Here is a 288,358-nt window from a genome sequence, read left to right as displayed (position 1 = left end):
GGACTCATCAGCAACTCAGCGCATGCATACACAAGAACAAATATTGCATATTCACAATAATGAAGGAAGTGGCTCTAAGAAAACCAAACTTTGATTTATGCTGGCTGAATCAGAAGCCGTACACATGACAGTGGCAATAAACAATGTGCCAGTGGCTGAACTGAGGAGAGGAACACTTTTCTAAGGTGTCAATCTCACTCCAGTACACAGATGATTTGGATGAAGCAATAGGCCCTACCAAATATAGGTTTCATGAACACAAATTAACGTTTAAATTAACATGTATGTGTTCTGTACCATCCGTTTCGAACCTTTAAAAATCCATGTCTATTGTTTCCATATTATCAAGAATATGTAATTAAAATAATTTTATACTTTCACAGTTAACTATTTGTATTACTGTAGCGTCCAGCAGATTTCAAAATAAAAAAACAAATATAAATTAATTCTCGTTTTTATCTACTCTTGAGGAGCTATGTGGGCAGTTCAGAAGTGATTTCTTTTGTGTTTGTCATTTTGACATTTCCGATCAGTCGCTGACTTCACTATTTAGAAACTGTTACACAGCATAATTACTGCAAAAACAATTGCACTATAACACATCATCGTTTATTTCAGCTTTTTTCTGTCTCCTTTTTCTAGACAGATTTAGCTTATTTCGTTTTGAAGGGTGGAGGCACATGCACATGACACAAGGGTCACTCCAAAAGAAATGCACACTATTTTTGTAAAAATACAGTTTTCATTCTGCATGTGTGAAAGTTTTACAGTGTGTAGATACATCCTTCCCGCTTGTTTTCGAACTTAGTTCGACCTGTCGCCGTCACAGCATGTCTTCAAGATGGCTGCTACACTTGACGTTCGTCAGAAGCAACGTGCTGTCATAGAATTCCTGTACTGTGAAAACGAGGCAGTGGGAAACATCCACAAGAGGCTGAAAAATGTGTATGGAGATGCTGCTGTCCATCACAGTACAGTGGGCAAGCAGGTTACGTGATGAAAGCGGGCACGGCAATATTGAGGATTGTCCTCGCAGCGGCAGGCCTCGTACTGCACACTCTCCAGACAATGTGCAGAGAGTTAACGAATTGGTGACTGCTGACAGACGCATCACAGTGAACGAATTGTCACGCTACGTTGGGACAGGGGAAGGAAGTGTTTGCAGAATACTGAAAGTGATGGCATTAAAAAAGGTTTATGCCAGGTGGGTTCCCAGGATCTTGACAGTGGCTCACAGCGAAGTTTTGGAACAGTATCAGAATGGTGGAGACGGATTTCTTGGAAGAATTGTGACAGGTGATTAAACATGGCTCCATAATTTTTCACCAGAGACGAAGAGGCAATAAATGGAGTGGCATCGTGCAAATTCACCCAAGAAAAAAATTCAAAAACCACACCTTCTGCTGGAAAAGTTATGGCTACGGTGTTTTTCGATTCCGAAGGACTCTTGCTTGTGGACATCATGCCAAGAGGAACCACCATAAATTCTGATGCATATGTGACGACACTGAAGAAACTTCAAGCTCGACTCAGTGGTTTTCGACCACATCGACAAAAGCAGGATGTTTTGCTGTTGCACGACAATGCACGGGCACATGTCAGCCAAAAAACCATGAAAGCGATCACAAAACTCGGATGGACAACACTGAAACACCCGCCTTACAGTTCTGACCTGGCTCCATGTGACTGTCATCTCTTTAGGAAACTGAAAGACTCTCTTCGTGGAACAAGGTTTGAAGATGATGACTGCCTTGTGCATGCTGCCAAACAGTGGCTCCAACAGGTTGGTCCAGAATTTTTCCGTGCGGGTACACAGGCGCTGGTTCCAAGATGGCGTAAGACAGTTGAGAGGGATGGAAATTATGTGGAGAAATGAAAATGTTGTTCCTAATGGATGTATCTACACACTGTAAAACTTTCAAACATGTAGAATAAAAGATGGATTTTTAAAAAAATTGTGTGCATTTCTTTTGGAGTGACCCTCGTAGCTTATGAACCCCTAAAGGTAAATATCTCATGGTGTCAGATACCATGTGTGTGTACAGATCATGCAAAACTAGCTCTGTCATCCAACCACTTGTGGCCAATCCAGCGGTCGCGTACAACATCGTTCAACCAGTCACATACTGAGTTATGCTACTGGGGTGGCGCACCATCTTCATGGTAAATACATTTCTGTATTTTCGCTTCTTCCAATTGAGGTAATAGCTATAGTTCTAGCGCATCAAGATAATAAACACCAGTTACAGTTGCTACACCGAAAAGAAATGCCCATAAACCTTCGGACGGTATACAGTACAAAAAGCATTCAGTTTAGAGAAGTTTCGTTGCAACTGTACCATCTGACTCCCAGATGTGCACATTATCACCCTGTTTTCATGGGGCTCCCCAACTGGATTTCGTAAAACGATTTCCCAATACCGTTTCTGGGTGGTCGTGTAACCACTTCAAAGTCGATTCTGGAAATTTGATTCTGGTTACCGGTTTTCCAATTCTGCATGCGATTTTCACTCCCATGTCAACGTAACCGGTTTTGAAACGCGCTTGGGCTGTCAGGTTTGATCTCTTTTTTCGGCTAATATGGACGGAGTGGCTTTTTGTACAGTAGAAATATCAGATTGAAACTATTTGCACCCCTTCTAATTGGAGAGAAATAGTGACTGTGCTGACTAAAGCACAATTTGTACCATCCGTTTTCCAGACGCCATATTTAGCTGGGCTAGCAAATCCGCTTCACATGTAAACGCGACAGCGGTAAACGGTTAGGGAAAATCGGATTTCGTCTTCCGGAAAATGTGTCGTATGTAAATGTAGTGTACGTGTGTTCACATATCGACTGAAAATGTGTGGAATGTTGATTCATCGCTGAAGACGACACGATAGAGAAAATCTTTATCGTCGTGTAGCAATATTTCGCTTGCAAAGTTGGCGCATGCACTTGGTCTGTGTGCTTTAGAGCTTCTAAAAACTGTAGCTGATAAGGACGTAGTTGTGTCTCCTTAAAAGTTTCCACACAGACGTCGCTGCAGTGGCTATTTCACGACTAGCCTTCTGAACGGATTTCTTGGGGCTGCAGTTCTTCAGTCACTCTTGGTCGTTTCATTCTCTTCCCTTTGCGCACAGGTATACAAACAAAACTGTTTGAGTTGCTCTATCATATTTATAACTGTAAGTTGAATGTAATAAATGAGAAAAAACTTTAAATCCCATATATTCATTTTGAAACACCCCACATTTCTGGAAAAATAAACATATTTCATGTGTAGACTTCAATGTTAACTCTTTATCAGACAAAACTTCAAAGTGGAACTTGAAACTCTACTTACAAAACATGGTTTTCATAAGCTTTATTAGAATAAGTAAAAACATCCAATCTACTATTTATTTTGTGACTACAAATGTTGAATCCAATAGGTATAAATGCCTTATCAATCAAATAGGTCTGTGGCAGCGACATTATTTCAGTTGTGTGACATAGACACTCTGAGAGTCAGTTCATGTCTTTGACATTCAATAGTGGTGTTCAGCGCTCTTTGGACATGTATGTTGTTCAGACTTTATTGTCATCTGTGCTCTGTATTAACGTACAGTGTGACCCAAAAGTCCGTTAATATTTGAATATCCACTGTTTCACGGAGTCATGTAGGTAGTGAGGTAAAAACTGACGCACGTGCCTGAAATGACATGCAGTTTTTTTTAACCAAAAACGAATACAAAAACTGTCCAACAGATGGGGCTGAACAGCAACACGTCAGTCACGCTGCATTACAATCATGGAGGAAAAACGAGAAGGGCGATAGCACTGTAGACTTAACACTATATTTACGTTGTTTTGAAACCAGATTGGGCGGGGTCTGCCGCCATATTAATTGCCCAAAATGTTAGCAGATTATTGTTTACGGTTGCATCTTGTTCATTACTTCCGTCGTGTGCGTGCAATAACTTTGAAATACTAAAAATTGCAGTGCTTATAGGAATAACATAGTGCTAGGAAGGTAATTGCGAAAGTTTTTCTGTTCTTAAATGGGTATTTGCTCTAGTAATACGACACATTTGGCCTCGTTAATGTAATCCGTTTTTTTAAATATATTTCAAGTAACCAAAAAGAGAAGGAACTGATGTGAACAGCATGCGTTCGTAATCCACTTAATTACACTTTTACATTACTTGGATTGACAACAAATGAAGGTGGAACTCCGAAACCAAAACTTATTTGCTCACTGGTACTGCTTCTTGCTCGTTACATTTTCAGCTCGAATGCACAACATATTCAGAATTCAAGTCTGCAAAATACTTACCTTATGTTCTTCGCTAGACTATAAACGCGTGGAGTGAGCTAAGACGCCAGGAATGGTGTCGTAGCTTGTGCATGTCAATAAAGTGAACAATTACTGAAATGTTTAAGAAACATAACTACATAGATGCTGTGTACGTACATGCAGAATAGAGTCCTTGTTCTATTAGACTATCAGTGCATTAGTTTCACTGTAGTGTACACATCTTATCACTTTGAAATCTTACCTACGATGCTTCATTCAGTGTGTGTCCAAAATAGCAATTTATGGGTAAAAAAGATGCAATTTTTACAGATTTTGCAGAACGATGCAAAACAATAAATGTTATTAAGGAAATGGTCTCAAACGCCTAGAGCCCGTAAAATGGATATTATTCTTTAGTATGTTTGTAAGTCATTTTTTAAAAATAATAGCCTAATCTGTGTACCATTCCAACAGTAACCTGTTTGCTTCCTTTACCGTAATATTTCTCATCAGTAACTGTCAGTTTTTCAGGATTAACCAAACACACAATTGGAATATAAATCGACTTTGACCATCTGCTTCATTTTACTTTTGAGTTCCTTTGAGAGGTTTTCAAAGTAGAGAAGTCTATAGGCTTACCATACATTGTAAGATACCAATAGTTAGTTTCATGATCCAAGTATCATATGCACGATAATCTTAATGATGTGGAATGAGTCATTTTATGTTAAAATCAATTTTTTTTGGAGCTATGCGTCGCTGCTGATCGTTAATTAGTTTTTTTGATTTTATTTAAAGGGAGATGTTAGTAATTCATAATCATCATCATTTACACATTACAATAATAGACAGCCTTCTTCAGAATGTGAGCAGTAGTCAAAGAGAAACGTTTTAAATTAAATAGTTTCAAATTTTATTTTATTGTTCGTCAGCTATTTTATGTCACTGGATAAGTGACAAAAACTTTTGGTTGCAGCATTGTGCCCTCCTGCGTGTGATTCAGGTTATGTACATCGTTGTCCCTGTTGAAGTGCAGTGGATAATTTACGACAAACTTCTTGAGGGAATAATCACCCTGTGAAGTGGTTAGACTGCTACTCAAGCGCCGAGCAGCGGCAGGCACGACGAAAAGTGTGTTCACATAGGTTTTCGACCAACGCTTTCTTCAAAAAGGAAGCAAGGCGTACACGCACACATTCGTACAACCATACACACAAAATTCACATAAACATGTGCACTGTCTCAGGCTGTTCTACCCACGATCTTTTTTAAAGAGGGAGGAAATGTGAACAGTGAATAATTATCGGTGGTGGAACTTAGGGCATGAGATGCTACATCAACAATCTGCGGTCATGCAGCCGTGTGTTGTGGGGGAACGAGGCCGTTGATACAGTGTGGCGTTTGCGGTTTGAAAGGTATTGAAAAACGCAAGGAGGAAGAAAAGTAAACAGCGCAACCATAATTCATGTATATAAAAGGAAATATTGCTTCAACGGCTCCATGTACTAATGAAATGTGATTCCTTTAAACTTTAGATTACGATCGGATCGATTTGTACTCCTGTAAACGACGCGTGCTGTCATTTTTGATGAAACAACTACGTCTCCACACAATCAAAGCACCAGATGCTATTTGGGATATGACCACAAAAGTCAATAGATATCCCCAAGAGTCGAAACTGAGCACGGGCACATCACGAGTATTACCATGGTAAACCATGGAGGTATAAATGCGGTGACTCTAATGTTTTCGGATATGTTGTAAGATGGTGGACGTCGGCTTCAAGCTTGTGGTGTAGTGACAGCTTCCTTTTTTTTAGTTTTTACCTCCATGATTAGAATCCAACATCATCATCAACTGTTAGCCACCGACTTTGTGGCAGAGAGCATTTGCGGTGTGCGCACTTCAAAAAAATGAGGGAAGATGACGATTGATTGTCTAACGTGTAGTGGACCGACGAAGCCGATTTCACACTCTGAGGTTCTGTCAACACCTACTAGTGCATAATTTGGGCTACCGAAAATCGTAGAACTGTCGTGGAAACTCCATTCCATGAAGAGAAAGTCACAGTGTGGTATGGAATTACCACATCAATCATGATCGGGCCCTTTTTCTTCAAAGAAATGGGGATGCTGCTTTTCAGACCGTCGGTGGGTGAGAGGTACGCCGATATGTTACACAACCGCTTCATCCCTAGCTTTCTGGAAGGTAAGACTTTTATAGAGGTCGGCGCTCCACCCCGTACTGCTATATTTGTGAAAGATCTCTTGCGCACATCGTTTGGTGAGGATTACGTAGCGAGCAGCCACTTCCATCACGCATGGCGTCCCAGGTCCCCAGACCAAAATCCACGTGATTATTAGTTGTCGCAAGTGTACATCGATCGCCCGACCTCATTAGGGATGCTAAAAGAGAACATCCGATGTCACCTTCTTACCCTACCTACCTATATGCTGTACAACTACATCTATATTTACATAATTACTCTGCAATTTACAACAAAGTCCCAGGAAGATGGTTTATCGAACGACCTTTAAGTTACTTCTCTACCGTTCTATTCTCGAACAGCGCGTGGGACATATTTTTTCGTGAGAGTGCAGACTTCCCTTATTTTATTATGATGATCATTTCAACAAAATATTTTCACACTCTCAGGAAAAAGTTGGTGATTGAAATTTCATGAGAAGGTTCTGCAGCATCGAAAAACGTCTTTGTTTTAATGATTACCACACCAACTCGCACCAAAACGAGCTGCTCTTGTTTTGAACATTTTCGATTCTTTCGTCAGTTCTATCTGATGCAAATTCCACACCACATAGCAGTACTCCAGAAGAGGGTGGACAAGCGTAGTGTAAGCAGTCTCTTTAGTAAACCTGTTACATTTTTTTTAAGTGTCCTGCCAACAAATCGTAGTCTTTGGCTTGCTTTCATCACAACATTGTCTACGTGATGGTTCCAATTTGAGTTACTCGTAACTGTAATCGCCAAATATTTAGTTGAGTGTACAGCCATTAGATTTATGTGATTTACCCTAATTTAGCGGATTATTTTTAGTGCTCATGTGGATGACTTAACACTTTTTGTGATTTACAGTCAACTGCAACTTTTTGCACCATACAGATACCTTGCCTACATCTTCATCTACATGGATGCTCTGCAAATCACATTTAAGTGCCTGGCAGAGGGTTCGTCGAACCACCTTCACAATTCTCTGTTATTCCGATCTCGTATAGCGCGCGGAAAGAATGAACACCTACATCTTTCCGTACGAGCTCTGATTTCGTCTTGCAATTCGTTTTGATGGTCTGATGACTTTATGTGGCGGTTAATGAAAGCGTCATCTGCAAACAATCCAAGGGGGCTGCTCAGATTGTCTCCAAAATCTTTTATGTAGATCAGGGACAACCAGAGGGCCTATAACACTTTCTTGGGGAACGCCAGATTTTACATTTGTTTTACTCGATGACTTTCCGTCATTTATTACTAACTGTGACCTTTCTAACAGGATATCACGAATCCAGTCACACGACTTAGTCTATACTCAGTAGGCACGCAATTTAATTAGATGTATCTTCTGCGGTAAGGTGTGAAAATCCTTCTGGTCATCTAAAAAAAAAAGGGGTCAATTTGACATCCCCTGTCGATAGCACTCATTACTTCGTGAGAATAAAGACCTAGTTGTGTTTCACAAGAACGATATTTTTTGAATCTGTGTTGGTTATTTGCCAATAAATCGTGTTCTTCGAGGTGATTCATAATGTTTGAGCACAGAATATGTTCCAAAATCCTACTCCAAATCGACGTTAGTGATATGGGTCTGTAATTCAGCGGATTACTCCTATTTACTTTTTTGGGTATCGCTGTGACTTGTGCAGCCTTCCAGTCTTTGGGTACGGATCTTTCAACGAGTTAGTGGTTGTGTACGATTGCTAAGTATGGAGCTAATTTATGAGCATACTCTGAAAGGAACCTGACTGGTATACAGCCTGGACCGGAAGCCTTGCCTTTCTTAAGTGTTTTATGCTGCTTCGCTACACCGAGGACATCTACTTCTAAGTTACCCATGTTGGCAGTTGTTCTTAATTCGAATTCTGGAATATCTACTTCGTCTTCTTTTGTGAAGGAATTTCGGAATCCATGTTTATTAAGTCTGCTTTAGTGGCATTGTCAGCAATAACATAACCAATGTTATCGCTCAGTGAAGGTATTGTGTCGTACCACTGGTGTACTTTGCTTGCAATCAAGATTTGGGTTTGCTGCCAGATTCCTAGACGGAGTTTCGTTGTGGAAACTATTAAAAGCACCTTCCTTTGAAGTTCGCGCTAAATTTAGAGTTTCTGTTAAACATCGCCAGTAATGGGGATTTTACAGTCTTTTAAATATGGTATGATTTTTTCGTTGCTTCTGCAATGGTTTCTGACCTGTTTTGAGTACCAGGGGGCATCAGGACCACCTATTATTAATTTATTTGGTATGTATCACTCAACTGCCGTCGGTATAATTTCTCTGAATGAAAACCACGTCTGGCCTAGGCTTACATACTCAGATTGAAAAGCGTGGACATTGTCCCTTAGGAAGGCGTCAAGCAAAATTTTATCTGCTTTCTTAAATAAATGTATTTTGCGTTTATTTTTGGGGGGGTTTGGATGTTACGTTATTAAGTCAAGCTACAACAACCTTGTGGTCACTAATCCCTGAATCTGTCATGATGTTCCCCGTTTGGTCAGGATTATTTGTTGCTAAGAGCTCAATTATATGTTCGCAACCATTATTCATCGAATGGACTCCTGCACTACCTGCTCAAAATAATTTTCTGAGAAGGCATTCAGTACGATTTCGGACGATGTTTTACGCCCACTACCGACTTGAAACACGTATTTTCGCAAAAATATTGAGGGTAGACTGAAGTCACCACCAACTATAATTGTATGAGTGAAGTACCTGTTTGAAATCAAACTTAAGCCCTCTGCGCACAGGGAGAGTAGTGTTGGCCAGTGCACGCAGCCAGTGAACTGCCAACACACATATTTATAAACACGAACGCAGTAATGGTTTCCAGTGAAATGGTTCTAGTGGCAGCCAGTAGCTTGTTTGTGCATGCACGTGATAAGTGCAACATTGTCCGAGGATGTGTGAGAACGTGGAGAAGTTTGGTGAAGGGTAAAAGGGAGCTGTTGATGATGCTGTGAGTGAAATTGTACGTTGTTTAAGTGAAGAGCTTCGAGAAGTGTCAACCAAAAATACGTCGTGCTGGGTTAGGGACTGGGTGTGTCCTAGAAATCAGCTGTGAGCTACGTCTGGAATACTTCGGGAACTTGCCGAGGAGGCTCCTCTAGAATACAAGAGAATTATGAGAATGAGTACGGAGCAAATTAACGAACAATGTAATTTAATTGAATGTAAAATATCGAAAACAGATACTCTAAGGGGAAACGCAGTTCCCACTCGTCCAAAACTAGAGGCTGCCTTACGATTTTTAGCTACTGGTGATAGTTACCAAACTTTAGCCTTTATGTTTCGAATAACAGCCAACACCATTTCAAGTTTTATGTCAGAAGCACTTACAGCAATAACCACAGCATTACAAGAATATGTGACGATAAGATCTCACAAGTAACTGCTTGCTGACAAGTTAATTTATAGTGTATGGTAGATGAAAAGAGTGGTCCTGTCATTGTATATCACGTAATAAACATTTCCAAAAAGAGGAGCACATTCTTAGCAATTCTGATGCTTTAAAAGTGAATAAATGCAGAAATGTACATGTACAGTCGTAGACAAAACGAGCGAGACCCCTCGCCTTTTCGTTATGCTGACCCGCACAGCTTTAAAGTCTGCTACGCAGCACAACAGGCAAGGCGACGAAGTGCTACCAACATACTATGCAAGTTCGCTCAGCTGATGTGCTCAGATAGTTCGCGCTTCGAAGACGCCACAGCATCGTCTGCCACCACTTCGTGGGAAACGAAATACCTCAAGTATAAGCCAATGTGTTGTATTCGCATATCTGTGACTATGACTTTGATCTAAAGTGTGGTTATGGATAGTACGTATGCTCAGACTGCGAATCTAACATCATGAATAAAGACAAGGGGAAATGAATTAGGCGCCCTTCCCCTTCCGTAACATCAAATATATTTTAGTTATTCTTTCTTAAATGGACTGCGCAGAAAATCATTCACCAGAAGTGAATAGCTTTTTAGTAACACCAGATGATATTAACAGCTTGCCGGCGCGGGTAAGCGGTACGCTCAACGGCGTCATATCGCGGACCGCGCGGCTCCTTGCGCCGTCAGTTCGAATCCTTCCCCGGGCATGGATGTGTGTTTGGTTAGGTAGGTTGAACTAGTTCTAGATCTAAGGGGCTAATGACCTAAGCAGTTTGGTGGCATAGTTCTTAGAGCCATTTTTTGACCTTTCGCCTAAATTTTCTTTACATAAACGGCCGTATCGTTAGATTGCGTTGACACAGCTCACTTTTTTACACCACCAAGGGACCGTATACCGCAGGAAGTGCGATACATTTCCGCTTATTATGTCTACCCGTACTCGAGGTAAATGGGTTTTGAAGGTTGGGTATACAGATAGACGGTCAAGAAAGCGAGACTGGTAGGGTTCCATTTTTACCGATTTACTTGACGAAATCCTAACAACGAAAATAGCTACCACTGTTACTGAAGATGAGGGCCGCATAATAATTTCCCCTACTCTTTATTCGAAATGTTCCAGTTGCAGTCGATACAGCAGCATATTAATCGTAGTTACGCTTTCGAACCAAATCACGTTTACAAGAATGCAAATAAAATCCATTTGCCTATGCAAGTGGAAATTCAGATCCCACTATTAATGCTACCGCGTTTTAGATGTGCGAGGATTACCATTGTTAGCTACCTTAAGGAACACTTCGGCTAATGAACGTTTTCTGGCTGTGGCACGTCTAATGGAGAATTTGAAACATTGTAGAATACGTTTGGCAGCTACGTCGCAGTTTATTTCCTGGGGTGGTGCAGAATTATCCTATTAAGTTTACTCGCTAATAACAGTTTTTCGTTAATTCGATAAACATCAAATTGGCTCTGAGCACTATGGGACTTAACATCTGAGGTCATCAGTCCCCTAGAACTTAGAACTACTTAAACCTAACTAACCTAAGGACATCACACACTTCCATGCCCGAGGCAGGATTCGAACCTGCGACCGTAGCCATCGCTCGTTTCCAGACCGAAGCGCCTAGAACCGCTCGGCCACACCGGCCGGCGATAAACATCCCGAATGATTGTCACATAAGCGGTGACATAAAGGTAGACAATTCATGTTTTTGAGTCCAGAAAGCTCTATGCAACAGAAACTGCCGATCGTTTTGCCATTTTATTGCGAAATTGCCGGCTTATTCATGTTTGTGGTAATAATAGAGGGCTTTTTGCCTGGGTTGTCTGCTAGCGTAGTGAAAGGTGTTTGCTATTGCAAGGGAGGTCTGGTTTGTTTTCGGTTCTAATCTCGATGGAGGCAGATAGACTATCAGCAAAGGAATCTTAAGAAATTCTCGCGCCTCCAATACGTTTTATTGCTATCTTTATTCTGTACCGGCGCCCTGTGGATGTCGATATGAAACTCTTGTAGAATTTCATACTTGTTACTGCCTACTTTTTCCGCTTCTGTCAATAATCTACGTCTACGGACGTTGAAGTAACCTTTGGCGTGCCACAGGGGAGTGTTATGGGACCATTGCTTTTCACAATATATATATAAATGACCTAGTAGATAGTGTCGCAAGTTCCGTGCGGCTTTTCGCGGATGATGCTGTAGTATACAGAGAAGTTGCAGCATTAGAAAATTGCAGCGAAATGCAGGAATATCTGCAGCGGATAGCCACTTGGTGCAGGGAGTGGCAACTGACCCTTAACATAGGCAAATGTAATGTATTGCGAATACATAGAAAGAAGGATCCTTTATTGTATGATTATATGATAGCGGAACAAACACTGGTAGCAGTTACTTCTGTAAAATATCTGGGAGTATGCGTGCGGAACGATTTGAAGTGGAATGATCATATTAAATTAATTGTTGGTAAGGCGGGTACCAGGTTGAGATTCATTGGGAGAGTCCTTAGAAAATGTAGTCCATCAACAAAGGAGGTGGCTTACAAAACACTCGTTCGACCTATACTTGAGTATTGCTAATCAGTGTGGGATCCGTACCAGATCGGGTTGACGGAGGAGATAGAGAAGATCCAAAGAAGAGCGGCGCATTTCGTGACAGGGTTATTTGGTAACCGTGATAGCGTTACGGAGATGTTTAACAAACTCAAGTGGCAGACTCTGCAAGAGAGGCGCTCTGCATCGCGGTGTAGCTTGCTGTCCAGGTTTCGAGAGGGTGCGTTTCTGGATGAGGTATCGAATACATTGCTTCCCCCTACTTATACCTCCCGAGGAGATCACGAATGTAAAATTAGAGAGATTAGAGCGCGCACGGAGGCTTTCAGACAGTCGTTCTTCCCGCGAACCATACGCGACTGGAACAGGAAAGGGAGGTAATGACAGTGGCACGTAAAGTGCCCTCCGCCACATACCGTTGGGTGGCTTGCGGAGTATAAATGTAGATGTAGATGTAGAATTGAATTGACTTAAGTGTGGCACTGAATAATTTTTAACTGAATTTCGTTATGAATCTTCACGCATTGCTAAATTTGCACACTTTCATGGTAGGTCAGCAACGGTAATCCAGTATGACTGGTCTGAACGATGACACAGACCATTTCGCGGCCGAATGCGCATAATATTTTGCTAATTCGTAACGATCTGGGGTACTTTGTCTCAGTAAAACAGTTATGTTACCTCTATAAGCTGAAATTCATTTTTATTAGTACAGTTCATACTAATCAGCGTTTCTTCTTTCATTTATATCTTATATTTAGGTGTTGTGGTTAACACACTGATCAGCATTAATATAGTCTTACACATGATTGAAAACAGTCTGACAAATTTCTGATAGTTTTTCAATTTCATGCCTGTGCATAGTATGTTGGTAGCAGTTCGTCGCCTTGCCTGTTATGCTGTGTAGCAGACTTTAAAGCTGTGCGGGTCAGCATAACGAAAAGGCGAGAGGTCTCGCTTGTTTTGTCCAAGACTGTACATTTGGGGCTGCCACTCCTAACAACTGTGTCAACAATAGAAGAGATGGCTAAACAAAATATGTAAATTTTATTTAGTATAATTTATTATTAAATATTGGACACAGAAGAAAACTTGTTTGTCACGCAATGAGAATGCCTGTAAAGAAAATCTCCTTCACCTGTAAATTCGTCTTTTAAGTCACTGGTTGTGGACGACGTTTCGGACAACATAAGAGTAGTTGACAGTTGTGGGGCTTCCAACAATTTGAGTCTCTTTTTCTTCAGCATTGATTGAATTTGATCCTGAGCTGTAAGTCTATTTTTCAAGGGGAGGTCCCTCAACTGAGCTGAAACATTATTCCCAAATAAGTCACCCTCGTCGGGCTGAGGTCTATTTGTAGTTGATGAATGACTCTCAGATATTATCTGTAACTTCTCAGTGGCACTTCAAACTTTTGTCTACTTCCTTACACGCCGTTTTTTTTATGTTTTTGGGTGTTGGAAGAGTAGGAACAAGTGGGGGTTGAGATAAGCCCTAGACATCCTGTACGACGTCAGTGATTTGAGGATCAGATGCCCCAGTTTCGTCACCCGTTCCATCATAGTTAGCAGTGGTAGATGGTGTAACATGGAATTAAAAAACTACCACTAATTAACTGCAATCACGGCTCTCAATATTTGTGTTAATGTGTTTGTACGCAATTCCAAATTTTTGTTTGTAAGTAATATTTGTTTTTTAGGTTCCGAAGAAATCGAAGGAATCGGTGGAAACAAAAAAATTTTGAAACAAAATGGAACCGGCCGCGGTGGTCTAGCGGTTCTGGCGCTGCAGTCCGGAACCGCGGGACTGCTACAGTCGCAGGTTCGACTCCTGCCTCGGGCATGGGTGTGTGTGATGTCCTTAGGTTAGTTAGGTTTAAGTAGTTCTAAGTTCTAGGGGACTTATGACCTAAGATGTTGAGTCCCATAGTGCTCAGAGCCATTTGAACCATTTGAAACAAAACGGAATTTTCCTTTATGTTGTACTGCTATTGACAGAAAGCACGTGGCCATAAAGCGTCTATCTGGGTGTTGCTCTCAGTTTTACAACTACAAAGGAGGTTACAGCGCTTTACTTTTGCCATTTATAGATGCTGATTGATTGTAAGTTTCTATACACAGATGTGGGAACTAATGGGAGAGCCGACGATGGAAATATATTCCGGCTTCCCTCGTTTAAGTCAGTCTTAGCCAATCGTACACTAAATTTTCCTAATGACCACTTTATTTTGGGTGATAACACGTTCCCCTTGTCACCGACATTAATGGAGTCCTTTTCCAAACGAAATTTGTCATTAGAGAAACGTATATTCGATTATGGTTTAGCGTGTGCACGCAGGGCGGAGGGGAAACGCGTTTGGTATAATGACAGCACTGTTTATAATCTTCGAAAAGAAATCGAAGTTGATTTACACACTGTAGATTTGATGAACAATGTACATGTACTCTCCATAACTGGTTGCGAGCAATATCACCAGCAACCTATTTTGAAAAAGGGTGGTTTGACCATGAAGACACTTACACTGTAGTTTTGGACCCAGGCCAGTGGCGTTCCACTGTGGCAGAACTACCGCCATTGAGAGGGGCTCGCTCAGCAAACACATATTCGAAAACTGCTTCGGAAACAAGGAAGAAACTAGTTGAGCACTTCAGTGGCGAAGGACGACTTTGTTGGCAGATGAAGGCTGTTGCCATGTAATAAGTGGCACAGAAGATGTACTTAGCCCCTACTTAGTTATTGACGAACTCTGTAACCTAAATTGTTAAGAAAAGCTTACTAGTGTTATTGTGAATCACAAAGTTTTAGTGTTAACAACAATGCAAAATGTTTTAAAATACAATAATTTCCTAGTCGTAGCCGTTTGATGTAACCCAGTGCCTTATTAAATCACATACTCTGCAGAGTGTTTTCTTTTGAAGTAATTAATATTGTACTTTCTCCTTATGTCGAGAAATATGTTTGTTGTTTTTGTTTCTGTTTATATGACCTAGTGTCTAGGAAGGTGACAATTAATTGAATACCTATTTACTAATGTACTTGGGCTCACGCTTTTCATTTAGCAAACACAAAAATTAAAAACCACGCGTACCAAATTTGGTGTTGACCTTCTCGTGATGATTGCATCTTTCAGGAAACTGTCGGCTGCAGTGAACTGTGGTGGCTTGGGTACGTAGATGTTGTCATTGTCTGCTCTGCTTGTCTTTGATGAAATCACTTTTAAGAGTTCACCTCTGTACGTGGCCTTTATGGCCTTTATACGGCTTCTCAGAAAGCACACGTCGGGAACTGCGACCCCTAGTCCCATTAAGTCATTCTTTAACTTCATCATAGAAGCCTCCCTCTTCGCCTTACTGCTTTTTTAGGTCCTGAAGAAAGCGGACGTATGTTCCGTAATAGTTCATAGTTCACGTGTTTCTAACAAGGTACTTACCTTGTCCGCGCTCCATTTGACACTAGCAGTTGGTTTTGACTGCGCTTCTCCAGTTACTGAAGACATTTCGCAACAACACGCAACACGGAAGTTCCTCTCTCAACAAGGACTGTGTGCTACTGGCGGCCAGTAGCGTATCAAACGCGACCAGTAGTGGCTGCCAGTAGTCACGTGACCATGTCACTGGCCCTTTGGTGCTTACTACACTCAAACACGTTTGAGTTTGTTGGCTGCCAGAAGCCTACTGGACGTTGACGCGGAATACCCCTCCACGCGGAGACAGTGGAAGGGACAATAAGTAGCGGCCGGTGCTACTGGCCGCCATTACTGTCACTGTGTGCAGACTGCTTTTTTTCTTTGAACTGTTCAGCTACTGTATCATCTGTATCTTGTGAACTGTTCATCTACTGTATCATCTAGCATCATCATAAAAGGAATCTGTTATTAATTTATTCCACTTGTCAAGTATAACCTCTACCCATACTAATTCACTACTTTCATTTCACTGCTAGATAAACTACTTCTGACAACAATAAATACTCCACCACCAACGGTAGTTAATCTTCCATTTCTGAACGCGGTTAGGTCCTTTGCAAAAATTTTGGCTGAACTTATTCCTTGCCTTAGTCAGTTTTCCGTACCTGTAATGAATTGAGAGTCAGTACTTTCTATTTGCGTTTGGAGCTCTGGCTCTTTTCCAACACAGCTACGACAGTTTACAATTGCTACAACATTCATTGTTCCTATGTCTACCCTCTTCCTGTGTTCGTCATGCACCCTTTGAAACTGAAGCCCTTTCTGCACTTTTCCGACACCCTCTAACCTAAAAAAAAAAAAAGCCAACTTTCTTCCATACAGCCCCTTCTACCCGTATAGCAGCTTTCCGAGTGTAGTTGGATCCCGACCTATTTAGCGGAACCCAGAAACACACCACCCTATGCTGCAAGTCCAGGAATCTGCAATCTACACGTGCGCAGAACAGTCTGAGCATCTGATTCAGACCCTCCACTTAGCTCTGTACCAGAGCACCACTGTCAGTTCTTTCTATGATGCTACAGATGGTGAGCTCTATCTTCATCTCGCAAGTAAGACTTGCAGTCTTTACTACTTCAGCTAGCTGCCCAAATTCAGAGAGAATCTCTTTCTGTTCAAAGTGACACGCATCATTAGTACCAACATAGACCACCACCTGCAGTTTGCTGCACCCTGTGCTCTTCACGGCATCCCGAAACACCTGTTTCACATTTGGAATTACTTCTACCAGTACACACGCAAAGTGAACGCTAGAGGACCCCGTTACACGCCTAACGTTGGAGCTCCCAACTACCAGTAATCCCACATTCTGTGAATGGCCATACCTTACAGGCCGAGATGATTCCTCTGGAACAGGGCGATCGACTTCATCTGGCTCAGGAATATCGTCAACCACAGATGGTGCCAAACCTGTTCGTCAGACCAACCAGGGAGGCACCCCAGCCAGCCCCTTGGAAGGCCTGTCACTGCTGGCCAAACCTTAGAGAGACCTCCCAATCGATCAAAGGTGAGTGATCGACCTCAGTGTGGGCAGTAGCTGTGGGGCCACAGTAGTGGACCGGTCAGGGGACACGTGAGTCGTGCTGAACGTCCATCACACCGCCCTGTCCGACTCCCCACAGTGATGCCCATTGGTAACACCCTCAAGCTGCGTGACTGAGGAGCACCGCTTGGAGCTATGGGTGAAGGTTCGCCATCTCGGCCTTCATCTGAACACAGCAATCGCAGTTCCTATCTGTATTTAAGATGGCCTGATAAATACACAAACACGCATGGAATATAGTGTTTGAAGAACACTGAAGAAATGTAAAGTAAGTAACTTTTTATGAGAAACTGTGTCAACTCACATTACTCTGATGTGCTGATACTGCTACTATAAGAACTTCCTCTTCACTGAGGGATCTTGAAACAAAACATTGTCCCTTGATTACAGGTATTATTGATGAATGATGGCCGACATGGTGAGAATTTGTTATGAACAACATCATCTTTGACATCTTGGGTTGTCGGGTGTTCTGCCGGATATCAGCGTCGTACTTGCACGATATTTCGGTCACGTAGCTCGAGACCTTCATCAGGTGCGACCTGAGACTGCTCCTCGAGTGGACCTGGTCCAGTATTTATGCCTATGGCCTTCCCCCTCCACCAACGGCTGCAGGCGCTTCCTCTGTGGTTCGCGCCCATTCCCTGTGACCTGCTGGAGCGTTGCTGCTCCGTTTTCCGTCCGCTGCGGTTCTAGGTGTTCCCTCTGCGGTCCGCGCCCACCAAACCCGCTCATGGGGGTTTCATCTACGGTCTGGGGTACCAGGCGTTCCCCCTGCGGTCCGCGCCCGCTCACCACGACCTGTTGGAGCGTTGCCGCTCCGTTTTTCGTACGCTGCGGCTCTGGATGTTCCCTCTGCGGTCCGCGCCCACCAGTCCCACTTCTGGGTGTTCCATCTTCGGTCTGGTGCTCCTGGCAGTCCGTCAGGGGCTCGTTTACCATCTCCATGTCTCTGGTTCTTCTGTTTGTGTAGTGTTGCAGTTGGCCCCGTTGCTCCTTTAACAATTCCAGGGCCGGATCCCAGGCTCTGCTTAGCTGGTACCCTGTGTCACGATTCACAAGATCGTCAGCCATTTTAATCTCAATCGATTCTCTTATAACACTGTCCCAAAATCTGGGTGTTTGTGCTAGAATCTTGGTATCCTCATACTTCATGGTATGATCTAGTTCCAGACAGTGTTCAGCAATGGCTGACTTAGTCACCTGTCTTAATCTAGTGTGCCTCTGATGTTCTTTGCACCTGATCTCCACAGTTCTTGTCGTCTGGCCAATGTAGGACATGCCACATTGACAAGGTATATTGTAAATCCCTGGTTTTCGTAACCCCAGGTCGTCTTTGACACTCCCCAGCAGTCCCCCGATCTTGTTGGATGGACAGAAAACACACTTGATATTGTGTTTACGCAGGATCCTACTGATTCTGGCAGAAATAGAGCCAGCATAGGGCAGATATGCCACCTTCTTTGCTTCATCTTGGTCTTCTTCAGGAACCTGTGGTATAGTGGCTGGTCGGAGTGCCCTCTCAATTTGTCTGTCCGTGTATCCATTCTTGGAGAAAACTGTTTTGAGACGTTCTATCTCTATGGGTAGATTCTCTTGGTCTGATACGGCACGTGCTCTGTGGACCAAAGTCTTCAGAACCCCATTCTTCTGTGCAGGGTGGTGACAACTGCTGGCCTGCAGATATAAATCAGTGTGTGTTGGTTTTCGGTACACACTGTGGCCAATTGATCCATCTGCTTTCCTCTGGACTAGTACATCCAGAAATGGCAGTTGGCCATTCTTCTCCAGTTCCATGGTGAACTTGATATTAGGGTGGCATGAGTTAAGATGTTCAAGAAACTCATTGAGCCTGTCCATCCCATGTGGCCAGATCACGAAGGTGTCATCCACATACCTAAAGAAGCATGTGGGTTTAAATGTGGCTGTCTCCAATGCCCTCTCCTCAAAACTCTCCATAAACATGTTGGCAACCACAGGGGACAGTGGGCTGCCCATTGCTACACCTTCAGTTTGCTCGTAATATTGGTTTCTGTACAGGAAATACATGGATGTCAGTGTATGACTGAACAGGTCCAACAGAGCACCACCAAATTTCTCTGCAATCAGTTCTAGTGAGTCCTTCAGTGGGACCCTGGTGAACAGCGATACCACATCAAAACTAACCATGATGTCCGAATCTGTGATGTGCAGTTGCTTGAGGCGTTGCAGGAAATCTCCTGAGTTGCGGATGTGGTGAATACATTTCCCCACATATGGAGCCAGGAGACCTTTCAAGTACTTGGCTGTTGTGTACGTAGGTGCCCCAATATTACTGACAATAGGACGTAGGGACTGCCCTCCTTGTGTATTTTAGGCAGACCATACAGTCTAGGTGGCACTGGCGCTTTTTCCCGTAGTTGTCTGATGATCTTATCGGGCATTCCTGTTTCCTTCAAGAGAGCACTAGTCTTCTTGGCCACCTTGTCCGTGGGGTCACACTCCAGAATTCTGTATGCAGGGTCCTCCAGAAGTTGGCGTACTTTCTCATCATAATCCACCCGCTGCAAGATGACAGTGGAGTTCCCTTTGTCTGCTGGCAGTACCACAATGCTGTTGTCTTCCCGTAGTTTCTTGAGTGCAAGCCTCTCCTCGGTTGTGATGTTCGATTTCGGCGGCCTGGCCTTGGTGATGGCCCTGCAGGTCTCTCGGCGGACTTCCTCTGCCACATTAGGTGGAAGTGTGGCTGCAACTTGCTCTACTGCACTGACGAAACCTGAAATGGGTACGTTTCTAGGGGTCGTAGCAAAATTGAGACCCTTGCTGAGTACCTTTAAGGTTGTATCATCAAACTGTATGCCACTCAGATTCGTCACCGTGTGTGTCTCTTCCATCTGCTGTGCTTTCTTGCTCATGCGGTCAAACAAGCTACGGCAGAAGAAAGGGAAGATGCTGAGTTCTCTCAGTTTTTTGCTGAGGTGTCGAGATGGAGAAGTGGTACCAGTATTTGCCAGAATTAAACATCACATCAACTCCAGAGCGGCGAACAAGATAAAACGCAGAGCTAGCATGGCACTGGTGAGAGAGAGGATTCGAGATATGCGCCACAGGTTAGATGTTGTGGCCAGGGAGCTGTTACACATTCATCTGTACATGGCAGCCTCCTTAACAAGAGAAGATTGGGATTGGGTAGACCGTGACTCCTGGTCTTTAGCTGAGTGTGCTAGAAGGAATGCCTCATCTTGCCAATCTGCAAAGTTTGACCGCATGAGCAAGAAAGCACAGCAGATGGAAGAGACACACACAGTGACGAATCTGAGTGGCATACAGTTTGATGATACAACCTTAAAGGTACTCAGCAAGGGTCTCAATTTTGCTACGACTCCTAGAAACGTACCCATTTCAGGTTTCGTCAGTGCAGTAGAGCAAGTTGCAGCCACACTTCCACCTAATGTGGCAGAAGAAGTCCGCCGAGAGACCTGCAGGGCCCTCACCAAGGCCAGGCCGCCGAAATCGAACATCACAACCGAGGAGAGGCTTGCACTCAAGAAACTACGGGAAGACAACAGCATTGTGGTACTGCCAGCAGACAAAGGGAACTCCACTGTCATCTTGCAGCGGGTGGATTATGATGAGAAAGTACGCCAACTTCTGGAGGACCCTGCATGCAGAATTCTGGAGTGTGACCCCATGGACAAGGTGGCCAAGAAGACTAGTGCTCTCTTGAAGGAAACAGGGATGCCTGATAAGATCATCAGACAACTACGGGAAAAAGCGCCAGTGCCACCTAGACTGTAGGGTCTGCCTAAAATACACAAGGAGGGCGTGCCCCTACGTCCTATTGTCAGTAATATTAGGGCACCTACGTACACAACAGCCAAGTACTTGAAAGGTCTCCTGGCTCCATATGTGGGGAAATGTATTCACCACATCCGCAACTCAGGAGATTTCCTGCAACGCCTCAAGCAACTGCAAATCACAGATTCGGACATCATGGTTAGTTTTGATGTGGTATCGCTGTTCACCAGGGTCCCACTGAAGGACTCACTAGAACTGATTGCAGAGAAATTTGGTGGTGCTCTGTTGGACCTGTTCAGTCATACACTGACATCCATGTATTTCTTGTACAGAAACCAATATTACGAGCAAACTGAAGGTGTAGCTATGGGCAGCCCACTGTCCCCTGTGGTTGCCAACATGTTTATGGAGAGTTTTGAGGAGAGGGCATTGGAGACAGCCACATTTAAACCCACATGCTTCTTTAGGTATGTGGATGACACCTTCGTGATCTGGCCACATGGGATGGACAGGCTCAATGAGTTTCTTGAACATCTTAACTCATGCCACCCTAATATCAAGTTCACCATGGAACTGGAGAAGAATGGCCAACTGCCATTTCTGGATGTACTAGTCCAGAGGAAAGCAGATGGATCAATTGGCCACAGTGTGTACCGAAAACCAACACACACTGATTTATATCTGCAGGCCAGCAGTTGTCACCACCCTGCACAGAAGAATGGGGTTCTGAAGACTTTGGTCCACAGAGCACGTGCCGTATCAGACCAAGAGAATCTACCCATAGAGATAGAACGTCTCAAAACAGTTTTCTCCAAGAATGGATACACGGACAGACAAATTGAGAGGGCACTCCGACCAGCCACTATACCACAGGTTCCTGAAGAAGACCAAGATGAAGCAAAGAAGGTGGCATATCTGCCCTATGCTGGCTCTATTTCTGCCAGAATCAGTAGGATCCTGCGTAAACACAATATCAAGTGTGTTTTCTGTCCATCCAACAAGATCGGGGGACTGCTGGGGAGTGTCAAAGACGACCTGGGGTTACGAAAACCAGGGATTTACAATATACCTTGTCAATGTGGCATGTCCTACATTGGCCAGACGACAAGAACTGTGGAGATCAGGTGCAAAGAACATCAGAGGCACACTAGATTAAGACAGGTGACTAAGTCAGCCATTGCTGAACACTGTCTGGAACTAGATCATACCATGAAGTATGAGGATACCAAGATTCTAGCACAAACACCCAGATTTTGGGACAGTGTTATAAGAGAATCGATTGAGATTAAAATGGCTGACGATCTTGTGAATCGTGACACAGGGTACCAGCTAAGCAGAGCCTGGGATCCGGCCCTGGAATTGTTAAAGGAGCAACGGGGCCAACTGCAACACTACACAAACAGAAGAACCAGAGACATGGAGATGGTAAACGAGCCCCTGACGGACTGCCAGGAGCACCAGACCGAAGATGGAACACCCAGAAGTGGGACTGGTGGGCGCGGACCGCAGAGGGAACATCCAGAGCCGCAGCGTACGAAAAACGGAGCGGCAACGCTCCAACAGGTCGTGGTGAGCGGGCGCGGACCGCAGGGGGAACGCCTGGTACCCCAGACCGTAGATGAAACCCCCATGAGCGGGTTTGGTGGGCGCGGACCGCAGAGGGAACACCTAGAACCGCAGCGGACGGAAAACGGAGCAGCAACGCTCCAGCAGGTCACAGGGAATGGGCGCGGACCACAGAGGAAGCGCCTGCAGCCGTTGGTGGAGGGGGAAGGCCATAGGCATAAATACTGGACCAGGTCCACTCGAGGAGCAGTCTCAGGTCGCACCTGATGAAGGTCTCGAGCTACGTGACCGAAATATCGTGCAAGTACGACGCTGATATCTGGCAGAACACCCGACAACCCAAGATGTCATTAGATCGCCGGGAAAGCCTGAAGAGTAACATCATCTTTACTAAAAACCAAGTGTTACGCTAATTATTGCTTTTGTATGACATGAAGCGCCATCTGTTGTAAATTTTGGATTTTTTTAATTTTTGCTTTCAAGAATCTCCTCCTACATTAGAACGAAATTTTCACTCTACAGCGGAGTGTGCGCTGATATGAAACTTCCTGGCAGATTAAAACTGTATGCCGGGCCGAGACTCGAACTCGGGACCTTTGCCTTTCACGGGCAAGTGCTCTACCAACTGAGCTACCCAAGCACGACTCACGCCCCGTCCTCACAGCTTTAATTCTGCCAGTACCTCGCCTCCTACCTTCCAAACTTCACAGAAGCTCTCCTGCGAACCTAGCAGAACTAGCACCCCTGGAAGAGAGGATATTGCGGAGACATGGCTTAGCCACAGCCTGGGGGATGTTTCCAGAATGAAATTTCACTCTACAGGTAGAGCACTTGCCCGCGAAAGGCAACGGTCCCGAGTTCGAGTCTCGGTCCGGCACACAGTTTTAATCTGCCAGGAAGTTTCCTCCTACATTATTCTGTGAAGTATTTCATTTTCAAATGTTGATGGACTTTTGGTTCACCCTCTATACTTATTAACTGTCAAATAATCCTCGTTTGTTCATTTGCATCATTAGCTGCATAGTTTTTGTTGTGATATCGAAAGAACAAGTGGTGACTCTGTCACGAAGATGAACACTGAGCAGATGATTAAGCGCAAAGTAACAATGCCGGCAACAACAATGTTCTGCTGGGACATTCCATAGGTTATTTTGACAATGCGCTTAGTGACTGTCACACTGTTAAGCGGAGTTCCCACCATATTTTCTGTAGCAACTGTGTTTATGATTTAGAATGTTTGAACTTTCACGCGCTCTGCGTGGCATGTGTAATGATGATACGCAATTCATACTTATCATCAATTCTTCGGATGCCGATACAATAAATTTGAAGCCAGACATTGTTTGTAACGCACTTCGGCATCGTAAATATCAAAGTCTTCAAGACAGGGTTTTGCACAGAGTGTGAACATCTCCAGATCAACATATTTAACAAGTTCTGTACAGTGAACTGATTGGCGATAAATCACTTCAGAGTTTTGGCGCCATATGCATTCCCTCATTACGGAATCTGAAACAGCAGGTACGACTTGTGACAGCCTGCTGCCACTTACAAAGACTGCAGTGGTTTCTAATCACAAATATGACATGCATGTTCAACTGGACGTGGTGAGAAAATTTATTTCAACATGACTGAATGTGTATTTAACAAGGCTCGATGGACAAAACGAAGATAATAATACTAATGTTGAAAACGATTCTCTCTTTAACCCCATTTTGAGAATACAAGTAATGCTGTGAGCAGTAAGGACGTAGTCAGTGTAACACACTGTGGAGGTTTGGATTTGTCCAGGGAGTATGCCCGGATAGCCGAGTGATTAAGGCGACTACTCGCAATAACCGGGAAATCCATGTTCGAGCCACATTCCGGCACAAATTTTCATGTACCACCATAGGTGATGTCAAAAAGATTGCGCAACGACAGTATGTGTGTGACGTCACAACGCCGACAACTATTATCACACACCAGAACTCGCCGCTTTGCTTTCCAAACAGACTCCACAGGATGCCGCTCGAGGGCAGCACCTGTCGCTCTCCGAGCACGTACGCACACTACAGAACGCCAAGGAGCCACTCGTGCCACAGATGACAGAAGCACAAAGCCAAACAAAGACTTACTCCCGTCGGCAAGGAACAACCCCTCAACAGTTTCGCCAACCTGCACGCCACCATTGTTTCAGCAGTGGAAGCAGAAGCCATCCGGGCGCTGGCGCCATATTCGTTTCAGTGCACAGGCCTGAAAGCGCATTGCCGCTTGTTCCCACTGAAACAGTCACAGGAACATAAAAAGGTGCCTTTCTGTCTACACACGACGTTTCGCTGATTGCAAAAACACAAGCAATTCCCATTGAACTACCACTATGCCCTGTCGGACAACTGACAATTATGTTTCACACAATATACAGGGTTATTACAAATGATTGAAGCGATTTCACAGCTCTACAATAACTTTATTATTTGAGATATTTTCACAATGCTTTGCACACACATACAAAAACTCAAAAAGTTTCACAAATGTTCGATATGTGCCCCTTTAGTGATTCGGCAGACATCAAGCCGATAATCAAGTTCCTCCCACACTCGGCGCAGCATGTCCCCATCAATGAGTTCGAAAGCATCGTTGATGCGAGCTCGCAGTTCTGGCACGTCTCTTGGTAGAGGAGGTTTAAACACTGAATCTTTCACATAACCCCACAGAAAGAAATCGCATGGGGTTAAGTCGGGAGAGCGTGGAGGCCATGACATGAATTGCTGATCATGATCTAGACCACGACCGATCCATCGGTTTTCCAATCTCCTGTTTAAGAAATGCCGAACATCATGATGGAAGTGCAGTGGAGCACCATCCTGTTGAAAGATGAAGTCGGCGCTGTCGGTCTCCAGTTGTGGCATGAGCCAATTTTCCAGCATGTCCAGATACACGTGTCCTGTAACGTTTTTTTCGCAGAAGAAAAAGGGGCCGTAAACTTTAAACCGTGAGATTGCACAAAACACGTTAACTTTTGGTGAATCGCGAATTTGCTGCACGAATGCGTGAGGATTCTCTACCGCCCAGATTCGCACATTGTGTCTGTTCACTTCACCATTAAGAAAAAATGTTGCTTCATCACTGAAAACAAGTTTCGCACTGAACGCATCCTCTTCCATGAGCTGTTGCAACCGCGCCGAAAATTCAAAGCGTTTGACTTTGTCATCGGGTGTCAAGGCTTGTAGCAATTGTAAACGGTAAGGCTGCTGCTTTAGCCTTTTCCGTAAGATTTTCCAAACCGTCGGCTGTGGTACGTTTAGCTCCCTGCTTGCTTTATTCGTCGACTTTCGCGGGCTACGCGTGAAACTTGCCCGCACGCGTTTAACCGTTTCTTCGCTCACTGCAGGCCGACCCGTTGATTTCCCCTTACAGAGGCATCCAGAAGCTTTAAACTGCGCATACCATCGCCGAATGGAGTTAGCAGTTGGTGGATCTTTGTTGAAATTCGTCCTGAAGTGTCGTTGCACTGTTATGAATGACTGATGTGAGTGCATTTCAAGCACGACATACGCTTTCTCGGGTCCTGTCTCCATTTTGTCCCACTGCGCTCTCAAGCGCTCTGGCGGCAGAAACCTGAAGTGCGGCTTCAGCCGAACAAAACTTTATGAGTTTTTCTACGTATCTGTAGTGTGTCGTGACCATACGTCAATGAATGGAGCTACAGTAAATTTATGAAATCGATTCAATCATTTGTAATAGCCCTGTACGTCTCTGCATTTCAAACGTTAGAAATCCGAGCACACCAGTACCTTACAAGTGTCAACTGTTGATATGTTGTATGTGAACGACATACGTGTATGATGTATGTACCTAGTAGATTCCAGTTCTGTCGGAACCTTACCAATTACACTGCGCAAGCAAACACAGACACATGACATAGAGTGGCCAATAGTTCAATTATTTCTACATATGGAGAGCAGGAAACTATTGTTGACGGGGTTTCTGGTGACTAGGGTCGATTTCTTACAACCCCATTGTGTCGATATAAACATACTCTCTGCGCAACTTCGAGTGGGAACTGAAACAGTTAATGGACAGTTTGGCATGTTTTATAAAATCAGAACTTTTACATCACTAATTCGTGACACAAAGATCTGCAACAATAACAGCCTCATGTGTTATCAACTCCGCAGAATAGCACAATTGCTGCACAGATCCAATAAGAGAATTTAAAGCAGCCAGTAACGAAATTGTGAAACAGTTTTCCGTCTACACTGGCCCAAGTAGTGATAGTTTAATCATAACGACCCTGCATGACGCTGTCGAGCCACTGACGGCAACATCACCTACATAACACTTTTGCACACTTTTCCCGAGCTTGCAGGGCTGCGGGCTGTGTGGAAGCAAAGTTATCTCACTATAAAACGTAGTCACTGACAAAGACATACAAATCTTCCACTTTCATTATTGATGTTTATGATCTTTGGGCATACGTGTTGCTCTGACATGCTTGCGATTCGTTCTCTGTGTTACTGTGTATTTATTAAGTGTTAAATAATTACCGTTTGTGTATTTGCAACCTCATATGTGTAGTTTTTATTGTGGCTAACTGTCCCACAAGTCTATCAGTACACAAATCATGGACTTTAATTAGGAAGATGTTGTGAAAATAGATACTCGCAACTAATTCTCTTACAGACATGTTAGCATCTCTAGCTCGTGGTCTTTCGGTAGCGTTCTCGCTTCCCGCGCACGGGGTCCGGGGTTCGATTCCCGGCGGGGTCAGAGATTTTCTCTGCCTCGTGATGACTGGGTGTTGTGTGTCTTTTATCATCATTTCATCCCCATCGACACGCAAGTCGCCGAAGTGGCGTCAACTCTAAAGACTTGCACCAGGCGAACGGTCTACCCGACGGGAGGCCCTAGCCACACGGCATTTCCATTTCCATCTCTAACATAGTCCTACAGAAAAAAATACGTAAATGAAAATGGGTCAGAATTCTATAAATGATAAGTATAACATTTTACTGGATACTTACTTAAAATCTATATATGAGTGCTTACCAAGTAAAACGAGGACAGTGAAGGGAAAGGGGATGCGGCATGTGCCACAGTCGTTAATGGATTAGTTGTATCTTAAAAATATAAACATCTTTATAGTATTAGAAAAGATCCACGTGAGCCTGACCAATGTGATGAATATTACAAAGCTTACAAAAAGACGTACAATAAGACACTAAGAGATGGAAAATATTATGGAAAACATCATTGCTCAGTCACTGAACAGAGTCAGGAGCATAAGGAAGATAATTAGCAAAGAACAAGAAAATCATCAGACAATTATAGCAAAACACTAAAGCTCAAAGTAAACAACAGAATAACAGTTCCTGTACTTTCAGCAAATATTTTAACAGCATAAAAAATCATTTTTTATGGCAGAGACTTATACAAAATAACAAAAGTGGTCCTCAGCAGGCCAACTAGCTGCTTAAAAATAGGCAAGAGCCTGCAGTTAACTGATGTTATTTGTATGCTGTAAAAGAGCAAGAGATAGTAAAAAGTGATAAAGACATTTGCTAATAGGATTCCCGCTAACATAAATGGGCTTTCAAATAAAATTTTAAAGTTAATGACAAATAAAATGTTGAAACTACTAGGCCACCAGGTTGATGTCCGATGGGAGATGATTTTCCAGATAGAACGAAACTAACCAGATTATATTAAAAATGAAACAGTTGTGGTTGCAACTGTGACTGTATCATTTTTAATATAATCATGAAAACTAGATGCTGTATCAGTCAGTCAACGATGGAGTGGAGTGAACGCTACAACGAAATTAGTCCGATTTTCACTACTATACAAAAAAGGAGATCCATTGTGCTCTGATAGCTACAAACCAGTTGGCCCACCACCCATTTTCTTAATATTCTTGAAAAAATAATATATATTAAACTTATGCCATATCTTCAAAGAAATGACATTATAAATAGTGGCCAATTTGAATTCCAGGAAAGAAAATCAACAGTTTCAACTGCATTTGAATGTGTCACTATAATCTCAGTGGCATAATCTCAAGGCCAAAATTCTCTTAGTATATTTTGCGTGTTATTGAAAGCCTTAGATCTAGTTGACCATCACATTTTACTAAAGAAAATTGATAACTATGGGAGTAGAGACACAGGTCTTAGTTTCATTAAATCATACCTGCAAAATGGGAAGGCGTTATCAGAAATAAAAAAGTGTCATATTTTCAAAAAGTAAGTCACAGTGTACCACTGGGTAGAATACTAGAACCTCTGTTGATCCTTATACGTTTATATAACTGACTGACCTCTTAACACTGAAAGTGAAATGATTATTTGCAGCCGGCCGGGGTGTCCGAGCGGTTCTAGGCGCTACAGTCTGGAACCGTGCGACCACTACGGTCGCAGGTTCGAATCCTGCCTCGGGTATGGATGTGTGTGATGTCCTTAGGTTAGTTAGGTTTAAGTAGTTCTAAGTTCTAGGGGACTGATGACCTCAGAAGTTAAGTCCCATAGTGCTCAGAGCCATTTGCACCATTTTTTTTTAATTATTTGCAGCTGATACCAACTGCATAACACTGACAAAAAGTTTCAGGATTCCATAACAAAAATCAAAATGATACTTGAGTCAATGACTCAATGGCTTGAAACAACAGGTTAATTTTCAATAATGAGTTAACTAAAACAATACTGTTAAGGAACAACGACAAAGAAAAGTAGAGGGATGCTTACAATTACAAGCAATGGATATAAATGTAGTTCAAAACACAGCATTCTTAGGACTCACTGTAGATAACTGTTTACTGTGGAAAGGTCACATTGCTACGATAACCAGCGAACAAAGTTAGCCGTATTTGTTAAATGTAACATTAAACCACTAGCAGCAAATGACGCTATGCATATGGTGTATTTCTCTTATTTTAATGCTGTTGTGGCCTATGGAACAGAAATATGAGTTCAGATGCATGATGCAATTTAAATTTTCAAACAGCAAAAAGTAAAAATCAGAATAATGGATTACGCATGAAGAACAGATGCCTGTAGGTCACTATCCAAAAAACTTAAAATTCTAACTTTCTACAATATACTAACGTTTGTGTGGAACATAAAAAGAAGTTCAAAAAAATGAAGACATACGAAACCATGCTACCAGAAACTGTATAAAGTTAAGATTTCCACGACCTGACGTAGGTAAACTTAAAAGTAGCTCTGTTTATATGGCAGTAAAACTGTACAAATGTTTACCACTTCTCATTTCAAATATCAGCTTGAGAGAGAAATTTAACCAGACAATTAAACTATTGCCTGTAGTGTGCCCTTTCTATCCAGTAAATGAATACACACTAAATGCAAAAAATTGAAATAGTCATATAGTGTAATAGAATTGAAAGTAGAGGAAGATGGATAATAAGTTCATGATGTGTACTTGCGTGTGGTGTAATAAACTGCGCAACACAATTAAAAGGTCACTTTTTCGAAATCCAGTAATTGTACCTCACTGCGATGAAATGTTTCAAATTTGGCTGAAAGGTGCCTACAACCTTCCTCTGTAATGCGATATTGCAGTACCCGTGTTGTTCAGAAGTATGATGCAGGAACACTGGCTCTATCTTGCTTCTGAACAGCAAAAACGTTGCAATATCGCATTCATTCGCAGACACTGGGAGAGTGACTTCCAGTTAAACTGTCTCCCCTGTACGGGAATACACTGATAGTCACTGGGTGTACGTGTGCAAGTTGTAGATACATGGTTGACGACATATGGAGGTTCGGGTCTCGCTGTGAGTTGTGTTCAGATAAGCTAACGGTAAGGCGACCGCCCGCGATAAGCGGGAAATCCGTGTCGTAGTCACGGTCCGACACGAATTGTTGTCATCCCATTATACAGGTGATTATTGTCTACATTCGCAACCGCGAATACATTTCATGTATTCCTCTGTAACGGTGGAAAAGTGTGGCGCTCTGCGACGTTACTCTCTGGCTAGGCGCACGAACGGTGAAGCTTCAAACAGAAAGGTATGGACAAATGCGAAAAAAAGGCCAGAAATCAGAGTTGATGTGAAGCAGACTTCACGACAATTCTGCGCAACGGCATGTGGACGTGTCAGACCGTGGGAACGTTGTCACATTGAGAGGTGGCATGTCTTTCCGATGCACACTATGACCTGCCCCCTCTCATGTTTACAGCAATCATTTTACTCTTATTAATTCGATTTGGCGAGATGTAGCCAAGAATGCTCATTACTATGCTAGTATTGAGTACTCGGAAGATACGAATGTTTTCCTCTCTAATTGCATGCGGTGAAGAGTTGCTTTTCCTTCCCAAGCGGCGTCTCTCGTCGCCTGGGTGCTCCGCAAAGACAGGAGGGTTGTGCTGGTCAAGAAAGGCTTATGCCGGCTTGTTGTGAGGGAACGGCTGAATGGGGGGGGGGGGGGGGGGGGGGGGGATGCTGCCCTGACGCCGACATTGTCAAAAGAGCGGGACGGCACGCCCACGGTGGGTTCTGAGGGAACGCCTAGGGTGAGATATTCCGTTTCTTCGCGGGTATTCGGTAAACAACCATTCTGGGGAGCTACAAACGGGGCACGGGAACGACAAGAGTTCCCAGGCAGTTTTCGCGGGCATATTCCCGCGTTTTCTGTAAAAGATTACCTATGATTGGCTTGCTCTGCGAAAAGATCAGTGACGTAGCAAAATCGGCGCAGAAATTGGCGCCAAGCATATCCATTGTTGTAGTAGAAGTGCTTCGGCAATAGAGTGGAATTTTCCACCGGTTATCAAGTTGCCGATTGGCACGTTTAACCACGGCCACGGTGGTGGGGGTGGTAATGTACTGGGTTCGGCTTGTGCGCATGCTCGGTGAAGGAGTAGTCTAGCCTTTCGGTCTGAGTAGGTTACAAGACTGAGCACTAGCTGCTCTGGACAGCCTGCCTTCCGATGGCTGTCTAACGTGCTTTTGTTTAATAGTACCTGCTTGACGAGGTTGCTGAAGTTTCGGCTTCAACGTAACTTTTCGAGTACAGTTGGCAATTGTCCATTCTGCGTACAAACGGCCTGTGTTGTGGGTCTTGAGCAGTTTTGGCTAAAGTTGACTGTATCGGAGTTACTGTGTGACTTCGCTTGTTAAAATCACTGTACCGTCAGTGATCGTGTGGCGAGCTTTCTTTGCCTCCCTCAGAGGCGCATTTGAACTGCTTGGAAGTCTTTAGTCGGGAACGACCAGCCCAGGTTCATTAGTTTCGGGCTATACTCGTGACTTCATCATCACGACGACGGGACGTCGAAGCAACCGGCCATCGCCTCCGGTACGCCAGATCGTGTCCTTGCAGTAAAGAAGACAGCATGGTAATGTGTGTCCGAAGCACCAACAGATTGGGGAATTTTGCTACGTGATATTCAGAGCTCAGCAGATAGTGCCTGTTTCCATTCTTTGTGTTAACGTTCTGTGTTGCGTTTTCATTGTTCTCACTATTGTTCAGTGCAATTAATGTCGGGTTTTCTGGGTGTTTTTCTTAAGATTTGAGTTGCAAGTAATTGGCTCCACATACCACTTCGTCATAAATGTCACAAGCTAATTTATGGGCAACTTCACCTTCACAGCAATTATCTGTGTATCAAATTGACGTGTTGTAAATGCTTCATGTGTTTTTCATTTTGAATTTAGTCAAAATAAATCCATGTCCAACAGCAAAAAGTCGGAGTTAGGAAAGGGGTGGGGGCTTAGGGCATGATTTCCATATGCAAATTCTAGCTCAACTTAGTGCTAAACACGGTGCTAGCCCCGGCACCTCACAACATCCCCTCTTACCACGTTTCACATCATCTCTAGACACCTCTGTGATGGAGATCAGAATCGCAACGCCATGCGTTGAAATCGTTCGGTTTTCTTATGTGTGGCCGAGGAATAACATTTCAGACACACAGTCGCTGAGAAGCGACATGAAAAGGCCTCAGCAGGTGGCGTCAAGGGCGTCAGTGAAACCACTCATCCCTTGGGCCATTGATTCCTATATATTTACCCGACGGAAACCACCTTTCACTGTGCGAAGAGCAACTCGACGACATTCTTTAGGACATTTGACGCTACGGGAAGGTATGCTGGACGGGTTCTAGGACAATGTCAGTCACCAATGACATCACTAACACGTCACTGATGAGTCATGGGATTTCCTCATCCCCATCCCACCTCCATCTACCAAAGGTCAATTGCCCTATTTATAAAATAGCGAGAAATTCAAATTTTGGTGGGAAGTTAAAAAATGGCGGAAAATTAAAAACTAGGAAATTTGCGCTAGTGTGTTTTCTACGAAAGCAGGGTTGCTGCCCTAAGTATAAATTGGTGGGAAATTCAAAAACGTAAGATGATGCACTGTCGCACTGGCTGACCTGGAATACTATGTCAGGCTATATGACGACAAAATCCAAGACATGGATTATTAGAACAGGCTCGGTGACGTTAGAATCCAAAACCTGGAATACTGGGACATTCTCCGTGACATAAGATTTCCTGGGACAAAAGGTCTGCCAATTAGATGGGCCCACTTGTGTTATCTCAAACAGAATAGCGGACCTGTATGCTTTGCACTGAGCTGGGCCATTTCCCCTAAGTCCACTCGTGCTGTGCTTAAATAATCCCCACACACCCTCTGCCATTACAGTCTTAACAATTCACCTCTTCACACCAGATGCCGAAAGCACAAAATGGCGAGAAAATCCGCTCACCCCAAGTTTAAAACGACGGGCAGTCTGCTGGCTGTCAAACTATAGGGCAGTCGTCCTATCTTTAAAACTGAATATCCCACTGATGCAACGTGTACAGTTGTCAAGCACTCGTCACACCGCTGATGACATACCCACCACACCGAATGCTAGTCGACTCACGGGCACCAGCTCGCGTCCAGCCCACCAGACGCCACCGTGCTGTGGCATGCCTGGCCAGGTTGCACGTTACATCCGTCCTCTCAGGCTGACAGACTGCCTGTCACGCAGCACCAGTATTGCTTGGAGCGCACCACTTGACAGCTCCCGAGTTCACCACGGCAGAGAGGCCGCTTTCACCTGCAGTGGGTACACATATGAACTGGCCAGTGCCACGTCATACTTTTAGGAATGCAGGCAGCCGCTGGCCAACTGTTCTGACATTCCGTAGCTGGAGAAGTTCATTGTTTGACAACCGTTGTGGGCAATGACTGCCTTCAGTGCTCTGCACTCCCTCATTCACCAACAACTCTACCATTACCATCACTCTGTATTTATCCGACGCCCTAAGGCATTTTGCGACATTCAGCACACTCCAACCAAGGACGTCACGTACCAGATGCTTACTCAGAGACGTCCCCAAGTTCTTAAACAGGCCTCAGTTTTCAACATGGACAGCGACTTTGTAGGCAAACGATAAGATTGGGCACTGAGACATGAGCCGACGCCGCCACACACACACTTCACCGATGTTAGTAGCTGTAGTAATACTCCATAAAGGTGTGCATGTAACTACTTTTTGAACAACACGCTATTTTATACTAACCCTCAAAGTCAATCGCAAATATAGTCTAATATTCAGTATTATATTCATATGACAACAGCGCGGAACCCTATCTAACGTAGTATCAACATAGAGTTACAAATGTAATGTCATCCAGGACCGTGAACAAACAGAGTGAGATCCCCCCCCCCCCCCTCCCAACTCTTAAGGGGCTCCGGAACGCCCTATACTTGCAATGTTAAAATAACGCTTATAAATTACATCTTTCCTCACAAAGTATTTGAGGTAGGAAGTTGAACTTCTTACAGATTATTTATTGGAATATGGGCTACAACTTAACACAGGGATTTTACAAAATTTTAGTTCAGTTATTAAAGATGATTTTTTTTTCAATTGTAAGGAAAATTCACAACAATTTTTTGCAATTTTTTATTTATATATTCAAAAATATACAGTTTTTTGGGAAAAGGCTGTGTTAAATTATGCAGAAGGTACTGTGTAACATTTACTGAAAGCTTGAAACAAATATGTTTGGAAGATCCTTAGAAAACATGTAATTAGTATGAGAAAATAAAAGTTTTGGGAATCGAGCGACAAAGATTGGATTAACTTTTTAGTGCATTCCAGGTCCATAGGATGGATTATCTTCATCCTCTGCAAACTCCTCCTCCAGCTTCCTCTTGTTCCTCCTCCTGTTTACTCTTGCTTGTATGTCTAGACTCTTTACTGTCCTGTCTGCAGCCCGAAGGCGTTCCTTGTCTAAAGCAAGCATCGCTCGTTGTAGTGTTCGTAGATTTTGCTACCATTTTCTTCAGTTGCAGTTACTGCAACACTGTTCCAAAAGGTGGTCATGTATGAACACTTATCACATTTCAGTTGAATTTCACTAGCAAGTCCTACGTGCTTTATTATGGAGAGTTCCAGACCAACTTCACTACAATGAAAACATCTTACACAGTTTCAAAAAATTCCTTTGAGAACCGACATATCAAATATTTCATTCACACCCGATTCGCCCATAAAACATTCATAGTTTTCACTCATTGAACCAAGCTTCTTCTGTGAAGTATTTTCTTTCCCACTTTGACTGCTATGGGCATGTGTACTTGAGAGGTTAGGTTCACTCACTTGGTTATCGTGTTTATTGTTTACAGTAATAACACATACCTTTGGCTTTCCAACATTTCTCCTTTTCTTAAAAGCCTTCATAGGATTTCTAATAACTTTACTTTTACTCATTGTCATACTTCAACAAAACAGAGACTCAAGAAACAGAATTAATTACGAATATTTTCGAGATAACGACAGAGTAAATAAACATGAAACAATCGACAATCACACCAGCGATGTATATTGAACCATCACAGGTTAGCCACAACACATACTTTATCTCACATCACTAAAATGTACCTGATGAACACGGACGTTAATAATAACACCATTTGACAGCAGTTTAACAGCGCCACAGTGGGTCACGCCCATGTAGAACACATTTCAAACAAAATTTAAAAATAGTTGTAGTCTTCGGAATTGAATAAATTATATATCTATTAAAAGGTAATAGTTTGCAGATTCAGAAAACGCAAAAAAGTTAAAATTTAACTTTTCATGATTTTGAGCCTTTCCGGAGCCCCTTAAGAGCAATATGTTACATTGCTGGAAAAGAAATTGTATTCCCCTTCAGGGGTTTCCAACCCACTCAAGATTTATTGTTGCAACAGTATATGTGGAGTATATGAAATTACACCAGCAGATCAATAGCACAAGTGGTTCTGAGGTGCCACATATTGATCCATGCTGAAACATCCATATTAGTAAGTGATGTAGGCTTCACGGGCAGCAGTGCGGTTGCCGATTCTTGCATCCAGTCGATCGTACAGAGGCGAGTACTGGGGGTATGTTATGTCACGCCTGCTCGAACTGTTCGTGTAGCTGTTGGCTGACGAGTCACACAAGTCACTTCTCATCCCACCATATCCTGCACGTGCTCGATTGAAGACAAGTCTGAAGACCGTGCTGGCCATGGAAGTTTCTGGACGTCTTGCACAGCGCGTTGAGTTTAACGGGCAGCGTATGGGAGAGCGTTATCCTGTTGGAACAACACTCCACCTTTCTGTTGCAGGAACGGCAAAACAACTGGTCAAACACCATTCGGCATGTAGCAAGCGCTGGTTGGCGTCCCCTCCAGAAACACCAAAAGTGAACGAGAGTTGCAGCATACCGCACCCCACACCATAAGACCTGGATACGGCCTGCCACTGCTGCCCTTACAACACGGCGATCTTGGCTGGCGTTGGTAAGTGGACGTCCAGAATCTGGTTTATTTGTGTGAGAATGTTCACTTGACCAGTGATAGCAGCACCGTTGCACAACTCACGCAACACTCGCACCTCGTGTGGTACTTCTGCGAAAGCACCATCCCACCACTCCGAAGGCCACAATTTTCCCCCTTCCAAACTCGCTCAGTTGGATGTAGGAAGCTCGAATGCATCTGCGTGGCTCGGTTTCCTGCTTGCTTTACACGCTTGCACCACACTGAATCTTCTCGTTCTGAGCAATCCCTGTACATACATCAATCCTTGTTCCATAGATCATGAATACGACATTTCGTAGTGACGTGGAATGTGTCACTTTAACATAAGTTTTCTTTACACAAAATAATTAATTAATTATTTTTACTCTTACTACTTCATATCTAAGAATTCATCTATTAGGTAGAAGGAGTAGTCATTTCCGAATATTTTCATAGCCTTGAGATACAGTGAGTGGATTTTGCATCTCATATTGTAACAACAACGACTCTGTACTGTTGTACATATAAGTAATTCTTTTCATCTGATTTTACAATATACTTGTGTAATTGATGTTCTGATTTCATTTCTTTTTGTTTCATGCCATTATGTTAAGAAAACTGTAAATAAGTTTCAATTTGAATATTAATGTTTATGTCAAATGTCAAGTAATATTGTAATAGAATTGAAATGTAACAAGTGTTGAAACTGTTGTAAGATGTTTAAAATTGTAACTGTGCGTCTGGTCCATACGTAGGCATTGTGTTAGGATATGTAGAACGCAAAACCTCGGGTGAATACCCGGCCTGTCAGGGAGCGGTAAAAGATGGATGGCAGGCGAGCGCGGGAAAATGCACGCGGGCACTGCACGGCACAACGGGCTCAGCAGAAGTTAGTTGGAGTTTGGCACTGGTCTGAGCAACACCTTCTGGAGCGAAGAGGCTCTCCTGGAAGACGTAGCTTCACTGAGCCTCGGGTATGCCGTTCCAACGCCCACACAGCATGGAAAAATTCCATAGGCACTAAATGGAAAAGTATTGCGACGCTAAGAAGAATTATAGTGCCGATACGTCAAGAGCAATAACTGTGGTTGTATGTGTGCTTTGTGCCTCGACATCTCGCCGCTTGCCAACCGCCGCATCGATACAAGCAGGTTCAAACTTTTAGTACTGTATTCGTATGGACCAGAGAGTGAACTGTGCAATAATAACCTAAATTTTACCAAAACTTTTCCATCATTTAATTATCCTCACAACTAACCTAGACAGGGTCCTTTCCAAACGTTGTGCAATCTGACTGTCCTGAAATGAAAATTAAAAATTGTGCTAATAATAATTATTTGCAGAACTAGTTATATTAGAATGGTGTTTAAAGAAAAGTTTTGTTAATGAAGCAGTAAATGAATAGCGAAGGTCTAACGAAGTCGAAAGATAACTTTAGTATTGATATAGTAATGAAGTTTATTATTTCGAGACATATTTAAAGGCATTTAAATGAGCAGTAAATAAGATGAAAAGAGTAGTAACTTATATACTGGAAATCTTGAGTGAATAAAAAATTCAGTAATCATTTTTTTAAATACAGCGATCATAACAGTTTCACGACCCGCCTCCCTCCCCCCCCCGCATTCATTTGAATTCTGAAGCAAAATTTAAAGTCAATGTAAAAGTCAAAATTTATCAGTGTTTTATCTTTATCAAAATTGACTTTTTGTGTGCGGTATGAAAGTACAATTTCTAGGCTAATCTATGACCCATTTTAATCAGATTAATAGACAGTATAAAGTTTTGTAGAAAACATTATAGTGTAGTGTTATGTATTCATGATTTTCCATATCAGTACAGAACGTGAAACTATCAGTTCAATAGATTTTCTGGTTCTAAAATTCTACTATATTTTGCAGTGTTACAACTTGTTGTTTTGCATGAATATATACCAACTTGTACAGGGAAGAAACTCAATTAATGCGTAATTAGGCTGGCGACCATATTATTGTCACATTGGTAGCATCTTCTGGTTTGCTTTTGATCCATCCTGACGTGTGATTGCATTTCGAACTTGCTTGATGGATCATTGTCATTACAGAGTGGATGTAAGTCTGATTTGCCACCATTCAGGTACACGCGGTCGATATCTATGCAAAAATCCTTTCTCGTAAGGTGAATCCCACACACTTACCATAGCAGAGGCTTTAACGAGTACTGTGTCAGGGATTACAATATCATCTGATCCGACCATTGGACTCTATCTTGGTTAAAAAAATAGTAAGTGTCCTTAGCACACTGACAGCGGTTTCATGAGGCTCGTCCATTGTACGTACAGAGTATGTTTCTAAGATTCTACTGTATCTATCTTCGAGCTTATATACATCTCTCATTAATGGCCGTAACGAGTCGGTAGCGAAATAGACCTCCGCAAAGAGGAGTCATAGAAGAGGTGCAGAAACTGATCGAAAAAAAAGGAAAGACCTTTTAAGAATTAACAGGGAGACGTATATGAGTTCTCGTACCTTCGATTTCCTCTACCCTGCTTATAAGAAGAAGCCTTCCCAGGGCCCGCGGCTGTAAAAGCACGCTGTTGTCACATTGTTACTTTTACGGTGTCATTTCGTGCAAGTAGCGCATAAAGAAGCAACTACTACCGCACAGGCGTCGACCGCTGGCACGGTTTACCAGTGCAGCGTGTGGCAGCGGTGTGCTCCGCTCAAACAGTGGCCGCCTATACAGCTCGCTCCTGATCAACACTGGAGTTTACTTCCCAATACTTCACTACGACCCCCAGCAACGACCAGTCTCAAAGGTCGGCGAGTGGAAGCTGAAGCAAGTGTGCTATATGACCGGAGGCTTCCGAGTTTTGCCTGTTGCTGTCGACTGACGACTGGAGTTAGACTGTGTGAGGTTAAGTGGGTCTTTATTTGAGAAAATAATAAGTCAAATGGAAAACATATGTAAATGAGTAGCATTTACTGGTGTGTGTGTTATCGTAAATACAAACCTGGGAATGTGAACTGACAACCTAAGTGTGCTACTGAGTTCAAAGCCACATCACTTACATGAAATTGAAAAGAATCCTGTGTGTGTGAAACACCTATGTCATTCATAAGCAAGTAAATAACTCCGTTCGAACAGGCCTTGGAAGGCCGAACGGGACCGACCGGACGCCGTGTCGTCCTAAGCCCACAGTCGTCACCGGATGCGGATATGGAGGGGCATGTGGTCAGCACACCGCTCTCCCGGCCGTATGTCGGTTTATGACATCAGAGCCGCTACTTCTCACTCAAGTAGCTCCTGAGTTTGCCTCACAAGGGCTGAGTGCACCCCGCTTGCCAACAGCGCTCGGCAGACCGGATGGTCACCCATCCAAGTGCTAGTCCAGCCCGACAGCGCTTAACTTCGCTGATGGGGCGGGAACCGGTGTTACCACTGCAGCAAGGACATTGGCATAAGCAAGTAAATAAGCAAATCAGTAATTTCACACTCAGTAGACTTTGTCAGTGCGAACTGTTTGGAGAAAACAAAAAGTAACTGTATAAAAAAAACGAACTATAATGTCGACCTGTATAAGAATGTAACCTGATACACACGAAAATTTCTGCACTGAATATGGCCTATAAAGAAACTGACAGAATCTACATTGAGCAAGCGAAACAAAACAATCGCGTATTATGAATCTCACCTGCAAAATGAAGGCAACGGTCTTGCCGCAGTGGATACACCGGTTCCCGTGAGATCACCGAAGTTAAGCGCTGTCGGGCGTGGCCGGCACTTGGATAGGTGACCATCATGCCGCCATGCGGTGTTGCCATTTTTCGGGGTGGACTCAGCCTCGTGATGCCAACTGAGGAGCTACTCGACCGAACAGTAGCGGCTTCGTTCAAAGAAAACCATCGTAACGACCGGGAGAGCGGTGTGCTGACCACACACCCCTCCTATCCGCATCCTCAACTGAGGATGACACGGCGGTCGGATGTCCCCGACGGGCCACTTGTGGCCTGAAGACGGAGTGCTTCTGTGCAAAATGAAGTACAGGCAGAAACAGCAGGATTCCGCAACAGCTGAAAACAAAATACTACTAAAAACTAACTGACGTTCATTCATGGAAATTCGGTTCATGATCTTGACACACAATGGCAATGAAACACATGACTCAACATTTAAGTTCTGAAATTTCAGTTAGGAAGGACTTTATATATATATATATATAAACGATTATACATTCTGATACGAAAATTCATTTAATAAGAAAAATCAATTATAGACTCTAATGTGAAAATTCATTTAATCTACTAAGTTCCATGGTACAGTAAACTCAGAAGATCAATCAACAGAATAATTATCAAAAACTTGACAGTGACGAGGGTGAAGTGGACCAACAATGCAAGTCTACAAAAGCAAAAATAAACTGTTTACATCAAATACTACCTTGTTCTTCATTTCCCAAACTTTTTTATGTCTGTATGCTATCCAGCAATTGTTCTGAGTCATCATTTGTCCTCGTGATGAATCTCTAACTCACATAGTTCCAAAAATGCTTCCATGAGTTACACTGTACACTCAACAAATCCGTTCCTGCTGCTTACCGCAGCTATCCACTACAGGCTGTCAAAGATTCTACCACTCCACGGTGCTGCCATCGCAGACACAGATGCTGTTGCCTAATAACTGTTCCTCTCACCACAATTCTTCAAATACATAAATTTCCTTTAAAAATATTAACACATCGAATAACATCATCAAAAAAAAAAAAAAAAAAAAAAAAAAAAAAAAACATCTTAACGCAGATCTTACGTATATCACCCCACTTCAGATGACTTTAATTTCCATGCTGGAAATGTCTTAAATGAAAGGTTTGTATCAAGCCTCGAAAACTGTGCAGATGATTTTGGTGCCAAATATAGTGGAGATACTGGTAGGTGGAATTACACTGCACAATACCATTAAAAGACTACTTTTTTCGAAACGCCGTAATTGTCTCCCATTGCGACGTAGAAGTTTGAAATTTGACTCATAAGTGCCTACAGTGGTGCAAAAGCGAGGTGTCCTGCGACGTCACCCACGGGCTCAGCGATGCTTCAAACTGCGAAGTGTCGACACATGCGGAACAGATGCCAGAGCCCAGAAGTTCGTGTGAGATGTAATGTGGGTCGGTGATGTCACGTTGGCACCAAATTTCACCACAGTTGTGTCCAGAGCCACTGTGGTGTTTCACACGACGGGAAGGTCCCCACACCGCCTCTTACCCACACTTCATCCCTTCGTTTGACACCTCTGGGATGGAGGTCAGACATCTAGCGTTGAAATCAGGCGGTTTTCTTATGAGCAGCCGAGGAAAACATTTCAGACACGCCGCCGCTCAAAATCGACATGAAAAGGCTTTAAGCGGTGGAATAAATGTCATCAGCTGTTTCGCGCCCTCCTGTGGCGCGCTCATTTAATAAGAAAAAGCAATTATAGACTCTAATGTGAAAATTCATTTAATCTACTAAGTTCCATGGATACGTGCATGAATAAAACGGCAGAGGGTCCCTCTATGACCTCCCAGTTCAACATCACCCTCGGTGCCAGTCGCCTGCCTTCGTTTAGAACTTTAAGAAACGCACCTGTAGAGAGACAATTGGTTACTAGATAGGCACCTGCGGGCAGGCTACACTGCTGGTTTTGCAGCTGCTGCTAGGCAGGCGGAATCGGGCCAGTGTCAAGGTGTTGTCTGCCTGCAAGGCCCTAGGATTTGAAACGACACAAGTACGTCACACAGTGTAGGAATTGTTCCATTTTATTTCGTAGAAGCTGCTTCGTTGTTCTCTGTCATAACTTAAAAAATACGATCAGTAGCAGGGCAGTTGAAAAAACCTGTATAAAGCAAGCAGTGAGGTTATATAGCACTGAGGGCGCATATGCCATCTAACGGCAGCAGCGTAAAGTATGGGAGATTGCCGCTAAGGTGCTGCCACCAACTTGCGAAGTACACAAACAATAATATGTAACTGTGTTTTAACTGAATAGCTGTAAACAGTTTTTTTGTATTAATTTCTATATATTGTTAAGTAGCTCTTAGTTTCGAAAGTATTATGATGGTTTGTAATTAAAGCTGTAATGAGTCATGGCTTTAGGCTTACGTTAAAATCTAAAGGGACTTCCCCATGGAAGAACAAGATAGGAGAAATGTTGTGACAAAAAGTTGCAGAACAGCTGTCTTTGTTAGTCGGAAAAGTTGTGAAGTAGTGTGTAGTGCGATGCCCATTTACTGTATTGTTGGTGATTAAATGGAGCACAGTCATTGTTAAACGGTTTCTAATGGACGTGAAATTATTGCTACACATAGTTCTACAGTGTTAAACAGCTATTTGTCTGCCAAGCGGAAGTGGCAACGTTACTATGAGGGCCAGTGGGAAGTCGTTGTTTGTTGTGAAGGAGGCAGACATTATGTTACAGCATTACCGACTGTACTAGCCAAATATTACGATGAGAACTACGACTCTGTAGTTTTTTGTATTAATCTCTATATACTGTTAAGTAGCTCTTACTTTGAAAAGTATTATTAATCTTTGTAATTACAGCTGTAGCGAATCATGGCTTTAGGCTTACGTTAAACTTCCCAAAGGAAGAATAAGGCTGGAGAAATGTTGTGACAAAAATTTCCAGAACAGTCTCCTTTGTGAGTCGGAAAGGTTGTGAAGTAGCGTGTGGTGTGATGCTCATGTACTGTATTGGTGATTAAATGGAGAACAATCATTGTTAAATGGCCTTGGATGGACAAGAAGTTATTGCTACACATAAATCTACAATATTAAGCCGCTATTTATCAACAAAGCAGAAGTGGCAATGTTATTACGACGGCCAGTGGGAAGTCGTTGCTTCCTGTGAAGGAGGCAGACATTATTTTGCAGCATTACCCACTGTAGTGGCCAAATATTAGGATGGGAACCACGACGTGGAAGCCACTGTGTAAAAGCTGCTAAAACATCCATCGGTAGCAAAATCTCGTCAGAGGCTGCAATACGTTGCGCAACACCACGAAAGGACTGAAGTATTTATTTCTATGGTGAAGTTGTAGTGTATTCTATTCTTCATAGTGATGGGCATATTGTAAAAGGCATGATTCGTCGTCTTGTACAAATTAAGTAATACAAGTGCCTAAAGCAACGCGCTTTATCACAGATGTTTAGTGTGTCCTTTTCACATAATGTGATATTTAATCAGGAACATTTTCAGATCATAAACTGGACATACGTAGGGCTATATAAAATGCTTAACATTATTATTGCCATAGTAAGCAAACCATCAGATAGTGTTCAAAGTACCAGCTAGTTTATTACATTGACAAGCATAATAAAAGCTGTTGCAAAAGAAAACAACAAAAGGTATTGTGCACATTTTCATTAATACAAAAAAGATAATTACTGTGATGCTCACAACATACGATTTTCCGATTCATGGCGTGTGACAAGCTAACTTTACATTTCAACAGAAGTGCAGAAATGTGTTTTTGTTACTTTTCATTGAAGTACTATCAGTTCAAAAATTCTTCACGTTGAAAATTATCAGAAAACATCAGTGTAAAAATTTATTTTCAGTCAGTGGTCAATTTGGGTTAAACATAATGTTAAAGAAAGATCTTTATTAGTTACAAAAACTACAAATAACACCACCACAGTAGCTATGCATCTTAAATGCTTAGCAGGATCTTTTCACTCTACATTTTAGTATTATTTAACAAAATGTGTCTCAAGTTTAAAATAAATTTATTCTGTGTGGATGAATGTGTCTTTTGCTGCGTTAATGAAAGTAGTACATATGTAGGATCCACATTGTCCACATGCAGTGTATGTTGCTATTTCAAAGTGGTTATGGCTTATATTGTGTGTTCTCCTGCCCATTTGTTTGCTTGTCACGTTACTATATCGGTTCCAATTATTCAAAATTGAAGACTGTGTGGTAAGAGCTTAGCTCTGCGGTGCTTAGAGCGGTTAGTGAAATCAACACTGAGGTCTTACTGCACGCGAGTGTCCACCCACTATAATTACGAGTCCGATCGCCAACCATGGCCATTTACAGGTGAAAACTGATCCTTATAAGGATACAACTGGGTGGAGCATCGCAGAGTCCATCACAGTTTGTCTCTGCACAGGTACATTTTTCACACTCTTAACTAAGGCGGGCGGCTAGCACTGAGGCTGTTGCTGAATAGAGGGACTTAGAGGGACCGTTTTATTCAGGCGTATGTCACTGCCTGACCTCTTAACGATTACGCCACAGATGGGTTGGAAAAGCATAAGCGTCCTCTGCTGTTTCAAATCAAGTTCAGATTTCGTCGATTGGTTGTGAACAGTCCCTAGTGGTTCCACCCTGTACCCCAGACCAAAAGCTGTGATCGCACTGCACCCCAAACACGCGCGGTCAAGTTCACTGGGGTTGCTGGCCTACTACGTCCTTAGAGAAGGATTGAATCGTCCAGGGGTGTCAGCAGCATCGAAGGTTGTCAAGAACTTCTTCCTGTTGCTGATCACTCTGCGAAATATCTTTTTCGACCTCAAAATGTGTGAGTATCAATGGCTCAAGGCAAGGGATGGTTTCAAGATGGTTCAAATGGCTCTGAGCACTATGGGACAACATCTATGGTCATCAGTCCCCTAGAACTTAGAACTACTTAAACCTAACTAACCTAAGGACAGCACACACATCGAACCCGCGACCGTAGCAGCAGCGTGGTTCCATACTGAAGCGCCTAGAACCGCTCGGTCACAGCCGCCAGTGGGCGGTTTCGCTTACAACCTTTGTGCTGCCCCTTTTCGTGTTGATTTTCAGCGTCTGAGTGTGTGAAACGTTTTCCTCGGCCACCCATAAGAAAACCACTTCAGTTCAGCGCTGTACGTCGCGGTTCTGACCTCCATCGCAGAGGTGTCAGAAGAAGGAGTGAAATGTGGGTAAGAGGAGCTGCAACGATGACACGACCACTGTGGTGCTGAGCAGACTTGCGGTGAAATTTGGTACCAATGTGACACCATTAACCACGCTACAGGTCACATGATCATCTGATCTCTGGCATCCTGCTCACATGTGTCCACACCTTGCTGTTTCAAACGTCACCGAGGCTGATGGTGATGTCGAAGGACGTCACGTTTTGCGCCATTGTAGGCACCTGTGAGTCAAACTTCAGGCTTCTGCTTCACGATGGGAGACAATTACGGCGTTTCGAAAAAAATGATGCTTTGTGTTGCGCAATGTAGTTAAAGAAATTGTTGCTTTTAAAGTTCGAAGTAAAAGACCTAATTAAGAGCGTTGACGTGCCATCCCACTTGGATATTTTGCATGTTTTTCAAGTACTATATGAGACTGTGTGTGGGTGAAGGCAAACTATCAAGCTTAGCTGTCCCGTTTACGTAATACGACACAGCCGCTAAACCTGACTTAAATGACATAGTCAACGATTGCTTCGCTCTCAGCAAGAAAATGCAAAGGAGAATTACAATAACACAATTCCTGGAAAGAAGTACATGCTCAACTCTTAGTTGCAGCCCTTTTCCTTTTATTTTGAGTAAATAATTTCTGAGGTGCCAATAAAATTTGTTCTTTACTTGCACCATACTAAAACCAATTGCCAATAGTAGCTGCCATGAACAGTAAGATGTAGATGTTTAGCCCACTTATAGAGTTTGTAATTAATTTAGTACAATTATATACTTAATTTCTTGTGTGCACAATTTTATGTAAATAAAGATCATTTAGGCTTAATTTTTCAATGAGGTCTGATTTTTATTAAATCGAATTACAAAATTATAAAAATCTACTTAGAAAAAATTGTCAGAAGGTGGCCTTACTGGTGGGATTGGGGGGGAGGCTGGGGGGAATCGCAAAGCATTGACATCAGAGTCGTAGAATGCTCAGATCTCATTCTGACACATTCGTGGAGGACTGTAATAGCTTTTAGAATGTTTTCAGCGCAATTCACATTTACATTCTAGTGGACGATACACAGTGTGTCTCGAAAAGAATTACCTGGTTTAAACACTTCGCATTTACTGATGTAAACATAGCAGATAACAGGGACAAATTGCAAGATACTCACAAGATCTTAAAGTTAGATATGTTGTCACAAATGCTGTAAGTGAACGCCATCATCGGTACGGAAAACAACTAGACAATATGTAAATTCGTCATAAACTCTCTGCAACAAATCTGCATTGACATAAGTCACTGCACCCTTACTCTGTCACTTGGGAAAGGTAAGATGAAAACACTTTCCTTCTCATATCTCCACAAGAAAAAAATTCATGCCATCATGTCTGAAAATGTTGGAGGCCAAGAAGTTTTTTGGGTTCCCTGTGCGCACTATCCTGTGATCAGAGAGCGAGTCATAGAGGAACTGTCACACAATGTTGTACCACTGTGCTGGAGCACCATCCTGTTGGAAAATGAAGTTATTAGGTTGTCATCAAGTTGTGCAAAAAGCCAAGTCTGCATCATCCAAAAATAGCTCATTCCAGTCACTGTATTTTCCTAAAAAAAGAAGGGGCCATAAACTTTTTCATTGGAAATGCCACAAAAACGTTCAAGTTAACTGAATCTCTTACATGCTCAACATTAGAGGCTACTGGCATTTTCTTTGACTTGTCAAAAGCCTTTCACTGTGTGAACCACAACATTCTCTTAAGTAAGTTAGAATATTATGGTGTCACTGGCAATGCTGCAAAATGGTTTGAGTCTTACCTATCTAACAGGAAACAAAGGGTGTCACAGCAAAATACCTGTGTAGTAAGCAGTCAGTCTCCATCTGACTGGGAATTAATTACATGTGGTGTTCCTCAAGGTTCCATCTTGGGTCCATTGCTTTTTCTTGTGTACCTGAATGACCTCTCATCTGTTACATTGCCAGATGCTCAGTTTGTTTTGTTTGCGGATGATAAAAACATCATAATAAGTAGCAAGTCAAGTACAGATTTAGAAATAGCTGGTAATCAAATTTTCACTGACATTAATAAGTGGTATAAAGCTAATTCATTAAACTTTGAGAAGGCCCACTATATGCAGTTCAGAACCTGTAAGAGATTTCCTTCCAGCATGTGTATAACATATGAAGACATACAGATGAAAGAGGTTGACAGTGTTAAATTTCTGGGATTACAACTTAATAATAAATTCAGTTGGTAAGGGCATACCACAGAATTGCTTAAGTACCTAAACAGGTCTGTATTTGGTGTGAGAATGATGGCAGATGTGGCAGGTATAAATATAAAAAACTTACATACTTTGCTTACTTTCATTCTATTATGTCAGTTTTTTAAAAATACAGTACAACTGCATGCCCTCAGGAAAAATTATGGCTGTAGTTTCCTCTTGCTTTCAGCCATTCGCAGTACCAGCACAGCAAGGCCGTTCTGGTTAGTGTTACAAGGGCAGATTAGTCAATCATCCAGACTGTTGCCCCTGCAACTACTGAAAAGGCTGCTGCCCCTCTTCAGGAACCACATGTTCGTCTGGCCTCTGAACAGATACCCCTCCATTGCAGTTGCACCTACAGTATGGCTATCTGTATCGCTGAGGCATACAAACCTCCCCACCAACGGCAAGGTCCATGGTTCATGAGGTTATGTCATATGGGATCATATTCAGGGGCAACTCATCAAACCGAGCAAAAGTTTTTAGGATGCAAAAGTGTGTGATAAGAATTATTTGTGTGTAAATTTAAGAACATCAAGGAACTGTGTATTCTGAGCACTGCCTCTCAGTATATTTATTCCTTAATGAAATTTGTTGCAAGTAATACATCTCTATTTCCAACCGATAGCTCAATACATATTATCAATACTAGGAATAAGGAGAGTCTACATAAAGGCCTAAAATCACTTACCTTGGTAAAGAAAGAGGTCCAATATTCAGGAACACACATTTTCAATAAATTGCAAGAAACCATTAAAAACTTGATTTCAGATAAAGTACAGTTTAAACAGATTTTGAAAGACTTTTTGATAGGCAACTCTTTCTACTCCATAGATGAATATCTTGACAGAGACTGTTAGGCCAGCTTAAATAAAAATATCTGCTAGATTTCAGTTTTGACAGCACTTGGTCACAACAGTCAAGATTAGGTATTTATTAATAGTGCATAACAGTGTTTCATTCTGACAGCGTGTTAATTCTGCAAATATTAGCTGTTCCAATTTACTGCATTGTTTTCACCTATTTCGACAAGCTCCTTACAAATTATCAGGGTAGTAAGTATTATATTCAAATGTTTTATGTTATACTTTCTCACATGTTCCACACCCACGAGAATCACCTCATTTTTTGGGTCTCTGGAACGAAAACTGAATCTAATCTAATCTAATGTAATCTGCATGAGACTTTTGAATTCTCCAGATGCACATGCAGTGCGAGTTCACTTTGCTCCTAACATGAAATGAGTTTCATCACTGGAAACTATAGATGATAAAAATCAATTGTCTTCTATCTCTTCCTGAAGTCAACAAATTTCCTTTTATCATCAACCCGACGAGCTTGTACTAACTGTAGGCTGCATGGTTTATAAGGAATTTCAAGTTCACTGCTCGTGCAGCGAGTAGACTTTCGTGGACTCTGCACGAACGTTTGCCGAGTTCTGAACTCTTAACTTTGCATAAACATCTTTTCTCTACAAAATGGTGACACCAGTGATGAATGTTTTTTGGCAAAGACGGATCAGTCGCAAAACTCCAAAGAAACTCACGCTGGACGGTAGTGACTTACTCACCCTTTCTTAACTATAGTACACATAACGTCGTGTGTTCAACAGACAGCATCTTACTCCAGACTGACTGAGCAGACACACGGATTAGTACCTCTTCTCTACAACTCTAGGTCACGTCTATCCAATCAATACACATTTCCTGTCTGTCAAAGACTCTGTTACGTCACTCACCTTGGCGGAAATGTTGTTACTGACATTGGTAACATAAATTACACGAAAAAGACACTCTGCTTTGCAAGAGGAAATTAAATGTGCTTACACCCATAACAGAACCGTTTTGTGAGAGCCGTATGGTGGTGAAAATCTGTGAGCAAGCGGAGTGTCCAGAACAATTAGAGAAGGAATGACCTGCAATGTTAAAGAAGGACGTGTGTGGTGCCTTTAACACTTACCTGTGTAGTAGATTCTCTGTGTTCGTCTCCCCGGGAGATGGTATCATTTATCCTACACAAAAACGACAATGCGACAGCAAGAGACATGTTGGAAGAAATTAGCAAGGAATTACTGGAAATCATTTTGAGGAAATACAAAAATCCTGTGGCTTTTCCATAAAAACGGAATTTCGCTACAGGACGAGCTGGCTGCAATACTGCAGCAGCTCCTTGTAGACGGCTATTACCGTATGTACATGGATATAACGCAAGATTTTGCTGTGATTTTTAACGAAATGGACATGCTTGACTATCTAACCGCAAACCACGACTTCTTTGTGAAATAGAACAACCAAGGCAACAGCAATGTGATTGTGAACAACAACAACACAGTTGGATTGATTGTTGAATGTGGATGAAATCTAGTTTTAAAGATATGTAATAAATTTGTATATCAATCACAAGCCCTGTTTTGCAGCCTGTGTTGCTCGCCAAGAAACGCATTTCACTGACAACCATTCTCCAATTCTTCGAGATTAAAGTGCATTCTGTCAGAAGCAGTGACTATATTTCGTTTACACGAAAGCCTAACTATATCAAAAATGAGTGGTAATTAAAGAATAATACTGTCACCTATGACGGTGAATGTATATTCTCCATCACAGCCATACGACTATGGAACGCGCTCCCCTGTAATCTGCGTCTTAGCCAGAACTACTCAACTTTCAAGAGGGAACTCAAGACTTACATATTAGGGACGGTATAGCCACCATTGTTGTGCCCCTCTCATCTCTTTCTTTCTCCTCTCCATCATAGCTTCGAATTTTACCATTCTGTTTCTCTTCCTCTAACCTATCTACCTCTTCTATATCTCTTTCACCCCATTCTATCGTCTTATGTCTCTGCTCGATCAGAATAACTCACAAGCTGCAAGAATTGTTGTTGTTGTGGTCTTCAGTCCTGAGACTGGTTTGATGCAGCTCTCCATGCTACTCTATCCTGTGCAAGCTTCTTCATCTCCCAGTACCTACTGCAACCTACATCCTTCTGAATCTGCTTAGTGTATTCATCTCTTGGTCTCCCTCTACGATTTTTACCCCCCACGCTGCCTGCCACGCTGCAGGAATATAACGAGAAAATTCCCAACTAGCAATAGGACTGACATTCATAAAAGAAAAATATGTTTACTTTCATATACATAGTCATTATTATTATTATTATTGATTGTTATAATTATTTTTTGATTGTTATAATTATCATTCTACTACTGTTATAATCTCTATTTTTTTCTTTAACATTAATACTGTATAACACGTTATATGTCCTTAATGTTCTGTAGAAACTGAAATTCGTTCAATCTGAGTATGCCTGGTTAGGTGTAAGAGAGGGCCTGAAGGCCCTAATCTTGCCAGGTAAAATAAATGCATAAATAAATAAATAAATATATTTTTCGATGTAAACTGTATGGTATTTTCTTGAAGTGAGACTGTCTCATGGTTTTTATTACCTTGGATGACAAGTGGGGATCATGGAATACCGCAATTTTCAAACCAGACTCGGAGTGTGGCTTCATCGATAAATCATATAGAAATTGTGAAACAGACTCCAACAAAGATCGCAAGTTCCGATAGAATGCGGAGGAGATTTGCCGTCGCATGTGCAGGAACACGGTGAATGCCTTAGTAACATTACAGTGCGAGGAATAAAAACTAAACATTAAAAACCCGAATGGTCTCACTACCTCGACAGAAATGCTAAAAGTATATTTTATGTTCGTAAATTTTCTCATGTTTTTGGCATGAGACATTGAAAACTAGCTGGAAGTGCATGAAAGTAGGAAATATGTGGTACATTTAACGGAAATCGAACGGCTGATTCTCCAAGTTCATTTCTGCGAGACATAGTGTTAAGGAGCGACTAACATTTCCTCTGCATAGGGATGTTAGTGCGATACCAAGAGGAATACTGGGGAAAATAGGCAAGGAAGCACTAGGAACTGTTACACGACCCTTTTTTTTCAAAATTGCGATGATCAAACTCCATTAAATTGGTGAACCCAGGCTTTGAGCACTATGGGAATAACATCTGAGGTCATCAGTCCCCTAGAACTTAGAACTACTTAAACCTAACTAACCTAAGGACATCACACACATCTATGCCCGAGGCAGGGTTCGAACCTGCGACCGTAGCAGTTGCGTGGTTCCGGAGTGAAGCACCTAGAACCGCTCGCTCACAACGGCCGGCGGTGAACCCATAAAATCTTCATTAATTCCCAGCTAGAAATGGAAGTAAGAGTAAGTTTAAAGTTATTAATGATTCTCCATGGGGTGTTCAGGTAAGTAATCCAACACATTTATTTCTTGGTAGCAGGTTGGTTTTCTTCAGGGTTCCATTAAACCATATTATTCCCCAATCTTTAGGGCTGCGAAATACTATTTTACAACGTAATCTTCGTTCAATACGACGGCCTTAGGCCGCCTTACTTGGAAGGCCTGTATGCCCACACGGTACCACTCCACTGGTCGACGTCGTAGACAGAGTCTTGCTGCATCAGTAACCTACCCATCGTGCACACACTTCTCTCTGTGGAATGCATCTTTTAATGTGCCAGACAGATGGAAGGTGGATGGTGTGAAGTCCGGGCTGTAAGGTGGATGAAAAAAAGAGTCAAATTAAGTTTTTGGAGCTCCTTTGTGGTGCGGAGACTTATGTGAGGGGTGTCATTGTCATGGAGAAGGAGAAATTCGTTTGCATTTTTCTGACAACGAACACGCTGAAGTCGTTTCTTAAATTTCCTGAGTTATGAAGTCTTCACGGGTGTCAGCCGAGTAGCGTCGACGTCTCGTGGCAACGTTTCGATGGAATGCGTCTCCATCATCTTCAGGCGAAGTGTCGGGGTATCGTCCGTCGGTCGCGAGCTGATATCCCCCCCACCACCGGCCGCTCCAGGAACATCGGCCGATTCCGATGGCGCGTGATTGGCCGGCGGCGGGAAGCAGAGATATCAGCCCGCGACCGACGATATCCCCACACTTCGCCTGAAGATGATGGAGACGCATTCCATCGAAACGCTGCGAGACGAAGACGCTACTCGTCTGACAACCCGTGAAGACTTCATATATGAAATTCGCCAAGAAAGCCTGCACTCAAATATAGTTCACTTGAGTGTTGATCATTGCACCATGAGTGACGACACCAAACAGAACAACCCCTTCGGAGTCCCAGAAGACCGTCGCCATTACTTTATCGGCTGAGGGCGCGTCTTTGAACTCTTTCTTTTAGGAAAGGTGGTGTTGCAATATTCTATGGATTGCCGATTTGTTACCCGTTCGATGCGATGAACCCATGTTTCATCACCAGCGACGATGTTCGACAAAATAGTGTCATTATCAGCCTCGTAACGAGCAAGCAATTACGTACAGAAGGTCCTCCGTTGCTCTTCATAGTCTTCTGTCAGGTGGCGAGGAATGCACTGGCACACACCATTCAGAACCTGAACTGATGGACGGGTGGGTCAGCGCTACCGACAGAGACGCCCTGTTGAGCAGCGAGGCCGGCCGAAGTGGCCGAGCGGTTCTAGGCGCTGCAGTCTGGAACCGCGTGACCGCTACGGTCGCAGGTTCGAATCCTGCCTCGGGCATGGATGTGTGTGATGTCCTTAGGTTAGTTAGGTTTAACTAGTTCTAAGTTCTAGGGGACTAATGACCTCAGCAGTTGAGTCCCATAGTGCTCAGAGCCATTTGAACCATTTTGAACCACTCATAACTACTAAAATTCCACATTAATTTTTTATTCTGGAGGATTGTTTCAGTCATCTACATCTACGTCTACACGCATACTCTGCAAATCACATTCAAGTGCGTGGCACGGGGTTCATCGAACCACCTTCACAATTCTCTATTATTCCAATCTCGTATAGCGCGGAAAGAATGAACACCTGTATCTTTCCGTACGAGCTCTGATTTCCCTTATTTTATCTTGGTGATCGTTCTTCCCTTTGTAGGTCAACAAAATATTTCCGCATTCGGAGGAGAAAGTTGGTGATTGGAATTTCGTGAGAAGATTCCGTCGCAACGAAAAAGGCCTTTCTTTTAATGATGTCCAGCCCAAATCCTGTATCATATTTCGCGATAGTACAAAACGTGCTGCCCTTCTTTGGACTTTTTCGATGTACTCCGTCAGTCCTATCTGGTAAGGATCCCACACCGCACAGCAGTATTCTAAAAGAGGACGGACAAGCGTAATCTAGGCAGTCTCTTTAGTAGGTCTGTTACATTTTCTGAGTGTCCTGCCAATAAAACGCAGTCTTTGGTTAGCCTTCCCCACAACATTTTCTTTGTGTTACTTCCAATTTAAGTTGTTCGTAATTGTAATACCTAGGTATTTAGCTGAATTTACGACTTTTAGATTAGACTTATTTATCGTGTAACCGAAGTTTAATGAATTCCTTTTAGCACTCATGTGGATGACCTCACACTTTTCGTTATTTAGGGTCAAGTGCAACTTTTCTCACCATTCAGATATTTTTTCTAAATAGTTTTGCAGTTGCTTTTGATCTTCTGATGACTTTATTAGTCGATAAACGACAGCGTCATCTTCAAACAACCCAAGACGGCTGCTCAGATTGTCTCCCAAATCGTTTACATAGATAAGGCACACCAAAGGGCCTATAACACTACCTTCGGGAACGCCAGAAATCACTTCTGTTTTACTCGATGACTTTCCGGCAATTACTACGAACTGTGACCTCTCTGACAGGAAATCACAAAACCAGTCACATAACTGAGACGATATTCCATAAGCACGCAATTTCACTACGAGCCGCTTGTGTGGTACAGTGTCAAAAGCCTTCCGGAAATACAGAAATAGGGAATTGATCTGAAATATCTTGTTAATAGCACTCAATACTTCATGTGAATAATGATCCAGTTGTGTTTCAGAGGAACGATGCTTTCTAAACCCATGTTGACTGTGTGTCAATAGAATTCATAATGTTCGAACACAATATATTTTCTAGAATCCTGCTGCATATCGACGTTAACGCTATGGGCCTGTAATTTAGTGAATTACTCCTACTATCTTTTTTGAATATTGGTGTGACCTGTGCAACTTTCCAGTCTTTGGGTATGGATCTTTCTTCGAGCGAACGGTTGTGTATAATCGTTAAGTACGGGGCTACTGCATCAGCATACTCCGAAAGGAACCTAATTGGTATACAGTCTGGACCAGAAGACTTGCTTTTATTAAGTGATTTAAGTTGCTCCACAACTCCGAGGATATTTACTTCTACGATACTCATGTTGGCAGCTGTTCTCGATTCGAATTCAGGAATATTTACTTCGTCTTCTTTTGTGAAGGCATTTCGGAAGGCTGTTTTTAGTAGCTCTGCTTTGACAGCACTTTCTTCGATATTATCTCCATTTCTATCGCACAGAGAAGGCATTGATTGTTTCTTGCCGCTGTCATACTTCACATACGATCAGAATCTCTTTGAATTTTCTGCCAGGTTTCGAGAAAAGTTTCGTTGTGGAAACTGTTATAGGCATCTTGCATAGAAGTCCGTGCTAAATTTCGAGCTTCTGTAAAATATCGCCAATCTTGGGGATTTTGCGTCTGTTTAAATTTGGCATGTTTGTTTCGTTGTTTCTGCAACAGTGTTCTAACCCGTTTTGTGTACCAAGGAGGATCAGCTCCGTCGTTTGTTAATTTATTTGGTATAAATCTCTCAATTGCTGCCGATACTATTCCTTTGAATTTAAGCCACATCTGGTCTACACTTATATTATTAATTTGGAATGAGTGGAGATTGTCTCTCAGAAAGGCGTCAAGTGAATTTTTATCTGCTTTTTTGAATAGGTATATTTTTCGCTTATTTTTCGAGGAATTGGGTATTGCAATGTTCAGTCTCGCTACGACAACTCTGTGTACACTAATCCCTGAATCGGTTTTGATGCTCGCTATTAACTCAGGATTATTTGTTGCTAAGAGGTCATGTGTGTTTTCACAACCGTTTACTATTCGCGTCGGCTCATGAACTAACTGCTCGAAATAATTTTCAGAGAATGCGTTTAGCACAATTTCGGGTGATATTTTATGCGTACCTCCGGAATTAAACATGTATTTTCGCCAACATATCGAGGGTAAATTAAAGTCACCACCAACTATTATCGTATGAGTCGGGTATGTGTTTGAAATCAAACTCAAGTTTTCTTTGAACCTTTCAGCAACTGTATCATCTGAATTGGGAGGTCCGTAAAGGATCCAATAATTATTTTATTCCGGTTGCCAACAATGACCTCTTCCCGTACTAACTCACAGGAAGTATCTACTGCAATTTCGCGACAAGATAAAACCACTTCTAACAGCAACAAACACGCCACCGCCAACCGTGTTTAGCCTATCCTTTCGGAACACCGTTAGGTTCTTCGCAAAAATTTCGGCTGAGGTAATACCCGGCTTTAGCCAGCTTTCAGTGCCTATGACGATTTGGGCATCAGTGCTTTCTATTAGCGCTTGGAGCTGTCGTACTTTCCCAACACAGCTACGAGAATTTACATCTGTTATACGAATGGTTCCTGTATCTACGTTCTTCCTATGTTCAGCCTGGACCCTTTGTGACTGAAGACCTAAAAAACCACCCAGTCCACGCCACACAACCCTTGCTACATGTGTCGCCGCCTCCTGCGTTTAGTGGACACCTCACCTTTTCAGCCGAACCCGAAACCCAACTACCCTTTGGCGCAAGTCGTGGAATCTGCAGCCTACACGGTCGCAGAACCGTCTGAGCCTCTGATTCAGACGCTCCACTCGGCTCTGTAGCAGAGGTCCGCAATCGGTCCTGTCGACTATGCTGCAAATGGTCAACTCTGCTTTCATCTTGCAAGCAAGACTGGCAGCCTTTACCAGAGAGAATCTCTTCTGATCCAAAGTGACACACATCATTGATACGGACGTGAGCAACCACCTGCAGCTGGCTGCACCCTGTGCTCTTCATCGCATCCGGGAGGACCCTTTGCACTTCTGGAATGACTCCACCCGGTGTGCACGCGGAGTGCACATTGGCTTTCTTACCCTTCTTGTCAGCCAAGTCCTTAAGGGGCCCCATACCGCGCCTTTCATTGGAGCTCCCAACTACCAATAACTACCGTTTTGTAATGAAGGACTGTTTTCAACCGGCGCCAGGGAGGCGGATTGCAAGCTAAAAGCACCATGCTATAATGCATGGCGCCATGCAGGAAGCCCGTATTGTGGAAACCGTCGGGCATCGGATGGTTCAATATTAAGTTCTTCAAGGTGGGGAGTGAGAAGAGACTACCCGGCTGTTTTGAGCTTGAGAGGGCGATATCCACATCCGCCAGGCTGGTGTCAAGCTAATTGAATTGTTGTTGACTCTGCTAGGAAACAGTAAGAGCAGCTACCACTAATGGATTTAGACAGCATCTCACGTGTGAAACTCAGCTTGCCCTTTTCTCACATGATACACTGTGAACTCTGGCAACAGGCAGAATCAACATTTCTAGATTTCCACAAAGCATTTGACACGGTGCCCCACTGCAGGTCGTTAAGAAAGGTATGTTCATATGAGAAAGGTTTCCAGTTATGTGAGTGGCTCGAAGACTTCTTAAATAATACGGGGTGTTCAAAAAGTCTCTCCGCAGTGCCGTATGATTGTTAGCCGCGCGTGCTGTCTGTATTGTTCGCCTGCCTGGGTTACTTCCCTTCAAGTGGACTCTCCCAACTTTCCACTGTTTCGTTTATCTCACCCAGCGTCAGTAGCATCGTTGGTGTGTGTCGTTACGTGTTGACGTGAACGTTTAAGTTTAGTTCCTTTGTTCGTCTGTTTCGTTTTTGTCACTGTTAAAACGCTAACCATTGAAGAACGTGTGTTTTTAGTCGAACAAGTGTTCAAAGCTGGCGGTAAATACACAGTTTCAGTTCGTCAAACATTTAATTCAGTTTTCCCGCAGACAGCACTGCCACATCGCGATACTGTGCGAGATTTGATTAACAAATTTCGAAGTGCGGATTCAGTGACAGATGCACCGAGAAGTAATCGTCCTAGCGTTTTTTCTGAGGATAAACTACTCGATATTTCCTATAAAATCTCCACGAGTCCGAACATGTCAGTAACAAAACTCGCCCAGGAAATCGATGGAAACGCATGAACTGTCCGAACGACCCAAACAGCTGCAAGGAAAAAATTAGAACTTTTCCCATACAAAGTGACAGTGGTGGAAGAACTGAAAAATACTGACCATGGCAAGAGACTGCATTATTGTCAATGGTTCAAAAATTTCGTTCAACAAAACGGAAGGCATATTCTTAATGAAACGTTTTTCACTGATGAGGCGTGGTTTCATTTATCCGGGTACATGAACTCGCAAAATTCTGGTATGTGGAGTACTGCAAATCCATTGTGTGTTCATGAGGAACCACTTCATTCTGTGAAAATAGGAGTTTGGATTGCAATTTCTAGACGTCGAATTGCGGGTGCTTGCTGACGTGTTTGGTGATCGCATAATTTCACAGGTACTTTGGCCTCCACGACCGCCTGAGCTAACACCACCTGACTTTTTCTTCTGGGGTGCAGCGTAAGCAACTGTCTATAAAAACTGTCAATAATCCATCGATGAAGTCAAAACTGCAATATCCACTTTCACTGCTTCTGTTACAGAAGAAATGTTACAGCTTGTGATTGGAAACATGGGTAGACGAATTGAACTGTGTATTCAACAACAGAGGGGACACGTACAACATTTAATGTGAGAATTTGTAAGTAAAAATGAATATTCAATAAATTAATAACTTATATTTCACTGAGTTTCATTTCGGTATATTCACTGCGGCATACGGCACGCGCGGCTAACAATCGTACGGCACTGCACAAAGACTTTTTGACCACCCCGTAAAACCCATTATGTTGTCCTCCATGGCGAATGTTCATCAGACACAAGGGTACAGTCAGGAGTGCCCCAGGGAAGTGTGATAGGACCGCTGTTGTTCTGTATATACATATAAATGATCTGGTGGACATGACGGGCAGCAGTCTGCGGTTGTTATCATGAGGTATCGCGGATGAGCGGCTGTGGGATGTACAAGATGACTTAGAAAAAATTTCCGGTTAGTGTGATGAATGGCAGCTAGCACTAAACGTAGAAAAATGTAAGTTAATGCGGATGAGTAGGAAAAACAAACACGTAGTGTTCAGATGCGGAATTAGTAGTACCCTGCTTGACACAGTCAGTTCGATTAAATATCCAGGCCTAAAGTTGCGATGCGATATGAAATGGAATGAACATGTGGGGATTGAGACAGGCTAGGCGAATGGTCGATTTCGGTTTACTGGGAGAATTTTACAAAGAGTGCCTCACCCTATAAAGGAGGCCGACATAGGTCGCTGTTGTTGTTGTTGTGGTCTTCAGTCCTGAGACTGGTTTGATGCAGCTCTCCATGCTACTCTATCCTGTGCAAGCTGCTTCATCTCCCAGTACCTGCTGCAATCTACATCCTTTTGAATCTGCTTACTGTATTCATCTCTTGGTCTCCCTCTGTGGTTTTTATCCTCCACGCTGCCCTCCAATACTAAATAGGTGATCCCTTGATGCCTCAGAATATGGCCTACCAACCGATTCCTTCTTCTAGTCAAATTGTGCCACAAGTTCCTCTTCTCCCCAGTTCTATTCAGTACCTTCTGATTAGTTACGCGATCTACCCATCTAATCTTCAGCATTCTTCTGTAGCACCACATTTCGAAAGAGTCTATTCTCGTCTTGTCGAAACTAGTTATTATCCATATTTGACGTCCATACATGGCTACACTCCATACAAATAGTTTTAGAAACGACTTCCTGACACTTAAATCAATACTCGACGTTAACAAATTTCTCTTCTTTAGAAACGCTTTCCTTACCACTGCCAGTCTATATTTTATAGCCTCTCTACTTCGACCATCATTAGTTATTTTGCTCCCCAAATAGCAAAACTCATCTACTAATTGAAGTGTCTCATTTTGTAATCTAATTCGCTTCATCGTCACATGATTTAATTCAGTGCGACCTATTCTTGAGTACCACTAGAGTGTTTGGGATCCGTACCAGGTCGGATCCAAGGAAGCCATCGGAACAATTCAGAGGCAGGCTGCTAGATTTGTCATTTATAGATCTGAACAGAACATAAGGGTCACAGAAATGCTTCGGGAACTGAAGTGGAAATCCCTGGAGGGGAGGCGATGATCTTTTCGAGGAACACTACTGAGAAAATTTAGAGAACCAGCATTTGAAGTTCCCTGTTGCCACCAACGTATATTTCACGTAAGGACCGTGAAGAGAAGATAAGAGAAATCAGCGGTCATATAGAGACATATATGCAGCCGTTTTTCCTTCGCTCTATCTGCAAATGCAACAAGAAAGGGAACAACTAGTATTGGTACAGCGTACCCTCCGCTACACGCCGCACGGTGGCTTGCGGAGTATGTACTCATAGACCATTGGCTAACATAAACAAGTTCTGGAGTGGGAGAACTGAACCCGCATGTGCGTACGGGGAGAAGGCCTTATTGGCCGAAACACTGTAACGTATCCTCTCTCTGTTATTGTTTTTTTTGTTATTGTAGTTGTAGAGATATAAAATTATTGTAGCGGTTTGCTTAGTCAGCCGTACTTCGAAATTTTTTGACATTAAATGGAGCCTGAAACTTGCGTAATAAATACTTCGCGTGAAGTGTGATTTGCGGCATAAACAAAAATTAATTGCGGAGATGCAATCCACAGAGTATTAACAGAAAAGCTTTAGAACAATGCGCACGACTGACTAGACACATTCAGAGGGTACGTACATTCGCGTACGAGTGGTTGCGATCTGATGAGAAAGATCTATCTTAATATTTATTTTTTTTGTGTAAAATAATTACGTCGTAACACACTCGGAGATTGCGAACGTACAATCAGGGTAGAGGCACGTACTTTCTATCATTCCCCGTGGCCTGGGTAAATGAATTGCAATTACTTAAATTTAAGAATATTTCTTTTTGAATCGGACTCCTATTTTTATACGAAAAGGAAGATTGCAGGTTCTGAATGTCTCGGCAAGAACACATCGAAATTAACCTTTGCGGCCACCAAAGGAAAGTAATGAGCACAATCATGTATCTCTGTTGTTGAGCAGCGCCGTCTTAAAGACCGTCGCCTCCATCTAAAATTCGCCTTCTCGAACTAACAGAATAATTTGTACTCCATTGGTATGGGGTTTAGGCTTGATCTTGACAGAAATTATAAAACACATTTTTCATCATTTAACACACACATAGACATGAAACTATACAGTACGTCTTTACGCCAGCACATCAAAACAAAAAAGGTAGTTAATACAAGAAGTAATAAAAGAATATCGAAATTAGTCCTTTGTCTCTCAATGATAAAAAAGTTTTTTAGAGTATTCCTCTGGTATGACAGTCGAACAAATTTTCTTCTTGTATCTTTGAGATTAAATTACAACATTTTTTAGTTCCTTTTCAACACGAAGTAGGGTAGATAGTGGACGTCAGAGGTTGCCTGTTTCTGTGCTTCAACACTAAAAAGCCCCCACGATTGGTTAATTATATTTAAACTGAGTATCGAATTGCGACTGCTGCCTTATTAGAACGGATGTAACTGGTTGGCCCTCTGAAGAATCACTCAATAGTGACCGAATCATGCATAAGGGTCATACCCAAAAAGCAAAAGTAAAAATTCAAATTCTTGCTGGGAGCGCTCTGTAGAAAGACTTCCATCCGAGACTCAAGAGGGGACATTTCAGCTGAGAGAGGGAGACTTCGATTCCTGGTATGAGGGAGAGCTGCCTCTGTGCAGACGAGGTGACTTAGAATTTTGCAGCCGCAGCAACTGCCACTCGCAGGCACCAATAATACTGACAAGGAGAACACGGCGAGTGCCATTACTCAATTTCACAGAAACTTCGCTCAGTGGAAGGGGCTTATCCGTAGATACTCGGCCGTTTCTGAGGAAACGACCGTCAAAGTTTTCGACGTAACTTGGATGCCTTTAAGCTGAAATCGTGGCGCTGTGGCTAGCGTTATGGTTTTTTCCCGCTTTTGCTTCCTGTTTTCGAAACATGACTACTGCTTTCATTTATTTTATTTTTTCATTTATCTACCCATTTCCTTAGAAGGGTGACTGGCAGCGGCCCGAGAAATCTGACATGCGGGTGCGAGTTCAACTCCGACAATTGTTTAAACAAATAAATAAACAAATCGATGACCCACATTCCTCTACTATTACGTACACGGCGGAGTCGTGGGTGTAGGCCCCTGTGGTGGGGAAAATTATTTAAACCTCGTCATTGTTTATGTGACGCAACTTTTAAATTAGAGCAAGTGGACAATTTGAATTTCCAGCGATTCTAAACTTATGGCAAATGGGCTTGTGGGCTACTTTTTGAATTTTCCACCCTTTTACGCACAACTAGCCTAATTCTGCCGTCTTCGACTCATTTAATTTCCCGCAGCTTTAAATTTAGCACAAGTGAACTACATCCACCATCTTGTACTGTGACGACAAACGGACGGGGAAGGCGTAGGGGCGGGGCGAAATGTGACAACCTTGCGTGGGTTGGGAAACTGGATCATTGGAAATCTGGCAGCTACGCAGACAGCGCTAAAAATGGTAAAATAACACTACTTACAGTTCCGTAAGACGACATCAAAACCAGAATATAAAATTTAGTATTTCCCTCTCCAGCGTTAAATTGCCTGCCAACTATTGATCTGTGCAACAATATCCTGCTCACTGCTGTAAACGGAATAATCAAAGTACAGCACCGGGAACTTCGTCATCAAATGCTTCCAGCGATGAATTTCAATCTGAATTGTTCCCTGATTCGTAGTTTGGCACTGAGTAATCTTAAACATAAAAAAACGTAATAAATACTTACCTTAATGTGATAATAAGGTTGGCGATATACAGCATCTGACAGCATTCTTGTCAACTGAAATGTCATCATGGACATGTTGAAGTAACTCTTCAAACAGTTTTATAAACATCCTAAAGTACCTGAAGAATTTGGCTTCGTCGTCCCTTAGCATGGAATATAATGTGATATATAGAAAGTAGGCCGTATGCATTTCATTTTTGTAAATGAAAAACCAACAAATTGCTTCGTCAATATACAATTCTTTCTTCCGAACAACAGTGACTGACGCGAAGTGCAGAAGCAAAAACACTCATCTGAACTACTTCTGATTTCGTCTGCTCGTTAACTAACGTGCCTTGCATCTAATCGTAGACTTTTTTGACTGTGGCGAGTGGGGAGTTCCAGAACCCTGAGTATATTACACTTCACGGTGGCTTGCGGAATATGGATGTAGAGATAGATGTAGAATGAGCAAGTGCGGAAATGACGAGTGTTGGCGCTGGTCTGGTTCCGTCGTCTGCTGAACGCGTAAGTTAACTAATTCTTGCTGCGTTCACACATGTTGCAGTAACAGATTTTTCATTTTCCTATCTACTTCAGAGTCGAGGGACATGAAAGGGAACCAGTGGTTGGGAAGGGAGTGAGACAAGGGTTGCAGCCTCTCCCCGATGTTATTCAATCTGTATATAGAGCAAGCCCCCCCCCCCCCCCCCCCATGAACCATGGACCTTGCCGTTGGTGGGGAGGCTTGCGTGCCTCAGCGATACAGATGGCCGTACCGTAGGTGCAACCACAACGGAGGGGTATCTGTTGAGAGGCCAGACAAACGTGTGGTTCCTGAAGAGGGGCAGCAGCCTTTTCAGTAGTTGCAAGGGCAACAGTCTGGATGATTGACTGATCTGGCCTTGTAACAATAACCAAAACGGCCTTGCTGCGCTGGTACTGCGAACGGCTGAAAGCAAGGGGAAACTACAGCCGTAATTTTTCCCGAGGGCATGCAGCTTTACTGTATCATTAAATGATGATGGCGTCCTCTTCGGTAAAATATTCCGGAGGTAATTTTAGATCTCAGGTCTTCTTCAAAAGTCGTGAAGTAGGTTGAGACAAAGTTTTTAGCAAACTTTTTCGGTACAACTCACCATCATGCTGATGTAAATTGGTTAAGATAGAACTGCAGGGACCAGTGGAATTTCTAGAGAGTGGGGTGTAGGCCTAAGAGACGGTGGCGTCGAGATACTGGAGTAGATGGACAAGAGGAAGGAGTTTAGACATAGGGTATCAGAAGTTTGGATTCATTGGGCAATTCATACTCCGTGCTGTATCTTGAGCGAATATTAATACACACGTTACGACAAAAAAGACACACCACGAAAGAATTATTCCAATGGGCCAGAAATCGGTAAATGTGATGTACAGACAAACAAATGATTGTAATTTCACAAAAAATGGATTGTTTATTCAAGGGAAAGAGCTTCACAAATTGAACAAGTCAATAACGTGATGGTCTACCTGTGGTCCTTGTGAAAGCGGTTACTCGATATGGTACTGATTAACAGAGTTGTTTGATGTCCTGGTGCATATCGTACCAAATTCTGTCCCAACTGATGCGTTAGCTCGTCAAAATTCCGAGATGGTTGGAGGGCCCCACATACACTACTGGCCATTAAAATTGCTACACCAAGAAGAAATGCAGAAGATAAACTGGTATTCTTTGGACAAATATATTATACTAGAACTGACATGTGATTACATTTTCACGCAATTTGGGTGCATAGATCCTGAGAAATCAGTACCCAGAACAACCACCTCTGGCCGTAATAACGGCCTTGATACGCCTGGGCATTGAGTCAAACAGAGCTTGGATAGCGTGTACAGATACAGCTGCCCATGCAGCTTCAACACGATACTAAAGTTCATCAAGAGTAGTGACTGGCGTATTGTGGCGAGCCAGTTGCTCGGTCACCATTGACCAGACGTTTTCAGTTGGTGAGAGATCTGGAGAATGTGCTGGGCAGGGCAGCAGTCGAACATTTTCTGTATCCAGAAAGGCCCGTACAGGACCTGCAACATGCGGTCGTGCATTATCCTGCTGAAATGTAGGGTTTCACAGGGATCGAATGAAGGGTAGAGCCACGGGTCGTGTCACATCTGAAATGTAACGTCCACTGTTCAAAGTGCCGTCAATGCGGATAAGAGGTCACCGAGACGTGTAACCAATGGCACCCCATACCATCACGCCGGGTGATAACGACAGTAAGGCGATGACGAATACAGGCTTCCAATGTGCGTTCACCGCGATGTCGCCAAACATGGATGTGATCATCATGATGCTATAAACACAACCTGGATTCATCTGAAAAAATGACGTTTTGCCATTCGTGCACCCAGGTTCGTCGTCGAGTACACCATCGCAGGCGCTCCTGTCTGTGATGCAGCGTCAAGGGTAACCGCAGCCACGGTCTCCGAGCTGATAGTCCATGCTGCTGCAAACGTCGTCGAACTGTTCGTGCAGATGGTTGTTGTCTTGCAAACGTCCCCATCTGTTGCCTCAGGGATCGAGACGTGGCTGCACGATCCGTTACAGCCATACGGATACTATGCCTGTCATCTCGACTGCTAGTGATACGACGCTGTATTACCCTTCTGAACCCACCGATTCCATATTCTGCTAACAGTCATTGGATCTCGACCAACGCGAGCAGCAATGTCGCGATACGATAAACCGCAATCGCGATAGCCTACAATCCGACCTTTATCAAAGTCGGAAACGTGATGGTACGCATTTCTCCTCCTTACACGAGGCATCACAACGTTTCACCAGGCAACGCCGGTCAACTGCTGTTTGAGAAATCGGTTGGAAACTTTCCTCACATCAGCACGTTGTAGGCGTCGCCACCGGCGCCAACCTTGTGTGAATGCTCTGAAAAGCTAATCATTTGCATATCACAGCATCTTCTTCCTGTCGGTTAAATTTCGTGTCTGTAGCACGTCATCTCCGTGGTGTAGCAATTTTAATGGCCAGTAGTGTATAATGCTGCGAACGTTCTCAATTGGGGAGACATCCGGCGACCTCGCTGGCCAAGGTAGGGATAGGCAGGGATTGGCGAGCAGTAGAAACTCTCGCCTTGTGTGGGCGGGCGTTATCTTGCGGAAATGTAAGCCGAGCATGAGTTGCCATGAAGGGTAAGGAAACGGGGAGCAGAATATCGTCGATGCCGCGCTATGCTCTATGGGAGCCACGGATGACAACTGAAGGGGTGCTGGTATGGAAAGAAATGGCATCCCAGACCATCACCCCTGGTTACAGGGCCGTATGGCTGGCGACGCTCAGGTTGGCATCTCATTGCTGTCCAGGGAATCTCCAGACACATCTTCGCTGGCCGTCGGGGTTCAGTTCGAAGCGGGAAATTAACTTCAGTCAATGAGAGTTCAGGTCAAGACGAGGCTTGAAACGCTCTGGATAGCTGTGGTATACCAGCCTCTCTGTTGACCACCATACGGCTCGACAACCAGGAGTGATGGTTGTTGTTGTTGTTGTTGTTGTGGACTTCAGTCCTGAGACTGGTTTGATGCAGCTCTCCATGCTACTCTATCCCGTTATCGGATGCTATTTCTTTTCGTAGCAGGACACCTTCGCTTGCCATCCGTGAGTCGCTTACAGCACAGCGGTACATCGACGATATTCTACTCTCCGTTTTCTGGCCTTTAATGTCAAGCCAACCTGGGCTTACATTTCAGCAAGTTAATACCCGCCCGCACACGGCGAGAATTTCTGCCGAATACCTTCGTGCCTGCCAAACCTACCTTGGCCAGCGATATCGAAGGATCTCTTCCCAGTTAAGAAAGCTTTGAGCATTGTGGGCAGGGCCTTCCAACCAGCTCGAGATTTTGCCGATCTAAGGCGCCATTTGGACAGAATTTCGCTGGATATCTCTCAAGAAGACACGCAACAACTCCGTCAATCAATGACTAGCTGACTAACAGCTGGCATAAGGGCCAGAGGTGAACCAACTCATTTTTGACTCGTTCAAACTGTGAAGCCCTGTCTGTTGAATAAATCATCCAATCTTTCTAAAATTGTAATGATTTGTTTGTAGATATATATTAATTCTTCCGATTTCCATTCCATTAGGATAATTACTTCGTGGTGCGTCGTTTTCCTTTTTTGCCTTCGAGTGTACTACTGTTTACTGTGATTTTTCTGTTTTATGAATTAGCTCACTGGACAAAATATTAGTAGCCCCCTTAAAAGAGCACACACGTTGCTTTGGAACACTGTGGTGCTTTAGAACGGGTACCAGGTCGTTTCAGACTCCACCACTGATGTAAATCATGACAGTGAGATCGTGTGCATGTTGCAGTGAGTTGTTGTTGTATGGAATCAGGGCAGTGAAATGGGTGGACACGGACATGTGAGAGAACAAGAAAAGAGAGCTATCGTATCTGAATGTACCCATAACCGGCTCGTGGATGAAACTGCACGATTTGTCGATGTATCAGCACGGATGCAAGAGCAGTTGAACGGAATCGACAGTGTCTTGAAAGGAGGATATAAGATGAACATCAAAAAAAGCAAAACGAGGATAATGGAATGTAGTCGAATTAAATCGGGTGATGCTGATAGTATTAGATTAGGAAATGAGACACTTGAAGTAGTAAATGACTTTTGTTACTTGGGGAGCAAAATAACTGATGATGGTCGAAGTAGAGAGGATATAAAATGTAGACTGGCAATGGCAAGGAAAGCGTTTCTGAAGAAGAGAAATTTGTTAACATCGGGTATAGATTTAAGTGTGAGGAAGTAGTTTCTGAAAGTATTTGTATGGAGTGTAGCCATGTATGGAAGTGAAACATGGACGATAAATAGTTTGGACAAGAAGAGAATAGAAGCTTTCGAAATGTGGTGCTACCGAAGAGTGCTAAATATTAGATGGATAGATCACATAACTAATGAGGAGGTATTGAATAGAATTGGGGAGAAGAGAAATTTGTGGCTCTGAGCACTATGGGACTCAACTGCTGAGGTCATAAGTCCCCTAGAACTTGGAACTACTTAAACCTAACTAACCTAAGGACAACACACACATCCATGCCCGAGGCAGGATTCGAACCAGCGACCGTAGCGGTCGCGCGGTTCCAGACTGTAGCGCCAGAACCGCTCGGCCACCAGAGGCCGAGAAATTTGTGGCAGAAGTCGACTAGAAGACGGGATCGGTTGGTAGGACATGTCCTGGGGCATCAAGGGATCACCAGTTTAGTAATGGAGGGCAGCGTGGAGGGTAAAAATCGTAGAGAGAGACCAAGAGATGAATACAGTAAGCAGATGCTGAAGGATGTAGGTTGCTGTAGGTACTGGGAGATGAAGAAGCTTGCACAGGATAGAGTAACATGGAGAGCTGCATCAAACCAGTCTCTGGACCACAACAACAACAATCCCTAAATATTTAGCTGAGTTTACAGCCTTCAGATTTTTGTTGTTTATCGTGTAACCGAAACTTAGTGGATTCCTTTTGATACTCATATGGATGACTTTTGACAACGTTAACTGGAATACTCTCTTTCAAATTCTGAAGGTGGCAGGGGTCAAATACAGGGAGCGAAAGGCTATTTACAATTTGTACAGAAACCAGATGGCAGTTATAAGAGTCGAGGGGCATGAAAGGGAAGCAGTGGTTGGGAAAGGAGTGAGACACGGTTGTAGCCTCTCCCCGATATTATTCAATCTGTATATTGAGCAAGCAGTAAAGGAAACAAAAGAAAAATTCGGAGTAGGTATTAAAATTCATGGAGAAGAAGTAAAAACTTTGAGGTTCGCCGATGACATTGTAATTCTGTCAGAGACAGCAAAGGACTTGGAAGAGCAGTTGAACGGAATGGACAGTGTCTTGAAAGGAGGATATAAGATGAACATCAACAAAAGCAAAACGAGGATAATGGAATGTAGTCAAATTAAATCGGGTGATGCTGAGGGGATTAGATTAGTAAATGAGACACTTAAAGTAGTAAAGGAGTTTTGCTATTTAGGGAGTAAAATAACTGATGATGGGCGAAGTAGAGAGGATATAAAGTGTAGACTTGTGGTGGCAAGGAAAGCGTTTCTGAAGAAGAGAAATTTGTTAACATCGAGTATAGATTTAAGTGTCAGGAAGTCGTTTCTGGAAGTATTTGTATGGAGTGTAGCCATGTATGGAAGTGAAACATGGACGATAACTAGTTTGGACAAGAAGAGAATAGAAGCTATCGAAATGTGGAGCTACAGAAGAATGCTGAAGATAAGGTGGGTAGATCACGTAACTAATGAGGAGGTATTGAATAGGATTGGGGAGAAGAGAAGTTTGTGGCACAACTTGACTAGAAGAAGGGATCGGTTGGTAGGACATGTTTTGAGGCATCAAGGGATCACAAATTTAGCATTGGAGGGCAGCGTGGAGGGTAAAAATCGTAGAGGGAGACCAAGAGATGAATACACTAAGCAGATTCAGAAGGATGTAGGTTGCAGTAGGTACTGGGAGATGAAGAAGCTTGCACAGGATAGATTAGCATGGAGAGCTGCATCAAACCAGCCTCAGGACTGAAGACCAAAACAACAACACATGGATGACTTCACTCGTTTCCTTGTTTAGGCTTTAGAGTCAACTGCCATTTTTCGCACGATACAGATGTCTAAATCATTTTTAAGTGGTCTTTATCAAGATAACTGACAGCGACATCTGGAATCAATGTAAAGGGACCGCTCAGATTGTCTACGAAATCGTTTATGTAAATCAGGAACAGCAGAGTCACTGTGAAACTTCTCTGGAGAACGCCGGATATTACTTCTGTTTAACTCGATGACTTTCCGTCAATTTCTACGAACTTGACGCAAATGTAATCACACAACTGAATGATACTCAATAGGTAAGCAATTTGACTAGAAATCGCTTGTGAGGGACGGTGTCAAAAGCCTTCTCTAAATCTAAAAATATGCAATCAATGTGACATCCCCTGTTGATAGCACTCATTACTTGGTGAGAATAATGAGGTAGGTGTGTTTCACAAGAACAATATTTTCTGAAACTGTGCTACACGCTTTTCAGTAAATCGTTATCTTCGATGACGCCGATCAGTTTGACTTTAAGAAAGGTAAGGGCACCTGAGAGGCAATTGTGAAGTTGCGATTTATAATGGGAGCACAACTTTTTTAAAAAATGAAGACACATTCATTGGATTTGTCGACCTGGAAACAGCCTTCGAGCGTGCGAAATGATGCAAGATGTTCGAAATTCTCAGAAAAATAGGAGAAATCTACAGCACAAGATGGATAACATACAAAACGCACAATAGCAGGGGAGGAACAATAGGAATAGAAGACCAAGGACGAAGTGCTCAGATTAAAAAGGGTGTAAGACAGGGGCGTGGTCCTTTGCCCTACTGTTCAGTGTATAATATCCAAGAAATACAAAGGTTCAAGAGTGGGATCACAGAACACCAAAATATACAGGGGATAGGCCAAATAATGTGAACAGTGGTAGTAATGGGATGATTGTGTTTGACGGCCAACAATGCAGGTAAGGCATGTGTTGCGCTGAACCGTGCGTGTTCAGTACGGACTAGGCGTCACTGCAGGTTGTTTACGAGTAGTGCGCACTTTGTATTTGCATTCAGAGGCCGAGGTCGATGTGGAATGTAAGCCCTAACAGAGTTCCAAAGAGGGCAGATTGTGGGGGCCCGATTAGCTGGAGCATCAGTAACCAAGACGGCCAACTTATTGAATGTTTCAAGAGCAGCTGTGTCAACACTCACGACAGTCTACACAAAACATGGAAAGACATCATCGTGTAAACGTACACTCCTGGAAATTGAAATAAGAACACCGTGAATTCATTGTCCCAGGAAGGGGAAACTTTATTGACACATTCCTGGGGTCAGATACATCACATGATCACACTGACAGAACCACAGGCACATAGACACAGGCAACAGAGCATGCACAATGTCGGCACTACTACAGTGTATATCCACCTTTCGCAGCAATGCAGGCTGCTATTCTCCCATGGAGACGATCGTAGAGATGCTGGATGTAGTCCTGTGGAACGGCTTGCCATGCCATTTCCACCTGGCGCCTCAGTTGGACCAGCGTTCGTGCTGGACGTGCAGACCGCGTGAGACGACGCTTCATCCGGTCCCAAACATGCTCAATGGGGGACAGATCCGGAGATCTTGCTGGCCAGGGTAGTTGGCTTACACCTTCTAGAGCACGTTGGGTGGCACGGGATATATGCGGACGTGCATTGTCCTGTTGGAACAGCAAGTTCCCTTGCCGGTCTAGGAATGGTAGAACGATGGGTTCGATGACGGTTTGGATGTACCGTGCACTATTCAGTGTCCCCTCGACGATCAGCAGTGGTGTACGGCCAGTGTAGGAGATCGCTCCCCACACCATGATGCCGGGTGTTGGCCCCGTGTGCCTCGGTCGTATGCAGTCCTGATTGTGGCGCTCACCTGCACGGCGCCAAACACGCATACGACCATCATTGGCACCAAGGCAGAAGCGACTCTCATCGCTGAAGACGACACGTCTCCATTCGTCCCTCCATTCACGCCTGTCGCGACACCACTGGAGGCGGGCTGCACGATGTTGGGGCGTGAGCGGAAGACGGCCTAACGGTGTGCGGGACCGTAGCCCAGCTTCATGGAGACGGTTGCGAATGGTCCTCGCCGATACCCCAGGAGCAACAGTGTCCCTAATTTGCTGGGAAGTGGCGGTGCGGTCCCCTACGGCACTGCGTAGGATCCTACGGTCTTGGCGTGCATCCGTGCGTCGCTGCGGTCCGGTCCCAGGTCGACGGGCACGTGCACCTTCCGCCGACCACTGGAGACAACATCGATGTACTGTGGAGACCTCACGCCCCACGTGTTGAGCAATTCGGCGGTACGTCCACCCGGCCTCCCGCATGCCCACTATACGTCCTCGCTCAAAGTCCGTCAACTGCACATACGGTTCACGTCCACGCTGTCGCGGCATGCTACCAGTGTTAAAGACTGCGATGGAGCTCCGTATGCCACGGCAAACTGGCTGACACTGACGGTGGCGGTGCACAAGTGCTGCGCAGCTAGCGCCATTCGACGGCCAACACCGCGGTTCCTGGTGTGTCCGCTGTGCCGTGCGTGTGATCATTGCTTGTACAGCCCTCTCGCAGTGTCCGGAGCAAGTATGGTGGGTCTGACACACCGGTGTCAATGTGTTCTTTTTTCCATTTCTAGGAGTGTATTAGTGGGCACAAATCAATACTAAATGACAGAGATCTTCATAAGCTAACACGAATTGTGTCAAAACAACACAAAACTACGGCAGCTAAAGTGACTGCAGAGCTCAATAGCCATTTTCGAGATCCTGTATCTATCGACACTGTCCGCCGAGAACTCCATAAAGCGAATATTTACGGACGAGCTGGTATACCGAAACCATTAGTGACGACAGCCAACGCAAAGAAGCGTAAAACAAGGTGTCAGGAGCACAAATCCTGGACGGCTGATCAGTGGAAACACGTCATATGGTCCGACGAGTCAACGTTTTCGTTGTTTCCAACATCGGATTGGGTTTACGTCTCAACAATGCCAAAAGAAGACTACAATCCTGATCGCTTGACTCCAACGATTAAGCATGGGGGTGGAAGCGTGATGGTGTGCGCAGCCATATCATGGTATTCTGCTGGTCCCGTCATTACTCTCAAAGGGTGTGTTACAGCCAAGGATTATGTGAACATTTTAGGTGATCAGGTGCATCCCATGATTAAAATGTAGTTCCCCAACAGTGACGCCATATTTCAGGATGATAATGCACCCATTCGCACAGCCAGGACACTACGATCGTCGAATGAGGAGCATGCAACTGAACTGCAGCGTCTTGCCTGGCCAGAAGAGTCCCTCGTGGGCGGTATTGGAGTGCAGACTCCGGAGCAGCTTTCCGCCTCCCTCGTCACTACAGGAGATAGAAGAGCTTCTGATCAAAAAGTGGCATAAAATTCCACTGGAGACTATACAATCATTATATTCCAGTATTCCAAGAAGAATCGCAGCTGTATTACCGGCAAATTGGGATCGAACCCCTTATTGATAAACCATTCCCAAGTATGTACAGGTGTTCACATTATTTTGCCTATCCCCTGTAAGTACTGCTCTATTCATCTTGCGATACAGAAGAAGAGAACGACAGGAGCACTCCTAGTGGCCTGGCACTGAACTTGGAATAGGGGAAAATATGGCATGGAAAACCGTATCTTGCTTTCAATGTGAGTAGCAGATGCCAACAGTTTTCATCTATAACGTGGGAGTGGTCCTCAGAGGCTAGTGGTTAAGTGCGTGACTGGAAACGTTTTTAGGACGTTGCGAGGTAATATGCACGGTGCAGTCACAACCATGTGACCACCACCTACGTTCGAAGTTAATGTGCAGTAACCACTGCCAGACGGCGGGTGGCAGCAGTAGCAGTGGAAGGGTATATGAAGCATGTAGGGGGGACGTGGAAAACAGTGGAGTCGCTTTCGTAATGCAGAAATGGAGCGATTTACCTGACGTCCAAAAACGCATGATCAGTGTTCTTCGGGCCAAGGGTAGAAGCATTTCCGAAACGGTTAAGTTTGTAAACTGTATACCGTGCATGGCAAAACGGCGCTTTCCGAAACCGGCGCCGAAGCAACTGCTACGAGTCACGGGCCATAGAACGTCGGCTGGAGTGAGGTGTACGGGCGAATAGACGTGCAACAGTTGAACAACCGACCGCCCAGATCAACCGAGGGGCTAGCAGTAACGGCTCCTTGACGACTGTTCAGCGAATGTTACTGTTTTTGGGCCTTCACAGCAGCCGCCCGGTTCATGCACTGCTGTCCATCAGCGACGAAGGCTGGAATCTGCACACCAGTACCGCAACAGGACGTGCGCCGAGGGTGACAGCTGACATTTCGGATGAATCACGCTTCATCGTCCATCGTTGGCGTGTATGGCGTGAAACCTCTGCAACAATCTTCGGAAGGGTCCAGCATGGAGGGCATTCCCTGGGCGAGTTCGTCATTCTTGAGGACACAATGGATCAACACAAGTACCGGTATGCATCTGTCCTTGGGGACCAAGTCCATCTCTACAGGCAGTTTTTTTTTCCTCAGCACGACGGCGTCTACCAGCAGGACAATGCAACGTGTCAGACAGGTCACATTGTATGTGCATGGTTCGAAATGCACCATGACGAGATTAACACACTCTCCTGGCCACCAAAATCCGTGGACTCTAACCCACTCGAGAAAGTGTGGTATCACCTAAACCGCCACGCATCCTCGACCGAGAAACGTGGCGCAGCTGTCCATGGCAGTGGAGCCGGCGCGGATCCACACCCCTGTCGCCACCTCCCACAACCTCACTGATTTCGTCCCTGCCTGTCTCGCAAAGATCCACGTTGCAAAAGACAGTCATTCAGGCTTTAGACAGGTGGCCGCATTAATGTGACTGAAAAATGTATACTATCGGCCATTAAAATTGCTACACCAAGAACAAATGCAGATGCTAAACGCGTATTCATTGGACAAATATATTGTTCTAGAACTGACATGTGATTACATTTTTACACAATTTGGGTCCATAGATCCTGAGGAATCAGTACCCAGAACAACCACCTCTGGCCGTAATGACGGCCTAGATACGCCTGGACATTGAGTCAAACAGAGCTTGGATGGCATGTACAGGTACAGCTGCCCATACAGCTTCAACACGATACCACAATTCATCAAGAGTAGTGACTGGCGTATTCTGACGAGCCAGCTGCGCAGCCACCATTGACCAGATGTTTTCAATTGGTGAGAAATCTGGATAATGTGCTGGCCAGGGCAGCAGTCGAACATTTTCTGTATCCAGAAAGGCCCGTACAGGACCTGCAACATGCGCTCGTGCAATATCCTGCTGAAACGTAGGGTTTCGCAGGGATCTAACGACGGGTAGAGCCTCGGGCCGTAACACATCTGAAATGTAACGTCCACTGTTCAAAGTGCCGTAAATGCGAACAAGAGGTGACCGAGACGTGTAACCAGTGGTACCCCATACCATCACGCCGGGTGATACGCCAGTATGGCGATGACGAATACACGCTTCCAATGTGCGTTCACCGCGATGTCGCCAAACACGGGTGCGACCATCATGAACAGAACCTGGATTCATCCGAAAAAATGACGTTTTGCCATTCGTGCACCCAGGTTCGTCGTTAAGTATACCATCGCAGGCGCTCCTGTCTGTGATGCAGCGTCAAGAATAACCGCAGCCATGGTATCCGAGCTGATATTCCGTCCTGCTGCAAACGTCGTCGAACTGTTCGTGCAGATGGTTGTTGTCTTGCAAACGTCCCCATCTGTTGATTCACGGATCGAAACGTGCCTGCACGATCCGTTACAGCCATGCGGATAAGACGCCTGTCATCTCGGCTGCTAGTGATACGAGGCCGTTGGGATCCAGCACGGCGTTCCGTGTTACCCTCCTGAACCCACCGATTCCATATTCTGCCACAGTAATTGGATCTCGACCAACGCGAGTATCAATGTCGCGATGCGATAAAGCGCAATCGCGATAGGCTACAATCTGACCTTTATCAAAGTCGTAAACGTGATGGTACGCATTTCTCCTCCTTACGCGAGGCATCACTGTGGTGTCACCGCCAGACACCACACTTGCTAGGTGGTAGCCTTTAAATCGGCCGCGGTCCGTTAGTATACGTCGGACCCGCGTGTCGCCACTGTCAGTGATTGCAGACCGAGCGCCGCCACACGGCAGGTCTAGAGAGACTTCCTAGCACTCGCCCCAGTTGTACAGCCGACTCTGCTAGAAATGGTTGACTGACAAATTACGCTCTCATTTGCCGAGACGATGGTTAGCATAGCCTTCAGCTACGTCAATTGCTACGACCTAGCAAGGCGCCATTATCATTTGCTATTTATCTTGTGATGCATGTAACGTCAGACCGATGTTCACCAATTATGGATTAAAGTTAAGTATTCCAGCAGCTACGTACTTTTCTTGATAGTATAATCACTTTACCTGTTCCAGACTTCACGCCAGCCTGCGTGAGCCTAAACGCGTGCGTTTCTGCTTCCTCCAAACCCCGTGAATTGGCTCCTGCCAATTCACAACAATCACAACAACGTTTGACCAGGTATCGCCGGTCAACTGCTGTTTGTGTATGAGAAATCGGTTGGAAACTTTCCTCATGTCAGCACGTTGTAGGTGTCCCCACCGGCGCCAACCTTGTGTGAATGATCTGAAAAGCTAATCGTTTGCATATCACAGCATCTTCTTCCTGTCGGTTAAATTTCGCGCCTGTAGCACTTCACCTTCGTGGTGTAGCAATTTTAATGGCCAGTAGTGTATTTGAGGTATCTTAACCAAGAACTTAAGATTACCGCAGCTGGAGTTCACAGTCATGGTAAATTTTCTTAATGACGTCGTGGTCACAGTTTGACTGTAAAATTATTTATTTGTAAAACCTATGTTACAGTTTCGACAGTGTCTCCATCTTCAAGTGGATATAATTTTGTACTTTAGCACATGGCAAAGGCTAAAAATCATCTGACATGATATGACACACAAGCCTATTTCACCACATTACTTTTTACTACTTCTTGTGTGTGTTTCACTCTCTGCATTGCACTGTAAATATGTTGCTCATTTTCTGCTTTATTTTTGCTCGCAACTCTAACACTGGATGGAGTAAATGATTCTACGTATATTCGTCTTTGTTTCATGTAAAACAGAATCTAGTTTCGTCACATGGTGTTCTGTAGGTTCAGGTATACTTACTTCTACTCACTATTCTGTGTATGAAATGCCTGATTTAATAGCCCTGAAAGCATACTGCCTATATTCTACTTTCTTTTTGTTCCCATCCACTTCTCGCACTTTCTCGCGTTTTATCTAGACCTTTGTGTTGGCAGCTTTTGAGAGGTTTGGTATTCAGCTTCATTGCATCTTGTCACGGAGTATGCAACTCTGCTTTGAATGGTGTCGCTTCTTGCACTGAGTATCCTCTGTTAGTCTGGTTACAGAGTGTGTAGCAACTGTGTCAGCTACTATCACGCAGCAAAAATAATCTGTTTCGAAGTGCATATTTGAGCATGGGACTGTGTGGAATAGCGTGAACGTAGAGGGTGGTTATGACTAAACTTTCGCCTTTTGGAGGGGCCTCCATGACAAACAAGCCGGCCGTTGTGGTCGAGCGCTTCAGTCCGGAACCGCGCTGCTGCTACGGTCGCAGGTTCGAATCCTGCCTCTCGGGCATGGATGTGTGTGATGTCCTTAGGTTAGTTAGGTTTAAGTAGTTCTAAGTCTAGGGTACTGATGACCTCAGATGTTAAGTCCCATAGTGCTTAGAGCCATTTGAGCCATAAAAAACAAGTGACACTAGATAGGAAACGTCTTGGAAGCATTTGTAAGGGCATGCGCAAGAGAAATAACGAATAAACCTTCGGAAAAAAAAACACATTTTAATTTCCACATGGAATAAGATTTGTTATCTGTGTAGGATGTTTACTTTCCAAGTTACAAACGTTTTTCATTGTGACGACCATCTGTACCCACGACAGTCTGGAACCGCACTAGAGATTCTACTGCTGCCCAAAACAACAGTGGACAATCAAATGTTGAGCTGTTGGGGCACAGCTCATGCTTAGCTTGAAGATCGCACATTGTTCCCAGTATTCTCAGCCATGAGAACGGTAACTTCTTCAACAATATGTGCTCCAATTAGCAGTCGGCCTCTCTCAGGAGGAATACCCACACAAATCTCCAGTTAATTCAAACTTCCGAATCATGTTATTCAACACCGGTGCAGGGAGAGGACCTCTCCGTATTCTTTTAACGCGTCGCTACTTGCGTAGAGCAGCAGCCGTGTTGCTATCATTTTGATGCAACAGCTTTACGAGTGAAGCCCTGTTCACCTTCTCCAGACCCACGTTGACTGCCTGCGACTGTAATACACACCGATGCTTGTGTTAGCCCCGCGTCCCGTGCCAGTGCTGCCGCCTAACGGCAAGTCATGACACTAACACTGCTAATAACGCATATCCTGCAGCGCACGGTCTGAACATTACTGCTGTAAGGGTTGGGTACCCACATGGTAAATAATTTTACGTCTACACTGACTCAAGTAGCGGAAGTTTAGTTATAACCATCCCGTGCTTCCATCGTACTAAATTATACTGGATTTAGTAAACTCTGGTTATACAAGCACATACAATGATGAAAGTATGTGTTGTTTGCTTTGTAATTTTCATTGGAGTGAGAGGATGATTCTAGCACATTAATTTATGCTAAAACGTATTGTTTGTGCTACCTATCAATAACATGTCAACGCATGTCCGTAACTACTGTTACATTTTTAGCATTTGCAAGGAAGAATGTTCTCGTCACAAAGACTACAAATCACACTCGGTGACAAGAAGGGAACTTCGTTCACAGCAGATTTACATACCAATTCTGTGACCAGATGTAATAAAGATGAGTACCAATTCTGTCAAAAACTGCAAACATGGAGTTCTCCGTTAAATGAGAGAAAGTATGAAAAATGGACGGAAACAAAAACAAGAATACAAGCAACATCCTTCAATTTATTTACGTCGAGCAGTTTACACACGGATTAGTAAGTAGCAACAAATACACATAAGTCCACTGAACATCACGCAACGAAATCAGAATATGTTTTATATTTTTAAAAAAGCAAATATGGAATCATTTGCTCTGTGCAATGTAACGGACGTAGGCAAATACCAAGCAGTGTATGAGCAAGAAATTTACAACACAATTCAAAGGGTGCAATATGGACGAGGTCGTAATTAGCAACACAATTCAATGAAACCAGCTTCCGTTTACTTGAAATGAAAACAAATATGTAAGACTTTAAATTAACCAATAAGAAAACGAGATGATCAAGGACTGATAAACATGCAACTACTGGCAGTGAATCAAGGGCGTATTATCGGAATCCCTATACGACTTTCATTTCTATGAGTGGGATTCAAATTCAGTGTGAAAGGGTGTCAATGAATAGATTTGCGCGCCGGCCGGAGTAGCCGTGCGGTTCTAGGCGCTGCAGTCTGGAACCGAGCGACCGCTACGGTAGCAGGTTCGAATCCTGCTTCGGACATGGATGTGTGTGATGTCCATAGGTTAGTTAGGTTTAATTAGTTCTAAGTTCTGGGCGACTGATGACCTCAGAAGTTAAGTCGCATAGTGCTCAGAGCCATTTTTTGAATAGATTTGCAGGTGACGTTGCAATCTTCAGTGAAAGTGAAGAAGAATTATAGGATGGCTTGAATAGAATGAACAGTCTAATGTACACAATATGAATTGAGACTTAACCAGAAAAAGACGAAAACAATGAGGAGTAGAAGGAACGATATTAGAGAATTGGGGGACCACGAAATAGACTGAGTTAAGAAATTGTGCTTCCTTGGAAGCAGAAAACAAATGACAAATTAAGCAAGGAGCACATAAAATGCAGATTAGCACAGGCAAAGAGCTTATTCCCGGTGAAGAGAAATCTGGTAGTATTAAACATAAGCCTTCTGAGAATGTACGTCTGGAACACAGCATTGTATGCTAGTGAAGCATGTACTCTAGGAAAACGAGAATAGAAGAGAATCGAAGTGCCCGAGACGGGGTGCTGTAGAAAGATGTTGAAAAGCAAGTAGACTGAAAAGATAAGCAAGCAGGAGGTTCTCCGCAGGATTGGCGACGAAAAGAGTATATGGAAAATACTGACAAAGGAAGGGGCAGGATGAGAGGACATGTGTTACGATAACGGGGAATAACTTTCACGGTACTAGCAGGAACTATAGATGCTATAAACTACAGAAGAAGATAGGGACTGGAATACATCCAAATAATAATTGAGGAATCTTCCTGGCAGATTAAAACTGTGTGCCGGACCGAGACTCGAACTCGGGACCTTTGCCTTTCGCGGGCAAATGCTCTACCAACTGAGCTACCCAAGCACGACTCACGCCCCGTCCTCACAGCTTTCACTCCGCCAGTACCTCGTCTCTTACCTTCCAAACTTCACAGAAGCTCTCCTGCGAACCGGTCCCGAGTTCGAGTCTCGGTCCGGCACACAGTTTTAATCTGCCAGGAAGTTTCATACCAGCGCACACTCCGCTGTAGAGTGAAAATTTCATTCTAATAATTGAGAACGTGGAGTGCAAGTGCTGCTCTGAGATGAAGAGGTTGACACAAGAGGGGCATTTGTAGTGGGCCACATCGAACCAACCAGAAGAGCGATTACTTACATAAAAAGGTGTTGCGCTGTCTTCTACATCTTCGTTATAAGTATACCATGGGTGCTCCCGCCTTCCAAGACGGCAACAGCCATGTTCACAGGACAGCCTGCAAACGTTCCTGGTTTGACAAACACTGAGCTCTCTCTCTCTCTCTCCTCGAATGACCAACTAAATAATTCAGGCTTAATCTCACAAAATTTTTTGGGACTTTGTGGTACAATGGGTGGAATACAACAATCAAGGTCGCCCCAATTTGATATCCCTATCGGATCGAATCATAAATAAGTGGCTTCAGCTGGATACGGCATAACTGAAAAAAACTTGTGGGCTTTCTTCCTCGCCAAACTGTGGTCGTTATCAAGGCTAGAGGTGGCAAAACACGGTATTAAAGTGATGTCTTGCGAGTGCGATTAATTTCTTTTACCTGTTGTGCTCATTATTTGCATCGTTCTCTTCACTTTACCTGTATATCTCCACGTTCACATAGAATTTCCTCACATGCTGTTCATCTTTCAAGTCGCCACTGAAACTGTGCGTTCACAATCGTCCTATTAGCCGTTTCTCCATGATTGCTCCTCGTCTGTGTCGTCACAGCAGCCATGTCTGTTACTCACGTTACAACCACAATCACTCCATGTTGGGCGTTTGTTGTCACCATCGCCTATCATACACTACCTCCAAGCGTCAACATCAATGGATATATAATTTCAACTATTATATATACCTACCTCAACTCCATCCCTACTATCATATATTCTACAGCATGTTAATTATTCCTCTTAGATCTCCGACATTTGCCCAGTCATCCCAGCAGAAGGGCAATCCATACAATCTCTCACTTCACATCTTCAAATTCATCAAAATCATCTGCTATATCTTTGGCAGCGTCTGACATTTCTGCACATTCAGGACTTTCGTTGCTGACACCACCATTATACAATACTGGACATTAAAATTGCTACACCAAGAAGAAATGCAGATGATAATCGTGTATTCATTAGACAAATATATTATACTAGAACTGACTTGTGATTACATTTTCACACAATTTGGGTGCATAGATCCTGAAAAGTCATTATCCAGAACAACCACCTCTGGCCGTAATAACGGCCTTGATACGCCTGGGCATTGAGTCAAATAGAGCTTTGATGGCGTGTACAGGTACAGCTGCCCATGCAGCTTCAACACGATACAACATTCCATCATTGAAGACATCTGGATAATGTGCTAGCCAGGGCAGCAGTAGAACATTTTCTGTATCCAGAAAGGCCCGTACAGGACCTGCAACATGCGGTCGTGCATTATACTGTTGAAATGTAGGATTTCGCAGGGGTCGAATGAAAGAAGGGTAGAGCCACGGGTCGTAACACATCTGAAATGAGACGTTCACTGTTCAAAGTGCCGTCAATGCGAACAAGAGGTGACCGAGACGTGTAAACAATGACACCCCATACCATCACGCCAGGTGTTACGCCAGTACGGCGATAACGAATACACGCTTCCAATGTGCGTTCACCGCGATGTCGCCAAACACGGATGCGACCATCATGATGCTGTAAACGGAACCTGGATTCATCCGAAAAAATGACGTTTTGCCATTCGTGCACCCAGGTTCGTCGTTGAGTATACCATCACAGGCGCTCCTGTTTGTGATGCAGTGTCAAGGGTAACCGCAGCCACGATCTCCGAGTTGATAGTTCATGCTGCTGCAAACGTCGTCGAACTGTTCGTGCAGATGGTTGTTGTCTTGCAAACGTCCCCATCTGTTGACTCAGGGATCGAGACGTGGCTGCACGATCCGTTACAGCCATGCGGATAAGACGCCTGTCATCTCGACTGCTAGTGATACGAGGCCGTTGGGGTCCAGCACGGCGTTCCGTATTACACTCCTGAACCCACCGATTCCATATTCTGCTAACAGTCATTGGGTCTCGACCAACGCGAGCAGCAATGTCGCGATACGATAAACCGCAATCGCGATAGCCTACAATCCGACCTTTATCGAAGTCGGAAACGTGATGGTACTCATTTCTCCTTCTTACACGAGGCATCACAACAACGTTTCACCAGGCAACGCCGGTCAACTGCTGTTTGTGTATGAGAAATCGGTTGGAAATTTACCTCATGTCAGCACGTTGTAGGTGTCGCCACCGGCGCCAATCTTCTATGAATGCTCTGAAAAGCTAATCATTTGCATATTACAGCATCTTATTCCTGTCGGTTAAATTTTGCGTCTGTAGCACGTCATCTTCGTGGTGTAGCAATTTTAATGGCCAGTAGTGTATACAGCAGCCACGTCCACACCAACATCACATGCTATAACCACAGCCATACCACATCATGTATAGCATTACAACAACACCATCATCATATGCATCCTTCACTGCTTTTCCACCAGCATCCATACCACCTCCAAATCCATCGGCTTCCTCATACAGTCTGACAGACAATGGACCTGGTAAGACATCAAACCTCAACAAATCCAATCCACTGAGCCAATCAACAGCCTCACAAACCATATCCCAAAAGAATCCCCACAAAGGATTAAACACTGACTCCTCGCCCATTCCAGAAACCAAAAAAAGACATCATACAGACATGAGATCTCCAAACCTATCTCCACTCCCATAACCCCGAAATCTCTGCTGCACCTCGTTCCTTTGTTCTGTCTCGATCTGATCCAATTTGCTTAAATCAAGAACGATTAGACTCACTGACGTTACCTTTGGTTATAATGTATCCTTGCTCTGAATCAGTCACCCTCGCCCCAAATAACCCCAAACTCCCCAGCACCCAACTACCATTACTGCTATGATTAAGGGCGTTGGTCCAGATATCACAGATGATGATGCTAAGCAGGAATTAAATACCAATCCTAACTCCTAAATCGACAAAGGTGTACACAATCGCAACAATTCCAGTCCAAGATGAGGCTAAACAGAAATTAAATACCAATCATAACTTACAAATAGACAAAGTTCTACACATCCGCAGCAACTATAGTCCGATATTCGTAGTCTGCCTGTTCTCAATATCCCATTCAACTATCAATCACCTCATTACCAGTCGCGCTTTCATGTGCCACCACAGACACTGTGCTGAATTTCCCTGATTCAAGTCCAACCAATCAATGTCTCAAATGCCTAACTTATGATAATCCCCTCACTCAAGACTGTAAAAACCTTCCCACTTGTTCTCACCACAAAGTCAACCATCTTCTGAAAAAATGATCACACCTAAAACTTCCACCCCTATGTAACACATCCAAGCCATCCTGCACAACCGACTCCTATAAATGCAAAAATAAGCCTCCTTCCACTAATCCTGAATTAACCATCCCTATCCGCTCTATCGATACACTATTCAGAACAAACAATTCCTTACAGTCTGTGCTCACCTCCAAAGATATAGTCCGTTTCGTAATCACAGTGCTCTAAAACATTCATCCCTTTCACAAATCCTTCAGGAAACTACACTAGCAGCCAGTTCCACACGTCAACTTAAGTCCACAGCCACGTATTTCCAGAACCACTTCATATTCTCCCGTTTAGATACCCCTGTCTAATCCAAATCTCATCTCAACCCGCAGCAAACCCCCGTCCTCCTGCACTGATTATCCACCATAAGCGTAAGTAGATCCAAGTCCGTAATCCCAGACCTCGATGTACATACTTGAAACTCATTGCATTCTCACTCCAATTCGCCACCCATGTTTCACCTTCTCGGACCCATTTCAATCTGAATTTTTTACGTAGTGCAGGAAATCGAGCCATCTCTAGCCAAATACAGCGGCGCCAACGTCGACATCATCAGCTGCATTACAACGTCACCTCCATCATCATTGCAGACAGTCATCGAGACGTACAGATCATCGACTAAATTGATGAAATTCACAATTTTTTACAGTCAACTTTATTGTACTCAATATCTATCCAGCTGAAGAGCAGAAACTTTGTTGCTGCAAGTCTGCCGGTCTTTGGGGAAATGAGATAACCGTAAAGGGTAGAAGATCCTGTGTTGTCTTTCCGTTTTTTGTTGGAGTTTCTGAGTGTGTTAATCCACCTGAAACCTAATATTTCCCTTTTTGTAAGACAACGGAGAAGGGAAGATTACGTTCATTTTCTTCTGTTAGCCAGACAGAAAACAATAGTGGGCGTAGTGATGACGCCACACGTCAGAGATGTTTTGTATGCTTTACCTGAAATAGTGGCCAAGAAAAGGAAACCAGAACAGTTGAGGCACTGTGGTTCGATCCTGTAATGGCACTTGAATTACGTAACCATTACGGCACCTCACCTCAACCTCTCGATACCAGCAATATTCTACTGTGTTTCTCTAAAATAGTTAACATATTTCTGTGACAACATTCAGATTTGATTTCATTAATGTAGAGGTACTTCGATACGTCGATATGTATACAGGGTGTTACAAAAAGGTACGGCCAAAATTTCAGGAGACATTCCTCACACACAAAGAAAGAAAATATGTTACGTGGCATGTTAGAGCTCATTTTATTACTTCTCTTCAAATCACATTAATCATGGAATGGAAACACACAGCAACAGAACGTACCAGCGTGACTTCAAACACTTTGTTACAGGAAATGTTCAAAATGTCCTCCGTTAGCGAGGATACATGCATCCACCCTCCATCGCATGGAATCCGTGATGCGCTGATGCAGCCCTGGAGAATGGCGTATTGTATCACAGCCGTCCACAATACGAGCACGAAGAGTCTCTACATTTGGTACCGGGGTTGCGTAGACAAGAGCTTTCAAATGCCCCCATAAGTGAAAGTCAAAGGGTTGAGGTCAGGAGAGCGTGGAGGCCATTCCAATTGGTCCGCCTCTACCAATCCATCGGTCACCGAATCTGTTGTTGAGAAGCGTACGAACACTTCGACTGAAATGTGCAGGAGCTCCATCGTGCATGAACCACATGTTGTGTCGTACTTGTAAAGGCACATGTTCTAGCAGCACAGGTAGAGTATCCCGTATGAAATCATGATAACGTGCTCCATTGAGCGTAGGTGGAAGAACATGGGGGCCCAATCAAGACATCACCAATGGCTGCCCAAAGGTTCACAGAAAATCTGTGTTGATGACGTGATTGCACAATTGCGTGCGGATTCTCGTCAGCCCACACATGTTGATTGTGAAAATTTACAATTTGATCACGTTGGAATGAAGCCTCATCCGTAAAGAGAACATTTGCACTGAAATGAGGATTGACACATTGTTGGATGAACCATTCGCAGAAGTGTACCCGTGGAGGCCAATCAGCTGCTGATAGTGCCTGCACATGCTGTACATGGTACGGAAACAGTACATACTGACGAAACTAAAATGAGCTCTAACATGGAAATTAAGCGTTTCCGGACACATGTCCACATAACACCTTTCCTTTATTTGTGTCTGAGGAATGTTTCCTGGAAGTTTGGCCGTACCTTTTTGTAACACCCTGTATTTTGCAATGATATTATTCTTGTGTGTATTCTTTCTTTTGTCACGATGATCTTTGACATACTTTTAACTCTGATTTCTGGGCGCGTAAGCGGTTATTAGAGAGTCAAGCTTTGGTCGTCATGTTAAAAAGACGCAAATTGTAGTCAGTTTATGAAATGTGAACTTTAACAGCGAGGAAGATATTTTCAAGTATGTTTTATATTCTGAAGTGATGTTTTGGAACGAGTTACGTGATATTGCAACAAATGTAATAAAAAAGAAGTGTAACTTAAATTCGGTGATTACTTTTTTTACATCACCATTGTCCTAACTTGCTAAAGTTTAATCTTCAAGAATAGTTTATGAAACACGTCTATAAAACTTTTGAATATCGCAGAATAACACCTAGGCCTCTTTGCATCCGAGCTTGGAGTCATCACTACCTATATTTTCGACGATTGAGCCACGAGTTCACAAAGAGACCAGCGTGGGAAACACGAAAAGATGAGTGCCTAGTTTATCCATTATTTCAAGAAATGACTTTACTAACTGTGCTTTAATGATACCTGCCACATAATATAACTTTGTTGTTGCCCGAAAATGCAATATTTAGCAGCGTGAGCAACACTACAAAAAAAATGGTTCAAATGGTTCTGAGCACTATGGGACTTAACAGCTTAGGTCATCAGTCCCCTAGAACTTAGAACTACTTAAACCTAACTAACCTAAGGACATCACACAACACCCAGCCATCACGAGGCAGAGAAAATCCCTGGCCCCGCCGGGAATCGAACCCGGGAACCCGGGCGTGGGAAGCGAGAACGCTACCGCACGACCACGAGATGCGGGCGAGCAACACTACAATCATAATTAATTTTTGACCTTTGTTGTGGTAGGGTTGTTGGAACGCGTCATAATAAATTCTCATTATTTGTTAGTTATGAACAGCCCAGGAACGAAGCGGATAGAGGGCAGTAGCTTGATGCCAATTTAATCTTCTCATTGTGAAGACAACTATGCTTATATTTGTCAAGTAACAATTTAAAAAAAAATCAGAAATACTTTTCCCAGTTTTGTAAAAAAATATTAGATCGTTTACTTGAAGATCCGTTAAACTATCATACATAATGTACTTTTACGTTGGACAGCACAAATAACTTTCTCAGAATATTAAGTATCTTTGGTCTACAATCACTTGCACTTTAATGTAGCGAAACTAGCACTTTCTCTATTTAGGAAGCGAAACTCAGTCTTTTCCTCTTTGGAATAAATATAGCACAGGCGCTTTCGTAGCCACAGTTAAGTTCGCCGGACCACTCTGTAGGTCTGTTGTCCACCTCCGAGCACTGGCTGTAGGAAAGGAGCGCAGTGCGGCCACTACAGCTACGCTGTGTAATCTATAGCGTCGAGAACAGCTGCAGTCCTCGCAATCAGCTCCTCTTTGTACTTCCAAACAGTAGTGTCGGTTAGCACATTAGTCCGGTAGTCGTTGCACGTGTTCTTCAACTGGTTCACACAGTCCTTCCTGTAGTGCTGCAGCTGCGCCGCCTCCGTCGGCACGGAGAACGAGTGGCAGGTGCCGAGGCAGTGGAACGGGAAGTGGTTGTGGAGCGCCAGCACCCTCTCCGTGTCGTGGAAGCACTTGACGAACTGGCCCGCCTTCGTGAAGTTCTTGGCGCGGTACACGTGCTGCAGCATGTGCATGTAGGGCGGGATGTCTGCGAACCAGCCGTGCGCGTGCTTCGCGTCGTCGAAGAAGTACACGTTGCGCACGTTGTAAGAGTCCGGCTGTTTGCTCTTCGTGGCGTCAGCCTTGATCGACCGCATCAGTTCGTGCCAGTCGAGCGCCTTTACGGGCATGATGACCTCGTCCGTGTCCAGCAGGGCTATGTAGTCGTACTTGTACATGTTCCTGTACAGGCAGTCGTTGTACGGTATGACCTCGTTCTGGCGCTTGTGGACGAGCTTTCTGGTGAGGTACATGTGCTGCAGCGGGTGTACGTTGGGCTGGAAAGCGGGCAGCGTGAGGGGCTTCACGTCCACTTGTCCCGTGCCTTCGTAGTACTTCAGCAGGCGGCTTATGTTGGGATGCGTCTGCAGCTCGTACAGATACACCTTGTCGGCTCCGAGGATGCCCAGCAACTCGATCCACTCGACCAAGCGGAGGGTCATGTCTGCGTGCCTGAAGTCCAGCCCCTTGACGCACACAGCAAAGCCCTTCTTCTTCTCCGGCTTCTCGTGGATTATCCGCAGACTGGTCGTGGCCGTATCGCACTGATTTTCTACCACGGATACTACTGACGGCACTTTAGACTTGTGAGAATCCGGCACTTTGCAACTGATCAGGTACGGCTGCAGGATGCCTTGTTTGTAGTTGCCCCACTTTGCGTTCCAAATGTACTTGTACTCGTAGACTTGAGAGAAAACTGGAGCCTTCTCCCCTTCGAACCAGAGCTGACAGGTCAGTTTGGTTTTAGGTTCAATCCTGTCGATCATACCGATAAGCCGCACGGTCGGCGCTTGCTTGTTTTGTTTACGAACGTCAACGTAAGCACTGAACAGGTACACGGTACCGTTGCTAGTCACAGTCCTTTGCCAGTAAAGGTTGTTGAAGTCCAATTCGAGAACACTGGGAAACCTGGCGCACGTCTTGTTCAGCTGCAGCGACTTGCCAGAGTATTTGGCCCAGAAATCCAAAGGGACGTTGGAGACTTGCTTCATAGCGCTGTACAGAACACTCGGCGGTACTGTGTTCTTCGTTTCCTGCGCGGCTTTGACGGCGGCGACCGGCGTCGGAGAGTCGGCGAAGACGACGCGCGACGGGGTGGTGTTGGCGACGGCGCCGAGCGACAGGGGGCTGTGCGGGACTTCGATGCGCACCACGCCCGTTGCCACCACCAGCCACACCACCAGGGCCGCCGCCATCGCCTTGCCCACCCACGCAAAGTGCCATCTGTTCATCCTCCTGCAACAAAAACAAGCAGTGTTAAAGATTTCTTGTGAGGAAGACGGGAGAAGGAAGATTACAGCTTAGTGGACCGTCGACTACGAGACTGAACCATGTGACACACTGGCTGAGACATTGCACTTGCATTTTCAAATCTCCATTTGAAAACCCAGACATGTCCTCTGGGATTTCCCTCAATCGTTTAGGCAAATACTGAGGTGATTTCTTCACCAATCCTATCATCAGCTGAACCGTATATGTAGGACAATTAAAGTTCACTTTGGACAAGAAGGAATGAAATCTCGTATCACCACAAGGCCTTCTCCCCCTTATCGCAGATGTCATCACACCTATCAGTGGGGACATCAGATACATCAATGGTGTCATCACCACCACAAGACAAGCTATGCCCCTTGACATCTTCCCCCTCCTCTCCCCTTCCCTCCTCTTTCCTTTAGTCACGTATCAGTACTTCACAGTCCCTTAAAATGAAACAACCAATCACAATGTAGTCCCCAGGGCAGCAAACTTAGCTGTGCTCTAAGTATCCAAACAATTTGAATTTTTCTGCCTTTTGTTCAAAAGTGTTTCTTCAAAAAATTACTCTCACATACACAGACAAACAAACAAAGAAACTTTAAAAAAGTCAATTGTATAAATGGCGCCATATTAAAAAATATTATCAGCTGTGTCTTCATTCTTCACTAGAGAACTGTTTATGTCAAACACTGCACTGTCTTATCGGTAAATTCCCAACTTGCATCTGTAAATGTCATTGGAAACTATGTAGCATTCGCCGTTGAATATGAGAATGAGCACAAAACATACTGTCAATAATAGTTAAAAACTTAAGTTTGGTTATTCAATGCAGTTAAAAAAATCAGAAATACATGGTTGCTAAAGATGACTTTTACTTCAACTACTATTCTGGAAAACTAGGAAATGAGGAATGAAATCAAGTACTGCGTTATGCCTCTGTTCTTAGTTTGTTTACTGCACAATTACATAGTGTGGGGCATAACAGACATTCAGATTAATTATATTCCACATCTAAATTGTACTATGACACTTTTCGAGTGTCACAATCTTCTTCCCATGTCTGAAATGTCTGCAAAAGAATGTCAATAACACGAAAAATGCAGTTTAATTCAAGCATCACAATGTTATTTTACACAAACACACTCACACACACATTCACACATCTGTCAAAATGGTCCCTAAAACATAAATTTGAATTCCAGAGTAACTGTCCCAAAGCTGTCGCCCAAATAATATACTAAACAACGTTTTACATTTCAAGTTAGGCCTAAGAGAGAAAGATACTAAAACTAACCTGACTGAACTTGTAACTACAGAAAATACATGTTAGCCAAAATATTATACTAAGCAGGCTAACACCCAAACAAATAGGCAGAATGAGTTACTGCCAACTATTGGAAGAATCTAATGAATTCCATTATTTACGGCTACTCTTCGTGTAAGCCACAACGTATCACCATATTTAAATTGTTCTACGATGCTTGTCAAGTGTTACAGTCGTATCTCCACATGTAAAATATGCATAAGGTGTTGTCATTTCAATCAGAGGAATTGTTATTGGTGATCCATAGAATGGACTGTCATCACCTTAGAAAGCACCAATTAACTAGGAAAGAAGAGACTGTATCATGCTCTACACTAAAAAAATATTGTATATAATCAGTAATTACCGATCGGAACTATGGCCCAAAGCCCTGTACAACGTTCACAAAATATATTTCATATAATCAACTACAAAATAACAGCAAATCTAATCAAAATATTCAAGTCACAAGCAGACACGCACACACACACACACACACACACACACACAAAAACACAGCATAACATTCCATGTATGTAAATTCTGTAATGCCTCGTCGTTAAATGTCATTCGGTTCATTGTTGTTTGTGTCAAGGATGTTAACACAGACCATAGTTTATGTGGTTTTTATCATTTTACAACGTATGGAGCTTTGCGCTCATTTTCTCTTGTTATATTCTTATAGTGAGAAGGCTCAGTTGGATGATGACATGCATACGTCTCAGAAGATTTTAACGTTTGACGTGTTCTGGAGCAATATTACCACTTGATACTGATCTTAAAGCAGAAATTGCAATTGCGAAATAGTTTCTACAGCCAATGGCTAGTGATTTCCTTTAAAAACGTGTACATGAAAAATGTCTGTGGGACCAAACTGCTGAGGTCATCAGTCCCCAGGCTTACACACTACTTACACTAACTTGAACTGACTTACGCCAAGGACAACACACACACACACACACCCATGCCAGAGGGAGGATTCGAACCTCCGACGGGGAGAGCCGCGCGAACCGTGGCAAGGCGCCCCAGATTGCACGGCTGCCCCGCGCGGCCCTTCTACATGAATGTGAACCCCAGTCATGAGGAGTTAATCATTTACATTAATCTTACAATCTCGGCTTTGGCAAGAAATTAGATTTAATGAAAATAAATACCAGACTTTGTTATCTATTCTTGATTGTGGTTGCCCTAACTGTTGAATTTCTTATCAGATTATATCCAACGTGTAGCTAATCATCTTGCTCAGTCCACACTCCGTGCATGCTACTCCTATTCCTTCCAACAATATCTGACTGTATTACTGTGATGGGTTTCATTTTATTACATTTTTAAGTATGATTATTGTTCATACATAGTTCATGGTAAATATGTAGTGACCACCAGCGCCGTCCAACATGTTTGTTGTTGATTGTTGTATGTCTCCCCTATGCTCGGATGAACTGTCACAAAAAACCCTGGTATTTATTCTAAAATACAATTTTGGTTATAAGTATTAATTTTTAATGAGACAATGTTAAGTACTGCCAAAACAATAGTCTAACCAATGGCTTGCTACCTAGTGTAACATTCTAGCCTTTCACCAGCGGCTTCAGCCACATGTGTGTATGCCATACGTATAGTACACATACATGTGTCGCAATCTCTGCTGCTTTACACTGTATGACTCCAGAGAGGACGTTAAATTTATCTGTGGTATTCATCCATATGGTATCACATTTGGTTTAGAAACAAGCCGACAAAAATATTGCTTCTTTGCAAACTATTTCTGTTCACCCTGCCTGCCCATGCCCTCTCTCACTTCTCCTGCAGCCTCACACCTTCTCCCTCTTTCACTTCACACCCTCTCCTTCTTCCACCTGCCTCCTCACACTCTTTTCCTTCCGCAACTGCCAGCAACCTTTCTACACCCCTCACTTACCTCCTACACCTCTCCATCATCCCCATTCTCAGTGTCCATCTCATCTGTCCCCTCACCCTGTTTATGCCCCCATGCCCTCCTTCTTTTCATCTCCCCCTTCCTCCTTCTCTGTCTATTACCTCTTCCCCCCTCTCTGTCTGTCCATCATCTCCCTTCCTTTTACTGTCTATCAGCTCCTCTGCCTTTCTCCCTTCCTTCTTCCCTTCTATCTACCTTCTCCTCCTCCCTCTCTCAGTCCATCATCTCCTCTGCCTGTCCCTCTGTCCATCTCCTCCTGCCAGACCTCTCTTTCCATTCCGTCCTGCCCCTCTCTGCATCCACTTCTTCTTTGCCAGCTGTCTCTGTCCAAGACCTCCTGCCCCTGCCCCCCACACGGCCTGCCCATTTCAACCTTCTGCCAGCTGTGTTCATAAGTACATGTAGCCCCTGCAAAACAGGTGATAAATCAGGCCGATATTAGTTCCACAACATAACTTTTGTGCATGGCAGCCTACATGTGAGGCGTTTGGAAACCAATTTTTTGCCCCTGACATATAAGATGCCATGCAAAGCAGGTGTCTGAAGCAAGCTAATACTACACCAGTACCATTTCCTGTTGTGTAAGGCAGCTTACACATCAGAAGCTGAAAAACCGTTTCTTGTCCCTGATGTATAGGGCGTCCTACAAAACAGTTCAATAAGGTGTGCAGATAAAACACCTACAAAACATGCCTGTCATGCACGGCAGTATTCACGACAGCGATGAAAACCTTTTTTGCTTATATCTCCGCTCCTATGGGAGTTCTAACACCCACAGTACTGATACTTGTGAAGTGTTCTGTTTGTGTGCCAAATTTTGTTGGAATCGATCCAGGGCTTTGGGAGGAGATTTTGGACATAGACACACACTTGCTGCTTTATATATTGGTAGACTAGCTTTTTAGCCACACCTCCACTGACATTTGTTATGTCACATATACTGCACACTTCTCCTCCTCTTCCTCTCTCTTTATCCACCTCATCCTCCGCCTTCTCTCTTTCCAGATCTCCCTCCTCCCTCTCCTTTTCCAGCTCCTCCTCCCTCCTCTCTCTCTCTGTCCACCTCTACCCCCTGTCTCTCCATTTACTCCTTCCTCCATCTGTCGATCTCCTCCTCTTCCCTTCTTTATCGACCTCCTCCTTCCACGTCACTATCCTGCTCCTCCTCCACATCTCTCTATTCAGACATACTGGTCTGTGCATGTACTACATTCCGATACCTCCTGCACAACATGTGGGTACTGCAGGGCAACTGAAATGTCAAGCATTACCAACCCTTTGCATCACCACCCCTATCGGTGTTAGGTGATTGTCTCCCCTGCAGCACTTCTTTCCATACAACGAGTTTGGTTGGAATAGATCCAGTGGTTTATGTGGAGATGTAAAAAAAGACACAAAAACATATATACCACTTTTTTACTGGATGTAGCAAACACCGAAAACGCATGAGCGGGAAAATCTAATGATAAATATCAATTTTTATATATATGACAGATATTATGTGATTTTTGTAACCACCCATTACGATAAGTGCAACGCCTGCTTGTTCAATGAAGGAAGAAATATGCAGGCTTTGATGTTAACGACATCGTATGTGTGTTTCTTCACTCTCTGAAATTGTACTGAGGCATCAGTACGTCATTGACTGTTATGCTGTAGTACTAACATATTTCAGGAGGAAGGAAACTGTCAAGGGGTGATCAATGCCAACTTCTTGTTCATTTCCCTTTAATGTAGTGAACTCTTAAGAATAATCAACAGTGCACTGAAGTTTCTAGAGCTGTCGTATAAGGAGCCAAGACAGGATAGAGAATTCACAGGAAAACTTCGTCTGACACCACCACAACAACAGAGAGATTAAACACAAAACAGATAGCGGAGCACCAGCGAGCGTTTGATTGAGAATCCAGTACTAATGCAGGTGACTATTGCGCCAAATGTGCGTCTAGAAAGCACAGCGCCAACGAAAGAAGTATGGCGCGAACTACAAAAATAAAAGCTTCATAGTAGAGTTGATATTGTAGATATTAGCTCTTAATATACATCAAGCGAACTGGATACAATCTTCGCTCAGACAGTGCTGTCCATTTTGAAATGCAAATCATGGCACCGTTCAATTCGTCGCAACCGAAGTACTCCATCGCGACTGCCGTAATTAGAGCATCGATAAACCATTTGGAGGGTTACGAACAGAAGTCACATCGAACTGCACTAAACAAGAACTCAAACTATACGAGTCAATTTGTCTAAATTTATTGAAGAACCCTTATGTAAACTCCCTGATACAAGTATATGAAGGGCTTATTTCAATACTGGTGCAAGTCCATTTTTGTTCATTGTGAGGTACAGAGTCGTAAAGTTAAATGAGCGCTGAAAAATCTGCAGTTGAGATACCAGAAATATTCAAGCATATGGCTTCTTGCTAGAAATGAACCTTTCTTTCCGTTTGTTTGGATCATTATAGACAGAAAAGTGGAGGTAATGGACTTGTACCACTATTGAAATAAGCCCTTCATATGTGCTGCATAGCACGAACACGGGATTCTCCCTTTGCATTAATTGACCTAAAAGTTCGAACATTTCACGTTGGGTTTGTCCGTACTCTTATGAACATCCATTAAAAGCACAATTTACTGTAACCCGTAACTTTTTTTTAACACCATGAGTTTCGGAGGATTATCCTCCATGCAGGATTTGTATGCATGACTTTTGGATACCCTATGGCACTATCTTTTAGTGAGCACACGCTGCTTCTCCAGTCGTACGTTCATCAAATACACTTTCTGTTAAATGAACTAAGTCAGCTCGTTTTATAAGAAGTGTTGCTGTTGTGGTCTTCAGGCTAAAGACTGCTTTGATGCAGCTCTGCATGGTGTTCTGCACTGTGTAAGTCTCTTGATCTGTGTGTATCTACTGTAATCTACACCGTCTTGAACCTGCTTACTCGGGACGCGGTAGTGATACGCTATTTCACTGACCATGCTCATTTGCGAGTGACAAGTCCGTGAGTGGCAGCCACAATCGACCACTGTCATGTTGGTGGGTGCAGACGTGGCGTGGAAACACAGAGAGGTAAGAACGAAGCGTCTGGGCCGTTCTGGAAGCTCGGCACAGGAATACTTCCGTAAAAAAGTCAACATGAGACGCAGTCTCGGTGGGAAGACACCCCTTAGCAGCTGTCGAATGAAGTCGTTCCTGGCCCTGAAGGGTGTGAGAAGAAAAGTAGTCCTGTCAAAAAATATGCGAAATTTACTCCTGAAATTCAGCTTAAATGTGTTGGGTGTAGATGTACTGCCTAAAGCGACGTATGGAAATTTGTGCCGGACCGAGATTCGAAGTTATCGTGAGCGGTCGCCCCACCACGTAGGCTGGTCGAACACGCTCTTCAGACTGGCATCACACGCCTATCAATTTGTTCTCAGAGGTCATTAATTCATTAGAAATAAATATTAAAATATGTTTTGGAATAGATAGAGTGGTCGCAAAAATTATTATAAGAAGGGTTATGACAGGGTTTATGCATGAGGAACAAGTGTGGAGCATTAAAATATCAAAATTGAGTATATTATGAAAAGTGACGCATCTGACATTACAATCTGCTAAGAAGTTATAAACAGGGGTCACAGACCGTGATGGGTGTCAGCCGAGTATGGACATGTAGCTGATGGCAGCTCGGACCCACTGATGCAAGAGGAGTTTTGGTAGTTCATCTGATGTTTGCAAAGCACAAATATGGACAGTAGCATAGGAAGTGGCTTTAATTGATGTTTACAAGCTATACTTTTGACTGGACAGCACCTGTAGATTTTCCACTCAGTGTGGCATATGGCCCACCTCAATCAGAAAATAATGGGTACTACAATGAAACGCTACAGAAAATATCAACTGTTACACAACCTATTAACTGTGTGCAATTTCAACATTTTGTTGCTGTACCACCAGCAACCCTTTTACTTCATGAACAGTTTATTACGAATCTGTCACAGATGCAGTGAATATATTTTATCGACTAGTTTCAAACTGACTGATTCATCCTCAAGCCTGACACACTGAGGCTGCACTGAAAGTCCAAGTACCTGACCGTAGCTGCTGTTTGATTGTGGCTTCTACAGTGGGCATACGTATACTGTGACAGACTCGCAGAGCAGTGAGCTCGACATTAACATCACTGTGTGAGGCACGTGTTGGCAGTTTTAGACGGGTGTCGTTAAAATTGGGCTCCTTCAGTGCAGCCTTAGTGGGTCGGGCTTGAGAATGAACCAGACGGTTCGAAGCTAGTCACCAAAAAATGTGTACTGCAACTGTGACAATTTGTAATAAACTCTTCACTACAAACTGTAGTCAAAATTTGGTCTGCCTATACAATTTTTGCCCTCCCACCCCCATACTGCCCTTGGTTAGCAAACCGACGGTTCCTTGACACCTCACACCACGTCTTATCAACTGATCCGTTCTAGCACAACTTTACAGTCCCACGAAAATACCTTCTAAATTAATATTCTGTTTCCAGTAATTTTATTGGAATATTTTTTATTGTTGTTTTATGTATATACTATGTAGCCAGCACCTTACTTTGTGCTGCATATGTGTAAAATGATACCTATAACTCAATAGAGTGTCGGGAAATGAGTCTGTTACATTTTTTTTTTTTTTTTGAGACTATAACAGAATTACAATCCATTATTCCGCGATAGCAAGTGTGGATGTTCATTCAGTTTAGAGACACTATTAAGGAGAGCGGTAAAGCTTTTTATGATCAATAGGCAAGGCGAACAATCGGTCGTAACACAGGTCAATGTTAAACTGCGGAAGTGTGGCTGAAGCAGGCGAGATTGTGGCTTGCGCTCAAATGCACTTAAGATGAAGTACCAAAAAGTGTGAAAAACGGGTAACATCCGAATCGATATTATGCACCAGGATGCGTTTCACCAGAAGAAATTGGGGAGGTGGGAAATCGCGTCACATCTGTGTAGAAATCCTATCAATCTTGAGCTCATCTGCTGATGGTTCGAAGTCTGTACTTTATAAGGTCGCCAGCTGTCCCTCACAATTTTACCCCTTTTAGCGAGAAATCTTTGTTACTCGAGAGCCCCGTTAAGCCCTCCCTTTTTTCCTTCGTTCCGTCACTACAAAGGCGGTACGAGTTATGATTAATTGTGACTTTCAAGGGAGGAAGTGAGCAATTCTTCTACCCATGCTCCTTTCATTGCTGTTAATGAAAATTATGAGTGAAGGAAAATCGATCGTCACCCTCTGCGTTTGAAGACATTCGCGCTACCTGAGACACGCGACACGCGCCATTTTATGCCGGAAGTGATGTAACGCCCGGCCTCGGCTAATTAGCGGCTGTCCTCCGAGGCGACGGCGTGCAACACGTCCCAAGCGACGGCACACCGCCCTACATCCCCTTTTTGGTTCCGTAGGATTACATTTTCCACGAATGCACTTTCCTGCGCAGTAAGACGACCTACTCATTAGCCTACAGTAATCTGTATTTCCGTAGTCGTCGAGTGTTCACCATTTCTCCATCAACTAGGCTACAGGAGGCTCTTGGTACCTGCGAATGTTACTGTTCCCATTTCTACAGAAACAGGTACCAATCGAAGAATGTTGCGAAACACATTTACTACACTCTCGCTACAAGTGAGATTGCGTGGATGCTGACAGAGGAACGTTAATGGCAACTCGTGCACCTGTAACAAGGACCATACATGGAGCCACCAATAATTTATGCAGTCAAATGCTGGCGAAGGATATATCCGAAGATCCTAGGAAGTTCCGAGAATACATGAAGTTAATGAACTGATGAAAGCTTTCCATCCAGTCTCTCGTGGATCCGACTGGTGTCGAAACTCAAGGCAGCAGACAAAATCATAAATTTTAAATTAGGTATTTAAAAGTATTGTGTATTTACGAATGAGGATGCTACTGTGCCAATATTTTACCGCCGCGCAGACTCACAGAGGAGTGAGCTCGACATTAACATCCCCAGTTCCCCAGCATTGACAAATGATCGAGGCTACTTAAAGCTACCAAATCCAGAAGATATCAGTTAACTTTTACGGAATGTTCCGTCTGTTAGATTTCACATTGAATATGGCACTGAATTAACTTCTTTCCTAGCAAATATATAAGGGGCATTCAAATGAAAACGAGACAGATGGCGAAAAGTAAATATATTGTTTATTATTTCAGAAGTAATTTGAATAACTGTTAATACATTTGTCCCACGGTCGATCTCATATGCAAATACAATGAAGAGCCAAAGAAACTGGTACACCTGCCTAATATCGTGCAGAAATGGCGCAGCACGACGTGGCTTGGACTCGGCTAATGTCTGAAGTAGTGCTGGAGGGAACTGGCACCATGAATCCTGCATGGCTGTCCATACATCCGTAAGAGTACGAGGACGTGGAGATCTCTTCTGAACAGCACGTTGCAAGGCATCCCAGATATGTTCAATAATTTTCATCAGCGAGCGGAAGTGTTTAAACTCAGAAGAGTGTTCCTGCAGCCACTCTGTAGCACTTCTGGATGTGTGGGCTGTCACATTGTGCTGCTGGAATTGCCCAAGTGCACAATGGACATGAATGGATGTAGGTGATCAGGCAGGATGCTTACGTACGTGTCACCTGTCAGAGTCGTATCTAGACGTATCAGGGGTCCCATATCGCTCCAGCCGCACACGCCCCTCACTATTACAGAGCCTCGACCAGCTTCAATAGTCCCCTGCTGACATGCAGGATCCACGGATTCATTAAGTTGTCTCCACAGCCGTACACGTCCATTCGCTCGATACAATCTGAAACGAGACTCGTCCGACCAGCCAACATGTTTCCTGTCATCAACAGTCCAATGTCGGTGTTGACGGGCCCAGGCGAGGCGTAAAGCTTTGTGTCGTGCAGTCATCAAGGGCACACGAGTGGGCCTTCGGCTCCGAAAGCCCATACTGATGATGTTTCGTTGAATGGTTTGCACATTGACACTTATTGATGGCCGAGCATGGAAATCTGCTGCAATTTGCGGAAGGGTTGCACTTGTGTCACGTTTAACGATCCTCTTCGGTCATCGCTGGTCCCGTCCTTGCAGGATACTTTTCCGGCCGCAGCGATGTCGGAGATTTGATGTTTTACTGGATTCCTGATATTCGCGGTACAGTCTTGAAATGGTCGTACGCGAAAATCATCGTTACGTCGGAGATGCTGTGCCCCATTGTTTGTGCGTCGACTATATCAAAAAATGGCTCCAAGCGCTATGGGACTTGAACATCTGAGGTCATCAGTCCCCTAGACTTAGAACTACTTAAACCTAACTAACCTAAGGGCATCACACACATCCATGCCCGAGGCAGGATTCGAACCTGCGACCGTAGCGGCCGCCTGGTTCCGGACTGTAGCGCCTAGAACCGCACGGCCACTCCGGCCGGCTCCGTACCTCAACTCGCCATGTTTGCAACTAGCGCTGACTATCGGCAAATTACCATACTACGCTGTGGCGGTATTCATGAAAAAAAAAAACTTTCAGGGTTTCTCTTCAAAATGATGTATGTATGATATCTGTACAATGTTTGGATCTTGTGCAATAAATAATTGAAAGTGTTCACGGACTTTATGTGGGTATAGTAGTTAAATAATTCTCTCGTGTTTCTCAGAACTGTATCGTCAAAGTCATATTCATTTGTCAGCTATGCTAGAGAGCAGTAGGAAAGTAGGCCAAATTTACTTCTTCTGCTTTTTCTGAAACCTAACAATTTCTTTCCCTAGTTAGACTGGCGACCGTAAGTCCACTAGACAAACCACTTAATGAACGTGCTGCAGGAAGGTCCTATACTCAGTATTACTCCATTTTTACTGCGTTTCGTTCTAACAGCTAGGAAACTCTTAGGAAAAGGGACTAACAGTCTGATTTCCATATCCGTTAGTCATACATCATGGTCAAATCCTGTGAAAGGGGTAAGATTGTACTATATGCACAATTCCCCGCATAAATGGTGTTACGCGTGGCTTTTCCATCAGCAGGACTACTTGCCCTGTTGGGTACGGTGCCTCCCCAAAACACTGTAAGAATGGGACCACTTCCCAGGTCGCCCATGTCCTCGTCGGCGATGGTCGCCTGAGGCAGTGCAAAACGTGATTCAGCGCTGACCGCGCTGCGACGCCTTCCATTAGCAGTCCGCGCTTTCCGGTCCCGTCATCACTCGAAGCGCAGCTAAAGGTAAGCTACAGATGGGACAGCAATTCCCTGGTCCGGCTGCAACCCTTCGAGCAATGATGTGGGATGACCAGAGTGTTGCACGGAGTCCATTTCTCGTTCTCTGATGGCAGGCGCACGTGTGAAGGTGTTGCGCTGAGCTCAGTCCACAATACGACTATCCTCTGTCGTGGTGGTGGGGCCAGAAACTTGACGACCAGAATGGCCGACCTCAAGTCCCCATGCAGTCCAACATTAGACCACCGTCACATAGGAACGTCTCACAAATCTGGATATTGCACGATTCGACCAGCTCCAAATGGAGGCCCGTAATGAGGTCCCATTTAAACTCCGTGAGGTGCTAATGACGCAGCTCCAATGGAACAGGTAAAGCAGCATCTCCGGCGTCTCACACTGAACGCTCAGCACCTGACGCTGTCACTATACCAGACCTGGTAACAACACTAAAGACGAGTAACACTTATGAACCCTGGTGGTCGTTCTGTCTGTCACACAGAACTGCAACTTTATTCAGTTACAGAGCCGCCGATCTTGATTGCATATAGAACATATACTGACATGCGACTACGTCTTCTGGGCGTTCCACTTTTGTTGTCAGTCAGTGTATTTGGAGCGACCTTTCCTTGCTCCGTAACACGTGTACTAGAATCGTTTCGCCCCTTGTTATTCCATTCATCAATTGTATACGCAAGGAAGTGATATGGTCAAACCTCTGTATGCACACGACTTTCTCTGATTTTTAGTGTCACGTTCATTTCGCAAAATGCATGTTGGTTGATATGGAAGAGCCAACGGCCTTGTCGCAGTACTAACACCGGTTCCCGTCAGTCCGTCGAAGTTAAGCGCTGTCGAGCTGGGCTAGCGCTTGGATGGGTGACCATCCTGTTTGGCGAGCGCTGTTGGCAAGCGGGGTGCACTCAGCCCTTGTGAGGCAAACTGAGGAGCTACTTGATTGAGAAGTGGCGGCTCCGGTCTCGTAAACTGATATACGGCCGGGAGAGCGGTGTGCTGACCACGTGCCCCTCCATATCCGCATCCGATGACGCATGTGGGCTGAGGATGACAGGGCGGCCGGTCGGTACTGTTGCGCCTTCATGGCCTGTTCGGGCGGAGTTTAGTTTATTATTGATTTGGGGGTGGGGATCAAACAGCCAGAGCATAGGTCCCATCGGATAAGCGAAGGTAGAAGGTAGGAAGTCGGCCGTACCCTTTCAAACGAACTATCCCGGCATCTGCCTGGAGCGATTTAGGGAAACCACGGAAAACCTAAATCAGGATGGCACGGCGCGGGTTTGAGCCGTCGTCCTCCCGAATGCGATTCCAGTGTGCTGACCGTTGCGCCACTTCGCTCGGTATGTATGTTGGACGACGTGGTATGTGTTTCGACTCGTCCTGGAGGTTGGGGCGTGAGCAACGCTCTCTGTTATGCCGAACCTCTGTCCTGTAGCGGCTCCCATTGCACATACCTTAGTATTTCTGCGACATTCTGACGCTGACTAAACGAACCCATGGCGAAGCTAGCTGCTCTACTTCAATTGTTATGCGTCTCCTCCAGTAAACTGACTTAGCAAACGTCCCAAACCGTCAAAATTTGTACAAAAATAGATCTGACGACGGTTTTGCAAGCCAACTACTCTGTGCTGGTTCCTCTGACTGGTCGTCGACAGCGTATTCCAACGTTATCCGACCTGTTCACCTACTGACGCGTTTTACATTAAATTTACTTGCGTTGAGGATCAAACTGACAGTCAAAAGTTTTCGATCACCTATTACAACGATGGATATGTGGTTAAAACAGGCATTTCGTTTTGAATACTCTATTATTCCTCAGCATGATAATAAAACAAGTATAAAAAGGTACTAACTAAGTGTCTCTGTTGTGTATTGGACTTGTTATTCACCTAGAGGGGAGCTGATGACTATCCACAACAACAACGTGTCTTTACCTAAGGCTATTCCATTCCAACAGACCTCGTTTCTTCTGCTGTCTGTGTACCAATCAGTTGGCATTAGTTTACAGAACATCGTATGCGTCTAGCAGTGTCTTATTATACCTGGCAAGATTCATATCGTGTTAGCTCTTAATGGGACGAAACAAGAAACTGGAACTGAAAAACTTAATGTAGGTTGATTCTTACAAAGACGAAGACAGCAACCAGCCACTATTAATACTGCTATTTATTTAAGTAAATAGCGCTGTAACGTGTTTCGAACTGACAAGTTCATAATCAGACGGCTGTTCACAAGATTCACAAGATGAACTTTAAATAATCATCAGGTTTCGATTTTTTCGCTACAGTGGGAGAATAAAAATCGATAACTGACAATTATGTACAGTGCATCTTGTGAATCTTGTGAACAGCCGTCTGATGATGAACTTGTCAGTTCGAAACAGGTTACGGTGCTCTTTACTCAAATAAATAGCAGTATTAATAGTTGCTGGTTGCTGTCTTCTTCTTTGTAAGAATCAACCCACAGCCACGGCCTCACCATGTGAGTTTTAGACGAAACAGCACTGAAAAACTTGCTGAGTGTCTGGAAGGCTATTCTAGTAAGACAACAGCAACAAAAATCGGCCTAGTCCTATCTCCAGTGTTGTACACGCTGCAGCGGTTCAAACAAACTGGTGGCAGTACAAGTGTTTCGTGATCGAGAAGACTACGAGTAACATCATAGAGGGAAGATCACTTCATGTGCGTACAGAGTAAACCTCACAGGACTGGTACTGCGCCTAAAACTCGCGGGAACTAAATTGTGAGCGAGCAAGCAGGAGCAATCTCCCTCTCAACAGTGCAACGTCGTCTCCTTGAACATGGTTTAAAGGGATGCATCGTGGCCAAAAAGTCTTTATTACGCAAATACTATAAGGTGAAACGATTGCAATGGGCACAGCGACATAAAAAATGGGCCGTGCAGCAATGGTCTAAGGTGTTATTCACGCACGAATCTAAGTTTGAAGTATTTGGGAGTCATCGTCGAATGCTGGTCCGTCGACTTGGTGGAGAACGTATGAAGAGTCAGTGTTATGCCAACGGTGAAGCATGGTGGAGGGTCGGTCATTGTATGGGGATGTTTTGCGAGTAATAAAGTCGATGATCTAGAGAGAATTAATGGAACAGTAAAGAAGGGAGGATATCACAAAGTAATTAACAATGCAGTTCTATCTGGCAATAGGTTTCGTAGTCGTGGGTATGTCCTGCAGCAGGACAGTGACCCCAAACATGCTTCTAAATGGTGCAGAGGGTATGGCAATAGGAAAGAGAAACGTAGGGAACTGAACAATATGATTTGGGCAAGTCAGTTACCTGATTTAAATCGCACTGAACTCTTATGATATGAACTTGGCAGAGAAGTCAGGAAACTGAGATCATCTACTACAGTGTAGAATAATGTACAGGCGTGCTGTATTTCAGTATCTGTAGAAACAATACAAATTCCTACCTCCAGAATTCCAAGAGCGTTGTGCAGCTGTTCTGAGGGGGGCAAACAGTGAGAACTCTGAAGAGGCTAAAATCTAAATCATATTGTACTGAACCTACAAACAACTTTCTGGGGAGGGCAACCACAGCTCAGAGTCATTGCCAATAACAATAAAAAACACTGAAATCTCAATAACAAAATTATAACAATTAGAAAAATCAAGAATGACGAGCTGTTTATAAAAGGCCCTTTATTCGCAACTATCGGTTTGACGTCAGTATAGACGCATCTTTAGGTTTATCTGACAAGAATACAAATCACAGTATGAAATTTTTATGAAATGTACTTAATGATAGACAGAGAAAATATTTACTTTGATGATCTATTTAGTTTCTACGATGTGTTTGTTTTTTGAAATAAAGCATACAGGTTTTTATCACGGGCGATCGAAAACTTTTGACCGGTAGTGGAGGTATGGAGCTCGAAGACGCGACGGCTGCTTTACAATAGAGCGGCGGTGACTTGAGACCTCGTTGTGTTAGGACTCTGGACTCGTATCGCGGGAGACCGGCAGGATGTAGAGCCTCCATGCTTAGAGGAAATGTCAAGATGGTCCGTTTGAGAAGGAGGCGGTCCCTTTCTGCGCCATCCTTTACCAGTTGGAGTTCCTGATCTGTACCTAATGTCCTCGTGGCCGACGGGACGTGCGCCACTGGTCTTACTTCCTTGCTTCGACAAGACGGAGCCAGGCCACCGAGTCCGCGGCATCGTGCTTCGCTACATCAGCGAACAGATACGTATTATCTCCTCCACGTGGGACTATCAGCTCTGTGATTCAGGTTGCGTGGTCCACGCAGCGACACGTCGTATCGTAGATAAGCCGGACGATTTCGTTTCCAAGCGCAGTGCAGCGTCAAAGGGCCCATTCACATACAGTTCTCCTTGTGGGTTTACAGAGTTGTCAATAATTGACAAGGTTTGCGCACTTCCTCGACAAGTCTGCAGCAATATCCTCGCAAGAATCGTTTATTAGCGATTTTTAATTCCACAGTATCTGAACGGAAACTCTCTCAGGCAGCTACATTTAGTTTTACATATTACTTACGCAACATATTATAATCAAATTAAATATTTATGCTTTTATACAAGCCTTCTCCCTCCATCCCTCTCTCTCTCTCTCTCTCTCTCTCTCTCTCTCTCTCTCTCTCACACACACACACACAAGAACTGTGGCTTGTAGCATGTGCAGTCTCTTAACAGATATTGTTTCTTCTTTAATGGCTGTCTCAATTTGTGGTATGTCTCATAGGAGCAAGCCTTGTCCCCTATGAACTGAGAGTGTTTCAGGAAACTCCACACGATTATACAAGCTCATATTGACCTAGGAGTTCACTGATAACAGAGTATTTGTCGCGATGGAGAACGTGGCCCTCAAGGCATATTCGAAATGCCTTGTACTGGTATCTATCAACACAGTGGAGATTTGCGTAGGATTTGACCCGTAACAGAGGCATTCGAAGTGGAAATGCAGCTTCACTGAGGCTCGGTTGACCATTAGGTAAGTATGTTGGTCGGCTACCCAGTTAATACCCATCACCGCACGTAAGATATTAACGCCTCTCTCACATTCTTCCATAACTTCTTTTATGTGTCCATCATTCACGTTGAAGTTGTGATGGATTAATGGTCCTAGATTACTAACGGAATTTTTAACTTGGATTTCAGAAGACATTAGTATCAAGTAGCGTCTGATAAAAAGATGGTGCCCCCTGAAAATGATTACCAAGGTATGCTTTCTCATATGCACAGCCTGTTTTGGTCTTAAGTATTTAGGCAGGGCGTGCATGGATTCCCCCTCCTTCTACAGTCCCCTCACCAGTGTAACACTCGTAGCATAAACACACAAGCCGTCTGCCTATTGTTTCAGTTTTCCATAGGAACCTACTGCTTCATGGAGGTTTGTCGTAAAGATGTTACGTAACACGGAGGACAGAACGGATTCTTCTGTAAGACCTAGACGTAGTCTTCCAAGGCCTGCATGACTGAGGACCGTTTTGCTTAGGACTGTTCTATCCTCGTATGTCTGGAGCAGACTGGTGATAAACTTGATTGGTAGGCTCTGCACTGTGCGCTCGCATTTTGTGAGCTACGATTCGCAGCCTGAAGAGCCAAAGAAACTGGTACACCTTCCTCATATCCTATAGGGCCCCCACGAGTATGCAGAAGTGCCGCATCACCATGTGGCATGGACTCGACTGATGTCTGAAGCAGTGCTGGAGGGAACTGACACCATCAATCCTCCTGGGCTGTCTATAAATCCGTAAGAGTGCCAGGGGGTGGAGATCTTTTCTGAACAGCGCTTTGCAAGGCATCCCAGATATGCTCAACAATGATCCATAAAATTTCGGGCGTGCAGCCCCATAAATTTGACTTCTTCTTCGAATTTATGCGGCTGCACGCCTGATATTTTATGGATCAGTCTTTGCACCGCGAAAATATGAAGATGCACATGCTCAACAATGTTCGTGCCTGGGGCGTCTGGTGGCCAGTGGAAGTGTTTAAACTCAGAAGAGTGTACCTGGAGACACTGTATACCAATTCTGGACATGTGACGCTGTCGCATTTCATTGCTGGATACGTAATGGACATGAGTGGATGCAGGTGATCAGACAGGATGCTTACGTACGTGTCAGCTGCCAGAGTCTTACCTAGATGTATCAGGGGTCCCATATCACTCCAACTGCACACGCCCCAGACCATTACAGAGCCTCCACCAGTTTGAACAGTCCCCTGCTGACATGCAGGGTCCATGGTTCATGAGGTTGTCTCCATACCAGTACACATCCGTCCGCTCGATAAAATTTTGAACGAGACTCGTCCGACCAGGCAACATGTTTCCAGTCGTCAAGAGTCCAATGTCGGTGTTGACGGAACCAGGCGAGGCGTAAAGCTTTGTGTCGTGCAGTCATCAAGGGTACACGAGTGGGCCTTCGGCTCCGAAAGCCCATATCGATGATCTTTCGTTGAATGTTTCGCACGCTGACACTTGTTGATGGCCCAGCACTGAAATCTATAGCGACTTGCGGAAGGGTTACACTTGTGTCACGTTGAGCGATTGACTTCAGTCGTCATTGGTCCCATTATGGCAGGACATTTTTCTAGCCGCAGCAGTGTCCGGTGATTTGATGTTTTACCGGATTCCTGATATTCACGGTACAATCGTGAAATGGTCGTACGGAAAATCGCCACTTCATCGCTACCTCGGAATTGGTGTGTCCCATCACTCGTGTGCCGACTATAACACCACGTTCAGACTCACTTAAATCTTGATAACCTGCAGCTGTAACCGATCTAACAACTGCGCCAGACTCTTGTTGTCTTATATAGGCGTTGCCGACCGCAGCGCCGTATTTTGCCTGTTTACATGTCTCTGTATTTGGAATACGCATGGCTATACCAGTTTCTTTGGCGATTCAGTGTAATTCGTTAATGACATCTACAACTACTACCAACTGCAAATAGTACATCGGCGATTATGTGTGTCAATGTTTCGTTCGTATCACAGCCTTCACCGGAACCGAAGGGTGTCTTAAGAGCAGGACACTACACTCGTAGCACCACTGGAGTCTGTCCATTAATATTCTTTCCAAGAATTTCAATGCACAACTTAACCTTGTTATCACCCTATAACTAGCGACATCATGCGGATGTTTCCGTTATTTCTTCATTGGAGCAGATAATTTCATCTCCTGCCACAGAGCAAATTTCGTCCTTGTTACAGAGGACTCTTGGTTGTGCCGTTGTCCCCCGTCAGCGCATTTTAAGTTCAGCTACGAAGAACAGTTTTGTAAGAAATTTCGAATTTCTTGCGCTATTTCATACACTTTTTGCTTTCCGCGAAGAGACCCAGTACATAGTCCGCCTTACGACATGTTTGGCAAGCGACAGTTAGGATTCGTACTGTGCCATATTCTCGTGACACTTAACTAAGAAAGCCCGTCCTAAACATAATCAGAAAGAGGAAATACGCCCTGAAGAAAAAAAAAAAAACAAGAACGATGCATCACGAAGGGATTATCAGAATGGGAAGAAAACGGTAGATGTAACGTACATGTACAGACATTCGGTTTGGCACTGAGCGATAGAGTCCTTGGATTTCCTCCTGAAGTACATCGTGCCAAATTCTGTCCAACTGGCGCGCTAGATGGCGGAAATCGCGAACTGCTTGGAGGGCACTGCCCGTAATACTCGACATGTTCTCAATTGGAGAGAGATTTGACCATCTCACTGGGCACGGAAGGGTTTGGCAAGCACCAACACGAGCAGTAAAAACTCTCGCCGTGTGCGGCTGGGCATTTCCTTGTTGAACCGTCCACGTATCGCTCTGCTTTAAGGGTGTCGCATGTGACAACCGAAGGGCTCCTGCTCCAAAATTGAAACGGCACCCCAGAGCATCTCTCCTGGTTGTCGGGCCGTGTGGTGGGTGACTGTCCGGTCAGAATGCCGCCACTGCCCGTGGAGTCTCCACACATGTCTTCGGTCTTTAATCTCATTGACTGGAGTAGAACTGTCTTTGGTGACGAGTCTCGCTTCGAAGTCAGCCCCGCTGTCCAGCGACGACGTGTGTGGAGACTCCCGAGGCAGCGGCGCATACCGACTTCACTGTCGCCCACGATACGGCCCAACAACCAAAAGTGATGGTCTACGGCGCCATTTATTTTCATAACACGCCGTTCTTGGCAACCATACAGCACAGCGGTACACGTCTATATTCTATGCCCCGTTGTTTTCCCCCTGATGGGAAGCCATCCTGGGTTTACATTTCAGCAAGATAACGTCAGACCGCAAACGAGAAAAGTTTCTACTGGCTTGGCTTCGTGCTTTCCATACCCTACCTCGGCCAGCAAGAGCACCGTATATCTCCCCCCAATTACGTTTGCAGCATTACGGGTAGGGATCTCCAACCATTTCGGTATTAGGATTTGACGATCTAACGAGCCAGTTAGACAGAATTTGACACGACATCCCTCGGAAGGACACCCAACAGCTCTATCAATCAATGTCAAGAGAAATAACTGCTTGCGTAGGGACCAGAGGTGGACCAACGCATTACTGAATTGCTCAATTTGTGAAGCTCTTTCCTTGAATAAATCATCCATTTCTTTCTGAGATCGCAATAATTTGTTCGTCGCTACATATGCATCACATCTACCGATTTCCGCCCCATTCGAATAATTCCTTCTTAATGATCGTTTTTATTTTTATTTATTTATTTTTTGTCTTAGAGCGTATATCGAGGTGCGTTTTTCCCTAAGTAATAGTCGACAATGTGTTCATTTTTTAATCAAATTATATAGCTTTTTCCTTTCGTTGGAGAGGGCCTTTAGGAGTACTTCAGGGACATTACATGTGTGGAACTTGATCAAATAGTTACAAAATAATAGCGGCACTAAGTACTGTCTCGCCGTGAGCTGTAAAGACAGCTGCTCCACTGCACCAAACGTAAGCAATCGCGTAATACGAGTACGGTGCGTGTGTTTGTTATCCCGACTGTCACACCAAAGCACTCAAACTGTTGACCCTTAGCATCGTTGCGTACTTTAAAGCAGTTACAAAGAAAAAAGTACTCTACGATGTATTTCCTCTGTATTTACCGCAGCATACTGCCATGTTATATGGCATTTCCTGTCTTAAGGGAGTCGTCGGTGTTTCCTCGCAGCCCCCGTGTTGTAACTCTCCGCACAGATGAAAGTCCAGAGGCGTTATGATTGCCGTGCGTGCACGCCATTTCGTGTCCCGAACGGCCGACCCAACGATGTCCGACCGTTCTGTTGACGACGTCTGTAATTATGTGTGCGAAGTGGGCGGGACATCGCCACGTTGGTGGCGGCATTTCACGCAGTAACTGCTGTTGACAGAGCGGGGTGAAGCAGTGGTTAAGACGCGCGGCTCGGATTCGTGAGGACGACGGTTCAAATCCCCGCACTGCCACCCACATTTAGATTTTCCGTGTTTTTCCTAAATCGCTTAAGACAAGCACCGGAGTGTTTCATTTCTTCACCTACACACGTACTCCACAAGCCACTACACGGTGAGTAATGGAATCTATTGCTTTTTTGTTGCACTCGCAAATGGAGCGAGGAAAAACGACTATCTATATGCCTGTAGGAGCCCTGAATTCTGCTACGTTGCCCTCGTGGTTATTGCCTGAGATATACGTAGTTGCCAGTAGAACTGTTCTGAGTCAGCTGCAAATGTCAGTTCTCTAAACCGTCAATAAAGTTTCGCGAAACGAACGTCGATTTCCCTCCACGGATTCCCACTTGACTTCACGAAAAGTTTCTGTAATATTCTCGTGTTGATCGAACCTTTCGGTAACAAATCTAGTAGTACGGCTCTGAATAGCTTCATTGTCTTTCTATAATCCAAGAATTGGCCACACAAGACTTCTACGCGCGGTGTCCTTTATAGATGAGCTACGCTTTACTAGAACTCCAGCAATAAATCGAAGTTCGTCATTCGGCTTGTCTACAACCAACCTTACGTTCTTTTCCGTTTCATGTCGCTCTGCAACGATGGGGTCTACATACGAGGGTTGGAACTTTAATAGTGCCGCCGAGCGGTTCTAGACGCTACAGTCTGGAACCGCGCGACCGCTACGGTCGCAGGTTCGAATCCTGCCTCGGGCATGGGTGTGTGTGAATCCTGCCTCGGGCATGGGTGTGTGTGATGTTCTTAGGTTAGTTAGATTTAAGTAGTTCTAAGTTCTAGGGGACTGATGACCTCAGAAGTTAAGTTCCATAGTGCTCAGAGCCATTTGAACCATTTTTTTTAATAGTGGCAACTATTTATTTACAGCGCGTACAAAATATATACGTGTTTCAAAGTTTTACTGACCTCCAAAGTAGTCACCAAAATTGCGTATAACCTGTTGCCAGCGCTGTGGAAGCCGTAGGATACTCTTAGCAGTGCCAGGTGTGTTGACAGTTCGAGCGGCGCGGTCTATTGCCCCACAAATTTGCAGCAGTTCTGAAGCGAATGCCGCGAAGTGTTTCCTTCAGTTCAGAAATCGAGTTGAACTAACGAGGGCTTAAGTCAGGGGAGTGCAGTAGGTGGTACAGCACTTAGCAGCCCCATCAGTCAAACAAATCAGTAACAGCTTGCACTGTACGTGCTTGAGCATTGTCCTGTAAAATGACGGTCAGGTGCTGCAGAAAGTGTCATCACTTCAGTCTCTAAGCTGTTCATTTTTGGAACACAACCTACGACCAGCTAGACGCAGAAAGATGAGACTTTCTGCAGGACCTGACCATCAGGCGTGTGTTTTACACCCGTCGTTACTGTGTTCTGTCCATATGTATAGTACATAAGCTGAAAAACGTCGTTATCAAATGGTTCAAATGGCTCTGAGCACTATGGGACTTAACATCTATGGTCATCAGTCCCCTAGAACTTAGAACTACTTAAACCTAGCTAACCTAAGGACAGCACACAACACCCAGCCATCACGAGGCAGAGAAAATCCCTGACCTCGCCGGGAATCGAACCCGGGAACCCGGGCGTGGGAAGCGAGAACGCTACCGCACGACCACGAGATGCGGGCGTCGTTATCAATGTAAAATATATTTACTGAATATTCCATCGGCACTTGGAGGAACACAGACATGTTAAAAACTTGAAAAAAAGTATTCATATCTCACAATAATATTTATTTAATGGTTCGTTATCAACCGGCTTTCTGTGCCATCGCAGGTAACATAATACGAAACGGGTAGCCCACACGACAGCGAAACAATTAGCTAAAGTCATTCAACATTTAAAGTCAAACCGTAGTCAAACTAATTTTAAAACGGAGTTGGAAGGGGACATTATCAACTTCCTAGACCTTACCACTGACATCACTAAGCAACAGTATTTATGTAAGGTACACAGGAAAGTAATTTCTACTGACACACGTAGTAATACCCGCCGGTTCACAGCATCCATTACAACATAAACAGGTAGCCTTCCAGTCCGTGGTACACCGCCTACTATCTACACCAGAAACCAAATACATTTTGAAATTAAAGAAATAGCACACAGCAATGGTTACAATCCTACCTTAATTGGCAACATATTCAGTAGAAAGAAGAGACAGGGGATAACAGCACTTCTGTATCCTCCTCAGAAAGCCCCAAACCACACTGAAAACAAACGGTCCCCCATGCTACATGTAGGCATACTGCAGCTTTTTACAATAGGTATGCTGTTGCCCACATTATGTTCGACAGAAGACACAAGATTCCACCTTTAGAACGGACTGGAAGTTACAGGGTTTCCTGTAATCTGTGTGGAAAACTATATGCAAGTCAGTCAAACAGGGCTATAACCATCGTACCGACAGAGCGTGATAGGGGCTGGAGACTGAAAACGGAAGACTGAAACCTTTGCTAAACATGCTCTGGATGAATGTCATTGTCATGATATTAAATGTGACATTCTCCATAGAGGCACTAACGATAGAAAACTGATATTACTCGAAACTGTAGCTATTAAGAAACACCAAACTAGTCCTTCGTGACCAAACAAATAGTCAGTTAATATTTGTCTTACCATTAGATGATATGGCCATTGTAATTGTTCCACACCCACATTCCGTACACTTCCCCCCCCCCCCCCATTTTTTCAACTTGTAAATCACATTCACCAGTCTGTCAATATAACATAGTAGTTTGTGCCACTACTCACTCATACAAAGTTTTTGGCTTGCACATTTTCAGAGCTTCTCTGAGAATTACATTACGCTTCTGTTTTTGTTCTGCTATATAGGATAATAGGGGTACAAGTGCATATAGGCGCCTTGTCGTGGTTCACGCGGCTGCCCTCGTCGGAGGTTCGAGTCCTCCCTCGGCGTGGGTGTGTGTGTTGTCCTTAGCGTAAGTTGCTTTAAGTTGGATTAGGCAGTGTGTAAGCTTACGGACCGATGACCTCAACAGTTTGGTCCCGTAGGATCTTACCACAAATTTCCACAATTTCCAAGTGCATACAGGGTGTTACAAAAAGGTACTGCCAAACTTTCAGGAAACATTCCTCACACACAAAGAAAGGAAATATGTTATGTGGACAAGTGTCCAGCAACGCTTACTTTCCATGTTAGAGCTCATTTTATTACTTCTCTTCAAATCACATTAATCATGGAATGGAAACACACAGCAACAGAACGTACCAGCGTGACTTCAAACACTTTGTTACAGGAAATGTTCAAAATGTCCTCCGTTAGCGAGGATACATGCATCCCCCCTCCGTCGCATGGAATCCCTGATGCGCTGATGCAGCCCTGGAGAATGGCGTATTGTATCACAGCCGTCCACAATACGAGCACGAAGAGTCTCTACATTTGGTACCGGCGTTGCGTAGACAAGAGCTTTCAAATGCCCCCATAAATGAAAGTCAAGAGGGTTGAGGTCAGGAGAGCGTGGAGGCCATGGAATTGGTCCGCCTCTATCAATCCATCGGTCACCGAATCTGTTGTTGAGAAGCGTACGAACACTTCGACTGAAATGTGCAGGAGCTCCATCGTGCATGAACCACATGTTGTGTCGTACTTGTAAAGGCACATTTTCTAGCAGCACAGGTAGAGCATCCCGTACGAAATCATGGCGGTGAATCGAGGAAGTACAGTACATACTGACAAAACTAAAATGAGCTCTAACATGAAAATTAAGCGTTTCCGGACACATGTCCACATAACATCTTTTCTTTATTTGTATGTGGGGAATGTTTGCTGAAAGTTTGGCAGTACCTTTTTGTAACACCCTGTATATTCTTATTGGTGATTGAGGAGAGTGTACGCAACGAGATTGCGCCAGTATTTACTTTGTTTGCAGACTAATAATTACAGCTGTTAGGAGGAATATTTTTTAGTTTGGTTAGTACAAGGTGGGGAAAATAAAAGTGGCTCAGAGAACAAGGTTGAAGGGTACAGAGAAACACAGCAGAGCAAAGGAAATATCTTGACTACAGCAGCTGTTAGAAGTGACTACCATTCCTCTCTCGGGACTTTTGGGCCCTCGTCAACAACTTGCTAAAGGCAGGTAGAGCTTGGACTGCTGGAAGTGTTCTGCTGCTGTTCTTGGAGACTATGAGGGTTGTTGCAGCACACGTTAGACGTGGGGGTTCCCCACACAGAGTAACCGCACACTGACAGATCACGTGACCTGGATGGCCAGTTGGGGCCGCGACCAGACTGATCTCTGCCAACAACCCTGTCAGGCGCGAAGATTGCGTAAATGTGCTCCAAGGTTCGGTCGGCTGTATGGGCAGTTGCTACATCCTGTTGGAAGTAACAGTGGGTTTTTTCCTCCTATTTCGTTGCTGCCACAAATGATTCCAAAATGCTGGCAGTTTAACGATCCTAAGTCCGGGCCACTTTTATTTGCCTAAACCTGTACCTCCAAGTACATGTGTGACAAGAGAAGGCCATTAATGCTTATATTCCACTGGGCAACAGGTGAGCTGTTGAAGTGCGGATGTGTGGACTCAAAACGGTCAGTCTATACTGACAGGCGTAGTCCACATAATGGTGCAGTTACGACCGTCCAGAAAACATCAGGCAGTAAGTTGTGTGACACACTAACACACTGGAGTGGATACACATTGAAGTGCCAATGATCACAATATCTGCACTCATAGCCCTAACACCCTGTGTAGTCGGGAAATGTCACATATTTTTGGAGATCAATTTTTGTACAGCTGTGAACTCTTGCTGATGTGTGGACTATCTGTTCAGTACCAATTTATCTGACAATGGGCAAGAAAACGGAAAGCCGATTCATCGCGAGGTATTAAATAAATACTACTGCGGACATCAATACGGTATATTCAAGTGTTTTATGTTTCTTTAGTTTACTTTTCTACAGTTTTGTGGGAATGTGCGCATAAGCAACTCAATAAGTACACGATTCACATAAAAAAAAAACACGAAAACAAAAGATTTACGTTAGCTCGTGCAAATAACTAACACTTTACAGTGAAAGAGTCGAAAGTAAAAGAATAGCTCCTGCAGAGTGCATCAAAGAAGCCTTTGAACCGTGATATTTTGCGGTTTATCACTCAAATTATACATTTCTCGTGGGAGCTTTTAGGTTTAGGAGGATGGACGAAGATGCTACTACAGCAAAATCGGCGATGTTACTGAAGCAAGAAGTGGTGGTGATAAGGCTGTTGATGTGGTGTTGACGGTTGCCTAGAGAGCCTTCCAGCCGTCAACGCTATTCAACATTCATTTACTTTAATACCGCCTCATACGGAACACAGAAAACTCAGAAGATTTGCTAAATATTCGTGACGTTAAGTGAGACGTGGGAGGGCAGTTCTTGACAGACCTAAGCATCTGCCCACGACCAAAGAACCCGCCATTTGGCGCCGGATGCGATAAGAGGCCTCTAAAAGCCCCCCATCTCGGCTCAGTAATGGAAACGATAAGCATCTGCCGACTACAGCGGGTACCCCAGCCGGCGCGGAACCAAAGCGGCCCGTGCAGAAGCTGACAAAAGAAGGGGCCGGCGAAACGCGATACCTGCCCGGACGCCGAAGAATGGTGAGGTTCGTCTCCTGAAAGCTGCGCGCGCTGCAGGGGCCATCTGCAGCCGAGATCTCTCCCACGCGCATGCGCACGAGAGCGGCGCTTAAATTGCGGCCGACAGTGTTTGCATTAGGACGAAAATATCTCCTCTCAGTATTGCGTGTTTCTCTGTTTCCTTTCTTCTTTCCAGTCGAAAATGTGAATTACAACATTCATTACATGTTAAACGGCACGGGTTTATACATAGTATCTCGGATATTCGACCGCTACGGTCGCAGGTTCGAATCCTGCCACGGGCATGGATGTATGTGATGTCCTTAGGTTAGTTAGGTCTAAGTAGTTTTAAGTTCTAGGGGACTGACGACCTCAGATGTCAAGTCCCATAGTGCTCAGAGCCATTTGAACCATCTTGGATATTTCTGTAAGTAAAACTGTAAGTTTGATATCAAGAGGACGAGACACAGTAGGCAGATCTCTCGAATAACACGACCACTTTTAGTGACAGACAAAAATGTGTCAGACCAAAGCTGCTCAAGGTGAAGGGCATATAACGGAAAGGAGCGGAGACGGCATCGAAGTTTCTGATGTTAAACGGAACGGTCGTTCGATGAATTTTTGAGTCCTTCCGTTCATTTGGGGGCGTTTAAGCCGTCCACACACGGGACGAGGCAGCCAACGTTGGAGTGGGCGTGGACGGTACATCCGACCTCACGAGAGACACGGGACGGGCTGGCTAACGTGATCTGCGCCCCCCAGCGGCCGTGGCCGGCTCTATTTGGCTCGAAAACCACAACAGTTTCCTTAAAAAAATAGACGCGAGTGAAATAGCTGCATTAACTCTGTTAGCGACTGTCGAAGAACAGCGGAGAAAAATCGCGAAGAAGATTCTTGACCTGTCGATGGCTTCGAACAGCAAACTGCTGATAGAGCAACACTAATAACGCTGTACAATGATTTGAGGTACAGAATAGTAAATTTTATTCGTTAACTTAATTGAATTTTCATCCTGTTTCGATTTCAAATTGTATATAGTGAAGGTATAGTATCTAATGCGCAAGCGTAATATCCATATTCTCGATGTCGCATTGACTACCAGCACTCTGAGATAACGTACTTCATCACAGACGTTTCAAGATCGAGATTCGTTTCATAATTTCATTCTAATGGAAGACGAGATTTTTTCGAAGTTGCTAGCCATAATTGAAAAAGATAATTACCGGCAAGATACAACCACGATTCAGTTCTTAAACCAAGGTTTATACAGGGTGTTGCAAAAAGGTACGGCCAAACTTTCAGGAAACGTTCCTCACACACAAATAAAGAAAAGATGTTATGTGGACATGTGTCCGAAAACGCTTAACTTCCATGTTAGAGCTCATTTTAGTTTCGTCAGTATGTACTGTACTTCCTCGATTCACCGCCAGTTGGCCCAATTGAAGGAAAGTAATGTTGACTTTGGTGCTTGTGTTGACATGCGACTCATTACTCTACAGTACTAGCATCAAGCACATCAGTACGTAGAATCAACAGGTTAGTGTTCATCACAAACGTGGTTTTGCAGTCAGTGCAATGTTTACAAATAGGACCGGCAGATGCCCATTTGATGCATGGATTAGCACGGGGCAATAGCCGTGGCGCGGTACGTTTGTACATCTACATCTACATCTACATTGATACTCCGCAAGCCACCCAACGGTGTGTGGCGGAGGGCACTTTACGTGCCACTGTCATTACCTCCCTTTCCTGTTCCAGTCGCGTATGGTTCGCGGGAAGAACGACTGTCTGAAAGCCTCCGTACGCGCTCTAATCTCTCTAATTTTACATTCGTGATCTCCTCGGGAAGTATAAGTAGGGGGAAGCAATATATTCGATACCTCATCCAGAAACGCACCCTCTCGAAACCTGGCGAGCAAGCTACACCGCGATGCAGAGCGCCTCTCTTGCAGAGTCTGCCACTTGAGCTTATTAAACATCTCCGTAACGCTATCACGGTTACCAAATAACCCAGTGACGAAACGCGCCGCTCTTCTTTGGATCTTCTCTATCTCCTCCGTCAACCCGACCTGGTACGGATCCCACACTGATGAGCAATACTCAAGTATAGGTCGAACGAGTGTTTTGTAAGCCACCTCCTTTGTTGATGGACTACATTTTCTAAGCACTCTCCCAATGAATCTCAACCTGGTACCCGCCTTACCAACAATTAGTTTTATATGATCATTCCACTTCAAATCGTTCCGTACGCATAATCGAGACCGATTTCCAGAACGAAGGTGTCCCGACAGGAAGACGTTCGAAGCAATTGATCGGCGTCTTAGGGAACACGGAACATTCCACCCTATGACTCGCGACCGGGGAAGACCTAGAACGACGAGGACACCTGCAATGGACGAGGCAATTCTTCGTGCAGTTGACGATAACCCTAATGTCAGCGTCAGAGAAGTTGCTGCTGTACAAGGTAACGTTGACCACGTCACTGAATGGAGAGTGCTACGGGAGAACCAGTTGTTTCTGTACCGTGTACAGCGTGTGCAGGCACAATCAGCAGCTGACTGGCCTCCACGGGTACACTTCTGCGAATGGTTCATCCAACAATGTGTCAATCCTCATTTCAGTGCAAATGTTCTCTTTACGGATGACGCCTCATTCCAACGTGATTAAATTGTAAATTTTCACAATCAACATGTGTGGGCTGACGAGAATCCGCACGCAATTGTGGAATCACGTCATCAACACAGATTTTCTGTGAACCTTTGGGCAGGCATTGTTGGTGATGACTTGATTGGACCCCATGTTCTTCCACCTACGCTCAATGGAGCACGTTATCACGATTTCATACGGGATACTCTACCTGTGCTGCTAGAACATGTGCCTTTACAAGTACGACACAACATGTGGTTCATGCACAATGGAGCTCCTGCACATTTCAGTCTCAACAACAGATTCGGTGACCGATGGATTGGTAGAGGCGGACCAATTGGAATGCCCTCCACGTTCTCCTGACCTCAACCCTCTTGACTTTCATTTATGGGGGCATTTGAAAGCTCTCGTCTACTCAACCCCGGTACCAAATGTAGAGACTCTTCGTGCTCGTATTGTGGACGGCTGTGATACAGTACGCCATTCTCCAGGGCTGCATCAGCGCATCAGGGATTCCATGCGACGGAGGGTGGATGCATGTATCCTCGCTAACGGAGGACGTTTTGAACATTTCCTGTAGCAAAGTGAAGCCACGCTGGTACGTTCTGTTGCTGTGTGTTTCCATTCCATGATTAATGTGATTTGAAGAGAAGTAATAAAATGAGCTCTAACATGGAAAGTAAGCGTTTCCGGACACATGTCCACATAACATATTTTCTTTCTTTGTGTGGGGAGAATGTTTCCTGAAAGTTTCGCCGTACCTTTTTGTAACACCCTGTATTTCAAGGAAAGTTTCATAATGGCAAACCCCTCCAGTGCACAAGTTGTGTTCACTTTCAGACGTAGACTGGCAGTCACGTTAAGATTTCTGGTCACTGGGGAAACATTGCAGTCGTCGGCCTTTGCAACAAGAATTGCAGCAAATACTTTATTTATAATAAATAACATCCACTTTCGAGGTAATACTTCACATTAAATGAGTAAGAAAGACCCAGAATCTTTCAGAAAACAGAAGGTGAAAAAGTTTTTGAAGGAGATGGACGCGAACCTGCTACTTCCCCCCCCCCCCCCCCTCCCCCACTTCGCCCTTTTTCCCTTCTTTTCGTTCGTTTTTACTAGCTTCATTTTGTCAGGGCGGACGTCACATGCCACATGACACCCATTCAAGGCCATCGTTGATTCTTTCTGTCAGGTGAAGAAGGGCGACTGTCAACAAGCTGCCGCACACGCAGAGTGCTCTGACTCGAACTGAGCGTTGATGGGATTGATTACAGCAGTAGTCCCACCTGCCGGTGACTGCAACTTGTAACGCAAAGACATTATTCAACTTTTATACGTATTTTCCGGACAAACCTCGTATTTCGTATTTTTATGGCCGTAAACACGCCTCCACTACCAGCGTCCAACCTGTTTTTGCGATACACTATCGGATTTAGAAATTCATTGCCGTTGACATCTGGCTTCAGCCAGCTTTCTGACCCTAGTTCTATGTGGGCATTGTTACCGCTTATAAGGGAGATTAAAATTCCGGGACCTCACTCACAGCAACATCGAGCTGCAAAGATAATGGTTCCAAAGCAATTCACAAAAATTCTTCTGGTTTGTATGTTCACTTGAAATGCCATTTATACGCCCTCCCACTGATAGTGTAGAATCCTAAAGCCACAACTCCTGTGGATAGACCTGTATTGCCTGACATGATAAACGTATCTTGATTGATTGCATTTTCTTTCAGGGTTGCAGGTCCGGCAATTCATTTTATGTTTGAAATAATTGTAGAGGCTAGATGGTATAAACAAAAACTTCGCAGAATGTTTGTTTCTTTGGCTTGCAGGCATGAACAACAACACAAATCTGATGCACTGAAATATTTCCCTGCCTCAGTGTTGTCACCTTCACACTAGGCAAAAGGAATTCATTGCCATCTTGGAAATGTGTGCATCTGTAGCTGACAAAATGTCAGCTTGCTATATCCGTCGATATCATGCCAAGGCTCTTCCCCCAGCTTAGGGTTCTGCTTTTAAAATGGTAGCTTGTAATTGTTATGAATTCAACGAAGCTATACGTGAAAATTATGTAGGGTCTTCTGACTTAAATTAAGTTTCACATAATTTTAACTCTGCTTGATGGCCAGTTACACGGATAATTCAGTGGATCTAAATGACATAAGGAATCCCTCACAATCTCTCGTTCTGATCGCATGGAAATCGGGTTTACTATTATGTTCACTGAATCGGGGGAAAGGAGTGAGACAGGGTTGCAGCCTCTCCCAGATGTTATTCAATCTGTATATTGAGCAAGCAGTAAAGGAAACAAAAGAAAAATTCGGAGTAGGTATTAAAATTCATGGAGAAGAAGTAAAAACTTTGAGGTTCGCCGATGACATTGTAATTCTGTCAGAGACAGCAAAGGACTTGGAAGAGCAGTTGAACGGAATGGACAGTGTCTTGAAAGGAGGATATAAGATGAACATCAACAAAAGCAAAACGAGGATAATGGAATGTAGTCAAATTAAATCGGGTGATGCAGAGGGAATTAGATTAGGAAATGAGACACTTAAAGTAGTAAAGGAGTTTTGCTATTTAGGGAGTAAAATAACTGATGATGGTCGAAGTAGAGAAGATATAAAATGTAGACTGGCAATGGCAAGGAAATCGTTTCTGAAGAAGAGAAATTTGTTAACATCGAGTATAGATTTAAGTGTCAGGAAGTCGTTTCTGAAAGTATTTGTATGGAGTGTAGCCATGTATGGAAGTGAAACATGGACGATAACTAGTTCGGACAAGAAGAGAATAGAAGCTTTCGAAATGTGGTGCTACAGAAGAATGCTGAAGATAAGGTGGGTAGATCACGTAACTGATGACGAGGTATTGAATAGGTTTGGGGAGAAGAGAAGTTTGTGGCACAACGTGACTAGGAGAAGGGATCGGTTGGTAGGACATGTTCTGAGGCATCAAGGGATCACCAATTTAGTATTGAAGGGCAGCGTGGAGGGTAAAAATCGTAGAGGGAGACCGAGAGATGAATACACTAAACAGATTCAGAAGGATGTAGGTTGCAGTAGGTACTGGGAGATGAAGAAGCTTGCACAGGATAGAGTAGCATGGAGAGCTGCATCAAACCAGTCTCAGGACTGAAGACCACAACAACAACAACAGATGGTAGAATGGCTAAAAACGTACAAAAACAAAAATCACAAGAAAAATGCCAAAATAATATTCAAATAGAATGTTGTTTTGATGCATATCAGATGTTTCCGTTTTATCAGAGGATTACAAAACTGAAACTTGACTTTGTCGAGGCAAAGAATTACGAGCGTTATCTGTACGTATTTTTATTGGTGTTTTAATTAATTAATAGTAATTGAAACGCCGTTTTTAAACAAAATTAGTATCAGAATATGAGGTATTTTGACATCATGCTTCGACTGAAATTCCAAAAGTACACCAAAAGGCTTGTTAAAAGTGTCAGAATTACCCTCGCATAGCAAGGGAGGGGGACGGGGTACTTTTTGCCCACCTTTTGAAAGTGTCGTAATCTATTGACGTATTTTATATTTTAAAATTTTGAAGCAAATGTTTATTGTTTTAATCAAGTTTTCTACCAGTTTCTATAGACGTTTTAAATTTTCCAGTTAAACTTAACCCAAAGTTTTAGTCTCGCTAGGAGCTGTGACATTTCCCAATGGATGTCATATTCAGCATTTTAAGTTTCTGGACTCCACTTCCACAATGTCTCTTTGAAAAGCATGTTATGAGTAAAAGTCAACAAGTAACGAAATTTTAATTTTTTTATCTTCTGTGGTGGTCATGAAGTACCCACTCCTTCGCACTGCACGCCACTGAAAGTGCGTCGGTACTGCTAAGAAGGTGCTAAAAGATTTTTCTGGTTCTGGACCCTACTTGCACATCTGTTGCTCTGTAAAAAGTATGTTATTAATAAAAGTAAACAACAATTAACGAATTTTGTTTGTTCCAGGGTTGGCATAAAGTTCCCCTCCCCCTCTCCTTCACCCCCCCCCCCAATCACGTTGGTAACACACCTTACTGAAAGTACTTTGCTACTACAAGGATTAAGATGAGCAATTCCCTTGTCACAGGGGTGGGGGGGGGGGGGGCTGGTTCCTAGAACTACGCCCACAAAATCTATTATGTTACTGTGAATAAGGGATGGTTCTGAATTCAAAATGTTCATCATGTTTGGCATAATTTTTAAAAAGGATGCCAAACGCGAGCATTTGAATCACACAATTAAGAGTTGTACGGAAAATGTAGATAAAATGACCACTATGCACACAGATGTAAAATTTTAAGGAATCTTATGCTGTAATCAGAAGCGTCTGTTACGTTACATCAAAACCAACTTACATTGCGTAAAACTGTAGGTTACGCTTTATACAGCAGTTTCAATGTAACGCAATGGATTGTATTCGGGTCGATAATATGCAGTCGATCTGGGATTTATGAAAAGAGCGGCGACTTCGACGGAATTATATCACCCTGCGAACAACAATACATTAATGCAGCAATATTTCAAGTTCTGATTGGAACATGTTCATCGCGAGAACAGTCCGGATGCCAATGATGGCGGTGTATTTGTAGGTGTAAACAGCGCGGTAAAATCTACTGAGGTTGCTTCATATTTTGCGTGTGAAATTACCTGGGTGAAGGTGAGCGGCAGATGAAGGCCAGTTATAATAATAGGGCCTACCTCAGGAGCTGTGCATTTCAGGGAAAGCTGGAGAATAACGCGCACACATTTCGTGGTCGTGGTGTGTTAATAGGGAGGGATTTTAGCTTTCCAAGAGTGGACAGCGAAACTCGCGCAATTAAAACATGTACCTAGATTCACGCAGAGTCCTACTAAACATCTTTTCTGAATATAACTTTGAGCGTTTAGTTAAAAAAGTCGACTCAGGAAAAGGTAGCGTCTTATGTACGCTGGTACCAAACAATGGGTAGGGAATCAGCCGATCTGCCACCTCTCGCCCCCTCCCCTCCCCCAGAATAGTAGAAAAAGACGTAATATAAGCGTTTATATTTTTACATATATCAGTTTACAAATTTGACACATAACCTGCAGAGAATATGGTAACATGAAAAGTATAGAATCTCGAAAATGGCAAGGCATTACAAGCTATGTTTAACATTGGGTACTTTACAGTTGCTTGTGTGAGGGGAACCCGATGTGGATGGGCTTTCGCTCCGGCTGACAACATTCAAGCCAGGTAAAGGCGCGTATTCTCATGCTGACCGTATCATCTACCAACAACTACGACACGGTTCGTGTCTCCATAGGTAGAACCGGCAAACCACAGGAAGTTGGAGGAAGGAAGACAGATAGGGAAAGGCTCTCCACAAATAAAAAATAAAAAAGGTGCAACAAGAAGACTGACTTCCCGAACGTAGATGGAAACGACTGAAAGAAACAGCATATTTCAATAGCCGTAATTTTGAGATCTGCATTCATAGTCGCAGAGCTAACAAGGGGAGGCCGCCAATTGCGAAATTCAGATTCGATTCATACTGCGCATAATAAAAGCTTGTGGCCAGAGGTGTAATGTGGCAAAGCACCAAGATGCACTTCTCAGCCGTTGTCGAGAAAATCGACGGTTAAAAGAAACCGTTGCTGTGAAATACTCTCTACGATTGATAATTTTCCGCAGCGTCGTGGCGCAGCGGTAAGCGCTCGGGTTCGTAATCCGAAGGTCGCCGGATCGAATCTCGCGCCATGCAAACCTTTTTTTTTTTTTTTTTTTTTTTTTTAGTATTTGTTTTTTGTAATTCAAATACATATATAATTCCCGGCAATCAGTTGCAACAATTATGCATATAATAAGTTGTTGAAAGTCGTTTGTCGTGGAAAAACTGGCGACTTCGAACATCATTATGTTTTCCGCAAACAAAGTTGTATTTCACAAATGTTATTAATTGTCTTCATAATGTTAACCACGTATAGTTAACGGAAGACGTAGAAACGGTATTCCGAAACGAATATGTATAGCGTAAGTCAAACGTTCGAATTAGAATAGAGACCCCACGAACACAAATTTGCTGCGGCGGGTATGAAATATGAAGTCCATTACTCGCTCGTTACACTTGAAGGACAGATGTTGAATTGGCCGAAACGAGCCGCCGCATAACAGCGTAGTTGCCTGCTAACTTCGAAAGAAGGTAGATGCGGTCCCTAGCGCAACTTGTAACATCGTCGAAAATCAGTGCGGACGTGAGAGCTTTGGTACACCCTGTTAAACAAACGCAAAAATGGAGGCGGTACAATTGCAGAGCGATCCGCCTTCACCAACATCCATAAGCAATTCATTAATAGTTTGTGTGTGTGTGTGTGTTATATATATGTATTACGTATTTGAATTACAAAAAACTAATAATAAAAAAAAATTGCATGGCGCGAGATTCGATCCGGCGACCTTCGGATTACGAACCCGAGCGCTTACCGCTGCGCCACGACGCTATAGAAAATTATTAATCGTCGAGAGTATTTCACCGCAACGGTTTCTTTTAATTGTCGATTTTCTCGACAACGGCTGAGAAGTGCATCTTGGTGCTTTGCCACATTACACCTCTGGCCATGAGCTTTTATTATGCGCAGTATGAATCGAATCTGAATTTCACAATTGGCGGCCTCCCCTTGTGAGTGAATTTCAGATAGTGGTTAGTGGGCTCTTCGATTTCGTGTTGTGTAAGCTATGACTCTGTCAAAGATGTAAAAGTTTGTTATTATAATAGTTCTTGACAGTTCGTGCTGTTACGCACGACACAAGTTCTTCTCAAATATTCGGGCGAACGCGTTTCAAATGCTTCTCTGAACTGCATTTTCCTGGATGTTATGCTCAAGCAATGTACTAAGTATTGCTGTAAGCCAATACCAATTATTATTATTATAACCGACGCCCTGCAGGGAGATTCCTGACTGGTAATGGAGGAAAAAAGGTGCTATGAACATGTATCCAGGAATGGACAGTGTGCGTTCAACGACAACAAATCGTCCCGGGACACAGTACAGAAAGGCATCGCATTCGCGTCTCAACAGATGTTCCAAGTGGCCTCCATGGGATCCAATGCACGCAGTTGTCATGCAGGACACACATAATCCTACTTTAGCTTACACCAGGGCTTAACAACTGGCCGGTTTTGAGCGCGAGTACTCGCGTCTGCTCACGCACGTGCTCGCGAGCAGGTGCAAGGTCGCTGAGTAGGGAGGGAGGGGAGGGAGGGAGGGGAAATGCGCGCGCACGTTTGAATGTGATCTCGCGTTCTTAGCAGATTTAACTAGCCATCTGAATGCTTTGAACATTTTACTAAAAGGTAAAGATCTGCTAATTACTCATTTCATAGATCGAATACGAGATTTTAAAATGAAATTGACACTTTGGGTGAGTCAGCTGTAAACAGGAAACCTAGCTCATTTTCCTAAATTACCATCCATGCAAGATGTTCACAAAGACTGTGAACGTTATTCACATAGTTTAGTTGATCAGCGCTTTCAAGATCTGACAGCACTAGACAGTGATTTTAATCTGTTCTCTCCATATTCAGCGAATATTTAAGAGATTCGTCCTGAGCTGCAGCAAGAAATTATTGACCTGCAGTGGGACAGAGAATACAGAGACAAATTTCAGAACGAGAAAAACATTTTGGAATTCTACAGACACTTCCCTCAGGATAGATTTCCTCGTTTGCACAAACTGGCGGCTACAATAATATCAATGTTCGGTTCCATGTATGTTTGTGAACAACTGTTCTCTGCAATGAAATGTAACAAGACGCGCCTGAGAAACGAGTTGTCTGATCGAAATTTAAACTGCACGCTGCGCCTAAAATGCACAAGAACAATTACTCCGAACATAGACGCAATTGTAAAGGGCAAAAAGTACAAGATAACCGAGAATCCCACACTTCAGTGACACCTTTTATTGTGTAACAGTTCACAAATTAATGCGAATGTAGAGGCATACACTAAGCTAATAAAATTATGTGGCACGTGTACATTCTCCTTTATTTGTTTCATTTGTCGCAGTAATAATTCGTGAGTGATATCCCTGCAGGTGGCCGCGGGTTTACATCGACTGGCGGCAGCTGTTGTGTGCCCCACGTGACTCTCCCCACTCTCCGCTCTGGTCCGGTAGTGGGGGTAGCATGCTCGCGCCTTGCTGCTCACAGCTTGCTCCGCGAGCACGTATGTTGTGAAGCCCTGGCTTACACCACGTCGGCGGGCGACTCGCCTGGAGCTTGCTCTAGGGTTCGTCTCAGTATCCTGCAGAACTCTGTGCTACACATCTCGTGAACACACAGTCCGCCGCCTGCCCGAACCCATGACCACACAAATGCCCATTACGGCCTTGACATGCTGTGAGATGTGGTTGGTGTCCCAGAGGGTATTTGTTTTGGTATAGCCGTGCTACCTCTCGACCGTTTCCATCTGCTTGGCCGTACACAAACACAATCCCGGCTTGTTCCCGACACGAATATCGGACCATTCTGCTGTTTACAGTACGCTGCGTCAATCATGCACCCTGCAACACCCAATAAACATACGGCGCGTGGCCAGAGAACTTTCATTCCTCAGCGCCATCTACCGTGGCAACGATGCATTTCCGGGCCCCATGTTCACAGGTCTCCATTTCCGGTCAGGAATACGTCCTTGCAGTTTGTCGATTTTATTCATCTTCACCATGGATACAGGATGAGTCACGTAAGGCGTAACCCCTTTCTTTTGTGAACGGTTCCAAGCACCGAAACGACGTCTTCGGCAGATGAGAGCACAATAAGGGAGTGTATTTTGGTATGTGTCTTAACACTTGTATCGATCAAGATATTGAAGTAAGGTATCTGTGGTACTTTAAGGTGAGGGATGAAGGTAGCAACAAACAGCGTTCCTCCCCCTCCTCTTCCCCCCCCCCCCCTACCACAATCCACCAACACAGAACTGAATACTGGATCCGCGCGTGCAATCAGAAATCATAAGTGTATCACAGTATCAATGATTGCAGATGTTAAAACGAATGCTAAGCAAATACAAAAATATTTCTACTTAGCAAGTACGACAGAAAACACAGTTCAGCAGTCATCATCAAACATTCATCTCTGGTGACCACAAGGTCGAGTATCAATCGATGAAAGCAAAGAGAGCTTCAATCCAAGTTTAAACGCAGCCAAAGCCTCTCAGACACACAGGACCTAAACGATGTCAAAGTTAGCGTAAGGAGGGCTATGCGTGAAGCGTTCAGCGAATTCGAAAGTAAAATTCTATTTACCGACTTGACAGAAAATCCTAGGAAGTTCCGGTCTTACGTTGAATCAGTAAGTGGCTCGAAACAGCATATCCAGACACTCCGGGATGATGATGGCATTGAAACAGAGGATGACACGCGTAAAGCTGAAATACTAAGCACCTTTTTCCAAAGCTGTTTCACAGAGGAAGACCGCACTGCAGTTGCTTCTCTAAATCCTCGCACAAACGAAAAAATGGCTGACATCGAAATAAGTGTCCAAGGAATAGAAAAGCAACTGGAATCACTCAACAGAGGAAAGTCCACTGGACCTGACGGGATGCCAATTCGATTCTACACAGAGTACGCGAATGAACTTGCCCCCCTTCTGACAGCCGTGTACCGCAAGTCTCTAGAGGAACGGAGGGTTCCAAATGATTGGAAAAGAGCACAGGTAGTCCCAGTCTTCAAGAAGAGTCGTCGAGCAGATGCGCAAAACTATAGACCTATATCTCTGACGTCGATCTGTTGTAGAATTTTAGAGCATGTTTTTTGCTCGAGTATCGTGTCGTTTTTGGAAACCCAGAATCTACTCTGTAGGAGTCAACATGGATTCCGGAAACAGCGATCGTGTGAGACCCAACTCGCTTCATTTGTTCATGAGACCCAGAAAATATTAGATATAGGCTCCCAGGTAGATGCTATTTTCCTCGACTTCCGGAAGGCGTTCGATACAGTTCCGCACTGTCGCCTGATAAACAAAGTAAGAGCCTACGGAATATCAGACCAGCTGTGTGGCTGGATTGAAGAGTTTTTAGCAAACAGAACACAGCATGTTGTTATCAATGGAGAGACGTCTACAGACGTTAAAGTAACCTCTGGCGTGCCACAGGGGAGTGTTATGGGACATTGCTTTTCACAATATATATAAATGACCTAGTAGATAGTGTCGGAAGATCCATGCGGCTTTTTGCTGATGATGCTGTACTATACAGAGAAGTTGCAGCATTAGAAAATTGTAGCGAAATGCAGGAAGATCTACAGCGGATAGGCACTTGGTGCAGGGAGTGGCAACTGACCCTTAACATAGACAAATGTAACGTATTGCGAATACATAGAAAGAAGGACCCTTTATTGTATGATTATATGATAGCGGAACAAACACTGGTAGCAGTTACTTCTGTAAAATATCTGGGAGTATGCGTGCGGAACGATTTGAAGTGGAATGATCATATAAAATTAATTGTTGGTAAGGTGGGTACCAGGTTGAGATTCATTGGGAGAGTCCTTAGAAAATGTAGTCCATCAACAAAGGAGGTGGCTTACAAAACACTCGATCGACCTATACTTGAGTATTGCTCAGCAGGGTGGGATCCGCACCAGATCGGGTTGACGGAGGAGATGGAGAAGATCCAAAGAAGAGCGGCACGTTTCGTCGCAGGGTTATTTGGTAACCGTGGTAGCCTTACGGAGATGTTTAGCAAACTCAAGTGGCAGACTCTGCAAGAGAGGCGCTCTGCATCGCGGTGTAGCTTGCTCGCCAGGTTTCGAGACGGTGCGTTTCTGGATGAGGTGTCGAATATATTGCTTCCCCCTACTTATACCTCCCGAGGAGATCACGAATTCACGAATGTAAAATTAGAGAGATTCGAGCGCGCACGGAGGCTTTCAGACAGTCGTTCTTCCTGCGAACCATACGCGACTGGATCAGAAAAGGGAGGTAATGACAGTGGCACGTAAAGTGCCCTCCGCCACACACCGTTGGGTGGCTTGCGGAGTATAAATGTAGATGTAGGTGTAGAAATGCATGAGTATTTGCAATACATGTATCTGCCAAATATGCCTCGAGCTAGACTTTGACTGACCGGAAAGACCCACCGTGCATCAACAGCCGTGTTCGGAAACTAGTACGATAGCACAGTCCTTGAGATGTGTGGCTCGATCAGCAATATTCCCGCCGCCGGTATGGGTCATCTTTCGGGTGGTGTGTGCAGAGCTCGCGGTGGCGGCTCCTACCGGGCCGATCGAGGAGCGAGGGGTAAGCTCTAGCAAGTAGCGGAGTTTTTTTGCTTTGGGTTCAAATGGCTCTGAGCACTATGGGACTTAACTGCTGAGGTCATCAGTCCCCTAGAACTTAGAACTACTTAAACCTAACTAACCTAAGGACATCACACACATCGATGCCCGAGGCAGGATTCGAACCTGCGACAGTAGCGGTCGCGCGGTTCCAGACTGTAGCGCCTAGAACCGCTCGGCCACTTCGGCCGACTTTGGTTTGGGACGCCTAGCAGTAACGTCGTTTGGGGACTATGGCGGACAGTACAGGCGCCGTGCGAGGCGGCAGGAAGAGCACATCTAAAAGGGGCTGTTTACGCGGGTGCCGGAGCCGTAGCAAATATCGCCGGCGTGCAAGCAGTCACGTCACTGGGAAGGCGTCGGTGTATTTCGCTTCGTGCGTGTCTCCTGGCGCCGGGATCTGCGGCGGCTGGCTTCGTCGAACAAGCACGGGGGTGAGGGCCTTGCTTGTGCCGTAAATTGTGGCCGGAATCGACTACTGCGTTCTGTGCTGTTGACTTCATTTTGTTGGCCGGCCGCTGCTACTCCTACAGAGTCTGTCCTCGAATGTGCTAATTTCAAATTGCTTAGTACGCAAGATTCTAGTGAGAGCTGTATGTGATGTGATGATTAAGATTTACTAGGGCCTGGAGTGCTGATACATTCTGTTTGTAGACTGCTACCGCCATTGAAAACAGTTCGGCTGGTCCTTGTCTAACAGGGGGAGGCCGCCAATTGCGAAATTCAGATTTGATTCACACTGCGCATAATAAAAGCTCATGGCCAGAGGTTTAATGTGGCAAAGCACCAAGATGCACTTCTCAGCCGTTGTCGAGAAAAATCGACGGTTAAAAGAAACCGCTGCAGTGAAATACTCTCTACGATTAATAATTCTCTACAGCGTCGTGGCGCAGCGGTAAGCGCTCTGGTTCGTAATCCGGAGGTCGCCGGATCGAATCTCACGCTATGCAACTTTTTTTTTTTAGTATTTGTTTTTTATAATTCAAATATATATATATATATATATATATATATATATATATATATATAATTCCCGGCAATCAGTTGCAACAATTATGCATATAATAAGTTGTTGAAAGTCGTTTGTCGTGGAAAAACTGGCGACTTCGAACATCATTATGTTTTCCGCAGACAAAGTTGTATTTCACAAATGTTATTAATTGTCTTCATAATGTTAACCACGCATAGTTAACGGAAGACGTAGAAACGATATTCCGAAACGAATACGTATAGCGTAAGTCAAACGTTCGAATTAGAATAGAGACCCCACGAACACAAATTTGCTGTGGCAGGTATGAAATATAAACTCCGTTACTCGCTCGTTACACTTGAAGGACAGATGTTGAATGGGCCGAAACGAGCCGCCGCATAACAGCGTAGTTGCCTGCTAACTTCGAAAGAAGGTAGATGCGGTCCCTAGCGCAACTTATAACATTGTCGAAAATCAGTGCGGACGGGAGAGCTTTGGTACACCCTGTTAAAAAAAACGGAAAAATGGAGGCGGTACAATTGGAGAGCGATCCGCCTTTACCAACATGCATAAGCAATTCATTAATACTTTATATATATTTGAGTTACAAAAAACTAATAATAAAAAAAATTGCATGGCGCGAGATTCGATCCGGCGACCTTCGGATTACGAACCAGAGCGCTTACCGCTGCGCCACGACGCTGTAGAAAGTTACTAAGCGTCGAGAGTATTTCACCGCAACGGTTTCTTTTAACTGTCGATTTTCTCGACAATGGCTGAGAAGTGCATCTTGGTGCTTTGCCACATTACACCTCTGGCCATGAGCTTTTATTATGCGCAGTATGAATCGAATCTGCATTTCACAATTGGCGGCCTCCCCTTGTAAGTGCCGCCTGGTCATAGTATATACACACGACGGAGTTAAGCTGGCCAGTTGCTATAGGTATACATGGATAAAATTGTGCCTGGATATATTTTCTGCGAATTGCGATAACATTACCGTTACGTTTCTGTATGAAGTGGTAGTGTGTCTGAGAGACACCTGTCTAGCTGTAAATGAGTAGTTACATATATTCTTACATCTTACTGAGAGGCCACTTATTGTGTAGGCGCTGCAGTCATGGACTGTGCGGCTGGTCCTGAGGTTAGAGTCCTCCCTCGGGCATGGGAGTGTGTGTTTGCCCTTAGGATAATTTAGGTTAACTAGTGTGTAAGCTTGGGGACTGATGACCTTAGCAGTTGAGTCCCATAAGATTTCACACACATTTGAACATTTTTTTGTTATTGTTTGTACAAATAGTTTGAAACTGATTACTTTAATCAAATTACAAGAATTCCTTCAATGACAGTATGTGGATATGGTAATTCTCATTTCATCACACATTTATCTCGATATACCGTTAGCCTGCACGCTAGTTACTTGCACTGGATTTCGTTTTATCGGGAGTTCTGCTGTTTGTCTTGGTAGTGGTTGCAGGGTGCTGGGTTGTGTCCTGCTTGTGCTATTGTGTATTTTCCGCCCCCTTTGCCCGCGAGTGCCGTGTGGTCGTGTATCTACTTCGCTCGCGGCTTTATGTATAATTGTCCTTACGCACAGAAGATACCAGATATGTACTGCTTAGCTTATGTTCATTAACAGGTTCATTAATTGTACTGATGATGTGCTGTAATGAATTATTCTGTTTCTGGCAACTTGAGGCAGATGTCAGTCTGTTGCAGATAGCCACTAGTTCTAGGATTTTTCGTGCCTATTCGTGACCGTTGCTGCTCCCGTTTGGGGGTCCATGCCGAGCCTGTATTGGAAACAGCTGTGTGGGCGTGCGTCCGCTTCTAGACGTAGTTGGTTGAATCCCACGAGGTTGCCAGGCCACATGAAATTTTACATTTTAGATCCTACATTGTAGGGTGCCTGCCATTTAGATAACGTGGTTGTGTGCCATGGTATCTGATTTGTTGTTGCCTGTACTCTGAATTACTTTGATAACACCAATCACTACAGTAACGAAAGACTACATTTCCTCGTTAAATCTTAGTAAATTGTTCTTCAGTTTGATGATGGTTTCTTAGTAAATAATTTTTAACTCATTTCACTAAATTTGTAATAGGCCATAAATGCCATGGTTTATGAATGTTTAAATTTTGAAGTGACTTGCCCTCACCTAAATGGTTATTTTGAAAAAGTGTTGATGGTTTTGTTATTTGTCTTGTTTAAATGTGCCAAATGAATGTTCAGTGTAACTGTCAATGGTGATTGCCTGATGTGCCACTTGGTCGAGTCCTACCACCCAGCCGGCCGAGGTGGCCGAGCGGTTCTAGGCGCTACAGTCTGGAACCGCGCGACCACTACCGTCGCAGGTTCGAATTATGCCTAATGCATGGATGAGTGTGATGTCCTTAGGTTAGTTAGGTTTAAGCAGTTGTAAGCTCTAGGGGACTGATGACCTCAGAAGTTAAGTCGCATAGTGCTCAGAGCCATTTGAAGCTACACCCTACAGCCTATTGTGCTGAGCTTGTGTCTTTGTGTAAAAGTTGAATTACATGCTGCGCTGACACATCAGTCCTATTCATCACATACGTAAACAAAGTCAAAATCTTGTTGACGAATGAACGTAACGTGAGGAACGAGGGAAGCCTTGAGATGCATTCGGAAGTAAATTTCTGCCTCTAAGAGTATGGGGAAAATCCTCAAATTTCGAACTTGTGTAAAGCCAGTAAATGGGTCAAAGTCATCTGTCTAGCGCTCACTAATCATACTGGCATATACGCACATCAGCCAGAAAATTATAACCACTGACCTACTAGCGATATAAGCCCGTGCAGACCGATAGCAGCGTCACCCGGCGAGGAATGACTGCTAGTCAGACACACGCACGGTGTATGGAGTATCAGTCAGCGTGGGGTCCCGTGTGTAGAATAGGGAGCCTGACCGAGGGCAGGTTGGGATGGCCCGGAGGCTCGGCACGAGCGTTTCGGGAACTGCACGACTTTTGCGCATGTGCCAGTGCTAACACCACGACATCGGCAACTACGACTAAAATGGACACGTGACCATCGGCACTGCACGTCGGTGCAGTGGCAGAGCGTTGCACGGTCTGACGAATGCCGATATCTTCTCCATCATCCCGATGAGAGGGCGCGAATCCCTCTTCTTGCAGAGAAACAGCTCGCTGACACCTGTACTGCGAGATGGAGACAAGCTGGCGGTGGCTCCAGTCCGCCCTGGAGAAAATTGACGTGGGCAACCACGTGGGCAGTTCAATGGAATGGACAGTGTCTTGAAAGGAGGATATAAGATGAACATCAACAAAAGCAAAACGAGGATAATGGAATGTAGTCAAATTAAGTCGGGTGATGCTGAGGGAATTAGATTAGGAAATGAGACACTTAAAGTAGTAAAGGAGTTTTGCTATTTGGGGAGCAAAATAACTGATGATGGTCGAAGTAGAGAGGATATAAAATGTAGACTGCCAATGGCAAGGAAAGCGTTTCTGAAGAAGAGAAATTTGTTAACATCGGGTATAGATTTAAGTGTCAGGAAGTCATTTCTGAAAGTATTTGTATGGAGTGTAGCCATGTATGGAAGTGAAACATGGACGATAAATACTTTGGACAAGAAGAGAATAGAAGCTTTCGAAATGTGGTTCTACAGAAGAATGCTGAAGATTAGATGGGTAGATCATATAACTAATGAGGAGGTATTGAATAGGATTGGGGAGAAGAGAAGTTTGTGGCACAACTTGACCAGAAGAAGGCATCGGTTGGTAGGACCTGTTCTGAGGCATCAAGGGATCACCAATTTAGTATTGGAGGGCAGCGTGGAGGGTAAAAATCGTAGAGGGAGACCAAGAGATGGATACACTAAGCAGATTCAGAAGGATGTAGGTTGCAGTAGGTATGCGAGATGAAGAAGCTTGCACAGGATAGAGTAGCATGGAGAGCTGCATCAAACCAGTCTCAGGACTGAAGACCACAACAACAACAACCACGGGTCCAGTGCAGTTGCTGCAAGACACCGTGACGGCCGAGGAGTACCGCACACTGGTTGCAGACCACGTACACCAGTTCATTACGATCATGTTTCCCGACGGCAGCGGCATTTTTCAGCAAGATAATGCGCCACGTCACAACGGCAGGAGTGTGATGGAGTCGTTCGAGGAACACAGTGGCGAGTTCCAATACCCTTTCTTCCAGGAGTGCTAGTTCTGCAAGGGTCGCAGGAGGGCTTCTGTGAAGTTTCGAAGGTAGGAGGCGTGGTACTGGCAGAAGTAAAGCTGTGAGGACGTGTCGTGAGTCGAGCTTGGGTAGCTCAGTCGGTAGAGCACTTGCCCGCGAAAGGCGAAGGTCCCGACTTCGAGTCTCGGTCCGGCACACAGTTTTAATCTACCACGAAGTTTCATATCAGCGCACACTCCGCTGTAGACTGAAAATTTCATTCTAGAAACATCCCCCAGGGTGTAGCTAAGCCATGTCTCCGCAGTATCCTTTCTTCCAGGAGTGCTAGTTCTGCAAGGTTCGCAGGAGAGCTTCTGTAAAGCTTGGAAGGTAGGAGACGAGGTAGTGCCGGAATTAAAGCTGTGAGGACGTGTCGTGAGTCGAGCTTGGGTAGCTCAGTCGGTAGAGCACTTGCCCGCGAAAGGCGAAGGTCCCGACTTCGAGTCTCGGTCCGGCACACAGTTTTAATCTGCCAGGAAGTTTAAATTCATTCATAGTTTACATGAAAAATAGACAGTAGCTAATCCGTTACATGCGTTTGCATAAAATGCCTTTATCTGCGTGCAACTTCTGAAAACATATGAATTAACGTGGAAAATATAGTTCTTGCAACTGAGTTTTCACTCTTTAGAACTGACTATTAGTAATGCTGAAATAGTGGTTTTGTTGTTGTTGTGGTCTTCAGTCCTGAGACTGGTTTGATGGAGCTCTCCATGCTACTCTATCCTGTGCAAGATTCTTCATCTCCCAGTACCTACTGCAACCTACATCCTTCTGAATTTGCTTAGTGTATTCATCTCTTGGTCTCCCTCTACGATTTTTACCCTCCACGCTGCCCTCCAATGCTAAATTTGTGATCCCTTGATGCCTCAAAACATGTCCTACCAACCGATCCCTTCTTCTAGTCAAGTTGTGCCACAAACTTCTCTTCTCCCCAATCCTATTCAATACCTCCTCATTAGTTACGTGATGTACCCACCTTATCTTCAGCATTCTTCTGTAGCACCACATTTCGAAAGCTTCTATTCTCTTCTTGTCCAAACTGGTTATCGTCCATGTTTCACTTCCATACATGGCTACACTCCATACAAATACTTTCAGAAACAACTTCGTGACACTTAAATCTATAATCGATGTTAACAAATTTCTCTTTTTAAATTTTCTAACCTACCTGCCCGATTAAGGGATCTGACATTCCACGCTCCGATCCGTAGAACGCCAGTTTTCTTTCTCCTGATAACGACGTCCTCTTGAGTAGTCCCCGCCCGGAGATCCGAATGGGGGACTATTTTACCTCCGGAATATTTTACCCAAGAGGACGCCATCATCATTTTGTCATACAGTAAAGCTGCATGCCCTCGGGAAAAATTACGGCTGTAGTTTCCCCTTGCTTTCAGCCGTTCGCAGTACCAGCACAGCAAGGCCGTTTTGGTTAATGTTACAAGGCCAGATCAGTCAATCATCCAGACTGTTGCCCCTGCAACTATTAAAAAGGCTGCTGCCCCTCTTCAGGAACCACATGTTTGTCTGGCCTCTCAACAGATACCCCTCCGTTGTGGTTGCACCTACGGTACGGCCATCTGTATCGCTGAGGCACGCAAGCCTCCCCACCAACGGCAAGGTCCATGGTTCATGGGGGGGAAATAGTGGTATGAGCCTCGATAATAACATAATTAGTGAGAAGAGTTTCAAAAATTTGGATTCTACAGGAGAATACTGGTAGTTCTACTGAAAGATGGCATAGCCGTCGGGGATGACATCAAATATGAAGGGTTGCAAGTGGTTCGCAACTGTCAGCGTGTCTGCGATTACTACAAGTCCCACGCAAGAGCAGGAGAATGTCTCCCATAGCATAATACTGGTCCCACGGGGTGCACTGCACGTTTCGAGCCGCCGTTCACCCCGATGACGGCGTTTGTAGAGACGACCGTCGACCTACGGTAGCAAATATGTGACTCACCCGAAGAGCCGACACCTTTCCATTGATCGACGTTAGAATCCCGATGGTCCCGTCCCGTGCCCACTGCAATCGTAATTGACGATGTCGTTGGGTCAACAAGTAAACACGTAGGGGTGGTCTGCCGCGGAGCTCCACGTTCAACAATGTACGATGAACGGTGGGCTCCGAAACACTTGTGCGTGCACCAGCGCTGTGCTCTTTCGGCAGAGATGCCACAGACCACCATCTGTTCTACTTCACGGAGTAAACAAGCCTCCGAACTCTCCGTGCTGTGAAGACTCGTGGACGTCTTACCATTTAGCGCCTAATGTAATTTCACTGTCCTTCCACTTCTTTCCGCAGACGCACACGAGAGTAGCACGTGAACATTCGACCAGCTTCGTCGTTTTCGAGATAATCGTTCGCAGGCTCTGCGTAGCAATAATCTGCCCTTTGTCGAAGTTATTTATCGCCGTGTCTGCTCCTCTTACGTATTTTTGATACCGCGTCAACGTCACCAGCCTGCATCCAAGGTCGCGGTGGGCATCGTCATCATCAGTGTGTATGCGCCTTTATGGTAACGATAACTTCAAAGAAGCCTGCGAACAATGAGGATAATCGACGGTGGACGCTACATTTGTAGTGTTCGACAAGTTGAGAGTTTGGAATGGACGTGAAGCGTGTCCGGATAGCCGAAGCGATTAAGGCGACTGCTCGCGCGAAGTAGGAAATCCGAGTTTGAGTTCCGGTCGACACAAATTTTTGAATTTAATTCAATGCCCAACTGCAGCTGAGATCTGTATTTCTCTCAAATCATGTATGCGCTAAAACAGCTGTTGAAGACGCCAAAGTTTCTTAACAGCATAAAAAAATTGCGGTAGAATTACAAAAGAGGTTTGAGAAGTGTGGTATTTGGAGACTATGCTCTGACAGGATGATGTTTAAAACAGTACTTCTAAGAATAGGAGGGAAAGGAACTAGAGGCAATAGGAATGAGGAAAACATCTTGACTGATACATATACAGTAGAGCAAAATAGCCTCTTTACACCTCACTAAATGTGTGTAATAGTGTAAGACGGCGACATATTTAAGATTCGAACCTCCCATACTAATCATTGATACGGCAACAGTGTTCTCACGTGAATTCCAACGTGATTGCCTAGCCATGAAACTGCTGCGTGACTGCCTGGAGAGGAGAATAAAGTCTGTGCGTTGGCCAGTTTATTGTTCGCCTAGTCTTTCGGAGGAGGAGGATGACAGGTAGTATCGACTTCACTTTGGAGAAACGCTTACTGAGAAGTGTGTGAGTCCAAGAACGGAAGCACAACAACGAAAATATGACACAGTGGGAATGCGTCACCAAGTCGTCAGACTTTTATCATGTGGGAGAAGAAAGCTTTTCGCAGGGGAAGTGTTTTGGATGTCTTCCGTTCTGGTTCATCCGTCACCCCAAAGGGAAAAATTGCTGAAGTTCGTGCGTTACTTCTCCTTATAAGCCGACCACAAAGGGTGATGCAAAAATTAAAAGAAGCACAACTCAACATGAAAACTGACGCTGCGGCTGCTAAAGCGGACGAGTAGGACAACCCATGTAGGCGTACCAAGCTGTGCAGAGATAATGGCGCAGCACATAAGACCGCTTTGGACAAATAAGTGTTACTAAAGTTGTAATGAAATAATAGCCAGTGTATGGCTCAAATGGCTCTGAGCACTATAGGACTTAACATCTGAGGTCATCAGTCCCCTAGAACTTAGAACTACTTCAACCTAACTAACCTAAGGACATCACACACATTCATGCCCGAGGCAGGATTCGAACCTGCGACCGTAGCGGTCGCGCGGTTCCAGACTGAAGCGCCTAGAACCGCTCGGCCATACCGGCCGGCTAGCCAGTGTAAAGGGGCTTTCTGGCCACCATCTATTGCTAAGAAATTGGCTTCGCAGAAGAATCTTTGCAGGGAAGAGAGAGCGAGAGAGAAAGGGGAAGAAGATTAGTAGGAATGCTCGATTATAAGGAAGGACAAATTAGCAGCAAGTTACAGAAGAGTCACAGGACAAAGGCGAGTGGGGGACGAATCGGCCATGGATATCCGATGATGCATAAATTCCGAAAAACGTCATATGAGCAATAAAGTCATTCCTTGCCTGATGTTTGACTTTTACCATTCCAACCCAGTCAACCTGAATGCAGAACTATTGACTGTTTTAATTTCAAATATGACGGCCGATAACAAATGACAAAAGAAATTTTTTTTTTTCGTACTATATAATTACAAATTAACAATTTTCGGATTTTTTACTTTACTTTTACGGTGAAACTTTGCTTCTTCCAAAAATTTCGTGATTCTGTGTCAACGGGAAGTACGCTATAGCTCTTGGTGAGAGAGATTGCGAGTATCAAACTATGTGATCTAAATAGCCGTGCCTTTCCGTTGCGTTGACTTAGAAGCATACATTTATTACACCGTCAGGGTCCTACGTTCCTTAATATGTGACATGTATTTCAAACTGATACGTCTACCCTTTCATGAGGAAAACGGGTCTTAACAGACGGAAGGCCAGAAAGACAGTCCGATACGAAATGACAAAAAAAAATTTCTTGTGATATAATTACAAATTTACAGTTTTCGGATTTTTTCCTTTGGTTGTACTGATTCTCTTTTTTTCCAAATTACATGAGTCTTGGCCAACGGGAAGTGCCCTATAGGCTTTGATGAGTGGGTTTGTGAGTGTTGAAATATATGACATTGACGTATCTTCCGACTGTATTGACTTAGGAGCTTTACTTAGCTAAGAAGTTTTACACTGCCATGGGGCCATAAACCACAGCATGTGATATTAATTTAATCCTACTGAATTAACCCATTCATGCCAAAAAGGATTTTTAATACTCGGACGGTCAGAAAGATCGACAACACTGCCATGGGGCCATAAACCACAGCATGTGACATTAATTTAATCCTACTGAATCAACCCATTCATGCCAAAAAGGATTTTTAATACTCGGACGGTCAGAAAGATCGACAACAAAGTGATGCTAGAAGGTTTTAACCGTTTGAGATACAGAGCCCTAAAAAACAATTACCTCTGTCCATAATAACACATGCGTGTGTCGTGTAGACGAATCGTGAGAGAGATGTAGGTAGGCAATGAGTTTCTGTTTCGCAACTTTCCTATGGTTTATAAATGAAATTAGCTGGTATTTTGTTATATAAGGTTAGAATTTAACCACATCGGAGGAATTATCGGAAAAATCGTAAATATGACGTGCAAGTCGGTTATTGCAATGATGAATGTATATGTCGGGCTACGCTACATATCAGCCTATTACGCCAATCGTTATCTGAGTGTTGAGATTCGTTGGGTATGTCAGCTAAGATGCACATTATTACCTTCCAGCCTAACCCAGACCTCGGGCTAAGATGCAGAACGGTCTCTCACCACAACCACCTTATCCCGCTTCTACATTCGTTGGATCCGTCAACTCACAAACAAATTGTCACATTCCAACTAACCTAGACCTTAGGCTTTACTAAAGGTCCGTCCGTCAGCAAAGTTTGGTTTTTCAAGTCACGAAACAAATGCTAAAATTAATCAGCAACCATAGATGAGTAAAAGTTCTTACGCTCTTCATATCGAAAACAAATGTACTCAGTTGCTATACTCTGCCGAACGGAAGCATTCGATTGAGCGACCCTCGTTGGCTACCGTATATTACCACCCGATTGGCTACTATCAACGCCAACGAATTGTCAACATCCGCATTCAACGTTAAGAGCCGCCGACACTTTAGCCAGGTTGTAAATTATGTTTCAACTCTGTTGGAATGGAATGGATAAATATAGTCTGGGTAATGTGCGCACAGTTTTAAGCAAATCCAATTTTTCTCGCATCTCGATGTTTATGACGTCATGTCGCCTGAATTATTTTTCGTACAATGATATAATTTTGTTGGTACAATCAGTGGTATATGGGGATACTGCCTGCACGATGTGTTACGGAGAGAGTTAATGGTAAGCAAGTAGTTTATTAAAACGTCGTGCCGGAAGCTAAAGTTTTACTGGATCAGCAGCGAAAGTACTGGATGAATGAAGTCCAGGCATTAGTGCGTCGTCAGTTACATTACCTGGAGATAAACTACTGTAATAGTTTCCTTATTGCGTTTAGTTTTCAATGTATGATTATATCTCTTATGAGTAGATTATAACAATATTTTAAATTTTTTGTATGAAGCGATCGTCGCGTAATGGTTATGTGACAGAAATTTCGTGGATTTTATGTTTCGCCCAGTGAAGCAGCTTTATATTATTCTTCGTAACCATCCTGTAACTGAAAGTGTCAAGAAACTCCAAGCTACTGCAGACACATTCTCCTCAGTATGTACCAGGCTATGTTACCTGAACCTCAACCATTTTGACCAATGTAAGAATAAGTACTGTAGTAATTTGTACTTTTTAGTAGATTAGCCCGTAGACAATGATGCACGTCCCTCGATTACACAGGATTTTCAAATATCGTTTTGCGTTAACATATTCTAACAAACCAAAGGAACATATTTAGCGATACTATCTCTGGTCGTAATACTTTGCACGTTTCAGACTTTTTGTTTAAATACTAATAAATGCTAGTTCAACTGCATAAACTTTTCATGAAGTCACTGCGTCCACAGCCTGAGACGCTACATAATTATGTCGGAGGTATTGAAGAATACGGTACAACCCTTCAGCTTCGACCAGTTACTCTATTAATCAGTATGGCTTTGAAAAGAAAACCGTAAGATTGGACCAACATCCTGAGACAATATTTCAACACTTCCAATAAGAAACATCTTAAATTTTGCAGCCACGTTACGAAAGTAATCAATCGTTGCAGACTTATCAAAAGAAATTTCAACCTTTCCCATTCACCCAGCTTGAAACGAATGAGACGTGAAGCGGTAGGTATTACAGAGGATACTGTACAGGACACAGCTAAAATCCAATTGTTAATCGATAATCATCAATTTATGTAAAAATGTGTATCATGCATCATAAACATGTAGGAAATAGGTCGGCAACAAGATGAAGAGATTATGGGAGAAGAAAAACAGCAACTAATTAAGTTCACTCGTGCTATTTAAATAGGGATATCACTACAAATAAAAGCACTACACGCAGTTAGTGATTGTTTTTGGAAGCAGCTAATAAAACTACTCTTTTTAGTTGAATTCTGTCTTGCGTTCGTTGGAATAGAATGAAATTGCTTCTTGCCAGACATTAAACTTTATAGGCTTCTAGCTAACTTTTAACTGGAAATTAGATGCAAAAATGATATAATTCATTTAGTATTCAATTTTGCTTTTATGTCCTGTGGTAAATGGTACATTATTTCGACAGTTAAGATTTCATTCTATTGACTTTTGCATAAGATTGTTTTTATGTCCCGTGGCAAATGATACATTATTCCGATAGGTAAGATTTTATTCTACTGACTTACGCGTAAGATTGTTACTCTTTAAAAATTAGTGAGTAGATATTGTATACACTATTTAACATAAGTGAATCATTTCATAGCTATGTGTAAAAGAATTCATAATTTGGCTAGCTTGGTACAATTGGAACTAGGCTACGCACGTTGCTTCCTCACAGCATAACTGTAGTGAACTTTAAACAGGTATATCTACAGCATGCAGCAGATAGAACCATAATCGCCTCACTTTTAAGTTTTACTTGTAGGCCCTATGTTAAATGTCTACGAGGATGGAAAGTTCATTCTGAAGCGGACTAAACATAAAGTATATAATTCGGCACTAAGAGTCGTAGCTGTAGAGACTTACTTGGCTTTCATCCCGCTGCCCAGTGACAAATAACACCTGCAGCATGTGAAGGCGTACAGTTTCATCAGCCGCTGATCAATCCGCACATTTGTTCCGCACCAAGACGTTTCCAGTGTGCCGGTCATTTATTAAGCCGTGCGTTGCTTTTACGGTTCAGATTTGTCATTTCACTCGCAAGAATGTTAACTGTTCATTGTTGCATTCTATCGAAGCCAGTTTTGAATATAATGGATTTGTCTTCTTACTTATGACAAATTCGTCAGTTGTAGACATTTTTTGATTTTTAGGTATTTATGCACTCCAGTTTCATGTTGTGAGTTGCGTAAATGTGATCGAACCATGTTTTACAGTTTTTCTTGCGTATCGACAGATGGAGAATCGTCGACAGACACTGTCATTAACTCTCTCGTTTATGCTTCATGGAAGCCTAATTGCACACGTACCTAAAACATGTGGATTTCATTTGACAGATTCGCTATAATTGTATCTAAACAACCCACTGCCGTGTTTGTCAGCTGTTCACAATGTCAGCGATGTTACGAGATGTGATCGGTCTGCATGGAGGTAAGAGGGGAGATGGCGCTACAGACTTATGCTGAAGCCGCTGCCGCCATATTAGAGGCCCCAAACTTGAACAGACTGTTGCTCATACCGAGATTTTTCACGTTTGCTTTTTGTCCGTAATTTCTGTCGTATGCGCGTGACACTTGTTTTAAATAGTAAATATTAGAGCGCATGCACGAATAATATAGTGTGACGAAGGCATTTTCAAACCTTTTTCTGATCTAAAAGGCATGCTTGATCCAGTAATGCGACATATTTGCCCTCGTAAATGTAACTTTCTTTTAGTTTACACATTTGAGATAAAGAAGAACGAAGTACGTGACGTGAAATGGATGTTTTCGTAGAACATTTAAAGCCTCTTTTACTATATTTACGTAAATACCTGATAAAGCTACAACTCCACAGACAATGCTGTTTGCTTACTGGTAGCGATTCTTACTCGTTACTGCAAATAACCGTATAGATCGGGCAACCACACCTAAATGACGTGCACATAATGTGAAGAACAATCAAACAATTTAAAATCAAAGATGGTAAAATAGTCTATATTAAAATTGAATGAAAGTCCAAATCCGCAATATTTAGTTTTCTTTAAACCACAGGCACTAAACGTCAAATTTTACCATTGAAAAAAATTTACCTACTATTTCTTTGTTAGCCGGTAAATGTGTGCAGTGAGGAAAAAACAAGAAAAGCTTTCTATCATGACTTGTGGATGTCAACAAAGTGAAAGATTCTTGAAATGTTGAAGGAACAGAACTGAATGGAACTATACCTCCATGCGGAACGGAGTTCCTGTTCTATCAGACTGTCAGTGCATCACTGTAATCGCAGTTTAGCCATCTTCTTGTTTTGAAATCTTCCGTATGAAGTGGCTAATAACAGCAAAATACGATAAATTAATTTTTGAAAGCATGTACCAACAATTTTCAATTCAATAAATATCACCAGTAGACAGTTCTAATGGTGTTAACGAGTGTTTAAACTAAAACCTCCTATATTAGCTAGTGCAAAAAAGACGCGTTATGAATAAAAGTGTGGTCTCAATAGCCCCGACCCTGTAAAACGGATGTTTTGCTTCAACAAAAATGGAACTCATTTTCTTTAGTAATGCTAGCCTAACCTCTGTAACACGCATTCCTACACATTTCTTTAACAGGTATTCCACACATATTTTAATAAAGATATAATGAATAGCATGTAGTGAGCCCTGGCGCCATTGATTTAGTCGACCTGTCTGGCACCATTGGCTCAGGCCTAGTATCGACTATCCCTCTTGCAGCCCCATTGTCAATTTCTATGAGGAAGACTTGGTCTCTGTGGGTTGTGCACTTAGAGGCTCTCTGCTTGCCGATATACAGGGTGTTACAAAAAGGTACGGTCAAACTTTCAGGTAACATTCCTCACACACAAAGAAAGAAAATATGCTATGTGGACATGTGTTCGGAAACGCTTAATCATGGAATGGAAACACACAGAAAGAACGTACCAGCGTGACTTCAAACACTTTGTTACAGTTAATGTTCAAAATGTCCTCCGTTAGCGAGGACACATGCGTCCACCCTCCGTCGCATGGAATCCCTGATGCGCTGATGCAGCCCTGGAGAATGGCGTATTGTATCACAGCCGTCCACAATACGAGCACGAAGAGTCTCTACATTTGGTACCGGGGTTGCGTAGACAAGAGCTTTCAAATGCCCCTATAAATGAAAGTCAAGAGGGTTGAGGTCAGGAGAGCGTGGAGGCCATGGAATTGGTCCGCCTCTACCAATCCATCGGTCACCGAATCTGTTGTTGAGAAGCGTACGAACACTTCGGTTGAAATGTGCAGGAGCTCCATCGTGCATGAACCACATGTTGTGTCGTACTTGTAAAGGCACATGTTCTAGCAGCACAGGTAGAATATCCCGTATGTAATCATGATAACGTGCTCCATTGAGCGTAGGTGGAAGAACATGGGGCCCAATCAAGTCATCACCAACAATGCCTGCCCAAACGTTCACAGAAAATCTGTGTTGATGATGTGATTGCACAATTGCGTGCAGATTCTCGTCAGCCCACACATGTTGGTTGTGAAAATTTACAGTTTTGATCACTTTGGAATGAAGCCTCATCCGTAAAGAGAACATTTGCACTGAAATGAGGATTGACACATTGTCGGATGAACCATTCGCAGAAGTGTACCCGTGGAGGCCAATCAGCTGCTGATAGTGCCTGCACACGCTGTACACGGTACAGAAACAACTGGTTCTCCCGTAGCACTCTCCATTCAGTGACGTGGTCAACGCTACCTTGTACAGCAGCAACTTCTCTGACGCTGACATTAGGGTTATCGTCAACTGCACGAAGAATTGCCTCGTCCATTGCAGGTGTCCTCGTCGTTCTAGGTCTTCCCCAGTCGCGAGTCATAGGCTGGAATGTTCCGTGCTCCCTAAGACGTCGATCAATTGCTTCGAACGTCTTCCGGTCGGGACACCTTCGTTCTGGAAATCTGTCTCGATACAAACGTACCGCGCCCCGTGCTAATCCATACATCAAATGGGCATCTGCCAACTCCGCATTTGTAAACATTGAACTGACTGCAAAACCACGTTCGTGATGAACACTACGTACTGATGTGCTTGATGCTAGTACTGTAGAGCAATGAGTCGCATGTCAACACCAGCACCGAAGCCATCATTACCTTCCTTCAATTGGGCCAACTGGCGGTGAATCGAGGAAGTACAGTACATACTGACGAAACTAAAATGAGCTCTAACATGGAAAGTAAGCGTTCCCGGACACATGTCCACATAACATCTTTTCTTTATTTGTGTGTGAGTAATGTTTCCTGAAAGTTTGGCCGTACCTTTTTGTAACACCCTGTATATACGGGGTTCGCTGACCCGAGATGGGGGCACGAAGTTTGCGGATTGGCGGTAGCGTCGCGACAAGAGGTGATCACGGAGTTCGAGCGGCCGAAGCCACGAGCTGCGCAAGCAGGGCCTGAGCGCAGCGAGGATACCGGAGTACTTGACCGGGGTCAGCGTCGGCTACAAGCAGCAAGCCGGCATCCCGTCGGTTGGTTGCCAACATTCGTGTCGGACGACCGCTCGTGGCCTGGCTGCACTCTTCCACCTGGCTTTCATTGACATCTTTCAATAACTGCTGCGACGCACCGTGGATCCGTGGGAACTGCTTGCTGATAAAGTGGAGCAACATTCTGCAGTGCTCATGGTGATTTGTGTCATTGTCTGCCTGCCCTCCTTATTATTTTCTGGTTTGTACCCGACCCTCAGAGTTTTACTCGATCGGCTCTTTGGTCTTAAATATAGGCCGTAGCATTGTACAAAGACACTAGCTGTCATTTGAAAATTTGTCCCGCTATTATATTGCCTTTCCTTTCTGGTTTGTACCCGATCATTAATGTTCTAAGGAATCAGCTCTTGGTCGTAAATACAGCCGGAGCTATTGTACTAACAAGGGGAGGTCGCCAATTGTGAAATTCGGATTCGATTCATACTGCGCATAATAAAAACTCATGGCCAGAGATGTAATGTGGCAAAGCACCAAGATGCACTTCTCAGCCGTTGTCGAGAAAATCGACAGTTAAAAGAAATTGTTGCGGTGAAATACTCTCTACGATTAAATATATCCTACAGCGTCGTGGCGCAGCGGTAAGCGCTCGGGTTCGTAATCCGAAGTTTGCCGGATCGAATCTCGCGCCATGCAATTTTCTTATTATTAGTTTTTTGTAATTCAAATATATATATATATATATATACACACATTTGAATTACAAAAAACAAATACTAAAAAAAAAAAAAAAAATTGCATGGCGCGAGATTCAGTCCGGTGACCTTCGCATTACGAACCCAAGCGCTTACCACTGCGCCACGACGCTGTAGAAAATTATTAATCGTAGAGAGTATTTCACCGCAACGGTTTCTTTTAACTGTCGATTTTCTCGACAACGGCTGAGAAGTGCATCTTGGTGCTTTGCCACATTACACCTCTGGCCATGAGCTTTTATTATGCGCAGTATGAATCGGATCTGAATTTCACAATTGGCGGCCTCCCCTTGTTAGACACAGGTTGCCGTTAAACAAAAGAGGGACCCTGTGGTTAGATTTAGATGTTAACCGGTTCAGTTCTTTGATTGTGATTGCATTTCTCAGTCACCAGTTATAATCTGAACAACCTGTTGTACTAACAAAAATAAATGAAAAGCACGAGTTCGCTTTTGTTCCACAATATTACTTTTATTGTTAACAGGTTTTCGGCTTACAAGGTCATCTTCAGACATTTGTAACCCGAAAACTAATTCTAGTGGAGATGGTTTGCCACTGCCTTGCGCCGACCGTAATGGGGATGAATGATAATGATGAAGACGACATAACAACACCCAGTGATCTCGAGGCAGGTGAAAAAATCTGACTCCGCCGGGAATCGAACCCGGGACGCCGTGCTCGGGAAGCGAAAACGCTACCGCTAGACCACGAGCTGCGGACTAACAGTGACAACTACGAGATGTTCAGGTATGTCATTGCATGACATTAGCAACAGACGTCTTGTCATTCTTAAAAAGGCGCTGGTTACTGCAGGGAAAGCACCTGAGGAGACCAGAGAAAAACATAACACAAAACCAAACAAACTTAAGTAGGAAACCCTACCCAAAATGCATCAGCATATACAGTCACTGCCAGGCCGCAAATCACGTTATAGCATTCATAAAAAACGGATATATTTACCAGAAGAACTTAATATTCGAAAGATTCAGAGAAAAGTTCTCGAAATCCTGTGTCATACGAACTATATCGACTGATTATTGTGACTACCTATACGCTGGAAAGAAAATTAGTACACGCTTTTAGAGGTTTCCAGTCCATTCAAGATTTGCAGTTTGGCTTCCATGGGCGGCAATGCAGGAGCTGACTCTGAAATCTAGTCGCTCGTGCAGACGGCGAATACGGTCCTGGGACAAGTTATTCCACTTCTGCCCGATCTGTTCTTGTAGTTCTGTAAGAGTTGTTGGTTGACGAGTCGCAGAAGCCATTTCTCGTCCCATCACATCCCACACGTGTCCGTTTCGAGACAAGTCCCGAGATGATGCTGGTCAGGGAAGTTGCTGCACGCCTTGCAGAGCAGGCTGAGTTTCACGGTGTGTAGCAAAGCATAATGTTGTTAGGTCACAAGCCCTTGTATCTGTGCGATCTGCCACTGCTGCCCTCACAAAACGACGATCTTGTCTGGCGTCTGTGCTGTGTGGACGACCAGATTCTGCTCTACGCGTCTGAGAATGTTCACGTGACCACTCATACCAGCATCATTGCACAACTGACGTCGCATGTGTAGTAGCATCCCCAAGCACTCTGAAATCTACGATTTGACCCCTTTCACACTCGCTCAGTTGTCTGTAGGAAGCACGAATGTGTCTCCTTGCTTCGCAAGTTCGCATCACACTGAGCCTTCTAGCTGTAAGCATTCCCTATTAAAAGGTAGAGACAGATAGCTCGTAGCTGTGCCACCACGCTGTCTGCTGGCGGACGACGGTAAAACCGTTATTAGTACATTTGCTATCCCCCCCCCCCCCCCCCCCCCCAGTCGCATATGCCGCAGATCAAAATCGACGTCGTCTTTCCAGGTGTACTAATATTTTTTTAGGCAGTGTACAAGTTTTAGTTGCCCCAGAACTGACACAGTTAGAGAGAACTGTTCTAAACTTGATTTACAGATAGACAAGGAGAAAGATGCAGCTCAGATTATAATTCTGAATAAGCAGAAACAACATCTAATGACTTAAATTCCACTACATAAAAGGAAAGCAGACAAGTTTTACGTCATTAAATGTCCCGAACGTTTGAAGTACCAAAAACATGTGATTAAGAAAGCAATCTGTATGGATTACCAGAAGATAATTTCGCTTCCTAATATTTCAACTAATGAAGCATATTACAGGAGGCAGCTATGATTCCATTCATTCAATATTCATTTTCTTTCTTCTGGAAAATCTATATTTTACACATATGACGACTCAAAACAATCAAAACACTTGAAGGTAATGTTTTGGGGCAACTAAGGTGGCGAATGTTGGCTTCAAGTTTTTGGCGTCATTACAACCATAGACCTTGGCCTATAATGGCGACTCCACTTATCTTTACCTCCGTGATATCAAAATAGCGACGTACATTCCTAAATGTTGGCCTACCTGAGTGCTCTGCTATTCGCAGTCCAAGAGTAATAATATCTGAAGTAAAAGTGCAAGAACGTCTACCATTTCAACTCACATATGTATTACTAAAGGAGGCTAAACTGTGTTGCTTCACTCAGAAAATGGTGGAGATTGCCTTTAGTTTTTTTTTGTTTCTTTTGTCTTTTATTCTCTTAATATGCACGGTATATAAGATCGTTAGCTTCAGAGATAAAAATATAGAAGTCTGATACTTTCATGTTATAAAATATTTTCCGTCTTCGCAGCATATCCGAATGAAAGGTATTTCATGGTCAATTCATAGACCGTGCGTCATCGGGAAACACTCATCTCACATGACTTTCTACAAACGTGATGTCATTTAGATGTCACACGCAATATCGGCAATCGAAGCGGCAGGCACCATATTCATTTTGGCATATTTGGATGTTTCGTATTATAACTTGCAGGTTGCCGTTTCAAGGCACTGAAAATTTACCACAAACGCGTCACCATTATCAAATGTCAGTTAACAAGGCTTCAAGGAATAAACCTTCAAAAGATACTATAATAACCGTAATAGCCTCCATGACAGGAGACTCAGAACACAGATTGTCTAACGTCGACGTTTTTCATAAACTATATCTCTGATTAGCTCAACAAAATTAAATAATATAAGAACGTGATGATGTAGAAATGGATGACAATAATAATAATAATAAACCAAGCGCTAGATGATGGATAATGAAATCAATCAAAGAATAATTTAAAGAAAACCCAATCTAGTGCAATGGATAATGTGGTTTGTGGAGTAGAAGGATGTAGGTTCGCATGTCACTACATGCGACGTTTTTCTTTTATATTAGCGTTGTTAATACATTCTGTGACTTTCTAATGAATATAATACAAGTATGTTCTGCGATATTCGATGTTGTTTATATTTCCGACTGATTAGAGAATGAAAGCTGAAGTAAATATCTGACGATTTCCAAGTGTGTGGTTAGGCAGGAACCTAAGATGATAGCTTAAATTGCTTCGACTGAACGAAGCAGCAATAAAATCCATATTCTTCCGTCTCACAAATATTTGACTCCTTACTTTCGAGAATGTAGCGATTTCCAAGTGGGCGGTCAGGCAGAAACTTGAGGTGGCAGCTTAAATTGCTGCGAAAGAAACGAGGAGCAATAATATTCATATTCCTCCTCGCCACAAAATCGACAGCAATTGGTCCGGGTGTCGATATAGCGTGTGACGTTAAAATTACGCAGAAAGTCTTGTTAGCCGTGCGTCATGAAGCTTGAAACATCGTATATTCTAAAGTAATTAAGTTCTGATATACACGTGGATTTACGTAGACTACAACTTAATGGGTTTAATATCAGTTAAATGATACGTAGATGGGGAATGTCCTTGAAGCGAACATAGCTCATAAAGTGCATGTCGTCAACTTCAGACCGAAATAGTCATGTGTGATTGATATGACTCTCTTGTTAACATTTTACCCTAAGAACGAAACTTTAAAATTAGCTTAATTTGTCTTGTTTCACACGTTTACTTGGTAACAGCGACTGTCACTAGTTCGGATGTAAATCAAAATTCGTCAAAGGAGGCAACGTTATTTTTCACATATAAGTACCATAAAGGTACCGTATTAGTAACAGGTACTTCAGGTGTTGACTGATATAGTCACACACCCTTATGATGACATTAAATCGTAGGTTTAATCTGTGCTTCTCCATGACCAAGAGTGCTGCTAGTCCATTGAACGTAAACGCATTTCGAACAGTGTTCACGCTGATGTAGTACATCGTGTCTCGTCGGCCGTAAAATCTCCATCTTTCAGTTCAAAAACGTTCGTCCTCTTGACATCCTTTTCTCTTCGTTAGCCTGTAAGCATTTCCGATTCACATCCTCACATAATTTACAATATCCAACCTTCAAGGAATAATCTCCTAAATAATGGTGCTTTATACGGAGTACAAATCATCAATCATCTATCAAATCGCAGTTGTTGGTCCACTTGCACGCTTTTCACCGGTCTTGGTACTGGACCTGCTACTCCATACATTTGTATGGCCACACCATTGTCTAACCTTTGCTTCACTCATTACTAGAGGACCATAAAGTGCGTAAACCCCTCTTGAACGTGAGGAGATGCAGATCCTTTAGTACACAGTGTACGAATTACAGCTCGCAAGCCACCGGCAACAACAACGATAAGAGCGTACCCAGGGTCGGAGCTACAGAGAAGTTGAGACAAATGATTATGAGTTTGTTTGCTGCTAGTCAGTATCCTTTACACGTTCTGGTCTTCTTAAAACTGGTATTGAAGTCACACGCGCGTGTATTTGACGGGACAAAATACGACTTCTATTGGCTGACCTTTCTTTTCTTTTTTTTTTTTTTTTTTTTTTTTACAGCTGTCTTCTCTTTCCCTACGCTGGTTACGCCGCTGAGCAAACGGTTTTCGAAGATATTGTTGTTTGCTTTTACCCACAGTTAAACAACCAGTGAATCGAAACAATCAATGGATGACGTGGTGTTCGTCCAACTTTGCTCTGGGCTACCTTAATTTAAATATAAATCTCACTTTTCGAGAATGAGATTTTCACTCTGCAGCGGAGTGTGCGCTGATATGAAACTTCCTGGCAGATTAAAACTGTGTGCCCGACCGAGACTCGAACTCGGGACATTTGCCTATCGCGGGCAAGTGATCTACCATCTGAGCTACCGAAGCACGACTCACGCCCGGTCCTCACAGCTTTACTTCTGCCAGTATCTCGTCTCCTACATTCCAAACTTCTTTCAGGAGTGCTAGTTCTGCAAGGTTCGCAGGAGAGCTTCTGTAAAGTTTGGAAGGTAGGAGACGAGATACTGGCAGAAGTAAAGCTGTGAGTACCGGGCGTGAGTCGTGCTTCGGTAGCTCAGATGGTAGAGCACTTGCCCGCGATAGGCAAATGCCCCGAGTTCGAGTCTCGGTCGGGCACACAGTTTTAATCTGCCAGGAAGTTTCTCACTTTTCGAATTCGTCTCGTACTCCTTCAAGTGGTTTTTTAATCGCTTTTCTAATTTAGATGTTTTCTCGGTATAAGATTCACGGTTTAATATTGCAGCACTTTTAAAAATATTGTGTTTAATTTTCACTATCTGATGGTGATGCTTTTGATGGAGAAGTTCACTTCTTACCTGTTGTTCCGAAATATTGCTATGTTATCTCTGAAGCAGGTTCAGAAGGATGTAGGTTGCAGTAGGTACTAGGAGATGAAGAAGCTTGCACAGGATAGAGTAGCATGGAGAGCTGCATCAAACCAGTCTCTGGACTGAAGACGACAACAACATCTCTGAAGGCAAACAAACCAGGGAGAGGAAGAAACGAAAGCCACACAAGTCGTCAGGCGTTTACAGCACCACCTGCGAAGATTACCAGTCTAAGTATACACGCCAAACTGGAAGGTCCTTTGAAGTTAGGTTTAAGGAACATGTTTGTGGTTCGGGTTCCGGTCCTGCCTTGAGTTCACATTTAGCCGGAGCTGGTCACTCAGTTTATCGTAGTGCATCTGGTCTCACCATTTTGCGTACGGAACGCAAGGGCTACGTTCTTAATATTTTGCAAGAGCTGCAGATCTTTCGTGTATTAAGAAAACAGTAATGTCTCAAATTCAGTTAAGGCACAAAGCCATTTTGACCAACTTTGATTACTTAAATTAATGGCCTGCTTCATCTGCTTCTTTCTTGGTGCCTTCACTAGGACTAGTTCTCCCTCCCGTTTTTTAAATGTTTTTTAAATCCTTTTCTATTTCTTAAAATTTTTTAAAAGGAATTGTAACAATATTAGAGATTTTTCATTCTAAATGTTATGTTTATAAATGGCCCACAACAGGTTCTGGGCTTTCGTCTTCATATCTGTCTATAAGTTTGGGTGAAAAAGAAACAACTGTCTGTTTTCAAAAAGGCGAAACATATATCCTATAATTCAATTGCAAACACGGAAAGAAAGAGCAAGAGCTGCAGATTCAAAAAATAAATATTCGCTCGACAGTTGATAATTTTATTAGTACGTTAATTTTTGGACGCTTGCTTCCAAACCTTTCCTTCAACTTTATCAGAGGTTATTCAGGCTTCCGTGCATGCGCCGCTTCCCTGGGAGCCTACGTTTTGACAGCCAATCAGTCCGTGTATGCAGTCGCTGCGCTCTGTCCCTTTGCGGCTTTACCTGAGGTACTGTTTGTTTACTCTATACTTTGTCTCCCCCCTCCCCCCTCGAACCACTCCTGCTGGTGTGTTTTATAATCCTTTCTCTCGCCTCATTTGTTCATAGGTTCCGGTTTCAACGCGCGTATTTAAATCCATGACTATCGCTTTCTGCGACATTTCCCAAATATTAAGGAAAAGGTTGTCATTGGACTATAAAAGTGGTCTCATGAAATAATATAAGTATTGGTTCTCCGGAGGCTTTGGCACTGTCATTTGGTCTTTGCGTGCAATTGTTTACGGTCTCTTTCTTCTTTTTATTCAGATTTACACCTGATGACGTAGTTTCAAGTTTCGAAACCGGTCGTGTCTTTAATATAGGATTTATAACAGTTGCGGCGGTTTTTTGTCAATAAGCAAATGAATTTTAGTTCTATTTAGTATGTCAATGGTTAGCCCTTTTCCTTGCTGCTGACCGAGCGAGGTGGCGCTGTGGTTAGCACACTGGACTCGCATTCGGGAGGACGACGGTTCAATCCCGCGTCCGGCCATCCTGATTTAGGTTTTCCGTGATTTCCCTAAATCGCTTCAGGCAAATGCCGGGATGGTTCCTCTGAAAGGGCACGGCCGACTTCCTTCCCTAATCCGATGAGACCGATGACCTCGCTGTTTGGTCTCTTCCCCCAAAAACCAACCAACCATCCAACCTTCCTGCTGAGCTGTATATTATCACACAATTTTGCAATCGTGTAAAGCTTTGTTTATCGTAAGTACGTGGTAACCAGTATTTAAGAAGACATAGTACCACCTGATGTCCAAACAGTATAGACTCTACAGCGTTGGTAGTCAACCTTTTTTACCTACCGCCACTTTTGTATCCCTATCAGTAGTAAAATTTCCTAACCGCCCACCGGTTCCATAGTAATGGTGATTTACAAAGTCGTGAATTTACTTTAATTAATAAAATTTATGAAGCATAGTTACCGCAAAGTAAACAGTATAATAACAATTATTTACCAAATTGACTCTAACACTGCTCTGGTGTCTAGAGGCATGTCTTCAATCCATTCGCTGCACCAGCTGTTTACATTAGCGCTAATCTTTTAACATCTGTTATACGCAGGACACGAACACCAATGAACAAATTATCAAAGAAGTTGTGTTCCTGTTGCTGTTGTGGTCTTCAGTCCAAAGAGTGGTTTGATGCAGCTCTCCATGCTATTCTATCCTGTGCAAGCCTCTTCATCTCCGAGTACTTACTGCAACCTACATCCTTCTGAATCTGCTTAGTGTATTCATCTCTTGGTCTCCCTCTACGATTTTTGCCCCCCCCCCCCCCCCCCCCCACGTTTCCCTCCAGTACTAAAGTGGTGATTCCTTGATGCTTCAGAATGTGCCCTACCAACAACTCTCTTCTTTTAGTCGGGTTGTACCACAAATTTCTCTTCTCCACAGTTTTATTCAGTACCTCGTCATAACTTACATGATCTACCCATCTAATCTTCAGCATTCTTCTGTTGCTCTACATTTCAAAAGCTTCTATTCTCTTCTTGTCTAATCTGTTAATCGTCCGTGTTTCACTTCCATACATGGCTACACTCCCTACAAATACTTTCAGAAAGAACTTCCTGGGGCTTAAATACTCGATGTTAACAAATTTCTCTTCTTCAGAAACGCTTTTCTTGCCATTGCCAATCTACATTTTGTATCCTCCCTACTTCGACCATCATGCTGTCCAAATAGCAAAGCTCATTTACTACTTAAAGTGATTTAATTGGATTACATTCCATTATCCTCGTTTTGCTTTAGTTGATGTTAATCTTATATCCTCATTTGAAGATGCTGCCCATTCCCTTCAACTGCTCTTCCAAATTCTTTGCTGTCTTTGACAGAATTACAATGTCATCAGGAAACCTCAGATTTTTATTTCTTCTACCTGGACTTTAATTCCTACTCCAAATTTTTCTTTTGTTTTCTTTACTGCTTGCTCAATATACAGATTGAATAACATCGGGGAGAGGCTACGACCCTGTTTTACTCCCTTCTCAACCATTGTTTTCCTTTCGTGCCCCTCCAATCTGCCATCTGCTTTCTGTACAAATTGTAAATAGGCTTTTGATCCCTGTGTTTTATCCGTGCCACCTTTAGAATTTGAAAAAGAGTATTCCAGTCAACATTGTCAAAAGATTTCTCTAAGTATACTAATGCTATAAACGTAGGTCTGCCCATCCTTAACCTATGTTCTATGAAAAGTCGTACGGTCAATATTGCCTGGTGCGTTCCCACGTTTCTCGGGAATCCAAACTGATCTTCCCACAGGTCGGCTTCTACCAGTTTTTCCGTTCATCTGTATAGAATTCGAAAGAATTCAAAAACACGAAAGACGTTACGATGCTTGATTTGATTGCACGCAGGACAAACATAAACAAAATTACGAATTTTTCGAACTTCACGGGCAGTGTGGCGCAATGAATGAGAGTTTGAACCCGCATTCTGGAGGAGTAGGCTTCAATTACCGTCAAGAGTTAGTTTCTCCGTGGTTTCCCTAAATCGTTTCATTCGAAATTCAACATGGCCGATTCCCTATTCCGCCACTGTGCTACTCGAGCCTCCTCTTCGTCTCTAATGACGTTGCAACCCGTCGGACGCTAAGTGCTAATGTTCTATCCTTCCTTCCTTCGGGAGAGGCTAGATTCAATTCCCATTCGATTATCCTGGTTTAAATCACCTTCACTTAACTCGTATACTGTCACGAGCAATTCTGAAAGACGAGGTCCAATTTGCTATCCCATACTAGTTAAACTGTTTCATCTGCAATGGGCCTGGCATTCAATTCTGGTACTCCTATGTCTATTGCAGTAAGGAAAATAACAAACAGATGGTAGAATAACAAAACATTAGAGTTTCTCATACACTACTGGCCATAAAAATTGCATTGCCAAGAAGGAAAGCAAATAACATGTGGTGTCGTTCAAAGATCTCTCTCTCAGCACAGCAGCGCCCTGGCACGGAGGTCAATATAGAGGCGAGCTCGGAAGCGCTTTGATCCAGTTCGCAGCCTTAGCTGAAGCAGTCGATATCACCGAGTAGGACTAAAGAGTCGTTCAAGTTGTAACATATAGCTATAATCAGCGGTGGAAACATATTTGCGAACGCCGACCGTGTGCGGCTGTTTCTTGTTTGATCGTCTGATCAGTCGGAAGTTGCATTGCAGAGGAGAGTAAATGCCTATTCAAAATATAATTATTTTTGGATAGCTCAACATGAATTTCCTAAGGGACCCTAGTTTATCATGCATTTACCAGTAGAATATGGCGCGGAGAAAATATTTCGCCGCGTACAACTTCCGTCCGATTTCGACGAAAGAATTCGTGACTGTGAACTCTCTATTTGGCAGAAACATAAAGAAAATTAAATAACTTCATGAAGGAGTGAGACATAGATTCTATATTAAATAAATAGTCCATACACCAGTTCCATTTAACTCTGAATTTATGGCAATTAATAGACGAACTTACACTGCAATGAAGGATTCAACATGGATGCCGTTTTGACTGGCACTTCTCTTCTCGTAATGAAAACAATTCCTATGACGGTTTCACATACACGTCGCACAATAAATCTACTGCTAGGCACTTTTAGTATTACACATTTTCTTCACACTAAAACAATATTATTTTTTAACGATAATAATACGGCGGCAAGACATGCGCGTCCGACACAAGTTACAAGAGACAAGAGAAGAATGAGTAACTGTTCATCGCGAATATCTCGTACATCAAAAAAAAAAAAAAAAAAAAAAAAAAATGTATAAAAGTGTTCTTCTTCTGTCCGTTTTTCGCGCCGCGGTTTTCAAAGTCAATAACTCACTGCATCTCTGACGGCGCTTCGACAATAAACAAGTGACGTCACAGGTCGTTCACCTTTTACATTCTCGCAACATTATTTGCTAACTGTAGCTGTTGCCGAGCGACTGCTCGATTAGTGAATGATTTAAAATGATAAGGCAATCACATAATGTTACAAAGTCTCAGATGAAAATATACTTTTGTTAAATGTTGAACACTGTACTTCAAGACAACAGTTTGTTAATTAGCGAATCGAATAATGCTTAAATAGTCAATGACAGTTGTAAATATGCTACGCACTCCTGTGGCAAAGGATTGTGCCAAGTTAAGTAAATGTTTTACTCGTGCATGTAATAAAGTGGAACTAATATTTCGTATGTTCCAGTTCGATGAGCCCTCATCCAGAACAAACGAAGCACCCACAATCATGGCCGAACAACTGTAGTTTCGTCTGGTCATAACATAATGAAATTTTGCTTGTACGTATACATGGCATTAAGAAGAATGCATGATGGTTCAAAATGGTTCAAATGGCTCTGAGCACTATGGGGCTTAACATCTATGGTCATCAGTCCCCTAGAACTTAGAACTACTTAAACTTAACTAACCTAAGGACATCACCCAGCACCCAGTCATCACGAGGCAGAGAAAATCCCTGACCCCGCCGGGAATCGAACCCGGGAACCCGGGCGCGGGAAGCGAGTACGCTACGGCACGACCACGAGCTGCGGACGAGCATGCATGATAAAATTTGTGGGGAATACAGACCTTCCAGTCCTGACAACTGCAACAGCTCTGATCTGGCTGGACACTGAGTCGAACTGAGCTTCGATTCCCAACTCCCGTTATCCACGATGACGAGGGCGATAGGCGGGAGTGAACAGTTATCGCACAAGGGCTCAGATAAGAAACACGTGACCAATGACAGTATTCGTGCCCGTTAACGAACCTACAATATGTGCACTCATCAAGGGTCAGGGTAACCAAAAGGCTCCTGGGCCCGGCCGAATCCGTACCCCGCTCCTAAAACACATTCCCCTGCCGCCACATTCTATCTAGCAAGCGTTTATAAGGCCTGCCTCAAACTCAGAGTGGAAAACTGCGAAGGTCGACACCCTACCCACACCGAACAAAAACCTGCTCCTTCCCCAAAGCTACAGGCCTATTTCCCTAATAACCAGCCTCAGTAAAAGCCTAGAATTAATAAGCCTTTCACGCCTCCGTCAATTCGTGACTGAAAACAATACCCTTATGCCTGAACAGTTTGGGTTCCGCACTATCCAACAATCCCTCCGCTCAGTAAAACACACCTGTCTGGCCAGAGCAAGGAGAGAAGCAACACGAGTAGTGTTTCTGGACAAAGAGAAAGCGTTTGATCGCTTGCCGGCCGGTGTGGCCGAGCGGTTCTAGGCGCTTCAATCTGGAACCGCGCGACCGCTACGGTCGCAGGTTCGAATCCTGCCTCGGGCATGGATGTGTGTGATGTCCTTAGGTTAGTTAGGTTTAAGCAGTTCTAAGTTCTAGGGGACTGATGACCTCAGATGTTAAGTCCCATGGTGCTCAGAGCCATTTGAACCATTTGATTTCATCGCGTCTGGCATGATGGCCTAATTTATAAGCTACGAGGGTTGAATGAAAAGCAGTGCCTCCATTTTCGTTAGTTGGGTTTGGATGGGAATATTTTAATAAATCAACCACACAAATATCCCTTAGAATGTGATCCCTAATTACCAATATTCACTTTTCACCATAATCACCAGCCAATTGGATACATTTCTGCCAAGAATGAACAAGATTTCTGAAGCCGTCACGGAAGAAGTCGACGCTCTGTCTCCGCAACGACAGTCTAACAGCTCTCTCAACGTCTTCATCAGAAGCATAAAGCTGTCCCCGCAGATTGTCTTTCATTATCGGGAACAGGTGGAAGTCAGACGGTCCTAAATCTGGACTGTATGGAGATGCCGTGCGGTGGTGAGATTCAGTCTCTGAAGTTATGCTGTGGTGGCACGTGAAGTGTGTGGTTGGCCATTTTCATGCTGCAGGAAAACATTTCCCTTTTCCTCCCGTGCCCTTGTTAGAGGGTGTCAGAGTTCGTAACGCTCTGAACTTATTGTTGTTCCACGATCAAGAAAATTTACCAGCATCTGCGTCGCAGAACACTGTGGCCATAATTTTTCCAGCTGAGGGCTGCGTCTTGAATTTCTTTTTGTTGGGCGAGTCTTAGTGTCGATATTCCATAGACCGACGTTTCGTCTCCTGTCACAGTTGAATGGAGAAAGGCGTCACCTTCATTCTCGTAACGCGAGAGGAGTTCCTGGCAAATTTCAAGCATGCGCGCTTGCATTTCAGGAGTCAGAATACGGGGTACCCACCGTGCACAGATCTTCCGGTAGCCAAGCAAAGCAATAATGTGACCCACACGTTCTTGTGAGACGCCGATTGTGCTTGCAGTTTCTCTCTGAGTGATACGACGATCGTCCTGAATGAATCTGTCAACACTTTGCTTGTGAAACTCGCTGATTACTGTCACAAGACGTCCAACTCTTTGTTTGTCACGCACGTCAGATGTTCCCGCCTCAACATATTTAAACTTATTCGCCCAATGACGCACAGTACTCACATCAACACAATCACCATAAACTGCTTTCATTCTCTGATGAATCTCCTTTGGGGTGGCACCTTCTGCTGTCAAGAATTCAATGACTGCACGTTGCTTAAATCGCATTGGGCGACCGTCTGCGCAGGGTTTCATACTTCACACTGTAACAACACAACCGTTCAATGCTAAGGCTTCCCGCCAACTGGAGCTGTAGCGAAGAGGCTACAGAACAAGGCAGTACCTGTCGCATACCAATGCTGCCAACTGTTGAAGAGTTACCAAGGTGGAGGCATTACTTTTCGATCAACCCTCGTAGATCAGACAGGGCGCCCAGTACACACAATCTGGATCATTCACTCCTTCCATACAGGACGACAGCTCTTCGTAAGGAACGGAGACGAGTCCAGCCAGACGCTGCGGAGCGCGACAGGAGTCCTGCAAGGCTCGGTTGCAGGTCCTGTTCTTTATACCGTACAGTATACATGAATGGTATTCCTAGACAAATCGGCGGAGAGATTTCTCACTGCCCCGATCATACCGCCATGTTCAGAAGACGTCGTGGCCTCGTCGAAATACACCGCCACCTGCAACGACACCTCGACAAGATTACACAGTGAAGTAACCGATGGAAGATAAAGATCAACTCCACATAGTGCCAGGAGATCTATTTCACTATTTCACCCCCCAGAATCAATCTCCGTGCTCGTCAACTCATCAGTGACGGCAGAGAATCGACTTCGAGAATCTCAGTAATTTACCTGGGCCTTGCAGCGGTACTGGCATCTCACCACCGCAGGAAACAAACACTGCGCCCCCCTCTGTAGGCTGCATTCCCTGCTGAAAGGTGACGGGTTAACCCCTCCTCTGGTGCCAGCTCATACTCCCGGCCGTGTTGTACGACTCACAAGTGTGGTCTATGGCGTCAGACACAGCACTAACCCGACTGGAACGTCTCCAAAAATAAGTTTTCGCTGGCACCTCAGGGGCTCGCAGATGCGTCCCCAACACACACATAAGAGACTTTTTAGGCCAACACACCATTTAAACACTTATTCAGGACAAAACCACAAAATTTTACGACATTTTTCGCCCCACATTCTCATTCAAAATTCGGGACACGAACCACCAGGAGCTTCTCACAAACGCCCAAAATCAACTCTTACGCGCCACTTTAGTGACCAATAGCGCACACACAAAACACCAAACGCATTGAAAACACACGCGCAACCCCAATCCCTCATCTTCACGAATCTCCCTACCGCATTTTGAAGTTGGACGGGGACTGCCTAGTGGTTCAAAAATGTGTGCGAAATCTTATGGGACTTAACTTACATACTACTTAACCGAAATCATCCTAAGGACAAACACACACACCCATGCCCGAGGGAGGTCTCGAACTTCCGCCGGGATCAGCCGCACAGTCCATGACTGCAGCGCCTGAGACCGCTCGGCTAATCCCGCGCGGCCCCCCTAGTGGTACTTCTGTAAGTAGGCTGTTTAGGCTTTTATGTTGGTAACGCCACGTAGCGCTCTGTACGAAAATAGCTGATTGCGCTGTGTGCAGTCTGTGGCTGGTTGGACTCATTGTTGGAATATTCGCTTGTGTAGTGTTGGGCAGTTGGATGTGAACAGCGCGTAGCGTTGGGCAGTTGGAGGTGAGCCGCCAGCAGTGGTGGATGTGGGGACAGAGATGGCAGAGTTTTGAGAGGTTACTAAAAGCGGACGATCTGTCAGTTTAGTGATGATCAGAATAAGTGAAGAGAAAACTGAGTACGTTGAGTTTTACTCAGTTGTTTCTGTAGCCGGCCGATGTGGCCAAGCGGTTCTAGGCGCTTCGGTCCGGAATGCGCGACTGCTACGGTCGCAGGCTCGAATCCTACCTACGACATGGATGTGTGTGATGTCCTTAGGTTAGTTAGGTTTAAGTAGTTCTAAGTTCTAGGGGACTGATGACCTCAGATGTAAAGTTCCATAGTGCTCAGAGCCATTTGAACCATTTTTTGTTTCTGTATCAAATAACATAAGAGTTTTTCCAGCAATGTCATTCTTAATTTTTCAAAGGGGACGTTTCATTTCATACACAACATAAACAGCCGTAGCCTTCAAGCTTCAATGACAAATACGGGAACGTCATAAAATGCTTCCTGTCTATGATAGAATTAATAAATCGTAGTGGTTGGCAAGTAGCGGTGTTCTGTACTCTCGGTAACGTGTAACTACGAAGTCTCCAGTCGGCGTGAGACCTAAAGAACGTGCTGGCCAGGGTATCAGTATTAGAACACCCTGTGTATCGAGGTAGGTCGCGACAGCGCGGGCTACACGCGACTTGGTGGATGATAAAGCCGAAGGAACAACCACAGGTATAACAGAGACCAGGCAGTTCGCCTGTACTGACGACCAGGGACCGTCCAGCGTTGCGGGGGGCAGTTTTTAAAAAAAATCACATGAAACCAGCAGACGGAGTCACTCGTGACTTGCAAAGTGCTATCAGCAGTTCAGCTGGCGCAGTGACTGGATGTAGGATGTTAAAAAGAATGGGATGCAGTCAGTGGACGAGCAGATCCTCATAAGCCAGACATTTCTGTAGACGATGCTGAACGATGCATGGCGTGGTGTAGAGGGAGAAGCCACCGGACATTGGATGACCGGGAACAAGTGATGTGGAGTGATGAATCACGCTACACCCTGTGAGAATCCAGTGCCTGGCTTTGGAGCATGGCCAGAGAACGTTACCTGCAATCGTGAGTAGGGAGAACAGTGAAGTTCCCAGGAGGTGGTGTTACGGGGGATGGAAGGTTGTTTCGTGGTTGGGGTACGGTTCCCTTATTGCGCTTAAGAAAACGCTAAGTGCGGAAGGATATGAACACATTTTGCAGCACTGTGTACACCATACTGTAGAGGAACGGTTCAGAGATTGATTGTATCGGCATTACAAGGTACCCAGTCATAAAGAAGCGTCTGTGAAGCGCTGGTCAGTGGACGATAGCGTTCCTGGACTGGAACTGCCTGCCCGGGATCCGCACCTGAACCCAGTGGAACAACTTTAGGATGAGTTAGGCTGCTGACTTCGCTCCAGACCCCAGCGCCCGATGTCATTACTTTCTCTGGTCTAGGCTCTTGAGGTAGAATGGGCTGGCATTCCTCCACGGACATTAAGACATCTCACTGAAAGAGTCCCCAGCGTAGTTCAAGCCGTCATGAGGAAGAAGGGCGGCACGCCCCATATACACTGAAGAGCCAAAGAAACTGGTACACCTGTCTAATATCGTTAGGGCCCCACGAAGACGCAAAAGTGCCGCAACACGACGTGGCATGGACTCGACTAATGTCTGAAGAAGTGCTGGAGGGAACTGGCGCCATCAGTCCTGCAGGGCTGTCCATAAATCCGTAAGAGTACGAGGGGGTGGAGACCTCTTGTGAACAGCACGCGTCAAGGACTCCCAGATGTGCTCAATAATGTTCATGTCTGCGGAGCCTGGTGGCCAGCGGAAGGGTGTTCCTGGAGCCACTCTGTAGCAATTCTGGACGTGTGGGGTGTCGCATGTCCTGCTGGATTTTCCAAAGTCCGTCGGAAAGCACAATAGATATGAATGGATGCAGATGATCAGACAGGATATTTACGTACGTGTCACCTGTCGTATCTAGTCAGATCAGGGGTCCCATAATACTCCAACTGCGCACGCCCCACACCATTACAGAGCCTCCACCAGCTTGAACAGTACCCTGCTGACCTGCTGGGTCCATGGATTCATGAGGTTGTGAGGTTGTCTCCATACCCATACACGTCCATCCGCTCGATACATTTTCAAACGAGACTCCTCCGACCAGGCAATTGTTGATGGCCCAGCATTGCAATCTACAGCAGTTTGCGGGAGGGTTGCACTTCTATCACGTTGAGCGGTTCTCTTCAGTCGTTGTTGGTCCCATTCTTGAAGCATCTTTTCCCGGCCGCAGTGGCCGTGTGAAGTTTTACCGGATTCCTGATATTTACAGTACACTCGTGAAATGGTCGTACAGGGAAATCCCCACTTAATCGCTGCCTCGGAGATGCTTTGTCCGCCGGCCGGAGTGGCCGAGCGGTTCTAGGCACTACAGTTTGGAACCGCGCAACCGCTACGGTCGCAGGTTCGAATCCTGTCTCGGGCTTGGATGTGTGTGATGTCCTTAGGTTAGTTAGGTTGAAGTAGTTCTAACAAGGGAACCTCCCCATCGCACCCCCCTCAGTTTTAGTTATAAGTTGGCACAGTGGACAGGCCTTGAAAAACTGAACAGAGATCAATAGATAAAACAGGAAGAAGTTGTATGGAACTATGAAAAAATAAGCAAAATATACAAACTGAGTAGTCCATGCGCAAGATAGGCAACATCAAGGACATCACGAGCTAAGGAGCGCCGTGGTCCCGTGGTTAGCGTGAGCAGCTACGGAGCGAGAGGTCCTTGGTTTAAGTCTTCCCTCGAGTGAAAAGTTTAATATTTTATTTTCAGACAATTATCAAAGTTCAGGCACTCACACATAATCAACTTCGCTCTCCAAAATTCCAGGACATTTTCAGATTTGCTTGGACATATGCGGGATTTGACGGTCTACACACGGAAAAATTTGAAAACGTTAAAAACATATGTTATGACAGAGCACAGGGAAAACTGTGCGACTGTGAAACTGTAGCATTCATTTGTTGCAGTTTATGTGACAAACTCTTATGTTTTCATCACTTTTTTGGGAGTGATTATCACATCCACAAGAAAACCTAAATCGGGCAAGGTAGAAGAATCTTTTTACCCATTCGCCAATGTACAAGTTAGGTGGGTCGACAACATATTCCTGTCATGTGACGCACATGGCGTCACCAGTGTCATATAGAATATATCAGGCGTGTTTTCCTGTGGAGGAATTGGTTGACCTATGACCTTGCGATCAAATGTTTTCGGTTCCCATTGGAGAGGCACACCCTTTCATCTACTAGCCGCACGGTTTTGCGGTGCGGTCACAAAACACACACACTAAACTTATTACAGTGAACAGAGACGTCAATGAACGAACGGACAAATCATAACTTTGCGAAAATAGAGAAAGTAAAATTTTCACTCGAGAGACGACTTGAAGCACGGACCTCTCGTGCCACAGCTGCTCACGCTAACCACGGGACCACGGCGCTCCTGAGCTCCTATTGTCCTTGGTGTTGCCTATCTTGCACATGGACTACTCAGTTTGTATATTTTACTTATTTTTTTCATAGTGCCACACAACTTCTTCCTGTTTTCTCGATTGATCTGTGTTCAGTTTTTCAAGACCTATCCACTGTGCCAACTTATAAGTAAATCTGAGGGGGGGTGCGATGGGGAGGTTCCCTTGTAAGTTCTAGGGGACTGATGACCTCAGAAGTTAAGTCCCATAGTGCTCAGAGCCAAGATGCTTTGTCCCACCATTCCTGCGCCGATTGTAACACCACGTTCGAACTCACTTAACTCTTGATAACCTGCCATTGTAGCAGCAGTAACCGATCTGAGAACTGCGCCAGACACTTGTTGTTTTGTATAGACGCTGCCGACCGCAGCGCTGTATTGTGCCTGTTTACATATCTCTGTATTTGAATACGCATGCCTATACCACTTTCTTCGGCGCTTCAGTGTAAATGTCCACTAATATGTATGCGGATACCTTTCATTAGTGTACGGTGGTTCACATATATTCCGTTAAAACGTAATTCTTCTTCGTTTTCCCAGTTTAAGAAAATGAAAATTTGATCTAGGACTGCTGCGAATAGTTTTGGTCGTACGGAGTCTCCTTGCCCGCGTCCTCTCTGAAATCCGAGTTTTACCCTACTGTGGTGAACTCTAATGCAAGTTGCAGCATTGACGATTAAGCACATTCTTCGGAATATCAACATATGTAGATTGTATGCTATGTTTCTCAAAGACTGGCAGTACAGATTTTGTTGAAACTGACTCAAAACAGTTCTCGGAACGTTTGAATTGTATTCCAAATGGTAGTTCGTAGTAATTGTTTCGTGCTATTGTTTCGTTCATGCCTTACAAATTATCGCCAGTGCTTCTGAGGCGGGCTTTTTAGTTTACTTGATTAAAATTTAAGCTTAATAATTTCCTGCAAAATGGCTAAGCAGCGATGGCTAGAGAACAAATTTAAGGATGTAGAGGCTTATCTCACTAGGGGTAAGATAGATACTGCTTACAGGAAAATTAAAGACCTTTGGAGAAAGGAGAACCATTTGCATGAATATCAAGAGCTTTGATGGAAACCCAGTTCTAAGCAAAGAAGGGAAAGCAGAAAGGTGGAAGGAGTATATAGAGAGTCTATACAAGGGCGATGTACTTCAGGAAAATATTATGGAAATGGAAGAGGGTGTAGATGAAGATGAAATGGGAGATATGATACTGCGTGAAGAGTTTGACAGAGCACTGAAAGACCGGAGTCGAAACAAGGCCCCAGGTGTAGACAACATTCCATTAGAACTACTGACAGCCGTGGGAGAGGCAGTCCTGACAAAACTCTACCATCTGGTGAGCAAGATGTATGAGACAGGCGAAATTCCCTCAGACTTCAAGAAGAATATAATAATTCCAATCCCAAAGAAAGCAGGTGTTGACAGATGTGAAAATTACCGAACTATCAGTTTAATAAGTCACAGCTGCAAAATACTAACGCGAATTCTTTACAGACGAATGGAAAAACTGATAGAAGTGACCTCGGGGAAGATCAGTTTGGATTCCGTAGAAATGTTGGAACACGTGAGGCAATACTGACCCTACGACTTGTCTTGGAAGCTAGATTCGGGAAAGGCAAACCTACGTTTCTAGCATTTGTAGACTTAGAGAAAGCTTTTGACAATGTTGATTGGAATATTCTCTTTCAAATTTTGAAGGTGGCAGGGGTAAAATACATGGAGCGAAAGGCTATTTACAATTTTTACAGAAAGCAGATGGCAGTTATAAGATTCGAGGGGTATGAAAGGGAAGCAGTGGTTGGGAAGGAAGTGACACAGGGTTGTAGCCTATCCCCGATGTTGTTCAATCTGTATATTGAGCAAGCAATAAAGGAAACAAAAGAAAAGTTCGGAGTAGGTACGAAAATCCATGGAGAAGAAATAAAAACTTTGAGGTTCGCCGATGACATTGTAATTCTGTCAGAGACAGCAAAGGACTTGGAAGAGCTGTTGAACGGAATGGACAGTGTCTTGAAAGGAGGATATAAGATGAACATCAACAAAAGCAAAACGAGAATAATGGAATGTAGACGAATTAAATCGGGTGATGCTGCGGGAATTAGATTAGGAAATGAGACACTTAAAGTAGTAAAGGAGTTCTGCTATTTGGGGAGCAAAATAACTGATGACGGTCGAAGTAGAGAGGATATAAAATGTAGACTGGCAATGGCAAGGAAAGCATTTCTGAAGAAGAGAAATTTGTTAACATCGAGTATAGGTTTAAGTGTCAGGAAGTCGTTTCTAAAGGTATTTGTATGGAGTGAAGCCATGTATGGAAGTGAAACATGGACGATAAATAGTTTGGACAAGAAGAGAATAGAAGCTTTCGAAATGTGGTGCTACAGAAGAATGCTTAAGATTAGATGGGTAGATCACATAACTAATGAGGAAGTATTGAATAGGATTGGGGAGAAGAGAAGTTTGTGGCACAACTTGACTAGAAGAAGGGATCGGTTGGTAGGACATGTTCTGAGGCATCGAGGGATCACCAATTTAGTATTGGAGGACAGCCTGTAGGGTAAAAATCGTAGAGGGAGACCAAGAGATGAATACACTAAGCAGATTCAGAAGTATGTAGGCTGCTGTAGGTACTGGGAGATCAAGAAGCTTGCACAGGATAGAGTAGCATGGAGAGCTGCATCAAACCAGTCTCAGGGCTGAAGACCACAACAACAACAACAACATGCAATTGGTAATAATATTTGTGAATACTTATGACAGAGTAATATGTCCAAAGATAATTTTTTCTCATTCGCCTCGTGACAGCAAATAAATTACAACGTTGTTATAATTGGGGGGATTTGTCTGCTTCCGCAAACTTTCTGTAAATAATTTTGCAGATTACTAGTGTATAAGATTTTTCTCAAACTTTAATCATTTATACTAAAACACAGTTATCTCCAGGAGTCTTCTCTTTCGTCATACTTCGACTGGATTTATGTACCTCATTTGACCTTCCTTCAGAATCAATCCAGATGAAATTATCGTCACTTTGTGTATGGTCTCTTTGTTCACATGGGACCTTGTGGAAGATACATTACAGTTACCAGACCACTTCCCTCTCGAAACTATCAAACTGTTTCACCATACTTTGACCACCACCTGCTTGTTGCTTAGTGACAAATTTTATGAAACGACAGATCGAATAGCGATGGCCTCCCCACTGTCTCCGGCAATGGCTAATTTCGTTGCGAGGCATTTCGAAAAACACGCCTTAAATTCATCTCCTCTTCTTCCATCTTACTCCTTTCGCTACGTTCAAGAAACATTCCTGATCTGCCCACGTGGAATCGAAGCCCATCATCTGCTCTTCGATCGTATGAATAACATGCACCCTAATATCAACTTCACCTCTTAGCCGAAAGCGAGCACATATTGACGAAACGTACATCTCAGTGCAAAAAGCTTTCTTATCCAGCGCAAAAGAAGCTGTTTTAAACAAGCTGATAAAACAGAGCTGAACCTCTTACCGGAAGCGAGCACGTATTGACTGACGTACATCTCAGCGTAGAAAGCTTTCTTATCCAGCGCAAAAGAAGCTGTTTTAAACAAGCTGATAAAACAGAGCTGAAAATATTTACGACAAGGAACACCTAGAGCCCGAGATAGGTTCCTGAGAAACGCATTCTGGAAGAACGGCTCTAGCGATCGGAAGGTTAACTTAGCTATCTATAAGAAACTAAAACAAAGAGATACTCAATGATCAGAATGTGATCAGCTCGTAACATTCCTTCCTTTCTTGGGGTCAAATGAAACAGGTGGACTCCTGGGCAGATATTGCATTCAGTCCATTTTCCAATCACCCAAGAAAACTAAAGAGATGCTGCCCCCAGAAGAATAAGCATTGGTCTTGGTGATCCCGAAATTTATGAAATAGGTTGTAAATATGGTAGCAGTTGCTTTGGTCAGTCAGTACGAACGACTGCAGAATGCTAACCACATTGAATATTGCGATTTCTACAAATCTGCTGCCCCCACACACAGCCTCACGAAAGAACACACGATTATGTTTGATAAAACGGAAATATTAAACGCTAAGCTGAAAGGCAACAGAGAAATGTGCGGAGTCATTCAAGGGCTATCGAAATCGGCACCGCTACCAATGTTCATCAGTGACAGACATTGACATATGGAAGTTCTGTGACTTCATGACGTCTCCATGACAGAATTCGGCAAGGGCTGACACCCATTTCACAAGACTTTCTGCAAACGTGACGCCGTTTTGACGTCACGCGCAATATCGACGACCGCAGGAACTGCTGTCGACTTTCGTTAGTGTTCGATACAAAACCCTCACAAGAATTAATGCACGCGTATCGGAGATTTATAAAAAACACGTAGTTCTTGGTACGATTTAGATTGATATTTTTATAATTAAATGTCACATATTGATTTACCGACGGTTAATGCTTTCGTATAAGAGTACTCTCTCAGGAGCGAGTTGTTATCGTCCATAATTTACAAATTAACCATAAAACACACTTGTATTATAACTTGTACCACGCCGTTTGAACAAACGGAGCATTGAAAATTTATCGCAAATATGTCACCATTATCATTAAATTTCAGTTAATAATGCATCAACCATATAAGCCTTCAAGACGTACATTGTTAACCAAGAAAGGAGACTGCTATCGCATGATGAAGTTCTAGCGTAAATGATTATGGCGAGGAATGTAGGTTCGCATCCCGCTTAATGCAGTTCTTTTTATCTTAGAGTTGTTAACTCATTCCGGGACTCTTATGAATGCATGTATATTCTGCAGTATACGACGATACTTACATTTCTGTGTGACACAGAAGGTAGGATGAATAAATATTTGGCGTTTTCCGAGAGTGAGGTTAGGTACTAGCCTAAGAGGACAGATTAAACTGTTGCGAGTGAAACGAGGAGCAATACCGTTCATTTTCTCCCTCGTCACATAGTCGACAGCAGTTCCTGCGGTTGTTGATATTGCGCGTGCCATTGATATGACAGCACGTTTGTAGAAAGTCTTGTGAAACGAGTGTTGTCTTTCAACTAACGGCCGAATGAAATCTCGTGATCATGTCGACGGAGGAAGTCGTCGTAAGATCGAGACTGAATACAATTTCGCGGGAAGAGCTTCGTGAAGCATTTATTCAGCAATGCTGACCCGAAAAACTACGTTACTTGTGTGTTCCGGATGAACCCTTGAACTATACAAAGATTTAAGGAAGTTAAGAATGTCTGTACAGTTTTCTCCGTGTATTTTGTAACTATGCTTGTGCCATCTTAACTGATGAAATCTGGAGTCTATCCAGCATACATTTTCTTTCCTGCCTACTTCGTGTTTTCATTTTTTTCGATTGTTTCTCATATCATATTTTCGTGACATCTTCTCATATCCTCTCGAAGACTTTTCCTCAATATTTACAGATATTGCAGTAGTGTCGACGGAAGTTCTACTGCAGACAGTAATTGCCTAGCAAGGAATCCCTTGAGTGCAAGGTCGCAAATTCATTCTTTAGTAAGGCTCTTTGCAAAATGTTGTGTTAACAGTTATGACAGGAAAAATATTAGCTGCTGTTGACTCACCGTTTGCATCAGGAGGGAGACAGAAAATAATGGGCAGGAGGTGCAGATTTGAATGTATTACACTTCACAAAATGGACATCGTCGACTTTCAAGAAATGTTCAAAACAAACCATTAATATGAACACCGAATGATAAATGGCGAGCCACAGTGATCACAAAGTTTCGCACCATCAAGATGGAAGGCGAACTCGTTGGGAGTTACACAGCGTGTATGACGTTCAGCTAGGTATCCACTCTTAAAGAATGCATATACGGGATAAGAGTCACTAACTATTGCCACCTATAATAACTCCGAAAGTATGACAGTAGCTGAAAAGTTTGCGGGACAAATATTGCATGGGACAACGGGGTCGCCGGCCGGTGTAGCCGAGTGGTTCTAGGCGCTTCAGTCTGGAACCGGCGACCGGATCCTGCCTCGGGCATGGATGTGTGTGATGTCCTTAGGTTAGCTAGGTTTAAGTAGTTCTAAGTTCTAGGGGACTGATGACCTCAGATTTTAGGTCCCATAGCGCTCAGAGCCATTTGAACCATTTTGAACAACGGGGTCCATAATATGACGTTAGTCTTTTGTTGGTAGGTGGGGTCGCGTCAGAGATATGAAGGTCAACTTTGTTTTTTCAAACGGGATGCTATAGTTCGGTGTTTATTTTCTGATAACGGTTATCGAGAGGAATCCAATGATATGTAACAGTAAGGTCTTTGAAGGTCAACGAAGGTCACAAAGGTGGCATTGACGTCTGTTTACAGAAGGTGTTCGAAGTTATGTCCATTGGTATCAATGTAGTGCTGCGATCTTCTTATCATGGATTGAGTGGAATTCCTTATTACTTCGGCACTTATCGTATCACACGCCCTGACAATTCTCTCTCGTATATGGTGCAAATAGAAAATATTCGCCGAATACGGCCTACGCATCTAACGTGCCATTGACATGTAAACACCATTCGACGGTCTCGCAATACAACGCTAATAGAAACGGTAAGACTAGTATCGTCGAATCAAGCGAATGTGAATGATGTATTCCTTCGAAGAGCAAGTCGATAAGCTTCTCATTTACGGAGAATGCCAACGAAATTCAGTGAGAGCTAGAGACTCACACGTTGAAAGATATCTTCTACTACTCACCCTACACGTCGTACATTTAAATGTGTGTATGATAAATTGAGCCGGCCGCTATGGCCAAGCGGTTCTAGGCGCTTCAGTCTGGAACCGCGCGACCGCTACGGTCGCAGGTTCGAATCGTGCCTCGGGAATGGATGTGTGTGGTGTCCTTAGGTTGGTTAGGTTTAAGTAGTTCTGAGTTCTATGGGACTAATGACCTCATATGTTAAGTCCCATAGTGCTCAGAGCCATTTGAATTTTTGATAAATTGAGAACAACTGGATCTTTAACGCATCGGAAACATATCCCGCAAAGGAAAGTTACTATTGACGAAACGCAAATCGGCACTCTTGCCACTGTGGTTCGAGATCCTTGAGTCAGTTCGCGTCAAATCGCAGGGTAATCTGGCATGAGCCAGAATAGTATTGTTCGTGTGTTGCATCGCCATAAATACATCTTTACAATATCAGCTGGTACGGATTGATGCGTCGCATTGAATTCTGCGGATGGGCTCAACTTCAGATTCAGAGGGATGACACATTTATTAATTTGATTTTATTTACTGACGAGACTACATTCACGAACCATGGAAATGTTAATTTGCATAACATGCAGTATTGGGCAATTGAAAATCCATCTTGGCTGCGGCAGGTGTCACACCAAAAACTGTGGTCGGTGAATGTATGGTGTGGGATTCTGGAGGACAGAATTATAAGCCCCTATTTCATCGAAGGAAATCTTAATGGTAGGAACTACACCACATTCCTGCAAGAAACATTAGGTCTGTTATTGGAAGAAATACCTTTAGGAACAAGGAATAGAATGTATCAACACGATGGGTGTCCGGCACATTTTTCGACGCGGAGGAGATGTGTCATGGCCGGCTCGTCGCCAGACTTGACGCCTCTGGATTTTTTCTTGTGCGTATTCGTAAAAGAAATTGTTTATAAAGACGTTCCAACTACACCTGAAGTTATGGGAGAGAGAATTGTCAGAACATGTGCTTCGATAAATGCCGATGTGATAAGTAATACCATGACCATCAAAAACCTTACTGTTGCACATTACTGGATTCGTCTCGATAGCCGCTGTCAGAAAATAAGTACCACACTAGAGCATCCCATTAAAAAAAATTTACCTTCATCTCTGACGCAACAAAAAACCAACGTCATATTATGATCCCTATTGTCCCATGCAACTTTTGTCCCACAAACTTTTCAGCTCCTATCATACTCACGCAGTTATTCTTGGTGGCAATAGCTTGTGACTCACCCTGTAGAATCATATTGGTGTAACTGGGTAATAAGAACTGATGGAATGTGATGGCGTGCCACCGTATGCGAAACAGTGTTGTCGTGGAGCTTATCGTGAAACTGGCTGTCCTTTAAGGCGAAGCTGCATATAGTGGAATAATATATTTTATAGGCACTGAAAAAAAAAAATCCAGAGGCTGAATTTGTCCAGTCGTTCCAGGTGGTATGAACTGCACTGTCGCACACTTTTCAGGAGGGATAGTTTACTCTAAAGGAGTAGGTTTTTTATATGCTGACTAGAAATCAATCAAAAGCAAGTCATTTCGATCAGTGGTGTAAATATTCCCTACTGCCCTTGCAGGATCAAGCACGCAAGAAAAAATCATAGGAGGCAAAGAACCTCCAAATTCTCACGGCACAATAAACAACTTTCCAAGCAGTTTACTATTAAGATTAACAGTCGGCATAATTGTATGCGACAGCGTTAGGGCACCGATGTTAATTAATCTTTATACAAGTCTCTTGGTACCGCTGATTTCCAGTGTTCGCCGGCCGGTGTGGCCGTGCGGTTAAAGGCGCTTCAGTCTGGAACCGCGTGACCGCTACGGTCGCAGGTTCGTATCCTGCCTCGGGCATGGATGCGTGTGATGTCCTTAGGTTAGTTAGGTTTAAGTAGTTCTAAGTTATAGGGGACTGATGACCAGGGAAGTTAAGTCCCATAGCGCTCAGAGCCATTTTTTTCCAGTGTTCCTTTCATTTGCACTTCCTCTTCAAATTCCCATTGGTCGTAATTGAAAACAAATTCCTTACTGAACGATCGGATAAGTTTGTTTATCTCATCTACAAATTTTCGGGCCGATTCCGCAGTTTGCTGTGCATTGTCAAGTTGACGCTTTGTTTGAAATTTCGTTATCTTATGTCTTCCTGTTCTCTAACACTGAAGTTATGCGAACGTCCACTACTTCCCTTGCAATCACTGTAATCTATGTCGCGTGCAAGTAGTAGGCCACTATTCTGCACATCCTGTAAATTGTATCGAACATCCTCGAAACACGCAAACACCCAGTTGTTGTGACAAGTGCGCCCTGTCTTCCCTCAAACAGAGGTAGTTTTTCTTAAGCGCTGCTGCGGACTTATTTGAAACCTGTTCATAATCGGTTTCTTACTATGCTGCGCATGGTCTTCCATGTACGTAATTATGTTTAGTATCCGCTCCTTGGGCAATGATTGTCCTTTACTATGTTTCACTGGAAACGGGATTTGTGGCTTCCTGTCCGACAAAGACGATGTACTCACTCGCCTTGCAGAAAAGCTAGGATTTTATCTGACACTTCTTTCTCGATCTGCGAAATTCTCTGGGTTCCTTTCTGACAAAATGTCAACTTCGGCAGCTGTGGCTGTAGACATAATACAATGTTTGCTTTGTTTATCGTTGCCGTTGCTCTGCTTTGTACGAGGTTTGGAACTTAAATAGTGGCAGCTACTTATGGACAACCTATACAAAAGAGTTACATGTTTGCACGTGTTACTGTTCTTCATATGGTTCAAATGACTCTGAACACTGTGGGACATAACATCTGAGGTCATCAGTCCCCTAGAACTTAGAACGATAAAGTCGAGTGCGTTTTAATTATCACCTAGAAAAGTTACGTAATTAATTTCTTCTTTATTTCCAGGTAAGTGTCTGCTATCCTGGTACAGACTGAGATCCCTGTGGCTACGTGACTTCGATGTGTTCCAGGACTGCAGTCATCCACCGGCCCATTGTTCGTGACCGGGCCAAACATCTCACGAAATAAGCGTCAAACGAAAAAACTACAAAGAACGAAACTCGTCTAGCTTGAAGGGGGAAACCAGATGGCGGTATGGTTGGCCCGCTAGATGCCGCTGCCACAGGTCAAACGGATACCAACTGCGTTCTTTATATAGGAACCCCCATTTTTTTATTACATATTCCTGTAGTACGTAAAGAAATATGAATGTTTTAGTTGTACCATTTTTATCGCTTTGTGATAGATGTCGCTGTAATAGTCACAAACATATGGCTCGCAATTTTAGACGAACAGTTGGTAACAGGTAGGTTTTTTAAATTAAAATACAGAACGTAGTATGTTTGAACATTTTATTTCGGTTGTTCCAATGTGATACATGTACCTTTGTGAACTTATCATTTCAGAGAACGCATGTTGTTACAGCGTGATTACCAGTAAATACCACATTAATGGAATAAATGCTCAAAATGATGTCCGTCAACCTCAATGCATTTGGCAATACGTGTTACGACATTCCTCTCAACAACGAGTAGTTCGCCTTCCGTAATGTTCGCACATGCATTGACAATGCGCTGACGCATGTTGTCAGGCGTTGTCGGTGGATCACGGTAGCAAAAATCCTTCCACTTTCCCCACAGAAACAAATCCGGGACGTCAGATACGGTGAACGTGCTTCATCCACCTGTCATGAAATATGCTATTCAATACCGCTTCAACCGCATGCGAGCTACGTGCCGGAGATCCATCATGTTGGAGGTACATCGCCATTCTGTCATGCAGTGAAACATCTTGTAGTAACATTACGTAGGAAATCAGCATACGTTGCACCATTTAGATTGCCATCGATAAAATGGAAGCCAATTATCCTTCCTCCCATAATGCCGCACCATACATAAACCCGCCAAGGTCGCTGATGTTCCACTTGTCGCAGCCATCGTGGATTTTCCGTTGCCCAATAGGGCATATTATGCCGGTTTACGTTACCACTGTTGGTGAATGACGCTCCGTCGCTAAATAGAACGCGTGCAAAATATCTGTCGTCGTCCGGTAATTCCTCTTGTGCCCAGTGGCAGAACTGTTCACGACGTTCAAAGTCGTCACCGTGCAATTCCTGGTGCATAGAAATATGGTACGGGTGCAATCAATGTTGATGTAGCATTCACAACACCGACGTTTTTGAGATTCCCGATTCTCGCGCAATTTGTGTGCTACTGATGTGCGGATTAGTCGCGACAGCAGCTAAAACACCTACTTGGGTATCATTTGTTGCAGGTCGTGGTTGACGTTTCACATGTCGCTGAACACTTCCTGTTTCCTTAAATAACGTAACTATCCGGCGAACGGTCCGGACGCTTGGATGATGTCGTCCAGGATACCGAGCAGCTTACATAGCACACGTCCGTTGGGCATTTTGATCACAATAGCCATACATCAACACTATATCGACTTTTTAAGCAATTGGTAAGCGGTCTATTTTAACACGGATAATGTATCACGAAGAAAATACCGTCCGCACTGGCGGAATGTTACGTGATACCACGAAGTTATACGTTTGTGACTATTACAGCGCCATCTATCACAAAGCGAAAAAAGTGGTTCAACTAAGACATTCAAATTTCTTGACGTACTACACGAATATGTAATAAAAATGGGCGTTCCTATTAAAAAAGAAAAAACGCAGTTGATATCCGTTTGACCTATGGCAGCGCCATCTAGCGGGTCAACCATAGCGCCATCTGGTTTCCCCCTTCAAGCTAGACGAGTTTCGTTCTTTGAAGTTTTTCCGTTAGATACTTACTTCGTGAGATATTTGGCCCGGTCACTATGAATGGACCACCCTGTATATAAAAATTTAATGACGTAACTTTTTTGTTCTGTATGACAATTGAAAGCTTATGATTAGCCCTCGTAAATGCGCGTGTAGCACTGTCGCAAATCCTTCTGTGGCTACATAATGCTCAGCCTGAAGACGCTGGGAATGGCGCCAGACACGCATCCGTCGCTCAAGGTGCTGAGGCAGGGGTGACGCGCCAGGAGCCAGGAACAAAGATGCGGAGCAGATGTGTCGGCCGCACGCGACCCGATACGATAATAGCCGCCACATGTGGATCACAAGTCCAAGGTATTAGCGCCGCGACGCAGCCTCCGCCGCTTTCGCAACCTGCGTACGTAAGCCAGGCGCACCGGCCGGGCTGCCTCGACACGCGCTGGGCGGGCTCTCGCTCGCTTGGCTGCTGCTCTCGTTATCCAACTCATCTGCATAATATGAGGCGCGCATCAGTCTCCACTTGCAATTAGTCGAGAGAAATAGCAAATGAATTACGACGCTGCTGCGCCAGCTCATCGATAAAAGCTGGTGTCGCAAGTTCCAGTTGAGGGAAAATCCCAAGCGGCGTCCACCGATCGACGGTTGACAGGCGAACTGTTTTTGTTACAGTTAACTAATGCTTTTGACGTCACGGGTAATTCTGTTCTATCAATTTGCGGGAATCCCGAGTGGGAATTGTATGCGACAGAGGACATAAGAACGGTCTAGATGACGCTTTTCGATACTGTAGAAGCTCGTCGCGTTTCCTCCAGCTTAGATCAAAACTGAGAACATTCTCGAAACATCGCAGATATCTGGCATTATGAAATGCAGAGCATCATTTGTACAGAAGGCCACTTGACATAAAAGTTTTCTGGGTTTGGTACCGCGTCATAATGTGAAAACTACTGCTGCTATAGAAAAACCAGCAGAAAAACGTTGGTTTTTCTATAGCAGCAGTAGTTTTTTACATTATGGCGCGGTACCAAATCCTGAAATCTTTTATGTCAACTGACTCTGGCCGCAGATCTACGCAATTATAGAAGGACACTTCTCTAAATAAAGGAAACACAATAAATTAGACAGAAGAGAAATCACTTTTGTGGTGTCACCGCCAGACAGCACACTTGCTACGTGGTAGCCTTTAAATCTGCCGCGGTCCGTTAGTATACGTCGGACCCGCGTGTCGCCATTATCAGTGATTGCAGACCGAGCGCCACCACACGGCAGGTCTAGAGAGACTTCCTAGCACTCGCCCCAGTTGTACAGCCGACTTAGCCAGAGATGGATCACTGACAACTACGCTCTCATTTGCCGAGACGATAGTTAGCATAGCCTTCAGCTACGTCATTTGCTACGACCTAGCAAGGCGCCATAGCATTTGATATTATTTTATATTGTGGTTATAACATGTACCGTCAAGAGAGATGTTCTACAATTGTGGATTAAAGTTAAGTATTACATCAACTACGTACTTTATTTTCTACTATTAATTCCTTTAACTGTTCCAGACCTCACGCCAATCTGCGTGAGCTTAACGCGTGCCTTTCGGCTTCCTCTCATTGTGACTTGGCTGTCTTGCCAAGTCACAACAACCTTCGTAGCGGAAAAGTGTCAAAACTGCTAAAAGAATAGCAGGTGAGAAGAAAACTCGATGAAGCAATTGGAAATTATATTTAATACGATTTTAATAGTAAATTTGTCACGATATTTACAATCTAACATTGTTTCGTTCAGTGTGTCCACTCGAATTCATATTCCAAGAGATCTCACAAAGTAATAAGCGACGCTAACGAAGCTTTTCGGCTCTTGCCATAAATATGAACATCCACGTGACCCACTTACAGTTTTTTGATCTCGATGATAATTACGATCCTACGCATCATATAAAAACGAAAATAACAGTGCTTCTGAAATCAGTTGATGCGGTAATCAGTTTTGCGACAAGCATTTAAGAGGTCTGTTCAAAAAATTCCGGAACATTCGCAATTTCGCGCCAATGGTTTGTTGGAGCGAAATGCGGTTGGCATCCCTGCACACGCCTGTGTTTAATGTTTAACTGCGGCAAGTTTCATTGTTATATGTCTATTGGTTATTGTTGAGTGGTGTTTGAGTAGAATGTTGTGTCGCACCGTTGGCGAATTTCGAGATGGTAGAGTCAGCGTCTGCATTAAATTTTGCGTCAAAATCAAGAAAACCTTTACAGAGACATCCAATTGATGCAGGAAGCTTACGGTGACGCGTGTTTAAGCCGTACTCGGTGTTACGAATGGTTCACACGGTCTAAAAATGGCCGCACGGAAGTTAAAGATGGCCCTCGTTCAGGACGCCCTTCGATGTCTACCGACAACGCTCATGTCAGGAAAGTCAATGAAACTGTGCATGCCAGTCGAAGACTGCCCGTCCGAGAGATTGCAGAAGAACGTAACAACTCAGTTGGATCCTGTCATGGAATGCTGACTCGGCACCTTGGAATGGCCCGTGTTGCCGCCCAGTTCGTTCCACAGCTCATGAGTCAGGAGCAGAAAGACCTTCACGTCGCAATCTGTGAAGAGCTTTTGGTTCGAGCAAATGAGAACTAGATGTTCTTTAAGAGAATCATAAATGGTGATGATGTTGATAGCAAGGTTCAATCTTCACAGTGGGTCGGGAAAAGTTCTCCAAGACGAAAAAAAAAAAAAAAAAAAAAAACTCGTCAGGTCAGGTCAAATGCCAAGACCATGCTGATAGTTTTATTTGACTTTGAAGGATAGTATTTACAGGGACGAACTGTTAATCGATGGTACAACCGGGGCGTGTTGCGGTGCCTGTGAGAAAATGTGAGAAGGAAACGGCGTGAAACGTGGCGAGACAATTTGTGGCTCTTGTATCACAGTAACGCACCCGCACATTCATTTCTGTGCGCGACTGTTGCACAAAAAACGAAATCATTGTTCTGTCTCAGCCTCCGTACTCTCCAGACCCGTCTCCCGGGGACTTTTTTTGTTTCCAGAGTTGAAAAACCTGTTGAAAGGACGAGATAAAAGAAAATTCACAAACGGCTCTTCGTGCGATCCAGCAAGAGGCGTACCAAGACTGCTTCCGGAAGTGGAAAATGTCGCGTGAAGCGTTATATCAATATTGTGGAGGAGAGTATTTCGGAGGAGACCGTGCACAATAAGTAAAAGGTAAGAGCAGAAAAATTTTGCGGACAAAGTTCCGGAATTTTTTGAACAGATCTCGTAAGTGTGAAAGCTGTAGCCATGACACTCGTTGCAATGTAAACGACGCCATTTAGTATTGTCTGGTACACTAGATTGATCAGTGGCGACCTGAAAACGGCGTAGTTATGTGCAACCACAATTTTCGGGTGGCCACTGAACAGTTTAGTGCCGTGGTTGTGCAGGCTAGGCGCAAATTGAGACGCATATAGCACGTGTGACGTGACACGACACTACAGCGCGACACGCACGTGCCGCACGGGTCGCGCGGGTGCAGCGCATATTGCGACGCGTACACCATACTTCGCACGCGCCGACTGGCGACGCTCTGCGCTGACTGAACCGAAGTGCGCGCAACCTCTTATCTTTCTCAAACGATTTTACAGAAACTATTCTCTGAAAATATATAATTTTTGCCTTACTTGTAGCGTTATATGTCAGCTTCGTGCCCATCACCTCGCTAATGACCATTCTTATTGTGATGTACACATTTTAGTAAGACACTACGCAAAATTCAAAAAGTTTGCAACGAAAATTAGGGTTCGCTATGATTTTGCGTTTGGTGCATATTACACCATATGTTGCTGCGTATGAAATTTAGCTAACATGCTGAATTTTTGTTTAGACTTGGGAGGAGGTCTCTATCTGCCTCCGATCTCGAGAAAATGGATCCCATGTAGCGCGCTCACTTCCGATCCCACGCCCGCGAGAATGAAATACTCGCAACATCTCTCGTATCTCCTAAACCGCTCGAGACATCGAAACGAAAGTTTGGCGAATGATAGCACACAAGGAGGAGAGACTTTTGCCAATTATTAAACACACGGAACTTTCTTATCTATGGCGATATATCACTACTTATACTTCTTTTTTTATTTATTTCACTCCAGTGAATGTAAGTTATCGACAGCTAGCGAAACAAGAGCTTCCTAGTATGAAAATAAACATGAAATTTCTTCTTTTATGTTACTGCAAACCGATACTATGAGGTTTTTCGTAAGCTATTGAGCTCTGTAATTGTCAATTACTTGTTTAATGAGGCCCTACGTTTCGGAATTCTGTCTCAATAGCTGCTGTGAGATGAGTTTGGCAAATTACACTGTGACAAAGAAAGTACAATTAAACCAGTCACCAAGAGAAATGTGGCCTTTACTCATAAATGGTGATGCTTCTTCGAATGCGAAAAGGTTAACAACTCACACAAAAACAGATTGGCAATTCTGTTGGAATTTTGGTGGAATCCCCGTAACCCATCGTATTTTCAACACTGAGCGACGGGAATGGAAACTTACCAAAGGGTTTTATTCCTTCTCTTGATCTGAGCAGTATTAAAATAATGACGAGCGTTCCTTCAGGCGGAATGATAGGCACATGCCAGATACTGTTTACTCACCTAGGGCTTGCCAAACTGACAATGCGTGATCGCGAATAAAATAGTTCTTATTGAGAAAAATAAACAATTGATCTGTCGCACAACACAATGGTTAGTGTATTGTCAGCAGCGAAGGATAATGCGCGCGCAGGAATGCACAAGTTAGCGAAGTGTGCCTTGTGAGATGGAGTTCGAAAAACATTGTGATGAAAGTAGATCTGCCTTTGTCAGCAGCACATTTCAACAAATTAAATATATCTAATCATAACACTCTTTTAGGATATTCCTACTTTCGTAATAATACCGACCATTTTCTTCATTTGTGTAGCATGTTGTTGTATAATTAGTTTATTAATGCTGATAATGTCCATGCAACAATTGAAATGCTTTTTCTCATCACGGCAAACCAATTAAAACATTGTCATTTGTGACTGATTTTCGACTGTTTCTAGCTTGCAGTGGAAATATGTTGTTCACAAGCATGTAGTACAGTGTGTCGTATTACATTATTACATCCATATCAGAGTAATCACAGTGAAACTTCTATACTTCAGATCTTGGACGCTTTTTACCACAAGAACAAAGGGATCACACCTGTGGAGATTACCCCTTTCTAAATTTTTGTAACAGATCGTACAGATACGCTAGCTTACTAGGCAGCGAGAATATAACCTTGCTTTACTTTCCTGCCTTGATTCTTAATCACACGATTTTATAATATTCGTTGCTTCCTTATTCACTACCTTCTGTCCCTTCTTGCGATCTGAAAACATCACGGAGGCATATGGTGCAAATTCCAGCGGCCAATGGCTCATCAGTTACTGAAGTATACATTTTTCTTGACAGAAGAAAAACAGAACAAAACTATGCAGATATAAATAAGAGGAAAGTATAACGTGCTAACGAACAAAGCTGGAGCGTTTAAATGGCGAAAAACGAAACACTACCCAAAGGCAATAAAATTCAGTACACAGTAAGTCAAAATTTATCGTATGGGCAATACTACCACTGCTGATACGCGCCGTGCCGATGTGAGCATATGGCCGGGCTACTTTTCCGCTCCCCTCCTCAAATTTCCCACGGTGCTAGCGAGGCATGCGCGAGAAACTGTGCCTCAACCACAACGCCGCGCGACCTGGCGCAGGCGCGTGTCGCGTCCCAGTCGCGTCACGTCGCAATTTGCGCGGTCCCATTTGAACCTGCGATGTTACAAAAACGCGCGCTGCGCTGCGTCGCGCCACACGCGCTATACGCGTCTCAGTTTGCGCCTAGCCTGATACTGCGTTCCTTGGGCGGCATGCGGCCAGAATCAAGTATTATTGCCACCCGCGGTTCTCAGTCGTACTTTGTCACGACATGCATCTAGCAGCTAACAGCAGAATTCAGAGCGCTAAGTAACGTTAAGAGCTCCTGACGGGTGTATTTTTTCTTGCTCTGTAGTAAAACTATTTACACAGACAGTAATATTTTAAGATGTGCTTAATTTTAATTGACGTTGGGGAATTTGGCCGTTATGTAGGTCAAGTTTGCCGCTCACGTCAGGGGCGGAGTGGTAAGTAGAACGACCACTGCAGGATTAATGGAACTGAGAGGGGAAATGTTTGTGTTCCAGTGCTGACAACTCAAGTTTGTGTGCAACTATCAGAGATTAGCTGCAATAGTATGTCAAACGGAAGAAACACGGATTCGTGAACGTGCATTACAGCAGAGACGGTCATCTTCAAATGTGCCACGTGTTTCTAGCAATAAGTATAAAATCAAATTAAGACTGTTGTAATACAACGCAATGAATAAAAGAAAACTCATTCAATACATTTAGTCAACATCTCTGATAGTGTCTCATATCGCAATTACTGTTATTAATTAATATAACATTCTAATTTATGTAGGCTACGAGTTAATTGTAAGATGGTAGAGGAACGAATGGTGAAAGGGGCGGGTGGGAAAAGTGGTCATTGCATATTCTTTGGCCTGAACAGTGCCGAGAAGTGGTCTGACTAATTTAACATACACCGTCTTTGTTGTCAGTGAGATTCACAGAGCAAGATCGTTCCGTTATTTTCTAATAAAAAATTTTATGTTTTTGAATCGTTTGATGTAAGACGAATCATTTACGTCATTCTTGTTTCCTCATTTGTATGGAGAGTAAATTTTTTAATTTCCAGCGCCAGTTTTTAGACAACGCCTCATGGCCTACAAATGTACTTTCTTGTTACTTATTTCAGTTTGATGGTTTTCCTGTGAACCACTAATGCCGACAGCGCGTCCGATCGTGAAAAGTAGACACAGTACTCTTCGGGCAAAATCGCAGAGTTGATCACCCCAAAACGAGTCAGTCACCTCCAAGAAACGATCATAATACAATGGTGAGTGTTCATCGGAGGTGAGGGTATCATCTGGAGTGCCCCAGGGAAGTGTGGTAGGTCCGCTGTTGTTTTCTATCTACATAAATGATCTTTTGGATAGGGTGGATAGCAATGTGCGGCTGTTTGCTGATGATGCTGTGGTGTACGGGAAGGTGTCGTCGTTGAGTGACTGTAGGAGGATACAAGGTGACTTGGACAGGATTTGTGATTGGTGTAAAGAATGGCAGCTAACTCTAAATATAGATAAATGTAAATTAATGCAGATTAATAGGAGAAAGAATCCCGTAATGTTGGAATACTCCATTAGTAGTGTAGCGCTTGACACAGTCACGTCGATTAAATATTAGGGCGTAACATTGCAGAGCGATTTGAAGTGGGACAGGCATGTAATGGCAGTTGTGGGGAAGGCGGATAGTCGTCTTCGGTTCATTGGTAGAATTTTGTGAAGATGTGGTTCATCTGTTAAGGAGACCGCTTATAAAACACTAATACGACCTATTCTTGAGTACTGCTCGAGCGTTTGGGATCCCTATCAGGTCGGATTGAGGGAGGACATAGAAGCAATTCAGAGGCGGGCTGCTAAATTTGTTACTGGTAGGTTTGATCATCACGCGAGTCTTACGGAAATGCTTCAGCAACTGGGGTGGGAGTCTCTGCGGGAAAGGAGGCGTTTATTCGTGAATCGCTGCTGAGGAAATGTAGAGAACCAGCATTTGAGGCTGACTGCAGTACAATTTTACTGCCGCCAACTTATATTTCGTGGAAAGACCACAAAGATAAGAGAGATTAGGGCTCGTACAGAGGCATATAGGCAGTTACTTTTCCCTCGTTCTGTTTGGGAGTGGAACAGGGAGAGAAGATGCTAGTTGTGGTACCAGGTACCCTCCGCCACGCACCGTATGGTGGATTGCGGAGTATGTATGTAGATGTAGATAAAACTGATTTCTAAATCCGTTTATATACAAAGCTGTCATCCGCCATTCTATCCCTTTATGGTGATTTTGAATTATAAAATAAATATTATTTAAAACCGTCTCCGTTCTCTTTGACCTAATACAGCAGTCCGACTGAAAACGGACCGATGCAGACGGTTGGTATTCTTTCAGACAGCAGGACGTGAAGACGCCTAGAAAATGTGCCATGAAATCAGGAAAACAAACGTGGGATCCTAGCACTAGCCACAATACCCGCTTAGGTAAGGAAAATTGGTCGCCCTGTAAACCCTCAGAAACAAACATGCTGTTCAACAATATTACTTTCTTTTTACTTAAGAATATTTGGTGTGATACTTCACAATAGGTCGATTCAAAATGTGCAAGTGGTAGCCTTCTATCAGTAACCGTGGTTTGGTGAAAACTGAATTTCTCCTTGAGTGGCCCCCTCTCTAGCACGCTTTCTATGCGCCCTGCAATGTCAGTATTTACTTTCAAGGCAAAACGTCCGACCACCACTGCTCTAGTCCTACCTGACAGTAGTAAGTGACCTAGTTATGTACTGCTGTTAAGGGTCATACTCGAATCCCCCACGGACCAGAATAGTTTCTTCACAGGTCTCTCAGGTTTCAAAAAATGTTCAAATGAAATCTTATGGGACTTAACTGCTAAGGTCATCAGTCCCTAAGCTTACACACTACCTAACCTAAATTAAGCCGGGACCAGCCGCATCTCTCAGGTTTCTCGGCGCGAACTGATTAATAGTGTGCTTCCAGGTGTCCTGCTGAGCTGTTGTTTCCATTTACGTTGATTTCTGCGACAACTGACCCAGTCGTCTTCTTCGGTCCTGCGAGTTTTGCTGTTACGTGTAGTCTCTGCTAGGACCCACGACCAGACTGTGGGCTGATGTTGGTCCCACACTCCTCTGTTTACTGCCGAGTTCCATCACAGACGCCCACTGCTCCCTTTGATGCGCTTTTGTTTCTCAGAGAGCGCGCTGATATTCCGTGGAACGCAAATTGCCTCAGCGTCTCCCAGCTCTGGTGGATGTGAGGGCCGGCGAGGTTTTAATAAATTGAATGCCGGACGTCATGCGTCATTTAAATTGAAATCTGCCGTCCTTGTTTATTAGGTTTTGTGACGTCTTTCGTTACGTTGCCCCAGAAAATTGGCGTTTGCACCACGAGACTGGTTTCATCGCATCACATTTCATTTCACGGCTACAATCGAGGCGGTGCTCGGCGACAGCTGGTTTTCCTGGGTGTTTTACGCGGGTATGGCGCTGATGTTTTTTTCATCTCTCCAGGACTGCCCCGATGTAAGACGTGCTACATTCGCGTGGAATGCCACACACAGCCGGCGTTCAGACATCTAGATCGCCTTTAACATTACAAAGAACACTTTTTATCTTAGTTGACGACAGCGAATTCTCTGGATGCCATCTTTCTGTAGGAGTCCACCGATCTTTGTGGATATTGGGCTAGGATGGGGTAGATACGCGATTTTTGGCATCTCTTCTTCGGTCTCATTCTCAACCACTTTCTCACGCGTTTTGAGTGCATCGCCCGTCCAATTTGATGGTCTCAGTACCCATTCCTTCGGAACACTACTCGCAGGTGTTACAGTTTTTCGGCGAGGCTCTCTTTGTAAGTGTTGGAGCTCTATGGACCAGGGTCTTAAGCGCCGAATTTCCTTGCGGCCGATGGTGATGGCTCGAGGCGTGGAAAGAGAGGTTAGTGTGCATAAATTTTCTATATACCAGGTGATCAAAAAGTCAGTATAAATTGAAAACTTAATGAACCACAGAATAATGTAGATAGAGAGGTAAAAATTGAAACACATGCTTGGAATGACATGGGATTTTCCAAACCGTCGGCTGTGGTACGTTTAGCTCCCTGCTTGCTTTATTCGTCGACTTCCGCTGGCTAAGCGTGAAACTTGCCCGCACGCTTTCAACCGTTTCTTCGCTCACTGCAGGCCGACCCGTTGATTTCCCCTTACAGAGGCATCCAGAAGGTTTAAACTGCGCATATCTCGCCGAATGGAGTTAGCAATTGGTGGATCTTTGTTGAACTTCGTCCTGAAGTGTCGTTGCTCTGTTATGACTGACTGATGTGAGTGCATTTCAAGCACGACATACGCTTTCTCGGATCCTGTCGCCATTTTGTCTCACTGCGCTCTCGAGCGCTCTGGCGGCAGAAACCTGAAGTGCGGTTTCAGCCGAACAAAACTTTTATGGGTTTTTCTACGTATCTGTAGTGTGTCGTGACCATATGTCAATGAATGGAGCTACAGTGAATTTATGAAATCGCTTCAATCATTTGTAATAGCCGTGTATTTATATATTTTGACGATGCCATTACGGCCTTATCACATTAGGACATGGTGTAGAACAGATATGCTTTACCTTATTTTATCTGTACATTTCCCAGGTTGTATGACAGTGTAATGTGATATGAAATGCTGTATTGTGTTGAAAGATAGACTGCCCACTAGGTGAATATATTTTTTTATATTGTAGATCTTAAGATGGTCATTTCTGACTGGAAACGGTTATCGTCAAAGGAATTTATATTGTGATCAAAGACTGCAATAAAAAACATTTGACCCACAAATTCGTTGAAATGGACCATCTTTGCACGTTTTTTGTCGACGCAATGACAAAAATAAATGACGTGTTCACATTTTAGAGACGCATAACGATTATCAAGAGTGAATTATTCAGTATACGCAGTCGGGATGCAGATTTCCTAGAGCGGAAATAAGAACACGTTTGATCTTTTGAGTGACGCATACAGACAAGTACGAGCGGTGGCTATAAAACAACGGGCCTGATGCTGCTACAGAGTAAGTACGCATGCGCTAGTACCTGCGACCAATGGCTCTGACTCGTGAAGCCTGTGATGTCTCTAGACAAGTCAGTGTGGCCGCGCCCTTCGTTTGTGTAACAACTGTCATTTTGTTTTGTCGGAAAAATTATACGTGCAGTAGTAGAGCAACACATGAAATTTGGAAAAACTGCTAGCGAAACCTATCTCTTACCAAAAGAAGTATAAGGTGAAGACTGTCTACCAGGTACGCGGGGTTTTAGGTGGTTCAAACGCTTCGAAGATGGCTGAAAAGTCATTGAAGGTGAATCACCCAGGGGACACCCTTAAACATCGAAAACGAATGAAAATACCGAAAACTAGATAACGTGATTCACTCTGACCGTCCACTGATTATTCGATCGATTGCTGGAACTGTAGAAATTGCGCAGGTTCGAATCCTGCCTCGGGCATGGATGTGTGTGATGTCCTTAGGTTAGTTAGGTTTAAGTAGTTCTAAGTTCTAGGGGACTGATGACCACAGTAGTTAAGTCCCATAGTGCTCAGAGCCATTTGAACCATTTTTTGTAGAAATTGACAAAGAATGGGTGAGGCAAATTTTACATAACCAACTTAACACGAGGAATGTGTGTGCGAAACTGGTGCAGAAAATTCTCACGATCGGACAAAACGAAGTTCGTGAAAATGTTTCTACGGACGCTTTGAATGCCACCGAAAATGGTCCTGATTGCTTGGAAAGAGTGGTAACATCTGACGAATTTTGGTTTTTCACTTACTATTTAGAAACTAAGCCCCAACCCACGCACTGGAAAGGTCCAATTTCACTGGGAGCGAAAAAAGCTCGGATGACCAAATCAAGATTCAAAGCGATAATGATTGTTTTTCCGAGCTCATGGAATTGCGTGTCTTCATTGCGGTCCTGTAGATCAGACTATTAATCAACAATACTGTCTTGAGATTCTTGCTTAACTCCGTCAGAAAATAAGAAAAAAAAAGACCCGAATCGTGGAAGGACAAGTCATGGGTTATGAATCGAGACAACGCACCGGCTCATAGCGCGTTGTCTGTTAAGACGTTTCTAGCGAAGAGCAACATCCCGGCGTGAGAGCATCCACCTTATTCGCCTGACCTAGCGCCGTGAGACTTTTATCTATTCCCCAAGGTCAAATGTCCATTAGAAGGAACAAGATTTCCGCCCGCTGAAGCAGTCAAAGAGAAAGCGGCACGAGTCATCAAAGAGCTCACAGAGGAAGACTTCCAGCACTGTTCCCATCAATGGAAAAAGAGCATGGAGCGATGTAGGGGTAAAGGAGGGGAGTATATTAACAGTGACAGTAACTGAATACGCATGTTTCTGAAACAAATTGTCGTTCGGTGTGGCCGCGCGGTTTGAGGCGCCATGTCACAGATTGCGCGGACCCTCCCGTCGGAGGTTCGAGTCCTCCGTCGGGCATGGGTGTGTGTGTTGTTCTCAGCATAAGTTAGCTTAAGTAGTGTGTAAGCTTAGGGACCGATGACCCCAGCAGTTTGGTCCATTAGGAATTCACACACATCTGAACATTTGAAATAAATGCGTCACTCAAAAGATCAAACGTGTTCGTATTTCCGCTCTAGGAAATCTGCATCCCGACTGCGTATACTGAATAATTCACTCTTGATAATCGTTATGCGTCTCTAAAATGTGAACACGTCATTTATTTTTGTCATTGCGTCGACAAAAAACGTGCAAAGATGGTCCATTTCAACGAATTTGTGGGTCAAATGTTTTTTATTGCAGTCTTTGATCACAATATAAATTCCTTTGACGATAACCGTTTCCAGTCAGAAATGACCATCTTAAGATCTACAATATAAAAAAATATATTCACCTAGTGGGCAGTCTATCTTTCAACACAATACAGCATTTCATATCACATTACACTGTCATACAACCTGGGAAATGTACAGATAAAATAAGGTAAAGCATATCTGTTCTACACCATGTCCTAATGTGATAAGGCCGTAATGGCATCGTCAAAATATATAAATACACGGCTATTACAAATGATTGAAGCGATTTCATAAATTCACTGTAGCTCCATTCATTGACATATGGTCACGACACACTACAGATACGTAGAAAAACCCATAAAAGTTTTGTTCGGCTGAAACCGCACTTCAGGTTTCTGCCGCAAGAGCGCTCGAGAGCGCAGTGAGACAAAATGGCGACAGGAGCCGAGAAAGCGTATGTCGTGCTTGAAATGCACTCACATCAGTCAGTCATAACAGAGCAACGACACTTCAGGACGAAGTTCAACAAAGATCCACCAATTGCTAACTCCATTCGGCGAGATATGCGCAGTTTAAACCTTCTGGATGCCTCTGTAAGGGGAAATCAACGGGTCGGCCTGCAGTGAGCGAAGAAACGGTTGAAAGCGTGCGGGCAAGTTTCACGCTTAGCCAGCGGAAGTCGACGAATAAAGCAAGCAGGGAGCTAAACGTACCACAGCCGACGGTTTGGAAAATCTTACGGAAAAGGGTAAAATAGAAGCCTTACCGTTTACAATTGCTACAAGCCCTGACACCCGATGACAAAGTCAAACGCTTTGAATTTTCGGCGCGGTTGCAACAGCTCATGGAAGAGGATGCGTTCAGTGCGAAACTTGTTTTCAGTGATGAAGCAACATTTTTTCTTAATGGTGAAGTGAACAGACACAATGTGCGAATCTGGGCAGTAGAGAATCCTCACGCATTCGTGCAGCAAATTCGCAATCCACCGAAAGTTAACGTGTTTTGTGCAATCTCACCGTTTAAAGTTTACGGCCCCTTTCTCTTCTGCGAAAAAAACGTTACAGGACACCTGTATCTGGACATGCTGGAAAATTGGCTCATGCCACAACTGGAGACCGACAGCGCCGACTTCATCTTTCAACAGGATGATGCTCCACCGCACTTCCATCATGATGTTCGGCATTTCTTAAACAGGAGATTGGAAAACCGATGGATCGGTCGTGGTGTAGATCATGATCAGCAATTCGTGTCATGGCCTCCACGTTCTCCCGACTTAACCCCATGCGATTTCTTTCTGTGGGGTTATGTGGAAGATTCAGTGTTTAAACCTCCTCTACCAAGAAACGTGCCAGAACTGCGAGCTCGCATCAACGATGCTTTCGAACTCATTGATGGGGACATGCTGCGCCGAGTGTGGGAGGAACTTGATTATCGGCTTGATGTCTGCCGAATCACTAAACGGGCACATATCGAACATTTGTGAATGCCTAAAAAAACTTTTTGAGTTTTTGTATGTGTGTGCAAAGCATTGTGAAAATATCTCCAATAATAAAGTTACTGTAGAGCTGTGAAATCGCTTCAATCATTTGTAATGACCCTGTATACTCAGCACAGCATAGCCACATAGTGCACGCCTATGGTGCTTAACTTCTATGATCTGACGGGAACCAGTGTATTCACCTCTGCACGGCCGCTGACACTCCTGTATTCCAAGATGATGACAGCCGTGTTCGCAGAGCTCCAGGCTTACTTTCATGGTTTCAGGAACACTACCGGTCTCAATACCTCATGAACTGTACGGAACAGGGGGTCAGACGTCGACAGTCAACATCCCTGCAATTTGTGGTTGTATGGCATCTAATAATGTTTGGCTTAAGCTGGATCAGGCGGACTTATAAAAACTGCCATACAAGTCGAGGTGCGCCGATTATGAAGACTTAGGCGATGTTACGTGGTATTAGCGTGATAATATCTTGACGGTGGATTATTTTATGTCCAGTGGGTTTAATACGTTCTCTCCCACTGTCAGTAAACAGCCGCCATTGCGTGGCGTTGACAAGCTCAGGATGGTTTACTAGTCCATTTTATTAACTGAAAAAGTTACCGCAGAAGTTACCAGAATGAAGACGCTAGAGGCAGAGAGAAATTTTCAACAGCGGCTCGCGGGAATTAGCAGGAGTACAGTCTTGTGCGTGAGATGAAAGCGCAGTGATTTTCCACTGTGTCACGAAAAAGCAATTGCATTCAGTGTCATTTAATCAGACTGAGGAAACGACGTGACTATGTGCTAGGCCGTACGGTCAATGCCGACCAGACTCCTGTTTATGGCTGACGTGAAGGGCGTTAGAAAGTCTGTTATCAGAAGGTCTGGCAATGAAAACGCCAGAATAACAGCCATGCAGTTTGCTCTGCCACGTGGTTGGAAGCTGTCCTTACAATCCGCGGGTGCCACGGCCGTCCTCTGATCCGTACATTCGTCTACTCTCCACTCTTTCATTTCTCTATCTCTTTGTTATACGTAAGTATTGTTATCAAAATGAACAGGTTTATGTTTTACCTGAATTACATAGTTTATTAGCTTAAGTAGTAATACGATAGGCAGTACATAGGCACAGATGTCGTTATTCAAATTATTATTAAATATATTCAAACTACCTCAACTACCTCAACGGTAGTGAAGACGGAGATGAAGATCATCGGTACGGCGGAACTGGCGGAAGAGGCAAGCATTATCAACAAGATAAAGCATATTGAAAAGCCCAGACACGTCTGTGTGGCAACCACCGGTACTCTGGCCAGCGTCTGTTCACCATGTGAGGTGCGGCTGAACACCAAGCTCCAGGAACTAACAATCCCTGGTTCTAACTACCCAGCATTAGCTGGAACTTAATTACAAGCAGTATGATTCGTACAAGTAAAATTAATATTACCCCAGGTGGCCAATCCACTCGCCCTGTGGCGACAACCAAGCTATCGGATTCTGGGGAGCTTGGGCTCGTACGACAGAGAAAGTCGGAGTTCTCTAGTAAACGTCCACGAAAGTCCCATACATTTATTGGCACTTTTAACATTCAGACACTAATTCAGACAGGCAAACTTCATAATCTTACAACAGAACTCAACAAACAGAAAATTCAAATCCTTGCTCTCCAAGAGACCAGATTCACTGATTCAGAAACAATAGACTACAACAATTACCGTATCTTTAAAAGTAAAACAGACAAGAAAATTGGCAAAGGAGCTGCAATATTTGGCATGGCTTTTATTGTAAATAAGGACACCCTTGACTCTGTTATAGACATGAATCAAATCAGTAACAGACTAATGACCATGCGAATCAAGCACACCAACAAAATATATACATTTATTAATGTTCATGCACCTACCAACATTGCCAACAAAAAAGAACCGGAGAAGACAGAAAAATTTTGGGAAAAACTCGAAACTGAAATGTCCAAAATTCCAGAGGAGGATGTAAAAATTCTTCTAGGGGATTTCAACGCGCAAATTGGCAAAGAGAGGAAATATAAAAAAACAGTCGGTAATTACCCTGCACACAAATTCACAAACAAGAACGGCATGAGACTCATCGAGTTATGTCAGCAAAACAACCTAAAAATCGTGACAACATCACTTCGAAAAGACCCCAAGAAACAAAAAACATGGAGATCACCAAACCTTCAGCTTGGTGAATTTCAAATAGACCATGTTGCGATCTCCTATGACTTCCAGAAAGAAATACACGACGTTCAAGTCCGCAGAGGGGCAAATATAGATTCTGACCACTACCTTACCAGAGTTAAAATTAAATTCACTCCAAAAAGGAAACGCCAAAGGAAATCACCACTAATTCCCAAATTTGACTTGAAAAATATCAAGGAATCAGAAATTACAGAAGCATGGGATAAACAACCAACAAACAACTGGAAAGATTTCCGAACGAAAATTATACAGAAAGCAAGAGATTTGATTCCGTTAAAGAAAATATCCAAGCATCCATGGTGGAATTCGAATTGTGATAACGCATTAGAAGAGAGACAACAAGCCTTTTTAAATTACAATTGTGACAAATCAGAAACCACACAACAAACATTTTTCAAAGTGAGAAAACAAACAGCTAAAATACTTAGACAAACTAAAAGAAAATACCTTAATGAACAGCTAAACACAATTGAAGAAAACTTTAAGAACCACAACACTCAAGATTTTTATAAAATATTCGCAAATCAAATCAAAGGATACACTCCACAAAATCTCTGCTTCCGAAAACAGAATGGAAAATTGGCACTAACTAACAAAGAAAATTGCCAAGAACTAGCTAAATATTTCTCACAACTCCTAAATTGCCCACAACCAAGTACAAGATTCCCCAGATTACAACCAGAACACACGAATGAGACTTCACTACCACCATCTCAAGAAGAAATTTATAGTCACATTAGAAAACTCAAAAATAATAAATCATCGGGAGAAGATGGAATTGTAGCTGAACTACTGAAAAACCTTGGTCCAAATTCGTTAAAAGAGATCACTAGCATCATCCAAGAAATTTGGCAGACAGAAAATATCCCAGAGGAGTGGAAGTGTGCACTAATTCACCCATTGCACAAAAAGGGAGAGAGATCAGACGTAAACAACTACAGAGGCATTTCACTTTTACCAGTTACCTACAAAATTCTATCTGCATGTCTCCTAAAGAGGGCACAAGAACAACTAGAACATACAATTTCAGACTACCAAGCAGGCTTTCGTCCTAATAGATCATGCCCGGAACAGATATTCAACCTTAAAACTATTTTAAAGATTAAAGCAATCAGGTCAAAACCAATAATCTGCACATTCGTTGATTTCAAAAAGGCATACGATTCCATAGACAGACAGTCTCTATGTCACATTCTCGAAGAACGAGGCCTAGACACTAAAACCCGAAAACTAATTGAACAAACACTAACAGAAACCAAATCAAAAATTAAATTCAGAGGGGAAATTTCGGAACCATTCTCAATTAAAACAGGAGTAAGACAAGGAGATGGGATCTCACCACTATTATTCAATATAGTTTTGGACAAAGTTATGAAAGAGTGGGAAGTAACACTAAGGAAACAAAGCTTTTGGAAGCCAATTGAACTAGGAAGAGGTAAAGGAAAATTGAACATCCCTTATTTAGCGTTTGCAGATGACTTGGCAATTATAACTGACAGTGAAGAAACAGCAGTAAAACAAATTGAGACACTTAAAGAATGTGCTGAGAAGGTTGGCCTGCAAATCTCCTTTGAGAAGACAGAATTCATCTGCTCAAAATTAGATATTTCGAAACTAAAAACAAAGTATGGTGAAATAACTAGAGTCAAGCACTTTAAGTATCTCGGTGAAGTTATTGAACCAACAGGACTTGAGAAAATAGCACAAAAAAACCGATTACAGAAAATCAAGAAAGCATTCGGACTTATTCAAAATATATATAACAAGAAATGTCTATCAAAAGGCACTAAAATCAGACACTACAACACAGTCATCAAACCAACAGTCACATATGCAAGTGAAACACTCTCCCTGAATAGAAAATTAGATTTACACGAAATTAAGAAAGTAGAGAGAAAAATTATTAGAAAAATCCTAGGACCACGATACACACAAGATGGATACAGGCTGCAGACTACCGAGACAACCGAAAAAATATCAAACATCGAGGCAGATATCAGGAAGAGGCGGATGAAGTTTTATGGACATATAGACAGATTACCTGGAAACAGGTTAACTAAACGTCTATTGGACTATATGACATCACTTAAGGCAACAATACCCTGGGTAACTGAAGTTAAGAAGGATTTGAAAAAGGCAAAAATTGACATAACAAACACATCAGACCGGGATACATTCAGAAGAAAAATCGACAAGTGGAAGTTTACTCCAGAGACGGAATCTAAACCTTTCCGACCAAAGTGGACCGAAGAAAGGAAGAAGGCCTTTGGGGAGGCAATGAAGAAATACTGGGAAAATAAGAAGAACATTAAGAAATGTTAATCACCTGCTTATCGTTCTCCCATGGGGACATTCGCTAATAATAATAATAATATTCAAACTACGTCATACACGCGAATTGTGATTGTCTATCATGATTGCGTACTATATTAGGCCTACTGAAACTAACTTCATGAATTTGTGTATTATTAACGCAAAGTACCGACTATAGAAATCCTTGCAGTAAATAAATAATAACTAAATTTATTAATCTTCCTGTAGGTAGTTTAAGTGCTAGGATGTATTTTACGCCAGTATTTGTTTGGAGTGTATTCATAGATGGGGCCGGCCGGAGTGGCCGAGCGGTTCTAGGCGCTACAGTGTGGAACCGCGCGACCGCTACGGTCGCAGGTTCGAATCCTGCCTCGGGCATGGATGTGTATGATGTCCTTAGATTAGTTAGGTTTAAGTAGTTCTAAGTTCTAGGCGACTGATGACCTCAGAAGTTAAGTCCCATAGTGCTCAGAACAATCATCATCATCATCATCATCATTTAAGACTGATTATGCCTTTCAGCGTTCAGTCTGGAGCATAGCCCCCCTTATACAGTTCCTCCATGATCCCCTATTCGGTGCTAACATTGGTGCCTCTTCTGATGTTAAACCTATTACTTCGAAATCATTCTTAACTGAATCCATGTACCTTCTCCTTGGTCTGCCCCGACTCCTCCTACCCTCTACTGCTGAACCCATGAGTCTCTTGGGTAACCTTGCTTCTCCCATGCGTGTAACATGACCCCACCATCTAAGCCTGTTCGCCCTGACTGCTACATCTATAGAGTTCATTCCCAGTTTTTCTTTGATTTCCTCATTGTGGACACCCTCCTGCCATTGTTCCCATCTACTAGTACCTGCAATCATCCTAGCTACTTTCATATCCGTAACCTCAACCTTGTTGATAAGGTAACCTGAATCCACCCAGCTTTCACTCCCATACAACAAAGTTGGTCGAAAGATTGAACGGTGCACAGATAACTTAGTCTTGGTACTGAATTCCTTCTAGCAGAAGAGAGTAGATCGTAGCTGAGCGCTCACTGTATTAGCTTTGCTACACCTCGCTTCCAGTTCTTTCACTATGTTGCCATCCTGTGAGAATATGCATCCTAAGTACTTGAAACCGTCCACCTGTTCTAACTTTGTTCCCCCTATTTGGCACTCAATCCGTTTATATTTCTTTCCCACTGACATTACTTTCGTTTTGGAGATGCTAATCTTCATACCATAGTCCTTACATTTATGATCTAGCTCTGAAATATTACTCTGCAAACTTTCAATCGAATCTGCCATCACAACTAAGTCATCCGCATATGCAAGACTGCTTATTTTGTGTTCACATATGAGGCAATACTGACCTTACGACTTATCTTAGAAGAAAGATTAAGGAAAGGCAAACCTATGTTTCTAGCATTTGTAGACTTAGAGAAAGCTTTTGACAATGTTGACTGGAATACTCTCTTTCAAATTCTAAAGGTGGCAGGGGTAAAATACAGGGAGCGAAAGGCTATTTACAATTTGTACAGAAACCAGATGGCAGTTATAAGAGTCGAGGGACATGAAAGGGAAGCAGTTGTTGGGAAGGGAGTAAGACAGGGTTGTAGCCTCTCCCCGATGTTGTTCAATCTGTATATTGAGCAAGCAGTAAAGGAAACAAAAGAAAAATTCGGAGTAGGTATTAAAATTCATGGAGAAGAAATAAAAACTTTGAGGTTCGCCGATGACATTGTAATTCTGTCAGAGACAGCAAAGGAGTTGGAAGAGCAGTTGAATGGAATGGACAGTGTCTTGAAAGGAGGATATAAGATGAACATCAACAAAAGCAAAACAAGGATAATGGAATGTAGTCTAATTAAGTCGGGTGATGCTGAGGGAATTAGATTAGGAAATGAGGCACTTAAAGTAGTAAAGGAGTTTTGCTATTTGGGGAGCAAAATAACTGATGATGGTCGAAGTAGAGAGGATATAAAATGTAGGCTGGCAATGGCAAGGAAAGCATTTCTGAAGAAGAGAAATTTGTTAACATCCAGTATTGATTTAAGTGTCAGGAAGTCATTTCTGAAAGTATTCGTATGGAGTGTAGCCATGTATGGAAGTGAAACATGGACGATAAATAGTTTGGACAAGAAGAGAATAGAAGCTTTCGAAATGTGGTGCTACAGAAGAATGCTGAAGATTAGATGGGTAGATCACATAACTAATGAGGAAGTATTGAATAGGATTGGGGAGAAGAGAAGTTTGTGGCACAACTTGACCAGAAGGAGGGATCGGTTGGTAGGATATGTTCTGAGGCATCAAGGGATCACCAATTTAGTATTGGAGGGCAGCGTGGAGGGTAAAAATCGTAGAGGGAGACCAAGAGATGAATACACTAAGCAGATTCAGAAGGATGTAGGTTGCAGTAGGTACTGGGCGATGAAAAAGCTTGCACAGGATAGAGTAGCATGGAGAGCTGCATCAAACCAGTCTCAGGACTGAAGACCACAACAACAACAACATCTTAATCTCACCCAGCCAGTCTATTGTTTTCAACATATGATCCATAAATAATATGAACAACAGTGGAGACAGGTTGCAGCCTTGTCTTACCCCTGAAACTACACTGAACCATGAACTCCGTTTACCGTTAACTCTAACTGCTGCCTGACTATCCATGTAAAGACCTTTAATTGCTTGCAAAAGTTTGCCTCCTATTCCATAATCTCGTAGAACAGACAATAACTTCCTCCTAGGAACCCGGTCATATGCCTTTTCTAGATCTATAAAGCATAGATACAATTCCCTCTTCCACTCATAACACTTCTCCATTATTTGCCGTAAGCTAAAGATCTGGTCCTGACAACCTCTAAGAGGCCTAAACCCACACTGATTTTCATCCAATTAGTCCTCAACTAATACTCGCACTTTCCTTTCAACAGTACCTGAGAAGATTTTACCCACAACGCTGATTAAAGAGATACTTCTGTAGTTGTTACAATCTTTTCTGTTTCCATGTTTAAAGATTGGTGTGATTACTGCTTTTGTCCAGTCTGATGGAACCTGTCCCGACTCCCAGGCCATTTCAATAATCCTGTGTAGCCATTTAAGACCTGAAATTCCACTGTATTTGATGAGTTCCGACTTAATTTCATCCACCCCAGCTGCTTTATTGCACTGCAATCTATTGACCATTTTCTCCACTTCCTCAAACGTGATCCTATTTCCATCATCATTCCTATCCCATTCTACCTCGAAATCTGAAACATTACTGATCGTATTTTCACCTACATTGAGCAACTCTTCAAAATATTCCCTCCATCTGTCCAAGGCATCCACAGGATTCACCAGCAGTTTTCCCGACCTGTCCAAAATACTTGTCATTTCCTTCTTACCTCCCTTTCGAAGACTGCTAATTACACTCCAGAATGGTTTTCCAGCAGCTTGACCCAATGTCTCCAACCTGTTTCCAAAGTCTTCCCAAGATTTCTTCTTGGACGCTGCAATTATCTGTTTAGCTTTGTTTCTTTCTACAACATAACTTTCTCTGTCTACCTGAGTTCTAGTATGTAGCCATTTTTTATACGCCTTCTTTTTCCTTTTACAGGCTGCCTTGACTGTGTCATTCCACCAAGCTGTTTGCTTCCTCCTACTTTTACACACTACTGTTCCAAGACATTCTTTAGCCACTTCTAGTACTGTGTCCCTGTACCTTGTCCATTCCTTTTCCAATGACTGTAATTGACTACATTCAACTAACTGGTACCTTTCTGAGATCACTGTTATGTACTTGTGCCTGATTTCCTTATCCTGAAGTTTCTCCACTCTTATCCTCCTACATATGGACCTGACCTCCTGCACTTTCGGCCTCGCAATCCCAATTTCACTGCAGATTAAATAATGATCAGTGTCATCAAAGAATCCCCTAAATACACGTGTGTCCCTCACAGCCTTCCTGAATTCTTGATCTGTTATTATATAGTCAATGACAGATCTGGTTCCCCTGCTTTCCCACGTATACCGGTGAATGTTCTTATGTTTAAAAAAGGAGTTTGTGATTACTAAGCCCATACTGGCACAGACATCCAAGAGTTGCTTCCCGTTCCTGTTGGCCTCCATATCCTCTCCAAATTTACCCAAAACCTTTTCATACCCTTCTGTTCGATTTCCAATCCTGGCGTTAAAATCACCCATGAGCAGAACACTGTCCTTGTCCTTTACTATAACAACTACATCACTGAGTGCCTGATAAAAACTGTCCATCTTATCTTGATCAGTCCCTTCACAATGCGAATATACTGACACAATCCTAATTTTCTTGCTAGACACTGTCAAATCTATCCACATCAGTCGTTCGTTTACATACCTTATTGCAACTACGCTGGGTTCCATTTCTTTCCTGATGTAAAGCCCTACACCCCATTGTGCTATTCCTGCTTTGACTCCTGATAAGTAGACCTTGTATTCTCCCACTTCCTCTTCTTTCTCACCCCTTACCCGAATGTCACTAACAGCTAAAACGTCCAGCACCATCTTACTTGCAGCCTCTGCCAGCTCTACCTTCTTCCCAGAGTAGCCCCCATTGATATTAATAGCTCCCCATCTCATTACCATTTGTTTGCCAAGTCGTATCTTAGGAGTCCCTGGTTTGTCAGTTAGAGGTGGGATTCCATCACCTCCAAAGTTCCGAGGCATTTTGCTCTGATTGTTGCCAGCATCATATTTAAAGTACCAGGGAAGCAGGTTGCTAGCCTTACTTGCCCCGAGTCCCATTGGGTTTTACCCCTAACGGCTGAGGGACTAACCGGTGGATTTGGTAGTCTTTGCCGTATGAGCACAAAGGTGACCACGACTCAGAATATGTCCGAGATGCCCAGCCTTATTCCAAAGTAACTGGTATCCCGACTGTCTTGAACCATTTTTGAATCATAGATGGACACGATGAAAATAGGGGCGTTTTTAAATGTAGTGTTATGGAAGAATGCTGATGATTAAATGGATGCGTCGGATAACTAATGATGGGGCACCGAACCGAATCGGGAGAAAGAGGTTTATGACACAACTTGTCTTAAAGAAGAAACAGGGTGATAAGATGTACGGAAGGCATCAAGGAATAATTAGTTTGAAGACAAAGGGAACTGTGGAGGGGAGGAAAATTGTTGAGGGAGTCCAAGACTCGATTATGGTAATAAGTTTCAAATGGTTATACTGTGTAGAGTACAGACAACCGTGAAGACTTCCATCAGTCTATGGAAACACATGCGATTATTCGAGGGGAAAAGATGCCAAAAGTGAAGCTGCTGCTTCACATGTTAAAGAAAATCTTGTATGACGAATGACCTGCTGGCTGATTGGTCGAATGTTGTTTGGAACAAAAGAACGATTTCACGGGACACCTCACCTATAAAGTTATGCACCTGATATCAAAGGGCAGAACAGACGTACGTACTACTAATTCCACATAATTCAGAACTTTAAGTCATGGATGATTAGGCGGTTAGGCTTTTCAAGGATTATCTAAGACGTCTGGAGAACCATCTCATCATGCCCCCACTCCAAGGGGTACGTTAAAGAATCCCGTAACTTCCCATACTGGGAAAAAAAGATCCTTATTCTTCATGGAAGAGAATCTCAAATAAATCCATAGCGCAAGGATTCAAATAATTCTTCATATCGAACTCCTTGTGAAAGTAAAATGCAGTTTTTACTTCTTTTCTCTCCAAAATTTAGGCAACCAATAATTGCATAACTTGATGATTGATAATGGTAACTTTTTTGTGGATCTTAAGATATTTTATATTAATAAGACACTTTATGATCTTGACTCATCAGGATTTGTTAAAAGTAATAAAACTGTTAAGAAACCTATTCAAAATAGAGGTAGGGGAATCATTTTACATTCAGCGTCGTCTTATGGCCGTGTCAATATGATAATCAATGAGACGTGCACAATAGTAGCAACGGAAGTAGTTAAATTAAAATAAAAGACGGAAAACGCAGATACTGTAAAACTGACGAAGTAAATGTCCAACTCCTTGCATCAGTACTATGAAACTCATGTGGTAGAAAAACCCAAGAGACGTAACTGAACTCAGAATTGTGCGTTAACTGTTTCCTCATGAAATCACTTTGGTTTTGTAACAGACTGAACACAGCAAAAACGATGATTAGCTGACAAACAAAAGTCATATATACAATCATTTTGTGCATTACTCAGCGATTCTGTAACAGATAAGATCAAAATATATTATGTTTTCTAACTAACTACTTGATTGTAATATCCATTGAATTTTGAATATCTAAAATAAGTTGTGAAGTGCAAGATGTGTCTAAATTCAGCACGGAAGCAGAGTCTCAGATATAACACAGAGTCTCCGCTATAACACAGAATCTTCGTCGTGTTTCGCTACTATGGTCAATAGGTATCTGTGGCCTGAATATGGCACCACTCTAAGGTTGCGCTATCGATTGGGGCCTCTGAATTACGATTTGGGTAACATTTTATTTGGCAACGGCCTTGCCACAGCGGATATACCGGTTCCCGTGAGATCACCGAAGTTAAGCGCTGTCGGGCGTGGTCGGCACTTGGCTGGGTGACCATCCAGCCGCCATGCACTGTTGCCATTTTTCGGGGTGCACTCAGCCACGTGATGCCAATTGAGGAGCTACTCGACCGAATAGTAGCGGCTCCAGTCAAAGAAAACCGTCATAACGACCAGGAGAGCGGTGTGCTGACCCCACGCCCTTCCTATCCGCGTCCTCAACTGAGGATGACACGATGGTCGGATGGTCCCGATGGACCACTTGTAGCCAGAAGACGGAGTGCTTACATTTTATTTATAGCAGGAGTTAAAATGACGTTCTCATCATTTTATAACAGGAGTTAAAACGACGTTCTCATTGGCCTGTACATAGCAAGAAATATCTCATGCGCAGTATTTACTATCGACTTCACTTTTACCAAAAAAAATGAGAATCCTTGGAAAAGCCGTTGTTAACTCTGTGATTCGTTGCAATAAAATAATGAGAAACATCATATTCGTGGCAAAAGAATTATTGCAACTTGCGTATTATGAGAGTAGGCAATTTGAAGGCAGTGACGTACTGAAGATCCACCCAAAACGTATTGTTCTTGGTACAATTTGTTATAATTAAATTTCAATTAGTAACATATCTACGATTAAGGTTTCCAGCAAAGGGTAACAGGATAGGGACGGTGCTTCGCGACTCGACACTTCCAAATTTTTTTTCCTAACATTCGCGTTTTTATTAGGTTCTGATACTTTATTATTACTTTAATGTAAATATATACTATAATATTTTATGTTACGTAAATATAAGTTCTCCTTTTTTTGAGGGGTGACTTTGTTCGATTGCCTTAGTCTACAGGACAGCTTGCGCTACTTGTACAAAGATATTTTGCTTCTTTTTCTTTTACGCTTCACAGTTCACATGTTGTAAAGATTCTGCTACTGGGTGGGAACAGTGATCAAGTAAGACTGACCTTGGGGTTTTACTAAAATGTCAGAATGATGAAATAATGTTAATCTTATGCGGAGAAGTATTCCAAATTTGTAATGCACTGTTTGTAATGGAACTTTTGTAAGCCTGTGTCCTTATTGATTGGACATGGTACTTTCCTTTTCGTGGACAATGGAGCAAATATGCGTTTTAATAGAGCTAGCGTGAGAATTTTACGCGCGCCCGTAGAGTAAACAGTGTGATTTACGAACTAGAAACATCCCTCAACTGCCGCTGGAGTGCGTTGCGATCGCGCATACCACGTTGGGGCCCACGTACCGTGTGCACAAGTCGCATCGTTCCTGAGCGTTCAGCAGCACGCTGAACTTGGCACGCTCAACGTTAACGTCCGACAGCACGGTCCGTGTGCCGATGGCTTAAGGGCATTACCCGTGAAAGGCAAGGGTCCTAGTTCGATCGCTGTCCCAGTACAGAGTTTTCGTTTGTCAGGAAGAGTTTCGTAACCGTATAGCATACGTAAAAGTGACTCAGCGTATCAGAAAACTAGTTTAGTTACCGTAGTCTACCGTCACCACGTAGATGGTGGAAAAAACCATACAGGACTGACCTACGATAACCTTATTTCCAAAAATTTCATGTATGGTAGTCACTCAAACTAGTCATTACGTCGATGCTATTGAACTGTCGTAAGAATTTTTCTTATCTGATCCCGTTAGTTTAAATCTGTGTACGAAATGCAGCAGGGTAGACGGAGAACTGACGACTGGAAAAGACGCTGGAGCCTGCTCACCGACTCACCGACGACACGGCGACCGGAAGAAGAGCGATTGGTATTCCAATCGCAAGGTAGCACATCTGCCTCAGAAATAAATATTTCATTCTGAGACCGCCTGCAACGGCCAGGAAGAAGTGGCGTGATGTGGGTAAACGGGATGTGAAGGACTTTTTTCTTTCTAGCCGTACGTACAGGGCAATACATTACGGCTGCTCCACGTACCTATGTGCGTTCACACTACTGAACAATCTGATTAGCGAGGGAACGCTAGTCTGGGTTTCTTAAAGGACGGAGAACAAAACTGAGCCGCGGTCATTTCAAAGGAATCGTCGAGGCATTCGCTTTAATAGTTTTAGGGATACTTCGGGAAAACTAAATCTGGCTATCAAAACGCATAACTCAACCCTGTTGCTCCTTAATGTGGTTCCATTGTCTTAACCATTCACCACTTCTTTCTGTTAGACATTGTTCATCGAACCATCAATCATTTTAACGATGTCAGACAGCCGACAAAAACTAAAGTTCCTGAATTTTAGTTTTCTTATATTCTCCATCCTAAGTTCTCTGCGCAACGTTTATAGTATAGGGTCTATACACGGTGAATCACGTAAAACTTGGCACCGCAAATATTGCAGAACTGGAAAGTGCAATTGATGTGCGGCTTTCAACGAATGGAGTGGTAATAAGATGCTCGTACTGTTAGCGAATCACCAGATTGTAATAATACTTATTTTTGTGCAAACATATGCTATTTTAAATGGAGCAGTGCCTACTGACATTAACAAACTAAAAGTAGGACATATTAGAAAGTCTGTGGTGTTTGTTGCAGGAGTCTGTATTTGCTAGGTACGATGCTGTTATGTTTACTTACAGTGCACTTGTTAGTCAGTTAGTGTGTGACGTCATGAGTGGACGATGGGATTTATCAGTGCTGAAAAAGCCGACGTGCCCGTGGTGCTTGGAGAGTGTAGGAAGAAAACAGTTTGTTCTTGCACGGTGTATGCGGTAAGATATTCCGATAGACCAGTTACGTGAAAGTGGAGCTGTTGATTCGCACGTTAGTTATTGCGCAAGCGCACGAGGAAGTGGCATGAGTCAGGAAAGTGCCTACGCATTCTCCTTGGTATACACTACTCGATCAAAAGTATCCGGACACCTGGCTGAAAATGACTTACAAGTTCGTGGCGTTCTCCATCGGTGTTGCTATAATTCAATATGGTGTTGGCCCACCCTTAGCCTCCTTGACAGCTTCCTGTCTCGCAGGCGTACGTTCAATCAGGTGCTGGAACCTTTCTCGGGGAATGGCAGCCCATTCTTCACCGAGTGCTGCACTGAGGAGAGGTATCGATGTCGGTCGGTGAGGCCTGGCACGAAGGTGGCGTTCCAAAGCATTCCAAAGGTGTTCTTTACGATTCAGGTCAGGACTCTGTGCAGGCCAGTCCATTACAGGGATATTATGGTCGTGTAACCACTTCGCCACAGGCCGTGCATTATGAACAGGTGCTCGATCGTGTTGAAAGATGCAACTGCCATCCCCGAATTGCTCTTCAATGGCGAGAAGCAAGAAGGTGCTTAAAACATCAGTGTAGGCCTGTGTTGTGACAGTGCCACGCAAAATAAGGGGTGCAAGCCCCTTCCATGAAAGACACGACCACACCATAACACCACCGCCTCCGAATTTTACTGTTGGCACTACACACGACGGCAGATGACGTTCACCGGGCATTCGTCATACCCACATCCTACCATCGGGTCCCCACTCTGTGTACCGTGATTCGTCATTCCACACAACGTATCGTGATGAGTGGCTTATAAGCAGCCGCTCGACCATGAAATCCAAGTTTTCTCACCTCCCGCCTAACTGTCATAGTACTTGCAGTGGATCCTGACGCAATTCGGAATTCCTGTGTGATGGTTTGCATTATGACCCTCTTCAACCGTCGGCGGTTTCTGTCAGTCAACAGACGATGTCGGCCTGTACGCTTTAGTGCTGTACGTGTCCCTTCACTTTTCCACTTCACTATCACATCAGAAACAGTGGCTCTAGGCATGTTTAGGAGTGTGGAAATCTCGTGTACAGACGTATGACGCAAATGACATCCCGTCACCTGACCACGCCCGAAGTTCGTGAATTCCGCAGACCGCCCCATTCTGCTCTTTCGCGATGTCTAAAGACTACAGAGATCACTGTAGTACCTGGCAGTAGGTGGCAGCACAATGCACCTAATATGAAAATCGTATGTTTTGGTGGTATCCGGATACTTTTGATCACATAGTGTAGGTTCCATTCTTATCACTCTTCTCACATTATGAGCTGCATGGAAACGATTATGAGAATCGTGATAACTTCTGTACGTGGGCATTAAGACAGGATACTCCACGTTTACCGTGTATCTCGTTTAGTGATGAAGCCACACTTACTAATCGTGGCCAGGTAAACCGCCGAAACATGTACTCTTGGTCTGCTGACAGTCACCGTTGGCTCCGCCAGGTGGAACGTCAGCACCCATGGAGTGTAAACGTGTGGTGTAGGATAGCGAACCATCAGCTCATAGGCCCATTGTTCATAGATGGAGCACTGAACACGCACAAATATCGCAGCCTCCTAACAGACCATCTTCCACGGATGCTAGAAGACGTTCGTCTGCAGACCAATGGGAACTTGAACCTGTGGTACCAACATGATGGTTGTCCAGCCCATAGTGCATGAAGGACTACAGAATGTCTTCACGGATTATTTCCAAACGTTGGATTGGATGCAGTGGACATGTACCTTAGCCAGCCTGTTCCCCAGGTTTGACACAGACCGACTTTTTTCTGTGGCTGAAGCTGAAAGATGCTGTCTACAAGGTCATACCAACTACACCCGATGATATGCAACGATGTATTGCCGCAGCCTGCTCGGACGTCTCCGCTGAAATGCTGGCATGTGTGCAGCAGTCGTTCAGTACCAGACTGAAAGTGTGTGGTCATTTTGAACACAACCTGTGATGGCCAGTTGTCTCATTACTGGACAGAATCCACATAAGTAGTGCATGTACTTGTTCTGTTCTTTAGTGTTTGCTACCACAGGTATTGTACGAGTGTCGGCGTGGGAACTTTTCAAAATACGGTATCTATCTTGTAAACGACTCACTAGAATCCTGCAACCATTGACATTCTAATTTAACTTGCTTTTATTTTGTTAAGGTCAATAGGCATTGTTCCACTTTAAAAAGGCGTATGTTTCTATAGAAATATACCTTCTAAGTATCACTACAATCTGTTGATTGGCTAACGATATGAGTCCCTAACTGCCAATCCTTTCTGTGAAAACTGCATCAAGTAGCACTTTCCATTTCCGCAATATTTGCGGTGCAAGTTTTAGGTGATTCATCCTGCATATAGGACGAAAAGAAGTTCCAATATTTACAGAGGATGTAGTATGCATTAAAGGAAGGAAAAAAGTTGTTATAAATGTTGGTTATAAACCATGGGTCAGATGAGGAAAGCCGGCCGCGGAGGCCGTGCGGTTCTGGCGCTGCAGTCCGGAACCGCGGGGCTGCTACGGTCGCAGGTTAGAATCCTGCCTCGGGCATGAGTCTGTGTGATGTCCTTAGGTTAGTTAGGTTTCAGTAGTTCTAAGTTCTAGGGGACTTATGACCTAAGATGTTGAGCCCCATAGTGCTCAGAGCCATTTGAACCATTCAGATGAGGAAACAGCAAACATACCAAAGAGGTTAAAATAAGGGGAGATGCCTTTATGCCACAAAAGTGAAATCACCGCCGCCATATTGGTGTGCCCATACCATTTGGTGTCAGCGAGTATGCACACGCCATTGCAGTGATATTTTGTAGTGTATCAAAATACATACTCAGAAATGACTGCCTATTAGACGTATGAAAGCTAAGAGGGCAAGTGTAACACAATATTTATCCGAGAAACTCACTTCCTGGGCTCAGCAAGATGGTGCCCCTGGCTTCAGCTGATGGCTGTGCTCAGCATACATATTGCCACTTCCCCTTATTCTAACCTCTTTGGTTCATGCTAGACACTTATGCAGCACAATGTGTTTGCATTGGTATCAAGTGCACTTCCAACATAAGAATACTTACAGTATTCCACAGTGTACTACAGTACTTAATGCTTTGGTCAGGTATGTTATTTTCATCTGGTATACCTGTAGTGTGCATATGACGCTTTGTTTGTTGTGACGCAGTACTAAATTACTGTAATTTGTTTTCATGTCTATCACGGGATGTACAGTTCCTATGAAGATCTACTATTCAACACAGGAGATGGCAGATATGGTGTTCTGCTATGGGCAAGCAGATGGAATCAGGCTACCCACATATAACCTCTGTGGTGCCAAATATCCAGGACCCCATACACCATCTGTAAAGATGTTTATTACCGTATTCCACCGACTTTCAGAAGCAGAATTATTTCCAACACGAACACAGGATCGTGGCAAACATTGAATACCACATATGCATGATATGGAGCAACGAGTATTACAACATATGGAGGATAGCCCACGGATGGGTGTTTGAAGAATAGCTGGGGCAGATGGTGTTTGCTAAGTCTGTTCTCTGGACAGTCCTTCATGGGCAGTTGGTCTAACCCTACCATGCACAGCGAGTACAAGCTCTGCTGCCATGTGATCAACCCACCAGATTGCATTTCTGCCAATGGTTTCTCAAACTTGTGCTTATGATCTGCAGTTCACAGCAAAGGTGTTGTTTGCTGATGTGGGCTTCTTGAGATACAGTGTAATAAATTACCATAATAGACACAAATAGGCTGATGCAACGCAAAATGCGCTTCAAAAGAGGTGATGCCTGCTCACATTTGTTATCAATGTTTGGGTAGGCATCCGCAGGGACAGACTGTTAGGTTCCTATGTTCTGTACAGCATACACAATGGTGCTAGGTATCATCACTCTTTTCGGCACCAATGACCTATGTTGCTGGAGAAAGTGCCAACACATGAATGATTCCAAATGAGGTATATGCATGGTGTAGCACTGGCCCAATTTCAACTTCAGATAAGGTGACGCGTAGCAAGAGTCTTTCAGGGGCAATTGATCGGTCGGGGAGGGCCAATACCTTGGCCTACCCATTCTCCTGACCTTAACCCTGTGTAGTTTTGGCTTTGGAGGCCTGTAAACATCTTGGTGTGTGCAGTCTCATCAAACACGTGCTGTGAAGAGTAGCGCGGAGACACAGTGACCGTCAACGGTATTGATAGCAGAGTATAACTCTGAAGGTATGAGGCTGACGACCAGTACTTATAGAAACTTTTTCACTTCCCTTCTTGTATACTACATCCTCTGTAAATAGTGGGTCCTTTTTTCCAAAACCCTGTGTATAGAGAAAAAAGTTTTAGACCCACCAGTCAAAACACATATCGTATTACACATAATACAATTTCTGTCTGACAATACGAGAGGTTCTTGGAGTTCCTGAGCAAACTTGACTCAAGCACAAAAACCAAATAAGCTGGCGAATTGGTTAAAGAAGGGACTGGACTCACATATGGAAGAGAAGGATTTACAACACTCTCTGGGCATCCATATATAAGTTTTCCGTGGTTTGTTCATTCCATTGAGGCGAATGCCAGAATGGTTAATTTGAAAATTATACAGCAATCTTCTTCTCATCCTCAGTCTCTCCATAATTGAGTTCATGTGTAATGAGCTCAATGTCAAAGGGGCGTTAATTCATAATTTTTTCTTTCGTGTCCCTTTCCACTTCTATTTCCCTTCACTTCACCTGATCCCTTTCCTCTTCCTTTCTCTTTTCCATTTGTATTTATTTCTCTTTTCCCTGTCCTTTGCCTTCTCCTTTCCCTTTCCTCTCCCTGTTTCTTTTCCTTTTCTTTTCCCAGTTCTCTTTCCTTTTTCTATTTCCTTTTCTATTCCCTGACCATTTCCTTTTGCCTTTCGTTTTTGTTATCACTGTTTTTCTCTATTTCTTTTTCCACTTTCTTTCCATCTCGGATTCCTGTTCTGTTTCCTTTCCTTCTCCTTATCCTTCTCTGTTTCCTTTTCATTCTCCTTTTTACTTCTCCCTTTCATTTTTCCTTTCCTATTTCTTCTCCATTTCCTTCGCCCAAATGTTTTGCTTCTGCTTCTTCTTTTCCTTTCCCTTTATTTCATGCTTTCCTTCTCCCTTTTCTTTCCCTCTTTCTTTTTCTTTTCCTTTTCCATTTCTCTTCCCTTTTCCATTCCCTTTTCCTTCTCTCCTTCCAGACCACTTTCCTTTTCCCATGCCTTTCTTTCTTCACATTCTTCTACATTTCCTTCTGTTTCGTTTTCATTTTCTTTTTTCCTTTTCTCTTCTCCCTTTCTTTTCCCCTTTCCTATTTTTTCTCCATTTGGTTTCCATTCCTTTTCCTTCTCCATTTCCTTTCCCTTCTTCATTTGCTTTTCCTTCTACCTGTATTTTGCATTTCCCTTTCCTTTTCTTGAGAGTATTCACAGGGAATTGGTGTTCTTCTAATTTCACATCAGAGTGAATTTCTGAGAAGTCAGGGAACTGAACAATTTGATCAAATGGACTACAAGTGAAAGATATGTTGATCGTTGTGCACCATGAACTGCAGATAAGCCAAGGCAGTGTTTTACCATGATATCTTTGTCGAACACACTTACACTTCATGAACTGTATGTACTACATTCATCTTAGTATTCCATGACTCATTATTTGAGCACACACAGGTGGTATTTGCTGCAGTTGTTACATAGCTGGTAAAGGTCTCTGAATTATTACTCCAAAGGGAACTGAAATGATAGAAGTGTAATCAGTGTAAGAACTTCGTTGTGTCATGTAAAGAGTATAATTACTAGTAGGGAACTATGCTGTCAGCGTCCACATCATTGGAAAATTCTGTGCATGTTAAATACGAATCAGTCTGCAACACATAGCTATAAGAATCATTATTCCTTTTTGTTGAGGGCTGTACTGCGTTCTTTATGATGATATTTCGGATTCTGCAGTCAAAGTATTACGATTAATAGGTTGCATAAAGGAATGGTAGCTGCACAAAATTCAGTGCGAAGAGGACGGGCTGAGGCAGTGGTCCAGATACCTGCTGTGAGTCGCATTCAGAAAGAAGGGTGCACACAGAGAGAGGGTGGACTACCTTTGCGTGGGGTGGGGGAAGGGGTGAGGGGGGAGGGGGACAGTGCGAGGCGGCCTGACCCAGCGTGGAAAACGTCCCCTTGTTGTCTAACGAAGCAGCACACAATGGCAGCCGGGTGGCGACACCGACCGGCGTCGCCCTAAGCCTGCCAGCGAGTCGGAGTGACTGAGACACATACTGTGCTCATTTCCGGCGCGCCAGTTGGCGACACGTTGTGCTCACAGAATCGAGGTGCACGCCCTTCAACCTTTCTCAAACGATTTTACAGAAACTAACAAGTAAAAAATTGATTTTCACATTACATTTAGCTTTTATGTCAGCTTCATGTTGAAGTACCCAAAACATCGATAACGGTCAGACTAAATGTGATATTCGCAGTACAGCACAACACTGCACAAAATTTGAAACGTTTGCAAGGAAAATTAGAGGTCGCTCTGATTTTGCGTTTGGTGCATACCAGACCACATGTTGCTATGAATGAAAGTGAGCTAAGATATTGCATTTTTCTTTAGACTTGGCGAGAGGTCTCTATCTGACTCCAGTCTAGAGAAAATGAAATTTTTGTAGCATGTTCACTTCCGACGGCATGAGCACGAGAGTGAAATATTCATAGCATCCCTCATATCTTCTAAACCGTTCGAGATGTCGATACGAGATCTTGGCAAGTGACAGCATGCAAAGATGAGAGTAGTTCGCTAATGGTTAACGTACAAAACTTTCTTCTCCACAGCGATATAGCAGAAGCTATAATTTTTATTTCATTTGTCAATCCAGTACTATAATTGTTATAAGAGTCTTCGATAGCTATTGAAAAGAAAATTGGCTGATATGTTATTAAACATGGAATTTCTTATGTTACTGCAAATGGAAATAAAGACGTCTTCCAAGTTATTGGCCTCTCTGGTGGCAAATGGCTTGTTTAAGTATAAAGAACAGAAAGAAAGCTGGTAGTTTGAGAGCAGACTTCCACCGACTGCACACAGAGATTGCTGGTTAGTCGCTAGTTGAGGCGCAGCACTGCCATTACGGGTAGAATGTCATGCGCATTCTGTTAGCTTTGCAGTCTTCCTCACGCGATTTTACAGCAATTATTCATCAAAAAAATTTGATTTTTAGATTACGTACAGTTTTATATGTCAGCTTCATGGTGAAGTGCCCATCATCTCGCTAATAGTCATACTTATTGTGATACTTGCTTTTGAGCAAGATGCTGTGCGAAATTCGAAAAAGTTTGGAATGAAAAATATGGGTCGCTATGCTTTTGTTTTTGGTGCATATTACACCATATGTTGGTGCAAATGAAGTTTAGCTAATATACTGAATTTTTTTTAGGCTTGGGAGGATGTCTCAACCTGTCTCCATTTTCGAGAAAATGGTATTTACGTAGCACTTTCACTTCCGACTGCAGAACACGCTAGAATGAAACATTTAATACATATCTCATATTAGTTACACTATTCGAGATATCGAAATGAGATTTTTGTGCGGTAGCACACAATGCGGACAGTATTTTGTCATATTGTCAACGTATGGAACTTTCCTTATCTACATCGAAATAGCTGAAGATACAGTTTGTGTTTGATTTTTTTTTCAATCGAGTACTATAATTTTTAAAAAGTCATTCATAGCTAGTGGAACAGAATTTTCTAACACAAGAATGAATAACAGTCTCGATTGGAACCGAGACTGCCCATTCATTCTTGAACATCTAAAGGGGTTGCTGTAACAATAGCCAAAAGATGGAGTGGGGTGATTTTAAATGTTCTAGTATGAAAATAAACTTGAAATTTCTTCTGTTGTGTTACAGAAAACAGAGGTTTTCTGTAAGGTTTTGATCTTTCCCTTCGCCTATTGCTTATTTAATAAGATACTCTGTTTCAAGATTCTGTCACAATAGCTATTGCAAGGTGGGTTTATGGAACTTGTCTGTGTTTTGGCAGAAGAAGCAAAATTAAACCTGTCAACAAGAGAAATTTAGCCATTACTCATAACTGATGATGCTTTCTCTAATGAGAAAAAGTTAACAATTCAGACAAAAATAGCTCGGCATCTTTTTAATAGTGAACCATTGGAATGGAAAATTATCAAAGGATTTTCTCCCTATTCTGGATAGAGAAATATGAAAATAATTCACAGCAAGTAGTAAACCAGCTTTTGTTCCTCTCACCACTCAGAGTGGAGTGTTGATCTTCTTCACCTCAATTGTCTTTCGATGTATTAAAGATGAATTATCTGTATTTGTAATCCATTTCGACTTAAATGAGTAGTCTCAAATGGTTCATAAAGCAATGATTATCATGTTTTTGTAATCCTGTTATCCGCAGGTACAAAGGCACCAAATCTGTTATTACTAGTAAGAAAATGCTGCGTTTTTGCTGCAGTGTAAAAGTGACCCAGTGAAACTCTTTCGTAACTCTAAAGAATATCGACGACTTGCAGAACCTCGCCAACGATCTCTGAAAGTCAGATATTTGTAGTAAGCAGATAAACTCCATCATTTTATACATGGATTGGAACAGGCAGATGGTATACCATTTGATGTACCTTCTCACGTGTCAAATATAACTGAGGTGTACACTACTGGCCATTAAAACTGATACAAGAAGAAATGCAGATGATAAACGGGTATTCATTGGACAAATATATTATACTAGAACTGACATGTGATTACATTTTCACGCAATTTGGGTGCATAGATCCTGAGAAATCAGTACCCAGAACAACCACCTCTGGCCGTAATAACGGCCTTGATACGCCTGAGCATTGATACGCCTGAGCATACGCCTGAGCAGTAGTGACTGGCGTATTGTGACGAACCAGTTGCTCGGCCACCATTGAAGATGTTTTCAATTGGTGAGAGATCTGGGGAATGTGCTGGCCAGGGCAGCAGTCGAACATTTTCTGTATCCAGAAAGGCGCGTACGGGACCGTACAGGACCTGTAATATGAGGTCATGATCATCCTGCAGATATGTAGGGTTTCGCAGGAATCGAATGAAGGGTAGAGCCACGGGTCGTAATACATATGAAATGTAGCGTCCACTGTTCAAAGTGCCGTCAGTGCGAACAAGAGGTGACCGAGACGTGTAACCAATGGCACCCCATACTATCACACTGGGTGATACGCCAGTATGGCGATGACGAATACACGCTTCCAATGTGCGTTCACGGCGACGTCTCCAAACATGGATGTGACCATCGCGATGCTGTAAACAGAACCTGGATTCATCCGAAAAAATGACGTTTTGCCATTCGTGCACTCAGGTTCGTCGTTGAGTACACCATCGCAGGCGCTCCTGTCTGTGATGCAGCGTCAAGGGTAACCGCAGCCATGGCCTCCGAGCTGATAGTCCATGCTGCTGCAAACTTCGTCGAACTGTTCGTGCGGATGGTTGTTGTCTTGCAAACGTCCCCATCTGTTGACTCAGGGATCGAGACGTGGCTGCACGATCCGTTACAGCCATGCGGATAAGATGCCTGTCATCTCGACTGCTAGTGATACGAGGCCGTTGGGATCCAGCACGGCGTTCCGTATTACCCTCCTGAAGCCACCGATTCCATATTCTGCTAACAGTCATTGGATCTCGACCAACGCGAGCAGCAATGTCGCGATACGATAAACCGCAATCGCTATAGGCTACAATCCGACCTTTATCAAAGTCGGAAACGTGATGGTACGCATTTCTCCTCCTTACACGAGGCATCACAACAACGTTTCACCAGGCAACGCCGGTCAACTGCTGTTTGTGTATGAGAAATCGGTTGGAAACTTTCCTCATGTCTGCACGTTGTAGGTGTCGCCACCGGCGCCAGCCTTGTGTGAATGCTCTGAAAAGCTAATCACTTGCATATCACAGCATCTTCTTCCTTTCGGTTAAATTTCGCGTCTGCAACACGTCATCTTCGTGGTGTAGCAATTTTAATGGCCAGTAATGTAGATAGAAAATCCTTTGATAAGTCACTGATAAGTAAGTCATTATTAAAGATGTACTGGGTTACAGGATTCCCCTGAAATTGCAAAAAAATGTTCGATTCATTTTCATCTGAGTTGTTAAACTTTTTTACTTCAGAGGATTGTCATCAGAGACGAGTTTTAAGTAATGCATACATTTATCAAACTGCCATATTAAATTTACTTTTGTCAAGACACGGTATCGGTTTCATAAACTCACCTTGCACTAGCTATTGCGACAAAATCTTGAAACAAGAGTATCTTATTAAATAAGCAATAGGCGACCAGAAAGAGCAGAACCTTACAGAAAAAGTGATTGTGTCGGTTTGCTGTAACATAAGAGAAGAAATTTCGTGGTTATTTTCGTACTAGGAAATTCTCTTTTCACTAGCTGTCAATGACTTTTTAAAAATTACGTTAATAAATTGAAAAAAATCGAACAAAAGCTGTATCTTCAGCTATATTGACGTATATGAGGAAGAACATGGCAAAATACTCTCCTCTTTGTGTGTGATCATATGTAAAACTTTATTTCGATATCTCGAACGGTTTAGGATATGTGAGGGATGTTATAAAGATGTCATTCTCAAACGCTTGCAGTCAGAAGTGAACGTGCTGCATAAACTCCATTTTCTCGAGACTCTGAGACAGATGGAGACCTCCTCCCAGCTTTAAGGAAAAATTCAATATCTTAGGTAAGTTTCATTCCCTGCAACTTTGGGTGTAATATGCACAAAACGTAAAACCATAGCGACCCATATTTTTCATTGAAAATTTTTTGCAATTTGCACAGTGTGTTACTTAAATGCAAATATTAGCGAGACGATGGACACTTCACAGTGAAGTTGACATATAAAGCCATATGTAACAAAAAAATCAATTTTCTTTATGACTAGTTGCTGCAGAGCTAACCGAACACGCATGGGATTCTGCCCATAATGGCACACACCTGCACCACAGACAGCTATCACCCCGACCAGCATTCTCTGTGTGCAACTGTAGGTGCGAATAGCTGCACTTGACAGCGCAGTGAGTTGGAAAGCAGACTACCAGACTGTTTCTTTCTGTTCTTTACACTTAAACAAGCCACTGGCGACCAGAGAGATCAACGGCTTATGGAAAACCAAATTGTTTCAGTTTATAGTAACACAAGGGAAGGAGTTTCATGTTTAATAACATGCTAGGAAGTTCTCTTTTCAATAGCTGTCAAAGAGTCTTATAAGAATTATAGTCCTGGAGGGAAAAAAATAAAATAAAAACAACAGTTTGTGCTATATCGCTATGGATAAGGAAGTTCTGTATGTTAACCGTATAGCAAAATACTCTTCTCTTTGCGTGTTATCACCTGTCAAAATGTCGTATCGATATCTCGGAAGGCTTAGGAGATATGAGGGACGCTACGAATATTTCATTCTCGCGTGCAAAGTGAACTGCGCTACATAAATTTCATTTTCTCCAGACTGGAGTCAGATAGAGGCCTCTTTGCAAGTCTAAGGAAAGATTCAATGTCTTAGCTAAGTTTCGTTTGCAGCAATACATAGTGTAATGTGCACCAAAAGCAAAATCACAGCGTTCCAAATTTTTCATTGCAAACTTACTTAAAAACGAATTGCAGATGTAATAGGACTGTTAGCGAGATGATGGGCACTTCACCACGAAATTGACATATAAAGCTTACGTAACGTAAAAATCAAATGTTTTTGATTAATAGTTTCTGTAATAAAAAACATTTGATTTTTACGTTACGTAAGCTTTACATAGATCCCGTAAGGCCGCAGCTCGTGGTCTTGCGGTAGAGTTCTCGCTTCACGAGAACGGGGTCCCGGGTTCGATTCCCGGTGGGGTCAGGAAATGACTGGGTGTTGTTGTGTTATCTGCATCATCATCATTCATACCCACTAACGGTCGGAGGAAGGCAATGGCAAACCACCTCCGATAGGACCTTTCTTTCCTTTTGAGTGAAACCGATGTGTGGGGGCAACCGAAGGAACATATTGTTGACAGTTAAATGTCTGTGTTTTTACAGTGTCTGTGTTTTTACAGTGTCTGTAACTGCGCAGTACTGTGTCCTTCACACAGCCGTACATGTCTGAAGGAGCAGACACTATCATAAACGATTACGAAATAGATTCGCATTCTCCGACTATGCATTGACGTCAGCTGTTCGCGACACATGAAAATTTATGTCGTAAAATACCAGGAAGGTTTCTTTGGAAAGATAAAGTCGTATCTCCACCTTAAAATCTAATCTTCCTCCTTTCGTAATGTAGTATTATAATTTTCGTAGAGTGGCGATGATATGGACTGGAGAAATTCATTATGAGTCAATGGTGAACTTTAGCCTGTATCTGTACAAAACGTAGTTTGTGTAATCAGATGTGTTGTAACTATTTGCCAAGAGGTGAAAGCCGACCGCGGTGGCCACGCGGTTTAGGCGCTGCAGTCCGGAACCGCGCGACTGCTACGGTCGCAGGTTCGAATCCTGCCTCGGGCATGGATGTGTGTGTGATGTCCTTAGGTTTGTTAGGTTTAAGTAGTTCTAAGTTCTTGGGGACTGATGACCTCAGATGTTAAGTCCCGTAGTGCTCAGAGCCATTTGAACCATTTTTTGAACCAAGAGGTGAAATAAGGAAGAGGAGCGAAGTTTTGTGAGTTAACGAGCGTTTCGCTCTCATGTAAGTGTATGGCAGGAATTGTGAAACGAAACCTGTCGTCCGGTACCGCGTGTCACAAAGGGCGCAGATTCACCACGAGATGGGGAAACTCACAGGCGTCTATTGCCTATTGAGGCCTAAGCGCTGTAGTGTGCTAGGGAGACAGACGAGACCTACGTCATAGGGAAACCCAGTACGAGCCGTTTGTAGCCGACGAGACGTAGCAGTGTTCAATATGGCGGACCTAACATCAGAAATTATTTATGGAAACTACGTCATTCTGCAGTAATGCAGGGAATGAAGCTACAGTAATTTTAATCCGCCATCCTCCATAAATTTTCATGGTGATCCCAATAAAACTTGAATATTGAATGTATCCATAACAGTCTAGGATTTACTGTTTAAGTGAGATTAATAAGTTTTGTAACAAAGACCTGCATGCTAAAAACTAAACGCTTTGGTCGATTTTAACGATCGATATTTCATATAGAAGCGCATGATTAAAATGACAAACGTTGTAAATATCACCTCTGTAGCTTTCTTTGTTTAAAAGATATAGTAAATTTAAATTATCAGTATTTTCAGTTAAGCATCAGCTCATCATTTCCTCCAAACAAAAAACAATGAACGATGACAGCATGACACCTCATTGAATCATTAGGTAATAGAATATTTGTTGTAAAGTTCAGTGCATAATAGTTACTTTTGTTCTTTATTTATTTATCAGAAAGCACATTGGTGCAAGGCTACTGGCCGTGACATTCAAAGTTAAGAACGAAATTGTATTGGTTTTATGTAAAAGAATTTAACGCTTATTGTGTAATGGATATTATTGTTACTCTTTTTAGAACGCGAAAGTGGCGAAGCTTTGATTATTTAAATATGTTAAAACGTAAAGTAATGTAGAATAAGGTGTAGTCAATCATATGGACGGCTTCAGCAAAGGGAACTGCGCTAGCCAGTTGAGCGAAGATGTTCGGCGCGCGGGAAACGCGGCCAGAGACGGGCAGAGGGCAGTTCTGGTCTAGACACCAAAGAGGACAGTTCGGCTAGAGACACCAAAGGGACAGTTCGGATTGAGATGCGAAAGCGGGCAGTCGGTCCTTAGGCACCTAGGAACTGAAGCGACTTAGAAGATTTCGCGTTGTGTGTGGTATCGCGAGACTTAAGTCTCTGAGCGGTGAGCAGTCGCGCACCTGGTGTGAACTTTTCGCCTACTTAACGAGGTGGAGTGTTGCACTTTTAATTCGTGATGAGATTGTGAATGATCGAACTGTGTCAGACGGATATGCGCTGGATTGTAACAGGAACTCTAAATACGACGACTTTCCCTATTAGTTTGCTTTCTGAATAAACATTATTCTAACCAAATCGCAACTGTGTGGCCTACATCATTTATGGATCGTTAATTTAGATCCCGATATTATATTTACTGTTATTGTAACTTACATTAACTTTGTATTTCGCAAACTTGCCATCAGCCAGACAATTTAACCAAAGAGTCACAAGTGTCTAATTTAGGGTGTGTAATAAAAGTTGAGGGGCATGAAAGGGAAGCAGTGGTTGGGAAGGGAGTGAGACATGGTTGTAGCCTATCCCCGATGTTATTCAGTCTGTATATTGACCAAGAAGTAAAGGTAACAAATGCAAAAATTTGGAGTAGGAATTAAAATCTATGGAAAAGAAATAAAAAGAATTTTATCCATTGTGGATGCTGTCCAACTCCGTGACTGTTCCTTTATGGGTGTAAAAAAATATCCGCTGCCAGTCACAATAAAAGGTTATTTATTCGTCACACGACCGGTTTCGGGCTTGCGCCCATCCTCAGGTGTTTATACATTCATGTACATGTTTGCACTTTTGGAGATCACTGTATAAATACAAAAATTGTCCCACATGTATCTGTGTAGTCACCAACAAATAATTTTTTTGTATTTATACAGTGATCTCCAAAAGTACAAACATGTATATGAATGTATAAACACCTGAAGATTGGCGCAATCCCGAAACCGGTCGTGTGACGAATAAATAACCTTTTATTGTGACTGGTAGCGGATATTTTTCTACATCCCAAGAAATAAAAACTTTGAGGTTCGCTGATGACATTGTAATTCTATCAGAGACAGCAAAGGACCTAGAAGAGCAGTTGAACAGAATGGAATGTAGTCGAACAGTAGATTAGGAAATGAGACACTTAAAGTAGTAAAGGAGTTTTGCTATTTGGGGAGCAAAATAACTGATGATGGTCGAAGTAGAGAGGATATAAAATGTAGACTGGCAATGGCAAGGAAAGCGTTTCTGAAGAAGAGAAATTTGTTAACATCTAGTATAGATTTAAGTGTCAGGAAGTCGTTTCTGAAAGTATTTGTATGCAGTGTAGCCATGTATGGAAGTGAAACATGGTCGATAAATAGTTTGGACAAGAAGAGAATAGAAGCTTTCGAAATGTGGTGCTACAGAAGAATGTTGAAGATTAGATGGGTAGATCACATAAGTAATCAGGAGGTATTGAATAGAATTGGGGAGGAGTTTGTGGCACAACTTGACTAGAAGAAGGAACCGGTTGGTAGGATATGTTCTGAGGCATCAAGGGATCACAAATTTAGCATTGGAGGGCAGCGTGGAGGGTAAAAATCGTAGAGGGAGACCAAGAGATGAATACACTAAGCAGATTCAGAAGGATGTAGGCTGCAGTAAGCAGTGGGAGATGAAAAAGCTTACACAGGATAGAGTAGCATGGCGAGCTGCATTAAACCAGTCTCTGGACTGAAGACCACAACAACAACAATGCGGCACGTGCGGTTCAACCCCTAGACGAGTTCGAGCCAAGACATTTCGACGAAGATGAACCGCATGTGCGCCCGAACATCTTTGGGATGTTAGCTCGCAGTTTCAACTTCTGACCGACATGTTTACTAGTCGCTTACAGAGATGATGTAATTGTTTGTCGGAGAGATGAAATAAGGAAAGAGAGCGTCTTGTTGACATCTAAGGCTCTTTACCGATCGCTTGCAGAGATTAGAGGGGTGAGTGGGGGAAGTGAGATCCGTGCAGCACGATGAGTGCTGTGGCGAACACAGCGGCGGTGGGCAGCAACCCGCAGAGTTGGTATCATACGAACTCTCTGTGCTTCACCTAGCGACAGTCGACGACGGAGTCTGAATAAATAAAACACAATTAACACGAGTACCTTCTGACGATACTTACACGCGCGGAGTGGCCGCGTGGTTTGAGGCGCCATGTAACGGATTGAGCGGCCCATCCCGCCGGAGGTTCGACTCCTCCACTGGGCATGGGTGTGTGTATTGTTCTTAGCATGAGTTAGTTTAAGTAGAATGTAAGTCTAGGCACCGATGACCTCAGCAGTTTGGTCCCTTAAGAATTCACACATATTTGAATATTTTGACAATACTTAACATGTCAATGACCTACATCACGGACGTAATATTAAGATAGAGAGTAACGAATACTCGTTTCGTGGATGAGCCTTACTGACATGTTCATTTTCATTAATGGTATTTTGTGTAAATTCCGCATCAGTCCAGAGAAACATTCTCAGAAGTAGCATTCGGCGACATTGTTACTTACAGGGTGACAGTATTATTGAACTGTATTTAATAAAATCGTCATGACTTCTGAACAGTTTGTGTTAGGACGTTCAAACTGCACGATAGGCCGCGGGGCATGATGGGAATTAGTATCCGCGTATGGTTTCGTTAAGCAACGAAGCCCACTTTCATTTGGATGGGTTCATCAATAAGCAAAACTGGCGCATTTGGGGGCCTGAGAATGCGAATTTCGCGATCGAGAGGTCTCTTCACCCTCAACGGTTGACTGTGTGGTGTGCAATGTCTAGTCACAAAATAATCTATGCTATATTTTGGGACGGTGACTAGTGAATGATACGTGAAGATTTTCGAAGTTGGTGTCATCCCCATTATCCAAAGTGACCCTGATTTCGACACGATGTGGTTCTTGCAAGACGGATCTCGACCCCATCGAATCAGGAGAGTGTTTGATGTCCTGAAGGTGCAGTTTGGGGACCGCATTCTGGCTCTGGGGTACCCAAAGGCCACTGGCATGGGACTCGATTGACCGCCATATGCTCTCGATCTGAACATATACGACTCCTTCTTTGGGGGCTATATTAAAGACCAGCAATAACACCAAAACCATTGCTGAGCTGAAAACAGCCATTCAGGAGGTCATGGACGGCATCGATGCTCCCATACTTCAGGGGGTCATACAAAATTTCGCTATTCGTCCGCACCACATCATCTCCAATGTTGGCAGGCAGGCATATCGAACATGTCGTAAACTAAATCTGAATATCTGCAGTGACTTTTAGGTGTTGAATAAAGTGTGTGCCCGCCGTAGTTTGTAACTAATTTACTATTTTCTTCGTGTTGTTGTTGTTGTGGTTTTCAGTCCTGAGACTGGTTTGATGCAGCTCTCCATGCTACTCTATCCAGTGCAAGCTTCTTCAACTCCCAGTACTTACTGCATCCTCCATCTTCTGAATCTGCTTGGTGTATTCACCTCTTGGTCTCCCTCTACGATTTTTACCCTCCGCGCTGCCCTCCAATGCTAAATTGATTATCCCTTGATGCCACAGAACATGTCCTACCAACCGATCCCTTCTTGTAGTCAAGTTGTACCACAAACTCCTCTCCTCCCCAATTCTATTCAATACCTCCTCATTAGTTAGGTGATTTACCCATCTAACCTTCAGCATTCTCCTGTAGCACCACATTTCGAAAGCTTCTATTCTCTTCCCGTCCAAACTATTTATCGTCCACGTTTCACTTCCATACATGGCTACACTCCATACAAATACTTTCAGAAACGTCTTCCTGACACTTAAATCTATACTCGATGTTAACAAATTTCTCTTCTTCAGAAACGCTTTCCTTGCCATTGACAGTCTACATTTTATATCCTCTCTACTTCGACCATCATCAGTTATTTTGCTCCCCAAATAGCAAAACTTTTTCTTAGTATAATTCAATAATTGTTACCCTGTTTCTTTTTCCTCGTTTCACTTGGCGATTCTTCGAACGAGTGTAGGCAGCTCTCGCGATGGGTCCGAAACGAACAAGCCTCGTAGTGTGACACTACATTCAGTACTTGTTGTACTGCCCGCTAAAGTGTTTCATATAGTGTTCTTATTGTCAGAGCTATAACAGTGGTAGCGGCTGGACTTGAAACACTAGCGGTCTAATACGATGTAGCAATGCGGAACATTGCATCGTACTACGGGCACTGCAGTATTGCATACACCGTATTAGATCGCTGGTGTTTAAAGTCCAGCCACTACTGTTCTGAAGAACACAAGCACTGCAAAATGGTTTTTATCCGTCAACACGGGGCAAGCGACTTTCGATTAAAATGTCTCCCCTGTGCGGGATAATGGATGTTCGAGTCTCGACGGAGAAATAACACAGCCAAACGGTTCCAGATAATTGTTTGATGTACTGACTTATGTTTCGACACCTCCAAGGATGTCTTCATTAGAATGAAATTTAGTCATAAAGTTACATTGCGAGAAGGCAATAGTCGAAGTTTCGAGCAGACAATCTCAAGTCACAAATTACGAGGGTAATCCCAAAAGTGAGGTCTCCTTTTTTATGTACAAGTACAGAGCTCTGTTTGTGTGGCAGTTGGTCACCCTGTTATGAAGAGTGCTTCACGCGCTGTGTGTAAACATGCGCACGCCGCGCTGAGGCGTTCAGTCTTGCCTTGGCAGCCGTTGAGAATGGAGCTCCCGTTGGATGTTAACCGCCAAGTGCGAACTGCGCGCAGTTATTCGGTTTTTGAACGCAAAGGGCACTGCGCCTATTGAAATCCATCGCCAATTGACGCAAGTGTATGGTGAGTCTTGCATGGATGTCAAAAATGTTCGTTAGTGGTGTAGACAGTTTGCAGCTGGTCGGACCGAAATTCACGACGAACAAAGAAGCGGGAGACCGTCAATTTCTGAGGAGACAGAGTTGAAGGTTGAGCAAAGCATGCGTGAAGATAAGCGGATCACCCTGGATGACCTCTGCACGTTGGTTCCTGAGGTTTCCCGAAGCACCGCTCACAGAATTTTAACGGAAGCACTGATATATCGGTTTATAACTTTCTGAACAGCATGGTGGCTAGCTGGTATGACATGAGCATACAAAAACTGCCACAGCGTCTACAAAAATGCATCAATTGAAATGGTGATTATGTCGAAAAATAAATATTCAAGCTGTAAACTGATGTAAACCATTGTAGAAATAAACAGGTCTATGTACTTATAAGAAAATAGGTAACCTTACTTTTGGGATTACCCTCGTAAAAACGTTCCAGCCTTTGATATATATACTGTACCTCGCAAGGAACAACCTCAGTAGGCCGTATGCTACAGGAAGACCACGTCTGATCTCAAAACGTAGAGGTCGGAAGATCTCCCACGGTGTAATCCAAGATAGGCAGTGATCTGTGGTAGATCTGACGGCGGAGTTCAATGAATGCTCGTGCAGGCTCACCATTCAAAGTCCATTGTTGAATATGGACCTCCACATTACAGGACCCCACGTATTCCTGTGTTGACCCAATGACATAATCAGTTATGATTGCTGCGGCCACAGTAGCACTGAGTTTTCACCGTGGATCGGTAGAAACCTGTCGCCAGTCGAATGAATCACATTTCTTGTTACACCAGGTCGGTGGTTGGGTCGTTACACGCCGTCATCCAGGCGAATGGCTGCACGAAACATGCGCTGCGCCACAGATGTAACCCAGTGAGGGTAGAACTATGCTGGGGCGTACAGTGAGTTGGGCTTCCACGGCATCTGTGGTGGTAATCGAAGGCACCATGATACTAGTGAAATACGTGAACATTATTGCGTACCTCCTGCATCGCTTCATGCTTGAAGTCTTCTCCCATGCGAAGACATCTTCCAGCAGGATAACAGCCAGAGTTGCAAGGTCAGAATCGCGCTACAGTGGTTTATAGTAAACTCACATTGACGTCCCGGCCAGAAAATGCGCTTGATCTGTAACTACTGGAACACATATCGGGCGCCAGCTGTGTTCCCGAAAACCACCATCCCGTAATTTGCAGGAATTATTTCACCTCTTCGTAGACATCTGGTACCGCACACTTCCGGAATCCTGTCAAGAACTCGTAGAATCCATGCCAAGCAGAATCTCTGTTGTACTGTATTCGAAAAGTGGAACTATTGAATATGTGGTCATAATGTTGTGGCTCATCGCTGTATCTACTACGTTCAACTGTTTTCTCAAAACGCAGATAAAGTGCTGTTAAAAACCTTAGACGGCGTCCTCATCTTACTGTATTCAGTCATGTCCAAATGTAGTGTGAGTCTGACAATAATTCAGGGAAGCTATCTGCTTCATCCCTGTTTAAGAACTGGGAAATCTGCGACACTGCAGGCCAAGTCTGAAGATGACGTGTAGGAAACTCGTCGAAACGTTGCAACAGAGCAACGTCACGACTCGGCTGATAACGCGAGATCATTTCATCTACGTAGCACTGTTTATGGAAAATATTTTGGAATGCAGTAACATTGGGGTTTAATGACCCATCGAGAGCGACGTCATTAGAGACGTAGCGGAAGCTAGATTAGGGAAGGATGGGAAAGGAATTTGGCAGTTGGGTTGGGTTGGGGTTGGGTTGTTGTGGGGGAGGAGACGAGACAGCGAGGTGAACGATCTCATCGGATTAGGGAAGGAAGTCGGCCGTGCTCTTTAAAAGGAACCATCCCGGCATTTGTCTGGACCGATTTAGGGAAATCACCGAAAACCTAAATCAGGATGGCCGGACTCGGGATTGAACCGTCGTCCTCGCGAATGCGAGTCCAGTGTGCTAACCACTGCGCCACCTCGCTCGGTGACAGTTTGGTTTTCAAAAGAATCGTCGCCGGTAGTGTTGATGGAAAAAGGAATTAGATATATTGTGCCACTATTGGGTGTTTTACAAATTCTTAGTTATGTTGGAGGATAACAGGGAACAATCTGAGCAATTATAAGCTATAACGGGCTTGAAGCGGGGCACAGTACTCCAACTTTTCTACTACGAAGGGAGTCTCATAAACTGTTTTTCCGCAACTGAAGAAAGCCGCTGCTTCTAGAGCAACAATTATATTCTTACATTATTTTGAAATTCTTAAATACTGTGCTTATCAACATATTTTATGGGAGACGCAGTTATTGCACCAAAGCTGCAGACGTCTTCTCTTCATTTTCGCGATTCAAATGGTTCAAATGGCTCTGAGCACTATGGGACTCAACTGCTGAGGTCATTAGTCCCCTAGACTTAGAAACTACTTAAACCTAACTAACCTAAGGACATCACAAACATCCATGCCCGAGGCAGGATTCGAACCTGCGACCGTAGCGGTCTTGCGGTTCCAGACTGCAGCGCCTTTAACCGCACGGCCACTTCGGCCGGCTTTTCGCGATTAGTTTCTTTCCTTGTTCATTGTCATCCGATACCAGTAAAACACCAAGTAATAGGACCGCATCGTTGACGCAAAGATTACATTGTTTGACTTGCCGGACTGGCCTACTGACATCAGCGTTACAGAATTAAAATGCGTAAACTTTTGCTGTTAGCCTATGTTAAGTAAGGAAACTGTTACTCACTACATACGTAATTGACGAAACTACCTAACATATCTCTGCTGAATAATACTTCCCTAACTTGACAATAATAAGGAAACTATATGCACGTAAATCCCATGAAGCCGATACAAGGAAGATAATCCAACTAGTCAAACAGAGTAATCTTTGAACCAGACCTCAGCATGCAAACACAGCAGCGAAAAAAGGTTTCCGAAATTCTATTTTCGTCTTTCGGAAGACGTGTCGCATGTAAACGTAGTCAATACATATTTTCTTTGTCTTCTTACGCCTAATGTGACATATGTGGCGCCATGTTCATTGATTAAGCGTCTAGGTAGTTTTCATTCATATTTTCTGTCAATTTATCTCACTGTAATTAATCTGAGCATGTAACTTTCCAATTTATGCACTGTTTAAATGCTGTTAAAATAGTAATTTATAATTGGTTCATGAATAGGGCATGTACGTTTGTAATTATGTAAAACCTGGAGGGAAGTCCCTCTGCTACAATAGCCACATGGCGAGGGCAGAAAACGTGGATTTGACGGTCGAACCGCAAGGAGTGTTTGCGGCTCATTGAGTCAGTAGACAGCTTGCAAACTGTCAGCATCTTGTGTGCTGAAATATGCTAGGAATGCAGCAAGAGTGATTAATGATGCCTCAGATATGGAACAGTACACGTATTTATTCATGAAATTAATTGGCTGGTTCTGAATCACGAAACTCCGGTGCCAAAAAGATAATTTTCAGAGCCTTTCGTACATCAATAGCCATGTGTACGTTTTGCCGCCTTTATTTTAGCCGCAGAAGATTGCCAGCTCCACCACCTGCATCTTAGGTAATAGTTTAGGGCTAAACTGACTTGCATGAACCAGCTATTTGCTTTCATCGTCAGTTTCTTTAGGCCTTTGTTCCACTTCAACGCGGGGTCGTCTTTGTCACCGCGGATTTGGCAGTGTTAGTGTCAGAGGGTGGCTGGATGCACCCCAGCTGTGTGCCTCTAGTGTGAGCCATGGAATAGTGCGAACGTTTTCAAATGTCTGCGAATCGTGTAACTAAGGCGGGACATGGGGACCAACCCGGTATTCACCTATTGGGATGTAGAAAATGGCCTAAAAACCACATCCAAGCTGGCCGGCACACTGGCGGATTCGATCCGGGGCCGGCGCGCCTACCCGAGTCGAGGAAGCAGCGGATTAGCGTTCTCGGCTAACCTGGCGGGTACAAACCAGCTATTTGCTTTATTTGCAAATAATAATTGTTTTTAGCTCAAATTGGTGTTGAGGACCTTGAATCATTCCTCTTTTACCGAGACAGGGTCCTTTTCCTGGTGATGCAATATATCCGATTGCACTATTGCTTTAATAGTGCTCATTAACTTTTGTGGTTTAGTAAATACCTTCGGTGTCCTATTAGTTTTTTTCTGAAATATTCTATGTACTTTTTCATAAGTGAAGAGCTAAAGTTCTGCTTAAATGTAGATTCAAAGAAAAGAACTAATTATTTTAATTAAAAGCTGCATATGATCTCTATTCAGTATTGAAAATAACTGAATAGATCTGTGATTATAATAAATGGTTATTGGCCATTGCAGTATAAGGACCACACTAATAAGTACCTACTGCACAGATTAGTGAAGTGTTTATATTCGTGTGGTTGTGTTTAAAAGTGTTTTCATATTGTGTCTTACCAGAAGTCTTTGGTTATGATCGCAGTCAACCGACAGAATAGTTACTGGGTCCCCATGCTAAATGTTGAATCAGTATTACAGTTATTATTACTGTGGTGTCACCGCCAGACACCACACTTGCTAGGTGGTAGCTTAAATCGGCCGCGGTCCATTTAGTACATGTCGGACCCGCGTGTCGCCACTGTGGATTCGCAGACCGAGCGCCACCACAAGGCAGGTCTCGAGATACGGGATAGGACTCGCCCCAGTTGTACGACGACTTTGCTAGCGACTACACTGACGAAGCCTTTCTCTCATTTGCCGAGAGACAGTTAGAATAGCCTTCAGCTAAGTCCATGGCTACGACCTAGCAAGGCGCCATTAGCCTTACATAGTTTGATAGTTATCGTATGAAATGTCTCATCCAGAATGCTGTAAACAACAAGGATAAATAAAAGATAAGTATTCGAGGAGCTGCATACTTTTCTTATTAGAATTCACTACTTATCCTGTTCCAGAATTCACGCCCGTCTGCGTTAGATAGCGTGCATTTCGGCCCCGTCTATCTACAAGGTGTTGGCACATTTACCAACACATCAATTACAGTAAAAGTTCTTATGAAGTGCAGCAATCATTGTAATAGCTTTTGTGTTCTTGAAAAATTAACTGGCTGCAGCTGTTCAGACCATAACTGATTAGGGAGTCCATATTTCACTTTAATGCAAAGAAGTAAATGCTCCCTAAGGAAACATATCGTAATCAGATCAGTTAATATAACCATTGAAAGATCAATCCTAGGTCAATGTATTACCGTAATTAATGTGTAAAAGTCTCTCATATAGAAATTACTTGTGCTCTTGACTTGTGTAGTTACATTATGAAATGTGTATTAGCTTTCTATTGTTGAATACAGAAAGTATGTGTTTGTGAGACACAGTTCGTTGTCAGAATATTACAAGTTTACATTTATTAGCTTTCTAGTGTTGAACACAGAAAGAATATGTTAGTGAGAGACAGTTTATGTCAGAATATTACATTTTTACATCTGGGTTGCTCATGACAAACTGCTGTTCCAACCCTTAAGAGATATGCTACAGTTTCGGGTCCTGTCTGAAAAACAGATTTAGTACCAAGTAAAGCTACACACAGTAGTTAATTTTCTTGATGAACAGGGTAAACTCTAGGTACTAGTTTGCCTAATTAGGCTAGCAGCCATTTTCATTTACGTAATTCCAGTTTACTTTACAGCTACCAGAACCTTGGTTCGATTCCCGCTAGTTCAACTACTGCTCCCTATCAAAGATAATCTTTTGGATAACGAAACTAAGTCCGATACCATTTTCATTAGCAGAAGTTAGCTGTCAAATTAAATTCCTTCCATAGGATAGGATTATCGGCCAATTGCTGTAGTAATATTGCGTTATAACCCGGGTCTGAGTAACAGAATTGCTACCATCAAATAATCTGTATAATTGAAAAAGAAAAAAGAAAGTTTACACGTGAAGTGCAATGCTGACTTCATTTTCAAGCTTGTGGTAGTTGGTGGCTTTAGACGCTGCTCCTACGTTAGTTGCCTCGGATTTTGCTTGTTCTTCGCGCACCAACGTTTCACGCTGAACCACCCAAACTATTTGACAGCTAGCGGGCTAAACTTCTCCCGCCGACAACCCACCAATGGGAGAGCTGTGCTGGCACTGTCGGCTCCAGTCTCTCCCGCTGCGCAAAACACTGCGTGTGTATGCTCTCAGGCGGCTGACATTTTCGGACGCGGAAGTGTCACCTATTACAACAAAAAACGTAACTTGGGCCTTCATTAATATGACGTATAGGCTTTCGATGCGCTTAAAGATGCATAGAGGTCCATTTCAGATAGGAATTTTAGAATATTTACGATTTTTGCACGTTGCAGGCCCATAAACTACGTCTACATCTACATGGATACACTGCAAATCACATTTAAGGCCTGGCAGAGTGAGGGTTCATCGAACCACCTTCACAATTCCCTACTACTCCAATCTCGTATAGCGCGCCGAAAGAATGAACACCTGTTATCTTTCCGTACGAGCTCTGATTTCCCTTATTTTATCGTGGTGATCGTTTCTCCCTATGTAGGTCAGTGTCAACAAAATTTTTTCGCATTCGGAGGAGAAAGTTGGTGATTGGAATTTCGCGAGAAGATTCCGTCGCAACGAAAAACGCCTTTGTTGTAATGATGTACAGCCCAAATCCTGTATCATTTCTGTGACACTCTCTCCCATATTTCGCGATAATACAAAACGTGCTGCCCGTTTTTGGACTTTTTCGATCTACTCTGTCAGTTATATCTGGTAAGGATCCCACACCGCGCAGCAGTATTCTAAAAGAGAACGGACAAAAAATGGCTCTGAGCACTATAGGACTTAACATCTATGGTCATCAGTCCTCTAGAACTTAGAACTACTTAAACCTAACTAACCTAAGGACATCCACAACACCCAGCCATCACGAGGCAGAGAAAATCCCTGTCCCCACCGGGAATCGAACCCGGGAACCGGGGCGTGGGAAGCGAGAACGCTACCGCACGACCACGAGCTGCGGGCTGAATTTACGGCTTTTAGATTATACTGATTTATCGTGTAACCAAAGTTTAATGAATTCCTTTTAACACTAATGTGGATGACCTCACACTTTTCGTTATTTAGGGTCAACTGCCAATTTTCGCACCATTCAGATATCTTTTCTAAATCGTTTTTCAATTTGTTTTGATCTTCTGATGACTTTATTAGTCGATAAACGATAGCGCCATCTGCAAACAACCTAAGACGCCTGCTCAGATTGTCTCCAAAATCGTTTATATAGATAAGGAACACCAAAGGGCCTATAACATTACCTTGGAGAACGCCAAAAATCACTTCTGTTTTACTCGATGACTTTCCCGTCAATTACTACGAACTGTGACGTCTCTGACAGGAAATCACACATCCAGCCACATAACGGGTACGATATTCCATAAGCCCGCAATTTCACTACAAGCTTCTTGTGTGGTACAGTGTCAAAAGCCTTCCGGAAATCCAGAAATACGGAATCGATCTGAAATATCTTGTTAATAGCACTCAATACTTCATGTGAATAATGATCCAGTTGTGTTTCACAGGAACGATGCTTTCTAAACCCATGTTGACTGCGTGTCAATAGAATTCATAATGTTCGAACACAATATATGTTCTAGAATCCTGCTGCATATCGACGTTAACGCTATGGGCCTGTAATTTAGTGAATTACTCCTATCTTTTTTGAATATTGGTGTGACCTGTGCAACTTTCCAGTCTTTGGGTACGGATCTTTCATCGAGCGAACGGTTGTTACTTGATGGTTGACAAAATTGCAAGGAAAAAAAGCACTCTTTGTGGAAGCTTATACGAAGAAAACGCAATGCGATACGCGACTTTGGAAAGATCCGTTGTCGAGCCAGGTATTTCGTTATCAACGAAAGAAATAAGTATTTCAAGGAATTCAGTACACTTCGAGATATGAGGTGCTGACGTGCGAAGCTGTTTCCCGGATGGGATAATTTCGCCAGTTTCAAAGGAATTAATGTAACTATGTCTCTAGTTAAAATTAAGAACAGATTTTTGACACACTTAGAGACGCTAGAGAGGTCTACGTGAATTTCAGATTTTTTCACGAGACTTTTGTGGAAGATGGAGACTTTAAAGCAACTTTCTATCGCCGAGGAGGGCGTCTACCTGCAAACTTAACTGTCCGTGTCCTACCAATGTCACGACGTTGTAAATTAATCGCCAGATGGCAGCCGCTTTGAATCAGACTATGTCGGTGCGCAGTGCCAGAGATTACGCCCGCAAGGCCGTATGATGCTCTCCGCTGACTCGCGCGCTGCGTAGCAGCGGTTTATCGAACTTCTTGACTGCAACAGGGGGCAATGGGCCACGGCGGAGTTTTCAGGAAAACTGCGTTTCTTTACCTCCGTCGCATCGTCAGTACCCGTGGCAGCCGCCGCTGAGGACTAGGGTGACGAGTGGGAGAAGACGTCTTCGCGGGAAGGTCGGTGCCGGCGGACGGCCTCGTACCCAGAGGAAGGGAGGATGTGTTCGACTTTTCCGCGCTGACTTCATTTTCATGGGCGACGGCGGCTGTTCTCACGGAGCCGCCAGCATTGATGAGCCAGCGGCGCGACTGGAATGCCCCACATATTCGCCGTACGTGGATGCCATGGAGAAGCGGCTAAGGCGCCGACATCTGCTGGGTATCGAGATCACAAGGTCTCTCTGACGGGGGACCGAGATTACGTAAGCACTGAACTCCCAGAGTGCGTTTTTATGGGTCAAAGAAATTGCGTATTGCCACCAATATATCTCGACAATTTGTCCGATAACAATGCAGAAACTTCAACACCGGTATGACTGCAACTAACAAGGCAAAACATTTTCGTATTAACCGTCTTTAGCAGTCAATCAGGATGTTACAGTCAACCCCATAGTTTGCCGAACTTCTAATACAATTTTGTTAGAATCATTATCCCAAAGTCATATACCGATCCAAAGTTCCCTGTCCAATATGTTAAATGTACATTTGTGTCATTCTGTACAGTCAACAGATAATAATTAATTAATTTTGATGTTATGAGCATCTTTCAGTGTGGTATGAAAGTAATTTCCAAGAGTAATTGCTAACTGTCATTTTGAAGAGGTAATAAGTGTGGTCACTTTGATGTGTCATAGTAAAGATGAATTTCATGAGATTTCTTACCTTTAAATTTCATTTAGTACAATATTAGCTTTAATAAATTATTCATAGTAAAGATGGCAGCCATTAAGGCGTGTAAGAATATACAGGGTTGTCCATTGGTAGTGACCTGGCCAAATATCTCACGAAATAAGCGCCAGACGAAAAAACTACGAAGAACGAAACTCGTCTAGCTTGAAGGGGAAACCTGATGGCGCTATGGTTGGCCCACTAGATGGCGCTGCCATAGCTCAAGCGGATATCAACTACGTTTTTTTTTTAATAGGAACCCCCATTTTTTATTACATATTCGTGTAGTACGTAAAGAAATATGAATGTTTCAGTTGGACCACTTTTTTCGCTTTGTGATAGATGGCGCTGTAACAGTCACAAACGTACAAGTACGTGGTATCACGTAACATTCCGTCAGTGCGGAAGCCGAACTACTCGCTGTTGAGAGGAATGTCGTTATACGTATTGCCAAATGCATTGAGGTTGTCGGACATCATTTTGAGCATTTATTGCATTAATGTGGTATTAATTTAAAAAACCTACCTGTTACCAACTGTTCGCCTAAATTGTGCGTCATATGTTTGTGACTATTACAGTGCCATCTATCACAAAGCGAAAAAAGTGGTCCAACTAAAACATTCATATTTCTTTACGTACTACACGAATACGTAATAAAAAATGGGGGTTCCTATTTAAAAAAACGCTGTTTGATAACCGTTTGACCTGTGGCAGCGCCATCTAGTGGGCCAACCATAGCGCCATCTGGTTTCCCCCTTCAAGCTAGACAAGTTTCGTTCTTCGTAGTTTTTTCGTCTGACGCTTATTTCGTGAGATATTTGGCCCGGTCACGATCAATGGACCACCCTGTATGTCTCATTCTGTCTCCATCCTGTTTCCAAGCAAAACCGTTGCCGCAAATGTTATTGACGTACATTTACTTCTAGTACATTCAAAAACATAATCTGACAGAAAATATTTCTAAGAGCTGGGAACCAAAACAATCTTCAAATCCCTCCAAATCCTTGAACGCCATGCTCTCCGCCTCGCCTATCGCATCCGCCTCCCCTCCCCCACGCGGATCCTGTACGATCTCCTCCCCTTCCCCCACCTCCTCCTTTTCCTTGAAAGGATACGGATCCTGTACACCTCCCGCAAACTCGATCCTCCTCATCCGCTTGTCTCGCTCATCCTCTCCCACCCCCACCCGCTTCCCGCGCCTGTATTCCCACGACCCACCCGGTCTCCATCTCTGCACCCTCCTTACCCTCTCCCAAGGTGGCTTCCGCCAGCTCCCCCTCCCTGATGATGTCCTCCTCCCCTCCATCTACCCTTCCTATCAACTTTGATCCTCCCACCCTCTTCCTGTGTCCTTTCCTTTCGGCACCCTCCTCTTTCCTTTTCCCCCGTCCCCTCCCTCCTCCCCTCCCCCTATCTCCCCTGCCCATGGCATCTGCTCTCCCCTCTCCCTCTCCCACCCCCCCTCCTCCTCTCTTGGCAGGTCCCCGGACTCGTACATTGTTAGTGAACATTCGCGCGCCGGAGATCAACGCCTCGTATTCTGTGTGTGTCGTCGTTTTGTGCTTAAGTGGTTCAGTGTTATTCGTTTTTGTGCACCTACGTTCACGTGTGACACTGTTCGTCTCTGTCCAAGTGTCTGAACAAATTTTATCTTGGACACTAGGCCCGTGAACGGCTCCATGTATTTTTAAAAGTGTTTATCTCCGTTTCTATGTCCACCATGTTTTTTTCTCTCGATGTCTTCATTTGTATCTTGTGTGTTCTCTGAGGCCAAAGAGCGGCGTAGCATGCTGCTGCTGGCCTGCCTGTTAACAGGTTTGAAAATAACAATAAAGAAAAAAAAACAATCTTGATAGATATAGTTTTTCTTTCAGTGGCCCTGTCGTAAGGTAAGGGTGCATAGCTGCTATCTGTTTGCTATGGGGGTGTGTATAAGGCCAAATCCAGGTAGCCCATGTAGATTGTTGTGTGTGCAATAACTTGTGTGGTCTACCAAACCTGAAAATCGAGCCCCACTATCCACACCTCGCTTTCCAGCGCAGTTTAAGTCATAAGCAGCTGCCTTGCTAATGACAGCATTCTACTGGGCAACACGTGTCGAAATTTTTGTTAGAGATTGTTGTTAATGTTGGTAAAAACAGTGCAGTGTTGAGCAGTTTTAATGAAAGTTCTCTGCTGAGTGGACGAAAAGCTGTATTTTTCTGAGAAGCGGCACGCAGGGACGAAAGTTCCTTTCTGTGAGGCAGTACCAGTGGCTAAGAGTACACACGCCTGCTGTCGTAAATTTGACCACCGGCCGCGTTCACTTTACATAGCATGGCCAACGCCGTATTTTCACTTCTGGAAAAAAATAGTCTTTGCATTATTAATTCCACATTAAGCAATATTAATGTGTAGTATGATTAAATATTGTCACGTTCGTTGTTAAAAAGCATTCATTTCCCTGCTACGTAATGTTAAAAAAACGGTTCGATTACAGGCGATTCGGATGTTTAAACTACAACAGCGATTCCGCCACACTTGGAATCGGCGGCTTTGGTTACTATGCCAGTGTCATAAGTCTGTATAGCCCACATGAAAGTGTAATAGAAATGCTCGGCAACTTAAACGGCAATCGTAGAATGACGATGTAGTTCTCGTGAAAGCATGTGTCGTGAAGTTAGAGAATCTATACTCGAAGATGACTGTGCGACCATTGAGCTGCGTCAGAATATATATCGAACAGGGATTGTGAGAAAAAGATAAGAAACATTAGGTCACTTACTGAGGAGTACGCAAATGGAAAAGGATACAAGTTTGATAGGCAAATGCCTTGCCGCTGTGGATACACCGGTTCCCGTCAGATCACCGAAGTTAAGCACAGTCGGGCGTGGCCGGCACTTGCATGGGTGACCATCCGGGTCGCCATGCACTGTTGCCATTTTTCGGTTTCACTCAGCCTCGTGATGCCAATTGAGGAGCTACTCGACCGAATAGTAGCGGCTCAAGTCAAAGAAAACCGTAGAGCGGTGTGCTGACCACATGCCCCTCCTATCTGCATCCTCAACTGAGGGTGACACGGCGGTCGGATGCTCCCGATGGGCCACTGGTGGCCTGAAGACGGAGTGCTTTTTAGAAGATTGATAGTACTAATACAACCTATTCTTGAGTACTGCTCGAGCGTTTGGGATCCCTATCAGGTCGGACTGAGGGAGGACATAAAAGCAATTCAGAGACAGGCTGCTACATTTGTTGCTGGTAGGTTTGATACTCACGCGAGTGTTACGGAAATGCTTCAGGAACTCGGGTGGGAGTCTCTGGAGGAAAGGAGGCGTTCTTTTCGTGAATCGCTACTGAGGAAATTTAGAGAACCAGCATTTGAGGCTGACTGCAGTACAATTTTACTGCCGCCAACTTATATTTCGCGGAAAGACCACAAAGATAAGAGAGATTAGGGCTCGTACAGAGGAATATAGGCAGTCATTTTTCCCTCGTTCTGTTTGGGAGTGTAATAGGGAGAGAAGATGCTAGTTGTGGTACGAGGTACCCTCCGCTACGCACTATATGGTGGGTTGCGGGGTATGTATGTAGATGGAGATGTACTGGTACGGTACGCCCTCCACCAGGCACTGGTTCAGTGGCTTGCGGAGTGTTTATGTAGATGTAGATACTTAACTGCAGTACAGTGCTTACAAATGGCAAGATGCAACCCACTGCGCTGACCTCTTCATCTCAGAGTAACAATTGCATCCCACATCCTCAATTATTTGTTCGATATGTTCCAACCTCTGTCTTCCCCTACAGCATTTATCCTCTATGGTTCTCTGTACCACCATGAAGTTATTCCCTGTTGCTTTAATATGTGTCCCATCACCCTCTCCCTTATTCATGTCAATGTTTTTCATATGTTCCTTCCTTATTCTACTACAAAAAATTCTTATCTTCTGCACGCGAAATTTACGTGCTGTATCACTCAGTCACATAGATGTTATACAAATAATTGTATATTTAATATATAACTCTAAAATTAGTGCATGTATTACTGGTCTTCTACAAGAGATTGTCATTTTGCTTTAATGTGAAATTGTTACCTAACACTGGCAAGAAGCTGAGCTTATGCGGATGTATATAGCGTCCACTGCATTACAATTTTTCCTTATAGCTTAAGCTTCCGTAGTGTTAAGCGGAAGTTTCTCCTTATTTTTAGTGACGTTGTTTTAGCCCATATTTGCTCTTCTTTCCGCATGTATTTGTAACAGTGGCCCTTTGTAAATAGAACTGTAGCTTCTTCCCGTTGAACTGTACATACAGTATCACGCTGTCAGCAAATACCGGGTGATCAAAAAGTCAGTATAAATTTGAAAACTTAATAAACCACGGTATAATGTAGATAGAGAGGTAAAAATTGACACACATGCTCGGATTGACATGGCGTTTTATTAGAACAAAAACAAGTTCACAAAATGTCCGATAGATCGCGCTGGACAGCAAAACCTCAGTGACTGCGCATGACAACCGCGTATAAAAGGAGCTGTAATGAGAGAGAGAATCATATCCGCCAGCAGTCGCAGCATGTTGACGTTACCTGAAAAGGTGCTTTTAGTGAAGCTGTATTATCAGCATGGGGAATGTGCTAGTTCAGCGTTACGATCCTACCGCCATAGGAAGGGGATTCGAACGGGTAAAGGTCCGTTGACAAATGCAGCTGTGGCGGGAATGATTTCGAAGTTTGAAGCCACGGGTTGTTTAGACGATAGACCCCGTAGTGGCCGACCGAGCACGAGGCGTAATGCTGCTGGGACAGTTCAGGAAGAAATGGAGACTGTAGCGGGTTCTTCTAAGCACGGGGAAGTTAGCGCTCGTGCAGTCGCACGTCGCACCGGCATTCCATACACTACCGTTTGGTTGGCACTGAGGCGTACCCTCCGATGCTATCCGTACAAAATCCATCGGCATCATGGACTGTTACCTGGCGATTTAGTGAAGTAGAGGGCATTTGTGGTGTGGGCGTTTCAAAAGATGGCGGAAGATGAAGATGGTTGAGTAACGTGTTGTGGACAGACGAAGCTCATTTCACGCTCTGAGGGTCTGTCAACTCCCACAACTGCAGAAATTGGGCTACCGAAAATCCTAGAACTGTCGTGGAAACTCCACTGCACGACGAGAAAGTCACGGTATGGGTTGGATTTACCACGTCTACCGTTATCGGGCCTTTTTTCTTCGAGGAAATGCGTGATTCTGGTTTTGTAAATGCTACCGTGACGGGTGAGAGGTACCCCGATATGTTACAGAATCGCATCATGCCCAGCCTGGCTGATAAACACCTGCTGGAACGTACGATGTTTACGCAGGATGGCGCTCCACCCCATATTGCTAGACGCGTGAAAGATCTGTTGCGCGCGTCGTTTGGTGATGATCGTGTGCTCAGCCGCCACTTTCGTCATGCTTGGCCTCTCAGGTCCCCAGACCTCAGTCCGTGCGATTATTGGCTTTGGGGTTAACTGAAGTCGCAAATGTATCCTGATCGACCGACATCTCTAGGGATGCTGAAAGACAACATCCGACGCCAATGCCTCACCTAACTCCGGACATGCTTTACAGTGCTGTTCACAACATTATTCCTCGACTACAGCTATTGTTGAGGAATGATGGTGGACATATTGAGAATTTCCTGTGAAGAACATCATCTTTGCTTTGTCTTACATTGTTATGCTAATTATTGCTATTCTGATCAGATGAAGCGCCATCTCTCGGACATTTTTTGAACTTTTATATTGTTTTGGTTCTAATAAAACCCCATGCCATTCCAAGCATGTGTGTCAATTTGTACTTCTCTATCTGTATTATTCCGTGATTTATTCAGTTTTCAAATTTATGCTGACTTTTTGATCACCCGGTATATTAGAGATCTTATTCGTAATTTATACCTGTAAATTTATTGCATTATTTTTAGCGTTATTGAAGAAATTTTCACTCTTACTTTGATGTAATATGCTTTTACTTAACAAAAGTAAGGCCTAGTCGTACGTCATGTATTTTTCGTCCTCTGCATCCCAATTTTTCCTTATCGCTTGGGTCTGTACCTTTCAACAGTTGGCCTTTGTGTCTGGCATTGTGAATATGTTATGCAAATATTTTGTTCTTTGGATTCTTGTTATAATTTTATGTAGACAAGAGCCTTTACCAAAGAGCGAATACATTTATGCATTTATTCTGACGTACGCTGAGTGTAATCTGGCTGCTGTCTTAAACCATGGCATGTGATGTTTCTGGTTTCATACAAATTTTATATATGACAAGTCGCTCGGCTTCAGCTAATATAATTTACCACAATACGAGGTAACAAGTGAGTATGCTTACCTAACAATTATTTTTCAATTATTATTATTTTGTTATATATGTATAAATAGTTTAGACTGTTTACATAAATTTTTGGGACACTCTCCTTCTGAGGAAGACATTTTTATGAATACGGAAACCTAGGCGAAGGGCTAAATAAACCTTTGGTCTGCAACTGGTTGGCTGATTTTTTCAACCTCTTAAAGTTTCTACAGTTACTGAATCGCAGCCAAGTTTAAGACTTTATCAGTCGTTCTGTTTTGCAACCATCACGGATAGGTCTCTTTCGATAAATGACTATCCCTTGCCAGAGGTATTTATTTCGTGAGAAAAACTTGTCATCAGTCGTTAATTTTCTTCGAATTTCTTATCAGTATAGATACAGAATACAAATCATCCTTGCGGACGCTGTAAATTACATTGAATTTATCTGGAAGATATCTTTTTATCTAGTCATATAATTTGTTTCATTCCCACGCCACTGACCGTTTCGGCAGTTTTATTCATACGTTAAATTAAGTAGATGCTTGTTCATAAATATGGACGAAAAACCAAAGTAAAAGCTACTTCAAGTAATTTATCTGTAACAGTGTCCACAGCGATGATAAACTCCTTGAAAGAAATGTTTCTTGTATCGGTTGTTATTTCTTTCCATTTCGTTTTTATTTTGCGTACTACGTCATTTCGGCTGCGTAGCCAATTTCTAGTAAAATGTTTAACCCAACTACACATCTTTGGGTTACAGCCATTCATGGGCAGTCCGTGACCGGCAGGGATTGGAAGTTATAGCCATTATATTTAACAGCGTATAAATAGTAGCACATTACTATGTTGTTTACTATAGCCACGTAGCAATAAATAGTTTCCTCTCAGAACTCATGCACCGAGGATCAGATGACTCCCAATTGTCGCTCGCAGCTGTCCATAGGGGTGCGGACAAGTTAAGAGACTTAACTTTGAAAATACAAAATTGTTAAGGCTTTCGTGGCCACTTGTTGACAAACAGCCTATTGGCTTCTGTCACGGGTTCTTCGGCCGACGTTCATCTAATGATTTTACTGACCTTTCGCCAGCACGAGTGGCTGGCATTGTCAAAGCTTCACCCTCCATTGCCGGTGGTGAACTGGCAACGTCAGTAAAATCATTAGATGAACGTCGGCCGAAGAACCCGAGACAGAAGCCAATAGGCAGTTTACGTTGAAAACATTACACCTGACATTGCAGGGGCGACAAGATAAGAAAAGTTATAGATGGTTACAGCAACAGGCTTTGCTGTGAAACTGAAGTACTAGGGTGTGGATGTAAGTAATTCATACCGGCGAAATACAGTACATGTAAAATGTGAACAAGTTTGTGTGCATCAGTATGAGTTTTACGGATGAAGCAGGTAACGCAATTTTCTGCGCAATATGTTTGCCTCCCACACAAAAAAATGGTTGAGTAACTATTTAGGGGCTAGCCTGAAATGACGTTCAATTAATGGACACCATCAGATCTATTCGGTAAAACTGAATGCGAACAGTCGTTAAAATATGGCAACTTTCCCTTTCTTTCGTACAGTTTCATGGTAAATACACTGCTGTACTTGCAACACGCATTAACATACATTCTCCGGAGAACAGGGACGAATTTAAAACTACCGCAGCTGTACTGCAACTTAGTCTTGTGAAGTTGGCACCCGACGTTCGAGAAATATTCTTTTTTTTCAAAGTTTTTGATAGATATGATGTGGTTCCAGAGTTCACTGTACAAAATTTGAAGTTCTGCAGAATTTCGTGAAGAAAACAATAGTAATAGGAAAAATTTTAATCTTACAAAAAAAGAATTTAGAATTTGCGAAAAAAACGTGATAATAATTCTGAATAGCTCGCCAAGACCTCTGCAACAAATTCTAATGACTTTTTTGTGTAGATATTAGTTTGAGATAACTGCAATAACGAGGGCCAACTTTAAGTACTTAAAAATATACAAAGTCGTACTAGAGTTTCTGATGACATTTCATTTTACCCTAAGAGCTCTATCGAATACACTAATGAAATTTTTTGTTGTAGATAAGTTTATGAAAACTGCAGTGATGAGGGACCTAATTTCGCTACATAAAAGAATACATAGCCTGCAACAGGTCTGATTACAGCACCGGATAGCTCTCCAAGAGTTATACTCGAACTCGGAAAATTTTGTCCTCTGGTAGCAGAATGACCCGACCCCCAACTATTAGCCATCTGCGCAGTATTCTACAGTGATTGTTTGTCTAATTTAAGTCAGCCATTCAAAGTGAAATTGTGGCAGAGGTTGATTTGCAGCGTTTTTAATGGTGGTGATAATGTACGTTTAATTTCCATTGCGCAGCGTCTCAGATTCTGAAGTACTATGGAGATGCTGCGGCAGGAATCGCGGTGCTCATTTAATTCTCTACTGGAGGCAGTGAAACCGTATTTTCACGTTTGGAAGACGATCATAACCACACACTAGCTACAGAATATTTATTAAACAGAAAAGGTATCACTGAATTCTCTCAAAAGAAAACGCGAAGATATGGATGACGTTTCTTTAAAGTTTATTCCTAAGGAGTATGTAAGACAACGAAGACTACCTTAGTTATGAAGGACGTAAGGAGTATACGCAACGATACCGTTCACGCTCGTTTGAACAATATCGTTACACTCACTCTGTTTGTGCTCTTGTGCACTCGTCATTCTAGTGTAACTGGTATTTATGAATCATAACATTGATAAAATGTACAATCTTCCAGAATGAAAACGCCTTCTCAGCTTGGCAGAATTTAAAGTGATCGACGATAGCAGCATTCTCTTTACTTCGTCTCAACCTGTCTTTCAAAAAGTGTCGGATACCGTAAACAATATCGAATCGAAAAGTCATCGAAACAACTATTCAACTTCGAATTTATCGGCGGCTGTCATTTGTTAGTCCGGCTAATGAACTCCGAAATGTTGCTCGAACCTCAGTTTACAGGACTATTGTTTAAAAGCTCGGATATCACAAACTGCGTGCGCGGTGGGTTTCAAAAATGCTCACTGATCAGCACAAAGACCAGAGACTGCGTAGAGCACAACAGTTTTTGAAGCGCTATAGACAAGATGGAGATCATTTGTTTTCCCACATTCTTACGGCCGACGAGGCGCGGATATCGGATGCCAGCGCAGAATCCAAACAACAGTCAATGCAGCGGCGCCATTGAAGTTCACACAAACCAAAAACTTTAAGCAACTTCCGTCCTCAAATCGACAAATGATGGCCATCGTTTTCTGGGAAGAAAAAGGGCTCCTTTCGATTGATTTAGTGGCGCGTGGGCCAACAATTACAGCTGACGTGTACTGTGCAACGCTAACCGAACTGAGATGTGCAATTCAAAATCGACGCGGGGGGGGGGGGGGGGGGGGGGGGGGGGGGGGGGGGGGGGGGGGGGGGGGGGGGGAGGAGGGAAGACTGTCGTCTGGCATAATGCTCCTTCACAACATCTACATCTACATAATATATACTCCGCTAGCCTCAAGCAGTGCGTGGCACAGGGCACTATTTGATCCATATTCCCCACCCTCTTTCTGAACGCCTCAGTACGAGCTCTAATTTCCCTTATCTTTGAAAAGTGATGATTGCGCAATCTGAAAGTTGGTGGTAATAATATATGCTCTACATCCTCGGCGAAGATCGGATTTTGGAATTTAGTTAGCAGCCCCGTTCTATGAGATTTGTAACGCTCTCGCGATGGCTAAATGTACCAATCACGAATCTTGCCGCTCTTCTTTGCATCTTCTCAATCTCTTGAATCAGACCCAACTGGTAAGGGTCCAGTACAGACGAACAATACTCCAAGACTGGACGAACTAAAGTATTGTAAGCAATTTCCTTTGTTGAAGGACTGCATCGCTTCAGGACTCTACCAATAAATCGCAATCTAGAGTTCGCCTTACCCGTTATTTGTGTAATCTGATCGTTACATTTGAGATCATTTCGAATAGTCACACCCAGATACTTGACGGATGTTACAGCTTCCAAAGACTGGGCGTTTATTTTGTAGGCTGTACAACAATACACGCCCTCACAGCACTGCCAGAACCAAGGAGGAGATCCAAGATTTTCGTTGGGAACTTTATCAGCACCCTCCGTACAGATCCCATCTTCCACCAAGCAACTACTTCCTCCTCCTGCATTTGAAAAAGTGGTTACGTGGACAACGGTTTCAAAACGACGATCAACTCGAGACTGGCGTTACCAGCTGGTTTAATTCCCAGGCGACAGACTTCTACGCAGAGCTGGTGCAGCCTTACTGAAAAGTACACAGATGTGAACGGCGATTGTGTAGAAAAGTACAGCAAACCGACTTTAGTTTTGAAATACGCCTCGTATATTTATCGAAAGTAGGGTGCCTGCTTCAGCAGAAGATAAAATGGGCGCCTCATTATTGTAATTATCTCATTATTATCTGCATAAAATGACATTAGGTTTCACTCGGTGCGCTATTCGGAATTGTGATCATACTTTCTTTCGCAAACTGCCATGAATTTTTTTCTTCGACATTATTATCTTCCAGGGCACTGTTGTTTTCTTCACGAAACTCTCCAGAACAATTCAAATTTCGTACAGAGAACTCTAGAAATATGAGCATATCTATTAAGAAATCTGAAAAAAATGTGAATTTCTCAAAAATCGTGTATGAAATTCACATGAGTTGATAAATCGCCGTTCCGTGCCGTACTGGTGTGTTCACCTGTGTGTGAGGTGCCAGTTGCCAAGCGCGTTTCATTGATTGCCCACGCACAGCCTTGTTGTGTCTGTCGTTGGTTACCGCCAGCGGCTTTTTGATTTAATTTCGCGACAGAATAATGCTGAATTTCACTGTAAAAGCGATGATCTTGAGGGTGAATTCATCCTGGTAAAAACACAGTACCAATAACAGTAGGATCAGTGCCAAACCTCTGTAGCTTAAACTAATGGTTAGGTCAAACAGCAGAATCAAGAAATTGCTTCTGTAAAGCAAAAGTGCACTCTCAGTCTAAATGCTGTGACGAAAATGCTTTGTGGAGACCAAGCTTATGGTAAACAGCTTGAATTAGAAACAAAATTTAATGATGTAATTAGACTTGTACGCATTTGTGTCGACAATGCAGTAAAATTTGATTGCTAAATTTTCAAGAATGAGATTAATACAGTATTAAATAAACGGAATAGCGAATGCGTTATTACCACACCCAGACTCGTCGTGTATCACAGTCAAAATTTGAAAAACTTTAGAAACTGAAACCCGTCTGTGACATACATCCAATGATTTTCATCACACAATTTCGGAAAGCTTTCCGTTAAACGTGTCCAGAAAGATAAAAAATAGACACCAAAATTGTCAGTAGGCTATTAAAGCATCATTATTACCATCACTAACTTACGTATGGAATGAGGGAGTCATCCGAGAATGTTTACAAAAGCAATGGAATAATAAATGAATATTTAGATGATCCATTAAAAGATTACGGGTTAATTGAAATTTTAATTCAAATGTTATCTTTTGTGGTGCGAGAAAAATTGGCCTTGTCTTTGCATCACGAAACTGAAGAAATCTGTGTCATATAGCTCGCGTGAAGAATATTGATCAAGAAATGAGACAATGCGACAGAGGGAATTTTGGTGGAAGAAATCGCGAGGCACGGTTTTTATCGTATGGAGATAGGCACAGAAATTGCAAGCCATCAGATCATTTTGACAGAAGGGAAGATCGACCACGCAGAAACATAGATTAGACAGCGTATGGAATATTTTAATTGTTGGGAGAGAATTATCAGCCGCAGAGTAATAGACGAACTGAAGACAGGTCGCTAGATCGGGAAAGGAATGACGAGTGCTTGCCAGCCCTACCTTCGCCTTTTAAACTAATTAAAATTTCGAATCAGGCTAGGTCCGAAACCGAACGAGTCAGTACTTTCCATTAATAGTATCCAGTATGATACGCATTATGGTGCTAGACCGGGAAGTGAATGCTGAAGATGCGTTGATATTCATTATCGACGAATGTTTTCGGTATTAAGACTGTGTCTTCTGGACAGCAGCAACCAGGTCCACGTCCTATCGAACAGATTGTATCTACAGTTACGTGAGATTGCACGGATTCCGTCTTATCACTTGAGTAGCATACGTATTAATACGGTTGTGGGAAACAGATCCAGGCCGATTAAGAAACAGATATTGAAGTCTTACATCGATGGCAAAGAATACGAGCAAGTTTCGTGGTAGTCCATTCATTATCTGTTGGGGTGTATTTTAGAGACAGACTGTATGATGCCGAATGAATGTGGGTTATAGCGCGGAAAATTATATACTCTGATGCGGAATGAGGAAAGAGAAGTTTTGTTTAGAGCGTGCATCAATAAGGAAGAGGAGAACGCCATGTGCGTGAATTTACGATATATTAACGTGGATGAGGAGGAAGCTGCGGCTCAGATAAGCGTTATTGATTATGTTAGAGAAGAAGGGAGCGCCCTCAAGAAAGACAATGTAGAAACTGTTCTTTCTCGAATTCGTAACAAAATTCAAGAGATGTCTGATTTGCAGGGAGACAAGAAAGAAGAATTAAATGAAGTACTTCGTCAGGACGTATTGAAGGTTGTAAAAGTAAGCTGAAAGTGAAATAATAGGAGGTGTTCCAAAGAAAAAGTTATCCAGTACCATATGCAAAGCGTCAAATTGTAGATGTTGAAATTAAATGAATGCCGTGTTAGAATATTATTGAGAGGTCACTATTCTAATCCAATACAAGTGGTTAATAAACAGGACAAATGGTTGAATATGGCTCTGAGCACTATGCGACTTAACTTCTGAGGTCAACAGTCGCCTAGAACTTAGAACTACTTAAACCTAACTAACCTAAGGACATCACACACATCCATGTCGCTCGGCTTCAGACTGTAGCGCCTAGAACCGCACGGCCAATATAAACAGGACAAATCTATCAGAATTATGTTAGATGCAAGGGCAATTAACAGCATTATTTTGCCGCAAAGGGATCAAACACAAAGCTTAGAGCAATTATTTCAACGTTTTAAAAGCGCCAAATGTCCTACCAGCTTTGATATTTTTAGCAACTTTTGGCCAGTCCAGTTAGACGAGGAAATTGGGAAATACATAGCTTTTTGTGTCAAGAAGTGTATGTTAACTAGACTATTCTTAAACAGCAGCTAACGATGTCACATTATTTTATTATAACTGTGCATGGAAACGTTTGGGTGCCACTTTCAACTGACAGTAAGAAGACGCAGAGGATGAGATACAAAGAAGGATTTTTAATGAGACATAGCGGCGTGAGCGTGTTTCAGCATACAGTTGTTTTTCAGAGTAACTAATACTTTTGCAGGTAAATTCAGCGGTGTATGTGGGTACTGTCTGCAAAATTTGTTGCGAACAGAGAGAGCAGTAAAGAAGCAATAACCTGAAAACGTCGAGCCAGATGCATCAGTTTTTCACGCATCTCAGTATTTATGACGTCATAACTCTTGAACTATGTGCCGTGCAATGATTTAATTTGTAGGCACCTCTAGCAGTCTTGTGGATACCGACTACAAAATGTGTTGTGAACGGAGTTAGTAGAAAGAAGTAATAAAATAAAAAATTCAAGCCTGCTCTATTGCTAAAGTGTAGGCTAATAAGCGACAAAGTTTTTTGCTTTCACTATTTCGTGAGATGTGTCGGCGTGAAAAGTTTCGTATGGGTTTATAACTGTGTGTAAAGTCTGTTGCAAGTCGCTGAGAGTGCTCTCATTTTCAAATATTGGATGAATAATTTATATGCATACGCGTGCGATGCATTACGCTTCTTTTTCACCGCCACTCCTTACAGCGGTAGGTGGTTCTTACACCCGCAGTTCCATGTAACAACTGATACGTGTACAAAGTTCACTCGAAATCTGTCCAGAAATTCAGGAGGAGAGGTCGAACGTGTAAACACAAATGCGTACATACGCACATACATACGAGGGTCACTCAATAATTAAAGAGACAAATTGGTCTGGAGAAAAAAGCGTTTATTTTTACAAAACAGTACTTTTCGATATAATCCCCTTGAACAATGGGCTGCAAGCCTTTTTATTCCGGCTGCAAAGAACTCTTTATCTTAATATCTGAACCAATTTCCCACAAACTGTTTCACGTCCTCGTTGTCCAGGAACCTCTTCCCACGTAATGCCTCTTTGAGTGCACCAAACAAATAGAAATCACTAGGTGCTAAATCAGGACTGTAATGGGGCTGAGGCACTACTTCCCAGCCAATTTTTTCGATGGTTTCACGGGTTAGTTGAGCAATATGAGGACGTGCGTTGTCTTGCTGGAGAATCACACCTTTTCTGAGATCCACGACGTCTCTCTCTCATGGCTGGGTCCACCTTGTTTAAAAGCAAATCCGAGTAGTATTGGCTGTTCATTGTACGCTGCTTTTCGAGATAATCACAAAAAACTGGACCTTCGGCATCCCAAAATACCGTCAACATGACTTTTCCCGCTGATGCTTGGGTTTTGAATTTTTTCTTGACAGGTGAGTTGGTGTGCTTCAGCTCCACGCTTTTTTTTATTCTGGCTCATAATAGAGAACTCAAGTTTCATCATAAGCTAAAATTTTGTTGAGAAAGTGCTCACCTTCTCGTTTCTTTAGCTCTGTGCACACTCGACACCTTGTTTCCTTGTGTAGCCTCGTCAACTTCTTTGGGACCCATCTTGCACATGTTTAGCGGTACTTCAGCTTGTTACAGATAATGTTATAAACTGTACCAGTACTAATTTGAACATAAAATTCAACAAAACATGCAAAAAGAACGATTTAATTCCAAGTTACATTAATGTAAAGGTTAAAAACAGTTCTACAGTGGCACAAAAGTCGAAATCATTTGCAGAACGATATTGGTTACTACATGAAATTAAGATGCTCTATTCGAAAAAAAACAGCACCTAAACATGATGCTCTATGAGACTCATCTAGAACTGGCAAAAAACCTAGGAAACGCCGCAGTTTTCATGGCACTAATAGAAAAAACTGAACACAACACATACTAAGCAATGAAACATTTAGAAAACAAACAGAAGATAATGAAACTAACAGTAAAAAAGACGCAAAAATACATTTACATTTTAAATGTGAAACCACATGAACACCAACACACATTCCATCCACGCTTAGTTAACCTAACAGAGACAGAACTACACGAAAATGAAAAAATGCTCTTGGAAAAAGGTTTGAAACACTGCACCAATAGCAAAGTAAACAATCATTACATAGAAAATCTCATAGTAGAAACTGAACACATCCTTACACGTGAAGAACAACAAAATAATTGTGAAATAAACATAGGACTGACAAGAGAACTAGTAAAATAAGAAATAAAAGGCATAATAAAACAAACACAGCAGACACACAATAAGAACAACCAAACAGGAGCAGCCACTATGAAAAGGTTAAAACAAAAGTTAAACGATAACATTTTAATAACAAGAGCAGACAAGGGAAATGTAACAGTACTCATGGATAAAGAGCAATACATCACAAAAACCAAGGAATACATAAACACCAATGCCATACAAAAACTGAAGTCAGATCCAACTACACGATTCCAGCCAAATGTGAAACGAACACTGAAAAACATTGAACACACACTCACAGACAAACAGAAATACTACTTAACACAGAAAAACCCACAAGCACCAACACTCCGCAGTCAACCGAAAGTACATAAAGACGGAATGCCAATGACAGCTGTTGTCAACTTCAAGAAAGCCCCAACATACCGCATAGCCAAACACCTCCAAAAGTTAGTCACAAAACACTATTAAGTAGAAAACAACAGAACAGTGATAAACGCAGGAAACCTAATAGAAAACATACAGAACATACAGGTACCACACACAGCATCACTGATTTCATTTGATATAGAAAATATGTATACCTCCATCCCTATCACAGAAACAATAGAAATCATAGAACAAAATCTCTCATCCCACGGCAACCTCACCACAGACGCAATAAAGGAAATAACAGATATGCTCAGACTGACAACTGAACAAAACTACTTTCAGTTTGAGAAAGAATATTATCTACAAATTGATGGACTGCCTATGGGATCCCCAATATCAGGAACACTAGCAAACATTTTCATCAGTCACCTAGAAAATCAGATATTTGAAAAGATAACCACAAATGAAAGTTTCAAAATCATATATTGGTACAGATATGTGGATGACATAATTTGTCTGGTAGATGAGCCAAGTGAAAAAATAGATGAACTCCATTCAGAAATAAACAAAGCTCACCAGAACATAAAATTCACACTTGAAAAAGAAATAGAATGTCAAATAAATTTTCTTGACATTACAATTAAAAAATAAGATGGCAAACATACATTTAACATCTTTAGAAAACCAACAGCCACAGACACAATAATACATTCCACATCCAACCACCCCCACAGCCAGAAACTTGCAGCACTAAGACACATGTTACATAGATTAAACAGAATCCCACTCAGCAAGAGAAACTATGAACAAGAAATGAGTACAATCATACAAATAGCTAGGAACAACAGGTATGACACACATGTGGTACACAGGCTCAATCAAAAAATAAAAACACAAATACAAAACAAACATAACATTCCCAGAATACAAATGAACTCACAAGCTGAAAACTTACAAACACACTCAACAAACACACACAATGACAACACCACACAGAAAAGAACCAGATGGTACACCATGTCCTACACACATAAACTAACACACAGAGTTGCAAACATCCTAAAGAGACAGGGTTTCAAAATAGCATATAAGCCTGGGCAAACCCTTCAATCACACCTAAGCCAGCCAGCTACCACGAGGGACAAATTCCAACAATCAGAAATATATAAACTTGAATGTCAAAGTTGTGATGCAGTATACATAGGCATGACATGCAGGAATTTTGAAACAAGATACAAAGAACATATCAGATGTTGGAAGTATGAAACAAACCATTCCACATTTGCAGAGCATTTAAAACACTATAACCATTATCCTACAAACATGGAACAAGAAATGAAAATAATGAGAATAAGCAACCATGACAAACATCTTATACAAATGCAAGAAAACTTCCACATCCAGAAAGCCATAGCAGAAAATAAACATGTGATTAATGAACAAACACACATCAGCACAGGCTCCCTACTACACTTAGTAAAGGAAATGATAACATACACACACACACACACACACACACACACAGCCAAAAAAAAAAGAAAAAGAAAAAAAAATGGTACCACACCATTATACAGACGCAAACACACACACACACACACACACACACACACTCACAGCACAAAAAAACATATATCACAACAAAACACACACACATCACACCAAAACACACACACACACACACACACACACACACACACACACACACACACACATATTCATACACGAACAGACCACAGATACTTCAATAGTTACATTCGTAGGGTTGGCAATAACATTCGATCTTTGGCAAAAACATTTGACAGTCGGCAACAGAAACCAAAACATGCATTAAAACAAGCGTTCAGTTCACAGTGCTGTCGAATGTGAGAAAAACCGCAAATTGACGTTCATAAGAAGAAGAACAACACATAAAATGCAACAGGAGCGTAATATGTAAGAAATTGGCCACGCAACCTGTAAGTACAATTCAAAACATTACTACTTAATAGGAAATACCAACCACCAGAACTGTTTATAACCTATAGGCACAGTGACAAAATTGTAAATTAAATAGCTAACATATGTACATATTCCAGGCCACTGATGATGCCTTGCAGAAAATAAAGGCGAAACGCGTATGGCACTAAAATTGTTTTATTCACTTGTTGTCAGACGGTCCACAAGTAAAAATTATCAATATACCGTAAAGTCATAATAGTACCAAACTAGCTCCACTAACATTTTTTCCCCAGACCAATTTGTCTCTTTAACTATTAAATGACCCTCGTACATACATACATAGAAACATTTTATAAGATAGAGAGGTAAGTAATGTTGTGTCTAGACAAGACAGCCTAGGCACAATAAGAGGAAGCCGAAAGGCACGCGCTTAAACTCACGCAGGCTGGCGTGAGGTCTGAAACAGGATACGTAATGAATGCTATAGAGAAAAGTACGTAGCTTCTGGAATACTTAACTTTAATCCATAATTGTATAACATGGCTCTTGATGATACAGGCTTTATAAGATAACCAGCAAAAGATAAATGGCGCCTTGCTAGGTCGTAGCAATTGACGTAGCTGAAGGCTATGCTAACTATAGTCTTGGCAAATGAGAGCGTAATTTGTCAGTGAACCAGGGCTAGCAACGTCGGCTGTACAACTGGGGCGAGTGCCAGTACGTCTCTCTAGACCTGCCGTGTGGTGGCGCTCGGTCTGCAATCACTGACAGTGGCGACACGCGGGTCCGGCGTATACTAACGGACCGCGGCCGATTTAAAGGCTACCACCTAGCAAGTGTGGTGTCTGGCGGTGACACCACAAGTAATATATTTTTATGTTTTTCACTATCTTTACTCTCATAATTTAAAGCACTTTAAGTAAAAAGTATTTTTGTTTTTTTAACGTCAAGCCGCTCTGACGGTAATGGTTGAAGGTTACATATTAAATTGCATTGAGCCCATATAGCACCGAATGGTTAGATACAAACACTTGAGAAATGTAACACGCTCTTGTTCACTGTTTATTTATTATGAGCATTGTTTTTTGCATGATATATTACACATACTGTTGTGCAGATTTACTGATACTTTTGAGGAATCATTTTCAACATTTCGACGCTTTAAAAACATTTTGAAACCGTATATTTCTGCTTTTTTGCCGAATATTTACGAATGTCTTCTTCTCTGACTTTAAGTGGTTAGTTTTCTTTTGCTTTCTTTTTAAATTAGTGGCTTCCTTTCCATTCAGCTACATGTAAAAATATTTTTTTTTTTTTGTGTTTCCAGGGATATTTGTTACATATACTGTCAGATGAAAAGTATCGAGACACCTATTAGTGGATGTTCATGTGGGGTGTGTCCACCCTTCACCGCTATGACAACTTGAACTCTGCTGTGGACATTTCCAGTGAGGTGTCTGAATAACTCTGGAGGAATGGCAGTGTGTTGTTTCTCGGGAGCTGAAACCAGAGAAGGTAGTCGTGCTGGACAATGGAGTCTGGAGAGAAGTCGACGTTTTAACTCATCCCAAAGATGTTCCATTCTGTTCAGTTAAGGACCGAGGGCAGGACAGTCCATTTCAGGGGTTTTATTGTCCACGAACCATTGCATCACAGACGCTGCTGTTTTTACAGCTTGCATTGTCATGGCGATGCAAACAATGATTGTCTTGGAACAGTTCCTCTACTGTGTATAGTGCACAGTGCTGTAATATGTGTTCATATTCCTTCGAATTAAGCGCAGTAAGGGGACCACACCCTAACCGCGGGAAACAACCCCGTACTGTATCAGCATCTCGTGTGTGCTTCACTGTTGGCTCTACACATGGAGGCAGGTAACGTTCTCCAGGCATTAGACAAACCCAAATAATATTGTTTTCTTTCCTAGTTAAGAACAATTAAAAGCACTAACTACATTTCATACACAAAAATGTATGGCCTAAACGGCATCGGGGTATGGTGAGCGCTTTTTATGTTGAGTAACTTGGTTATTTACCATTCATCTATCAATTTCGAAAGACCATGCAGTAGGTATGCAGAGATGAAGCAGCTTGAACAGGACAGACTAGCCTGGAGAACTGCAACAACTAGTTTTCGTACTGAAGACTACAATAACAACAACAACAACAAAATAGTAACTATAACGCATAATGTAAGTGCAATTATTTTATGTGATACTAATGGCTGTAAAAATGGAAGATTTTAAGCCGAAAAGTTTTATAAAAATCGCCTGAGGAACGTTGAGGAGTTAAACGATCACGTAGAGCGAAAACTTTGCTTCTCAATTTATTTACAAGGAGTACAACTTTGCTTCCGCCGTCTGCCGATAGGTGGCGACAACGGTAAGTAGCGGTCGAAAGATACAGATCGCAGATGTCAGGCAGTTAGCTTGGACCTCGGTCGACATAACCTCATTCAAACATTAGTCGATTTCTGTCTGCATCATAAAGTTGTCCTCGATTGAAAATGTCAGTTTACGAGCCTAATTCTCGTCATTTGCGGGAGGTGTTACTGTTTTATGAAGAAAACAGCGGCTGAGTCTCGTCGATTGCTCTCAAGCAGGTGTTGTAAGGACGCTATTAGTGAAAGAACGTGTCGTGAGTGGTTTCAGCGCTTCAAGAACGGTGATTTTAACCTCGTAGACCGGCACAGTGGCGGAAGACAATGTTTTCGAAGACGCAGAATTGGAGACATTGCTGAGTGAAGACTAGTGTCAAACTCAAGAAGATTTGGCACGATTAGTGGGGAGCGACACAGAAAGCCATTTCAAAACGTCTCAAGGCTACGGGCATGATTCAGAAAGAAGGAACTTTGGTCCAGTGTGAGTTGAAACCAAGAGACGTTCAATGGCGTTTGTGTGTTTGTGAACACTTACTTCAGAGGCAAAAACGGAAGGAATTTCGGCATCGCATTGTGACCGGGGACGAAAAATGGGTTCATTACGATAACCCTGAACGTAAAAAATCATGAGGATATCCCGGCCATGCTTCCACGTCGACGGTCAAACCGAATACCCACGGCTCCAAGATCATGCTCTGCATTTGATGCGACCATCTCGGCGTCGTGTACTATGAAGTGTTAAAACCAAGTGAAACAATCACCGGCTGGTCCCGGCGGAGGTTCGAGTCCTCCCTCGGGCATGGGAGTGTGTGTTTGTCCTTTAGGATAATTTAGGTTAAGTAGTGTGTAAGCTTAGCGACTGATGACCTCAGCAGTTAAGTCCCATAAGATTTCACACACATTTGAACACATTTTTGAAACAATCACACGTGCTCGTTATCGAAAGCAATTAATACGTTTCAGCAGAGCATTAAAACACAAACGACCGCAATACAGCGAGAGGCACGATAAAGTGATTTTGCAGCACGACAACGCTCGATTCCACGTTGCAAAAGAGGTCTAAAAGTACTTGGTGACGTTAAAAATGGAGTCCTGGCCCACACACCATATTCTCCAGACATTCCTCCCTCTGACTATCACCTGTTTAGATCAATGGCGCATGGCCTGGCTGACCAACACTCCCGATCTCATGAAGAAGTCACAAATTGGATCGATTCGTGGATCGCTTCAAAAGATGAAAAATTTTTTCGACGCGGGATCCGCTCACTGCCCGAAAGATGGGACAAAGTAGTGGCCACCGATGGAAAGTACTTTTAATGATACATGTGTAACCAGTTTGTTACATTAAAGCCTCAGATTTTGGGGGAAAAACGACAGAAGCAAAGCTGTACACCTTGTATAAAAACTAAAATAATTAGTAAAATGTGTATCCCCGTAGGCGTTACACGCTTGCTTCATTTACGTACAATATTTTTTTATAATGATGTAATAAGCAGTTACTTTCGTGTGATAGTTGCCACGTGTGAACTCGTAATGCCTCAAAATACAGCTTCACTGTGCGTAACAGGTATTTCTTAGCGATTTTGTCCTGGTATGTCATACAAGTAGCCTGCTAGTTTTCCCATTTGGATGTTCCACATCTCTCAACGAACTTTCAGTTTTTTTCACACAGGTCGTTGATGCAAATTTCTTTCGTTTAAAAGCATCCTGTAGAAGGAAAATGGTGTGCCTTATATGTCTGTTCACCTTGTTAATTTAATTCTGCGTGTTTTGTACTTTAACTTGTGTTTTTGAGTTGGTGGTGAAGAACTAGCCCGCCACTTTTATGGAAAAGTGTGAAAAGAGAAGCAGGAAAACCACGAAAGTGAATCTGTTAATCAAATGAAAATGACCATGGGCACTCATTTATTTATCGATTCATTCACGGAGTCACGACAAATATCTGTATTAGAATGTAATTTCTCATCCTCGACGATGCTATTGGAGACAAAAGACCACATCAACTGGTCACCGGTGCCAGAAGAAAATGGAATTTACTGTGTTTTAAGGAACCACGAATTCACAGTTTTCAAGGGAGCCACTGAGAACCTATTCCTAGTCCTCCGCAGTACGAGTCTGTTGTCCTAGGTAGTGCGCCTTCTCGCTTGGTACAGAAGCTACGCAATTCACATCTGCAACTGTGCCACAGTGCGTTGTATATTTTTCCACCTTCACGGTTTTTTAGGCTCTAGTTTTTTTTACTTCATGCGCAGTTAAGACAGAAATGTGGAATAATCGGTAAGTTGCTGATCACTTACGTGGTGGAGAGTTAACAGTATTAGTAACTCCTTTTTTTTTCCTTTCTCAGCTGCGTTCACGGACGCAGCAGCGAAAAAATACCTCGGAATGGACCCGCACGCAAGAAGCGACCTTATCTCGCTTATCAAGTTCTTTAGACATCACACGAAAGATACACCGCAGACAGCAGAAACACTTTAGAGCTCTTCTGAAACTATATACTTCACCAAGAAGAATGTCGTACAGCTGTTAGCGTTTCCGCCGTAAACAAACATTCGTGAGAAAGTCCCACGTCGATTGCGACTTGCACGGAGTCGATCAACGGAATATCGTTGGGAATACCGGGTAGCACGTAGATTCTGTAAACTATTGATTTCCTTCACGGATTCACCTCGCCTCTCTATAATTTACAGTTTTATTCAGTTAGACGCTTCGCAAGCAACTGTTCACGGCGTACTACTATTCCAGTATTAGTCACTAACTGCACTACTCCATCCACCAATATGACGAGGGAAAAATCACTGCTTATATCCATTCATACGCACCATAATCACTTTTATCTTATTCTGATGCTCCCAACTCGAGATTTTCGACGGATACAGTAGAATTGTTTCCCAACCTGCTTCGAATACTGGTTCTCTAAATTTATCCAACAGGGTTTCAGAAGAACAATGCTTTCTTCCATCCCAAACTGACCGTTTAAAGTCACTCAGCGCCTACTTCCATCCCAACCTGCCCGTTTAAATTCTCTGATTTCCTCTGCTTCGCGTTTGTATGGTTTACACTGGCTCGTCATTGCGTTCACATACTGGCGTAGCTGAGTTCCTTCGAGGTAAACTGTTGGGGTTCGTTTGTAAGGGTTCCAAACATTTATTTAGTATGTACGAGTAGGGACGTACACTTCGGTGGCCTTTGTCGATGGAGTTAAAAGTTCTTAGGCGTTGGTACCACGGAATTCTTGTAGAAACTTCCGACCTGACCCTTCGGTCGTCTTTCTGAAACCTTCTTCCGCATTGTGGAGCCAGTTACCCGAAGTAGGCCTCAACAATACCGAAAGACTCGTTCGGAAGATTCTACAAGAATGTCGCGGTACCACTACCTAAGAACGTCTAACGTACTGAGGTAGTACGCTGAAATAAGTCGCACTGGCGTCTCTTGTGTTGTTTCCTCGACTTATTTACCGCCTGTTCTTGGAATCCTCCCAATGAACCCAAGTCTTTGTTCGCCTACCCGACTACAGTAAGTCACGTATGTGTAACATTTCATAGCGCGTCGCAATATTAACGCTACGTGTCTAAACAATATGAAAGACTCCACAAGTTTAACGATAGTCTTGTAAAAAGTTACTGTTGTACTTCCTCTTATTTCAGAGCATTATATAGCTTTTATACACATTTAGAGATAGCTGCCACTAGATTCACCATGTGAGAGAATACTAAATTGTTCTGAATTTCTTCACACTTATTTCCATGAAAATGTGTCGCTCATCTTCCATGTAATTCTGTGTATGCATCTGCCACCTGTCATTTCACAACTACTACATGTTCTAGTCCTTTTACTATTGATTTTGATGTTTCACATATACACACACAACACAGACAGCATTAACAAACGCGAAAGCGCTACAGATATAGCAAAAAATTCTAGGACAGTGTGTAGAAGCGCCGGCCGGGGTGGCCGAGCGGTTCTAGGCGCTACAGTCTGGAACCGCGCGACCGCTACGTCGCAGGTTCGAATCCTACCTCGGGCATGAATGTGTGTGATATCTTCAGGTTAGCTAGGTTTAAGTAGTTCTAAGTTCTAGGGGACTGATGACCTCAGAAGTTAAGTCCCATAGTGCTCAGAGCCATTTGAACCATTTTTTTGTCTAGAAGCATATAACTGATGTTTAAACTATCCGACTGTTAGCTGTCTATGCATATCATCTTGCATTTCTCTACCTTTGTGATGTACCATTCACATCACCAAGAATGTTTTAGTTCACTCGAAGGACTAGAAATCTACTCTGTAGGAATCGGCATGGGTTTCGAAAAAGGCGATCGTGTGAAACCCAGCTCGCGCTATTCGTTCACGAGACTCAGAGGGCCATAGACACGGGTTCCCTGGTAGATACCGTGTTTCTTGACTTCCGCAAGGCGTTCGATACAGTTCCGCACAGTCGTTTAATGAACAAAGTAAGAGCGTATGGACTATCAGACCAATTGTGTGATTGGATTGAAGAGTTTCTAGATAACAGAACGCAGCATGTCATTCTCAATGGAGAGAAGTCTTCCGCAGTAAGAGTGATTTGAGGTGTGCCGCAGGGGAGTGTCGTAGGACCGTTGCTATTCACAATGTACATAAATGACATTGTAGATAACATCGGAAGTTCACTGAAGCTTTTTGCGGATGATGCTGTGGTATATCGAGAGGTTGTAACAATGGAAAATTGTAAGGAAATGCAGGAGGATCTGCAGCGAATTGACGCATGGTGCAGGGAATGGCAATTGAATCTCAATGTAGACTAGTGTAATGTGTTGCAAATACATACAAAGAAAGATCCTTTATCATTTAGCTACAATATAGCAGGTCAGCAGTTGGATGCAGTTAATTCCGTGAATTATCTGGAAGTAGGTATTAGGAGTGATTTAAAATAGAATGATCATATAAAGTTGATGGTCGGTAAAGCAAATGCCAGACAGAGGTTCATTTGGAAGAATGCTAAGGAAATGCAATCCGAAAACAAAGGAAGTAGGTTACAGTACACTTGTTCGCCCACTGGTTGAATACTGCTCACCGGTGTGGGATCCGTACCAGATAGGGTTGATAGAAGAGATAGAGAAAATCCAATGCACAGCAGCGCGCTAGCTCGATACGGGCTTTTGTTGAAGTTTCGAGAACATACCTTCACCGAGGAGTAAAGCTGTATATTGCTCCCTCCTACGTATATCTCGCGAAGAGACCATGAGGATAAAATCAGAGAGATTAGAGCCCACACGGAGGCATACCGACAATCTTTTTCCACGAACAATGCGACACTGGAATAGAAGGGAGAACCGATAGAGGTACTCAAGGTACCCTGCGCCATACACCGTCGGGTGGCTTCCGGAGTATCGATGCAGATGTAGAAGTAGAAGGTTTTTAAAAATAAGTAACCGCCCCTTCAATTCTTTAAAATTGCGAACTCTCGCGCATAAAACAGCTTCACACATTCGATGCCTTTACAACTGCGTTAATTTGGTAAATACACTCCTGGAAATGGAAAAAGAACACATTGACACCGGTGTGTCAGACCCACCATACTTGCCCCGGACACTGCGAGAGGGCTGTACAAGCAATGATCACACGCACGGCACAGCGGACACACCAGGAACCGCGGTGTTGGCCGTCGAATGGCGCTAGCTGCGCAGCATTTGTGCACCGCCGCCGTCAGTGTCAGCCAGTTTGCCGTGGCATACGGAGCTGCATCGCAGTCTTTAACACTGGTAGCATGCCGCGACAGCGTGGACGTGAACCGTATGTGCAGTTGACGGTCTTTGAGCGAGGGCGTATAGTGGGCATGCGGGAGGCCGGGTGGACGTACCGCCGAATTGCTCAACACGTGGGGGGTGAGGTCTCCACAGTACATCGATGTTGTCGCCAGTGGTCGGCGGAAGGTGCACATGCCCGTCGACCTGGGACCGGACCGCAGCGACGCACGGATGCACGCCAAGACCGTAGGATCCTACGCAGTGCCGTAGGGGACCGCACCGCCACTTCCCAGCAAATTAGGGACACTGTTGCTCCTGGGGTATCGGCGAGGACCATTCGCAACCGTCTCCATGAAGCTGGGCTACGGTCCCGCACACCGTTAGGCCGTCTTCCGCTCACGTCCCAACATCGTGCAGCCCGCCTCCAGTGGTATCGCGACAGGCGTGAATGGAGGGACGAATGGAGACGTGTCGTCTTCAGCGATGAGAGTCGCTTCTGCCTTGGTGCCAATGATGGTCGTATGCGTGTTTGGCGCCGTGCAGGTGAGCGCCACAATCAGGACTGCATACGACCGAGGCACACAGGGCCAACACCCGGCATCATGGTGTGGGGAGCGATCTCCTACACTGGCCGTACACCACTGGTGATCGTCGAGGGGACACTGAATAGTGCACGGTACATCCAAACCGTCATCGAACCCATCGTTCTACCATTCCTAGACCGGCAAGGGAACTTGCTGTTCCAACAGGACAATGCACGTCCGCATGTATCCCGTGCCACCCAACGTGCTCTAGAAGGTGTAAGTCAACTACCCTGGCCAGCAAGATCTCCGGATCTGTCCCCCATTGAGCATGTTTGGGACAGGATGAAGCGTCGTCTCACGCGGTCTGCACGTCCAGCACGAACGCTGGTCCAACTGAGGCGCCAGGTGGAAATGGCATGGCAAGCCGTTCCACAGGACTACATCCAGCATCTCTACGATCGTCTCCATGGGAGAATAGCAGCCTGCATTGCTGCGAAAGGTGGATATATGCTGTACTAGTGCCGACATTGTGCATGCTCTGTTGCCTGTGTCTATGTGCCTGTGGTTCTGTCAGTGTGATCATGTGATGTATCTGACCCCAGGAATGTGTCAATAAAGTTTCCCCTTCCTGGGACAATGAATTCACGGTGTTCTTATTTCAATTTCCAGGAGTGTAGTTGGCTATCTTCTAATACATATTGTATTAATTCTATAAACATTTATGCAAACGATACTGTGAACTAAATTATGTTTCCTACAATGACACAATTTTGTAGATGATATATATGGATACTCTCAACAAAATGGGTAGCGAATAGGGTTAGCAGTAAAGAAATACTAAATTAAAATGTCGTCCTTGATGCTGAAGTTTTACCGCACGAGCAGCAAACATTTAGTAGCCGATAAATTGTTTTCGTATCAATATTTTGTCGGGCTGCAAGCGAGAAGAGGTTTAGGAAAGGTTTGAAATTGTTTAAAGTTTGTGGCAGGTCGCTAAAGTGCTCTCATTACCGATCGTTGGATGAGCATACTCCTGGTAATTTGAGCTCCATTTTAAGAAAACTAGTTTCTGCGCATCTTAATGTTTATTACGTCATCTCTCGTCCTACAATGATATAATTTTGCAGGTACAGTACATTCTGTGGTCTAAATGGAAACTGTCTGCAAAATTTATCGCCGTTAGAATTAGTAATAAGGAAGTGATAAATTAAAGCGTTCTGGCCGGGCAGAAATATTACTGCATGAACAGCGAATATGTTAGTAAGTGATAAACTTTTTTTTCTTTTCATTATTTTGTGTGTGTGTGTGTGTGTGTGTGTGTGTGTGTGTGTGTGTGTGTGTGTGTGTGTGTCAAAGTTCGAAATTATGTATAATGTTTGTTAGAGTAGTTTATGACTGTATCTTAAATTTTTATGTTCGGTCATATCCGTCTGAAATATTGAAGACCAAATTTTTGTTACATCTGGAAGCTGGTAGATAGGCAACCTGCAACTTGGACAGTACCTCGGGTTAGCCATTTCGTAACATAGGCAAAATTCTAACAACTGCATCTCCAGGCAACAACCACCAAACTGTGGAAGAATTTGTGAGCATATTCCGCTTGTCTGAGACATTGTTTACTGCCCATTGTTTGTCAATGCTGTTTGCCTTGTTTATTTAATGCTGTTATCATTGGCAAATATGTATTTGTTTTCCCAACACGATGTTTCAGCTGCACAAGTTAGCAAATGACGACAGTTCATAACAATGTGTTCTCTATTGCATACAAGTGAACCCGGCAATGCTTCGCAACTGCTAAATACGTACGGGAATTGCATATACATCCTAAATTTCTTGGCCTCTCCCTCTGCCCACCTTCTCACCACTCCCTTTCTTTCTATACGTCTCCTTCTGCCATTTCTCTATTTATAACGTCCTCCATCTCCACTATGTCCATTACCATCTGAATGTTAAGTAGAATATCGTGTAAAAATTTCAAGTAAATTCGTAAAGATATTTTCGAGACTTTCGGTGACAACCTTTCCAACGTTACCCGTTTATGTATTACATAGGTATTTATGCGTTATATATAACTATTCAACTGATTATTTTTTGTTATGAAAACATGTGACAGCAGAACTATCAAACTGATCGCAAAATTTCTTTTATTTTCTTCTTCATAGGATCCACTACTACGAAAAAAAAAAAAAATTAACCAAATTGGTCGAGGAGGTCTCAAGTAATGATCTTTCATAATTGATTTTGATTTCCGGCTTTTCCGGAGTATTTTCCAAATCTTGTTTAATACAGGTTTTGTCCTCACAATAACGAACAAAACAACAACAAAAATCAACCAAATTGGTCAAACCATTCTCAGATGGTGATCTTCCATACATACGGCAATTGATTTATATTTACATAAACTACGGATGGACAGCAATGCGATACACGTGCTCAGCAAGGCAATCAACACGTGTGATGTCATTTTTTCGTTCCGTAGATATTATGGAGCAACTTTCTCTTATATAACTGGTCTTTACATTATTTATCTTCATACTGAAGTGTACGACGTGTTATATAACGTCGCCATTTATTTTTATTTAGTAGCTTTTGATCGAGTAGTTTGTTTCACAACGTAAATGAACATATTACGCTCCTTGCGCCTGTCCTAAAAGTTAAAGAAAGACAAGTATCATGTAAATGCCTTACCTATAAACGTTAGCGTAGACAAGATTTCCCCATCTCCAGGGTGACTCACGAAAGATGTAACGCCCCTTTTATTTCGTGAACGGTTCCCAGTCGAATCGCCACAGCTTCCAACGGCACATCACCCAATGAACTTCCATCTGTTCATCTACCTCTCGAACGGTGATTGCAAATATGCCTTGCAGTCGATGGTGCTTAAGTAAAATGTAAAACTACGTCTTGCTGAGAAAAGTATTTCTTTTGTGGGTGACATGTCGTCTGTCAGTCTGAATAAACTGTTTATTTAAAATGTATTTCGTCTAATTACAATTTCGAATAGTATTTATAGACAGCAGGTAGTTTACTTTAAGAAGCATTCATGCGTCACCAAGCAAAGACAGGTCAGGTATTATTGTCATTATTTTCAAACCAAAAAAGTTTATACAGTAGTTTGCTTTTTCCCTTGAAGAGGGCTCTTTGTCGGTATGAACTATAAATGACCAACGTTTCTGTTTCGGCACTGACAAGTGAGCAGCAACGAGCAGGTTTTAAATGGAAAACTGCCTGACGAAACTGCAGTTGTTCCGACAAAAAACCTTAAAACACACATACATTTGAAATAGTTTTCCTAAGCTCCATCTGATGCACCAGAAGCAAGCATATGCTCAAGCTCCATATTCAAGAATGTTAGCTGATCCTGAATCTACGTCGTATAGGAAATGAGGTTTTGTCTTAGTATCTTAGGCCCGCCTTGCCGCATATAACCACAGAGCCTCGTGCAGGAGCTCTGCTGGCGGTGTTTACATCGCAGTAGCTGCCTCTGGCCGCATTGCTTTCCAATTTTGGTACATTTTTCGGATTCTTTTGAGAAGGGTTTCAACCTCAACACTGACGAGCGTTATATCACTCTACTTGCCTTTTCAAGCGCTTTCGGATGCCGTTAAAGGAAATACATCATTCTATTTAATATATATACTTGCTTCATTATCTAGTTCGACACAAGAGTTAAGACACATTATCGTATACCAAAGTACATTTCCTTAGCGTACTGTCATTTGCCGAAGACCTCGTTGCGATACGTAGAACCGTCCACGAAATAAAGGGGGTGTTACGTCTTACGTGAGTCACCCTGTGTACAAGGTAAACATTAGGGACTGATTCCTGACTCGAAATGGAGGAAGAAGGGTGCTACGAACATGTGTCCGGAGACGTATCGTTGCCGCTGTAGATGTCGCTGATGAATTACAGTTCCTATGATCGAGTGCCATGTGTTCTTTGTGTGCTGCAGGCTCCGTGGTTGACGGAGCGTACTGTATGCAGCAGAATGGTCGGGTATTCACTTCGGGAACAAGCCGAGGTGTTGTTTGTATACGGCCAAGTAGACGGGAACGGTCGAGAGGCAGCACGGGTGTACCAAAACAGCTACCCTCACAGACACCAACCACACCACACAACACTTCAAGCCCTTTATGGGCTTTTATGTGATCACGGGTCCTTACAGGGAGAAGAACGTGCAGGGAGGCGGCAGGGTGTGCGTACGCCAGATTTGAAGGACCGGGTTCTGCAGGACGTTGAGACGAACCCTAGTATTAGCCAAGTGGCGCGCCGACATGGTGTGAGCCTAAGTACGATTACGGTGTATCCTGCACGACTACTTCTACTATCGCAGTCACCTGCAACCCCATGGAGGCCACTCTGAACATCTGTTGTGACGTGGGTGCGATGCGGTTCTGTACTGTGTTCCGGATCGATTCATTGTCGTTGCACGCGCACCATCCATTTCCGGACACACGTTCGTAGGACCTTTTATCCTCCATTTCCAGTCACCCGTCCCTGCAGTTTGTCAGTTTTATTACTGTCCGCCCTGTATATAGGCCGTCTTTTCACTCTTGGATGCTTACCAAATTACTCTGCATAAATAAGTTATTAAACTTTGTAATACCCATTTGGAGGCAATGTGAAAGTAGATTTAAGAGAAAAATCACTCGTTAAGAACAGCCATTGGGACATTTACAGTAATAAAGCAGTAAAATTAACTTGAGAAAATGTGCAATGTTTTAAACAGTCACGCGTATTTTTTTTTTTTATTTTTTTCCCCCTGAGATTCCTGCAGTAATCTGTTATTTTCGATTGAATTCACTTGACTGCCCATGACGTGTCATGATGATTACTACCTGAACATACCGCGTACATAAGATCACCGCGCCGCACGGGATTAACCAAGCGGTCTGGGGCGCTGCAGTCATGGACTGTGCGGCTGGTTCCGGCGGAGTTTCGAGTCCTCCCTCGGGCATGGGTGTGTGTGTTTGTCCTTAGGATAATTTAGGTTAAGTAGTGAGGATGAACGTCTGGAGTACAGCATTGTATGGTAGTGAAACATGGACTGTGGGAAAACCGGAACAGAAGAGAATCGAAGCATTTGAGATGTGGTGCTATAGACGAATGTTGAAAATTAGGTGGACTGATAAGGTAAGGAATGAGGAGGTTCTACGCAGAATCGGAGAGGAAAGGAATATGTGGAAAACACTGATAAGGAGAAGGGACAGGATGATAGGACATCTGCTAAGACACGAGGGAATGACTTCCATGGCACTAGAGGGAGCTGTAGAGGGCAAAAACTGTAGAGGAAGACAGAGATTGGAATACGTCAAGCAAATAATTGAGGACGTAGGTTGCAAGTGCTACTCTGAGATGAAGAGGTTAGCACAGGAAAGGAATTCGTGGCGGGCCGCATCAAACCAGTCAGTAGACTGATGACCCAAAAAAAAAAAAAAAAAAAGAAAGTGTGCAAGCTTAGGGACTGATGACCTTAGTAGTTAAGTCCCATAAGATTTCACACACATTTTTTTTAAGCTCACCGCACGAAATACTAGTCATCCACTTAAGCGACCACAGTGGTCAGTTTAAAACGCTGTACGAGGTGCAAATCTGGAGCAGACAGATCATACACGGAAACAAGTCACGGCCGTGAATTGGTGTGTACGTGCCAGTCGGTTATGTAGCTCCAGTGCAGTAAGAAACATCAGCGTAGGGCCGTGTCAGTAAGTGGCAGAAAAGAGCTGTCGGGTTTGTAACCACTCTATTTGTTAGGGTGTCAACACGGACTGTCCAACGCGTGTACAAAGAACGTCATCTACCACGGCGTAAGAGCAGTGGCAGTGAGTAGATCTTAACCGACAGGGATTTGAGGCGAGATGTAACGTTAGAAGCGACTGCCACAGAACGGACTGGATCTGATAGGTCGGCTGTGGGCCGGCGTGAGTGTTTGTCGGAGCGGCCAGCTGTCATACGGAGTGGGGCAGGCGAGCTGAGAGTAAGTAGAGGCGGCCAATAAGCAACGGGGCCCCCGGCGGTCTACCAGGCGGAAAGTGGGGTGTGCTCTGTAGCGAGACGAGAAAAAGGGGCGTGCACGCGTTCAGTATTTATTGACAATACTATCTTGTCGAACTTTCAGTATACTGAAGCGACCTGAACATATCAGTAACATTGACAAAATCTGTCACTCGACAACTCGACTGTACGAGGTTAAAATGTCGAACACCCAAGACGAAGCGTGTGCGGCAGTTATATTAACTACTAACGCCCTTTTGGTACATTTATTTTTTATAAATGACATATATAAGTACTGCCAGTCTTTTACGATGATTCCGTACTTATACCCTGTCATACGTTTTTAGTCATAATTCTGTGACCATGTTATAGAATATAGACCATTCTCTATTTTAAATTCTGAGGAACACTCTCCCAGCAGTGTTGAAACCAGCTTAATTTGTTAAAAATAGTGACCGACGGCTGTTTTTCTTTCAATTGCAACTATTCAAGGTCTCTGAACGTGCAGCCATGTACAAAATTATTGATATTAACTACAGCTTGCAAGCAACAGAAAACAACGAAGAAGAGGAAATGGGTCCCAGACTGAACACATGTTAATTGTCTCACTGAAATCAGAATCACGGACCCGAAAGATTTCATATATTATTTTTCGATCAGTTCTGCATCGTCCGACAAGTTATTATTATTGATAGGGGATAAAATAGAGAAAATGGTTCAAATGGCTCTGAGCACTATGGGACTCTGAGGTCATCAGTCCCCTAGAACTGAGAACTACTTAAACCTAACTAACCTAAGGGCATCACACACGTCCATGCCGGAGGCAGGATTCGAACCTGCGACCGTAGCGGTCACGCGGTTCAAGACTGAAGCGCCTAGAACCGCTCGACCACAGAGACCGGCTAAAATAGAGAAACAAAATACGTTACTGAAAGAGGTAGTCGCATTCGACAAGAGATTAGGAGTCAATTCGAGATGTTTGGCAACTGATAAGTCATTCTAATGCTCGAAGTTTAGTTCTGTAATACCAGCAAACATAATCAGTAAAATTACATTGAAACCTGTGAAGCAGTTATATCTGCCTGGCAAGCAACTGTTCAGGAAATTAGCGTAAAACAGTTTTTTTTTACACTTTTTGATAATTTGGTGAAACTGACAATCATTTCTCAGACCTCCTATTAGTCATTGCAGATACACGACGTATTTTTCGGGTCGGGAGCGTTTTCCAAAACCGCTGTGTAACAAAATAATCTATACTATGATTTCAAATTAATGAAGCAAGCAATGTCGTAGAGAATCCTCAGTTAATCGTCCTAAAGTGGCATTACAATGACTACCCTTGCATGGGCCCATCAAAATTACTTTGTGCTGAAAGACTCCTTAAAAATAGAATCTGAGGTATTATATACACAACGGCGAATTGAAAAAAATAAATAGTGCATACTAACGCCGCGTTACCGTTTCCTGAAGCTCTGTCGACATCTGAATGCAGAATATTGTCGAACCGTCAATATTTGACCTCACACGTTCAGTATGCATTGACAATACTGAGAATACTGTGAGGTCCATCAATACTGCTCATCAATATTCCTAGTATTGACAATGTGCCAATACGCGCCCTCAGACAGTCAATACATTGACTGACTGACAATATTATTCAACGAGTGAGGTCGGCTTAACAAGGAGGGACCTGTGACTTGAAACGTCGGCAGTAACATAAAAGTAATGAAAGTACGTAAAATTAGATGGAAGCGTACTAGAGAAAAACTGATGACAGTTTTCGATCCGCAGCAATGGGACGAGCTCATTGAACTTAAATCCATGTTTGAATATTCAACAGTCGAAAAGTTATTAACATTGTTGCCATTGTTGTTTATAACAAACTGTAACACTCGAATCCATCAAGAAAGCCACACATGCGAACATCACATGAACGAGGATAATGCCTACAATACGATGAACAGATTATTTTTCTGATTAAACAGATATAAAAAGAATGTTGTAAATAGTTTAGTTTAATTACGTAAATTGTGCCACAACTATGAAATCATCTACAGAGACTCAAATGATGTTTTCCGCATGGGTTTTCTTCTTTAACATTCCAGTAACTTTCGATGTGCATTTAACTGTAGTTGTGATTTATAAATACAGGTCAAGTTAATGTATTGACTAAGTAAGAGTGCAGGATGTGGCGATTTGTGTGTATCAGATTAGTTTAAAATTTTTGAAATAATATATAAGTCAGCTTATTAAGAGATTGCAAAATGACTGGAAAGATGTCTGTGGTTCTTATCATACGTATTTATATGAAATTATTATGAAAATTACGAACGATGGTCAGGATGAAAGTATCTGCGCTGAATCGAGGAATGGTCGTGTGACCGAAGCTTTAGACAAGCGACAAGGCAGAACTCGTGGTATTTCGACTGTCGTCTTGCATCTGGAGTGTAAGCGAGGTCTGGAGCCGGTACATATGCCGCGAATGATATTTTCGTGCACGGGGACTTGCACTTTATTATTTAGCGCATGCTGCTGGCTGTAAATGCTACGTCTGCACAAAGTAATACCGAAATTTACTCTGGTGGTACTGAACAGTTATTGAATGAATTATTTGTATGTGGCCACCATTCGCGTACGTTGTGTTTCTCTAAAAGATGAAAGGGATTTATATCAAAGTTAAAACTAATATGTTTTGAGCAATGTTACTACCCTTCGGGATTTCAACGAACAGATGCAACCTCAGTACATCTTATATTAAATTATTCGCTACTGTAAGGCTTTAGTATTAACCTTAATATGTTGCGTCGTTGGGCTAAAGAGGGACCGTGTACGGAGACCCCTTATTGATGTCAGGGAGCCACGCTCAAAGTTAATGGCCGTATATTGCCCCCTCTCCGGCGGATGGGAGGAAATGTCGTAGAATCTCGTGCCTTGTCTAAGTCAGACGGTTTCAAGCCCTTACGGAATTAAATAAGTTGTTGAGGGAGTACAGCAACCAGCCACAAATTAGTTATAGGTTACTTTATTCACAAAGTACCGTTACCGGTTTCAAATTTTTCGCAATTCATCATAAGATGGCTTTCATGGAAACAAATGATACGTTGATTTTCTGTGATTTGCCCCACGATTAACGATAATTCACAGCTACGAACGTGTAACAACAATGGGTGCGGTACAAACTTGTGTGAGACTGCAACTTAGTAAAACGTCCAACTGGTGCATTTGTTTATGCATTTTTCTCCCAACCAAATACATTCTCAAACATGTTCGTATTTTCACTATACGTTGCGTTGGTCTGCGTTTGTTTCACATAACAGCCACGGTCTCCAACCAATGGCGGATACAGAAAAACCTCAAAGAGGGGGCGCTAAAGATATCTCGAGCTACCTTTACTTTTACCATAGTCAAGTCACATGTAAAGTGTAAGAAAGTTTTATTTAAACTGATTATACGCATATACAAGACAATGGCATCTTATGATATAAAGAAGCAACAATTGTCTTTCTCTTCTTTAAATGATGAATTCTATGCGCCTGTTCTTCGTGGCAAATTGGATAACTAAATCGTCAATAGAACAATCAATGTCAGAGTGAGTGTTCAACAGAGCTAAGCCATTAAGTTGATCCTCCTTCATTGTCGACCTCAGCCATGTTTTTGTACGCCGCAATGTTGTAGCAATACATGAAAGCAGATAAACAAATATAAACAGACAACGCTTGCACAACAGAATAACGATCATAAAGGGTGTTTATACCTGTTTGATTGTATTCAAGAATCTCTCCCATTAGTTTAAAGTACGATGACGAGGACGCGCGTGCTACATAGGAAAGTACAACTACTCGCCCCCCCCCCCCCCCCCCATATGTATATCCGCCACTGTCCAACTGCGTCTTCATTTGACAAAACTGCTTAATGGAATTGCTGCTGTCAGCGAATGCCGTTATTGCGTATTTGAAATTAGCCGTCTTACAGTAGGAACCCAGTGCCCTAGTTACGTTACTCTGTTTGCCGGGCAATTCACTATAGTGAGCGAAAGAGTACTTTGTGGAAAATACAGTGATATGAATACTGCTGCAGCAGCTCCCCAATTTCAGTCATTAAAGCTCTACAGACACATACGCTCAAGAAACTTCGATTCCAACATTTTTACAATCAAGAATCCTCCACAATATCCAGGTCCATAATGGTCTTACTGTTACGCCTCATGCGCTGTGAGAACCAAGTTCTGGCATCTTCCAATAGAGCTGAGCATTTACTTTAATCAGTGTCTAGCTGTCTCACATTAGCGAACTCTCCCGTAATACGCACCTTTCCTCTATATTCAAAATCCTTTTCAGTAATGATAGGGGATAAATGAAAAGCTATGTCAAGTTAGAACATATAGTCATTTTTCTGAAATTCTGTGCTAATTACGGTAATGCAAATAGCATTGCATCCGTCATCTAGCATCTCTAGTTTCATACCTCCAGCCACCTACACTGTTGGGTTCTATTTCCTTGCAAATTACAGAGTAAAGTGGTTCAAATGGCTCTGAGCACTATGGGACTTTACATCTGAGATCATCAGTCCCCTAGAACTTAGAACTACTTAAACCTAACTAACCTAAGGACACCACACACATCCATGCCCGAGGCAGGATTCGAACTTGCGACCGTAGCGGTCGCGCGGTTCCAGACTGAAGCGCCTAGAACCGCTCGGCCACACCGGCCGGCACGGAGTAAAGTATCATACTTTACGTTGGATAACCATTCTCCACGCTTGTCCTTTCAATTCTTAACCTGCTCATCTCTTTAGGATCATTATACACGTCCAACCAGATCGTCATAAATATTTTCTGACGGAGTTTAAATGTCTTGTTCAGTCCCATTACGTTGAATGGCTGAACTTATTTTTTCCCAGGGTATTTGTAAATTTACTTCGAGACCAACATTTCTAAGTTCGTCGTCAGACATTGGTTCCCTCTTACTCAATTTCATTTTGATGCTTTTTTTCTTCTGCACATGCTTTCCCGTTTTGTCTGCTGCTTCTGTGAATAGTTTTACGCATACGATCAAAACTTTCTTTCTTTTTTTTTAACTTAATTTCGTACCTGATTCCTTGCAAAACCGAGTGTGATAGTGACTGTTAGTGTTCCCTAATAAAAGGGCAAAAGAGTTTCTGTTGAGCCTGGCGTTTACATTGGAGTGCATCATTCGATAAAAGAAGTACATCATTACCAGTTTCATTCGTGCCAAGGAAATGCCGTGTGGCTAGGGCCTCCCGTCGGGTAGACCGTTCGCCTGGTGCAAGTCTTTCGATTTGACGCCACTTCGGCGACTTGCGTGTCGATGGGGATGAAATGACGATGAAAGACACACTACACCCAGTCATCACGAGGCAGAAAAAAATCCCTCGCCCCGCCGGGAATCGAACCCGGAACCCCGTGCGCGGGAAGCGAGAACGCTACCGCGAGACCACGAGCTGCGGACCGTGCCAAGGAATCTGATGATTATTCGTTAATTAAGCTCTCCTACATTTGAAATACGAGTTTCGTAAAAAAAATAATGTTGTGCCGGAAGTCTAATTGACCTAAAATCACTTACTCCTCAAAAATATTCTCTAAAATGAATGTCTTTCAAATGACTTGGATGAACTTTAACATTTTGTGAGTTTTGTGAAACGGTTTATGCTAGATCGAATACAATAACTCTCTTAAACGCTGCAAATAATACGCAGAGTTGTTGTACTCTCCTAGACAGGAGAAGTTGCGACAGAAAGGCCGTTGACACCTACCATGACGGGGGATAAAAAATATTGGTCGAACTCTGATTCAGCGAGTAACGACCAGATACTCACACGGCGACGCTAACATCTTCGGACTGCATTTAGCTCTGCCGGTCAAATCACTACATGCACTGCCAGCAAACAAAAGTACGTCTGGAAAGACGACGTCGATTTTGATCCGCTAACGGCGTATGCCATCTGGATCATAGCAGACGTAGTGATAATAGTTTCAACGCCGTCGCCAACGGATGACGTAGTTGCATAGCTACCAGAGCGCCGTCTGTGTCTATGCTGGCCGCCAGGAAGCACCGTGGGAGCAGACGTGTGAAGCAAGCCGGCAGTCATGCCACGGAGACGCACTCCTGCTTCCTGCAGACAACTCACCGAATTTGAAAAGGTTTCAAACTGTGGTCTTCCGAGTGGCGGCGTGGTCCTGTTGGAGAATTGTCACCCAAATTGAATGTGTTGTGTCAGACGTGCAACGATGCTGCTATCAGTGGTCACGCGAGCATTCACGCACCCATAGACGAGATTCTGGACGTCCATGCGGGCACATAGTGGAATAATAGCAAAGACTTAGCAAAACGACCTTATTCTTTATTGATCCTCTCTTTAGATAGTAACAGAGTTCTGTGACTGTAAACAAAGAATCATATTAGCTCAGCACAACAGAGTCGTCTCTTTCACTTAATATTGACACTCCGTATTTTAGCGATAATGCGCCATCTTCACATGCAGTCGAAATATTTTAAATTGCATTAAATGTCTGTAATCGCGATATAATTATTTGTTAATGTACCACTAAGGTTATGTACGAGATGACCGCATCCCAGTCCTATCCCAGTTCCTATAATTAATGTTGATAGGAAGAGAAGTTTTGTAGAGTTGTTGGTCATTAAAAAGGAGAGACGTAATATCTCTATTGCCACACTAACTTGGTGTACGATTGGCTGTCTAACGGCATCCAGGGGCAACAAACTAGACTTGGCCACTGTTTCTATGTTTCGATACAGTGTATCGATACGTGGAACTGTTTCACTGTTTCGAAACTGCTATGTTTCACTGTTCCGAAACAGTGGTGTTTCATTACGCACTGTGTCGGATAACGGGACCAGATTCGATCTCGAGCCAGCCACAGAAACTGTATCGTTGTTTCAAAATAACGCTGTTTCAGTCCACTAGTGCTTGGACGGACTAACTGTGTCGAAACAGTGATGTTTCATTTCGCTTTGTCTCGGACGAGATTCGGGCACGGCACAGATACGAAAATACGTTTAACATACTACTTCATCAAACTCTTTCAAGAGTGTCGAAATCCTTTTGACACACAACAGCATGATGCTTAAGATTTCCGAAAATAAAGTTTCGTTTCTAATTGACTGCTCTACTCCGAAATGGCGTAATATATGCTTTATAAACACTAACAAACAATAAAATAAAGCACACTATTCGCACTCAAAATAATAAAAGTGTGAAAAACATTCTGTTAAATTACAGATCTCCTATAAAATATACTTCTCTGTTCACTTACAATAATCACATTAAAAAAACTCAAGTAAACCTACAACATTTTGAATTAGAAAAGGCGTAGTGTGGCAGTTTTTAGACATATACGTAAATTGGATGTACTTTCAAGCAATGTGATTGACGGATCATTGATGATATAATGGTGAACGGGAAGGGCTGGGAAGCATGGTGGATTTATAGTAATAATTTGAAACACCTTGAGGGACAAAAATTTTTTTCTCTTATATTTCGTTATTTTTTCGAATTATGTGGCTTTATTCATGGGTCTATAGTCAATGTGCCTATTCTCCACAATGTGTGCATGAATATTAGCAGGCCGGGTATATATTATCCATACTAACGAAATTTGGGAATCCCAGTAGCGTATCCGTTGTTTCTGCAGCTTGTTCCCGCCTCCAGTACTATTACAAAACACAAACTGTTTCACTGTTTCGAAACAGCGTTTCGAAACATTACATTGTATTGTTTCGAAACAGTTATGTGTTTCAGTCTGCCCATCTCTACAACAAACATTTGACTTCCTGTATTTAAACAATGGAAACTCCAGGTTGGAAAATCAACCATACTGCAAGAACAGCAAAAGAACGAATATAACGACATTCTCCACGTGCCGAGAGCTGGTTAGCGTCCCCTCCAGAATCATCAAAACATGAACGAAAGACGTAGTTCATAGCACCCAAGACCCTAAGGACTGTGATGGGGCCAATGTATCCTCGACGAGTGCACTCTACGAGCCAGCATTCTCCAGATGTACGTCGTACGCGAAAACGAACATCACTTTCGGGCAGACAGCTGCATAGAGGTCTACATGGGCACGGACATTCAGAGGATATCAGCAGTGATAGTCTGTTTGTGGGTGAAAGTTAAAGGATAATGTTAGACCTACGATCCTCGTGTACTTGTATTACATGCAGTAGATAATGATTAAACATTCGGAACAGCCTTCCCCTAATTGCCTTGAGTCAGCAGTGAGGCAGGAGAGGAGAATTCCGTCTCTGACATTTGCAAAGGCAAAAGATGCTGGCGAGTCGTCCTTCCTCATTTACCACAGTTGTGAAATTGTGGTAAGGTCTTATGGGACCAAACTGCCGAGGTCATCGGTCATTAAGCTTACACACTACTTAGTCTAGCTGAAACTAACTTACACTAAGGATTACACACACACACACACACACACACACACACACACACACACACACCCATGCCCGAGGGAGGACTCAAACGTCCGACGAGGGGAGCCGGGCGAACCGTGACAAGGCGCCCCAGACCGCGCGGCTACCCCGCGCGGCTTACCACAACTGCACACGCTTATCCTCTTTCCATAAGACCAGCAGCGGCCTTAGCTCTAGCTCTGTGCCATTTCTCTTTAGTTTACAGAAACAGAGGCTATTTACTCTATTAGCGAAGCTGCTACCAAGCGACATGAAAGTTGTTCTAGGAAACACTATCCACTCGAAACTTTGATTCGCAATCTGACTTTACGTCTTATGACATAACTAATATTTGGTATAAAGACAGTGAATCTGTCAACGTTTCTCTGAAATATACTTCCAAGTACACAATACAACAATTAACACACAGATGAATGTAGCCAGTTAACATGGTTGAACATTATGGTGAATTACCACATATATTGGTAAAATTCTGATATCATCTGACAATTTGTAAGATTTCTCATCAACTTGTTACTCGACTTCATTTGACTCCTCAATGGAGCTGAAATGTTCTGCAAAAAAAGTCACAAAATACGTTTCCGTTTCCTAAGAAAGCGGTAACGTATCGAACGTATAAGCGTACGACAGGTTTTTGTCTTAAGACGTGGCCCTCATAGAATGACGAAGTGCGGCCTCAGCAAACAAAGATTCAGGTCTGGCATAAGCCTGCATCACATCGGAAAGACTACAGTAGGGACTACGTAGTAATTAGCATATCTGGTGTAGAGAAACAACTGAAAGATTTCAGAGCAAATAAATCACCAGGTCCGGATGGAATCCCAGTTCGATTTTGCGAAGAATATTCGTCGCCACTGGCTGTTTACGTAGCTTGCATTTATCGTGAATCTCTCGTTGACAAAGTCCGAAGCGAGTGGAAAAAAAAAAAAACCGCAGGTGACTCCAGTATGCGAGAAGAGTAAAAGAGTGGACCAGCAAAATTACAGATCAATATCACTTAACTTCTGTTTGCTGCGGAATCCTTTGTAATAAACTTTCTTGAGAATGAAAAGCTTATGTCCACGAATCGGCATGGTTTCAGAAAGCACCGATCGTGCGAAATTCAGCTTGCCCTTCTCTTACATGATATACGAGAACTATGAAGGGCAACAGCGATTCCGTATTTCTAGAGTTCCAGAAAGCAGGCTGTTAACAAAGATACGAGCACGTGGAATAAGTTCACAAATATGTGAGTGGCTCGAACACTTCTTCAGCAATAGAACCCAGTACGTTGTCCTCGACGGCGTGTCTTCATCAGAGACAAGGGCATCGTCAGAAGTGCCCCACGGATGTGTGTTCTCTATATACACAAATGATTTGGCGAACAGGGCGGGCAGCAATCTGTGGTTTTTAGCTGATGATGGAGTAGTGTGCGGTAAGGTGTCGAAGTTGAATGACTGTAGGATGGTACAAGACGAATTAGTAAAAATTTCCAGTTGGTGCGATGAATGGCAGCTAGTCCTAAATGTGCAAGAATGTAACTTAATGTGGATGAGTAAGAAGATCAAACCTTTAATGGTATGATACGGTGTTACTAGTGTTCTGCTTGACGCTGTCAAATATTGGCAAAGCGATGTGGATCGAGCACGTCAGAACTGTGGTAGGTCGACTGTAACTTAATGTGGATGAGTAAGAAGATCAAACCTTTAATGGTATGATACGGTGTTACTAGTGTTCTGCTTGACGCTGTCAAATATTGGCAAAGCGATGTGGATCGAGCACGTCAGAACTGTGGTAGGTCGACTTTGGTTTATTGGGACGATTTTGGGAAAGAGTAGGAAGCTGTTTCGACCTATTCTTGAGTACTTGTCGTGTGTGTTGGATCCGTACCACGTCGGATTGATGGAAGACGTCGAAGCAATCCGGAGGCGGGTTGCTAGATTTGTTACCAGTAGGTTCGAACAACACGTAAGTGTTACGAAGATGGCCTGCCGGAGTGGCCGAGCGGTTCTAGGCGCTACAGTCTGGAACCGCGCGACCGCTACGGTCTCAGGTTCGAATCCTGCCTCGAGCATGGATATGTGTGATGTCCTTAGGTTAGTTAGGTTTAAGTAGTTCTAAGTTCTAGAGGACTGATGACCGCAGGAGTTAAGTCCCATAGTGCTCAGAGGCATTTGAACCATTTGTTACGAAGATGCTTCGGGAACTGAAAGGGGAATTTCTGGGGGAGTGGGGGGGGGGGGGGGGGGGGAAGACGACGTTCTTTTCGAGACACGCTGTTGAGAAAATTTAAAGAACCAGCATTTGAAGCTGACAGCGAAACGATTCTACTGTCGCCAACATACACCCTGCGAAAGGACCACGAAGATAAGATACGAGAAGTTAGGGGTGATATGGAGGCATATACAGAGTCGTTTTTCCCTCGCTGTATTTGCGAGTGGAACAGGAAAGAAATGACACATAGTGGTACAGGGTACCCTCCGCCACGCACTCTACAGTGGCTTGTGACGTGTCTTGAGACGTAGCCGTACAAGTACGACGTTAAAGTGTTTAGAAAATTTTGATATCCGCGCAGTGTGTATAAAAAACTTGCGGATTACATGCGGACAACAGATCTCTATAATCGACTGTATACAATATCGTAGAATGAGTCTGTCGCCTCCGGCATCACATTCTACCTTCAGGAAATATCTGAAGCTGAATCGTGGATTCAGCCGGCGATCGATGAGGTGCTGCTTTAAGCCGCCGACTGAAGCCATCTGTCACAGCTGGCTAGCCCAGTTGCGATCAGAAAATCGATTGCGCACTACGATCTAGGAGGATAATAGAGTCACTGACACGTAAAACGAGAAATGTTGATCTGATTTGTGACCAGCCGTCTGCAAAGTGGTACACGTGCAAATTTAAGACAAACAGCACCAACTGAAATTCTTTTGACAGACGTACATTAACTCTCGCTTTCGAATAAGGAAACTGGGCTGGTAATCGAATGATGGAAAATGAAAGCGCCACCTTACGGAATAGATCAACATGTTTTATACTTTCATTTCGGATGTCACCTGATTTCGTGCACGTGCAAAAGTTTTATCCAGTGGAACACGCCAGCAGTAAGGCTTCGCACTTGAAATGATAAGAACGGCGTCTTTTTGGGCTACGCAGATACGCACCTCGGCCAGCAGCCAGCAAATCCCGAGGGGAAGGCTTTATCGGGATAGAAATTCGTGAAGATAAGATAGCGCGCCCGATAAGACGATCTTGTCCCTGCCACACTACGCGAAACAGTAAGGGGGGGGGGGGGGGGAGGGCTGTGGTCCTAAGCTCTTTGCTCACTCGATAACGCGTCCAGACAGGGATGTCCCGCTCGCAGTATCTGCGCAAGGCCTCGCTTTGTGACCGTGCTGTATGCCCAGAATTCAGTGATAAATTTTGTAATTTTGATCAAATAAAAAAATGGCTCTGAGCACTATGGGACTTAACTTCTGAGGTCATCAGTCCCCTAGGACTTAGAACTACTTAAACCTAACTAACCTAAGGACATCACACACATCCATGCCCGAGGCAGGATTCGAACCTGCGTCCGTAGCGGTCGCGCAGTTCCAAACTGTAGCCACTAGAACCGCTCCGCCACCCCGGCCGGCTGATCAAATAAGAAATCGCCTGTAGTTACTACAGTTGCAGGATAATTTGCTTGTTTAAGGGTTGATATTTATTTACGAATGGCAGAATTGTTAGCGTGGCTTCGGTGCCGAAGGAACCGGATTCGATTCAAGGCGCCTTCTCGAACTAGAGGTGAGGTAGTCTGGGACAGGGTTTTCTACACGAGGAGCTGCTGCAATATAGAAGAAGTGACGTCACCAGGATTCATCTACTGGTAGTAGCTGGTGGAGCAGCCGTCGCAGGTAGTTTGCAAATGACGCTGTCGTTTATCGTCTAGTAACGTCATCAGAAGATCAAAACAAACTCCTAAAAGATTTAGGAAAGATATCCGTAAAAAAAAAGGAAAAAAAAAGTTCAAAAAACGTCCGACAGATGGCGCTTCATCTGATCAGAATAGCAATAATTAGCATAACAAAGTAAGTCAAAGCAAAGATGATGTTCTTTACAGGAAATGTTCAATATGCCCACCAGCATTCCTCAACAATAGCTGTAGTCGAGGAATAATGTTGTGAACAGCACTGTAAAGCATGTCCGGAGTTATGGTGAGGCATTGGCGTCGGATGTTGTCTTTCAGCATCCTTAGAAATGTCGGTCGCTCACGATACACTTGCGACTTCAGGTAACCCCAAAGTCAATAATCGCACGGACTGAGGTCTGGGGACCTGGGAGGCCAAGCATGACGAAAGTGGCGGCTGAGCACATGATCATCACCAAACGACGCGCGCAAGAGATCTTTCACGCGTCATTTTGCGACCTTTGTTTTTTTTTTTTTTTTCTAATAAAACCCCATGTCATTCCAAGCATGTGTGTCAATTTTTACCTCTCTTTCTACATTATTCCGTGGTTTATTAAGTTTTCAAATTTATACTGACTTTCTGATCACCCGGTACTTCGGTTACACGAGAAACCAATCGACGCCGTACATTCAATTAAATACCCAAGAATTACAATTACGAACAACTATGGAATGAGCACATAGAAAATGTTGTGGGGAAGGCGAACCGAAGACCGTGTTTTGTTGGCAGGACACTTAGAAGATACAACAGATCTACTAGACTGCCTGCAGTACGCTTGTCCGTCCTCTTCTGTAGTGGTGCTGCGTGGTGTCGGATCCTCACCAGATAGGATTAACGGAGTACGTCGAGAAAGTTAAAGAAAAAAAAAAAAAAAAAAAAAAGATCAGCACGTTTGGATTGGCGAGAAATGGGGGAGAGAGTGTTACTAACATGATACAGGGCTTTGGGTGGACATCATGAAAACAAAGGCGTTTCTCGTTGCTGCGGAATCTTTTCACGAAACTTCGGTCACCAACTTTCTTCTCCGAATGCGAAAATATTTTGTTGGTGCCGACATACTTACGGAGAAACGATCATCATGATAAAATAAGGGAAATCAGACCTCCCACGGAAAGAAATAGGTGTTCTTTTTTCCGCGCGCTGTTCGAAAGTGGAATAATAGAGATTATTGTGAAGGTGGTTCGATGAACATTTGCCAGGCAATTAAGTGTGACTAGCAAAGTACCCATCTGGATGTACCGTTGGCGAAATGCTGATCACGTTTCCCACGACCATAGATCGCACCTCGTACTGCCTTGTATGCGACAGTCGGAACAGACCTATGGCTTAATCCGTGAGGGATGTGTGCACTACGATTACTAATTATATTATTTCTGATATGAAACTTGGGGATTCTAAACAAATTAATCATTGAAAATTCAAATACACGTTGACGGAAAAAAATCGTAACACCGAAATAATAATTAATGTAGCGTAATGAAATTTCGGGAATACATTTGTCTAGGCACCATACTTAGTACTCAACACTGGAACCGATAGCTGAGTGGTCAGCGTGACGGATTGCCGTCCTACGGGCCCGGGTCCGATTCCCGGCTGGGTCGGAGATTTTCTCCGGTCAGGGACTGGGTGTTGTGCTGTCTTCATCATTCATTTCATCCCCATCCGGTGCGCAGGTCGCCGAAATGGGCGTCGAATGCAATAAGGCGGCAGGATCTGCCCCGTAAAGGGACTCCCGGCCAATGACGCCAAACGCTCATTTCCATTTTACTGGAAGATGACACGTTAATGTAAGCGTGAGATAAGCCATTGCTATTGTGAAATTATGGTACATTAATAACCGGTGTAACCGCCAGAATGTTGAATTTAAGCATGCAAACGTGCATGCTGTGTGTTGTACAGTTGCCGGTTCTCATTTTGTGGGATGGAGTTCCATGCTTTTTGCACTTGATCGGCCATTACAGGGACGGCTAAGGCTGTTTGTAGATTTGTCCTCCGATGATGTCCCATACGTGCTGTATTGGAGACAGATCTGGTGATTGAGCAGTCCGAGACAACATGTCGATTGTGGGATAACCACGAGAGTGATCCTGCCATCATACAAAATCGCACCCAGACTGTAGCTCCATCACACAGACATGTTGGATGCAAACCCTCAACTGGCCCCCTTCTAGCCAACATACGACCATGACTGACACCAGCTTTCATCTGAGAACACCAGCCTTCCAGTGGGCTCTCGCTTGATACCACTGAAGTCACAAATGGTGGTGGTTTAGAATCAGTGGAATACTCTTTACAGGGCGTGTAGTTGTCCTGGAAGTAACCTATTGGTAACAGTTCGTTGTGTCTCTGTGCTGCCAACTGCTGCTGAAATTGTTGTTTGAGATGCAGTACAATGCGCCATTGTCATACGCCGAACACGATGGTCTTCCATCTCGGCATTACCACGTGGCCGTCTGTAGCATTCTCCTCTTGCGACCGTACATTCTCGTGGGACAGCTGCCAGCAATCGTGTCCAGTGGCTACATTCCTGCCAAGTTATTCTGTAGTATCACAGAAGGAACTTCCAGCTTCACGTAGCCCTGTTACATGACCTCGCTCAAACTCTGTGGGGTGCTGACAATGGCGTCTTTGTCGCCTTTAAGGCGTTCTTGACTAGCATAAAGTCACCATGTCCAATCTCAAAGGCAAATGAAGCTCACGATCGTTACAGCGTATATTTAAAGCAGATCTGATCGGCACCCTCATAATGGCGCTTCTAGCGCCACTCTTATGCGTCTGGCGCCAAATTTTAATAGACACCATCTTCTAGATGGAATTATGTCGTGACATTATCTAAGTGGCCCAACTCCTTCTTAGTGTTGCGGCTTTTTTTCCGTCAGTATGTATATCGTTTCGTCGTCAGGACTACGGTTGCTATAGGCGTTTTTTTCCGTCAGTATGTATATCGTTTCGTCGTCAGGACTACGGTTCCTATAGGCGTTGAGACCTTTTATTCTTGCTTCGAAAGAAGCCAGGGAAAAAGACAGTTACTGCGCTCCAAATGCAGTCTGCAAAAATGTTATATTGTGGAAGATATAAATGAAGATGGGCGAAGACCAGAAACGCATAAATAAAGCGACAGAAAATGTGGCTGACTGCTGTATTTATTCGCGTAATTTTTGCAAATGAGGAACAAAAAAATGTGAATGCCCTGCAGTATCAGTTTATTTAGGTAACCAATTTTTGGCTTACAAGATATTATCACTGGGTTGTTTTGGAAATCAGCCTTATGCAAACACAATATGCTTATTTTTATATTTCCCCAGACATGTTTTCACACCAATGTGTCATCTTCTGTAGGTTAAATCTTGGTTTCTGTAAAGTACAAGGTCACATTTGTAATAATTTAACTACTGTAGGCCTAAGAAATACAATATTTGCAATTTGCTTCGTTTTGTTTGCACACTCACCTTAAAATTACATCGCTAATTGAACTGTATTATTGTACACTGATCTTAGTGCTCGTTTTCGTTGTTCTTTTGACAGCGTGTCATCTGAATACTAACCTTGAAGAAAATTACTGCATATTTGTGGAGAGTTGATTCGAGGGTAGAGGTTATGTAAGTTTCTGTACTTACATTTTCCGTCCTGTTTCGTGTCCCTGGCTGGTGTCTTAATCTGCTACTACGAAAAGAGGAGCTTCAAACCTTAGTAAAATGAGATATTATCACAGTTTAATGCCTTTCATTTAATGATATAAAGTTGTTCTACCAATCAGAGTTGGAAAAATCAATTAATAGAAAAGTAATTGCTATATTATTGGGAATGCAATAAGACTGCATGAGCTCCACATGTTTCTTTTGTAACTTCTGTATTCGTGACCTGAAAATCTCGCTATGTGAGAAGCAAAAGTTTGACTAAATGGTAGCTCGTGAAAACATATCATTTCCACCACTACACATTCAGTTGGAGCTGCCGGTGGCAGTGGTCATGTATGCCTGTGACAATGTCTGTAGGTTTTCTTTGCTACAGAAGGTTTTGGCTGAAGGCCCAGAATGTGCAACAGTGTTTTGGTTGTGTCTGTCTGCAACTCCACGGGTTATCTTTACGGTGAGTAGCAATCTATGCTTTTCCTAATGTCTTCAGTGTTTCGTTTACGTAATTACTGGCTGAATTTAAGGTACTATCATCATCCACTCATTAAGGAGTACAGTGTTATGTTAAAGGTTTAATAAAGTAACATAAGTAATGCACTAAAAAGGCTCTCGACGCGCGAATTAGAGATTATATTCGTCCGGTATTTAAGAATGAAAGGCCTTATCGACTCCCAACAAACTTTACACGCAATTTCAAACCTTTATCAAACTTTTCCTCATTGGCTGTCCGAGCAGTAAATCTTCAGCATCAGGAACAACGTTTCAATTTATTACTTCTTTACTACTAACTCTATTCGTAACATATTGTACACACAGTACGCACACATACCACTGAATGTATCTGCAAAATTATATCATTGTACGATACATAGCTCAGGAGATAGGACGTCATAAACAATGACATGCGTGAAAAACTAGTTTTTGCTTGAAACCGAGTGCTTACAGGTATTACGCGAACCGCAGTCATCCAGTATTCGATAATGAGAGCTCTTGGCGGCTTTCAAAAATCTTTAAATATAATTTCAAACCTTTTTTTTTAAACTTTACTGGCTCACATGCTTGACATAAAATATTTAACATATTAACTGTTGTATACATGAGGGTTCGATTCCTTAAGGAATAGTAATATCTACATGCCTGTGTCGAAACAGTGCTTGTTTTCACAACTACTATTTAGTAAAATCCTTACGCCATCTGCAGTAAACGCAAGGAGACGATTTTACCTAAAATTTGTTGTCGAAATAAGCAATGACTCAAAATATTGACTTAGATGCTTCTATATTATTGGGTAGAGGTGGAATTATGTCGTCACATTATCTAAGTGACCCATCAGGCAAAAAGATCACTTTTGAAAGCAAGGTGTGTGCTTTGGATATATGGAGTTCAACGTAAAAGACTTGTTTAGGCACTTGGAGATTGCAGCATTCTACTAAAGCGTCGTGACTACCTTAACTGGTAATGAATGCTGTATTCACCTAGTGAAAAGTGGCCTTTCTCGACAAGAAAAATGTGATGGAGAGCGCGTCAACATGTAGACGAACAGCAAAAAAATTTATTTATACGGAAATTCTGTCAAAGACTATGCCGAAAGAAAGAAAGGATAACACCAGTTAGGTGATGAAAACATCCGCTCCTAGAGTTCTGCGTGTAGTGGAGCTCTTTAGGTAAGTTAGTCCACGGAAACTATTTACGCATCCACCGCGTTAAGAATTTTCTTCTATGAGCAGTGTAGATTTAAGCGAAAAGAAATTTCCCTACAAAAGTTACATCGGCTGTTTTCGACAATCTTCACGAAACTATGTAAATCGTCGACAGTTCTGCATTACAATTCACTTGCGTTGGGTACCTAAGTTTCCAGCCTGCTGTTAGTTACAAAACCCACGAATTCCCGCCGCGTTCTCTGTAGAATCGGAGGCACTAGCGTAAACGAAAGCGACCTACGCAGGTATTCAATACCTTAGGTAAGGTCTGCAAAGCGGAAGCCACCTGTTGCTGTAATCTTTAAGTCCGTCTGCTAGGAAGAATGTTTGAAGGATATCTGCTTTTCTCTGACTGATAACCCCTAGTGTGTTATATTTAGCACATCAAGTTAATCAAATATTTCGCCCAGCGTGAGAAAAAATAAGAAAAACATAGAACTGTTGGATCTGGTAATTGTTTTTGAGGAAGGTACAACGATTCTTACTGGTCGTGTTCGGTAGTCGTTGGTAGGAACCATCAGTATTATTGCCAGAAGACTTAACAATAGCAGTTTATTCGTGCCAGTAATATTTCACATTAAAGCAAATAGTATTGTTAGTATGTAATCGCTGAAGTATAAGCGATTGACTCGTTCGAAATTTGTAATTGCAGCCAGTTTTTAATCACGGCAGACAATTTGACATAGCCATGTCAATGCACGTTGTAGGGGACGCCAGCATTAACAAATATTTGTCCCGTCGCATTATCGAAAGCAAAAGTTTCGAAATAGTCATCGCACGGATGCTTCTGCCCGTGCTGTGTTTCATTTCATCGCCAAATTTCTGGAAACAGGTTCTAGATGACGGCAAATTCTGCACCTCCCTGAAGATAGCTTGTTCACAGTTTTTTTTTTATTATTAATTTCTCGTGAAATTTCGTCCGAGCGCTGCCGATTAGGATGTCTGAGTTTCCCTCACGTCATCTGAAAAATTTCGAAGCTGACTGTCTTTCATCACTGGCATCACATTTTCTCTGGCTCCATGCTGGAGCCGGTTACGTGGGTGGGTTAGAAGTTGGTTCTGAATGAAGCAGCGGCAGGCTCTCGTTCACCGTCAGCTCTTCCTGAGAAAAGACTCCTCGTAAACTCGGTTTGCGACGTACCGCCGTAAGTGACGTACGTATCTGGGCGGGCTAACAAGGGATAAGAAACGTGTAAAGACAAGAGCAACATTGGGGCTGTCTATTCTACTTGACTCACTGCAATGTGCCAGAAAGATATCGAAGATCGTGACCGGACGATGCCCGAGGAGAGGACACAATTAGTTTCAGAAAGTTTATACACTTTATATTTATTCGGTGGATCGAACTCGGTGAGTGTATTAACTACACAGTTTGCCACAGCCAGGTCATTACACATTGGGGGGGGGGGGGGCAGTATTAACAAATATTTGCCCTGTTGCAGTGTAAAGCTTGGAAATAGTCATCGCACAAATGCTTCCGACCGTGTTTTGTTTCATTCCATCGCATAACACTTACATGTGGCCAAAAAATTGTTGTCTGGCAGATTATCTTTGACTAAGCCATAATGAGCATTTTTTGGCGATTGTTAGACGGTTGTTCTCGCATTCATTGCTAACCGCAAGGAAGCCGACAGTTTTTAATTACGCATTGACTAGGCCTACTCATTCACCCACGGACGTCTGTCAGTAACAAATCATTATATAGCGCTATTTTAAAATGATGTGATCCACTTACAATAAAACAAACATTTTTCTTTCGCCATTATTGGTAACAATCGATTTAGCGCGCCCTTCGATAGCTGCATTTGATTTTAATTTGAAACGGGCTTCAGGACTAGTAATGACTTAAACGAACGTTGACTGCAATGAACACGCTGTGTTCGCATATTGACATATTGTTTGAAAATTATTACATACTATTTAAAACGTAACTCACGCAACGACATACAAGCAGTTAGGCTCAGACTAGACGGACAGACAAAGAGCTATTCTTCTTTTCAAGAAGAACATTATTCCAACAGTCTGCGTTTCACATTATTTTATCTGCACCATTAGTTTCGAGTGACCATTCTCAAAAAGCATCTACAGCAACAGACGAGGAGATATCGTCTTCGTTTCGTCAAAAAATCAGGTGCCATGCATATTTGTGCGCACAAGTGTGTGTAGAGTGATTTGTAGTAAACATTACAACATGAGGGCCTTTGGAGACCCTGCTGTGCACAAATACGCATTGGATGTGATTTTTTGATGAACCGAGGACGATGTATCCACATCTGCTGCTTGTGAGTGGGCAGTACCCGAAACTAGTAATGCAAATAAAATAATTTTAAACACAGCTTGGTGGAATAACGTCCTTCTTCAAATTTATTGGGGCTGTGGAGCCCAGCACAGTATTTTACTAGCATTCGTCCTACTGGATCTTTTAGTTACTCTGTCAAATAACTTTAGCGTGTACTTGTAATGTGAAATCCGTAACGCGACTTGGTATTGCTCACATGCACAAAGCGCTACTAGAGATGGACATGGTGGTAAACGGTAGAAAAAGATGCTTTTTTATTCCAGTCTCTAATGACAATATCAGTTCTTTAGACGATGACCGGTTTCGGTCCGTAATGACCGTCCTCAGATGTTTTTTGCACCATGTCCTAAAGTAATACGACCATAATGGCATCGTCAAAACGTATAATCAGCACAGCATCGTCACATAAATCTAAAATAAGGTGTAGAATAGGCCACATCGTCCACATAGTGATTATTGCAACTAGCCAGTTGCAACTAGCCATTGCAATAATCATTATGTGGACGATGTGGCCTATTCTACATCTTATTTTAGATTTATGTGACGATGCTGTGCTGATTATATGTTTTGACGATGCCATTATGGCCGTATCACATGGTGTAAAAAAGATCTGAGGATGGTCATTACGGACCGAAACCGGTCATCGTCTTGAGAACTGATATTGTGATCAGAGACTGGAATAAAAAAGCATTTTACAGTATTGGATCACTGTTTGTATACGCGATTATGTCGCAGTTGCTGGAAGCTAGAAAAAGGTGTTAGCATCGAACTCGAATGGAACCACGAATTCTGAATACGTAGTCTCGACACTTGAGGCGCTACTTGTGACTTGTAAACTGGCGAGTGAGTACGCACACGCATCTGCACACGCGCGCTAATTGGCCAATATATGCACCAGTTTGAGATCGTCGTGTTTTGCACCCCACACTCCATAAAATATAAATAGGCACTTGTCACGCGGTACAGTGAACAGTATACGCCGAGACGCGCATTTGCAGACGGTTCGGGAAGGGAGCGGCCTCTAAACTGGGAGCAAATTGGATCGTTTGGCACGTTTAGCACTCAATTACAGCACTCGCGAGGCCGGTTGCCGGCGCGACTACCGGCGAATCGCGGCGCCGTCCTCGAGCGGAAGCAGCGGCGCCGGGGTTGGCTCGCCTGTTGCTCTCGCCGCTGCGCTAGGGGGCGCCGGGCACGTGGGCGAGCTGCTGCTGCCGCCGCCGATCAATAGCTGGGCGGGGTGCGGGGCTTCCGGCCTCTCACCTGGGAACCCGCGCCGCGAACAGCGCCATGCTGCAGCCGCTGTCTGCTGTCTGCTGTCTGCTGTTCAGCTGCTGCTGCTGCTGCTGCCGCGGGGCCGGCGCGAGCCAGACTGGCCGGGCGGCGGCGCGCCGCGCTGCACCAGCCGTGACGTCACGCGGCCCGCCCTGCGCCACAGCTTGGCTCTGCCGCTGCTGCTATTTCGGTCGGAGCGGCCGCTGCCCGCCGCCGATGCGCCCCCACTGCGCTTCCTGTCGCCGGGAGCGCAGCTGCCGCCGCCGCCGCCCCCAGCAGGGGAAAGCGTTTGATCGATTATCGACAGACGCGGATCCGATGCGACGGGGATGTCATAGAGGTCACGAACACCCTCCCCTCCCCCTATCCATCTACCCCCACCTCCACCACCACACAAAACTAGAGGAGACATTGAAAAACAATTAAAATTACAAAACTGCAACCAGTCACTTTTCTGAATAATTATGTTTTATTCCATGAAACGCTTTTCGAACCTTTTCAGGTTCATCTTCACATGGTTTCAGGAAGTTACATCATTATTGCTAGCATAATGCCCTATGATGCAACACACTTAAATGTATCGCCATGACTATAGCTTATCTGTCGATGTTGTTGTTGTGGTCTTCAGTCCAGAGACTGGTTTGATGCAGCTCTCCATGCTAATCTGTCCTGTGCAAGCCTCTTCATCTCCCAGTACGTACTGCAGCCTACACCTTCTCTATCTGCTTAGTATATTCATCTCTTGGTCTCCCTCTACGATTTTTACCCTCCACGCTGCCCTCCAGTACTACATTCGTGATCCCTTGATGCTGCAGAACGTGTCCTACCAACCGATCCCTTCTTCTAGTCAAGTTGCGCCACAAATTCCTCTTCTCCCCTATTCTGTTCAGTACCTCTTCATTATTTACGTGATCTACCCATCTAATCTTCAGCATTCTCCTGTAGCGCCACATTCCAAGAGCTTCTATTCTCTTCTTGTCTAAAGGGTTTATGATCCATGTTTCACACCCATACATGGCTACACTCCATAAAGATACTTTCAGAAAAGACTTCCTGACACTCAATTTTATACTCGACATTAACAAGTATAATAATAGTAACAATAAACTTAATTACGTATCTAGACAATTCATCCATGCCGGGAACCGACAATTTTTGCCTGCTATCGACATTAATACTGGCAATATATCGGTCCCACGTATTCCAAGTCTTTCGTGCATGTCTTAATCTCGAGTTCGATGGTGGATAATAAATGATAACAAATGATAAGAATTATTTTCTCGTGAGATAAAATTACAAATTAACAGTTTTCCAATTTTTTACTGTAGTTGTACAGTGAAACCTTCCTTCTTGTCCGATTTCATGATTCTAGGCCAACAGGAAGTGCCTTCTAGACTTTGATGAATTTGCGAGTATCAGAATAAGTCGCATGAAAGGCCGTATCTTTTGACTGTATTGACTTAAAGGCTAACGTTTATTATACTGCCAAGGGACCATAGACAGACCTTAGTATCTGTCATAAATTTCGACTTAATACTTTTAGCCGTTCCTGAGAAAAAAGGGGCTTAAAAGACGAATGGCAGACAGACAATCTGATAGCAATAGACAAAAAACATTTCTTGTGATATAATTGTTGTTGTTGTTGTGGTCTTCAGTCCTGAGACTGGTTTGATGCAGCGCTCCATCCTGTGCAAGCTGCTTCATCTCCCAGTACCTACTGCAACCAACATCCTTCTGAATCTGCTTGGTGTATTTATCTCTTGGTCTCCCTCTACGATTTTTACCCTCCACGCTGCCCTCCAATACTAAGATGGTGATCCCTTGATGCCTCGGAATATGTCCTACCAAGCGATCCCTTCTTCTAGTCAATTTGTGCCACAAACTTCTCTTCTCCCCAATTCTATTCAATACCTCGTCATTAGTTATGTGATCTACCGCTACGGTCGCAGGTTCGAATCCTGCCTCGGACATGGATGTGTGTCATGTCCTTAGGTTAGTTAGGCTTAACTAGTTCTAAGTTCTAGGGGACTGATGACCACAGATGTTAAGTCCCATAGTGCTCAGAGCCATTTGAACCATTTTTAGTTCGCAAAAACTAGAGGTTTACAACAGTGAAATTCTAATCTCCGACTGGAATGTTTATCGCAAAGATAGGTTGAACAGTGATGGTGGAGGAGAGCTTAAAATAATAAAAAATACGAGTGAGATTTGTACAGATTCAGAATGCGAAATAATTTGGGTGGAGATAAGTGTTAAATGTGGCTCAAACATGGTCTTAGGGTGTTTTTGTAGACCCCTTGCCTGAGCAGCAGCAGTGCGGAACAGTTGAAGGAAAACTTGAATATTTCACGTAAATTTCCTGGCCGTGTTATAGTTTTACTTGGAGATTTTAACTTACCAGTTATAGATTGGGAGACTCAAGTAATTAGGACATTTAGCAGGAAATGAGACCCTTGTGACATTGCTTTAAGTGCCTTATCCAAAAATTATCTTGAGCAGTCAATTGGAGAACCGACACATGAAGATAAGATCTTAAACCTGCTCGTGAATAACGGACCCGATGTTTTCGAATCAGTCTAGAACAGGAAATCAGTGATGATAAGGCCATTACAGCATTGCTGAATGCGGGCTCTAAATTACAATACAAAGAAAGGGGATGATTTTGCTGATTAGCTACAGCGACAAAAAAAGGCAGATCTCAGATTACCTGACAGGTCATCACGAAGATTTCATCTCCAGCACAGACAATTTTGAGCACCAACGAACAAAGTTCAAGAGCATCGTACAATACGCTTTAGACCAGTATATTCCCAGCAAAATTGTGAGGGACGGAAAAGACCTTCCGTGGTTCAACGACCGTGTTTGGAAACTGCTACGGAAACAAAGAGAGCTTCACTGCATATTTAAAGGCAGCCAAAGCCTCACAAACAAAACTTAAACGACGCCGTCATCAGCGTAAGGAGCGCTACGCATGAAGCGTTCTACGAATACTAAAATAATACTGTGTCTGCCAGCTTGACAGAAAATCCTAAGATGTTCTGCTCTTACGTTAAATCACTAATCGGATCGAAACTATCTGTCCAAACACCGTGAGCATAATGGCACTGAAACAGAGGACGACACAGAAACGGCCGAGTACTAAACATCTTTCTGCAAAATTATTTCACACAGTGAGATCACACTGCAGGTCCTCCTTTAAATTGTCAAATGGCTGACATCTAAATAGCTGACCTCGCGATAGAAAGCCAACAGAAATCACTCAACAGAGGAGAGGGGATGCCAGTTCGATTCTACACGCAGTACGCTTCTCTTCTAGCAGTTGTGTGCCGCAGT

General features: G+C 43.3%; 1 protein-coding gene and 2 non-coding genes across 3 annotated transcripts; all 3 read right to left on the bottom strand.

Moving 5' to 3' along the window:
* Window positions 1-23,327: 23,327 nt before the first annotated feature.
* Trnas-uga (transfer RNA serine (anticodon UGA)) lies at window positions 23,328-23,402 on the bottom strand. The gene has a single exon. It is a non-coding gene; the product is annotated as a tRNA-Ser (tRNA).
* A 56,052-nt stretch (window positions 23,403-79,454) lies between these two features.
* Trnas-cga (transfer RNA serine (anticodon CGA)) lies at window positions 79,455-79,529 on the bottom strand. Its single transcript has one exon. It is a non-coding gene; the product is annotated as a tRNA-Ser (tRNA).
* Window positions 79,530-86,315: 6,786 nt separating this feature from the next.
* Window positions 86,316-285,094, bottom strand: LOC126474927 (uncharacterized). Its single transcript, XM_050102440.1, has 2 exons — window positions 285,014-285,094; window positions 86,316-88,218 (listed from the first exon to the last, which is right to left on the bottom strand). The coding sequence occupies exons 1-2, from the start codon at window positions 285,040-285,042 to the stop codon at window positions 86,637-86,639; spliced, it is 1,611 nt and encodes a 536-aa protein (XP_049958397.1). The 5' UTR covers window positions 285,043-285,094; the 3' UTR covers window positions 86,316-86,636.
* Between the last annotated feature and the right edge of the window lie 3,264 nt (window positions 285,095-288,358).

This window comes from Schistocerca serialis, chromosome 4 (genome assembly GCF_023864345.2).
Source record: "Schistocerca serialis cubense isolate TAMUIC-IGC-003099 chromosome 4, iqSchSeri2.2, whole genome shotgun sequence".
NCBI classification, from domain to species: Eukaryota; Metazoa; Arthropoda; class Insecta; order Orthoptera; family Acrididae; genus Schistocerca; species Schistocerca serialis.
This window is presented reverse-complemented; position numbering and strand designations above follow the sequence as displayed.

Coding starts and splice junctions, on each gene's coding strand:
- LOC126474927 (XM_050102440.1), bottom strand. CDS start 285,042: ATGGCGCTGTTCGCGGCGCGGGTTCCCAG. Junction 88,219..285,013: donor TTCGCGGCGCGGGTTCCCAG/GTGAGAGGCCGG, acceptor TTTTTGTTGCAG/GAGGATGAACAGATGGCACT.